At 43.7% G+C, this 285055-nt stretch overlaps 7 protein-coding genes and 4 long non-coding RNA genes across 17 annotated transcripts; 7 read left to right on the plus strand and 4 right to left on the minus strand.

Annotated features, from left to right (window-relative positions):
• Window positions 1-14216: 14216 nt before the first annotated feature.
• LOC120322838 lies at window positions 14217-18960 on the minus strand. Its single transcript, XR_005562771.1, has 3 exons — window positions 18889-18960; window positions 18625-18796; window positions 14217-14579 (listed from the first exon to the last, which is right to left on the minus strand). It is a non-coding gene; the product is annotated as an uncharacterized LOC120322838 (long non-coding RNA).
• WFDC1 (WAP four-disulfide core domain 1) lies at window positions 18225-34337 on the plus strand. 2 transcript variants are annotated; one of them, XM_039379167.1, is made up of 8 exons: window positions 18225-18228; window positions 18535-18820; window positions 25247-25442; window positions 26925-27008; window positions 28673-28813; window positions 29822-29863; window positions 30714-30788; window positions 31596-34337. In XM_039379167.1, exons 2-7 carry the CDS (start codon window positions 18674-18676, stop codon window positions 30770-30772), a joined length of 669 nt encoding a protein of 222 aa, XP_039235101.1. In that variant the 5' UTR covers window positions 18225-18228; window positions 18535-18673; the 3' UTR covers window positions 30773-30788; window positions 31596-34337. The 2 variants fall into 2 exon arrangements, with proteins under 2 accessions (XP_039235101.1, XP_039235102.1); XM_039379168.1 differs by lacking the exon at window positions 18225-18228 and adding an exon at window positions 18358-18431.
• Window positions 34338-38678: 4341 nt separating this feature from the next.
• ATP2C2 (ATPase secretory pathway Ca2+ transporting 2) lies at window positions 38679-63840 on the plus strand. Its single transcript, XM_027725163.2, has 27 exons — window positions 38679-38777; window positions 43150-43260; window positions 44127-44243; window positions 46024-46113; window positions 46199-46234; window positions 46329-46390; window positions 47524-47632; window positions 47709-47858; window positions 48240-48308; window positions 49265-49340; window positions 49580-49646; window positions 50854-50978; window positions 52931-53028; window positions 53671-53772; window positions 54525-54614; window positions 55939-56040; window positions 56592-56748; window positions 58367-58537; window positions 59154-59251; window positions 59345-59395; window positions 59932-60098; window positions 60780-60848; window positions 60931-61047; window positions 61650-61797; window positions 62391-62486; window positions 62792-62933; window positions 63604-63840. The coding sequence occupies exons 1-27, from the start codon at window positions 38679-38681 to the stop codon at window positions 63714-63716; spliced, it is 2832 nt and encodes a 943-aa protein (XP_027580964.2). The 3' UTR covers window positions 63717-63840.
• MEAK7 (MTOR associated protein, eak-7 homolog) lies at window positions 63812-77183 on the minus strand. Its single transcript, XM_027725159.2, has 8 exons — window positions 77029-77183; window positions 75446-75622; window positions 72630-72860; window positions 71995-72139; window positions 70968-71408; window positions 69542-69660; window positions 68223-68399; window positions 63812-67193 (listed from the first exon to the last, which is right to left on the minus strand). Exons 2-8 carry the CDS (start codon window positions 75611-75613, stop codon window positions 67065-67067), a joined length of 1410 nt encoding a protein of 469 aa, XP_027580960.1. The 5' UTR covers window positions 75614-75622; window positions 77029-77183; the 3' UTR covers window positions 63812-67064.
• Window positions 77184-78115: 932 nt separating this feature from the next.
• On the plus strand, window positions 78116-152432 carry LOC113990076. Of its 4 annotated transcripts, none has more exons than XR_005562773.1 (6): window positions 78116-78712; window positions 79149-79272; window positions 79932-81267; window positions 96143-96246; window positions 124214-124280; window positions 151772-152432. It is a non-coding gene; the product is annotated as an uncharacterized LOC113990076 (long non-coding RNA). The 4 variants fall into 4 exon arrangements; XR_005562774.1 differs by lacking the exon at window positions 151772-152432 and adding an exon at window positions 143959-144013; XR_005562775.1 differs by lacking the exon at window positions 96143-96246.
• Window positions 84819-88632, plus strand: LOC120322839. The gene is made up of 2 exons (XR_005562776.1): window positions 84819-84967; window positions 85922-88632. It is a non-coding gene; the product is annotated as an uncharacterized LOC120322839 (long non-coding RNA).
• COTL1 (coactosin like F-actin binding protein 1) lies at window positions 131683-153000 on the minus strand. The gene is made up of 4 exons (XM_027725173.2): window positions 152808-153000; window positions 152400-152482; window positions 142355-142512; window positions 131683-133030 (listed from the first exon to the last, which is right to left on the minus strand). Exons 1-4 carry the CDS (start codon window positions 152882-152884, stop codon window positions 132920-132922), a joined length of 429 nt encoding a protein of 142 aa, XP_027580974.1. The 5' UTR covers window positions 152885-153000; the 3' UTR covers window positions 131683-132919.
• A 56-nt stretch (window positions 153001-153056) lies between these two features.
• KLHL36 (kelch like family member 36) lies at window positions 153057-171295 on the plus strand. Of its 2 annotated transcripts, none has more exons than XM_027725178.2 (5): window positions 153057-153354; window positions 157285-157366; window positions 161027-162100; window positions 162949-163106; window positions 169278-171295. In XM_027725178.2, exons 2-5 carry the CDS (start codon window positions 157307-157309, stop codon window positions 169831-169833), a joined length of 1848 nt encoding a protein of 615 aa, XP_027580979.1. In that variant the 5' UTR covers window positions 153057-153354; window positions 157285-157306; the 3' UTR covers window positions 169834-171295. The 2 variants fall into 2 exon arrangements, with proteins under 2 accessions (XP_027580979.1, XP_027580980.1); XM_027725179.2 differs by lacking the exon at window positions 153057-153354 and adding an exon at window positions 156966-157005.
• LOC120322840 lies at window positions 157638-161140 on the minus strand. Its single transcript, XR_005562777.1, has 3 exons — window positions 160322-161140; window positions 159069-159124; window positions 157638-158116 (listed from the first exon to the last, which is right to left on the minus strand). It is a non-coding gene; the product is annotated as an uncharacterized LOC120322840 (long non-coding RNA).
• A 5388-nt stretch (window positions 171296-176683) lies between the features above and the next one.
• On the plus strand, window positions 176684-224415 carry USP10 (ubiquitin specific peptidase 10). The gene is made up of 14 exons (XM_027725154.2): window positions 176684-176777; window positions 195297-195365; window positions 198281-198326; window positions 202888-203904; window positions 208182-208273; window positions 209749-209858; window positions 210275-210330; window positions 211645-211748; window positions 212476-212575; window positions 213811-213991; window positions 216998-217163; window positions 220379-220523; window positions 221403-221468; window positions 224129-224415. Exons 1-14 carry the CDS (start codon window positions 176757-176759, stop codon window positions 224314-224316), a joined length of 2361 nt encoding a protein of 786 aa, XP_027580955.1. The 5' UTR covers window positions 176684-176756; the 3' UTR covers window positions 224317-224415.
• A 6344-nt stretch (window positions 224416-230759) lies between these two features.
• Window positions 230760-262091, plus strand: CRISPLD2 (cysteine rich secretory protein LCCL domain containing 2). Of its 2 annotated transcripts, XM_027725157.2 has the most exons (16): window positions 230760-230815; window positions 231641-231687; window positions 235797-236122; window positions 241458-241576; window positions 243687-243819; window positions 243915-244030; window positions 245359-245459; window positions 246635-246793; window positions 248106-248166; window positions 248778-248844; window positions 249761-249891; window positions 250056-250099; window positions 251023-251095; window positions 251785-251860; window positions 256574-256707; window positions 258691-262091. In XM_027725157.2, the coding sequence occupies exons 3-16, from the start codon at window positions 235880-235882 to the stop codon at window positions 258743-258745; spliced, it is 1512 nt and encodes a 503-aa protein (XP_027580958.1). In that variant the 5' UTR covers window positions 230760-230815; window positions 231641-231687; window positions 235797-235879; the 3' UTR covers window positions 258746-262091. The 2 variants fall into 2 exon arrangements, with proteins under 2 accessions (XP_027580958.1, XP_027580956.1); XM_027725155.2 differs by lacking the exon at window positions 230760-230815 and having other exon boundaries at window positions 231405-231687.
• Window positions 262092-285055: the final 22964 nt, after the last annotated feature.

Genomic DNA, 285055 nt, shown 5'->3' on the forward strand with positions numbered 1-285055 from the left:
ATCCCCTCCATCTGCACTGCCCTATTTATTCACTGCAGAGAGGTAAATGGCACTTGTGGCTCTGAGGAACTGGGAGATTTGTGCTTGCTGCCATCAAAACCACACTTGGTATTTAATCTTTAGCCCACAAAAGTTGCAGCCTGTACTTCTAAAATCCACTCAAGGATGGAATCATTGCTGCTGCACATGGCTGGAAAGGAAGAGAGGCAGGTTACCACGTTTTCACAGTCCTTCCTCATAAAAATAGCCTTTGCTTTGATGTTTCAAGTGACCTTAGCATCGATCAACAATGGCAGCCCTCAGCAGCTTATTCAGTGAGCTGATGTTTGTAAATAAGGAGAAGATTTTAATCCACCATAGCAAGAGGTCAGCTGGAGAGGAGGAATGATTTACACATGGATCCCGTGTCCTCTCACAGAACTGGGCAGCCCCCCAAGCTGGAAAAGTCACAAACTTTTTTTGCACAAAATCAGAAAAAATTTAATTTAATTAGATTGTGACTAGCTATGATATCAAAGTAACAATGGTGGGGAGGAATTTCTGGCCATTTGAGTTCTCTTTTTAGTAAAGCATCTTTTGTAAACCACTCCCACAGTCTTTATTCACAAACCTTTAAATCTCTGGGAGTCCTCCTGATCCCCAAACATCCCTGTCATTGCTCCCAGTGACCTCCACTTGGGAGCCAGCTCATGCCCTGGAATACCATTCTTTCTCACTGATTCCCTGCCAGAGGTGGAGGTCACGGCAGGGGCCCCGCAGGGAGAGGTGCTCCCAGCAGCTGCCTTTCCTTTCCCTGAGCCACAGGCTCTTTGCTGACAGTTTTCTAGCTTTTGTATCTCTGGAATTCATCACTTACAGCACAAAAAAACAGCATCTGTGCAAGGAAACGTCCTTGGTAATTCAGCATAGAAGGGCTGTGTGCACATAACCGAAGTAAGCAGCCCAGAGCTTTCCTCCAGGTCTAGCACTGGTGACAGGAAAGGGAAATCTCCCATAAATTACTGTTGTGCTTTTAAAAGTTTGTAAGCAAACAGCCATGAATCAACTTCGTTCTTCACAGGGGCCTGTTTGTGCAACATGCAAGTTTGAGGGCAGTCCTTGAGCAATGCAAGATGCCCCTACTCAAGGTCTCCCATGAGTGCCACAGCTATGGGGCAAGCTGGCATCTGCCCAAAAATAAATACTGTGAGAAAAAGGGAAATGGAAAACTTTCCTAAATATGATTGTTTAAGAAAGAAGTCTGGACTTTGCAAGATTGTGAGGGGGAGCAGTGAGCCTGGTGTTTTGTTGGCAGATTCAGAATAGTTTGGATTGCTTTGTAAAGCAGCTCCTGGTGCACATGGCCTTACTACTAGAAGTCTTATGCCAGTTATGTCTTCTCCAACTCTGAATGGACACAAATGTCCCCAAATCCAATGTAACTGCCAATGCAACAGGTACCTAACACTGCCCTATTTTTTACTCTTGTCTATCAGCAACCATTTCCCTGCTGGTTGGGAATGGCGAGGAACAGCTCAGAGCTCTCTCACTCCCACAGACTCCTGCCAACATGATTTAGGCAGCTCTGAAGCAGAGGAATTGGAGGGGCACACCATGGATGTTGCAACACATCCCTGTAGTTGTCTGTGCTGTCAGCAGCTGGCTGCAAAGCCCATTAAAAAATACCATTTTTTTGAGCTGTGGTTATTTCTTTACTGCGGTAAAAGAGATTGTGGCCATTTAAAGGACTATGATAGAGTCTGTAATATAATTAGATGATCGTGAAAAAGCAATACTGGAATTCAATCACTGAGCAATCCACATGCACTTCCTGAAGGTAATCAATCCCAGTGTCAAAGGAAGCCCATTGTTCTCGTCCCCCAGGGTCTCCTGCTCCCACAATGTACAAAGGGCTTTCTTGTCAAGACCAACAAATCTACTTCCCCATCTTAGCTAAAGATAAGAAAACAATGTCTGGACTCTCCAGACAACTTGTCTTTCTTTAGGCACTTTGCTGTTCTCTTTCTAAGTTTCACTGTTTCCTTGTTTAGGCAATTGCTGACGTACAACTGATAATACTTTCCCCAGGGTAAGGCTCTGCTTGTCTGTACACAGAGTAAAACTGAAAATCAGTGACAATCATTCTGCATTCAGAACAGGGTACTGAAAGCAGTATTCACATCCCTAAGTCCATGGCTCATGCAGAATTGGTAAGGAGTTGTTCAAAATACAAGCCAGCTTCCAAGGTCCTCCTTTGGTGGCCTTAATTTAAAATTAGACTTTTTATTGTCCCTTCCCACCTGTGTACTGTGAGATTTGATTTGTAAACACTGGCCCAGAACTCAGCATTCATTCATTAATGCTACCAAGAATGTTCTGTTTTGTAACCAGAAAATTGAATTACATCCTCTACTTCATTTTAGTACTTTCCACCTTTCGTCTAGGAAATTATTTTTTTGTCTAGGAATTATTCTGGTTAGACTTCTTTCTCCACTGTGTAATAATTCACATACACACACACAACTCTTCTGGGTGAAAATATATATGATGTCCTTCCAGCAGGTAAAATTCCATCTATAACATACCTGTCTGAGCTTGCTGAGGATAACAGGAGTTACGACAGTGAAACCGAAGCCAGAATTGAGTCTGTATCTATATTTTGTGGGAGCCCTCCAGGGCTCAGACAACCTGGGAAGATAAAAATGAATTGTCTGCCTCAGTGAAGCCACCATTAGCTAATGGTTCTCCATTGCAATTGATGCAGCTTTATAAAGGGAAAACTTTCCCTGAGAGTCAAATCCCCGGCAGCAGTGAGGGCCCAGCAGGCCCCTCCGCCGGCATCCAGTGCTGCAGCAGCCAGGAGGGATTAGGGGCATTTCCCCAAGGCTTCCCAGTGGAATCAATGCCTGCTAATCTTTAGAAAATTACGCTAACAAGCTCCAGGCATGAACTGCAGGAGCTCGGCACACCAGGCTCTGAAATCACGCACAGGCCATTAATGTAGCAAGGCTTTAATGAACCGGAAAATCTCTCCAGGAGGATGCCTTGAGGTTCCCGCTTCTCCTGAGTTGGTCTTAGGGCAGACAGTCAGCTCTGAAAGCAAAAATGCTTCTTTTGGGACTCATCCAGGCTGGGGAGCAGCCCCAGGTACTTGGGTTTTGAATTCCATGCGAGTGAGAATCAGCTGCTCTGGAAAAATCCTGAACTCAGAAATAGAATGGCAAGTGCAAAGAAAGCTGCTGGTGGATGTGCTATGGAAGTGCCGAATGTAGTTTTGAGGAAAACCCTCTTTTCTCCTCTTTCAAACCGCTAGGCAGACCTAGAAGGTGCAGCAGGCCAAAACATGGTGGTTAGAGAGGATGACAACTTCAAAATGAATGAACTCTTGCTATAGCCTGGATTAAAAAAAAAAATACCTACTACTTTTTTTCTATCAGTTACAAGATCTACTTATTTCCTGAGCAATGTTCTAATTTGCTTGATGCTTATGAGATATATTGCCTGCTTCCTACTCTGTTCCTATTGGGCCAGCTGCAAGGTTGTCTAATCTCTAAAAGGAATAAGCATCTGTTTCCTCCATGGACTATGTCTGATTTAAGGTAATTATACTCCTATTATACTGCTACACCACAAATCTTAGGGAAAATAAGAAAAAAATTACGTTTTTTTTTCTCGGAAGATGTTTTAACTTGTAATCTAAGAGGAATGAATATTGGATCATTCTTTAGAGGAGGCAGCCTCCAAATTTTTTCCTCTCTCTGGATAGGAGTTTGGTGCACTGGCTCCATATCACTGTCTTGTCTTTGCAAAATCAGCATCCAGGAGACTCTTGCCTTTAAAGTTCTCCCAACTGGCGTGTCCTTGTCCATCCTGATCCGTCAGCAATCCACGCAGCCCAGGAGCTGTGAAGGTAGAAATAAGAAAGCTGGGTTTTCTTCCAAGGGAGAGGAAAAAAAGTGACCAGAAAGCAGAAGGAAAAAACCAAACTTTTGGGAAAAGGACAGAGTGCAGGAGGTAAAGTCCTGTAGCTAATCAGATCACTGTGTGGAGGCAGGGAAGGGATCTTCTCCCACTCCTCCATATTTTGAACCACTCTCACTACAGTTCCCTGCACATGTTGGCACTGACAAGGAATGGCCCATCAGAGGTTTGTGCTGAGTATCAGCAGAGACTCTGCCACACCTCCTCACCAAGAAATCCACATGAATCTGCATCTTTATGTGTGGTTCTAATATTTTCAGTTATTTTTAAAAAATAGCACCTTAATTTTTGCATTTTGAGGTCGAGCATTTGACTTTTGAATCCCTAGGGGTGAGTTCCTCCACAACAAAAGGCACATGCTGTCTCCTCCACCCTGAAGTGGAGTCTCAGTTCCATTTTCATTCTCAGACCTGGGGATTTTCTTCATCTTTATCAGCAGATGTTACCTCTGTTCTGCAAACCCTGTCACTTAAAAGGCTCAAACAAAGCAACTTTCCCATTCAGACAAAAACAACCAGACATGCATCTTAAGGATTTCTGTTTCCCAGAGCTCCTTAACCCTCTGACCTCACTTCTCAGGGTTTAATAAGAAACCTTTTGTCAATTTTTTTTCATATTGCTGATTCTGACATGGGGAAAGGGTAAGTATTACCTTAAATTTGCCTCCGAATTAAAAATGCTGCAGAATCAGCATTTTTTAATGCAGCCTTTGAACAACTGGAATGTTTCCTTCCATAAAATCCTCAATGAAAACTGTGTCTGAGGCCAATATTTGCCTCCCTGCAGAGTGTGAAACCCACAGATTTCAGCAGAGATCCCTGTGCTATGAGAGTCAATTCCACTTGCAATGGGAATAGGATTTCATCCTAAAACACAATGGTCCCAGAGCAGTTTGTCCCAACTGAGGATCAGCCAGTAAGTGGTAAATTTAAAACAGGAGGGACATACTTTGAAATCTTGTCATTTGAAAAAAATGAAATAATTTCAGGTTCTTCTCTGCCTGTTGTCAGTTTTCTGACTTTATGCTCCCCACATTCCTATTTTATAGGGCCAGGGTTTTGCTTTTCTCTGTTGTTTTCTACAACATAGACCCAAACAGCAGGGGTAGCCAGTCATAAATGGGAAACAATCCCAAAATATTCCCCATGCACGAAAAGGGAGGCCAAGCACAGATGGATTGACGTAGAGCCCTCTGATGAAGGTTGGTTTTTTAAAACTAGAATTTCACTCATACTCTGTAAACCCTTATTCCCTATCCAGGGTGGGATGGGGTGGGATTGTATTACATTTCAGAGTGCCCTGACCCAGAGAAGCCCTCAGAGCCTGTAAACAGAACCCCTGCTCATCCCTGCCTCTTGGAAACACTCGTCTGCTGTCAACACTCCTCTGCTGTCAACCATCACCACTTTCCTACCCTTTCACTGTGCCTTTTCTACCAGTCCCTGACCCCACCAAAGGTCAAAACTTGCAGACTGAGGAACACAGGATAATTGCAATTCCAAGTCTTAATTGTGCTTTGGGGTGGGGACCATCATTGTGCTCATTTTTTTACAGTAGCTGGAACTCCAAAATCTCGCTCTGCAGTGAGACCTCCCCAATATTACAATCCTCCTTGCAGTGTCAGCAGATAAAGCCTTTTCCCAGGGACACATTTTGGGGTGTACCTTGGCAGCACCACTGTTTAATTCTCGAGGTCCAGGCTGACTGAAACATAAAACCCATCTTCTTTGGTTTGAACTGTTCACATTATTTTTCCTTGCCTCATTCCAGACTTAGTCATAAAACCATCCCTCAGTTGGTTTGTTTTTTTTTTTCCTTTCCTTAAATAGGAGTTCCATCTCCTCTGAGGAATAGCTGTGGATTCCAGGATTTGCCCTCATGTCCCAACCTCGGGCTCCCGGTACCTCCCGGCGTGGTGGGAGGAGGATCCGTGTGCCCTACAAGGACAAACAGCCAAAGGAATGGGGATGATCCACCCCCTGGAAAGGCTCCAGCTGGCTCCAGAGGGAGTGGGATCAGTCCCATAGTGGGGAGGGTAATGATCTAGCCAGTTAGCCTGGCATTTGTTAGACCAGAGCAGCAGCAGCAGCACAGACATTACTCATGTCCCGAGATATGCAGGGCTAAGGCCAAGATTCCTTGTGGATCTACAGGCTTGGTGAGGCTCCTCAGGGCCCTTTCCATGTCTCCATGGTTCTGGCAGTAACCCCTTGGCTTCTGGGCTTGCACCAGGGCACTCTGATCAGCAAGCCTCTCTTTTCCTGGTGGCCCCAAACCTCCACTATGGAAGGAACTCATTTGCAAAGCCCTCAATTAAAAATATGCTGATCATGTTTCAGAGAAACCAGAAATTATTCTCTACATCTGTTCTGCACAGAGTATGGAATTATAAATCCCTCTGAGCAGCATATAATGAGAAGAAGGTGAAACAGGCTGAAATGCTTCTGGACCACACGGGTCAGTTCACTCTCAGCTTTTTGATTTGAAATTCCCATTCCAGGCAAACAGAGTGGAATTCCATAGAATTTTTTTTTCTTTCAGAAAATCTGAAAACTGTTGAAATTTATTGTCATTTGGTTTTGTGATATACCTGTCAAAATATTTTTGTTAAGAATTAGTATTACTACCTAAAGTATATGTTTTCAGGCTGTCACTTTATGAGTATTGACAATTTACAATAGCTACTGCCCTTTGGGAGAAACAGCCATTAGTTATTCCTGCATTGAACATGTTTTTCCATGTTTCCAGGAGCTGCTTTGTTTAATGAATGGCTGCTCCAGTAGATGTATTGTGTCTAATGCCTTTGCTTATGCATTCCTGAGACTTTGCATTTGTCCCAGCAGCCGCCTGGAAGTTTCTGACTGTGACCCCCACTAACAGGCTGATCATGCAATTATTCACGTGAAGGGATTTGCTTATATTCTCAGTTATTATCTCTTCTGGTCTCTTAGCAAACAATTACTTACAAAAAAAATCAGGATCAGACTCTGTAACATGCAATTATAAATCTCAGTTGGTAGAGAGGGGGGAGAGCAGCACGTTTTCTTACTAAGAGAGAGGGGAAAACTGTAGGAGCTGGGCTGCTGTGCCAGGTCATGTGTGACCTGTGTGTAAGTTATGGAATTTCTGACCTAAATTCCAGTGTTTTCTCCTGGATATAATGGTGCCTTCCTATAGCATAGACTGCCGGTTTATTAGTCTTCATTCTCGCTTAATTTGAGTTTCCTTCTATACATTCAAATGATGTTTAAATATGTTTTCCTTGATAGTTCTTTGAATAATGTAGTATTTTGTACTTTGTACTATTTCACAATTATTGTATGTAAACTAATCAGTGAGATGTTTAAATATGCCAGCTTAGGTTAATAACAGCAGTGTGAAAAACTGCCTGTATGGGAATTCCAGATCAAAGCCCCAGTGAAGACTTCTCCTTGAGGCAGCTCAGCAAAGAATCCTAAGGAATTAGTTGGGAAGAACCTACTCCAGCCCAAATTTGCAATTTGATTTTTCAGCACTGACACAGAGTTGACTATGGAGAATAAGAATTCCTCTGCTCAAGGAATTGCTGTGAAGATTCTTGAAGGAGGGAGAGAGCTGCCTTGAAGTTCCTAGAAGCAGGACTATCCAGTGGTCCAGCGACTGGAATTCATTCAATCAATAGCTATGAAGAGGGTGCTAACTGTTGCCCTGCAGACCTTTATGTTCCAATTAAATGCTACTTTGATTTGCAAAGGCTACCTCAAATTTACAGTTGGCAACAAGCTCCCAAAGGAAAGAGATAGAGGAGTTAGAACTAGATGGGACTAGGTGGGTTTCCTCCAAAGCTAATCTGGGACAAGTGTGATTTCAACCCTTGAGACAAAGGCAGGCCTCACATCTGAGGGACACGGATCCAGAGATGAAGAGACACAACTCACACTTCCAGGATTACATTTCAGTGAAGAGTCTGGAAAAACTCAGCTGCAAATGCCATAACTTTTCACTCACAGCCTGAAACAGCTTGTTTAAGTCTGCACAGAAAAGTAAATCTGCCCCGCTGCAAACAGCATGTCCTGGGTTTCTTTGGCAGAAGTGTTGAGTTAATAGAGACAGAAAGTTTGTAATAACTGCCAGCTCTGCAGACATGAAGCTCCACATAAAAAGAGGTCGTACAGTATTTGTCTCCATTACCTTGGCATGAGAAGGATTTTCTCTCTACTCAGGCATGAGTTCAGCAAAGTAGGGATGTGGGGCTCAGTGCCCCAAAAACCTCATTGCTCCAACACTGACTTTTGACATTTTGGCATCCTTCTTACAAAGACCCTTCCCGTGCCTGCAGCTGCTCCAAGGAGCTGTGGGAGGTGCCATTCAGCCATCAGCTAAATTGTCTTTGTCATTTTGTCCCTAAGGACTTGCTGGAATAAGAAATGCTCTGGTTCCTCTACTCCAGCTACTGAGTCTCCACTTACTCCCAACGCATGGACTTTAGTCTGCATCACTCCTTTGATGTAAAGTCTGAAGGGAAAAAATGCACAGAGGAAAAGCCTTTCACCCTGGGTGGAAGAGATGGAGCTCAGAGCACCCAAACCTATGGGTGGACAGTAAAGGAGTTGGTATTTAACCACACAAGAAGCTATGATTAAATTAATCCACCATTCTCCTTTTTGCAGCTCTTTGGGGGAATTAGATCAAGAAAGTAACAAAGGAATGCCACAGTCTGCCAATAATGTAATTAAGGAACCAAACCTCATCTGAGCTTTCTCTTGCCAAAGAGCTTGCTGGATGCGAGTTGGAAGAAAAAATCAAATTCAAGACTTTAAAGAGAAGACAGAGAGATATTGTGAGAAACTATTTAAATATTCAGCTATTCACTTCCTCCTCTTTCCTTAACACTCTCAGAATGCAGAAAACATGGATGATGAAATAATGCACCTACTTCAGGAAGATTAGGCAGAAAACAGTGATTTCTTGGGGCTGGTTACACTCAAGAACAGGTTAATGACTTTGAAAGACAGGTAGGCTTGGAAGGACATCTGGAACTTCTGCCAAATCAGCTGCAAATGTTTATCCCATACTAAGAAAACACACTAAAAGAATGACCCATGGGACTTGTGTGCTCAAAGGTCTCTAGGATACTTTTAGAATGTTCTCCTACTCCCACTAATTAGATACAAGTCACAGAGGCCTTAGGTTGCCATGATTCAAGCTGGACAAAATCTACAACTACTTGTTCTGTAGAAATGATTTGCATTGGAACATGTTCAGAATTCCTGGGCACTGAAAAATTCAGATAAATGAACCCTGAAGAAGCAAAAGTGTTGCCAAGTGGTGCAAAACTTGAGTGTAAGTCTGAACTCAAACACTGGCAAGCCCTATGCCTGCTCTGCAGGTATTAAGTAGCCTGTATTAGGAAGAGCTATAACATAACCAGCAGAGAGATTTGATGAGTAGATTAGATATTAAAAAGAAATTCTTCCCTGTGAGGGTGGGGAGGCCCTGGCACAGGTTGCCCAGAGAAGCTGTGGCTGCCCCATCCCTGGAAGTGTTCAAGGCCAGGTTGGACAGGGCTTGGAGCAACCTGGGATAGTGAAAAGTGTCCCTGCACGTGGCAGGGGTAGAACAACCTTTAGGGTACCTTCCAACCCAAACCAGTCTGCGGTTCTATGATGTGGTTCCGTCACTTTTTGAGGGGGCAGGCTAGAGGGGCATGAACAAACAAGAAACATGCTGGAGATTTAAGTTTATGCATATGTAAACATATAGAACTATGTAGATACATAAAAAGATTTATCTTTATATAACATAAACATAACATTATATAGCTCCATTATATAATACACAATATTTAACAAGAACATTGATCCAAAACTGAGATAAACATTTTCCAGCATATAAAGTTCCTATGGGGAATGGCACAAGCAGCTGTGTCCTGCCGAGCTGGGAGTATACTCCCAGGAGAGTTAGAGGTGTGACTGTCCTCTGTAGGACCTCAGCACTCAGGTCTAAAATACAGTCTGGATTTAGTGCTGCTTTTAAGCTCTGCTTTGTGCTAAGAGGGTGTTTAGAGAGCTTTTGCTCTGTGCTTAGCTAACAACACCCAGCCTCCTCTGCTCAAGCATGGAAACCAATTGCTCAAGTCCCTGCACAAAATTCAAACCATTGACTTTGTGGCAGAGATGTCCCTGTTTCTCATGCTCTTCTTCTCCCACATGTACCCAAGCTTTTGTGTTCTCCTCTCTCCCTGATTGCCCAAATGGTTTTGTGCAGCTGCACAGGAGTGGAACATGACAGAGAATGCAAAGCACTGCTTGTGGCTGAGGCACAGCTTGCCCAGAGGACCTGCAGGATCCCCTTTATGTCAGGAATGGGAAACACTGTAATAGGCAACATCTGCAGCAAAATGCAAGTTACCGTCACCCGAAAAATGAGTGGCTCACTGGAGGACAAAAAGCTTCCCGTTAAAGAGACACTATTCAGATGGAAAGTTCTGTGCTCAGATAAAAGGTGGAAATTCTCCATGTGTCTCTCCCAGCCTGCTGAAGGATTCAGAAGGAATTCAGCTGGAATACTAAACCTCTGCTGTTCAGGACCTCACACAGAGGCACAAGGGGAGGAAACCCCTTCTTATTATACTACTCCTGGTGCCTTCAAAAAACCAAGCTATGTCTGACTGCTAAAACAAGTCCCTTACTGAGCTGAGGAATGAAACTGGCCAAGATAGAAGCTATAACCTGCCTCCTCTTAATTAGGGGTACACACGTCAAAAAAGGGCATTACCTGAGCTCTCTTGTTTTCCTGCCACACAAAACCTTGCAGATGCTGCCTGTCTGCCCAGAGGCACATGTGCATGTCAGGAAGCTGTTTGGGGAACTTTCTTGCAGGAAGTTTTTACTTTGTAATACCAGTTTTGCATCTCTTGATTTCCTATTTTGAAATGGTATCTAATTATATTTATGCCCAAGCCAAGAGAAGTTTCAAAACAATGCAAGAATGGAAACCAGAGTCTGAGCTCTGTCTGGGCACCAGGAGACAGTGGAGAATGAGATTCAGAGATTTTGGAGACAAGAGAGCCTGTATATCCCCTTCAGACCAGGCAGGTGATGGAAACACATGTGCTGAAGGACTTAAAAGAGAACACTTCCAGATAAGCCCAATCTGCAACAAGTCTGCTTACTGCTGTCTGTCTTCAACCAGCTGTAGATAAGACTTTTATCAAGAGGTCAAAGGCAAGTGGGATTTTCTACGGCTTGTTTAACCCTCCACCTTGGATAAGAGAAGACAAGAAAAACTATCTGCCTTCCCATAGCAAACTCCTTAAGAGCAATGGTGTGATAGAGCAAATGTGACTCGGGCTCCAAAATCCTCGGATATCTTTTAAGAAATTCTGGGGCAACATTACTGACTGCAAATCCTAAAATCCCTGTATGAGCTGCAGGGATGCTCCCTGCCCAGCCAAGTCCCTGCAGGGGCTGGGGCTGTGCTGTGGTGGAAGCACAGCTCAAGGTGCACGTCAGCAGCTATTCCGGAAAGCTCTGACATCCTCGGAGCTGACGGAAACAGCTGGAGTTACTTCAGAGCTCTAAAGACATTTCCCTCGTGGCTGGGCCTGGGATATCACTTGGTGTCCTTGCCAGAGGGCTCACAGTCACAGAGCAGCAGAGTGAAAGGAGTTCACTTGTAATAGGATGTGGGATGTGGAGGTGAAAGGTTTCCTAAAGGAAATCCTATGCAAGCACGGTGCTGATACACATCTGGCCCTTCATCTGACTTGTGTAGTGTTTGCAGGTGCCACTGACAGGCACTTGATCTATGAATTTGCTATTTCTGGATGTAGGCAGGACACTTTTTTTATGGGAAACCATCTGTCTCTGGGGCTACAGGCAGGCAGAGCTCCAGCTCGGAGAGGTCCAGCCCCAAAACTAAACTGCCTGACCCTGGCCAATTCTTTGTGGATCAGTGCAGGGAATCAGCCACCAAATAACCCCTGTTTCAGTGTCATGTAAAATTGGGAATTTGTAAAGGCACGTGCCTTTTAGCTGGTTTTATTGGTGCTCATTCTGACATGACTGCATGGTCCCTGGCTCTGACTTATGCTTTGCCATGGTCCAAGTAAGATATCCCATGTCCTACACTCCTTGGGAACCCCTGGAGCACAGTTCAGCTATTTTAAGGCTGTGGTCCCCAAGAGCCTGGCTCAGAGAATCAGCCTGGCTGCTGTGCAGAAGATGGTAAAGGCTGTAAAATCCCTGTGAATCCACAGACAGACAAACTTCCCATATCCTTCATTTTAGGGTGAAATCTGACCTCCAGGGAGATTTCTCTGAGGTTTCCAGTCTTTGACTGGATTCTCTCAGCAGTCACAGTGTGAGAACTTCACGGAACATCCCACCCCCCATTCAAAACAAGCAGCAACTCCCACTGGCCTGGGGGAAAGGATCCCTGCTCCCCCCAGCCCCTCCAACCTCCTCTCCTGCCTCTGTGAGGGGATATCAACTGCTCACAGAAGCCTCTTTGGAGACAAAAGACTTTGGGACGACAATGTCCCAGAGGGAAGCGCACAAGGGAGGGTGTGGGCAAGAACCACAGCCCTGGCAGTCCCACCCACAGGAATTGTTTGGGATTCACAGTGGTGTCCCCAGGGCACCCAGCAGTGCAGCAGAGGCACGGCTGCACCCACAGGAGAGCCTCTCCCCCAGGCAGGGAACCATTCTGCCCTTAATAGGATGTTTTGATCATGCAGTCGAAGACTTCCTGGTAACTCTGTTAGTGGGATGCAGAGCTCGTGCGAGCGCTTCCCTAATTACATTCATCTGCTTAATTTATACCTCATATCCAATAAAGCTGGTTAAAAGTAGAACCACTTTATATTCTTCTTTACAGGCCTTTCCAAATGGTCAGGGGCCACTTAACACTGACCTCTGCCAGGCTTTTCAAGGGCTTGAGGCCAGGTGCTTAAAGAGAATCACCTGTCTGTGTTTTGAATTGCTTTTGATCTTTTACTTCATTCTATAAATTCCCAGTGGAGTTCGCTGGTAGCAAACATCTGGCACAGTTTTCCTTGCTCAGGGAAGGAATGAGTCCATACTGAAACCCCAGATTTGGTGTCTTCCTGTAGAGCTGGCCATAAAATAACCCTCTGGGTGAGGGGGTGTATTATCTGCACCCTTCAAGAGATGCTGCAGGTTCTTTATATGTTTATTATCAGATTCACCCATCTGGATGGGCACATAAGAGACTCCTTTTCCCGATAGTCCATGCAGGGAACAATCCCAATCTACTGGATTAGGCAAGTTAAAAAGTAGCAATTATAGTATTGCTGCTTTAGGATATCTTACCCAAAGTAAAGGTTGGAGGGGTCACCACACAGGTACAAGTGATGCTATCCATCATTGCTGGGGAGCCCAGCGCTTCCTAGAGGTTTCCCTGGATTTCACATGGCAGGTTGTCATGATTTAATGGCATGGTTAGCTGAGGGAAGCTGAATCAGGGCTGTGATTCTTTATTTGCTTATATTCACAACAAAAGCACTCTGGATTTACTTGGGTTTTTTTTTTTCCTGATTTCCTAAAAGTGAATGGAAGTCTGGCAGGTGAACCCCCAGGGTTGAGCCTTCACGAGGCAGCCAGAGGAGCAGGGAGGAGCATTAGGTTGTTTTTTAGTCACTGTGATCAGGAGAGTTGTTCTCCTGGTCCACAAGAAGCCCTGGGAAGTGCTCTGTCACCCTTTGCTGATCCCAGCACACACCTGTAGGTCTCCCCCAGGCCACACAAACCCCATTCCCAAGTGGTACATCAGGCAGGACCTCCCAGGCAGGAGGTGAGGGGAGGCAAAGCAGCCACAACCTTTCCTTCCCACTGGATCAGATAATAGCAACAATTCCTAACCTGCTTAACTCCCAGAAAACCATTGCCCTTTGCTGTTGGCAGCAGAACCTGTACAGAGCTGGCAAGGAAACAGTCCCTAAATAAAGAATTGCAGCAACCCCTGGCATGAAGGTGCTGTGATTATATCCAGCTAAAATGAGTCACCTCGTGCTGCTGGAGTGGAGTGCTCTGAAGAAATTCTCTCTTTGACACAATCTTTCCTTAAAAGCCAGATCTTTCCTCTGGGAAAGGGGAAGTCTTGACTTAGGCTGACCCACCTTGGTTTTGGCTAGAGAAAGACATTTTTCCTTGGCTGTACAAAACGCTCCGTGACTTTCACTCAGAACCTCCCTGAGAACATTTTTAAAAAAACATTATCTCAATCATTCTAATCAGACAGCACGGGTCCTGGTCCCAAAAAAAGATTTTATTGCTGTAGCCTGATAAAATGCCTGTCCCTTCATTCAGATACATCTTCTCACTGTAACAAATGATGCTGAGGGTTTCACAGCTCCCGAGGAGATGCTCAAGTCTCACCTGTGTTCTTGCACTGTCATCTGACAGCAATTTATGTTACTGCAGGATTTGCCTTATTGAAACCACTTGTGGAATGGGAGTTCACAGAGATTCATGCCCAGAGGATGACTCCTTGCTCAGTGATGATGTATGAAGCAATCTCACTCAAAATCCTTGAAGGCAGCGGGAATTTGGTGTGAGGAGCTGCACCACAAATCTCGAAGCAGAGAAATCTTGACTTGGTGATGTTCTGTGGGTTCCCTGGACAAGCACAAAGAAAAATACCATTTTATTATGAATGAACACAACCAAGCACACTGTAAACTTTCACTGACAGGAAATTTGCTGACTGCTTGGTTCACACAGGTTTTGCACCTGGCCAGATGTGTTGCTTAGGTGTGGCTTTGCACTTGGCAGTTAATTTTTTTCTCTTCCTTGTAATAGTTGCTTTTAAATCATCATACATCATTGCATACTCAGCATCTGAAGTAACACATCTCAAAAACCTGCTTACCCGTAAATTTTAAATTTCTAATTATTGCCAGTGGCTGTGCTTGTAAAAATTTGTGGCTGATGCCTATAATTTCTTCATAAGCTGCTAAGAATGCTTTATACAAATAGTTGGAGCCATAAACCTGCTGAGAATTGCTTTGTTAGACAAGAAATTCTTCAGAAAGTCTAAGTTGCTTCTCTTCTTTTTTGTCGGAATGGGCCATTCAAAAGTGAACTTGGTAAGACATGAACTGCCCTTTGATGGGAGAAAGGCACCTCCATAACTGAGGGAACTGAATTCTCTCTTGTTTCAGGTGTTCACTGGGCACAAAATGGGAGGACAATGTGGATATGAATGGGCTAAAGCTGTCCTGTGACAACACAGCCCTGCCAGAGACTGTCAAGAGGAATATCCAGAAAAAGGTGAGAAATATATTCTTTCCAATAGCGCTAAGAAAGTTTTTCTTAATCCTATAAAAATATGTAAAACCCCTTGCCTAGTTCCCAAGGCAGACTGGAGGTAGAAGGATGTGAGGAATGGAAATGGGTGGCATGAAGAATTCCCTACTGAATAGGAGTGCAGAACATGGAAGCACAGAGCCCTGGCCCAGGCTGGGCTGGTACAACCCTTCCAGTTTGGTTGTGCAGATGGAAGAAGGTCTAATTTCAGCAGATCACTCACTCTGGGCCTAAGTTTCCCCAGCTGTTGGTAGGGATAATCCAGCCCAGGCATTGCATGCAGTGCTTTGGTAAGATGAAATAGTTGTGTGCAGGAGGAGTTATAGTGTTATAAGTGTCATAACATCAACTTTCATTTTTATGTGAAGACCATGACCAGCTGTTGAGTTTTAGTCCTGCAGAATTCTCACTGCTTTGGTGTACAACCCATGAACTGTAAGGCACAGGCCCTGGTTTTTCCCAGATAAATGTCAAAGCTCTATATCTGCCAAGAGAAAAGCCAGTAAATGGTGTCTGAAGTAGCTATTAATCTTTAGAATTAGTTGCTCCAAGTCCAGATTTCAAGTATATGAAACATCAAAAAATGAAATTAAATTAGGGAGATTTATCGTGAACAGCTGTTTCACGCAGGTTTGGGTTCCAGCAAGAGCCCAGACAAGTGAAATATCAGCACAAAGACATAAATTAAGTAGGAATACTCTAAGGAAAAATCTTGTTTATTCTGTGCAAGCGGCCATGTCATTTGTCACCTTCTAGCACAGGAGTCAGGACATGGGTGGGAGCTCCTGGTTGTGCCTGAGAGGTACTTTATCAAAGTACCAAATATTAATATTGCAATATTAATATTAATACAAAAGTATCAAATATTAATATTGCAAAAAACAGGGGAGATTGGTTTTTAAAGGTAATTGAAAGCATCCTGTTGTGTCAGACAAAGTTCTCTGAGCAACAAAAACCAAAGTCACAGGTTGAAGTCTTACGGCAGTGATATGTTCTTCTCTGGATGTACTGAAGCTCTGTGGGTGTGCCTTTCACTAATTCCAGCACAGCTGCTGATTTCAAATAGGTTTTGGATGAGATTTAGGTGGAGATGACAGTGCCCTGCAGGTGCTGAGCTCTGTCTCCATCCCACGGTCACACTTCAACCACTAAGGAGTCACTTTGCCATAGGCTGACCCATGAGAAAACCTAAGAGAAGACAGCCTGAGGGAAATGACCTATTTAAAGGAAAATTTGGATAAATACTCTTTTAAATGTGACTACAGCTCTGGCAGAGAGGAGAACTGGCAGGGTGGTACTGGCAGGGACCTGGAACTGTACTTTCTGCTGAGGCAATCTCAGCACCCTGGTGGAGGGTCACGAAGCCTCTGTGGCACAAAAGGCTCTCCAGCCCAAATGCACACTCCCTGTCCCCTTCCATGCCTGAAATAACTGTTCCATGGGGTCACCTCAAATCCTGTCAGTTCCCCAAAACCCTGCTCAGAGCTTAGGGAATAACTGACATGTCATTGCAGGAGCAACCCAAGGATCAGGCAGCGATGAAGATTGCACAGACACTGCGATATACAGTCATTGGATCTCCTCTCAGACACTTGCCATCAGGACTCCTTAGGGCATCCACAGGCCATGCAGAGCTAAGGCACCTGTTCTGCTGTCCCACTGGGGCCTCCTTGTACTGCTGCAGCTGTGAGGGAGATGACCCTCCCTCAGTTTAACTCTTCATTCTCTTTCCCCACCCCTCTACTTTCCCCACTCAACAGTAAACCCTGCTTGGCTTTACTTCCTAACCAAATTCCCTGGCATGAGTTGAACAGGTTTTGTTGCTAATAAGCTTTTTATAGTGCAGAGATACAGACAGAACTCTCCCAAAGCACAGGTGCTGCTGGAAACCTTGTAAACACCTGAACTTTAAATAAACCAAACATATTCTCTTAAATATAGAGCTTTTCAAACCACCCTTCACTCTCTTTCCAAGTTCTCAACACCATATTCTGGCAAATTGGGAGATGCAATCCTTTGGATACCACCTACATGCAGGAATTGGATCAAAGTGGGATCAAAGTGACTTGCCACTGCTTTCAGGTATATGGAAAAATTGGAAGAATTTTTTTGTGTTTGTCCACAGGGTGTAACAGTCCTCTGCAGAATCATTTTAGAGTAACTATAGAATAAATCCAATGGATCCAGCAAGCCTCCACTCTGCTCAGCAGGACTGCATAGAGTAAACTGAAGGCAAGCAGGGCCTGGCGCCTGTATCTCCACTGGCTTTGTGGTTCCATTTCTTCCTTCATTCAGACAGAGGCTGGACAAGCTACTGGAGGAGAAATTCAGAGGGAACTATAAAATAAACAGCTCCTACATTTGGCTCACCAAGCCCTCAACAACACTCCTGAAGGTTTACATATAAAGGTATATACATTCATACTACATATATACACACAGGAGTAACAGTTGCCTTGTTCTCATACTTTCTCTTCAGCACCTGCCTCTGCCTCCGTCCCAGGCAGGATGCTGGGATGCTTCCAGCCTGACTTCATGAGTCCATTCTTGTCCTTCAGACACGTGGGTGCCTCTGTGTCCATGGAGTTATCTGAAACCCCACGTCCACTCCTTCCGTCTCTCCCATTGTCAGTCACAGGCTGACTCATGTCCCCTTCCTTGCTTTCTATTTGGTCATGTCATTTCTAAACCACCTTCCTTCCCTATCCCCCACCCATGCACAGGGATTTGTTTTTTCATAGTGGCCACATCTTCCCCTTCTTCAAAACCCTTCGCAGAGAGCTAACGTCAAGTTGGTCTAATTAAAGCCCCTTAAAGCACGTTTATCGTGTCTTTAAGTCATTTCCTTCCAGCCATCTCCAGATGAAGTTATCACTTTGTCAAAACATGATGCAAACCCACGGCTCGGGGCACGGTGGGAAGCACACAAAAGGAGAGCCCAGTCCCTCGGCAAGTTTGGGTGAGCTGTTTGCTAAAAGCTGCCGAGCCCACCCCTCCAAGACCTTTATTTCCCCCTGCGGCAGCTGTCATCTGATCCCACGCTTTGGCTTTGAATGGGGCTCTCTGAGGATGCCAGATGTCGGGAACAAAGGTCTAAAAATAATCTTTCCAAGTAATCTTCCCATCTATCATTCAAGGAGAGCATGTGCTTTGTGTGAACATGTGAGCCGAGAACCTGATCTAACTTAAAGAAGTTCAACAGCAGCTCCTGACTTCTGCCTGTGGGCTCCTTTTTTTTTAATTTTTTTTTTTTTTTCCTTCCCAGAAGCTGCGCAGGGAAAAGCGGCTCTCGGCAGCGCTCAGCCCTCGCTCTCCTCCCTCCCCGGCTCCCTCCCTCCTTGCCAAGACTCCGAACCGCCTGGATCCCGAGAGCCGGGCTCCTTGCTGGATCTCTCCTTGGGAAGATGCGTTCCGGGGTGCTGCCAGAGATGCATTTCTGTAAGAAGATCTTCGCTGCAGCCCTGTGTGTCTTAGTTTTGCTGCCGGATTCGGGCGGTGCAAGGACCCTCTGGAAGCGCGCTCTGCATCTGAAAATGACGGAGAAATACGATGTGAGTAAGGCTGGGGGGATTTTAGGGGGAGCTGAGTGTGCTCCCCGTGAAAGGGGAGTTTTCCTTACATGTGTGTATCGTTTTAGAATAAGGAGTGTTTGGATCCGCAGGCTGGCTCTTCGTAAAAGGGAATCATTAAGTTTACCAGGCTGGAGGGAACTTTTGCCACCTAGCTGCTGCGGTGGGAAGCTTGGGAAGCACACTGGGAGAAGGGAGAGGGCATTGCTGTGGCATCGTCACCGCTTTTCCAAAAAAACTTCCCAGGGCAGCAAGGGAAGCGTGGCTGGGGAGAAAAGGGATGCAAAACCTGCGTATCTGGGGATAGATTTCGTGGAAATAAAAGATAATGTGATTTATTGCTTAGAGCGGGGAGGAGCGTTCCCTGCCCAGGTGCTCCACTGCCTTTTGGGGTAATTTTGGGTAAATGTCTCCAGCTCCCAGCGATACTGTGAGTACAGGGATGGTGGCATTGCCCACGGTTTTGTAAATATTGGAGCACAGAGACTTCCATGCCCATCACCTTAAAGGGTGTAGGGAGATGATCTGAGAAATCCACTCCCGTGGCTGTGCCTTGCCTGGCACGTTCAGAGGGAGCAGAGCTCCCCTCTGCTGCTCGCAGCCTGGCAGACACTCAGTGGCACCATCTGTCCCTGCCCACTTTTGGCAGACTTTGTAGGATTCTGAGCTTCCAAATCTGCAGTGGTACTTGGAGCAGCAGTGCTGGATTTGGAATTGAAGCAGCACCCAGTTACTGTAAGAAGAGGCAATGGTGGTGCTAGGTTTTGTTCTGGTGTGTCTGGGCCAAAAGACTGCTTAGAAATGGCCATGGGGAAAACTGAAATTAAAAAAAATAAATAAATAAATAAAAATGAAAAAAAATTGTTTGACAGCTTGATTTTCAAGACCTGCTGTATATAAAGGGGAAAAAAGAATCTGAAATTTTGACTTAATCCAATAAATTCCCCTTTTAAGCCAGAACTGACCCAAGGCTTCTGCCCCTTGTATCACTTCAGTGGAAGCCCCAGCCAGTCAGGTCTGATTGCATCTTCCAGAATTGCATGTGCATAAACAGCATCTTGGCGTCACATGTGGATTTCTCCATCAATTTTCCCCAGCTTTTAATTTAAGAAGAATGTTTTCATGCCCATGACTTCTAGAATGATGTTTCGGGATGGCTACATTTGGTTTGTGCAATTGCTGACTCAGAAGTGTGACACCCCTGATGAATGAACTGAAATACTGTCTTGATTCCTTGAAAGATTGCAGAAAACATGGTGTTAATATTTGAAAGGCACCTCAGTATTTGGCAAGAAATTATCTTCATTGTATCCATTCTTGGAGACAGAGTATCATCTGGTTTGCACTTCAATTGAAATATGGTGCTGTGGAGAGCTGTGTTTCCTGCAAAACTACTTACTGAAAAGTGTATTTATTCCTATGTTCTTCTGCCATATTTTGATGTGAATCTCAAATTCAATAGGAACTAAGGAGTAAATGACCCAGAGAGATAGTACAGGAGTAGGACAGGAATTTACATGTTGATCTTCAGATAAGGAGCCCTGTAGAGGCAAAGCCTGCTCCCCTCAGGATATATCCTCCTCTTTCAACCTGCAGTTCTTCAAAGGACTGTTTTTCCTGGCAGACATGAATCCAGGTGCTACTGATCTGGCAAGCTCAGCTAGAATTGCTTATATTGACAGGAACATTTGTCTAGGGGAAACAGAAAATACTTTTTTTTCCCCCTTCTGCTCAAACCCTTGTAAGGAGGGAGGTGTCTGGTCTCCATCCTAATCTTACCCACCAAGAGCATGTTTTGGCAGCCCCTCTGCTTTCTCAGAGAGATGCTTTCTGTCCTACCAAATGCTCTGTGTTCCCTGCAGTTGGAGAATCAGAGGCTGGAGGTGGAAGAGCTGATTTGTGAGTCACTTGGATAGAGGGATAACAGATGGAGGTGCTTTCAGCAACACGGAGCCATATGGGAGATGGGTCACAGACACCCCTGTGGGACCCCTGGAAGGACACAGGCCTGAGGGGAGGGGGCAGGGAGAGGCAGGGAGAGTTTTGTTGTCTGAGTCCAAAATATCTGAGTCTACAGCAGGAGGAATGTATCCATAAAAATCCTGGATGCAGAATGAGGAGCAGGTGTGGTGAGGAGGAGCCAGGAGAATTTCATCAGGTGCCTGGCAAGGGTGTTGGTTGGCAAGGCGGGGTCAAGTGGGAATGGAAGGAAGAAAGAGGGACATCAGTGAGAAGAAAAACCTGGCAGTCACAGTGGGATGAAGGAAGAGAAGGAGGGCTGGGCTTCCAGCTTTTACGATCTGGGCTTCCAGGTTTTAGCTAATCCGTGTATTTTACAGCCAGAGGGACACTTATCAAGTTTAGTGATTTGCAGCTGCTGTTCTGCAGCCCCCACACAGTCCATAGGCTGTTCCCAAAGGACAGAGGGAGGCAGCTACTTCAGAGTGGGCTTCAATTCATTATCAAGGCACCCACATGTCCATTGGGAAAAACTGGACCGGTCTGGATTTTATTCCGTTGTCAACTGCATCAAGTGTTTGAGAAAAATTTCCAGCCTTCTTTTAAAGTTTTCCAGAAATGAAGAATTCTTCACAGCTGCTGGTAATGCCCTTCCAACAATTTATTTACCCTCCAGCTAGCTGTCATAAATCAACACTGAGGTCAGCACACCTCCTGGGAGATTTCTGTCCCACGTATCCTCAGAGCAACCTATGAGCAGAGCAGCCTCAGCCTCCCCTTTGGGACCTGCAGGCACACAAGTCTTGCACAAAATTCCCTGCTTTCCAGTCCTTTAGTCACTATTGTGCATCTTCTTTAACTTTGCAACAATTTTCCAGTACTGCAAACACCAGCACCAAAATGACTAATCCAGAGTCAGTAGCAGGAGAATATTATTCCTGCTGTTTCGGTCTTATCCTTCAGATTATTTAACCTGCCTTCAGTTTGATATTTGCAACTTTGATCACCTATGGTCTGTGATTTTCCAGGTCTTTAATAGAAATACTGGAGGATTCTAAATTCCTCCTGGCTGTGTATTTTTTTCCAGAGGAAATGTGGTTTATGGCCAGTGTTTGGGAATACCTGCCAGGGACAGACCTGGTGATGGGAGGTTAAAATAAAGCCCACATGTTGTCTCGGGGGTGTCCATGCAGAATATGAATTAACAGAGAACTGTGCTTTGACACAAGCTCAGGGACATGTTTCAGGCACAAATAATAGAACAGATTTGGGATTTTTTGGAGGCAAATTTTGATTCCATCAAGATTTTTCCTCATCTTTGCTGACCTTCAGGTCTCCTCAGCTGAACTCTGAACGTTTCCTCTTACTTCATTTCTGGATATTATCATTAAAATGATTTAATAAGTCTCCCTGGGAAACTGCAATTTGCCTCCTGCATTGAAAAATATTTGTAAAGGAATAAATTTTTATTGTTGTCACAATCTACAAAAAAAAAATAAATCTGACTCTGCTCAGAGCCAAACTGTGAATCCTGGAGAGCTTTTAAAAAACCTTGTGACCCAAACCTGGAGACATCCTTAACCAGGTTATTTTGGGAGTGAGGGAATCCTGTTTTCCTTTGAGATGGCTTATGCATGCATAAACCAGGGGCATTGGTTTTATTAGATTAAAAGTGCAAAATATTTTTTGCCCACGAGGTTTTTAAAGAAATGGGTTCTGAGCAATAGGTGACCAGAGAAAATGGGTAGGGAGGTCAGGAGGTCCAAAGTTATTTGGTTGGAGCTGTTATATTGTTCCCAAACGGAAATTTCATTCATGGAACCAGCTGTTCATTGCAATTTTGGCTTCTTGGTTTCTGAATCATCTGTGAATCAACTGCAGTAATTGTTTGAGGGTTTTTTTCATGTGACCATTATTTGCCAGTATTATTTTGGTCAAATTTCCATCTGCAGCTGACCTGTCAAATAGAATAGTAAACTGTGACCTTCCAGGATGAACAGTTCCTCCAACACAGAGACCTGTTCAACATTTGGAACTGCATAGATTTACTGTTAAATGTTCCCTTATATCCCAAAATTACACTTGGTCCGAGCATTTTCTCTGTTCAAAATCCAACAACACCAAAAAAAACCCCAAAAGTGTATTTTCAATATCTTCCATTCAAAGACATGTTATTTCAAAGCTGGAGTGTTTGCAGCTTTTGAGGAATGGAATCATGTGAGAACTTGCACCTTCAGCATGGAAAACACCATCAAAATTAGGTAATCTTTTTTTTTTTTTTAAATCTATTTTATGGTTCAAACAGCCTATCAGTTCCAGGGAAGAGCTTTTGAGCAGTTTCTTGGTGACTGAATGGAAACAGTTGGACTTGATAATCTTACGAGTCTTTTCCAACCTTAATGATTCTATGAAACAACTAAGAAAAAAGCTAAGAAAATTGTTTATTGATATTGGGAACGGGGCAGGAGGCTGTCATTCACGGAAATATTAGGAATTCCCTGTCTCTCACACACAGACACACACACATTCTCTACATTAGACTATCCCAAGGGAGTGAAGATCTTGTTTTCACCGTTATGAATCATTAATTGCTGCTGGGCTCACAGCAGAGCCCCTGTGGACCAGATCAATCCCCAGGCCTGCTGGGGCCTCTCCTAGGATGGTTTTTTGGAGAATACATATGGGAACATGCTATTTTGCAAAGGCCCACGTGCTCCAAAGGAGCCGTTGGGAGGTTTCAGCACTGAGGATGGAGCAGCAAGTAAATACAGAGGGGTGTTAGTCTGACCTCAGATTTCTCCATAGCCTGATGGTGAAATTTCCTACAGAAACCTCAGGGACAGTTGCACCACTTTGTTTCTTGGAATAACAACCCCAGTTGCTCATCACTGATTTCTTACCATAACAGTGATTAGGCCAAGTATATATATATATATATAAAACTCTTAAACTCACAGCCTGCTCATGAGGTTATGGCAGTGCTCACTTTGTGCTTCTGGCTTGATACTGATCTCTTTCAAAGGTGCAAATCCAGAATCCACGTTTTGACTTTATTAGTGCTTGTTAATGGTCGTTAACAAATCTCATTGCCCTGAGGGGCTGAGCCACAGGTGAGAAAGGATTGGGCTGGAGTGATTCACCTCTCCATCAGACAGACTTAGCTCCTTGCTGAAATGCCACCAGTGTTAATAATATTTGAATGGTGCTTCTTATAAATGTTTCTGGTAAAACCCTGTGTCTGTTAATCCACTTTAAATCTCCCTTGTCCCTTTGGTGTGCAATGCTCAGCTCCTTTCTGCTGCAGTCCTACACAGCCTCATTTTCTTTGAGATTAAGCCTCACCCCCACAGATCTCACACAGAGCATCTCATGTTTTAGAAATGGTTTCTAATTTAACAACCCAGAGTCCCACAGTAGATAAGCTTGAAAGGCTACCCTATCAATTCTGGTCCAGAAGAAGGTGATGAAGGTACAAGGAGCCCATTGAGGAGATAGATGTTACCAGGGATATTTGTTCCATGTCCCATTTGTAAACACAACCCCAAAACAATTCAGTGCCATCACTTCCACTGCTTTGCTATCAAAGTGTTTTGTGTCCTCATCATGAGGATGCCTGGAGTCTTTCTTTCTGCTTCCCAGACAGGTCTAAAAGGCTTTTAAGGATTTATTTTTAACCTCCTAATTTTCATTGCAATTATCTCAATTACAAAATGAGGTCCACACAATAATTTAGTGGTTTGGTGTTTCCAAAGCAGAGTGCTGCAGACAGCTGGAGGAGCCAAGTGGTTAATTCCCCTCTCTAGCAAATACTTGAAAAACCACTTTGAAAATCTTTCCTGTGCTTCAGCTGATGCCTTAAAATCTACATTATATAAGATTTTAGTATAGCTTGTTAGTACTTTTAGTTTGCTAAGTACCTTTGTGCAGAATTTCTGGAAGTGCTGTTTGGCATTCTTTGTTAAGAATTTCAACAAACAAGGGATTTTAAGGGGGTGAAGAGTTTTCGACCTGCAAAATATACTGAGAAACAGACATAACACCTGATATAACCAGTCTAGAGCTACTTAGAAGCCTTGAAACCATTCCAGAAGGCGTGATACTGTGCCAAAGACCAAGAAACAAGATGAGGAAGACGAAGATAAGGGGTCCTTGGGACCACCGATTCAAATTCAGGAGGCGTGTCTGAGGGTGGGATGATGGCATGGACAGTTTTGGAAGTAGGTGTAACAGATGAGGTAGTGTCCAAATATTGTTATTAGATGACAGTATAAAGTTGTAGCAACTATTGGAAAACATTCCTGCTGCAAGAAACGAGCGCTTTTTGCTTTCTGATACCCAGAAGGAGCCTTAGAGAGCTATTTTCCGGCTATTTTCAGGCCTCACAGCTGACGGGGATGTTCGGTGTCCACCCTTATGCCAAACCTGATTTCCTTTTCTTCTCTTTGCAAGGATTATGAGTACCCTCTTCATTCTCACAGTTCCCACTACCAGAAGAACGACCGCTGTCCCCCCCCGCCGCAGACCCTCCCCGAGCGCGCCTGCGAGGTGCCGAGCTGCCGCTCCGACTCCGAGTGCGAGCGGCACAAACGCTGCTGCTACAACGGCTGCATCTACGCCTGCCTGGAGTCTGTGCAGCCCCCACCAGGTAGAGTGGTGCCTGAGGCCTTAAAAATTCATGTTGTGTAAGGTTTTGGTACAGCTCCTTGGCAATTTCAGCGTGCCGAGCAACTGCGGCGCAAGATTTCTGGAAACGCTGTTTAACGTTCCTCGTCAGGGATTTCAGTAGGCAGAAGGTTTTAGGAAGGTGGAGAGCTGCTTGTCTGTAGAAGTGTGTAAGAAAGAGCCATGACAGAGTCACATCACTCGATATAAGTAATCAAAACTACCCAGAGGCCTCGAAGCCGTTCCCAGGAGGACAGAGATGACAAGGAAGACAAAAATGAAGGGATGGTCGCTTTAGGACCACCGACTCAAATTCGGGAGGCATGTCAGAGGTGGGGTGAAGGTGATAGTGTAGGAGGGGTGGTTTGGGAAGTGGGTGTAACGGATTATGTAATGTCTAGATATTACAGTATAAAAACTGTAGAGCCTCTGTGATTCAGGGATGTACTTTGGAAATGATTCTCACACTCCCCACGTGCTGTAAATAAAGGAGTGCTTTTTACTTTCTGATACTCAAAGGAGTTTTAGAGAGTTATTTTTTAGCTTTTTAGGCATCAGGCCCCTGAACAAACTGAGAGAGAAACATGCAGAACTGGTGGTGGTCACCCCTACGTGCGTGGGGTGTTGGGTGGGAGGCCTGGTTTGGGTGTGAGCTGAGGATGAAGCTTCAGTTCCACACTTCTGATTTCTGAGGTGATTGCTGAGTCAAAAAATCACCTAAGGCCAGCTGGTGTTGCAAATTTCCATCAGCTTGGATTGTAGAAGTCACTCATGGCTAGTTCTTTTCCTGGCATGACATATTCCATTCCCCATTCCTGGAAGTGTTCAAGGCCAGGCTGGGTGGTGCTTGGAGCAACCTGATCTAGTGGGATGTGTCCCTGCCTATGGCAGGGGTTTGGAATGAGATGATCTTTAAGGTCCTTTCCAACCCAAACAATTCTATAATTGTGTGTTTTCTATATTCTTGGAATGGGCTGCCCAGGGAGATGGTGGAGTCACCACCCCTGGAAGTACTTAAAAAGAGTCTGGACGTGGCACTTACTGCCATGGTCTGGTTGAAAAGGTGATGTTGGGTCAAAGATTGGACTTGATGATCTCAGAGGTCTTTTCCAACCTAGTTGATGCTGTGATTCTATTCAGGAAAATAAGGAATCCCAATCTGAACTAGTGCTCACGGCAGTGAGGCAGCCATCTCATCATTCCCCTTGCCATGGGAAGGGAGGATGGGAAGCAACAGCTGTTTTAGCCTTCGTGATACCAGGCTCTTGTGGCCCTGGACAACAGACTTGTCTCTCCTGCCACTGGGACAACAAGAGCATGAATATAAGTCAAAATCAAATCCATCCTACAGGAGCCTGGCAGCTTCATCACAGGCTCTTGGAGGAAATCCATGACTTTTCCATAACCCTGTGCCCCATGCCTGCTCCATCTCGACTCTGTGGTTTCTTGTTTCTGTCTTCCACAGTCTTAGACTGGTTGGTGCAGCCCAAACCCCGCTGGCTGGGAGGAAATGGGTGGCTTTTGGATGGCCCAGAGGAAGTCTTACAAGGTACAGTACATTTCACTGTCTTCTCTGTGACATCAGGAATTATACAAAGGCACTGGACAAGATATTCTTCATGTACGGGGCTTTCCAGGGATGCAGATCTGCTGGAGCTGCTGGAATTTGTCTGGTGTTTCCATAGGAATAACACTGTGTGGTGCTGGGGGCTGGTTTCTGGTGCAGTAAATAAATTCTTTTTATGGATATGGATTATCCATCAGAGCACTAGGAATGCTCCAGGGAAGTGGACTTGTAACCATTCCTCAAATAATTAGAAATATATCTTTCTTTTAGAAAAAGGCTTTGTCATCATTTTCTGCCAGCTTCCTGATAGACTGTGGGTGCACTCGGATTAGGAGATCCTTTAATCCAGAGTGGCCTCATCACACAGATGCCTTGGGCTGGGGCTGGGGCTCCTGGATCTGGAGGCTGCTTTGGACAGGAGCTCTGGCAAACTGCTGCAGAGTTGTGTCAAGCTGACATGGAGCTGGAGCAGCCAAGCTTGGGGGCTGCTGATGAGATTGGGCTTCTCAAGTTAATTCCATAGGGAAAGGTCTTTTAATTAATGTTTTCTCAATGCCTCAAGTTGAAACAGAGTGCAGTGATGGGAAGAGAGATTTTCTTCTATGAGTCATTCCCATATGTATGAATACCTGAAATTCCTGATTTTTTCATGAAAAAGGTATTCCAGCTTTTGATCAACTTTAGTCAGACACAGGTAGTGCCAATAAATTACCCTCTTTGGTCTTACACAGATGGTATCAGACTCACCAAGCCTTGACTCTCATCTATTATGGAAACTCCTCATTCTTGAAGAGAAAATTCTACCTCCAGCTCATTGGAGCTGCACTGCTAGAAATAAGATAAAATAGGTTCCTCCTCATCCATCCTTGTCATGCTTATATTATTTGTTCTTATCTTAACACCTTCATCTCAGCTTCAGGGGGTAATTAGGGAAATAAGAGCCATCAGTCACAGCATGAGAATTACAGCAGAGGCCCTTGAAATTAAAACCCTGCAAATGAAAGGGTGGAGTGTCCCTGCATAGTCTGTACATTTAATGGCCACAAACACTGCCTGGGCCCTGCTTTACTTTCCCATTCTGCTCTGCACTTGCTGGATATCCAGGGTCAGGGAGATTAAAGCCTGGGTTTGGGACAGGGGGTGGCACTGCCTTACCCCATGAGTCACACCTGAGGTTTAGATTCCCCAGGTAATGGGTGTGGAGCACAGAGCAGCACACTGGCAGCTTCCTGGTCACGTTTTCCTAATCCCTCACCCAGCCCAAAGCCTGGCTGGAACAGACTCATCCCTGCTGGGAGGGAATAGCTGCATTGAGTGGGAGCAGGGTGGGCAGCGGTGGGTGGTCTCCAGCACCCTCCAGCCTCACACAGACCCTGCCCAACAGGCTGTGGGAGGCTGTTGTTGCAGGTAATGGGGCTGACCTGCACTCCCTGTGTCAGGATACACATCAGCTTTGGTGCAAGGTGTGAACTGGATCACCTGCCCTGACAGGATTCCTTGGAGGTGTCAGCCCCATGGTACTCCAGCATGGAAGGAGTCTGAGGTCCTGCCTGGCAGGAGGTGCAGGAGGAGGGGCTGTGTTGGCACATTTTGGTTCCCCCTGGGTGTTAAAGCCCTGGTTTGTGACCTGCAGGCTTCTCTTGCAGCCGAGGCCTGCAGCACCACCGAGGATGGGGATGAGCCCCTGCACTGCCCCACGGGCTACGAGTGCCACATCATCAACCCGGGCAACACGGCCGAGGGCATCCCAAACAGGGGCCAGTGCATCAAACTCCGTGGAAACCCAGGTCAGTGGGCTGGAAATCTCCCTTCCTCTCTTCAGTGCACACTGATGTTTGCATGAGAGAACAAGAAAGGAAGGGAGCAGGACACCAGGACACCAGTGTCCTCTGGCATTGTGTGAGCAGAGCAAGTAGTGATCTGCAGGTGCCATTACTGCACAGCACAAAAAATAGAAATATTTATGTATTACTGCACACTTAAGTCAGAAATATGAGTTTCAAATTCCAGTTTTGACTTCTGACTTTGCTTTCTGTGTCCAAAATATTATTCCCTTTATTCTGCTGACACGTTTGTGCAATAGAGGATCTTACGTAGGCCAAGGGATTTTCCAGGAAAGCTCAAAACATGTCTGGGGATGTGTAACTTCAGTGAAGAGTAGAACATATGTCTGCAATGGCCTACAAGTCACCTCAGTGTACACACTTGAGGCACCAGTTTTGCCTTTTTTTCTCTACAAAAACAGGGGAAGCATCAAATCAGATCTTTGAGCTGATTCCATAACAGAACAAGAGTTTTGATCATTTCTTTTATGACTTCTGCTTTATTAACATCCATAGTAACCAATACAATATAGAACTACAGGTGTCCTAGACATGAAGGATTTCTAAGAGCTTAAATAATTATACAAATGGCAAACAGAACAACCTAGCTGGAACTTGAATTATGTAAAATGCTAATACATGGCCTGAAATGTTACCCAAATTTTATTTCTTTTGGGAAAGCCTGTGATTCCTTGACTTGTAGCTACCAAAAATATTATAACATGCAAGTGGGTAGCAATTCCCAATCCTGTGGCAAGTGAGTTGGGTCCACATAGCTCAACAATCTAAACAGCTCTATAAGAATTTATAGCAGCCCACAGTACTCCAGCTACAGAGACCTTTTACCGTCCTCATTGCGAGGTTATTATTTCCATATCTACAACTTCTCTCTGCTGTACATAAAAGGCCAGAGTTTAACACAAAGAATGAAGGCTGACTGTGTATATTTTCATTATGTACCTTCTTTTTCAGATGGACACAACCTGAGGCATAAGTATTACAAGGAATATTTTGGTAAGCTGCTGGCATTAAATGTTTGCTATTATAAAGCTTAATAGGTCTTGCAATGCTTACGAGGAATCTGCTATTTATGAAATGAAAGTTTGCATGTAGCAAAAAGAGATTCTTTAGCCTCAACTCTCTATGCCTTGGGCAGAAGATCTTATTTTAAGATCTGCAGGGACCAAGGTGTGGATTGTGGAGAATCAGAATCTCCGGCTGTGACGGAATGTGTTAAATGGTGCAGCCTCTTGCCAGGGCTTCCCACCCAGGGGGTGGGAAACACACAATCCAATAACGTTTTGTTATTTTTAAGTATATTTTTGGAGCTATGCTCATGGCCCAGGACTCTGTGCAGCTGAACACAGAACTCTTGTCAAAAACTTTAGCCACTGTCCTGCATCGTGGTATGTGACAAGAGGTGAGTGAGCCCAGTGAATCAGTCCCTTGGTGTGACCTGCAGCCATAAGGGGTGCCAGGGCCCTCTCACAAATTGATAGATCTGTGTCCCAAAGAAAGCAAAAGCATCTTCCAGGTGATCTCTTTCCTCATGGCTTCAAAGCTCCTTCTTTCTGCTCACTCTTGGATCTAGAGAGGGACAGTCACATCAGACTGGAAGTGACATTCAGGTGTAACTAGAGAACACCTTTGGTGTGATAAGATTTACAAACAGCCACATTTGACCAGTTTGGCTGATAAAACTAGGAAAGGATTTCCCTTCCTCTGTTCCAGTGTGGGCAGTCACAGCTCTCCAACAGAACTGCTAAATAATGAGACCAGTAGAACTGTACTGCTGAGAGGATCTTGAGGAAACATTTAACACAGACTAACTTAAAATCTTATTTTACTGGTATTTCCTTTACAGGGAGCAATTCCAACAATGTGGTTGGCTATGTGAAAAACCAGCAGAAGCATTTGGGCTAATCCAAGGTGTGCCTGGGTAAGTGTCCTGTGAACAAAGGGGGAGCTGGGTGGAAATAGTTGGTGCTTGGTATGAAATTATTTAACGCAATGGTTGTTTGAGGGTGAAATCACCTCTCATCAAAATGCTGGTGCAAGTTCAGCACCTTAAAACTCTGCACAGGTGCACATCTCAGCTCCATGAAACATTCTCATTTCAAAAGATGCACCCCATTTCTTTGAAGAACCTTTGCCTTGTGGGTGTTTAGAGGATGGAGTGGGACGAGGATGAAAAATAAATGCTACAAAATGTGGTCCCTACGTCTTTAAACTTTCTGTTTAAGGACTTCTTCTAATGTAGGTGTAACTGCTCCTACAGGACAAATCAAAAACCTATTTATTCTGGACTGACTCCAGTAAGGGTCAGTTTTGCAAATACTTCAGCACAGAGGTGATTTTGAGGGGTAGTTTCATGTGTGTGAACAGTTGGGTCGACCAGTGTGACCCACTCACTTGAGTAAAGGTACATTTATCTGGCCAGAGCCAAGCCAACAGCAAAAGCTCCAACCATCTGATCAGGCTTGAATTAGGAAAGAATGAAAATACTTATTATACCAAAGGTTGTGCCCCAAGATGGTTTTCTAAACACTTTCAGCTTCACTTTAAAACTAACTTGAGCTTAAGTGGGAGTTATGAAAACAAAGCAGCCCAGTGTGTCCCTCTGTACCCACGTCAGGCTGGCTGTTAAGATTACTCAGCTACTTAAGGACAAGTTCTGTGCAAACATCCCAGGATGGATAAATATTTTAATTCCTCTTTTTTTTTTCTTTGTTTGATTTTCACCCAGCTGGACCCCTCTGTCAAGGAATGCTTTACCCAGCGATTTTCTGTTTCGGAAGAACTCTGGTCCCAAATCTCCACGAGCACATCTGCCCATCACTGATAAAAGGCTTCAAGGAACAGGATGAATCTAAATTTTAACCTATCAGGAGGGGGAGAAATGTGATCCCCTGAAGGAAACCACACTGTTTTTATCAGCTGCCCTTCTCCAAATGGAATGCAAATGCCTCCAAGGGATCCCTGTAAGCCACAGTGCCGTTGTCAGGCTGCTGGCACAGAGCTGTGCCCTTTATGTGCTTGTTGTGTCACCAATTCAGATTTCATGACCATGAACAAAACTCAATTTTAAAACAATGAAGTGACATCAGATTTTTACCTAATTATCATATCTAAGTTGCATTAAAATAGGTAAGACTAGGGAGGCTCTCTGGATCAAATCCAGTGCCTGCCTCTCTTCAACAACTGCTTTAAATAAGCCTTTTTATAAGCTTAAAATTGAGAGAAACCTGCAAGTTTCTTCTTTTCCTATTTATATCTATGTTTTACCAGGTTTGACATCCACTCTGCAAGCCTAAACTTGAAGTCTTAAGAATTTGAGGAAGCCTGAGCCAGGAGCAAAACAGTTTTATAATTTCTTTTAAGTTACCTTCCTTTAGCTTCTCAGTCTGGTAAGCTGCAGATCAAGAGCTAATAACAGAACAGATTTTTTTCTACAATATCTAAGCAGCCACATGTGTGTGCCAGGCTTTGTAAGTTGCTGTTTTTAGCCAGCACAGATAATAGTCACAAAATATGTGGGTTTGTACCTGCAAAACCTCAGCAAAAGGGCTGAAGTCTGGATTATTTGTTGAATGGACTAGAAAAGCAAATTCAGGATAAATTTGTGTGATGAAAAGGATTGTCTGGCAGATGGGCCACTGCTCCTTAGAAGTCCTGTACCTTTATGTTGACTTCCATAAATCCTTAAGATCAAGTTATTTGTATTTGGGCCTTACAGCTTCATTTAGCTGTTTAGCACTGCAAAATGGAAACCACATTTTTCTATTAATATTTTCCTGTTCTGTGGCAGTTCTAAAGGGACATTTGCATTTATTGTGACAAATCTGCCAGAGTTGCTGGGCAGAAGAAAACCACGTTTACTCCCTGTTTTATTACATGTCTCCATCTGCGTGCATGAAATTAGCATTTTAATTTGCAGAGTAGTAGCAGTGTGTACAAATACCCAAATCACAAATGCAAGTGCCTGCTTCCACTCACAAAACACAGGAGGTTTGTTTTTTTTTTTACTCACAAAGTAGTTTAAGCCAAAGCCAAGATTCCTATAAAACACTTTGCATGTAACATTTGCAGCTGGAGAGATGGAAGATGCCAAGCTGCTCTTCTGTTTCCTATCATGAACAGGCACAGCCCTCAGTGCTTTACAGAGCACAGGAACAGCTGAAGGGCTTCACATTTTCCTAAATATCTTCCTTTGTTGATCTCCATTCACTTCTTTGAGCCTTTTTTAAGGTGTTAGATGTTAAATGTAACACAATATTCAGACAGAGGTATTTCTAGAATTTTATCAAATACAACTTCTTAATTCCTGCTCACCACTTCATGTATATCTTAATTCCTGCTCAAAGAGAGCAGTCATAGAACTATAGAATGATGGAATGGTTTGGGCTGGGAGGGAGCTTAAAGCTCATTTAGTTCCATCCCCCTGTCATGGACAGGGATACCACCCACTAGATCAGGTTGCTCAGGGTCCCATCAACACTTGATAGTTCCAATCTCAATTTAGGCCAGAAACTTGCTATTTATCTTACTGCAGCCTTGCTCCTCAGTGTTGCTCAGTGAAATGGATTGATTTTGTTCAGCATTTTTTCAGGAAAAAATCAAATTCTGATTAAATGGGTAAAGCCCTTCAGTCATCACTGCTAAGCCCCAAAGACGAAATATCAAATTGTTCTATTTTAAACTAAAAAATTCAGTGTCTAAAACCTTGTGAGGATCTAGTTGAAAAAACCTGTGTTGAGCATTAACAAATTTCAAAGATTAAAATTTCAAATCTCAACCTAATCTTTCAAAGTAGCCAAAAATATGCTTAATTTGAGTGGACACAGTCACTTCAGTGTCTGCTTTTTTGTAGCTGCAGAAGCACATTCCTGACCACCAGGGTGGGATGGTGTAGGTGTTTTCTGCTTGCAAAAGGGATTTTTAAAAAAGGAAAATTGACAAATCAGTAATTTGTTGGTGAATTTCTGTTTACTGGGTGTTATCAAAGCCATCACCCTTTCTCGTGGTGCTACAATTCTTGTTGGGTTTTTTTAATTTTGATTCAAGTTATTAATTGTCAAACTCAGCAACAAAAGCCACAGAAGAGACTTGTCCAAGTGCCATGTTTTCAACACTGACATCCATCACACACTGAAATGAAAACACAGACCAAGTGGGTTGTCCTCAGCTTGTCTTCTCTCCAAAGACAAATGTTTTAACAGCAGTTAAACCAGTCCCGTGCAGCACAGTAGGAAATCACTGTTGTAGGTTGTTTTTAACGTTTCCATGTACACTTTACAGCATGTTTGGTGCTATAATAAACTTGCCAGGTGTCACTGTGTGCTAGCAATGCCCATGGCCCCCCTGATCCTTGGGGATCTGGGCAGCCCCAGGCAGCTCCTCCCTGGTCTGTGCCCCCCGCGCTCGGACGTGTCCCGGCTCTGCCGCTTTGGTGCTCAATAAAAAGTGACCAGTCTATTTTTCAACCCTGCCTGGTTTCACTTGGGTCTTCTTGGCATACACTGAGCTTCAAACAATGAAAAAAGGGACAAATATTTTATATTTTAGTTGTTGGGGGAGGCTCAGATAGCAGAGGCGCAAGGAGACAGAAGTCATTCTGTCCACTGGAAGGGAGGGGACAGACCCCCAAAACACACCCACCAGCCCTGTCCCCTCTCAGAGGGGCCACCTTTGTAGGTCAGACCCTCAGCTCTTGTCACCTGCATGCCTACTGCCAAAGAGGATGGACAAGACTGTAAAGAGGCTGGAGATGATGCCCCAAGGAGAAGGTGACCCTTTGGTCTCACCAGGCACTGTCCTTGTTGGTTCAGTGCTGTTGGTCACTGCTGGCTGGGTCTCAGCTGCCAACTCAGGTGGTTTGGGCCGCACAAGCAGCTCCTCAGGCAGCTTTGCAGGAGGCCAAGGCTCGCTGGAAGGGTGGAAAAGCAAACCAAGCTGAAGGGCAGTGCTGGTCTGTGCCCACTGCAGGACACGGGGCTGGCAGAGGAGAGAGCTTGGGCTGCTGAGCTCTGCGTTTCCAAGGAGCAGGCAAGACTCCACCATCCCACCTGCTCCACCCACATCAGTCTTGCTCAACCTGCTTGTCAGGAGTGGGCAGGAGTCCTTCTGCATTGCCTCCCTTCTGCCCTGAAACTGTATCAGGGAGAGAAACTGCCTGTAATTTATCCGGGGGGGGAGGGGGGGGGATAGCCAGGAGTCAGTGCTTTGGAAAGGTGTTCCAGGGGGGATTGAGAAGATGCCAGCCAGCAATAGGTGTCAGGTTACCTCTTCACTCCATCAGGGGAGCTGGGATCAATTGGATTTTTCATGGCAGTGCTCACAGGGACTGTTTGGAAGGGGACATTACAGGGTGTGTGTACATAACTCCTGTCTCCTGCAAGTGTGACATGGACCAAGTACCTCGGCTTTCAAGAGAAGGATCTCTTTGGTGAACACCACAAAATCATGTTTTAATTTCAGCTTGTTTCCATGTCAATGCAAGCAAATACAGTTCCTGTTGATGTAGCTGGGTAATGGTCTTTGTGGAAAAAAACAGTGTGACCTAAGGCAGCATCTGCAGCTGACACTGAGGAGCTGTCGGTGCATCCAAGAAAAGAACTACTGGAATCAACAGAAGGATCAACACAATAGATCTTCAAGAAGTCTAGGATTATAACCATAATAATCAGAATAATATAAAAATTGCTCTATTTTTGACTGCCTGGTTTAGGGCTCCGTAAAGCTCTGTGGAGCAGGAGTGTTCTGGTTACCTTCAGGAAGCTGTTCCATGGGTTGATGAGCAGTGAAGAAGCCCACGAGGCGAAGACAACCCATAAAAAAATCTTTGGAGAGTGATGTGACACAGCAGGGATTTGTTCATACAGGGGGTTATTTTCTTCTCCCACCTACACAGGCTGGATTTCTCTCTGGAGCTGGGGTTGGGTGAGCCTTGGTTGTCTGCCTATGGCAAAAGGATTTACAGCATCATTTAGGATCCTCTAAAGGTAGACAATGAAACTCACTTTTTGCTGGTGAGTCTGCAGAGGTAAATCCTATTTCTTCCCATTATTTTCTCCTTCTTGTTACCTTTCTACACAGACAGAACAGCAAGAACCACAGGAGAAGCCATGCAAAACAAAAAAGACCTTTAGAGTGTGTCCCAGATGGAGATGTGGATGGTGGGGGTCGTTTCACCCAGTCTGAACCACCCACCAGGTGAGTGTCCCAATTTAAGCAGTGGAGACTGTGCAAAAAGAAACCAAGAGCTTTAATTAAATTCTTCCTTCCTCATTGCACACCTAGGGACAGACCTAAGGATTTCACTCAGCCTTTATCAGTGGCATTGACAAGATGGAAAGGAATCACAGCCCAAAACTCTGTTCTTTGCATTTATAACCAGGAGCAGGGGATGTTCTGCCTGGGGGCCCAGGAAAATCTCAACCTAAAAGTGAAGTATTTGGATTTTTGGGTAGCAGCAAACTCAATTCTACCCATGCAGCAGAGTTTTTTTCCCTCAAGGTGGCACAAGAGGAACAAGAGTGTGACGAGCCCTTGTTCAGGCAGGGAAGCAGGTGAAGGAGTTGGGAGTTTTGAACTGGAAGCAGCACCCTGACCTCACAAGCAGCATCCTTTTGGTCTCAGGGAATCTCAGAGCACAGCTCCTTTGCTGTGTTTGTCTTCATAACAGATATTTTCTATTTAAAAGAAAAAAAAGGTTTCCCAAATAAGAACTGGAGCTTTATTATCCAATTAAATGGGAACTATTATAAGGGCACTGTCGTTGGGCTGTGTGTTATGCTTTTATAGTGTGAAAATGATGTCTTGTACCAGAGCAAAGAAATACAACTTGTATAAGTGTTGTTTTCTTTGCGTTATAATCTTGATTCAGTTTATTCCCAACATTTTCTGAGCCATGACATAGCAAAATACATGAATTTTTCATTAGATTTCTTAACAGGCAGAAATCAAAAGCAGCAAGAAAATGAAACTTGAGTCCATTCAGCAATTTCACAGAGCGGCAGACACCAAGAGCAACATTTTCTTTCTGCATTTATTCCATTTCACTGGTGCTGAAATGGAATTTCACGTTACAGAACCAAAGGAACATAAAGATGACAGAGAGGGGCTGTGGTCCTGAGCCCAAAAAGCGCTGTTCCTCCCAAGCTGTCAGTCTGCTGGGTAACAAACCACCCTGCACTGATCAGTATGAAAGCATAAATGAGCTCAGAGGGGTTTCACCTCCTAATTTCCTCACATTTCCATAATATCCAAATCCCTGTGTACCCCTGGGCTGCTCCAAGTCCAGGCTAAGCACCTTACCTAAACCCTGGGAAGGGCCTGGATGTGAGATTCCCAAAAAATCAGAGCCCAGCATTGTCCCCTGGATCCTTTCCCATGGGAAGGAGGGCTGTTGAGAGCATGCAGGAACTTCCTTCATCTGCCTGACGCATCCACTTTGGATCCTTGCGAAAGTGTTGCTCAACAGGGAGCCAGAGGGATTTGGGAAGCATCAGCTGTGTTTTACGAGAACACGGCTCTTTGCAGGGTGTTTCCCAATCCCTTTGTTTTCTCCTCAGTCTGGGAAGAAGCCTCTCCCTCCACAGGGTGCTCTCTGTGGCAAAAAGATCGTGTCAGGGGAGTGTCCCACAGGGCTCATCAGCTTTTGCTGGAGCTGGGAGATGCAAATAAGCAACGCTGAAATTCTCCAGGGGAAAACACTGGTTTGGGGGAAGTTGGCCAGGTTTTGGGTACCGTGGGCTGTCACACAGGTGAGAATCTGGGGTCTTGGCCTCATCATGATCTAGGTATCACCACCTGCTCCAGGGCTGTGAAGCTGTCATCTGGATCTCCTTGGAGAAAACTATTTTCCTGCAAGAAATTGCACGTCTATTTTCCTCCTGCTGGGAATGACATCTATTCCCTTGATGCGATTTTTACTGTCAAAGGAGTATCTTAATCTCATAGTTTACACCTCAGAAACAATTTAAGTGTAAGTGAATCCCACAGTCATGATGCCTGGGGGAGGATGTAGTTCTCATGGTGCCAACCAGAGTATGATGCTCCCTGACAGGCAGCCATAAATCTTTGGAAATGATGTAACTGGTGAACTTTATCAATCATGGAATGATAGAACCATAGACTATCCTGAGTTGGAAGGGACCCATAGGAATCATCAAAGTCCAGCTTCTGAAACTGAAGTTCGACTTTAGCTGCATGCTGCAATCCACCATGAAAGCACAAATAAAACACTGTGGTTTTACAAATGATCATCACAAATTCCCACATCACACATTCATGCCCTGTCCCTGATGCAAATATTTATAAATACCGGCCTTCTGCTGACTGGAGCATTTCCTAAGGAGGATTACCCCAGCCTGGAAGTTTACAAACAGGCTGGGCAGTGTGTGTAACCTGTCCTGCCTCTGAACACAGCAGCCTCGGCAAAACACCTTCCCTATCTGCTGCCCGGGATGTGGCACCGCCGACGCTCCTCCCGCAACAATCTTCCAGAGGGCGGAGGAAAACCTCAACCTGCTCTTCAGGTGCTGTCACACACACACACATATCGAGTTCACTCGTGTCCCAGGCACGGCGTCAAACACAGCCAGGCTCCCCCAGCAGGGTTTTACGGGCAGCACCCTGCCGTGGCTCCGAGGGTGTGCAGCCTCCTCCGGCACCGCCGCCGAAGGCGTGACTTGGCGGCAGGTGAAGGTGCCTCTCCCTGCAGGTAACTCCAACCCTGAGCTCACAGGGGAATTGGAACAAGCACTTCCAGCAGCCGGTGGCCCCATCCCGGTGGCCCTGGGGCACTTCCCACTGCGGCGCAGAGAAGATGGGAGAAGGGATTTTCACCAAACTCTTCCAGAAAAGGTCATTTTTCCGCTTCGTGCAGAAGTATCAGCCCCTTGGAAGCGGAGAGCTGGAAGAGGAGGTGAGGTTTGCCTGTGCCTCTTGCCTGGACCTGCTGAAATAGTTTGTGTAATTGGGGTTAATTTTGTCTACTTTGTTTCCTTCGTCCCACCGGTAACTCGATATTGCTGCCGCTGCTCTCTCCCTTCCTGAGCAGCCGAGTCACTCCCTGTACAAGGAGGGGTGAGATTAATGTTGTTTACCAGGCAGTGGGGAGCAATGGGGAGCCTTGCTTTTATGCAATACTCGCAGGACATAAAGCTCAGGCCTGAGTCCTGCCCAGGAACATTGTTCTCTGCACTGAGGAGGCTCAAAATTAAGGAAACGTGGGGGAGAGCACATGCTATGTGGCCATGAGTGCTGTGTGAGCTCTGGAGTGTGGGCACAACGCGCCAGCACTGCCCAGCAGAGGGGAAATGAAGAGTAAGGCTCAAAACTCTGTCCTCGGGGGTCCCCTGGTCAGTAGTGGAGGGGCTGTGACTCCTCGGGCTGTGACCCTCGGGCTGTGCTGTTGCTGCTGTCAATGCTGGTAATGAATGGCCAAGAACAGCTTTGGCTCAGACCTGCAGAGTCCACTTGGAAGTGATGCTTTCTTTTCCTCCAAAAATGCCAATGTAGAGCACTGATGTCCCCATCCTGCTCTCACTACTTCTCCTTGGTGCAGATGGACCAAAAAGTGGTGGTTTGGGTGACACATTTGCTGTTCTCCTCATTTTTTCATCACAAAATTTTCAGGTCTGGGATTATGTGATTGTTTGCTCAGCACAGGGTTTTCCATGGCCCAAGCCCTATTTTTTCTCCCACATGACAGATTGGTTGGGTGCTCTCTCACATGGACCCCATTTGTCCAGTTCCTTCAGCACGTGGCATTAAGCCCTTACTCTCATCCCAACGAGCACCATCCATGCACATGGAAATATTCCTGTGCTTTTTCTTACTGTCTGACTGAGGCCTTTTCTCGGATGAGATTTCAGCTAATCCCCTGCTCTCTTCTGAGTCTCGTCTGTCCAGTGTGGGGGTTGGTGAGGTTACAGGGAGAAGAAAACAAGACATTGAACTCTTACCCTGTGCACCACACAGTGGGTTAGGAGATATTGCTCTACATTGCTCACAAAGAGCCCAAAATCCCAGGAAAAGATAATCTTGATGAGATCACAGAGAATATCTGTACCCTGGTCTGATGGGAAGCTGAGATTTCTGATCATACATAGGCAAGAGGCTGCTGGCAATTAGTCTGGCTTGTTCCTTGGCTGCACCATTTCTGCTGTGACAAAATAAATAGTGACACGTATTTACTTCCAAATCTAAACCCCTCTTGAATTTTAGCTCTGGTTGGTCCATGCAGAGAGCAATGTGTGCATAACAGGACAGCGAGACAACCTGAGTTTTGGTACAGGATAGGGAGCAGGCAGCAGTGTGAAATGAAAATAGGAACTTGATAAATAAGGAACTTATTCTCAGTTTATGATTTAGGCTGGTAAATGACTAACATTTTCCATACTCGATGGTATTTTGCTCCTTTACTTGAAAATACTTGCAGTATTTTGGTCCAAGCTGAGGGTTGCTGTAGGCTGGATTCTGAATTATTCCTGCACCCCTGAGACAGAGGAATTTTGCCTGTCCTGTCCGCAAAAAAAAAACGGCCATGTAAAGGGCCTTGGAGGGGATGATTTGATTTATTTATTGCATCTTTGGTAAGGATGAAGTTTATGTTCTAAGGATAAAGTTAAAGGGTTCCTTGCAGACTAAATAACCCGGCCCACTCTGGATTACAGTACATTAACTGGTCCAAAGCAATCTCAAATTCGGGAAAGGAATATGCGAAGTCTCAGTAAAGGCAGAGGTGGGGAAAAATCCCGAGAACTGATCTTTTGGGCTGTTTGCCAGAGTACACAAAAAGGGCTGTGTGCTCTGCAGAAAGTCCTATGCTCTCTTTCTCCCACATGGGCTGCTCAGCGTGACAATTGCTGGATTGTTTCGGGATGAGGGATGTGCAGGTACCTCAGAGGTGGCTCCCGGCCCCCACCAGCTGCTCTTTACAGCCTCCAGTATTTCCTGACCTTGCAAAGCAATAGATAAACTGATAATTAGCTTTTTGTTACTTCTTCCTGCCCTGCTGTGTGGAGTTGTGCACTCCTGTGTCTAAAGGATAAAGGTTATAAAAGTAAATGGATAATGTGGATAACCCACATCTGCTTTGCAATGTAAACAGAAAAGCAAGTGATGCTCAAGGAGAGGTTTGTTTATGAAGAGGTTTGCTCAGGACACTGCCTGGTGCCCAACATCCGTGGGGTGGGATGTGAAAAGGGGCTCTGCACTGGCAGAATGTTGCAGAGGAGGAGTGAGATGAGGTCCCACTGCTGCTTTTTTGACCTTTGCATCACTGGGGCTGTTCATCCGGTGGGAAAATCCCAGGTGTAAGCCAACCACTGCACATGGACTCATCCCAATAAAGCTGTTCCTTTCCCCACAGCCCCTGGCTGTCGGGAGCAGGGAGCTGTCAACATTTTGAATGAAATCACACACAGCTTGGGCACATCCATGGCTTTTGTCATTTATTTCCTCCACACTTTTTTGGAGGTAAATATTAGCAATAGAGCTGGGCCCTGATTGCCCTGCTGGCTCTGGGGACTGCAGGCATGTCATCCTCATGCCCAGGTCTCTTCCTGCCCTCCAGCTGCTTTAATTAAAATTTAAAATCCTTCAAGGCAAGTCTATACCTTGATATCTGAGTGTGTCACCTGCAGCACAGAGGAGCCTGTAGAAGCCACGTTAATTAGGATGGTAATGAATGCAGGGATGTGTCTATCCGTGACAGCCCTGGGTTTTCTTCCCACCAAGTCCTTCCATCTCCTTAGACACATGGATGGCTCTCAGGCTTGCAGTGTCTGGATGTCAACAAAGTTGCAGGGGACTGATGAATTTACACAACCAGAACACACAAATAGGGATATAAATCATCCGTTTTAAACACTGAAGGACTTTTTTTTGCCTCTTCTAGAGATGCCCATTAAGGAGATGTTGAAATAAGGGTGATGTCCAGTGCTGGTATGGCTCAGAAAAGGGGACCAATACTGCAGCTTCTTTGGGCAAAGTGTGGTCACCAGCGTGAGGGAATCATGAGAGCAGGAAAACCCTTGGAGATCTTGGGCCAGTTGCTGGGGTTTGGGGAAGGCAGGGTGTTCTTGGGGCAAAATGGCTTTTAAATGAGCCCTCCCCAGTCCAGGGGGTCAGAGCAGACCCCTGTGCCTTTCTGCTGGGAGCAGGTGGGTGTCCCACGTGTTGTCAGCTGAGCTGTGGGTCAGGAAATGGCCATTAAAAGGGGGCTGCAACAGATGGGTGTGGCTAAAGCCTCTTCAAGGAGCAGGGCTTAGAGATGCTCCTTGCTCACCTGCTATGAGCTCTCCAGAAACCAAGAGAGTGAAACCAATTCCACATCCCAGTGGGAGCAAACAACCAGGGAGATTTTTCTGCGTTTCTGATTTCCTGCTCAGCTGTAGATGAGCCAGACCTGGAAGCATCCCACAGCAAACACCCCTGGGTGCTGGCAGCAGGGAGAGGTGCCAAATTCCAGCCAGGGCTGAGCACCACAATCCCTGGGGATGTCTTTCTTAATGAACACACACTCTGGTGCTTCGTGAATGAAGGTAAATGGGAACAGAATCGCTGTCCCTTCGGAAGGGTGACATTTCTCCCTCTCTGCACTTACCCTGCAGTAGTGGTCACATCATCTCTGTCATGGACCTGGCTGAGATTTCAGGGAATGCTGCTGCTTTGGAAAGTGCATTTTTGATAAGAAAATGAGGGATCTTGAAAGGAAAGAGAGATTGGGGTGCTGAGACCTTGGGCTGCCTGGATGGAGCAAGAAGATTTATCCTGCTTGGAAGCATCTGTGCAATCAGTGGTGGAGCAAAACAGCCCTGCATTTGGGAGAGGAGATTTTGCTCTATCTGCTGGCTCAGAGATTTTCCTAGCTCACATTTTCAGTTCATTTATTATGTCTTTAACGAGGGGAAAGGGTTTTTTCCTTACTCTGAGTGCTGAGTGTGCAGCGGGCTGGTGAGACACTGAGATGGAAAAATGCTCATGTGGGACAGGACACCTCAAACAGCACAGCCTGACACACTTTTCTCATCAGCAGCTTCTCTTTTTGGCTACTCAGCTCCTGATGGCCTTTCTTCCACTACAAGAATGACACCTGGCTTGGAGGCTGTAATCAGGATTAATTAGTGGATGGTATAAAGCTGTGATTTGGGATATGTTGTAGCTAATTGAAGCTGCGCATCTGGCAAGGTGAGGGGAGGGAGTGGGATCAAGGGAAGGAGCAAAGAGGTGCTGAAATGCTTTCATTTGCTCTGCTCTCACCTAACGATTGCTTTGTCTTGTTTACTCAGCCCCGTGAGGACTGTGAACTGAAAATAATTGAGCAGGAGAAGGAGGTGACAGTTGTGCCCCCAAAAGATGCCTGTAAATGCCACAAGGAAGACTTGGCAAGAGCTCTGAATGTAAGGATTTGTGCAGGTCTTTGCCAACATGGGGTGCAGATGGTGGGATCTGCCTTTGGGAAGGGGCTGAGCAGCAAAACAGGTCTTTAATTCTCATGCAAACTCCTGGAGTTCCCAATTCCTCTGCATTTACGTGGGGTGAATCCTTGCCTGGATGGGCTCGAGGGTCAGCATTGGGAATTTGGACTTTGTTTGTCTCAGGGAAGGGTTTCACTGAAGTGAACTGCTCTGTGGGTGAAAGAATTCCCTTGCCCAACCTGGAAAATGGAGCCCTGGCAGGGGCTGAGGCTGAGGAGGGGCCCCAGCACAGGCTGCACAGCTCAGACACTGGGATTCAAGGAGGAAAAGGCCAGGGAAAGTTATAACACTTGGCTATATTGTGGTTTCTGATCTCAGTGGTTTTTTTAAACCCAGACAAAATAGCTCTTATCCTTCTCATTTTGTTCTCTTTGAATTTTGTCAGAGTATTTTTATTTTAATGCTTTTCTTTAGATATACAGTAAAATCAGAAATCGATTCTTTCCTTTACTGTTTTAGATTTCTTATTAAGGGATATTCTTATTAAGGGATAACCCTTAATTTGTTATCCACTGTTGGGTTTCTCCCTTTTGGAAATACATTTTTTTTAATTAACCTGTGCTTACTTTAAGGTTTTCTGTAATGGTTGTTCCTAAAGTTTTATAGTTTAATGAAAATAAATAACTAAAGAGGAAAAGAGTGGGCACATTTTTTTTTTTTTTGTGGGGAACTGAGACATGAACGTCTTGCCCAGTCTGCTTACAGGGGTTTAACATAACCTTGCCTAAATAAGTTTTCCATAGCAATATATAATATTTGGGTTGGGTTTGGGGTTTTTTCCCCTCTAGGTTGATTTACAGACTGGACTGTCTGAGTTTTCCGTGCTCCAGCGCAGGTTAAAACACGGCTGGAATGAATTTTCAGTCGAGAAGAAGGAGCCGATATGGAAGAAATATCTGGACCAGGTAAGGGATTTTCTGCACAGATTCTCATTTCCTGGCAAAGTCCCCTGGCTGAGAGTGTCTCTGCACTGAACTGTGTTCAGAGTTTCTGCTTCCAGAGGTTCAGCCTTGGGACAGGCTGTGCCCTGGACACAGAAACTGTCTGTTCCCTGGGAAAACCATTGTGAGGTCCCCATGCAGAGTGTGAAGATAACATCTTCTAGTAGAAATAAACCTTTTCATCTCCACACAGCCCACAAAGCAAAAGCTGTATCAAAAATCAAGATCAGTGCCCTGATTGCTGGAGCATATTTACTCCCTTTAAGGCAAGTGATAAAATCATGAAAGGTTTGAGGAGAACCAGTAGCAGCTGAAATCTGCTCTGATTTTTGGCTGCCACAGTGAGGGAAAGGCCTAAACCTGCAGTGAAGGGGCAGCTGTGGAGCCCAGGGCAGTGTCAGTGATATCAGTGATACATCAGTGACAGAATCATTCACACGTGGTGCCAGGAACTGTGAAGATCCATGATTTCATGCCAGCTTCCCCAAAAAGCCAGGCAGAAGGTGGTATTTGCAATCTTGTCTTCCCTCAGGTGAGTTATCCTTGAGTTTTGCTTTTATTAACTATTTCTCATAACTTTTTAAAGCATCTTTCACCTCTCTTTTAGAGCTTTTCACTAAACAAGAAGAGTCTGTTTTGTTTGGTTTTATTTTTTATTTTCAACTAGTAATTTGAGTAATTTTATTCTTGCTTAGTCAAATTATGAAGATCTGAGTTGCTTTGAAAGACTTCAGTTTTATGTCATGATTTATCACTTTTTTCTATATGATTTGCATTCTTTAAGGTCTTGGTAATTATCTCTACATCTCTTCAAGTGAGATGCTGGTTTTTTCTGCTCAACTTTAGCAAGCAGTTTCTCTTACAGAGGCACCAAAGGAGTTCTTTGGGGCATCTCTCAGCCTCCTGCAACCTGTTGGTGTCTCTGAAGGAGCTCTGCAGTCCCACTCCATTCACACCCTGCACTTGAGCATCATCCCTCAGCAGACACTTGCTGTGTCTTTTTACAGCTGCTATTTTTTGTAAACATCCCCTTTGCCCCAGTTTTCTAAAGAGAAGTGGAGGGATTTTCACCTTTGGTTTCAGCAAGGAATACATTTAAACCCTGGCTTTCCTACTGAGCATCTCCACGCATCTGTTACCCAAAACAGGCAGTTTTTCTTTATCTACTGAATTCCTTTCCAACAATTCCCACATTAGCTCAACGGAGATGTAATGTTCTCAGGTAGGAAAATGGGCCTAAAAATCCATGTTTAGAAATGAAAAGGTGAATACCTGACTCCCACAGCCTTGGTCCAATGAGGAGCTGAGCAGATTAATTAAAGAAAAAATGAAAAAATGAAAAAAAAAAAAAGAAAGAGGATTTTTGGTTTCAAATTCTAAAAAGACAATAAAGTCTTTGAGTGTACTTATTGTGCATCCAAGGAGCATTTGGAGTCAGGCCTGTGCTGTGTGCCTGCAAAGGGGAGCACTGCCTGTGCAAAGAGGGAAAAAGTGAGAAAACTTTTACCTTTTGGTGTGAGTCTTGTCCTGCTGGTCCCCAAAGCACCCTGTACAGGATTGGGATTTGCAGATGCCTGGTTGCAGGTGCTGCACCCTCTTTCTGGGCAGAGCGATGCTGCTGCACGAGCAAGGAGGGTCCCTGCAGCAAAACCACACCTGAATCCTTCCTGCTGAGCTCTGCACCAGCTCAGCTTTAGCAGGTCCGTATTTAATTTCATATTGTGACTTGTTCTTGTTTTTCCAGTTCAAAAGCCCCCTCATCCTCCTCCTGCTGGCCTCAGCTCTGGTGAGTGTCATCACAAAGGAATACGAGGATGCAGCGAGCATCACCATGGTAGGTGGGACCTCTCCTGCACCCCAACCTTTGGATGGTTCCCTGAGATGGTGTGTCCACACCTGTAACTCCTCCTTGTTCACAGGCCGTGCTCATCGTGGTCACCGTGGCCTTCATCCAGGTAGGTTATCCAGAGCTCAGTTCCATGGCCGTGGCTGTTAGGAACAAGCCCTCTCCTGTAACTCCTGGCTTTCTTCTCCTTTCTCCTTTAAAAGGAATATCGCTCGGAAAAATCTCTGGAAGAACTCAACAAGCTGGTGCCCCCCGAGTGCAACTGGTGAGACATTCCTGCTGCAGGGGTTTGGCAGGGATGGGGGTAGGAGGACAGAACCACCAGGTGAAGAAAATTCCTTCAGGTTGTTGTGGACATAATGAGACCCTGGTCCTCTGGAGGGATGGCACCGTGTGAGGGTGCAGCTGCAAGTCACGGGAAAAGGGGATGAAATAATTAAAGTAGGCACCCTGTATTTGAATAAATGCTCAGAGGCAGGAAGGTCGCAGAAATGTCCCACTCCACACCCTGCATAAAGATCCCTGCAGCCTCCTGTGTGTCACTGATTCCCTGGGCAGGAAAAACCTCACCTGTGTATTTTTGGGGGACTTTAGGGTAGTTTTACCCCTAAAAGATTGGCACAAACCAGCACAGGAGTGGAGGTGCACGTGGGCTGGGGTTCCTCGCTGCCTGTTTCTGTACACACCTGTCAGGCACATGGGAGCACAGCAGTTCCACAGCCCCTGGGGCAGCCACAGGGTGTGTGAGATCCTGCTGCCCTGAGGGCTTTGATGTTTGCTATCAGTGCCTTAAATTACAGGAAAAGTTCTTCCTATTTAAGTCTCCACAAGTCAGTTTTGTCAAGGCCAACATAAATAAGCGTTGAGACTCAGGGAAGCCTGGCCCTGCCAAAGAGGTGTGGGGTTTTCCTCTGGTCCAAAGTCCACCCTGGTTTGGAGCTTACAAACCCCACTGTTGGCTCTTTATTTATTTATGATATGACACCATAAGCATCTGACCGTTTAGAAGGCTGTACTTTGGATGCAACAGTGGAATGACAGGGCTAATTGTAGCTTTAAAAAGCTTCCTTTTAGGTTAAAGAATCTGCATTTCATTATTTAGATCATGAAAGCACACCCTCTTGTCACTCCTATCTACTGTCTTAATACTGTATAATTCACTTATTGCTGAAATGTAAATCATCCATAACCTGCCCATTTGTTTATAAGTTAAAACTGAGTCTAAACTGAACATAATCCTCTTCTCATCATTATGAGGATTTTATGTTCTTATTTACGTTGGAAGTTCTTTGGGGCAAGGCTTCTTGTTTTCCTGCCAGTCACATTCCCAAGCCTGCAGGAGGAATAAAAACCTCAAAGCCTGGTTTGCTTTCTTGTTTTTCCATTTATCTGATATAGCCTAAGGGAAGGGAAACTGCAGCATCTTCTAGCACGAGAGCTGGTGCCTGGAGATATCATCTACCTGTCTGTTGGAGACAGGGTTCCTGCAGACCTCAGGCTGATAGAGGTAAATACAGCTATGGAAGAGCCTGGCTTGGGAATTCCTTGTCCTAACAGTGCCAGAAACGTGTCTCTTTAATTAGGTTACAGATCTGCTGGTGGATGAATCCAGTTTTACTGGAGAAGCTGAGCCTTGCAACAAGACTGACACTGCGTTGCTGGAAGCTGGAGACATAACCACACTGAGCAATGTTGTTTTCATGGGGACCCTGGTGCAGTACGGGAAGGGAAAAGTGAGTCCTGACATCATCCAGCTTTTCCTTGGCTTTAGTTACAGATTCTTTCAGTGTGGGCATGGAGTGATAGTACAAAGGGGAATGACTTCGAGCTGACAGAGGGAAAGTTTGGATTACACATTATGATTATTTACTGTGAGGGTGGTGAGGCCCTGGCACAGGTTGCCCAGAGAAGCTGTGGCTGCCCCATCCCTGGGAGTGCCCAAGGTGAGGTTGGACAGGGCTTGAAGTAACCTGGTCTAGTGGAAGGTGTCCCTGCCCATGGCAGGGCTTGGAATGAGATGAGATTTAAGGTCCCTTCCAACCCAAACCATTTTGGGATTCTGTGAGTCTCTAGATTTTTTTCATCTCCATCTCTTTTTTTTCCCTTTTTTTCAGGGCATAGTTATTGGCACAGGTGAAAGTTCCCAGTTTGGCGAGGTGTTCAAAATGATGCAAGCTGAAGAGGTAACACAGTCTGTGTCTGTGGAAATGCTGGATGTCCTGGATGAAAGTCTGTGAGCAGGAGCAGTCCCAAGAGTTAATGCTCTGGGTTCAGTTCTGTTCCTGCTACAAAATGCCTGTGTGACTGACCACAAGTGCTGCATCTGAAACAGAAGGTTATTAGCAGGAGTTAGGTTTCTAAATTCAGACTCGTGATATGTAGCTCATATCTAATTTCATAGTCACCTAAAACTTGTGGTTTCTTCTTTTTTTATTTCACACACATATTTTCCAGTAGGTATAAAAAACTTTAACTTCTACACATGCCAAGATCTCACCAGTCAGATCTCTGAACTAACACAGATGAGGGTCTAGAAACTAATTAACTCTTGATCCATTAACACAAGAAATCACAGGAAAGCAGAAGCAGCCACTGTTCTGTGCTGCTGTGATGCTCCACAGGTCTCTGCAAAGCGCTGCTGCAGAACAGGAGCTCAGGTTTGGTACCTTCCTTGGCCTGAAACTTTCTCTGAGCTGGCTCAGTGGAGGACAAGGGTCTGCTCGGGTCTGCCAGGTCACAGACAGCCCTGGAGAAGAGAGCACAGACCATGGGGATGGGCTTCAGACTTTTTATCCCTGTCCCAGAGGCTTTGCACACACATTATCCAGTCCTAGACTCAAGGACCTTTCCAAATTAGTCTGTCTCTACCTTGTCTCCCCAGCTGCAAACTAATGTGATTAATTCATCTCTTCCCCCACTTTTTTTGCCTGTCTTGAGTGCATTGAGGCAGACTCACTCCCTGCTGGATGGTCTGTGCCCAACAGACCCTGTTGGGTTTTGGGTGGGGTAAGCACTGGGTAACTGTAGGGACCACAGAAAGGATAAGCAGGACTGTGTGGATCAGTTGTTCTGGGCTGACAAGAATCTTCTGATCCCACATAACAAGCAAAGAAAACTGGATATTCTCTGATTTTTCCAGACTCCCAAGACACCTCTCCAGAAAAATATGGACAGACTGGGGAAGCAGCTCAGCCTGTTCTCCTTTGGCATAATTGGTGAGTGGGACACAATGCTGGCACTGCACGGTCGGCTGTGGAATCCCTCTGAGCTCCAGGGCTGCTTTCCCAGAAGTCCTTGTTAATGTGGGTTACCTGGACTTTGGGGGTTTAAGAGGAGACAACTCTGAAGGAGATATTTGGGGTTCTATTGCACTTTTAGTTCTAAAACAACAGCTAAGGAAGGTTAGAGATTTATGAATTTAAGTTTTTTTTAATGGGATTGTTTCCCCCCCCAGGTCTGATAATGCTCATTGGGTGGTTACAAGGGAAGCATCTCCTCAGCATGTTCACCATTGGAGTCAGGTGAGGGCTGGAGATCACCTTTCTCCTTGATTTCTAACGAAACACATCCCAGGGAATTCCTCATTCAAAACAATGGACATTTCACAAAAGAAAATCTGAGTAAGACCCTTTCTAAGTACATATTTCTCTTGCACTGGTGACACTAATGTGAGCTTTAAACAGAGATTAGGAGAACAAAAGATCAAGGGTTTATTTAATTTTGGAAATTGGCATTTTGAAAATCTTCACTAGCATCTCTACCTCATCGTGCTGTGAATGCCCTTTCCTATCTGTACTGTGAATTTAAGTGGGAGTGTAGCAACAGCAAATATTACTCTTTGCTGTTCTTACTGGACTTACGTCTAAAGATATGAATGAACAATTCGTGCAGCATAAAAGAGCGTGCACAGCCTCTTAATCAAACATAATAAACCATGTTACTACATTTCAGTAATGCCCATAAACCATCTCACTTGGGGTTGTCATGGCTCTAAAATCAATTCTTAAAAAACTATTCTATGGAAATAAAAACAAAACCCAGGATGAGGGGACAACAGAGAAGGCAAAATGGCTCAGTGCCACCTCCCTGTCTGCCAGGGCATGTGGTGGCAAAGAAAAGTGGTTAATCCTGAGTTTTGGAGAGCAGCCTATGGTTTTGAAAGCCCTCCTTGATTATATTTTGCACAGACATAAAACCATTCAGACTTTCCCAAGGAATATCTAATATTGAGCATGCAGACTGTGGCTGGATTTTTCCAACATATCAGGTGTGGAAGGTTTTGGTTTTGGTATTGCACCAATTGGAGTGATCTGGGGAGCTGGTCCTGCCCCTCCATAGTGGGTAAGAGAGGAGATGAGGGGCTGCATGTGGCCAGGAGCCAGTAGCTAATGTGTGAGCCGCAATGCCAAGGAATATTCAACTTCCATCCTCAGAAAGTTAAATAAACGAAATGAAATCCAACCACTAAATCCCTGCTTAGCCAGAAATTAATGCTCTTTGGCAATGTAAAGAAGAAAAATAATTACTCTGTCAAAAATCATCCAGAAAAAGGTTGAAGGGTTGGACAAACATCCTGGTTTTGTACTTACAGTGAGCCAGGAGTCCCAGTGGTGCTCCCAGGCAGACACTCAGAAAAATTCATGCCATGGAAATGTCCCTGTGGCACATTTTGGTCAGTATGTGTTGTTTGACCCCTTGCTGAAGCTGTTGTGTCTCTGGTGTCCCCAGCCTGGCCGTGGCTGCCATCCCTGAGGGCCTTCCCATCGTGGTCACAGTCACTCTGGTGCTGGGAGTTCTCCGGATGGCCAAGAAAAAGGTCATTGTGAAGAAGCTGCCCATAGTAGAAACCTTAGGTAAGGCTGCCAAGGGGCCATGCAGCTCAGTCACCTCCCAGACTCCAAAATCTGAGCCATGGGCTGGCCCTATGAGCCTTGGTTTGATGAAAAACAGAAATTTGGAATATGCTTACTGGGACAGAGCAACCCACTCAGAATTAAATGTGTTCTACCCTGTGTTTCTCACCCTTTTCCCTCATTTTAGTGGTGTGAACACAGGCAGGTGCTTGGAATGATGCAACCTGAGCCATGGTCCACAGGGAACAGACATACATGCCCTGCTTAGGTTAAAAGCTTGGGTTTTCCCTCCTCTCCACGCTCTGGGATCATCCTGCAAGTCCATCCTGTCCAATTCTTCAGTGTCTGGCTAAAAACCTCCCAACCTCAAGTCAAGCCTGGCAGCACAGATAAATATCTCTTTCTGCAGCCTGGGTGGCCATCTCCCTGATATCCAAAAAGTCAAGGAGAGCAGGGACAGAGAGACCTTGAGAAGGCATCCTGCCCATCCTCAGAACATCAGAGCAGAATGAACCAGAATGAAATTGTTCTTCAACCTCCCCTTATCTTCAAACGGGCCCTTACTCCCAGGTGGCTGCATGCCTGGGTCAGTGTAGCAGGGAAATAGAGGAGGAGACGCTGTGGTGTCTGTTTAGAACCCTCATTAACCTCACATCAATGCCAAGCCTGGTCTGTGCAAAGTCCCAGATATCTGCTGCACAACCCGATCCTTCAGTTAAACCCTGTCTTCTCTGGAAACCCTGCTATTGTTTGAACTGCCCTTGTTTGTTCTGCAGTTAAGGAGTCTTATCACCCTTATTTTATTGTGTCTGCCCTGACCCAGAACATCTGAAATGGCTTTTCCCTCGTGAGGAATTCCGTTCTGGTAGGGCTGTGCCCAAGGAGGCAGAACTGCCAGTGCCAGGTGGCCAAACCTGTGCTCACCCACACACTGAGAGTGCCATGTCTGCTAAACTTCTGAAAAGGAGAGAAATAATCCTTCTCCTCCAGTTGTCAGTAACTAAATATGTAGTATTGGAAGTGGTGGCTTTGCTCTCTGCTAATCCTTCAAAACTGCCGTTAATTTAATTGCAGCCCAATCTGCTTTATTCTCTCCAGGCTCTTACCTGGAGCTCATCATGCTCATGGGGTCTGTGCCCAAACACTGTGGGCATCTCCAGAGCCAGGGAAGATATTCAGATTCAGAAGGGAGCTGGAGCCCAAGCACTGTGGGCATCTCCAGAGCCAGGGAAGATATTCAGATTCAGAAGGGAGCTGGAGTCTGATGATTTATTTTTTTATTATTATTATTAAAGTGATTTTTTTCCCCTTCTTGGAGTGGAAATCCTCTGGAATGTGGTATCTCTGATAATCCACTCCTTTGCTGTATTTTGTAAGTGGGCCCTGGAAAAATGTGCTTTACTAAAGCAGAATTGGCACAAAGCAGAGCAAAGGGGTAGCTTCTTCTCTCAGCTGTGGATCTTTAAGCACATTTTGTAACAGCCTTTAACCCATCTGCTCTCACAGTCCTTTGGTGAGGCAGGGAAGGGCTGCTATTCCTGATTTAGGGAAGCAAGGGTCAGATGGCCCCTCTGAGGAAGCACACGGCAGTGGGAATTTGAGCTGTCTTTTTGAAATGTAGCAGCTGTTCTGTTGTGTGATATTGCAACTCAGAAACACTGACCAGCTCTCTGGGGATCAATGCCCTCTGACTGCCCACCCCATGACGCTCGAGACAATGTGGCCTTCTTCAGATGTCTCCTACCCCATCTCACACCCAAATAATGTGCCCAATGCCCTGACGTGCACACAAATCCTTCCCTTACACGCCCTGTCAGGACTTTCATCCGTTTCCTGGTCTTTTCTCACTGGTGCAGTTTAAGTAACATCAGGGAAACTTGTCCTCCCTCTGCTGAATCTCGCTGTTGGGCTGCATTATCTATCAGTTCTGATTAAGAACTTTCCTTCCTCAGGTTGCTGCAATGTCATCTGCTCGGATAAGACGGGCACCCTGACGGCCAACGAGATGACGGTGACCCGGCTGGTGACCTCGGATGGCTTCCAGGCAGAGGTGGGCATGAGACAGTAATTCAGGCTTTGCTGTTGAAATTCAGCAGGGCTCTTTTGCCTCTAGTCCATTTAGACCCAAATGAGGGAGGCTGGTCAGCCCCAAACCAAGCAGTTTGTTGCATGTCACCAGTCCCATTAAAAGAAGGAATTTTTGCAGCACTGGAGGGAGGTAGAGATGGGGCTGAGGGTGCAGAAACTGCTCAGATATCACAGTTGATATAACCTGCTCCTTGACATAACCTGCTGTTCTCTGTAATTATTGTGAATACTGAATCCTGCCACTCACCCTTGTTGGTCCATCTTCTGTAGGAAGATGTGGCTTAATCCTTCTGCTTGTTTGTTTACCTGTGTGAAAAGTGAAGGCAGGGCTTGGACACAACCAGTGAACCCACTGCTGCCAAAGGGCTGGATTTCTCACCTGAGCTGCAGGAGACTCCTGAAATCATGGTGAAGAAGTTCTGTATAGGACAAATTGATTCTTTTTGTTCCTATACAGCTATTATATTATACTGTCACTGTCTGCAGCCTTTCCTATAAGCTTGAGACAGAAAAAGAATCCCAGAACTCCTTCACAGTTAGAAATTTGCAGAACAGTCCTGTCTGACACAGGGAAATATGTCCTGTCTGTCTCTCCCTCCCTCAGGTCAGCGGGGTGGGCTACAATGGAGAAGGAAATGTTTATCTTCTGCCAACAAAGGAGATCCTTAAGGAATTTTCCAACGTCTCCATTGGGAAGCTAGTGGAGGTAAGTATAACCTATGAACCAGCTTACCCCAGTTAAATTCACTTTTCAGTTGCACTAATCACTTTGGGTAATTAGCATGAAAAAAAAAACACAAACAAAACAAACAAGTTTTGTAACTCCAAAATGAGCTGTCCTGCTAAAATATTCTCATGGAAAGATGCCGAGTGTGATGTGGTACCTGAAGCTTATGGGTGAAAGGGAGAGATCATAAGACATTCAGGGAGAGACCAGGGTCACCAGCTTCAAGAGTCAATGATATTTTGGATAAAACCACAATTCTGTCAGAGGAGAGACTGATTCATTTTACCATGTTCAGGTTTTAAGTGTGGACAGACTCTAGACTTTAGCCACATAGTCAATTTATAAATGTATTGCGATGATTTCTACATCCTGTGTCAGCATTAAATAAAATTTTGAACATTCAACTGTAAATTAAAATGAGTGTTTGGGTGGTGAAATGATATGAGCTGGAATCTCATATGGAGATTAGGTCACATCTTATCCACACTTCACATTAGAATCAATAGTAGGGGAGAAACTAAGCTTTCATTGCTGTATCCTATGGAGTAAGGGGGTTTAGAAAGCACAAGAACTGATCTCAGGAAACACTGCTGTGGGGAATCTTTTCACCAATCTTTTGGGATGTGGCTGCTTTCATTCTCCAATCTTTCATTATTTCATTTAAAGAGATGGAAAAGCTATGAATTTAGCAATTAAAAAAATAAACCATGTAAACCTGTCCCTTTCTCCAGGCTGGCTGTGTGGTCAATAATGCTGTTATCAGGAAAAACAGTGTGATAGGACAACCCACAGAAGGAGCTCTCATTGCCCTGGCAATGAAGGTAAGGTTCTTATGGTTTAAAATTTTCCAGAAAATTAAAAAATAAATTAAAAAAAAAAAAAAGCTGGAATTGTTAGGTCTGGCAGCAGTGTTCAGACTGCTTTAAATTCCCCAGACTGGTTTTAATCTTTCCTCATCTCTTCTTCCCAAGGTCATATATGCACACCTCTCCCAGTCAACCTTTTTGTCGTGGGCAAACACCTTCCCTGAGCTTCTGCACTAACAGCAATAATTGTTTGGTTTGGTTAATCATGCAGTTAGGCTGTGGAATGGATTTCTTTCAGGGTCAGACTGGACAGCCTTTTCAATATTTTCTGCATGTGCCAATTAGGAGTTCAGGAGGAAGACAAGAGTGAAACATGAGCAAGAACAGGCCAGACTGGAAAGCATGGCAGAGGGTCACCCCCATTTTGAGTCATCTGGCAGCTTTTACTTTTTTTCTAGTCATGGTTATGTTAAAGAAGATTTTTTTTTATGGATGTTCCATTCATGCTCATAGGCAGAGGCTGTAAAATATCTCAAGGTATCACCTAATCAGCATAACACAGCCTGTGGCTTCAGAGCTCAGCTGGGCTGTAAAGCACAGAGGGTACCCCACAAAATGATGCACCTCCTAGCATCTGATCTTACCTCCTATTTTTAAAGCCCGTAACTAACAGCAAAATCATGATTTTTTTTTTATTTCTTTTTTTTAAAAACAATATTTCACTTCCCTAAATGCTGAATTAAAAGCTCCCTCCTGCTCTGGTATTCAGTGGCCAAGCAATAGCAGAATATGTGGGAGGTTGTCTTTTCCATTTCTCTTTTTAATTTTTCAGTTTGGTGAATTGCTTTTTGAGTTCAACTCATCAGGAAATAATTGGAAACCACAGCTACAATCTACCCTTCAGTTATTTGCAATTTCCCTTTTTCTTTCAAGTAGAGTCACTGGGAAATAACCAAAGTGGGGGAGCCTGAGCTTGGGCTGGAAGAAATCTGCCCAACCCGTTGCTTTGCTGTAGTTTTAGGGAATGGACTTGAGCCTCCTTTGACCCAAAGCCCCACCAAAAAGGCAGAGCAGCTCCCTAGTTCTTTCAAAAGTTAATAGGAATCAAGCTTTGAACTCTACTTTAATTTATCCCACATAAGGCACCAAAAGGAAAAGTTGGATTTGAATAATGCATTTTTCTCTCATATTTGAAATATGAATTTTTGTGGTATCTGACAGCCTGGAAGGACATGGTCAACAGTCAACCCTTTTAATATATATATATAAATATATATACACACACAAACTTTGGCAGTGTTCAGCATTACAGTGCTCTTTTTATTTTACCTTACTTCAGATGGAATTAGCTGACATAAAAGACATTTATGTAAGAAAGAAGGAAATTCCATTTAGCTCTGAACAGAAGTGGATGGCTGTGAAATGCACACTGAAAAATCAGGTAAAGCAAACAGTGGTGGTGGCTGGTTTCGTGTTTCTAATTGTGCACCTCAACAGTGGGCATGAAATGGTATCTCTTCAGCAAATAATGTTTTCAGGAGTTAACTATGTCAGGAGAAAACTGAACAAACCTCCAAATTCCCAACTTGGGTGTAATTTTACCTTGTAAAGCTGTGTTTGAATGGGAGGAGAGAATACTTTCCATACACTGGTTTGAGCAGGAAAACAAAAGCTTTTCAGAGATAACTGACAGGCAAAGAGAGATATGGTGTTTGGGAGAAAAAGGTTGGCCCTTTACCCCTTACTGGGTCAAGGAGTTCATTTTGGCTGATACTGTACTGGTGAGGTTAAAAACTCACCAACCTTTTTATTACAATTCTGTCTCTGATGGCTGAACATGAAAAATGGCCAGAACAAAAATATCCCATCTTATACATAATGCAAGTTCCTGGGCATCTCATGAAACAGGTAAAAGAGGAAACAAAAGATCCTTTCTAAAAAAAAAAGTTCTCTTTTTTTTAATACAAAATGTGTTATCTCCTTGCTTTAAAGGACCAGGAAGATATTTACTTTATGAAAGGAGCATTTGAAGAAGTTATTCAATACTGCACTCTGTACAACAGTGGTGGCATCTCACTGTCACTCACCCCCCAGCAGAAAGCTGCCTACCAGCAGGAAGAGAAGCGAATGGGCTCCTCAGGACTTCGAGGTCAGTCTTAAGTTTATGGGTCATCGTGCCCTAGTACTTTCCTGCTCTGTTTTAGTTAGGGTGGACAGAGGCTCAGTCATCACAGATTCACAACATGGTTTAGGTTGGAAGGGACCTTAAATCTCATCTCATTCCACCCCCTGCCATGGGCAGGGACACCTTCCACTAGACCAGGTTGCTCCAAGCCCCGTCCAACCTGGCCTTGGACACTTCCAGGGATGGGGCGGCCACAGCTTCTCTGGGCAACCTGTGCCAGGGCCTCCCCACCCTCACAGGGAGGAATTTCTTCCCAATGTCCCATCTAAATCTCTTTCAGCTTAAATTCAGTTTCTTAACATCACTTGGATGATCCCTTTGCAACCCTCGTGAGAGTTTGCTGAAGACCATGTCTTAGGTCTGCTGGTTGATCTGGTTTTTTGCTGGATTTAAATTAGTGAGCTTGAAAGGAGTTGAAATAAGCACTGGAAAGGTGAATGTTTTTCTTCCATGGAGTGTTGTTATTGCCTGGCATACAGTCTGAATGATGCATTGAAAAGCTTTGTGCTGGGCCCCATCTAAGCACTACTCTGCCAAGGTTTGCTTTTGGAGAAGCTGCCTCAAAAACAACAAAAAGCCACTTTGAAAGGAGTTCCAAACGTGGATTTGGGTGCTGAGATTTTCATTTGAAGTTCATTTCAATTCTTCACTAGAACCAAATCTAACAATCTCCTCTTGATCCCGACTGCGTGTCAGTGCACAGCCCACAGAAGTTTTTGTACACGTGTCATCTCCTTCACCGCTAGAAACACCCCTTCAGAAATATCTTAGACTTTCACACAGTAACAAAGACACCGTCTCCTGTGCGTGTTCCCAGGTTGTAAGTAGATGAGAACAACTCTTGGCAGCTGGATCTGGAAGCTGGTACAGTTAATGTACATATTCTCCAGCCCCGTGTCTTGTGGTTAGTAACTCGTGTACGGCGCTTGCTTTACAATATCCAAATCATCTGCCCTTGTGGTAACAGCAAATTACTGCTCTGAAGGGAAGTGATTAGCTCAGGCAGCTGCTGCAGCTTATGATTCCATCATCAAAGCAACACTGACACGAACCCCTGGCAAAATATCCTTGAGTGATTTAATGATTGAATGATATGGATATGCACCGGGAACAGAAATGAAATGTTCAGAGCCTTGATGTTTACATGATGGGAGTCTCACTGGTTTAACTGAATTTACATTTCACATTTGTAGATTAAAATAAAAAAAAGTGTAAGTGCTATTGTTTAACTTAGCAGTTTAATTGTGTCTGGCCTAACATTGCACTGTCCCGATTTAATCCATCTGTATTTGGGGAAGATGTGGTAGACAGTTTAAAATGAGAAGGACATAAATCCTAAGAGAAACATGTCAAACAGAAATGCTCTGATTCAGATGAACTATTATTTAATTGGACTGAATTTTGTCTATATATTTGTCTTGTCTATACAAGATCTGATTGTAATGACTAAAGATCTGGTTTTAATGACTTTTTCTGCTGGAAAACTGGCAATTTCATATCTTCTCTAAATATTCCTTTTGATGTATGGAAATACATTATTAATAATTTACTCTTGTCATTTTTTTTCCCCCTCTGTTTCTAGTACTCGCTTTGGCTTCAGGTCCAGAACTTGGCAAACTAACATTTTTAGGTCTGGTTGGAATAATTGATCCCCCGAGGGCTGGAGTGAGAGAAGCTGTTCAAGTCCTTTTTGAGTCTGGTGTGTCAGTGAAGATGATAACTGGAGATGCCCTGGAAACAGCTGTGGCTATAGGTACCAAACTTTGCTTCTTCCCTGGGGACTTATAGTATGTCTGTCAGATCAGTCAAATGTTACATCACTTAATAACCAACTTTATCATCCTTTTTGTGTGTGCAATAGAGGTTTTAGAAGTCACTGAGCTCTTGCTTTTCCATTGAATCAAAACTTAAATGCAGTAATAGAGTATCTATGAACCATGAGCCAAATTCCAGTGAGTTAATTCTGCTATTTTAGCACCAGAAATGGCAAAATCTCAGTGTAAGACCCTCAAAAGACACAGATGGCATTGCTGGGATTATAGAATCCACTAATGTTCAGAGTGTGAGTATTTCAGCTCTTCACATTTTTTTCATTTTTCCATTAGAAATGCACAGAGCAAGTAGCAGAGCAGAGAGTGACAGATTTAGCACCAGCTCCAGTTCTGGGTACAATATTACTTCCATAATTCCCATTGAGTCAGCACAGGATGACTGGCCCAGTCCCAGAGCTGTGTGTCCTGTCAGGTGCCCCAGGTTCAGACACATTTCCCAGTAAATTCTTTAATTGCTGTCTCTATTCTCTAAGTCAGGAAAGACCTGGCTTTTTCCAGAGCTGATGGGCAGATCTCATTTTGAGCTTTTCTTTGCAGGACAGAATATTGGTCTCTGCAATGGGAAGCTGAAAGCTATGTCTGGGGAAGAGCTGGACCAACTGGAAGAGGCAGAGCTGTCATCCACTGTCCAAAATGTAATGGTTTTGATTACATAAACAAGACCTATTCCCAACAGCTTCCATCCAATACAAGATTAATTATATTTTGTTTGTTTTCTGTTGTTTCAGGTTTCCATTTTTTTCAGAACAAGTCCAAAGCACAAACTAAAAATAATAAAGGTACTAAAAGCTTCTCAAATCCTTTGCATGTCTCTCAAAAACAAGGGGGAGGGGGAGCCAGAGTTCTCTAGATGACCTGGTCTTCCACGGCAGGATCAGCTCAAACTAAAGGACTGTCAACACTCAGCTAGAGCACTGGCACTATTTACACTGAAGGTTTTAGATATGGAGTGGAACTTGATGATCCTTGAGGTTCCTTTCCAACTCAGGATATTCTGTGATTTCTCTTGCAAGTGTGGCCCGGGCATTTAAAAGACACTAGTGAGCTATTAGCAAGCATAATATCAGGACAATGATTTCTGAGGACTTGACTCCCCTCTTCTAACTTCTGCTGGAGTTATGAGATGCTCTATACTTCTGAAAATCCAGTCTCTTAATTCTTGGTCTGAGTTTTGTCCTCAGTGGCTGCTGAGCCTGCTCTACCCTCAGAGTCACACAGCACTTCTGCTCCCCCGATGTTATTGCAAACCCTGTGATTGCCTACAGGACTTACTTATCTTCTGGCTACAGAACCTGTCACCTCTCCTCTCCCACAGGCTTTGCAGAGGGCTGGTGCTGTGGTGTCCATGACAGGAGATGGTGTCAACGATGCCGTGGCCCTGAAATCCGCGGATATCGGGATCGCGATGGGACAGGCCGGCACGGACGTGAGCAAAGAGGCTGCCAACATGATCCTCGTGGATGATGACTTCTCAAAAGTAATGTAGGTTTAGCCACTTTCTTACCAGCAGGCACTTTCTTACTCCAGATACTTTCTGGCCATCCATTGCAGCAAGTTTGTTGTGTAACTAGCCCTGGGAACAAGGCAAGATGCAGGACATGTACGTGGACTCAGTGTGGGTCCAGCTCATTTTCAGTTGCATACACAAGTGGTGGTGACAAAGCCCTCTTTCACCTGAAAGCTCTGGTTTCTCGTTGCTGTAGCTAACTGGGGGTCTGAGAGCACCTACCCAGAAGTCTGGGTAGATCAGAACTTTCTTGGCCAAAAGTTGGGCTCAACAATCTTGGAGGTCTTTTCCAACCTTTATGATTCTCACTTGCTCACTTCCTCATCCAGGAAGCTCAGAGGAAAAACATAATTTGCAATGCTCTGTTGGTTCTTAACAACAGAGAGAGTGGGCAGAGTCCAGTAGGGATATAAATAGATCCTAGGCCTGCTTCATGAACCAAAACCTGGCCATGTGACCCATGTTTTCAGATCTTCTAGTTCTGATAAAGTGACTGTAAGTGAGAAGCTGCATTGACAACCTCATCCTGAGCTGTGCTCTGAATTTCAACTGAAATAAGGGCTAGAGAAGACAATTTGTGTTTGGAATGTCACAGGGAGCTCAGTGTAAAACAGTGTGAGTGCTCTTTACTTAATAAACTCTCCTCTCCCTTCCAGGAATGCAATAGAAGAGGGAAAGGGAATATTTTACAACATAAAAAACTTTGTCCGGTTCCAGCTGAGCACGTAAGTTCCTGTTTGCTTCACTTCCAATGAAAGCACCTTCGGGGAGAGTCCCTGCAGAATCATGTTCTTCTGTGCTTTGCAGGAGTATCTCAGCTTTGAGCCTAGTTACTCTGTCAACAGTGCTCAACCTACCAAATCCGCTCAATGCTATGCAGATCTTATGGATCAACATCATCATGGATGGGCCGCCAGCCCAGAGGTATGGAAGTCACATGAGCAATACATTCTTGGCTTTGATTCCTCATCAATGCACTAATTATTTGGTGGTTATATAAGACAAATTGTGCTTTTATTCCCTCCTGGTCTGTCCAAAAGCATTTACTTCACATTTATGTGTTGCTATTTCATGATAGAATCACTTAACTATGCCATTTTTTGGCCAGGAATGGTCTGTTATCCTGAGAACATCACCAGCTCATAGACTGGGAAGGGAATACTGGGTACATGTGGGGGAGTATGCCCCAAAATCACAACACTTAGGAACCTCATCCAACTGCTGATTACAACTACAACCAATTACAATTACTGCTTCCACAACATGGAAGAGATGTTGGCCACACTCTCAGAGTTAGCTCTCCCTCTGGCACAGGGAGATGATATGATGGTCTAATGTGTCATTTTAGCAGCTCCATATGCAAAAGAGACCTTTGGTGTTGGTGTCACAGACAAATTTGGGGCCTTTTGTCACCCTGCTGTATTCCAAAGAACTGCTTCCTCCAGCTCCACCCTGGTGTATCAGCAGTACCTTTTTGGGATGCCCTGCATTAACTAAACACATCCCTCTGCTTCTCTTGGAGGCAGCTTGGGAGTTGAACCTGTTGACAGGGACGCCATCAAACAGCCCCCCCGGTGTATCACAGACACCATACTCAGCAAATCACTGATCCTGAAAATCTTCATGTCAGCTCTCATTATCATCAGTGGAACCCTCTTTGTCTTCTGGAAGGAGGTGAGGAAAATCTGCAACTGGATCTTGTTTTCATCAGGGTGGAGAATGAAGGGAAGGGCAGTTTCTCAAGGACATGCAAAGGACTTTCAGGGATGTATCCTGTGGGGAAGGATCAGTGTAGGCAGAGGGTTAAGAAACCAGGGTCAGCTCATATCTCTGCTTCTGCCTTCCTGTGTTGCCTCTAATTTGGAGCTTCCTAACTACAATAGGAAAACTCTTACTTGCTGTGGTATCGATGCTTTAAGGGACTTTCCACTTCTCCCTTTCCATGTAGGTAGAAAATGCCAAGTGCTATGGCTTGCTGCTGGTAAATAGTGACTCTTACTTTAACAGTTTAGGTAATTTAATTTAGAATGTCCTTTACTCAATTCCACATCATTTTAAGAATTTAAAACATAGTTGATAAAATCATAATCTCAAAAATCAGTAGAGAGAAATTAATGCTACCTATAATAGCTAGAACTCGATTGACTCCTTTGTTTTATTACCCTTTGATATGACTGGGATCATTAAAGGGAACATTTAATTCACCTACTGAATTGACATATTTTTGTAAGGCTTACCTAAGCTCTGAATTTTAAATCTGCTTCCAGAATCCAAAAGGTGGCATAACTCCTCGAACCACAACGATGACTTTTACCTGTTTTGTGTTTTTTGACCTCTTCAATGCCCTGACATGTCGCTCTCAGGTGAGATTGCTCTGTCAGCAATAATTTCTTGTCTCAAATCACAAACATAAACATTAGAATACCAGCAGTTTGCATAGTAAGGGGTTTTTTTAATGTCATTTAAAGCAATGTGATTTTTATCAACTTTTTATTTATATAAAGTTATCCATCACAGTTCAACTGCAACTACTTTCAACTATGTAATTCTGCCTAAGTTAGTGTTTATGTAACTTCAAAAAGGGAGTTTGCATGTAAAGAAACATTGTGATATTATGTTCCAGCAGAGATTCACATTTCTCTTCCCCCCCCCCCCCCCACTTCTCTAGACAAAGTTGATACTTGAAATTGGCTTTTTTCGGAACCGCATGTTCCTGTATTCCGTGCTTGGATCATTTTTGGGACAGCTGGCTGTTATATACATCCCTCCACTACAGAAGATCTTCCAGACAGAGAATTTAGGAGTGTTAGGTAAGTTGCAAAATAAATAATGGTTTGGTTTTTCTTTCATTTAAGCTACTTTAAAAAGCAGACGCCATTCCCAGTTTGTTTCATGTTACCTCCCACCACATCTCTGTAGAGGAAATCAGCTCTATAGAGGAAAACAGCTCCTATACCTTTATGTTTACACATAATTATACACAAATAGTAGTAGTATTTAATTATATTATCCCAGCCTAGGTTTTGAATTTTGATTTACTGCACATAATTGCAAGTAAATGGAGACATGCCAAGATCTTCCATGAGGTCTGATGTTTCTGTCCATAAATCTATCTCGGATCCTTGTGCACTCCCTTCAGAAAGTGCAGGGTGACTGTTTCCCAGCTGAAATGCAATGCAGGTTTCACCATTTGAATCAGCAAACTCCACCCTACCACACTGTGTTGCATCCACATCAGGTCTGTTGCCATAAGCAGTGGTCAATGATCCCAAATTATTAATGTAGAGGTTTCCACCCTCTGAGCAGACCCAGCTATGGGTCCCTTGTTCATTGCAGCGGTTTCCCTAATTCTCCAGCTGGCAAAGGCACGGCAAGGCCATGCACCCATGGGTTACACCAGCACAAATGCCAGCTGCAGGAAGGCCCTGCCCTGGGATTCTTGCCCAGCTGAGCTCCCCTGCACTCTGTTTCCTCCCCCAGACCTGCTGTTCCTCACTGGACTGGCTTCCTCAGTGTTCGTGGTGTCCGAGCTCGTCAAACTGTGTGAACGACGCTGCTGCCGCCCAGGGCACACAAAGGGATGTCACACCTGACTCAGACCTCCTCTAAAACACTCTTGGAACAGAGCTGTGATGCTGGATAATCCAAATGCATCTCTTTCTGCTGCCACACATCCTTCCTGAAGATACCCACGTGCACCTGTACCAACAGTCTCCTCTACACGCCCCACCTGAGCTGTTCCACAGAAACCTCTGCAGCAGCTCCGGTTTCAAACCAAGAGCAGGTATATTTTTATAACATATGTCAAGAAGGCTGTGATAGTCCCAGACAAAATAAGAGTTTCACACCTGTACAGAAAAATATATTGTGCATAAACTGAAATTTTATTTATTTAAATCAAAGTCATTTTTATTAATAAAATCTACATTTTTAAATGTTATTGACAAGTATCTGTGTGAGACTTGATTTAGACCTGTCCTTTTACATTAAATTAGAAGACTGGAAAAGACCTGCCTTCATTAGCACTTCTTTTCCTGTAGTCAATCTGTAGTGTTTCTAGATTTCCAGATAGCCAGCCTTGATTCAGCAAGCCTTTCAAGGAAACTGTGGGGAGATGGCAGAGTAGAGAGCTGAAGTGCCAACGCTCAGCTGTCTTTTTTGGTACCTGTGTGACTAAGAGGAGCAAACTGGAAGGGTGATGTGATCCAAAGCACAGCAGTGCATGGATTTAATGGGGAAGGGAATTGCTTTCACAAGCACTGAGAATAAAAATGAGTCACACACAGAGCAGGGATGTTGAGCTTTGCAGTTGTATCAAGAGCTGCACAAAAGGGACTGAGATGTTTAGATCACAGCTAAGCCCACTGCTGACAAATGCTTTCTGGATGTTTTAGGTGCATGAGCAGAAAGCCCAGAGTGCTTAATCATTAGGTTCAGGGGGAAAAAAAAAAGTTGAGTCTCTCCCAAGCCCATCTTTTACATTTAAAGAACAATTTTGAACAATCCCACCTGCTGGTTGGATCAGTAGTGTCACTGAGACATTTGCTAAAGTGCCATAGTGTCAGTTTTCCTCTTGCTCCAGCTTAACACCTTCACTTCAAAGTGAAGATGAAGAGTCTCAGACACAAACTTGTCAAAAAACTACACTTTCAGAGGTCACAATGCTATGCTGATTGTCACAACATGATGTTTAAACAGGATTACATTTTGGATTCATAGTCTGAAAAGAAACAGCTATCCTGATACTTATTATAAATCAAAGACAACTTGGCCACTGAAATACTTATGGAGAAGAGTAGCTTTGTGAAACTCACCCTCCCCAGACACAGCCTGCTCACCATTTTTTTAAAAACCCTTGCAAAGAGTTTCAGTTCTCAAAGACAAGTCTCCGCCTTCTAATGGAAGGGAAATAAAGTCTAGCTGCTTATTTTATGTGTAACTGCAGAAATTCAGCTGCCTCATTACTGTATGCCATCCACTTGGAGTACCCAGTGCCTAAGTGGAAAAGACCTCTGAGACTTATGGGGGGAGTTTGAGAATGTTCAAACAAAAGCTGGTACCACCACACCTACACAGAGCTTCATGTACTGACTTGCTGTCTATACAGTACTCCCTACATTGTACTATTTAACATTCTTATTAATATATACAGAGAAGAAAATTATACAAATTATCAGTGCAATTGGTTTGCTTCTTACATTTTTTTTCTACGTGTTACAAACTTGGGAGACTTTCAGGTTTTTCTTTAAGCAAAAACAGGATAAAAGGACATTAGTTCAGGCCTTCCACAGCACACTCTGTACTGGAACAAACAGCATATATGCCCCAGTCATTAGTTCAGGTACTATACAAAATGCACAGTTGAGTTCTAGGATGTCTGGCTGGAGTGATTTCTTCATGTTCTCCTTTCAAGCCTAAGTTCACTTTGTTTAACAAAATCAAAAAGAATGGGACCTACATTAAGGCACAAGTGCAGATTATTCAGAATATTCAAATCTGGCTCCCTGTGAAAAACAGCAGGTGGGGAAAAAAAAGACCACACACAAGAAAACACTAAGGGAAAGAATTTGAAGGAAGGCCACATGATCAGGAATTGTAGAATTCTGGTACATTTTTTGCTCTAAGCTGCACAGAAGACAAAGTCATGCCAGGACAAAGAGGATTGGGTACAGTCCTTTTCCTCAGGATGAGAAAGATTGACAATCACAGACACCAATAACCAAACACTATTTGCTGAGTTAGAAATTACACTCCCTGGTAAAAATTAGGGTTATTTTTGACAAGTTAATGACACATAGAATTAGCGAGGTCAAACTAATTACTGATAGATGAGAACAAATTCAAGTAGAAAAAGCCCTGAGTACAAGAGACCTGGCAAAACTGGTGCTGACTGGTGAACAGTCACAAAACAGAGCAAAAACCCCCAAACAACTGCAGGCATTTTTTTCCATAATGCAGTAATGATTAATTATGTGGAAATAAAGTGTACAGCAATCTTCTTTAAACATTTTACATAACCCTGATTTTTATTTCTTCTACAAGGTATCTGCAGATCCTATTCCCAATTAACTGGCTTCCTTTTTAGTCCAGTCTCAAGTGAGGCTACTAAAGAAGTTACCTTCCCTGGAGAATTTCTGCTGAAAGTATGGCCCATTTTTAGGAAAAATATGGCTGAATGATTCCAGTGATTCTGTTTTACTAAGTTTAAAAAACAACAGACAAATTTCTGCAGAAACAGCTGAAGTGAGATGCACTGAACTATAGTGTAGTATTATAAACCTTGTTGCTGTATATGAATATTCTGGACATCTTACAGTCCATATGGAGTCACTTGCTAAAAAACCAACTTAGAAAATGTCAAATTTAATGCTTTAACCAAAGCAATGCAAACTAATAGCACCCTTCATATGGAATCGTGTGGACTACTCTCTGTTTACCAATGTAAGACATCATTACAATTTGCAAATTCACTGACTAATTTCATTGCATGCAAATAAATCTGTGCAGTTGAGGTATAAAAGCCTTAATCAGTGTCTTGGACAGTCTCTTTTTATATATATATATATATATATATATATATATATATAAATATCAGTTCTCCAAGTCAGTAAACCATACTGTCGATATCTTCTGCTGCTTTCAATTTAGTTTTCAGACATGATCTATGGGGAATGCAAGCAAATTCATATTCAACTAGGACTCAGACATGTCTAATGATTGTGTCCCCAGTTATTTTTTCTGTCCTCCCCAAACAAAACCCTTCAGGCAGAATATTGTATTAGACCTAAATATTACATAAGTACGAGGTTTAAGCTTTGTCCCAGATAATTAGGTAAATTTAGGGGGAAAAAAAAGAAAAGAGGAAAAAATACGCTGTCCAAGGAACATTAACACTTGGAAGCAAATAAAAATAAAAGGGTTTTCATTTTACTGTGATTCCTTTAGTTCTCATCATCCTCATCCTCTTCAATGGGTTCCCGGAGACCTTCGCTGTGACGACTTTTTCCAGCCATTTCCAATAGGGCCTGAGCCTCAGGATCCACATCCAGGATACTCTTCTTACCTTTTGTCTGCAAAAGAAAATAAAACATACTCAATTTAAAATGTCAATATCAGTCTACGGGAAAGAGACACACTCAAGAGAAGTCCATAAGTGATCTGGTTTGCAGGTTTGGCACAATGGAGCAGACACACTTTCCAAGTAAGGCATTTAAGATTCACTGGAATACATCAAATTATTTTTATAGCTGCAGTTACACAAAATAGCCATAAACTTCTCCTAAGATGACAGTGAACTATTTCAAGTTTATTCAGGTTACAAGCCAACCAGAACATCCTGGCTAACCTCACCTCAGACTGAAGTGCAGAAGTAAGGGGGTTTTTTTAAAGAAGAGATTCAATTACAATTTGACGTTTTCTGTAAACAGCTTGTTCTGTTTCTATTTAGAGCTCTGTGTCCAGTGAAGTCAAGGCACACAAATTTAGTATGAAAAGAAGTAAAAATTTGAAAAAAAAAAAAAAACAACACCAAGCTGTACAGACCAGACAGTTTAATATAAGAATAAATTACGGGGACAGAGGAGAGTGGAAAGAGGGCTCCTGCTCATTCCCAGAAATAAACCAAGTGCAGAAAGACTGGCATCAATTGAATCACATAAACTTATTGAAAAACAAGAGTAAATTTAAAGCTACTGATAAAGAAATCTTCAGGGTCTGTTCCTGAACTAGGCTTTACTTGAGAGTTTCCAGTGCTTGCTTTCTGTTTTATAAACATTGGGTTTTACTGAACCCCTCTCCAAGGAGGTTCCTCCTCGAGACCATTCGTCAATATTGGAAACGCCTTTGGAAATTCAGAATAAAGTACTGCTCTTCTGACTCTATCACCTCTTGGCTCCTGAAGGTCTTTCTTGTTGGCAACCTCCACAATTCCACTACTGTTTTGCTATTTGCCTGCTACAAAATATATGGCACCACAGGGCCAGTTATAGAAAATATTATTAATTACAACAGAGAGAGAGAGAGAGTTTAATGAGAAAACTGCAACTGTGGGTTTTGCATGTTCTGTTCCAACCAGGACACCATTTCACAGGTTCACCTACCACGCTTTCAGGGACATCTCCCACTGCCCAGACTTCCATGGCATCCAGTGTGAAATCCTCTTTGGCTGACAGCTGGGGGCTGTTGTAGGTGGTACATCGAGGTTTGGCTTTGCTGTGTCCCTTCCCATAGTCACTGTCTATCCAGAGCCCAAAGTATCCATGTTGTCCACCCATACCCTGTCAACCAAAGCAGCACATTAAACACTGGCTGCACAGGCAGAACAGACTGGGAAAGTCATGAAGCCTAGAGAATAAATTGCTGTGCTCAGTGTTTGTGCCACACTTCTATGGGGAGGTTAAAAAAAGGGGGATTCTGAGTGAACCTGGGCTTCTGTACCCACATCTTGCATTCCTGAAGACAGACAAGAATTTACTTGAGTGATACTGCCCTCCCTCTACACTTCACAGAATACCAGTATCTGTGAGTTGTACCAGAAATTTAGCTCCTGGTTTTCAAACAGGAGTGACAGTGCCCTGGTTTGCTGCCTCTTTTCCATTTAGAAAAGCATCTACAGAAACAAATAACATAACTTGATGTTGTTCACTTTCGTTGGAACAAATTCATTCCACCCTGCTGCAATTCCCAAAGTTATGGGCATGTAACGCTGCAAAACTGCAAAGCAGTTTCAAAACAGGTAGTGTGTGGTAGCTCTGTGGAAACTCCTCTGCAGCTGGAGAGCTCATTTGTGAATTTGAGTAAGAGAAGCTTCTGCCACTGTAATGACACAGCAGCAGCAGCTACTTGCAATGTTTGCACTCTAATTCTGTTGGGTTTTCTCTTCCAGCATTTAAAAAGCAGTTAGTGTGGCAGTGAGAGCAGCCAGGGGAAGGATCCTCAGTTACACAGATCAGCTATTTTGTGCTGCTCCAGTGGTGTGGATATGAGCAGTCAATTCGTCCAGGGAGGACACCTAGAAGGACTTCTGTGATAACCAAACTTGGCAAAAAGGTTTCTTCCCAGAACCTCCAGAAATTTAACCTACATAAAGCCCACCTGCTTGGGTCACACGCAAATAAATTCCATCTTAGTTGATTCAGTACTTCAATATACATATTAACTGTAAAGAAAAGTATGGGCTCTATCAGTGCTGTAAGCAGCTCTCCATCATCATTCATAGCTCATACTTTACACTGATGCTTTAACACAAAAAAAGAAAAAATCCTCCTACTAAAAGTGGGCCACAAGGGATGCAAACTTCCTCAGAGAATAAAAAGTGAAATAAATCTGCTCTCAGAAACAGAAAAAAAAAAAAGCAAAAAAAGTCTTCCAAACACAAGCTACAAATCCAATTTCCAGATTGTCATTTCTGAATACTTACAAGCCCATTTGGCATAGTCTGTTGGCCATTGTTCAAATACATGAAGTGGTCATTGTACCCTGTGTATGTGTACACAGCAAGAGAGGGGAAAACAGAAAACAGAAAGCATCTGTTGTCACCTGTAAATGGAAAAGCACCTGAAGTCAGACAACTGGTCACACAATAACTTGTCTACAAATAGGATAGAAAAATTAATGGAAGAAGTGAAGCTGAATAGCTCAAAGACAGCAGCTGCCACCTCAGAAAGCCAGTAGCTATCTCTCAGCAAGATCTAGACCTGTTGTTTACTCTCAGGTAACTCTGTGCAGTCACAGACATTGATGCAATTATAAGCTGTGATCAAGGGCAGTCAGAGGCATGACTAGGACATTATGTCACTGTGTGAGAGCACACCTACCACAGGCTGCCTTCTGTCATCTAAAACTGGCCAGCTGCCAGATCTGCACAAACTGATGGGAGTGCAAGACACCCTTGGTTCTGACTACATTGATACATAGATCAGTTCAGAGCTGAACTGATAGATAGATAGATAGATAGATAGATCAATGATTTAGAGCACAACTTTTATTATGTCCAGTCTGGTACTCAGAGGGACCTGTGCTGTGCTTGACTAATACACTGTACGTGCTATTCTATCAGGAAAAAAACACAAGGAAATTGTGTAATCAACATAACATAACACTATATTAACTGACTGAAGTGGTAATTATCAAATACTAATTAAGTATAGGAAGTGAGTTTCTGATGTAGCCAAAGTGAGGATTCCCAACAGGACGGATTATCCAGAGCCCATAATTGTTTTTTCAAAAATCCATCACAAAAGTTCTTTCCAAAGAGTTATGAAAAAAACCTTCTCTTCTCTACTGAGGTTTCAAGGGAACAAAAAGTTTAGTTTGTCCAAAGAACCCTTTGGCTGCTGGATTTTAGAAGGAAAACAAAGACAGACAGTGCACAACTGACAACAGGAGGCTCAACCTGGCATTTGGCTCAGGTGTTCCTGATGGAACACTGCCATCCTGTGGACAAATCATTTAATCTCTAATCATCTGTGCTGTACTTCCTTAATTTTCATTTACTTTTCAACCTATGCAGCTACAGGGCTTGATAAATTTCCTTGAAAACTTGCTCCGAGATCAGTAAGTCCTGCAATTTTAAAGGTCTTATCAAACAGCAAATTATAAATATTAATCTGTAACATGCCTGACTGCCATGCTAAGAATAACTCCACATGTGTTGTGCTTTTTTTTTGAAAATTAATGTTATTTTTGCCACAGAAAAATACACTTGGGAAGTGTAAGAAACACTGTATGTCATGAAAGTAAAGTGACAGTATCCATGAAGTGGATATTAAGTATCCATTCTTGTACCTGCACGGAACAGGGAATGTTTACCAGAACCATGGGTTACGAAAAAAAGTGAGTTTTACCTTGAAACTGTGGCTTCACCTCCCAGGAGTGAGATGCAAACCCACCAAAGAGAAAACCATCCAAGTCCTTCAGGATCACTATGCAAGGCCCTTTGTTCACTATGTGCCCACACAACTGTGAAAAGCTTTCCCCGTGGAGCCTGGAAGAAAATAAAAGCCGCCACTTGTGCTGTAGCTCTGCAGGCAGGTGGGAGTTGATGTATATGATGGATGGGATGTCAAAGAGGCTGACAAGTCCTCTTCCTTTCATGCCTTTGCAGCGGGGAACCAGGTTGAGGATGTCGTTGGTTTGGTCTGGGAGAGAATGGAGAACGTGGAGGCCCTGCCTGATCACAACACTGAGGAAAACTGAGACCTGAGGAACTCTGTACACCCAGTCCTCAACGACACTCGGGTCAAAACTTGTCTCCAGCAGCTGAGGACCCACAGGTTTCGTCCCATCTAAATAATAAGACATATAGAAACAGGAGTAAGTTTCCCAGTCTGGAAAATAATCAGCTGATTTTTAAGTGTAAACACAATATTTCATTATTTTAATGGACAGCAAACCACATGTGAAAGGAGCCATGACAGTAAAGTGTCAACTACATTAAGCAAATGCAACCACAGAATTAAGATCTACTTGTGATATTCATTGGCTGGGCTGTTGTAATTTATAAACATGGGCTCCTGGCTACAACTTAGGGGATGTTCTTTGCAAGACAGCAAAATCTGTTATTACAACAGTGCAAAGACAGACCTGTGCTTTGTAAAAGGACATGTGGTCATAAATACATGATAAATATATTCAAATAAATAATACTTAGATGCCCATGCATCTAAATACCCATCATCTGCAAGCCAGGGGTTTGTAGAACAGACATGTTCCACGACAAATAGTTTTGCGTTTCCACCTAATTTGGGACGTCAACCCAAAGCTCTCCTGAATTTAGGGGAGAAAGTTGGTAAGGTAAAATAAATAAAATTCCCATGCCAGGAGATCAGTGATTACAGGAGCTCTAAGATCTGCTACACCAAGGGTGCTTACCTGCAAGCTTCAACTCTGAGAGCAGCTGAGAAGCCAAAGCCTTTACTCCACTGGCAGAATCCCGAGTATTCTCCAAAGTCCAGCCTTTCAGTTCCTTCCTGTAGCTCAGTACATGGACTAGAGACATGATCAGATCCTCTGTGAACTGACAAGATTAAAACATCACCATTTTGGTATTTCTCAGAGGAAATTGCCAAGAGCTTCAATGGACTGTCTGAAAATAAAGTCAAGTAGTACTGATGCTGTAATCCCAAGGCAGAAACTTCTCTTGCCATGACAAGTCAGGAACTACAGAAATGCTATTTCAGTGTCATAGGTCTGGAAAATAAGCCTTTTTCGATATTTTGTACATGTTACTCCATAAAGCAACTCCATAAAATATGGCATGAAAGAAGGAGTGGAGGACCAAGTTTTGCAGTGGTAGGAGCTGCTGGTGAATTACTGTTCTGCGAGATCCCACTCTTTCACCTTGCAAGCTATATTTGATTCCCACAACTCTCCTGCAACTAAAGCTCTAACAAGTATTTTGCTCAATTTCCAGAAGCATCAGTCACACCACAATCCTTGCTGGCTCTTAAATACAGCCCTGCTCTCTTACTGTCCCCCCACACACACATTTTAACTGCCCCATTTACCTCTTGGATTTGTTTGCCCTTCACGGGCCCTTCTGTCTTGGAGATCATTCTCATTATTATGGCAATCTTCTCATCTGCATTCCCTTTTAAGAGGTCTGACATAAAAATTACAAACTGCTCCTTAGCAATCTGTTCACTCAGCCCAGATGATTTCCCAGGCAGGTCAATGCTTTTCATCCCGTTGTACAACCGAACAGTCATTTGCTCTGGCAGTGCCTCCCGAGTATGTGCCTGGGAGAAACAGCAAAGAGCACATTTTATAAGTGAAGAATAACTAATGTATTCCAGCTAATCTGTGCTGAGATGTAGTATCTACTATGAGCAACAAACTTCCATCAAAGGACTGGTTTTCCAAGAGAAAAAATAAAATATCTTTATTTTTATAGTGATTATTTACTGATTCAGGTTGATGTTGATACTGGACTTCAGAAAAACAACACTGTAAAGTCTTAACAGGATATTAGCAAAGTGTTTCTACATGATAACTCTGTTGCAAAGGTTTACAATTTTGCCAGTCAAATATTCAAAATCATGTTTCATGTCTGCTTTTGACAGTGGAGCTCACAGATATTTAAAACCAAAGAGAAGGTAAAGTGTTTGCCATGTCTCAGTTTTGGCCACAAAACAACGTGTTTAACTCTGTGCACGTGCAGAAACAATCCTGAGGAATTTCCCTCTGCACATCAACTAATTGAAACATGGAACAAAGTTGGGATCCCTTGATTTTTGTAAGGCAACCCTGATGTTAAGACAGGTGAGATCAGGAGTTATTCATCTGAATGGCATGCCTGGCCCTTTGAACTGAAATCTAACTGATACACATCGTCACACATCACAGCTCTGTGGGGAAGATCTGACTCTGCATTCAACTTTCACAGTGTTCAAGATAATTACATGGTTTAAAAATAAATCATCTCAAATACATGCACACACTAGGACATGATTACAGAGCATCCTCACTGTGCACAGCATGTTGAGGACCTGCCTTGACTGTTCTGTACAGGGGTGTAGCCCAGTGGGGACTATGCTGAAATCAATTGAGCTGCACCTGCCAAAAACACTATTCCAGCTCCATTTACTGATTTGCTGGCTCAATACCACTCCTCTGGAAGCCACCTGGGCTGTTCCTATTTGATGCTAATGGTTGTTGCTGGGCATATAGAGATCCAATATCCCGAGCTCTACCCTACTTTCATTGACGTCAGTGGTAGAATTCCCATTGATTTCAGCAGGAGCAGAAATAGCAGCCACAGTCCTTCACATCAGAGTGCTCCATATTGAGGGAGGGATGGTCACAGGGGGTACAGCTGTCTTCGAGAGGCTTTCTGAAAATGCTACATGAGCCTGAAGTGGGAGAAGCAGCAGGGAACACAACTAAAACCTTATACTCAAGGGCTTTTTACTTCACACTGTTGAATCACCTACCTACTCCCTGCCTTATCCTGCCCACCACTCATTTTGCTTTTAGCTCTTCCAAAGAGTAGACCTGGGGTGCAAAGAAAGGAGATGTGTAAAAAAGGAACCTTTAATAAACATCTAACTGACTCACGCTTCTGACAGTTTAGAATCCTTGTCTTAAATGGCTTCAAGAAAGGATCTAGAGATTCCTGCTCTGCCTGCTTCCCAAGCTGTGCAGTGCAGCCTGCTCTGGCCCAGAAGCCATGTAGTTTCCTTCTAGCAAAACATGAGCCTAAGCAGAGTCCATGAGGTAATGCCTGGGGACTCATCAGTGTCACCAGACTGTTGCTAGAACAAACCTGCCACATCTCAGTCTAGCCCAGACATGAGCAGAGTCACCTATGAGGCAGGAATGCCACAGGAATTGTCCCTGCACCAAGGAACTGGGCACCTACAGGCAGCCTTCCAAGATTTGAATGTAAGTTGGCAAACAAAAAGGCAGGAAGTGAAAAGACAAATGTTCATCAACCATCACACTGATCTAGAGGTAAAGCTAGAAATAACTTCTTCCAGGTCCCAAACTGGTAAAAGACACCAAGGACAGGTTCTTGGATAAGCAGTGCTGAAAAGCCAGGCAGCAGCAACACTGTTTCCAAACTAGTGGCAGCTCATGAACAGCCAGGCTGCAGAAGGCTAAAGCTGGTCTGTATGCAGAGGAACTGCTAAATACCTTAAAATAACCTGCTGCTTCCAATGAGTTTTAATTTGATCCCATTAGCTGTGTAACATATATAAAAATGCACTTTACCACTACATTCATTTGGCCACTTAGCTCCTGCCTAACTGAAGTTATCAACCATTTCAGCAAATCATTTTTCTCTTTTCTTGATTAGAAAATTAATTCAAAGTTAATCAGAAGCATATTGCATGTTAATTAGCTAAAACAGGGAATCACAGCTTAATCAAGCAAAATTGAATTCTCTCCTTTTAGTGCAAGTGAAGAGATTAGAGGTGGTGATGCATTGAGGGAGACAGATATAACCAAATACAAACTGACTTTGTGACAGCTTCTCCAGAAAATCTGTAAATAATCCCACACTATAGATTCCAGGGGGGAAAATATTCTTCCCATTTTTCAAGTTGCTGTAAAAATATTTCCATACATTCCAATTTATTTCAGAATCAGGAAAGCTACAAATGGACCCAACAGTGCAACTTAAGAGATAAATAAAGGCCTGAAATTCACTACTCATGTTAAACTGTAAGAGAAAGTCAAAATCCATCCCGCTCAAAACATTAAGTATTCAATTGAGATGAGCAATCCTTTAAAAGTAACTACTGCCACATCTTTAATTTCTTTCTGGAATTCTGATTGATTCACTACATCTCAGCTATATAATAATAATAGATTGTCTTGCCTGTAGTGCTGCCAGAGTCATAGTTTTCTTTGTAGCTTTGGCATTTTTTCCTCCAGCTGAGCCACTTGATCCCGATAAGGCATCAAACACTCCATCAATGTCAGTCTGCTCCTCAGGAAGAAATCTGGAAAGGTGATTGTGATAGGCATTGCTTTCTGCATTTCCCATCTTTTCAACCTGAAGCAAAGGAAAAAGAATTAAAAAAAAAAAAATTAAACACAGAAAGGTATCACAAGGGCCATGGAAGACATATCAAACTGACTAACATACCAGTGCAAGTTTAACAAGAAAAGCAAACTACTACCCTTCCAGGAAATTATTAAAACTAGTGTTTAGTCTCTGTATTCACTGAGACTTAATGAATTTGGAGAACATCTGTAACTGTGTTTTAAAAATTGACAATCTGACAGCTCTTTGCTAATATCCCCCATCCACCAATGCAAACATCATTCAAGTCTCTATCAAATGGAAAAACCAATATGATCTAATGGTTAAATTAGCTTATACAAAGTGACCATGAGTCTAACAGCTGCAATACAGCCCTAACATGAAGGAAAAAACCTGATTATGGATTATTTATGACAGATTATGCTACATCATTCTGATGCATTAATGGACTGAAGCTATGTCTGCCAATATGATGTGGCACTAAAACACCGTCAGGGAAAAGCCTCTGAAAATGACGAGAATGTTTTTTTCTAAGGACACAATACAAAAATATTTTGAAACAAAGTAACAAAAACATTTAGGAACAACACAAGACCTATTAAAAACACACAGGTTTATGTGAAGTCAATAAATCATTGAGAGTTGGTACCCACAGAATTAAGGTTGGGGGAGGCGGGGGGGGGAGGGTTGATTTGGGGTTTCCTTGTTTGCTTGTTTTACACATTTAATGGTACAACTACGATTTCTCTCACTGTCCCAGGATTCACCTGCACTGGGGTAGATACATGTCTGGGGTAGACATGTCTGGGGTGACATTAAAAAGAAGGTAAGATGTGGAATAAAACATCCTTTTGTAGTTTTCTTTCTGTAATTTCCATATCCTTCCTGACACCTCTTCTTCGGTTTGTGATTCCCAGTTCCACGGGAATCTCTTTTTGCAGACAAGGCCATCACACAGCCCTTCAGCCTCCCCAGAAGGACACAGTGTTGAGCCTAATGCAGTATTTTTATTGCTAACTGCTGCGTTGTTTACCGCACACAAGAGGCCGGGTCGGGCAGCCTCACCTTCAGGCCTAAAGCCCTGTTTGCCTGCGAGGAAAATTTCGATCGTGGGGTAAACCCCGAAGAGTGAATGGAAACCACCGTGACCGTGGCGACACGATTAATTTAAATTAGCGAACCGCTGGAGAACGAGGGTCCTTGAAAGGTTCATTTCCCGCTGTGCTCAGCCCATCCCTCCCCGCCCGGCTGGGCAGCCCTGGCGTGTGTGTGTGTGTGTGTGTGTGTGTATGTGTGTGTGTGTGTGTATATCTGTGTGTGTGTGTGTGTATGTCTGTGTGTGTGTGTCCGACCCCCTCCCGGTGACAAGGCAGCCCTGAGGCGAGACCCCCACCCTGACAGACCTCCCCGCTTACCGGCAGGGCTCCCCCGGCCCCTCTCCGCCCCCGAGACCGTCACACAGAGCCCGGCGCCATCCGGCGCCTCAGCCCGCCCGGCCGGGGCGGAGCGCGGCCGATAGAGCCGCCCCTCAGGCGGCGGGGAGGGAGGGACGGAGGGGAGGGATGGAGGAAGGCAGGGAAGGGAGGGACCGGGACAGCGGGGCTTTCGGCACCCCGAGCCCGAGGGGAGAGGCGGGCGGTGCCGCAGCCCACTGTGCAGGGCGGTGAGGAGGCGGCCGGAGAGCTCCGGAGACCGGCGAGACCTTGGCGGCCCCTTCTCCCTGAGGACATCCTTCGCCTTCAGGGGATCCTCCTCCCTGAGGGGACTCCTTTCTTTGAGGGAAATCTCCCTGACCCTCTCTCCTGAGACAGCCTTTCTCCCCGGGGAGACCCTTCTCCCTGAAGGAACCCTCCTTCCTGAGGTGTTTCTTCTTGGCCCTGGGGGGACTCTTTCTCCAAAAGAGACCCTTTTCGCTGAGAGGACCCTTCTCCTCGAGAGGACCCTCCTTTTTGAGGGAACCCACCTCCCTGAAAGACCCTTCTCCCTGAGGGAATCATCCTCCTGAGGGGACCCTTTGCCCTGAGGGGACCCTCCTTTTTGAAGTGACCCTTCTCTCTGAGGGGACCGTCCTCCCTGAGGCATTTCTTGTCCCTGAGGGGACCTTTTACCCTACAGAGACCCTCCTTTTTGAGGGAACTCTGCTCCCTTAGGAGACCCTTTTCCCTGAGGAGACCCTTCTCCCTGAGCCGCCCTGCCCCTAAAACGTTTTTCAAAAATAAAAGTAAAAATTCAGAGCTGTAGCCGGGGCAGAGCGACCACCCCCAGCAGCCTCTATCAGAGCTGAGGTGTCGGCATGGCCTGTGCTGAGGCATTTTAAAAACCATCCCAAAAATTATGCCCGGAAGATCTGTGGCAGAAGGTGCTGCCAGCCCTGATCTGTGCTGGAAACAGCTCTTGGCTTTTGGGAAGGAAAAGGCTGTGTGTAAGGTACACACACAAACAAACACACACACACACAAACACACAAACACACACACACACAAACAAACACACACACACACAAACACACACAAATAAACACACACACAAACAAACAAACAAACACACACATGCTTTCATTTTCAGGGTAAACAGTCAGGGGCTGGTGAATTTCAATGTCAATGGGGAGCGGAGGGAAAACACAACAATTTCTCAATTAATGGGTTAAACTTCTATCTCCTGACTGGCAAAATCAGCCCGATCTGAGGCTGAGGGGTAAAAAGGCTGTACAAGGGCTGAGGGACCAGTGCAAGGTCACAGGGATTGTGCTTAGAAATCAGCCCTGCACTTCAGTCAGACATGTGAATACCTGTGAGAAAAATTAAAACTTCAGTGGTCGCAAAACTGGTCCCAGAATTCACTTTTTTTTCAGGTTAACTATTTTCTATCTCAGCAGCCTTCTCCTTGTACTTTCAGCCACAGGGTTTGGCTCCTGTAACATACCAAGGCCTTTGCCTTCATAGCAGTGACACCTCAATCGACTGTGCTTTGTCTGACTCCAGTTGATTTCCTCGAAGCCCAAGCTCAGTGTGAAGACTGCTCCTCCTTCCAACCAGGGGGAAGATGTGCAGATTCCCACAAAGGTGGTGCTGTGTGAGTTCCTGTAACCAAATGGAACAGGTTTGGAATTTAACTTTTAATTATAGTCTGATCAGTGTGCTTTCAATAGAAATCTTCTACGTTCCTTTATATGTGCAAAAGAAGGAAAATAATAAAAAAAAAAAGTGTTGTCCATAGAGTTATTAATGCCTCATCCCTGGAAGTTTTCAAGGCCAGGTTGGACAGGGCTTGGAGCAACCTGGTCTAGTGGAGGATGGCCCTACCCATGGCAGGGGGTTTGAACAAGATAAGCTTTAAGGTCCCTCCCAACCAAAACCATTCTGTAATTCTATCTGTACTAGCCATGGCAGAGCTCCCCCTGTTTTATTCTTTTGTAAGAATGAGTAAAAATATTGATAAAGGTAAGTTCTAAACTTATTTGGGTTTGCTTTTTTTTTTTTATCTTCATGGATGCAAAACTTCATAAAAACATGTAGAATATTCTTCTTGCTGCCAGATGAGAGTTGGAAACACGTTGACCAGAATTCCAAGGAGACCACGTTTGAACGAGTGGATAACAGATTTCGACTTGTTACAGTCACCACTAGAGGCACAGGAGTTACCCGGCTTGTATCAGCAGGGTGAGGACATGGCAAGTAAAAGTGAGGGAATTAATGGGATGTTCATGTAATGTGAGCACAGTTTGGGCTAGTGGAAGGTGTCCCTGCCCATGGCAGGGACGAAATGATGATTTTTAAGATCCCTTCCTACCCAAACCATTCTAGGATTCTATGAAATTCGGCGAAGTTCATCTGGAAACTGCTGGAGGCTTAATTGCCCACACGATGGCATCGCATGTTTAGAAAGTTCTCTGTGGAGCCTGCACTGAGGGCTTCGACACTGCTGAAAGTGTGTTTAGACTCCCACGTTTATAGACAGCATTCGTATAGAACTAAAAGCTTAAATAAGATATTTGTTTCATCCCTTTCCCGTTAACTCTGCAAACATAATACATGACCATGAGGACAAAACTCGGTTCTTGGTGAAAGTCCCTCCCTGGGCTACAAAAGCAGGTCCTGGGAAAAGTCTGTTGAATGATTTCTATCAGTTTTAATGAATTTCCACTTGATGCCAAAGAAGAAAAATGAAACATACATTACAAGAAAAACAAAGTTTTCCCATTCAGGTTAACTTTTTTTTTTCTTTAATTTATTTTTAAAGGATAGTATTTCTGTGGACATAGTGTTTCACATAGAATTGTATGATTTTTAATTTATAAGGGTTGTGTTTCATATTGTAGCTGTGTCTGGAGGATCTCCTTCAGCCTGGGAATACAAGATTAGAGATTCTGGTCTAACCTACCTTGCCCCAAGACTGACTGACCAGTATCACCTTCACAAACATATGATGACTTCATGACCTTTTTCTCCAACTACTGAGCACAAAACCAGCCAAAGGGTACCTGGCCTGCCTTAGCTCCAAGCAGCCAGTTTTGCAAAGATAAGTTCTGCTTTAGCCTCTTTTGTTCAAGTCCCTGTGAGCTGTGGGTTTATGTGCTTTATCTGTCAATCTAAACTGAGCTTCCTGCTGCTACTGGATGGTGTTTTGTCACTGCCTGTGACAGTAGGCTGTAAACTGCAGGCTAACTAACTCTTAAGGCCACAAGGTACTCACACTAAATCAGCCAGATTATGCTCCTGCTGCGGGGGAATTTCCAGGTCACAAATTGACACCCTCTCATCACCTTTTTGCACCAAGAGTGTATAAAGTCAAGTTAAAACCTGGTGCATAAGGGCAACAGTTCACAGAACTCCTGAAATGAGTAGTCACTTCCTCATGTATATTCTCAGATACCCAGCAGAGCTAGTCAAGTGTCTCCAGCTTTGTTTCTGCCAGTAAGAAAGAGAGAATACACTAAGATGCCTTTTAAGGACATTCAGGAATATACTGGTGTATAAAAAAGAGGAAGAAAATGCAAGAGGGTTCTAAAAGCAATTGTGGCTAATTTTGTGAATTGCTGATAGACTTGTGTTTGTTTGCAGAGGGAAAAAAAACAAACCCACAAAACCCCAAACTGTTTTATTTAAAAGACTGTATATCTTTGACTTGCATAAAAGGAAGAAGTTTGGTTTTATTAGTTTTCCAAGACTACAGAAAATCTAAATGACCTTAGTTCCAAATAATTCTCGTATCAGTAAAGTCTCATTTCAAGCAAATCTCCTTCAGTTAAAGGAAATTATTGCAAGGTAACAATGGAATGTAAATTATGAGCTGAGCAGCTGTGTCTTTATATCAAGCACTTCTGTTTTATTCAGATTATCTTTTATTCCCTTTAAAATTATTTTTTCTCCTACCTTGAGTTAAAAGAGAGAAATTTTGCTGCTCCTCAGTTTTGCAGATGTGTGTTAAGGTTGTTACCCTCTCTGTCAGTGATGCAGAGAATCATTCTGATTCACCTTTGCACTGTGTTCTTATTGAAGGCCTGCTGAGAAAGGGACCCTGCTGTGCCAAAGACTGTGCAGACAGAGAGACAGAGGATTTCTGTTCCCAAGGGCTTATAATTAGCTACATTCACACATACATTGAGCAGAACACCAGTCCTCTCAGCCACAGACATCAGAGAACTCCAAAAAATGGTGAGACCACATCAGTGGCATTTTTCAGCAGGGTATTTTGGGAGCATATTCACCTTTTGGGAAGGGGAGGTTGGGACTATACTTCTAAATAAGCCATTAGGTTTCAACACTCTCTTGCAGGCTGTAGTCTAGATAAGGACTAGTGTAAATCACATGGAGGAAACACATTTGATACTTTTAACTTCCCAGTTATTACTCAGCATTTCAGTTATATTATATTGCAGAACTCTGGCCCTTGCAAAAGAGGTCAAACGACCTCTTGAAAACAAGGGAGTTAAATTATAAAAGACCTTTGTGCATGTTTTAGGGTCTAGTGAACACAAAAGTCATTGCACCTCTTCCTAAGGCCATTTAGGCTCCGTGTTTCCTGTTTTGATGTAGATGATGTATTTTTACAAGCCATCTGCAGTCACAGTATGTGGAATCCTGCAAAAATATTGATATTTGATGAAACTAGTTGCAGGCCCAGCCCACTGATCATCTTCTAGTGTGACCAGCATAGAATTCTTTTGACTTTAAAAGGTATAGTCCAAACCTTCCCCCTCATGTCCTTTTATATCCATGTTGTTCAGCTCTGCCTGTAATTGGCTGCTGGGACAGCTCTACCTTTGCAGCTACTTACCTGATTTGCCTTTGGGGTTCTGTGGCATTGCCATATTTGGGGAAAAGAAATGGTCTGACTCTCATAGAACTGTGTTCTTAGTCAGACACAAAGGAAGTTCTGGGTTTTGCAAGGCTTTATACTTCCTTTTACAAAACCCTCTGCCTGCTAGTAACCAATTCCCATCTATAAAAGGAGAAAGAAACAGTACAGTGAAGAGATGCATCTGATTATTGGGGGTTGGAATTAAATGACCTTTATGGTCCCCTCTAAACCTTTCCATGAGTCTTTGATTATGGGTAGAGATTATAGTATGCAGCATCTTAGAAAATGTAGTTACAGATTGGATAAAAGCCTCCTGTCATAGCCTATTAACTGAGAAGAAATGTGTTGTTGCCAAGATGCAGCTGCTACATTTACAGCAAAACTGCAGTGCCTGACTTTACTAAACTAAATTGTAGCATGTCTTGTGTGCATATAGATCATAAACATTGCTCTGGGCTGTGGACTAGATCCTGGTGACTGGAAGAAGTACATGACCCATAGTGAGGGGGGAATATGAAAACAAAGCTCTCCTAGACTGCCCTGGCTTTGTCTTCCTTGAAATACTGTAGCATTTTGAGTGGAGGTTGGATCCAGGGATCCTTTCCATCCTCTATGATTCTGCGATTAGAGCTCTTACATGGGAAGACAAGGTGGAATTATTACACAGCTAGATAAAATAGTCAGAAGGTAGGATAATTAATGTGCAAAAATATTATAGGGCTTAGGCTTGGAGCATTAATGAAGATATGAGATGTTGACCATGCTGACTTCTGGACTCCACAAAACAAGAAGCTAAAAGCAAGCTGCCTGGAGTGAGGAGAAGAGATACTTTTTTTTTCTTCCACTTTGGAACAATTAGGAGGAAGACATTATTCTTTTCTTATGCAGATTTCCTTCATAAAAAACACTGCAAATTACCAGGTAGCTTAGGTACATATATAGTTTAACAATCAAAAATGAGGAACTGGGACTGACTTTGTTCTTATGTAGAGAAAAAGCTGATTCCAATGTCTTTTCCAAGTCAGCTTTCTTGCAGTTTACTGGATGTAGGAAGTGCTGGGCATCTGAAATATGAGAGGATCTCCTTTGGGTCGGATGTTCACAAGATACAGCACAAGCAGTACAGCTGTTTGTATTGCTGCTCCTGCTGTGCACACAATTGTCATTGTTCATGCCACTGAGCAATGTGGTTGTGCATCAAACTGGAAGAATATCCATCTACTTCTGACTGAAGGGCATTGACTTGGCACAGAGAATCTGGGCTGCACAGCTGAAGTCCTCTTCACCCCTGCAGGTTGTATGGGGGGGAGCTATAAGGCCTTCACGTGCCCCAGGTTTGTGCTGTTCTGTACCTGTCAAAACAGAGAGAGGTGCATCCCATGATAACTGGATGACATTTGGGGATGTTTATGTTGGCCATTTCAACACAATTTTGATATAGTTTGATATAGAGTTCTTATAAATCATTTCATAACAAGACCTATGGCCCAGGTTGGTGTTAGGAAATCTTTCACTTTAAGGAATCATCTACTATAATCTTCAAATAAACTAGAACTAATTTAACAAGGTAAATAATTCTTGTCAAGGGAACCTTCTCCATAAAATATGCAACCTGTGATCCTCAGAAACTCTACACAACCACTTCTGTTTATTTTCTGCTTAGCCCAGGTCTAGTTTGAATTAAACAGACCAGATTACTCACTGCATTACCTAACCCTCTGTATTGTTTGTAAAGGCTTGCAATCTGTGTTTAGTGAAAACTGCAGAGGAGTAGAGCAAGTCTGTAACTGAATAAAGGAGTCAAATGGTAGAATTCTGTCTCTCACTGAACATCAACAGTCCTTGGGTTTGTTTCTTTTTTTGTTTGGTTCACTCGTTCAGTTTAATTTTGTTGGGTCAGTTTTTTGTTGGCTTTGGTTTTTTGGTTTTTGGGGGTTTTTTAAAGGCTGCTTTCCGTGGAGGAATTTTAGAATTTGCTCAGAGTATTTGTTCTAATAAGGAAGTTTTCCATAGAGTCTGATGATGCATAACTGGAGCTGTTTCTATATATAGTACTGCAGGATGGAAAGCAGAGGATCCTTTTGCTGTGGATGGGAACAGAAGGTCTCATTTCCTCAGAGAACAGCCTGCATTTCAGCTATTTCAATTGTAATGTGGGCAACACTACACACAGTAGAACTGTGGCCCAGTTTTTTTGAGCTGGACATGAACATAGATCACCTCACAGTGTGCTATCACAGCTGTGTCCTTGTGCTCAAACTGTTTGGTCTATCAACCCAAAACCCTGGAATTGTTAACGCCAGCAAAGACAATAGGGTGGAAATAAAGTGCAAAAAATCAAACCATTTTAGAGCACCGTGTCTGGCAAACAAAAACAGGGTTTGAGTGGGAGATGGGAAAATCTTGGTAACATTCCTGAGCTCATTTTCACCCTTGTTCAACTCTTTAACTCATGTAGACTCTTTCTCTTCCTCCAAACAGTGGGAGAGAACTCTTTAGAACATCTTAGATCTGTAGTTACTAGTGAAGGAAGACTTTTTCAGCAGGGCAGCTGTTTCTTGGCAGTGTAAAATATTTATACCCACCATGTAACAAGAAACCAGTGTTTTGTCCTCTGGTGTATGGAAAACTCTTAGGTTTTGAAAATAAGCGATGGAAACATGATCATGGCCTGCGTGATTTTAAGGGCCATTAAATAAACTAATAAATTTCTTGCAATTTCAGGTGTTTGTGCAAGTAACATTGCACTGGTTTAATTGTTATGTGCAGGTCCTTTTCCCACCACCTGGGCTGGGTTGTATCTATTCACTCTCTTTTTGTGCTGTACAGTTTATTTTCCACCATAGCTCATCTTTTTGACTGCTCCCCATATTCCTGTCCAGGTGTGGAGCGTGTCTATCAAAGTTTTTGGCTTACCTGGAGTAAACAAGTGCCCACAACAGGGTGGTTATTGCCCAAAGCAATACTTCCCAAACCAGTGCAGATTGTAGGAGCATCCAGTTGTTGCTGCCTGCTCAGTGCTGGGATCTCTGCTCCAGAAATATCTGGGAAAAGGTGAGAAGATGAGACACCGGATATGTGTGTTAGGAAGCTGTTCCTGCCTCATGCCTTTCCCAGGGGTGTAGATATATGCATATATACCATATATAGTGTGCAGTCATGTCCCTGTACTGCTCAGCATTACCAAATGACTCCAATCAGTTGCAGGGTTTTTTTAATCAAAACTTCAGGCTATAAAAGCCAGGTTCTGGAGCAGCTTCCTATGGGATCCAGCAGCTTCCTATGGGATCCAGCAGCTTTCTGTGTGATCCAGGTGTGCTGCCTACTAGAGCCATAAGCTGTGGAAGGAAGTTAGGGCAGTAAATTGCTTCCATCTCAGTGTTTATCCCATGTGTGGGATAAGTCCAGTGCCTTCACAAAACAAGTGTGGCAGATGTGCCTCCCACAGCTGCTCTCCAGAACAAAACACAGCAGCTTTCTCTTTATTTTCGGCTTTCAGGTTGTACTTTATCTCATAAGAGTGAAACCATCATTAAGAACAAATAGTCTTAAACTGCAAATCCAACTATTCTCCACAGCACAATGAGCTGTTAAAGGTCAGACTGGCTCTTTACAGCTTGGGCCCAATTATGCATTACAAACAAGCAAGAGGATAACATGCTTTTATCCTGAGTAAGGTACCGGTTAGATCAAGATCATAGCAGAGAGCTGTGACAGCTTTGAAGGGCTGCCTGTAAGTCATCTGCTGCTGGAGGTGACTCAGAGAGTGTGTCCCCAGAGAAGGCTCAAGTTGCAGTTTAAAGCAGTGATTTTCAACACTAAACAGGAGATACGTGACAGATCAGAGTCCAAACCAAGCTCTACCTTTATAATGGGCTCTGCTGGCAGCTGATGTGGGGAAGGGGGGATTCAGGGTGATGGGGAGAAGAAGGTGAAGTGATGAAATGCTCTGTGTGATCGGTTGGGAGTGAAAAATGATAAAAACCTCTTTTTTTCTTTTTCCCCAAGGTCTGTTCTTGTCTTGCTCTGTGGCCTCAGGCAGGTTAAGTTGTACATCTCTCCATACAAATCCTGCAAGGGTGCAGGGTGTAATGCCCCTGATTTTTCTCAACTGCTGTAGAAACATGCTTTCTAACAACACAGGGAGGAAAAGTAACAGCACTGTTGTTACAGGTTCCCCTGAAACCACCTTTTTGTTCCCATCCTGCAGAAGGACCCCCCTTGCCTTAGGCACCTCCTTTCAGAGCTGATGTACCTGCCAAGCAGGAGTTACACGGAATAAAACTGATTCCTGTGGCTTGAGGTGCATCAAAAAACCACTTTGCACTCAAAAGAAGCCACAAATCTGGCAGGAGCATGAGGCCACCACCAAAACTGGGTGTTACACGATACCTTATTCCACTTGGGAAGAGCTGGCTGTTTCTATGGCTACTGCTGCCTTTCTCTCCAACACACCAACCATTGGTTCTGATGAGATCATATTGTATTATAGAAAAAAAAAATCACTCACATACTGCTTTACACTGCAGCATTTGTTGAGCTACTATATATCTGACTTCCTATAATAAAGACATTTTCCATTTAATGTATTCTTGTAAACGGGTAGGATTTCCCTCATCTCTGATTTATAAATGCATCCATTTTGGCCTCGAAAATCCTGGTTCTGGTTTCCATGACAACAGGCTTGATTTTTGAGGCTATTTCTTCCCCTTACTTCATCTTGGGTGGGAAGAGTTTCTGTCCCCTTCCAGTAGCAGTGCAATGGGCAAGCAAAATGGTTGCCTTGAAGGAGAATGAGCAGACCTGAAACCAGAAACTTCAGCCAGCTTTTTTAAACACAGGTGAGAAATGCATCAGAAGAATGGCACCACAAACCCAGCACACGCTTGAGTCAGATTTTTTGTACACAGAAAGTCAAATGCACATATAATCCCAGGAAATTTTAGTCATGTACCCCCCTGTCAGGTATTTAACAAACTGATCTGGTAATCCTGAATAGCACTGTGTTGGCACATGACAAAATAATCAGAGGATCTCGCCAGTCTGTTCATGTTGTAACCCTGTAGATTAATTAGTACTGAATGCACTTTATTATTTGAAATACACTCTCACTGTCTCTATTTTTTCCCTCAGTCCATCCCATCTACAGTACTGGACTGCCAGGACTGTCTCTTTCATAGGTCATTCACAGCTAAACCATATTCTTTCAATGTGGAACAGTGCATTTGAGACTCTGGGTACTAAAGGTACCATAAATAATCCATAACTGCTTTGCAAGGATCTTTCTAGTGGGTTTTTTCGCTTTTAACATTTCCAGGAAAAATGAAGATAGACAGCTGCTGGTACTCCATGGCTGAAGTGGTTTAGCAATTGCTCTTCTAAAATGATAAAAAGGTGGTTTTTGCAAACTCCTCAGAAAATCCCTGGAGAGGGCCTTTGTTCCTTTTTCCTGCAGAGAAGAAACACAACTTACCTACATCCTTCTGGGTAATAAGTACCTTCAAATGTGCCATCCACTAAGGTTGCAGATGAAATGTCTCTCTTTGGCTTGTCATAGAGTTTTCTTACTTTCTGTGAGTGAAAGATATTATGGAACCACAGTGTCTAAGGTATCATTGCATTATGGCATTATAATCTCATTTGCATTTGAGCTGGGAGCAGCCTGATAAAGCTGTTCCTTAAACTAGTACAGGATTGCTCCCAGTGTTTAATCCGAATGCTGGAGCTGCCAGTCCATCTTTTGGAGCAGAAGATTCAAGTGTAGGTCAGGTATTCTGCACTATGACAGAAGGCAGGAGTACCTCATTTAGGCATGTTTTATCCACAGTGTTGTAACCTGCCAGTAATTTACATTAGAGGCTGGCCTGTGACCCCCAAACAAAGCACAGTCCCCACCTGTGCAGCCCCTGACACATCTCAGGGTAGAATGAGATTATCACTGAAAGCCAAGCAGAGTTCAGAGTGAATCAATATCAGGCACAACACAAAAGTGATTCAGTGATTGCCTTAAATAACCACAGGTTTTCCCTTCTGTCATGACTAAACCATCCTGCCCTAACAGCCAGTCCCTTGGGGACAATGAAGTCACAGCAGCACAATTTCAGCTGTGCAGCCAACTGGAGACAATATGAGCACCCTTGTCTTCTCTGCCCTACCATGGCATGGAGGGGATTAAAAAGTGAGTCATTGGCTGGAAAAAGTACTGGTCCTGTGGCAGTAGGATGAGTCTTAAAAAAGCTCTTGCATTCTGTAAAGGTTAATTGTAAGAGTGGTGAAGCAGGAAGACACGACTGAAAACAGTGAAACCTATGCATTGTGTACTGTTAACTTCTCAGATATTAACGTTTCCTTCTCTAAAATGCTCTCACACTTAAAACACTTCAGTGGATTTATAACCCAGGACAATGAAAAAAAATACAATTTTTACTTGTTTGGGTTTGTCCTCATTTCATGTGATATTGTACCACACAAGAGTATTGTGTTGAAATCCTAAATGTTGTTTGTAGTACTGCCTGAAAGTTCCTCCAAATAGTTAATTGATTCTTGCTTTTCATGTAGCCCAGAGCAAGTTTAGAGGAAATAAATGTAACATGAGTTAGTCATCCTTAAATAATCTCAAAGCAGGGAGCCCTACATTAACAGCAGGCTGATAATAAGCTGTGTAGTGCTATCTCCAGCAAAGCTTTGCCCATGACTTCAAATAAATTTACGAGCTGTCATTTATTTGTTTGTTTGCTTTTTCTCAGCAGGAGAATTTACTGTCTGCTTGCTGAAGTATCAATTATTCTTGTAAAATTGAATAGTACTGTCTTAGGATTATGCACATCGAGGCTAACATAACATGAGACATGATGAAAATTAATAAGACACCAACTCTGTTAAGACATCTGTGCTAGGTACTTTTTTCGTACTAGAGATAAATCTTATGTTAGAGGAACAGCAAAGAGAGGGGTTACAAAGAACCAGCAGACTTGATCTAGCCCTGTAAGTTTTTGTTTTTGTAGGCTTCTGCTGTCAGACCATCTGCAGCTGCTGCTGGCCAGGCATTGATCTGACCTCTGAGGGACAGAAATCCATTCTGTTCCAGGGCTGATCATTCAAGTCTTTTTATTCTAGTGTTTAAATTGGATTTTACTCAATTTTATTTAAATCCACTATATCAACACTTAATGAAGAGAAGCCCTCCCACTCTGCTCTGTGGCATCCCACTGTATACCACCATTTTAGTCTTTTTTGTGTCTTATACATATTCATTTCCCTTAATCTTTCATGCTAATGTGTGTTTCCCTTTCCCATTCTTTTTCTCTGCTCGATTATCATTAAATGCCCGGATTAGATTTAAATGTTAGAAAAGCCCTGAGAAATGCCACAGAAATGCCACATACTGGAGGAGAACACAATAGTTTATGTTTAAAAAGCCCTGAGCATGGTAATATCTGCTTTCCAGGCTGGGGGGCTGTTCTGGCCACCCCTCAGAACAAAACAGATCCCTTGAGAGAAATAGATTTCTGTTGCTGATGGTGTTTTGATTTTGAGCTTTGATACTGAAATTGGAGTTTCAGAAATGAATCCTGTCTTCTCTCTAGTTTATCTCTGCCCTGACATGATAATGGGTCATTGGAACAATCAGCTGGCTTCATTAATTATTAATCCTAACACATGGCAAAAGCAATCTGGAGATTCACTGGATGTTCGGGGGTCTGTTGATGGAAACGTAAAGGGGGCAATTAACAGTCTGAAAAAGCCAAAGAGGAGGGGGAATCAGAAGGCTTAGGTATAGCTGGAAGAATAAGAAAATACTTTATTTTGCAGTCAGATGCATATCTTAAGTTACATTAAAGTGAAAATTCTTACAACAGGGCATGAAGTTCACATGAGGATTGGGTTACTTGGCTGAACTGTGGTCTATTAAAATATGCATTTAGAGACCTTTACAAGAATTCTGATACTTGCTGAGTGCATAGAAAAAGCTGTGAGCTGTTCACTCTTAGGGAACTGGATACCCAGACAAACAAGATTATAACTGTCATCCATGTATTTTAGTAGCTTTATTGTGTATTCACGCTGAGGGGAGAAAACGGAAATCTTGAGACCATGGAATAAGAGCATAACACGACTGCTGTGTGAAGGGGACTTTTTATCTACACAACCTGGGCAGCCTAATGGACAATGAGACTTATTGCCACTGTAGAAAGGGAACTGTATGGATTTGCCCCAAAGGGTCACACAACAGGAGGGTTATTCCTGTGGTCTCTCTCTCTGTTTGCTGCACAGACACTGTACCACAACAGGAGCTCCTGCTCTGGGGTTTCAAAATGGCTGTAAAAATCAAGGGCAGAAGGAGCTCTCCATACATTTTCTGTCTCCCTAAAGCAAAAGACTGCACAGATGAGGTTTGTGCACAATAGCATCTTATTTGAATATCTTAAAGAACAGAAGGAGAGAGTGGTGTGTTCCAAACCCCCACCCTGGTCTGTGATGCATTGCCAAGGTCTGCTGGTCTCCTGGATGTTGTCTGGATTCAGCTTCCAGGTGAGCTTTCCCTCCCCGTGGCTCCAGTGACATCAGAGCCACCTGTGACAGCTCCAGATAGGCCATCCCAGTTTTTCCAGCACTATCCAACTCCAGTGGCAGTGGAAGGCAAGCCTGGAAAGGTGAACAACCACCCCTGAGCCCAAACTGCTGAGGAGGGTTGGCAAACCACGAAGGGCTTTCTCTTGCTTAGGCTGCCACAGCTCACGCAATGCCACAGATTGATGGAGCTCCAGACTGTCTAATGGAGTTTTTCCCACAGAGCAAAATATGAACCAAGTCAATTGATTGCATTTTCATTTCTTAAGGGAGGTGCAGCCCACACATCCCATTGTGTCTGAGCACAAAGACAGTCTGCTGAAGCAACCCTGTGTTATCTCACGGGTGCTTTGTGCTGCATCTTGCTTCTGATGTAAAAGGAAATGGAAATTCTTGCTCAGAAGACCTACCTGACAAAGAAATAAATTCTTGTAAATTCAGTGTCCCAAACTGAGGAAATTACAGTAGCTGCTGCTGCAAAATACTGTGATAAACCCCCATCCATCTGGAATGTTTCCATAATCCACTACAGATTGCCAATTAATTGCATACTTACTTCTGTGTAATAAGGACACATAATAGGCTGTATCAGGATAAGTCCCCCAGAGGCAGTGGAAATACATCACAATATTCCTAAATAGCATATTTTTATTTAAGCAATGCCTGCAAGCTTCTGTCTGGTACTAGAAACCTATTGTGTGAGGGACTGTACATGTAATGAAAGGCCAGATTTACAGCACACACTCCTATTAAGTGAAGCACTTAATTGCTTACTTCAAGTACCAGTTTAAATAAAGTGATCTCATCTATTTTCTAATTAAATGTTGGAAATTACAGTGTGGCTGGTTGGAACACAAGGTTTTTAAATCCTCTTCTGGAGCAGGAAGAACTGTAAATAGTTTCTTATGCTGTTAAGATTAAAATGAGACTGGTCTCACAGAAAGATCCTTTGAACAATGCCGCGTGAAATAATTAGGATTTTGCACATATAAATAAATCACAGATTTTTTTACTAGCTTATGGACAAGCTTTCATTGACAGTTTGGATTTAGACTAAAATTCCCTTTAATTAAACCAAATAATGGGAAGACATAGTTTTTAGAAACACACATATTTCATTTTATTCAGACTAATCAAGTTTTTCCATGCTCTACTGAACATAATGTTCATGATGACCTTTCTCTGCTTACAGTAGTTTTAATATTTGACTGCAGTGTTTCTGGGAAGCAACTCAGTAAACAGTAATTTTTGTCCAGAGGATAAAAAGGGGGAAAATCTGTATGTTTTGAAATCAAGTCAGATTGTCACAGAATTGTTAGATCTAAGGAAGTGATGAATCTTTACTTTATTGCATTTACTGCTACAATCAGTTGTCCCTGCATATCTGTGACAGCTACAAGAGAGTTGTGCACTTCTTCAGTTTAAAATTTTCCTGAACATTTTGTGTTTGTCCTGTATAAGTAGAACATTTCAGTACCCAAAGCCACACTACTGGATGTAACTCTGTACCTCCATGTGAAAGTCTCTCCTGGAGTACCAGAGGCAACAGAGTCTTCATTTTAACTTGGATTTCTCTGAGAACAGTTTGGGATTGCTCTAGGATGCCTGGAAGGGCTCCCACTGAATACCTCAGCCTGTGACTATAACCTGTCTCGAAAACAACTGATTGTTTTCATGTTGTTGGGTTTTAGGATGTTGCTCCTGTGTGTGTTTTTCAGACAGCAGAAAGCTGAGCACTTAGAGCAGCTTGCTGCTATCAAGGAGAACCATTTCTCTTTGCCATTTCCTTCTCCTGAGGTTGCCACAGGACTGATGAAGCAAAAATTCTGTCACGAACCACCACGTGTAAGACAAGGCAGAGTGAGGCTGGACCCCCCTGCTCCTCCTATATTACACATCCCAAACTCAGGGTAATTTCAGAGGATTTCACACTCTAAAAATAGTGTCCCCATTACCTAGGACCTCTGGGTCTTCCTAGGAACAGGCACCACATAAATTAATCATTCAGCTCCACCTTCACTTTTGTGCTATAGACTAAGCTGAGCTTAATTCCCAGGAGTGCCAAGCATCCATTTGACAGTAACAACAAGGGAAATGTTATTTATTACCCCTGGAAGCACTTGTGTCCATGGGAGACTCAGCTTCCATTTAGCCTCTAACAAGCCCATGTGCAATTTAGAACAATTTAGCTTTTTTATGCTTAAAGGGAGAAGTCACTTCAATAGATTATAAATAGATGGGTGGGTTTTCTTCTCTCTTAAATGCAAAGTTTGGGGTTTTTTATTTTGCTGTTCTCAGATGGTTTTTATACTATCAAACTAGAGAATCTGATTTCTGTAATCCAATCAAAGATTTTAATAATGAGAGCAGTAGTTATGAAGCAAATAGAAAACTTCCACTGTCTCTTTTCAGTCCTGATGAGATTCTTCCCTTTTAACCGTCTCTGAAATCCATCTGGGAAGCCTCTGCATCACTTGCAGACACTTGTCTGCTTTGATAGTAGGTTGTGGAAATGCTGATTAGAACCATTTGATCTGGATTGGTATTAAAGTGTCTATAAGAACTCACTCCCACAGTGCAAGATAAAACTATTGGTTCCTCCCACGTAACAGATCTCAGGAAGTTTCTTACACCTTCAAATACAAGGGGAAAGCTTCAGGAATCTAAAATCTCCTGAATATGACGACAGAATTCCATCACAATTTCTCTTCTATAGAGACAACTTATTCCTCATTAGTTTCCTTTTTTAATTAACAAAAAAGCCACTTCTGAATATAAGACCGAATGGTCCTCCAGCTTTAAGACATCTTTTCACTACAAATGACAAACTACCAACACCTTTCTCATGTCCAGCTGCAAAGTATTTTAACATCTGATTATAATAAGAACACCTAAAATAACAAATTAACTCCTACTGGCAGATAGGAAATAAAAAAACATGCTGCCCAGTTGGCATGTGTCTGTAAAATAAATATACACCTTTAAAGTGCATATCTATACACTCCTGCAGGCCGTTATAGCTGGGTATGTTTATGCATCAGACAGATATAACCTTCTTTTTTCTTTGTTGTGTTCGTGGATTAATTTCAGATACACCAAATCCTCAGCCATATGAATTCTTCGAGTTGCATTGAAGTCCTGAACATTTATACCACCCATATAGTTATGGGCCTGTGTTCTGCCAGCTATGTTTGGCTTTCTCATGTACGTTTGCTGAAATATGTTGTTCTGAAGGAACTGTTCTGTTTTGATGCCCCAACTGAGCAATAACAAGAGCTGACAAACCTTTGTGTGTGTGTGTGTGCAGATCTGTTATGTGTTTAACAAACAGCATTCTTCTCCCCCCACCTCCACAAACACACTCTTGTAAATCTGAATCAAAGCCCATTCGGGACATTTGATTTTAAGTGGTTTCATCTTACTGTAATTACCAAGTCATGTGAGGAGTAGTGAAACAATTGTGTGCACAACAATGGAGATGAAATAAAGATAGCCTCTAATTAATTCCAGCTAGGTTATAATTAATTTTCACTGAGTTGCTCAGGACAATATACTTAAGTCTCACAGGCTTCTCTAAAGAGGGCTGATCACCAGCTGCTGCTCTTTGATTTTCAAGGCAGATGGGGCTATTTCCAGCTATTGCTTAAAAGGAAATGATGAGGATGGGGAGTGACTGATTGGCTTTGGGTGGGCTCTGGGGTAAGACTGCTGGGGGGAAATGCTCTGTCAGAAAACTCATCTCTGAAAATGTCTTTTAAAGATTTTAGAGAGGTTTTGTTATAATTTATCTTATTTGTAAGAGCCTCTTTTTGCTTTATTAGAAAAAAAGTGATGCCATGTCAGTAAATATTTCATCACGTGCTGTATATTAAGCCTGCTCTGGGTCACAGTGGTGTTAAAGCTGATGGAGGACACAAACACAAATGTTTTTAGTCTTTGACATTTCGTAGAAACAAAAGATGAAAATTATCTGTTTGGATTGTTATCCCAGTTCTGTCTGTCAATGTAGAATTGTTCCCTACTTCATTATATAAGAAGTTAATGTTAAAATTAATTTATCTGAGAAATTCTGCTGCTTCCTTTGTTTGCTGACAAACTACGAAATTCTCAGATGGATTTGTTGTCAGAAATTACTCATAAATTTCTGGAATGAATAAATCCCAGTTTGCTGGTAGACTGTGCTCATTAGGAGACATGGATGTATAAACTACCAGTGTGGCAGTTCCTCAAACACCACAGTATTTAGGGTTCTTGACTGGGTAACTTGTAGAGCTACCTAATGCCTGGCATGTGCTTAGTTCTGCATTTATAGGTGAAAATCCAGGTTGGAAATTAACTTTGATGATCTCTGGTAGAACACTTGAGTAAACAGAGAGCAGATAAGTTCAGAGATAAAATTTTCCAAGCTAAGAACCACCACCTGCATTGTTAGTGGGGAGAGAAAAGTCAAGGTGTTTTCCCCATTGTGTGATTCACTAGAAGAAAATAAGAAGTTTGGTGATTTAAATGTTAAATGCTTTTAACAGTTAAATACTTTTTCCAGGAATTTCATGTTCAGTCTACATTTTTCCCGTGTTAAATTTTCTGCATCCTATCATTTTGTTCTGCTGCCTTTTCATTGCTGTAGCATACACACCACCTACTAAAACTATGTGCTTTAGAAGGTGAAATTCCCACTGAAAACAATGCTTAAAAGCTTATATGAAAGACCTGTTAACATGTGAGAAGTTGCCAAAGAAGTTGAGCAATTGTCTTATAGTGGGGTTTTGAAACTGGCACTCACCAGTATAATCTTTGTTCTGTGCATGGCTCCAGTCTAACTCAGTTCCTGTGTCTTGTTTAGTCTGAGGGAGACAATCCACTGTTCTATTTTTGGGAAAGCATCAGTGTAGTGTGTGGAAACACAGCCTCCATTATCTCTGTGTTACCTTGAACGTGGCTAGTTGAATTTTAGTGCTCTTTTTTTGTCTCTTCATTCAGATGTCCGTTTCCTTGTTTACAGCTAATTTTCTGAAGCCAGTAAGATCATTACAATACTTTAACCTGCCTTTTCCATAATAGAGCCCACAAAGTTTCACCCAGTAACTCTTTCAGTGAGCACAAAAATCATGCTCCAATTGTAAACTCCCTCTCCACCCCCCCACCTTTAACACAGGTGTCTTTAAACTCTTTGGTTTTCCCAAGTAAACAATGTATTTTAATGTTTATGGGCATGTAAAGGTGGAGCTTGTCACTGCCTGTGTGGCTTCACTTCCTCATATCATTTTATAGGGCAGAGTTCTACCTAAGAGACATGTCCCACCTATTTTATAAAGGTGTTATAATCTGGATGAATATATGTCTATTTTGAAATAAATTAAGACTGTAATTAGGGCTTTTCTCCCCTTAGTTTTCTCTCTTGAGCAAGTTGTGCTTCCCATGCTTCCAGTTTTAGGCCCTGTAAAGCCCTGCCCAGGCAGCTTCCCTGCTCTCTACCAATTTCCAGCCTGCCTGGACAACAGGAACATATTGTCTTAGGAGACACCAACACACTGAAACACTGGAGTCATGGTTTTCACCCTAACACCTGTTCCATCTAGAATAAGTGAGGAATTCAGGTTTTTATTTCAAAAAGGGAGCTTTTAAAGTGACTCACACATTTGTTCCGTTCCTTCAAAGGATTCTTCCATGCTGGAAAAATCTCCTATGGAAAATCCAAGAGACAATTCAAGAAAGATCTACAGTTTCGAGAGCGTTGCATTGCTTTCTTCTGGCTTATTCAGGTATGTGGTTCAATTAGCCCTAATTCCTTATCATCTACTCTTGGACTGCATGACAGGAGCAGAAATCTCTCTCCATCTACTAAGAAATGGGCAGACATTGCCCATGACTCATTACTGCACAGGCATAGGAGGTCTGTCCTTTTCCAAGGTTTCTAAGATATTTCCTCATTAAACTCTCTAGGGGAAAAAAGAGGAAATTAAAAAAAAAAATAAAAAATCAAAAGCACACATGGAACTCTCTGAAATGCTTACCTGAGAGTTTTCAGGACTGACACACAGCTTGAACGTGAGGCCGGGATATAAAAATATCCTTTAAGGGGCTTTTTATGTATGTATGTTGAGATGTTCTCAATGTTATTATGTGGAGAAAGAATAGCTGCATGTGCTTGTTCTGGTTCAAGATATTCTGTAACTCTGAAATGTGGGTTCCAAGTTGAATCCTTCTGAGGGCACAACTGCTTTCCAGAACTGCCAATCATCACTACTAGTACCTAATTCTGCCTAAGGCACAGTGATGTGATTTTATTACTTGAATTACTTTATTCAGTGGTAATCCTGGGTTACTGCATTCTTCTAGTTTCTCCTTTCAAGTTTTACTTGTTTCTGCTCTTGTCCTGCCCTCAGTTTTATCAAATGAATTTATTGTAGAGGAAAGTGATCAGGGAACTGATTCAGCTTAAAAATCACCTGATTTTAAAGCCAGATCAGGCTCCTGACAGGTTCACATTGTGGCCTCCTGAGCACCTATGAGGAAGAAGAGAATTGTCACCATAAGCTGGTGACATGGTGTGAAGTGGTTTAGCCACAGAAATCCAGTCTGTCACAAATAGAATCATGTTTGTGGTGTTGGGTCACAGTTCTGGACAGGGGAAAAATACTGCAGCTATTCTGACACTGTTCCCCTGTGGCCAAGAGGCCAGTCACTCACAAAAGGGAAGCACAACCCTGAGATCAGCCTAGGAAGGGTTGTTTGGTAGGAAGGTGCAGTTCTAAGGAAGCAACCTCTGTGAGGAGAGCACGTGTAAACTCTGTCCACCCAACTTATTTCCCTCTGGCTTCCTGCTCTTTTGGGCTGTGACCTGATTTGTAACAATGCCAGATGCTTGTAGTGCTGGGAGTGGGGACTGGGAGTATCTTTTCTCGGGAATGGATCGTGTGAATTTATTGTGGGATGACTTTTCCTTTACATTTGGTAAGGGACTGTCAGTCTGGACTGTTGTACTGGGATACTCATTGAGTCAGGGCTCGGTGAATTATGGATCCAACTTGGGATTTCTTTGGTACTGCTCACACAGACTCAAAGGAAGTACTGTCTTGAAAGGTCATAAACCCCTGTCTCCTAAACCCTGTGGTGAGGGATCCAACAGATTTCTCTGTTAATCTGGTCTCCATCATAAAATACACGGATTCAAATGTGGGAATGGCTTGTTCTAGGATAGTTATGAGTCCCCTCCATCACCTGACTACCTACCATGCTTCTGCCTCAGGAGTTCCCTCAAACTCTGCCTTTGGTCAAAAGGATTCTTAGGGGAGTAGCAATAATCAGAAATAATAATGCTTTAACTCCTAATCCTGCAAAGATCAATTTTCAGGACTTGGGCCATAATCCTCCAAGGTGATCTTAGTGTGGATAATTGAGAGAAGATGATTAGCCTTCTGACTTCTCCTTTTGGATGTGTGTGGTGTTTAAGGGGAAACTTAAGGAATGTTGAAGGGAACAAGTTCTCTTGAAATGTAGCCAGCTAGGAACAGACTAGTGCAACTGGGCAATTGAATCAGGTCTCTAATATTTGCTTAAGTCTTTTTTCCCCCACTCTTTTTTTGTCTGTGGACACTTGATTAATAAATTTAGCAAGACAATTAAGCTGCAGAAATGGCCTGAAATTAGATGCTTCTTCTATAGTGAAAGTCTTGACCAACTTGCAATTTTACCATGTTTTCCTGGTGTACTGCTGAGATCTGCAGAATGGATTTTTATCTTTTCCCTGTGAGTAATTTTTCACACAGCTTCCAGTTAGCCCTGAAAAGGAACTTATTCTGTTCCTGAGAGAAAAATGCATAAAGGAGAACTAGACAGCCCACACCCCGTTTCCTCACACCTCCTGTTCGTGCTTACTCTGCTCTTTGCAATCAGTGTCTCAATGTTGGTTAGTTCCCTCTTGGACACAGAAAATTATATCAGGATGGTGTTTCAAGTTGCAGACACTGAAACCAAAAACCTTTTTATAGTGTCTCAGTTGTACCTCCTTTGTCCACTTGAAACTGGTTTTTCAAATATAAGAAGCTTACTTAACTCAGGGTTTAAAGCTATTTTTATCCAACATGAAATGTGCATGGAGAGAAGGCATCTGGAGATAGAGGACAGCACTATTTGGTTTTCCTCAAGGTCTCCTTTATGCTTGGGAAAGATATAACTATTTTCTAGAAAACTTAAATAACATTCAGATATCCTGCACGCTCACATTGTTTGGGTCAACACTTTAAGGGCCAAAGCAGCAGATTAATTTGCAAAATCCCACTGCTGCAGTCAATTGAAATCAACTGTAATGTCATTGCTGTGGGTGGTCCTGATTTCTACTGAGGTTCTGCATCTTTGTCTCTGAGGTCTTATTGAGTCCTACCAAATACAAGTGGAAATTTCTCCTTCCCAGATCACTGCTCCTGCACTGTTTGTAATAATAACTAAAGGCCCTTCTGTGTTCACCTCACATCAGCTGCTAAAACTGCCTCTATTGTAACAATATATCGAAGGGTATGAGCTCTTTGAAACACAGCTCCATAGTACAGCTTGGGGGGTAGCACATCCCTCTGTGCTGCCATTCCCCAACATTTACTGGAAGTGCTTGTGTAGGTGCCAACTTGAGTCAGGGTGAGATTACAGAATTTAGAATACTGGTGCAAAGAGGGCTGATTAATAGAATTTTGCAGCCTTTACAAGAGCACGTCGCTGTTATCAGACGGTTTCACTCCACCTTAAATGGAGAAGCATCTCTGTTGCCTTTGTGAGCTTTTAATCGCTCCAATTACCCTGCTTTTCCCATCCTGACAGCTGGCAGGCACAGGAGTCCCTCGTTAAGGCTCGCAGGAGAGGTGGATTTTTTTTTTTCCTTCAGTCAATGAATGACCACAGCGCCAAGCACAGCCCCAAGAACACCCAGCAAATTGCTCAGCTGGAGTTTGCTGACTTTGGGTTCTACATTAAACATCTGCTGTGCATTCTTATGTGCACAGTAACTCCCCTCCCAGAAGATGCAGCAACACGGAGCAGACTTAATCCAGGAGGTTATTTAAAAAAAAAAAACAACCAAACACTATGACCAGAGTTAACTTTAAACAAGAGCTTAATTAAAAAAGCTGTGCTTGTTGTAGCTGGACTTTTAGTAACACAGGCTATTGGCTTTTGAATCAAAAGTGGATAAACTGTGGTACCAGAATAAGAATGAAAGTATATAGAAGAAAAACCTACTCTGCAATCCACATAAAGGATTGACATTGCCTCAAATGTAAGGAGAAGTCCTGGTACTCAGCTTTGCTCTCTTGCAGCTTCTCCTGAATGGCCACGCTGTGATGACTTCTCAGGCAAGATTACTGTGGTTTTGGCTACTGGAGGTGAACTCTTTCCCCTTCCTCACATCAGGAAATGTTCTGTGCTTGATGAACAAAGAGGCAAAATCCAGTCCTGGATGCACGGAGTTTTCACAGCAGTCACAGTTTGCCTCTTCAACACTTAAATCCCAAAAGTAGGTCCTGTTGCTTTTACCCAAATTAAGCACCAAAGCCTGATTTCACCCTCTGTGAGGCCTATCATGACTTGTGATGGGTCAAAGATTTAGTAACTTGCCAAAGGCCAGAGAGGGAGTTGGGAATGTGTTTTTTTCTTAGCAGCAATGCCAGCTTGTGCATCTCTCTAGTTGTTCACCCAGTGTCCTGAACTCTGGAACTGGTTAGGCTGGAAAATTACATTTTAAAGAAAATTTGGTGAGTTGAATTTTGTCTGGTTGGGTTTCTTTATCCAATAGATCCTACTCCTTTCCTTCACTTGGCTCCTCCAAAGTCAGATAATTCTGGCACAATGAAAGAGATGGTTCTAGATCATTCTTAGTAGCTGGTTCTTGCAGCTCTGTTACCCAATATCTTACCAATACTGCAATATCACTAAATTCCCAGGTGTTCTTCAGAAATGTGTTTTCTGGAAAACCTCTCCAAATAGCACTGAGTTGAGAACCCCCACAGTCTAAAACACAGTCTGAATTGGGTATGAAACCCCCCTATTTGAGAAGACACAATTCAATACATTTGCCACTCTGGCCTATTATCAGAAACCAATTTATGCCCCCAAACCAGCTATATTGCAAAGTTTTCCAATGGTTTAATATACAGCTGCTTCTCTTCTGTGCTGAGCTGGAACTGCAGCTGCTGATGCCTTCTCTAGTGATCAGAAAGGCTTGTGGAAGTGTTGGCTTCAGCTCCCATACAAACAGCAATGAAACCAGGGGCCAAGAAATGTGAGCAAAACACAAATAACCTGGAGAGAGGTGTGTCATGGCTGTGGTTTTACACCCTCCTCCTGTGCCCTCCTTCTCCCTGCTGTAAAAGTTTGTTTGAAAGCTGCAGAATAAAAGTTGCTATGGGATCTCTTTTCTTTTATACCAGTGCAGAGCTACAGCTTCCTTGTGTATATCAGTTCAGAGAAACTGCCTGCAGGATTATGTGTCCTGGGAGCTCAAGCTCCCCTTTGGAACTCCAAGTGTGCTTCAGTGAGCAAATGGGTGCAGGTTGTTCTCAGCACCTTGCAGAAATAATTTTGGTGTGTTGTGGGCTAGGAGGGGTCAATTTAGTGTTATTGCCCCTCAATCTAAAATTCAGTCCTGCTGTCCAAAGGTAACTTCAAATTTTCATTGCTTTCACCGTGGGAGGATCTAGATCCAGGTTTGCTGTGCCATCTGACTCCCCAGCCAGACCCTGAACATCTGCTCTAAAGGCCCAGCTTTACTGACTGGTTGTGCCCAGCAACCCCTGTCCCTCTCCAAAGTCAGAAGGTGGCTTAGCCTGGGGAACCGGCTTTGAAATGAGAATTTGTGTTTAAAGGCACATTGTGCTAACTAGCTGTACCAACCCTCCCCCAAAGATTGTGTTGCAGGCAGGTGGAGGTGCCCAGGCAGCTCCAGCAGAGCTGCTCTGGGTGTGGGCAGACCCAGGGAGGGCACAAACACTGCCCACTTGTGCATGGCTTCAGAGCTACCTTTGTTCAGAAAGGCTCAGGATTGCTATGGCAACCCCAATCACAAACTGGAGAGGATTCACGCTAAAACCCAAAAAGGCTCAAGCTCTAAGGGCTTTTCTCCCTTTCTCTACCTCTTTCTTATTTTCACCATCACAGAAATCACTTCTGAGCAGATGGGCCTATAGCAGCTTTATCATGGACCCTTTGTGTACTGGGAGCCCTTTGTTCCCTGGTTTCTGAGCCTGAGCAAATGCAGCTGCTCTGGGAGTCAGTGGGAATATCGGGTGTCTGTGTTCCAGTGACTCAGATCAGCAGAATCCTTGCAATGAAACCACCCAGTCCAGTGGCTCTTTTCAGCTCCAGAACACCTCTCTGGGGTGAGGTCTGAAACTGCTGCTCATGCACTGCTTTGTTTGGAGAGACTGTCCCTTACTACAGCCAGAAAAGCTCTGGTGTGTTTTCTGCGTGCCAGAATTTTAGGGCCCTGGGAGATGAGCTCTGTAAAATCTTAGAGGAGTAGTGTAGGACATTATTGACTTATCTATTCCTTACACCCTCCTCTGAAATGTTACAAACTTGATCACAGAAGTAAGTGCTGATTATTTACATGCACTCCTCTAGCTCAGCTTAGAAGAGCTCAGGGAGCTTCCATGGATGGGAATTTATTTGGCTGCCTCTTGGACTGGGATGGTTTTGTCCCTCCAGCTGCTTGCTTGGTCCTGTCTTAGATATCTGTTTACAGTGGTATAATTGCACCTTGAATTTCTCTATCCTTATTCTATTTATCCACATAACACATTTAAACAAAGCTCTGTCCACTGGATGATCTTTGTGACTGTTGTGGTTTGAACAGGAGATTTGGGAAATTCCAATGGAGCAGAGTAGCTCAGGGGGATCTCTCATCATGTTTTATTCTCTGTATGCTGAATGCATTTCACAGCTGTCTTCCCCTCCCAAACTGAAATGTGAAAAGCAATTCTGTTCTACCCACTGACCTTCGTGTCCTTGCCCCCGGTGGACAGCAGGAATTCCTACAGAGCTGATATTTTCTCTGCTTCTGAGGAAAAACTTCTTTATTTGCTCTGAGTCACACTGGATGTTCTCCATGGCTCCATGGTTACCCAGTTCACACTTCTGCTCCCTGCCTAGAATTTGCCACAGGATTATCAACTGGCAGACACTGGAGGACCTTTATAGGTACGAACACAAGTCTCCCTGATTTATCTTGGCAGATTCTGACCATTTGCTGAAACAAGTCCTCCTAAGTCCAGCTATGATTTTACACAAATGAATATGGTGTGCACAACTTAAAGTAGCACATTTGTACTTGCACATTTTGCCTGAAAGGGGAACCAGCTGTTTGGGTGGAGGGAGTTCCTGGATCAGTTGAAATGGGAAGTAGAGAACTGAAAAAGTCCTTTTGGTTTCAATTTTACCTAAGAAACATGTCTCAGTGAGTTCTCAGAGAAATCCGGCTTTTATTGCCTCTTAATACAGTGAAGAGAGATCTTCTTTTTTTTTTTTTTTATTTTATTTTATTTTCAAGCAGAAATAGCAGATCAGCACAGCCAAAAGTGGATAGGACCAATCTGAGGAATTACTAAATGCTAAAGGAAAGTGAAGATGATGTGAGGGATTAAATTGTTATTGTCTGACTGAGCTTTAAAGGCAGAACATTCAGTATTTAGTCATGCAGTCTTACATGATTGTGTTTTATGAGTGTGTTTGTTGAACAGTGAGGTTGGTCCAGCAGTGCCCTTGGTGCCCACTGTGGGAAGAGCTCCTTTTGCTTTGATGCCAGGTCTGAGCAGCTGCATTCTGTCCAGTGACAGTTCTGGCAACGCATAAATTGCAGTGCCTCTGAAATGGCTGGTGCAGCAGGAAGGCTCTCCCACAGAAATAGTTCACGAGTGATTACCCCCTCTCTGGTTCAAGCAGACAACACAGCAAATGTTTGCAGAGCACAGCAATCATTACAGTAGCAATCCTATTGCTCCTGAATGGAAATGCACGAGAGAACTATATGTACAAACCCCAAAATATTTCCTGGGCATAAAGCCAAAGTGGAATAATTTAACCGCATCAAAGTGTTTTGTGCTTGGGGGGGCTTTTTTTTTTTCGTGCTAGCACATGAAAATCAACATGTTCTCAAGGAAAGCAGAGGTTTTGTAGAAACAGCCTTTTGTAGTGGCAGAATGGTGTGGTTTTTTTCACTGAATTTTGACCCGTTTTTCTAAGACAGACTGTTCAAAACTCAGGGGCACATGCAAATTAGGGGCAAAAGTCTAATTTGCACATGCATTTGCCATGATTGTAAGAACAGAATTAAACAGATTTGGTGCTAGGGGATTAATAATACTCCATGTCTGAGCAGAAGGGGAGTGCGAGGGGGTGGGAGGTGGTTCTAATTTCATGATTCCTGGCAATGTCAACCCTGGCATATATATAATTAACCTACTTGATTAGCACCACAGAATAAAAATATGAATGGGGGAGCTATTCTACTCTGCCAGCCCGAAGCTGAGGAGCTGGAAGGCGCTGAGGGGTGGGCAGAGAAGCCTTGCAGATAGAACAGTTTGTAATGATTTTGCTAGCTGGGGACTCAGCATGACTTCCCCTTCCCTTGTTTGTGGCAGAGCTCCAGTCACGGCCTCCTTCCTGAACTGAAGTCGTGGTCTCTCTCCAGAACCTTGTACAGTCCTGTCCTCATTGCTCCTGTTAAAAGGCCTGGAGAAATGACTGTTCTGCTTTTTACCATGCTGTGGAGTCATGGATCTGTGCTCCCTCAGCCCTTGTGTGGAGCAGCCCTCCAGAATAAATAACTGCAACAGCTCCTGCTGAATAACACAATTCACACAGACAAAGGAGGGAGCGTTATCTGCTTTTTTTTCCCCCACCCTTTGTTCACAATCAAAATAACCAAGGCAATCCATCCCTTTCCCAGAACGTGGAAGTGGGAATAAGTAGCTGTAGAATCCTACAGGGCAGATGTCTGATAACAAATCCATTCAGTTTAGCTCTCCCTCATGGAAAATAAAGGAATATAAGAACTCATTATTGCCAGTGCCCCAAGCAGAAGCTTAGCAGCTCGCAGTAGTGACAGCTCAGATTATTAGTGTATTTATAATAAAGTCTTTTAAGTCTGCCACATGGAGGGATTTGTGAGTCAGCAAATAGGTCTGCAAGGGCCAGGCAGGGCACAGAAAGGAAAACTGTCAGGAATTACTCAACCTTCAGCATGCCCAAGTCTGCCCCTGCTTCCTTTAGCAAGAACTATTGTTCTGGGAATGAAAATTGTTATTTTTAATGTCTTTGAAAGCAGTACAGGGAAGGCAAGAAGTGGTGTTGGCTTGTGACAGGGGATAATGAAGCAGGTCAGCCTCCCTGAGCTGGCACCGGCACAGAGCGAGCTGTGCACGAGGATGTTCTACCAAATCACCTGCCAGGCAAAGGCTGCTACCCAGTTTACCCTCTTAACCTACATTTGGAAGCACACTGTGCTGTACAGATGCATATTGCAGTAGGTTTGGGGGAACTGATTGACTTTCTAATAGGTTTAGAGCTGGAGATACCAATTTAGGGCTCATAGGAAGGACAGCCCTTAATCCTGTTCAATCTGGAGGTCCCTTGCAGGGCTGAGACCACATAGAACCCAAAACACAGAGATGTGCAATCAGTTTTCTAGATTTTTTTTAATGGAATTATTTATATAATGCAAAAGACCTTAATGATATATAATTTTTTTCACTGAAATTTTAGGAAAAAAAAAAATCACATTTACTCTCATGACAAGCCAGAAAGCAACAGCTGAATGCCAGGGCATAAAGGCAAGATTCTAAAGAAAAGGATACACAACTCTTACCAAAAGTTGGTTGGAATGAAACACTAATTCACATCAGGATCTTTCAAAGCCTTGCTAATCATGGCTCCTAATCACTTATGCTCACTGATGGTCCCATTCTGCTTTTTATAGCACTAGTAATCCAGGTAACCTGGACAAGCTCCAACTTGGATAATTATGTTCTCCTGACCTAAATTCCTCTTGGTGTTTCAAATGGATGCTATTCTTGGGCTGATATCCTAAATAAGCAATTGCTGGTTTGTGCACTCTAAAAGGCTTTCTGTGTTTCATCTGAGTTAACTGTGTCTCGCTGGAAATACAGCGTGACCGAGGGACACTGTGGTAGGTTTATGAACTTAAAAATCCCTTTGTAGGGATGAAGTGGGAGAGGAATTAGCATATTTCATTTACAGTTTACAGCATCTACTGAAAAATATTTTTGCTGATATATATAAGATGTGTTAATTAAATAGGATATTTTGGCATGCATACATGGTCTGGGGTGTGGGCATTGTAGGCATGTTAATAGGCAGTCGTAGAAATTCAGCTTTTCTTGGCATTTATCACAGGCTTCAGAGAATGAATGCTCATAATTCTGCCAAACACTCAGTAATGAGAATTTCAGCTGAGCATTTCCAGCTTGTTCTTCCCAATTCCAGCTGCTCAGCCAGTACCTGAAACACACCAGTGGTTCTTGGGAATACATTTCCTCCAGGAAGGCTCAGCACAGACCAATATACAGAGCACAGACTAAACTGTATGTTCAGATAAACCCTGCTGGGGCGTTTTTGGTTTTTTTTTTGAGGGGGAAAAGTATGTGTGTTTGGTGGTTTTGGTTTTTTTTTTAATGAAGGCTCCAAGATGAGGCAACAGCCTGAGGAAGCTGTAAAAGGATAAAGCAGATGTAGTTGATCACCCTGGGGACCTCAGCTGAATCAACATCAGCTAAATTTACTAGACTTTCTTCCACATCTTGATTTCAGTCTGCTCTGAGTGTCAAGTACTTACCTTCACTGTTGTGTTACCCATCTGGTTTGTGATTTTATCAAAACCATTTTACTAATTTTCATCCCTCAGCTGGTGCTTGGGCCTTGCTCTCTTTCACATGCTGGGATTTGTCATGTCTTTCATATGTTCCGAGCTCCTGGCACATTCCTGGACAGGATCCCTTCACCAGTCAGCCAAGCAGAGGAAAACAGTGGGACCAACATTTCAGGGATAAGCACAGGAAACAAAGAAATGAGTGTAGGAAGGGATCAGAAGGGAAATCAGGGTCAAATCCACAGATTTGAAGAAGGATGGGGCAGGAAGTAGGAGAGTGACTGGAGAGGAAGAGCAAATGTGCTGCCAAAGGATGTATCAGCAGAGTATGAAAAAGTGGAAAGGTGGAGTGTCAGTGGCTGAAAGAAATGAGTAGAGGATGGAGCCATGAGTAGCAAGGACAAGGCCTGTGGCTGGGAACAGGAAACAGCACAAAGCCACTGCCTGGAGGAAACGGGAGAAATTTGGGTCTCAGCAGCAGCCAGCCCTGCTGCCATTCCCTCTCACTCCTGTCAGGATAACAGTGAGCTGCAGCCACTCCCAGGAAAACCCTGCTGGTTTGTGTCAGGGCACAGCCACAAAGCCACTGCAGTAAAATCCATCAGTGCAGTAAAATCCATGAATTATATATGTTTGACCATGTAAGTCCTGTTCTCTGCTTGGATACAGGCACAGTTGCTGTTTTAAGCAGTCAAACAAAATTGAGATGCACAAAATGGGCCAAACAATTCCCTCATGCATTAAACATGGATGAACTTGACCTAAAATCTTTTAAAATTGCATTTACTCCTCTCTGTCACCAGTGAAAATGTGAGTTACTAATGCTGGAGCCAGCTGAGGCCACAGATTCCTTGAAATAAGGGCATTATACACTCGAAACCAGTTCTGATAAGCACAAGAATGATTGCAGTCTTTAGCTTAGTATCTTGAATAAAGCACTCCTGGGATTTTGGAGAGGACTTGATGCTGCTGTGCTGTTGCTGCAGCCACTCTGGGAGTGTCTGAACTCAGAGCAGAGCTCAATGTGGTGTTTTCCAGGGATGTTACAGGAATTAAGAAGAGATTATACAATTACTTTTAATTGGCTTCCAAAATGGTTTTGTTACTGGTTTCAGGATGTGAGTAAATTAAGCAGATTAATTGTTTTTTATTTCCTTGTGTTTCAATGGAAAGAAAAGTAGGAAACCCCTATGCAAATTAATCTGCCTTGAACTCACTGTGTTTCTTAGCATAATCATTTTTTACTCCTTTCCACTTTAGTATTTTGGGCTACTTTCATGCTTCAGTCTTGGGAAGCTTTAGCGATAGAAGATTTATGGTCTCTCAGGATTTATATTGCATAAAGCCCCTTTCTCTGTGTAAGCACAGACTTGAAACAACACAAGCAGCCTGGGACAGGCAACAGCTTTTGAGGGGAACTGAGAAAGGAGAGACTGTCTCTGATGGGAAGTGGATGCTGAAGCAAATAACAAAACCATGGCCAAAAGCCCATGATGTTGCAGCCACTGTTGAGTGTGATATAGGGGAAAACTTTCACAGCACCATTCGCAGAACTGCAACATCATTAACTGGTTAATGATAATGATCATTACCACAAGCACACTTTTTCTCCAGCCTTTTATCTTCGATGAGCTGGAAGATTGTCACTCTTAAACCTCACAGCATCACCCTGGAATAGATCACTGCCTAGGGAGAGTCAAAATCACTCAGTGTTCCCCTCAATTCACCTCACAGTAAAACTTACATTTTTAGGTGGTGAGACTTTGTTTGTGCTGGAATGTGCTTTAGCCTCAGAAAGTTGCCTGACAATTACAGAACCGTCAGGATTTTAGACTGAAGAGTTCTTGGTCACTCCGGAGCTATCCAAGGTCATTTACTTTGCCACCAAAAGTTAGACTCTGCCACAGAGGTTCTCAGCACGCTCTGAGATACAGGTATTTCTTGTGCAGTGCAAAAAGCAGTGAGCAAATACAGGTGGTGAGTGCCCTGTTGCACAGTAACCATAGAGACAGCACATTAAAAGAACTTATTCCCCTCTCGCCGATCTAGAAATAAAACCAACACTTTCTTTTTTCTTCTCTTGCACATACACAAGGTGCTGAATTTCTAGTCATATCCTTGTGCTTAAGATCAATGTTTTGTGCATATTCCTCTTTGCTGCTGGAGTGCAGACTCAGTCCCACCATCTCTGGGGTTGAGCAGAGTTCAGCCTTCAGAGCTCCCCACTTTGTTCCTTAAACCCTGCTCACACAATTTCCTGTTTAGATGCAAAAAAAAGGGGCTAAAGAGCTCTTGGTACTTCCTCTTCTGGGCTCAGTGCAGTCGTTTCTTCCACAGAAGCAGCTGACAGGGTATTTCTCTGATAGGCACTTGAGCTAATTTTTCACACTCTTATCAGTTCAGATGGCTCTTTGTAAGAGCAGTTTCAAAACCTAATTTCAAGTGGCAAAAAAATAATCAGATAAAATGGGTCCTTTGAATTGGGAAAGCATTAGCTGAGCAGGCTTGGTTCAGTGTTGGAGAAGCACAAAGCTCTGCAGTTAATATCCTAGAAAAGCTCTGTAAAGGAGGTACAAGAAAATCTGAATCTCAGTTTTGCAGACATTGCTGTTCCTTTGCTGTGTTCTCTGCACTTCTGTGAGGTTTAGAAAAGGGTCCTGATACTTGTTAGGTCCTTCAGCTTAAAGGTTTGTTGTTTTACTGAATACAGAGGTGGAAGCTGGGAATCTTTGCAGCTGGAGGCCCTTCAGTTGTTCATCCCTCCTTGCTCTTTGGGGAAATGGCAGTGTCACAGTGACCAGGGTTAAGAGTTGCACTGAAAGGTCACCAAGCAACCTGAGAGCAACGAAAACCAATTCTAACTGAGGCTTCTTTTTCTGGTTGGTTCGGCCAAAATCTTTCCGAGATGACAAGTTTGAAGAGAAGCTCTGAAAAAGCTGAGGGAGACCTTGAAGAAGAAAGCAAGTTTTTGAAATGCACAGGGAGGTCAGTACAGTTCAGGGGATGGGGGATTCACATTACAGGAGCCCTCAAAGGCATGGCTGCAAGAACTGCTGAGTGAAGGCAAGACCCCTATTCCAGAGTACATTCCTTCCCATGAGATTGTGTCCAGGAGACAAAAGGACATCAACCAAGTGACCTTTTCACCACTTTCAGTATCCCCTCCCCAATTTTAACACCTACCCTGAATCTATTTTCTGCTCTATATTATTTAGTCGCTAATTGCACAATAATTCTTCAATTACTGTAGGCTGGAGAACAGGGAAATCCATCTGTTGGGTGCTCTGTGTCCCTTATGACTCTTCCTGACCTAAATTTGGAGAGGCTCCACCTTGCACCTCCTTTCCATTCCCTGGGGGTGTTGACTGCCAGGCACTAACAGATTAAATTGAAGTTCCAAGTGCCAGCAGTCTGCCCTAACTCCCAGCAATTAATAGTCTGGCAGAAGGGACAGATGAACCACATATGAAGCAGATCCTGAATCAGGCTGTAATTTGTAGCCCATGATATTTAAGTTGTGAAACCAGAGCTGTCTACCTACATAGGCAAGGCCAGAAACTGGTGGTGTAAAATTCCCTTTCTGCTTCAGGGAAAAGCAAGTTTTGGATCCCAGTGGGTGTCTTTGGGAATAAACTGGGATTCTGAATTAGGCACTGCCCCTTCTGTCCTCACCTGGACAGTCAGTGTGACAAGCAGTAGCCCATAATTCAGGGTCAGAAGGACCCAGTTATCTTGGTGAGGCAGGAGTGGTGTCTGGGATATTTTCTTTAAGTATTTTTACTGTGTGACTTCATGATTCTGTTGACTTTTTAAATACAGTAATAAGCACTTTTACATCTTCAAAGCACTTACAGATACTATCTCAGTCTCCTCTGGAAGGAACATAAGAAATGATCAGTAAGAGATAAGTAAATTATTTAATTTTGTAAAAGAACTCAAAGCTTAAGAGAAATTTAAGACCTGATGTCAAGCTGAATCAAAGCAATGGAAATTAGCTTGGAACTTGGATCTATCTAAGGTTTTACTGCCAGTAGGATGGTGGGACTGGTAATAGCTGCAGAGACAACTTCTCTCCCTCCAGCCCCTTGCCAATGTCACTGTGCTGGGGATAAATGTACTGGAAGGAATAAATTAGAGCTGGGACCACCCAAATCCCAGAGAAGTGCCCAGTGTGTAAATTAACATGGTACCTCTCATAAAGATCCTGCTTATTTTGCCACAGGGGAGGCCAGCTGGATGAAAATATTTCTTTTTGGATAGTAGTTGTAGGGCTATAAGAGGACCGGGGTCATAGAAAGCCAAAATCTTTGCAAGTGCCAAGTGCTGGTTTGAATGCACTCCTTTCTTTCAAGACCTTCAGCTGTTCCCTGCGTACTGAGAAACACTTTCTGAAGAACCATTTTTTGAAGTGGTACAGCACAAGAAAAGCATTCCTCCTTCAGAGAGCACTGAATACTAATTTACTGTTGGCAGGTTGGGGAAAAAAAAAGACTCATCATGGTCCCCTTTCACGAGGATGTTTTTCCTCTGTCCTTTTTGAATTGAATAATGTCTTAAATTAGGGTTAAAGTGCTCTGTTCCCTCAGCTCTACTCTGACTTTGATGCTGTACAAGACCTTCCCAGCACTGCTTTTCTCTGGCACTGCTCAGATATGAGAATGTCCCAAAGGCACTCTGCAAGTCTCCTAATGAAGCAATGGAAAGCAGTGACAAGTGAAGGGAGCGTGTAAACAGGGCAGGCATCATATCCACCCCAGTATCCCACATGTAAACAGGGCATCATATCCACCCCAGTATCCCACATGTAAACAGGGCATCATATCCACCCCAGTATCCCACATGTAAACAGGGCAGGCATCATATCCACCCCAGTAATCCCACATGCTGAAGTGAACACTGGCACCAGTCGAGGCAGGGCTGGGTTTGTGTCTGCCTGGCCAGCACATCCCAAACTGGCTTTGAAAGCCCTACTCTCTCACCAGCTCTTGGATAAATTCTTAGTAGGTAAACTCTCAGCTGTTAAACACCTGAGCCCTGTTTGGGTGAGGAACCTCTCTGCTTTAGGTTAGAGTCCATGTGTTCTGGGTATTTTGCTTGTGTTCAGAATTCCTTAATGATAAGTTGGATTTTGAAAAAAAATATAATGAGTTTCCCTCACAGTTCCTAAAGCTTTGTGCACCTGAAGTCTCCCTCTATCCTTGTGAGACAGGCCAGGGTCCTCTTGAAAGCTCCTTCAGTGCCACTGCACCTGAGGCAAATAAAAGCCCCCTTGGCCATGCATTGGTGCAGAGCAGAGACCTGTCCTTCTCCCCCACAGAAATCTCCCCAAACTGCCTCAAACATTTACCTACATATTGCTTTGCCTCTGCAGACACAAGAGAAGCTTAGATTCAGGTGCAAATCAGCAATAAATTCTGAGCCAGGCCAGGTTTTATCTTGTAATGATGGTTCATTACACTAAATTATGCCCTTAATGACATCACCGAACCAGTTTATCGTTTCCACAGAATTAATTATCAAGACATTCCTGATTTGTGGAGCTTAAGTAGGCAAGTGCATCTACAGATGTTGCTCATTACTTGGGTTATGGGATTATATATTAATCCTTTACAGCCATGAATACACGTGGAAATTAGTGTTCAAGGGTTCTCTTGCATCTCATCATTACAAAACACGGGACAATCCAAATGTGTGAAATACCTGTACCTTAGAAAGGCCTTAAAAGTGCTGAGTCTGGGTGGGGATTAGACTCAGTATGTGCTGATTCACTGTAACCAAAAAATGTCCACTGCACTTCCAGACCTCCATAAATCTCCAGATATTTGCAGGAATGGTTTTCTTTTGTTTTACTTATCATCAAACAGTGGTTTAGAGCAAAGCAGAGGATCCAGGCGTGTCCAAACCTGCCACGCAGACAATAAAAGTGATGAACTATGAAAAGCAGGGACTTAAATCCCTTTTTATGAGGGATGCTGAAATGCCCCTGAAAAGCTGTCATTACCACAGCTGAAGGGATATTCAAAAATGAATGAAGCCAAACAGCTTTTGGAGGAAGATCAAATATGAACTAGTGTTTGGCTCATGTGCTGTTCATTTTCCAGACACTGGATAAATGAAATGAGGAAAGTTCAGCCAGAGCAAAGTGCAGGTACTCAACTGACTCACTATAGCCAAGGCTTCTGATAACATAATTATAACTCTGATATTCTATCCTGTACAAGCAGCGTCAGGAAACACAGATGACAACCTGGTATTCGTTATATTGATCTGAATTCATGCAAGAGGTGTTTCAGACCCCGTAGGTTTTTTCAGGTGGATTGTACCCTGAAATGAAAGAGGGTGACCCTGAGGCACACACTGCACACATGGCTATGGAAAAATTATCTTGCATTCTTTATCTTTTCTTCTCTGGATGAATTCCTTTAGTGGTAACCACATTTTAATACCTGAGGGGTCTAGCTTGGGAATATTTTCCAGTTCTGGATGGTCTCATACTGGAACACAGAGCTGTAATCTGCAGAAAGGCTTCTCTGATCTTATCAAAGAGGCTCTTGTCAGACTGAAATGGGACCAGAAGGTCTTGTTCTGAATTTCAGTGGAGCCTCTCCCTGGCCTTTGGCATGACACAGGTGCTTATACTCATGACCATATGTATTAATTACACCCATGATAAATTTGTTTACATAATTAGTATCCACGTAATCTGGAAGGAATCACAGAGAGCAGAATTATATCATCCCAGTGTTTAAAGCTAGTTTTTGAAATTATATGTTCTGCATGGAGACGTTCTGTGTTGAAAGCAAGACTCAGCCTGGTCTGTCAGGCCGTGGCCTTGGTTTTGTCCTGCTCCCAGGGACAATGACAGGGCAGTCTGTGGTAGCTGAGCAGGAATTGTTTTGGTTAAGAACTTTCTTTTCTTGGTATAAATCAGAGCCCAGCTCTGACTCAGTTGCAGCAACTGTAGCAGAAATTCCCTTAACCCAGCAGTGTAGACACAGCTCAGTCCTGTTCTTTTCGTTCTTGTATCTCTCAATGTTACCACAGTCCCCTCTTCTGAAGAATACAGCAAAAAATACTCATTCTCTCCTTCAGCCTTTTTAATTCTTAGTATAATTCTTTTTCTCCCAGTGTCTTCTCAGTCTCATTTTCTCTTTTCCTTCCTCATTTCATCTAAGCTCTGTTTCCTGTCAAATAAAGTACCATCCTCTGTAACAGGCAATTTAATTTAAAAAGAGATAACACCTATTTTATTTTTAATTTTTGTAACATTCTCCTTCAAGTAGGCAAAGATTTTCTACATTGTATTCTGTAATTAACTTGTCTTTGAGTCAACCCATATGCTCAACTAATGCAAATTATTTTCTGGCTAGAATCATTTATTGGTTGAAAGAAAATTAACATTTTAATCAAAGTAACATTAAAAAGGAACTCAGCTGGTTTAGTGGTTCTGAAAATTTAGTGATGGAAAATTTGCTAAGTATGTTAGGAAATCAGTATATTAAGGAAAGCTTTGCTTGGATCTCAATGGGGATGCTTTCTGCATCCTGTAGTTATATATAAGTTATATATAAACCACATTCTATTTCCTCTTCCAAAATATTCCATTCTGCAGTAGAAGGGATCTTGGGCCTTTCTAAATGTCTTGGGAAAGATTTTGGGGGAGACATGGGAGAAATGGCTTTTATTCAGCTCTGGCTGCTTAGTCACTGGCTGGAAGGACACCTATGAGAGACACAGGAGGCTTAAACTCCAAAACAAGGATTGCTTTAGTGTCTCCTACCTAATGCTTGAACCAGGGTAACTGTGGGGACATAAATTGCAGTAGTGGGGCAGGAGTGCTGCAGAGTGGCTTTTTCAGAGAAGGAGGTGGGTGGGAAAGTGTTTGGGATTCTCAGGATCCTGGTGTGAGTCTGCTCCAGCCCCCTTCCCAGATGAAGGGTGGGATGGGCTGTCCATCATTCTGAGAGAAGGAATATTCCTCTCCTTGGAGATTCAGGCCAAAAATTCAAGCCACACTGAACCTGGTCCATATGTTCCTACAAGAAGTTCATGTTTCAGCAATGAAGTGGGTTTGTTCCAAGAAGGAATACAGAGTTTTGCTGTTGACTTCAGTATGACCGAGGTTCCACTTGTAAAACGCTTCAAAATCTCTGGCTCTTGGCTGCAGCTCATTTCTCTTGCAAATCCCCGAGGTCATGATTCAACAAAACAATAAATCCAGCTTAAGGGCTCCTTGTGTAGGCTCAGAAGAGTCATGACACAGAATCACATCACACAGAGCACTGAGCCAGAGTAAGCAAACATGCCTATTCAAATGTATTAAAAAATAATGATAAGTTTATGTTGGACCAGAAGTCTCTCTCCTAATGAGACATCTCCTGCAGCTACTGCTCCAATATTTTAATCGCCTGTCCTCTTCTAGGCAGGGGAAAGTGAACAAAAATGTTGTGTTCTTCAGTCTGGGTACTTCACCAGAAGTAAGATCCTGTGCCGATGTCTGATCCACATCCAACAGGGATTTCTGGCAGATCAACAGTGCAGAGATCTGCTATTAATGATCATAGAGCCAGGGCCTCAATCCAGCAGCCTGGGAAGATGCTTGGAAAAAGCAGCAGTGCTTTTGCAGAGGCACTTGCAGAACATCAGGGTACTCATTTCTCCTGGTCCTTTCATCAGGGAAGTCAGCAAAGCTGCACAGGCAACTCACTGCAAAGAATTCTTGCTTAAGCACAGAAAGATCCGAGAGTCCAGTGAGACATCACCAAATGAGAAAGCAACCATGAAACATTCCAGCTGTGGCTGGAATGGAAGATTATTCCTCCTCAGTCCATCACATGAAGATTCCCTCAGCTGGCCCCTGCCAAACATGCACTGGTAGCAAATGACTAAAGTCAGGCCTGAATAGTTTAAATTCTTTGTCACAGGAAGGAGAAGTTCAGCAAGTCCTGGGGATTCATTGGTAACTGTTCCAAACTGAGCTCCTTTTGGGAAACAAGATTGATCTCTCATTGCAAATTCGCTTGAGTTTTTCTGGAATTTTTTTTGTGTGGCCCAAAGCCATTGTGCCTTCACCTTCAGTATTTCAACAGGATACCTTTTCTCTGTGAGGCATGTCCTTGTGTCATCAAGTTTTATTCCCAAATCCATTAGAACACTTTGACTCAAGGAATAACTTCACTGTATGACACAGGTGTCAGGTGAACATTTCACACTAACAGGGAACATTTTTGTGGTTCCTTGCCCATGTTGCTAAATCCTCCCCAGCTATAGAAATAACACTTAGGACATCTGAGGTCACATTCACAATAGCCAGAACAATCCTGTAGTCTCTTCCAGAAAACAAGAAATTGCAGTAAACAAGGGAGAGGTTTCCCAGAAAGAGTCATTTCACAGTGAGCTCAGTCCATCATGAGCTGCAGAGAATTGAAGCAGTTCGTTGTAGCACTGCAGGTCATTCCCAAAGGAGACTGAACAGGGATGTTGGCAAATCTGAAGGCTTTGACTGACATATTTAGGGCCAGAGTCACCCCTAAACTGTGGTGTTATTCACCCTTCAGCACAGCTGTTTTGGCTTTGTAGATGTTAAATATAATCTGTGCTGAAAGGGAAAAAAGGAAATTAATTTGTTATTGATAATACTCATTGTTTCCTTGCACAGTTTGTGTGCAGACCTCACAGTGTGACACAGCTCCAGACCTTTCCCACTGCAGCAGCCCATGGAGAGCTCCAGAGAAGGGGCTTTCCCATCCCATAACACTGATCCTCTGGAGCACATGGGGTGTTTTGTCCTGCTGTGAGCCGAGGTTGCCATAAAATATAATCATAAAACCTTTCCAAAAGCAAACAGAATTAAATTGTGTAGCAGAAGACACTAGTTCAACTCCTTAGAGTCCATAAAAATCACAGAACTCCTGGAAGGGATGGGTTCCTGGCACTAAAGCAGAATCAGAGAGGCAGGAAAAAGAAAAGAGAATGACACCTGGGCGTGTAAAACAATCACAGTCAGGATTTATTTCTTTTTTAAGCAAGACAAGTGGATAGGAAAGATTACAGAAACATTGAGGTGGTTAAGACTCTACTCAGGAGTTGTGTCCAGTCTTAAATAAACACATAATAAGATGCAGCCCCTGGCCTGAAGAAATTATATTTGGAAAGGCAAGACTCAGAGAGGCTGGGGAGGGACAGAGAAAGGAAGGAACATGCTCCAGGTCAGCTTAGAATCTGAGCCAGCTTCCTCCCACACTGATGTGACGGGATCTCACCCCCTCCTGGACTGACTGGTGTGAAATAAATCCTCCTTGGCAGAAATGAGGCACAGGCACCACTCCCAAACTCAGCTGCAAATCTCCATGCAGAGGCTTCCAGCTCTTTGTTGAGCTGTAGGTTTCCCATTAGATGTGTGGCCCCTGAATAGTGAATTTAAGCCTACTAACAATAAGGTTGCTTTTCTTTGGAACCTTTGGAAGTAGCCCTTGGAATCGCAGGTGCCTGCAAATTTCAATTTGAGTGTCTGTATTTTATAAGTCTCTCTACATTGTCTTGGTCCTCAGTATTTTTTGGAAATTTACAGTGAATGCCAACAGCTTCAGAAATTCTGAGCTGCCCCATTTCTTGTCATCTTTTTTACTAAAGTAAATAGAATAATTGAAATTGTCATGCTGAATGAAAACTGAAAGTGAATTACAGTGAACTTTGAAGAGTTTCTATAAGAACTAGGGAATGCAGAACCAAAACTGAGGAGGGAAGACCTCAGATGAGGGAAGTCTCCAGCTTCCTCCCAAGGGGAAGGAGAAGGGCAGGTGCTGATCTCTTCTCTGTGGACCTGTGACAGGACCCAGGAACTGGTATTTTAGAAATCCCCATGGACATATTGTCATGGCAATTCAACAATGCCTAGCATGTGAAACACTGATATGAATACTTCTAATTTGTCCAAAATGTCCTTTTTCCATTCTTGCAACGTGCTAGAAAAAGAAATTGCGACTTGGATTAGATTCCAATTACCAGCAGAATACTTGTTTGTTGACAGATATGTCTTCCTGTTGGAAATAAATGTAAACCAGAAAGCTGAACTGATCAAACTGAGGTCTTTTCGAGGTGAAAAATAGAACAATTGCCGGATGCAGGTAGATAAAATTTTTCCCATGGGACAAAAATTCCGTAGAACATGCTGATTTTGCAAAACTAAAACCTTCCCCAGGAATCTGTCGATTCAGTTTAGCAGGGAAGAAAAAAAATGATAAATTGAATTGTGTGGAGGTTTGGGTTTTTTTGTTGTTGTTATTTATTACTCTGAAGAATTAACACTAAAAGAAATGTCACATAATTTCGACAGCTCTTTATACATATAGAAATAGTGTATAAAAATCAACACAAAATGGTTTGGTTGTGAGAAAAGCTTTGTTATAAGCATCACAACTTTTTGTGTTGTGGGTTTTTTTTTTTCAGTTTGAAACAAAGCAAACTTGGAATTACAGCCTTATAGAAAAACTGAGGTTAGAAGGGACATCTGAAGGCCCCGTGGTAGAAGCTCAAAGCAGAGCTGATTTCTGAGTCAGATCAGACTGTGGAGGATCTTGTCTCCACAAATTTTGAAATTCCACAAGAACTGTGATTCCACAGCTCTCTGGATCCCTGTTCCACTCCTTCCCCACCCTCTTTGAGAGCATATTTTTTCTCCTTTAGATTTGATCAGAATTTCTTTTTTTGTAATTTGTGACAGTCTCCTCTGGTGCTGTGCCAGGAATTTGAGCTGGAAAAGGATAAGCTCGGGGGATTCTCCTGTCTGGGCATCCTGGAATTCAAATCCCTGTTTATGCCCGGGAGGTCAGTCAGCAAGAACAGCAGGGCTGGGGAAGGCAAGGTGTTGTGGTGATGAGGAAACTCATTGTGTTGATTTGCTTTTCGACTCATTCTGTGAAGCATCATCTGGAAAGGAATCCAGCTGATCCTCATCGCCCCGAAAAGGCAAAGGGGCCAAGTGATGGACAGTCCAACACTGGCAAATCTTTGAGTTCTAATTGCTCTTGTATTTTCTCCACCTGGTGCTCCCTCACCATCTTTACCCTCCCTCCTCACTGACATCCTTCAGGAAGTCAGTCTTTAGCAGTGGCTCAGCAGTGCACATCACTCCAGGGACATGGGGATGCCTCTTGGCCTCACTATCATGGGCAGGAAACTGGAAGCCCGGGGCTCTCTCACCCTTCTGCCATGGCTCTGGGTTCTGAGTAAGCGGATGATGTGAAATGTTGGGTTTTTCATTTCCTTCAGACCCGTAGCATCCTTTTACCTGATTTTTTAGCACTGGATGGAACTGGAAAACAACAGCCAGGGCAGGGCCTGATGTCTGAGGACAAGGTCACAACTAAGTTGGTTTCCTGAGTGCATGAGGAGAGGTGACTGCCTGACACAGCAAAAGCTGGGGAAGGACCAAGCCCTCAGATTATTGTTTAACTGGTTGAAATGGGAGACCAGAGCACATCATAAAAGGGAAAAAACTTACAGGGTTCCTTGGGGGCTTGATGCAAAATGCTGTTGCTGCAATTGCACTTATAAGAATAAAAAACCAAAATAGGTTGTTTGGGGTGTCTTATGACATAACAGAACTTTCATTAAACTCACGAAGGTATCATCTGCAGGAAGGGCTGGAAGGGCTCCAGCAGCAGCTGGAAGGGCTCCCTTTACACTGGGCAAACATAAGGCAGCACCTCTGAGGAAGGCTCTGGCTCACATTAAGCACCCTGCTAATCAAAGGTTCCACCTTGGTCCACATTTTGACACAGCAGTGATAACTTCTTTAAACAATGAGTATTTTCTGAAGTTGTGGCTGTGTTTAAAAACTTCCATTATTTGAAATACAATCAAAATTCTATAAAATGTAAGTCCTATTATCCTCTTATCTTATGGATGTATGGGGGAGAAAGAGAGTGACTAATGAATAAACTGGAAAGACTTTCAGGTCCCGTTTTCTGGCACTTTGAGCTGTTGGATAGTACATGACACCTTGCACATTTTTCACTTTGTTGATTTTCCTGCCTGTGAAGTGACATGAAAAGCCTGAAGACTTCCTGTCTGACACAGATTGTTCATCTGTGATGGGAAACTGATGTTTCTCCTTGATGTAAGACACAGCTGAAGAAAGGACAGCACAACCAATTCTCAGGAGAGCCCAGCTTGGGTGGCTTTCCACAGGGACACAGCAACTCAAGTGGGATGCTCATATCACTCAAGGGCCAGAAATACCTGACCAGAAACACCTGCTGAGCAAAGGTGTCAAAATGTTCCTTCATGACCTTTAAAAAAATAGATTCTGAAGGCTGGACAGAACATTTTCAGCAATTATAAAATGAAGATGGCAAATAAATGAACAACTCAACTACCGAAGTGCCTTCCATGAACAAAGACAATTCTTTAGAGTACCTAATAAAAGGCAAACTCTTACCAGAATGGGATATGATATTACACTCAGGCCCACTCAAGATATAAGTGTATTTAGACACATGAGGATACACCAGTAGAGAGGATTTTCTGTTAAAGTGGAGCAGACAAAAGATTCCTCAGTTCCTCAGCCTTTAAGAGCTGCAGGAAGGCAAAGAGAACAGCTCTTGTTGTGGCCCAAAATAAGTTGAAACCACCCTCAGACAGATCTGAGTAGGTACAAGGACATTACAGGGTCAGTGGCAATGGTGTGGAACAGAGCAAGGAAATTCCGGGGTCTCCAGATGAGTCTCAGTGATGGCCACAATCGTATATCACACACCTCTGTCACTCATGTTGGGCTGATAGGCTGGAGTCCTGTATCCTGCAGGGATGAGAAAGGGACTGAAATCATCATAAAGGGGTTTTCCACATCCAACTTCTCTTGTTCTGCTTCTTTTGAAGAGGACTGTGGGGTATTGCATTATTTCCACCTTTGTAGAAAAATTTTATCATACAAAGAGTCTTATTAAATAATGCCCTGCTGGGATTGAGTTACAGAGGTGGGTTATCTGAGCACTCCAGAGTGCTCTGAAAATAGAAGAGGGAAAATGCTTCAATGAGGGAGAAAATACATGTCTGTTCATAAATGTTAATGTGAAATGTCCTGGAGTGTTGGAGCCAGAGAATTGTGGCTATTGAATTAACTTGCTCACTAAAAATACTCTAGTCAACTCCAAATAGTCTCCTCTACTCAATTTTGTTTCCTAAAGCTTCTGAAGATTTTATCTTTGAAACCAACTTTCCTTTCATCTTCTGCTTTATCATCTTTGGTGATTATTTTGGAGCCAGTTCTTAATTTTTTTTCCTGAACCCACTTCATTCCTTGTCAGACTGGCTCACATGTAACCATTGCTGTGTCTGCCATTGAGAACACACATTGGTTGTGGGTGTCAGATGCAAACACCTAGAGACAAATTTCTGATTATGTAGTCATAATCTCCCTCCAGTGCAGTGTAGAAGTATCCCTTTAAAATCCATGGTGCTGTAGATTTATGTCAGAGCAATTACTGAATCCTTGTCTGGGTACTTAGAACCTCTTCAAGGTGAGCTGGCAGAACTCTCTGGGTGTGCTGGGCAGCTGGAATGCCAGGGCAGCCCTTGTCTGCTGTGGTGATGTGAACAGGGTGTGCTTTGAGCAGTTTGGTTTGATTCTATGACCTGTGGGTGTGCAGATGATGCTGCCATCTCTCCTCTGTATCATTTTCTCACTGGTTTTGTGTGGTGGAGGGAGAGAACAATTGAGTAAAGGCCACTAAGGACATTTCTCCTAATTGCTCAAAGTTAATCTGGAACTTGGGAGAGATAATTCAAGTCTCTGATAAAATTACATATTGCTCCTGAGGGGAATGATCATTTCATTTTGATGAACTATGTTGAGAACTTTGGGGTTTATATGTGTCTTCAACAGTTTGGGGATCACTAACTGATCCCTAAATGTATCAATGTCCAAACAGATTATCACAAGCACTGAAGTTAGAGAAAATTAAATGTTAATTTAGAGGTTCTGTGTCGTCTGAATGCAGCTGCCTCTCTCCACTGCTCTGTGGGTGAGCCAAAGGAAATAAAAGCTGGACACAAAGGTGATCCAATCTGTGCCTCGCTTTCCTCTCGTGCACTGGGATACAGGTGTACAGGAACTACATAAACTCTGTATGTCCTCTCCTTTATCACTGGGTAGCCAGCAAATATAGAAAATATGGATCTTCTTTAAAGCTTTTCTCACAGGACTGATGGCTGAAGAAAAAAAAATCATCACTTCTACATTCTTTAGTTAACCTGAAAAATGGCTTCATTGCGTAGATTATTTTTCAAGGAACTACATCACAGAGGAGATTACAGCTACTAGAGCAATCCCACCAGTGGAGATGACCCTTTGCCAATATTAAGCACCTCCTGAAGTTAATATAACACTGTCACAGGGAAAGGAAGGTGTAAAACACAACTGTGCTGCAGTGGTGAAGCTGTCAAAGAGCACTATAATACATCCCTTTTAGTGATCGCTTCTTCCTGAGCCCACCAAGTTGAACATCTTGGCTTGGTGATCTTGCTGAGAAACACCATTTAGATTTAATAGATGCCCAGCATGCCCATCCTTTCTGTAGCACTCACTGCTTGAAAACTAGTCCAGGACACCTGGCCCTGTGCTCTGCACTAATCTGAGCTTGTTTTTAACCAGCACGGCGGGGAAGCTCCGCGGCATCGCAGATGTTTGCTCGGTGCTCTGTGCCACTGGTTTATTGTGGGGAAACCAAATGTACCTGCTAGTGTGAGGGGAGGTAGAGGGAAGATTCTGAATCAAATTACCCTTCCTTTTTGTACTTAATTAAGAACACAGTCTCGCCCGAGGCTGAAAAGCTTTGGCTTCAGTTTGCACAGACACATTCTATGTGTCTTCCTGTCCAAGTTTTTTACCCTTACGTATTACAGCAGTACCTCTGTATCTGGGCCTATAAATAATGATGGCAAAAAGCTTATTGATTTCAGCTGAGCAGGAGTCAGTAGAAGCTGATTTTACCTGGCCAGTGTTCTTTAACAGATGTAGCTCAGTAATAATTCATGTAGTTGAATCCAATATCAGACTATGAATGCACAATGAAAACCAATCATAGTTCTGAGTCCTTTTTTTCCTCTCTACTTAATCAAGAGGGACAGAGAGAATGACCAGATGACCTGTAATAAAAGGGGTTTATAATTTCTTTGGCACTTCTTTGCTGAAATGAACATCATCTTTCACTCTGGAAGAGTGAGAGGGTAACACAACACCCTATTACTATTTATAAGCCATTTTCTTTGGTGATGCTTTTACCACACCACATTTGTAACTGTTGAAACATAATCTGGACCAGAAAGCCTAGAATGAAAACGTGGTTGTTCTGTAGAAGAGGATAGTGAGGTACAATTTCAATCAAGGGATAACAGAGCTTATATCAGATGACACCATGAGAGGAGACGTTGCTGTGTTTTACTTGCACGAAGGAATTTGTGGAGGTACATTAGTTAATCACTGCAGCAACCTGCAGGGTGTCCAGCCACAGGGAAGCTGAGGGGAGACAGATAAGAGTTCATCAGTTCTGTCTTGGAAAATACTGGAGGTCCCTGGGAGAGCCTGAGTACTTTCATATCTCAGGTATTTTCAGGCTTCGTGGAAGTTTATCCCAAATCCATCTCATGCACCAATTGATCTCATACACCAGGCTGCTGAAGGTGGAGATCTCTATCTGTTCTTAATGTTCAATGATTTCTGAATGTAAACTATGGATGTGTCTTTCTTCCTTCCTTGAAATAGAGTGGAAGGGCAAATCTGGCTGTGGATTCCAGTTCTGAGCTCCAGGCCTATCTGTGATTTATATTGGTCCATAGTGCTTGTAGCATGAAAAGTGCTCTGTTCCTATTCCATCTCCCTTATCTCTGATTCAATGTAAACCACATTTCTCTCACAAAGAACCTTTCAAAAGCAAAGAATTTCAGAAATCACTGCTATGAATGACCCAAGAACCTACATAGTAAAGAAGTCCCCAAATGGTCTGTCCTCATTGCAGATTTGTTTGTTAGCTTGAATTTCTTGGTCCAGCAATGGGTCAATTTTCACAAACTAACAAAAAGATCTTTTGTCTTCTCAAATATGTGTGAATTTCATGGAATCCTTTTAGGAAAAAGAAAAGCATATCTTTATTTTCAAAGTGCAGCATGCCAGAACCAGTTCCTTTGAAAACATCCTCGTCTCTAACGTGTTTTTCATTAGGAAAATGTATTCCCAAACTGATATTAGTACCAGTTTTCAGGAACCACTCAAGTGTGTTCCTGCCTTGACATCTGTTGGTATAAATAATGTAGTAAAATTCAGAAGAATTATTTGTATATATTTAAGCAGACCTGTAACTGGGTAGTAACTCTGACAACCTGCTTGTAAATGCAGAGCTGTGCTCAATTTGAATACTAAACCCAGCACAGAGGAACAATATAATTATTGCTGGATCACACTTGCAGATTGGATTTACAAGTTGCAACCAAAAAAAGGAAAGAAATGTCAGATTGGCACGGAAGTGTCACTAGGGAGCAACCTTGGGAACAGTGAAACTTGGAAAGGAAGTTTACAGTGAAAGCTGTTTTGTTGTTGTGATTTACATTTTCAATAAAGCTAAACCCCAGGAGAATTTTGGCCTGTGTGGGGTGTTTGCAGGCTGGTGAAAGCAGAATAGGGACTTGCTCCTCTAACCAGATTTTAAAACTCACAAAAAAAATAACCCTGTGGAATGGAAAGCCGAAAGCTGTGCATTTATGTTAGGGATACTTGCAATAATAGGGCGATAATTAATTGACAGTTGTCCTAACTGGACTCTTCTGACCTTAGTTTAAGACTTAATTGTTATCATTTCCCACAGGATTTGCTATGCAGAGTAACCAGTGAGCAACCTCCTCCCCTTCCCTCATCTGCTGCCTACGGGATGGGTGAGTAACTCTCCTTCATTCTGCAAACAGAGATGGACTTGTTGGGAGCAGTTTAAAGGCTTGTATGGAAAAGACAGAAAGTTTAGCAAACATTTCACTGCTTGTACTTCAGTTTTTGAGCATTGTGCCCTCATGCCTTGAGTAAAGGGTCCTACTTTATGGTGTCCAAAGCAAGAGTGTAACCAGGACCTCCCTACCCAGCTCCACAGATGCTATTTGGGGTGGCTGCTCTGTTTTGTCCCTCTGTGTTAAGTGAAGGCTTTGTGTTCTCCTGCTGTTTATCCTGTTCAGAGACTTTCATGTATCAATCTGTTGAGAGGAAACCTCAGTGATCTGCAGGCAGGTTCTGAGCTGTTTGTCTGGGGTGGCAGAGTGTGCCAGGAGGGCAGAGCTGGCAGCTGGGGGACAGTGACCACTTCCACACCTTCTTTTAATCTGCCCTTACATTTCTATCACAGCTTTTTCCCAGCACATCTTGCAGACTCTTTTTTAAATTTCGGTCCAACGTACACTAAAATCAAACTTTCTTGGTTTCTTGCCTGGTTTACAGTTAAGGGAATGAGCTTGTGCTGGTTTGATTTAATTCCACATCAATTCTTAAATACTTTTCCCACTGCAAGACTCCAGCTTTTCTGGCTCTACTGAAAGTAGCATTTGGCATAAATCATAAACCCTCCTTCAGACAACTTAATCTGTTCAAAATGGGGCTGAAGAGGAAAAAGAGTACTATAACAAACAAAAGCTTGTGTATCCTTATTTAAGGCTGAGAATCTTATCGCTGTGAGAGATGAGTTTTTTCTTTGGATCCCTCTAAGACTGTAAGACATTTCCATTCCAGCTGTTTGCTCAGTCCAGAGCAGAGATGGCTCACTTTTGCCTCACAACTGCAAATGCATCTGAGCTCAGTGAAAATACACTTTGAATCAGTTCTTGTGTTACTGCACCTGAGACAGTGAAGATGCTTGAAGTTCAGAAAAGAGATGAGATAAAATCTAATCATCTGTGCACTGCAGACAATTGTATTTCCCATTTGTTAAACCCAATCACTGGTGTTTCATTCAGGCATCTATTCCAAAAGAGAGAGTTCTTGCTTTGTGTAGTAAAAGACGAGGTGAATGAGTCAATTGAGTCAATGGTTTTGTTTCTTCCAGAGGTTAATCACCTTCACTTATAAAAGCTCATGTCTACTTTGTTGTTTCAATCTGTGTCTTCAACCTTTAGCCACTGATTCTTGTTCTGTCCTGCTGTGCTCAGCTACAAGACACCAGTTCAAGCCCCAGCAAAACATCACCTTCTCTCCTCCCCTGCAGACCAGGCAGCCTGGTTCCCGTTTACAGCCTGATGCCCCATCCCAGTGGGTTTTGTTAATTGGATAATATCGTTAGTTGAATCTCCTCTATGTCCCAGGTCAGTGATTCTTGGGATATGCCATCCCATTCACTGCAATTAAATCAGCAGCCAGGGCAAAATGTGTTCAATTTATGACCGACTCCTCCGTGCGCTCGTGTAATAATCCTCAGATAAACTGATCATGAGATTGTGCTGCTTAAAGCCACTGTTTATCTTTCCAAGCACTTAAGGCATTAAGTGTCAGTATGAGAGGAAAATGAAATGTTGGCAGAGAGTTTTCAGAAACAAACATGAACTGGAATATTAAGAAGCTCAGTGCAAGGAGGGCCGTGGAGCAGATTTATGGTTTCGTCTGAGAGGTTCAAGCTTTTAAATATGGAAGATAAAGACAACAAATGTTGTAGCCTTTCTGATTTACAGCTCTGATGTAAGACATACCTAATGCTCTGTACAGATCATGGTTGAGATTCTTTATCAAATCACCCCATAATTGCATCCATCCTCACCCAGTGGCAGTGTGATTCTGGAAGCTTAAGGATTCTCCAGGAATCCTTGTGTGTTAGAAGGAAGATAGCCAGATTCAAATGCCTCCTGGAAAACAGCTTAAAAGAGAAGGAAAGTGCTTATTTCTCACTTAAAAAGTAGTTTTGTGATTCAGTCTGAAATGTTTTTCATCAGCCCTGTAATTCCACCTGAACTAAAACTGTTGGGGAAAAAAAAGTCAAAACATTTTCAAACAGAATAAGGAACCTGGTGACAGCCAGCACATGGATATTGAAAACAGCTGCTTGTCTGGATCATATAGGGAATATTGACACATAGATAAGGACACTGGAACCCTTCCACTGCAAAATACACAAGAGTCACTTTTCATTTGGAAAAAAGAACAGTGCTTCTCTCTGTTCTTACAGGGTGTTTTTAATAGCCTATAGATAAAATAATAATTTGTGACTTTATGACACTAACATATTTTATGACATAGAGTTGTGGCTCTTATTCTGAAAAAAATTGCTAGTAATTTTACTATAAAACTTTAGGGAGTTTTGTAGGATTTTTGCTCTTGAGAATTGTAACAGCTTTTAGTTTCATTTTGATTTGGAACTCGGCAAAACTGAGACATTGAAATCTTAAGTAAAATACATTTTAATGCTCTTTGTTATGATAACACACCCTTTGTTGTTACACTGGAGACAGAAGAGAGCTGAAAGTTCAGACTTTATCACAGCCTGCTCTAAGTCATTCTGAGCCCTGTATTCTCTAGCAAGATTTCACAAAAGTTCCCTCACATAAAACTTTTCTTGGCGTGTAGTGACCCAGAAATCCCTGTGCAAAGGCAGCATTCACACCTTGCTTAGGGGTGATCTCACCACAGCTCCTTTGCTCTCACAGCCTGACTCCTCTGAGGACACCCCTGAGACCTGTTTGATTTCTGATTTTGGCAAAACACTTCTTGCCATGAAAACCGACGTCAGAATTAACTTCGGTGGGACAAGATTCAACTCTTATTATTTTTTAATCATGTCACTAATATGCTTATTGGAGCCTTGCCCTGGGTGTAATAAAACCTGGTTTAAATTGCTGAAGGGCTCAGCTGCTGCCTCCAACAGCTGCATGGTTGTAATTTGCCAATAGGATGTATTACATCCTGATTACAGTTTCTGTTGAGTGATAGGCCAAAATTACAAGGCAGAAATGTGGCTAATCATGATAAAGGAGATAAGTCTATTCATCCACTGCCCGCATTTAATATTTGCAGAGCAGATGCTGTTTGTTCCCTTCAGCTGCATTTACATGGAAATGCACTCTCATTCTGAAGATGTCTTAAGGTTAATGAAAAACTTTATTGGACATTTGGATGGGGGAGGGAGGGAGAAAGATGAAATATCTTGGAAGGTTTCTCTTGGCCTCCCAGCCCAGATAAACTTACACAAATCAACCAGTCATTGTAAGAAAAGCAAAGTGAGCTGATCCAGGCCAGAAACAGATGTCTGTGAAAGTTTAGGTCTCATGTTTTTGGCAGATGGATTGGCAGCATAGGTGTGAGTCACACTAGGAAAGGCTGTACCACTCCAGGGATTAAGGCTGGAGTGGGCTGTGCATGTCATTTATTGCCCTTGTTCCCACCAAGCAACAGAGTCCTTCAGGCTGCAGTTAAACCACCTCTGGTGTTCTGGCTCACTGGGCCATAAAACCAAGCCTGAGATCTCAGAATCACAGGCTGGTTTGGGTTGGAAGGAACGTTAAAGCTCATCCAGTCCCACCCTCTGCCATGGGCAGGGGCACCTTCCACTATCCCAGGTTGCTCCAAGCCCCAACCAACCCAGCCTTGGACACTTCCAGGGATGGGGCAGCCACAGCTTCCCTGGGCAGGTTAGGGCTGCATTAACACATCGCCACCATGATAGACCAGAGAGGTCCCAGAAGTGTGCGATTTGTGAGCGTAGGAAATCTCACTTACAGCTTAATAACAGATGCGTTCCACAAGCTTGTGGTTGCAGTCTGGAGGAGCCTGTGGGAGACCCCCAGTTCCTGCTCTCAGCCCCATCCGAGCTGCCCCAGGCTGCAGGAGATGCAGTGCCAGCCCTGAGCAGAAGAGCATCCGTCGGGGACAGGGAAAGAAAACGAGCTCGTCTGGCCTGGAGCTGAGTTTACAGCCCGAGCAATCTCCGTATTTGTGCTGCGTGTGCAGCACTGACCTGAGCTGCTCTCGTACCCTGATACACAAAATATCTTGTGTCTCCCCTCCGCCCCTCTGTGCATCCCTCTGCTCCGGTGCCTTGTTGCTAAATAACTGCCACAACTCCGGCTGGAGGGATTAGATCACCCCGGGGGTGCTCACAGCAGAGCCTATTTATCGCCAGGGGTAATCTGGCATTACAGACTCTGGCATTACACTCTCCCCGGGCCAGCCGCTATAAAAACCCGGGCAGAGCCCGCGGCGTTTCCAGGGGCCGGTCGTGCTGCCGGCGTTGCCTGGCTCAGCTATTTTCTATTCTCCAAAGCCCTGCTTACTCCTGGGATGGAGAATTTGCTGCTCACGTGTTGCAGGCTGCTCTGACTCACGGCAGCCTGGCTGTCTCCACGCTCAAAGCACGATTTTGCCCCTGGGTACCGAGCCTTTCTCTCCCCGGCCTCCTAAATGTGTCTGGGGGGAGTCACCCATTCACTCCCTCCCTTCCCACCATCTGCCTGCGCTGCTTAAAAATCCCCCAGTCGGGGCTGCCTGAAATGAACTCATCTGCTGCGTGATTCTATTAATCAAGGAGGTTTTGGAGGATATTTCTCCCGGCTCTTTTGCTCCGTCCTTGCTAAAAGTGGAGTCTGCCCCTCGCACTCGTAATGGGGAGGGATAGAAAATCCTCTGGCAACGCCAAATATAAAGCAGCCACTGAGCCACCACACGAGGGAACGGCAGGCGCCTGTAACGCAGCCCTCTGTGCAGCAGCAGGTCTTCAGAGCCTGAGGAAAGGGCTGATGAGGCAAAAGCAGGTTTCAAACACCAAATGGACACAAATCAGGGCACCTGACTGTATAAAAAATACATTTAAAATGACAAAGGAAATGCATGTCTCCTACGGTCATTAGCACAAATCCCGGGATGGAGTGTTATCAGCATGGCTGTGATAAGACGAGGAATGCATTGAGTCCCCAGCAGGGCTGTGGGGCCCTGGAGCACATGGGCTGCTGTTTCTGCTCCAATTCTATGATGAAAGGCCCTTTCCTTAGCAAGTATATTGTGCTCCACGAACAACAGTGTAGTCTGGTTTATACTAATGCAGTAAAAATACAATTCTGAGGAAGAATTTCCTCACTGAAAGGGTTGTCAAGCATTACAGGGCTGCCCAGGGAAGTGGTGGACTCACCATCCCTGGGGCTGTTCAAGAAACTGGATGTGGCACTCAGTGATATGGTTTAGATAACAAAGCAGTCTTCAGACAAAGGTTGGACTTGATGATCTTGGAGGTCTTTTCCAACCCTAATGATTCTATGATTCCAATCTTCCTGAAACACACTGTGAACTCCTGATTAGCAGTGTTATAGCAAAAATAGGTATTCTTAATTCCTTCTTTGTTTCCACCACTCCTGGTACAAAATACAGTCCATAGCAGAGTCCCTGATACCTCTGAGAGAGACCATTTCCAGTTTGTGTTGTGGTGTTGAGATATGCCAAGTGTGAGATCCCAAATGCACCACAAAAAATTGGTCTTGCGCTTTTACTCTTCATGTCCCAGTCCTTCTTCTGCTCAATTTTTGCCATTTTTTTCTTGCATTCTCACTTATTAACACAGGAGGAGAATGCCTGCAAACACTGTGGAATAAATACTTTTCCAGCCGAGTGAGAGCAGACCCCAGAGATGAGTTTTAGCTGCAGAGCAGATTGGGAGTTACACCAGGCTTGTGGAGCCCCTGGACTAGCTGAGCTGCTCCTATCACACGCATAAGGGTTTGACATAATACCAATAACATCCCTCTCCTGAAGGAAATTAAGACCAAATTAATGCTGAACTATAACCAACATTTTAAAAACAAAGCCGTTTAATGACTAATTCAGATTCCTCCTCCAGTAATCTCCAGAATGAGGAGTACAGAGGGAGGGAAGCATTGAATTCTTGAAACACATATTGCCCCAAACACTCCTAGGCAGCCCCCTGGGATGTGCATTCATCAGCTTGGGCTGGGGTTGGGGCTGAGTGTGTTTCCAGAACATTCTTTGTGACGAAGATAATCTTTTATTTGACTGAGGGTTCGACAAGCACGGACTTGATTAACTTGGCTGTTGCAGAGTTGTCAGAGGAACAGGACTGTACAAACAAGAACTCCCCAGTGGGTATCCAAGACCCAACTGCTTTCCAGTGAGGCCAGAGACACACCAGCAGCAATGCTCTTGTACAGCTCATCCCCATTTTTCCCCAGGAAGTTCTTCATGTCATCAGCAGGATGGTATCACTAGGTAGCCTGTCTGAGGAGATAAAACTGAGGCTGGGAAAAAAACCAACCCCACTGATTCTCTCTTATTACTATCATTCATTAGGCTACTTTTTCCCATAAGGATTTATCCTGATGTCTTATCACAAATCAGTAATTCCTTCTCTTCCTCGTGCAACTGCTGTACTAGTGACTGCAAGCTTGATATTCCTGTGGCTGAAATGGGACCCCACGTGCCAATACAGGCAGTTCAAAGAGGGAATATAGGATCTTCCATGTTGTAAGAACTGATTAAGGATGGTAAAGCAACCAGGGAGGCCAGGGTGATGGCTTAGCTCCCTCCATCCCTGCAGCCAGCTCTCCAAAGGCAGCACAAGTGCTCCATTTGTCTTGCTGAGACGCCTCTGAGGGCTGAGAGAGCTGTTTTGCCCCTTTGCTGAGCTCTTTCTTGAGCCCCCACCACAGCTGGTGCCGACGAATTCCTTGCAATGGTGCTGCCAGGCTTCGAGGCCAGGCTGAGATTGTTGTCTCTGTGCCACAAACTATCAAATAAAAGTTTATTGTGACCACTGAACCAGTAAGGCAAAGCTTCAGAGCATCACAAGCTCTCTGTAAGGCTCCTTCCCATTAGTTATGCCTCTGTCTACTGTCAGTCCTGTAAAAAATAACCATTTCCCTTCTTTCAGGGCAAGTTTGATTAAGTTCAGTCCAGAATTGTAGTGCCTCACGTAACTCTGTGCAGGAAGCTGCAGAACCTCAGTCTGAAAGTGTTGTTCTTGTTCCCAAATCTGTTCCTGACCTCTCTACGTTTATTTTCTCTGGGTGTGAAATTCTCTTTGACCTAAATACAATTCCCACTTGGCGTTTTGGCGCTGGAAATTTAGATGTAGAGCTGCTGAACCAAAAGTGTGTCAGATGCACTGTGGTCACCACCTGTGCCTCCGGGAGGGGAGATGAGCAGACAAGGGCTGCAGGCACCAGGATCATTTTACATTTAAGCCAGTGTTTAATTCTCCTAATAGCCCCAAGATTGCAGGAGCTCAAAGCTTTACACCAGGGATTAAGAGACCTCCTAAATATAGGCTTGTTGTTGCAGGGAAGGTAAAAGAACAACAGAGTCACTGAGAAGTGTTCTTGAAAAACATTTATTTCTGGAATGGGTTTATAGCACTGACTCCCAAGCCCCACAGTTTCTCCCAACACATAATTCTGGGGACAGTAATCTTTGATGGAAAAAAAAAAAAAGAGCCATACAAAGAAGCCCCCAAACAAACAGTTTGGTACCAAACTGTGCCCAGGTTCTCTCTGGACCTCTGATGTTGAATGTTTCATCCCAACTGGGACAGAGCTGCCCTGCTCCATCCCTTGGTCCCAGCTGCAGGATGGTTACACTGCCAAAGGCCCCAAATAACTGAGGATGTTGTGTTTAACTGCAAAATAACCAGGGGGGACATGGGCAGAGAAGGATTCAGCTGCTGCTATTTTTGCAGACATCATTTAAAAAGGAAATCTATGCATTCCAGTTTCACCTCCTGAGCCCCAGAGTTAGGAAAGTCAAATACAAACCCAGAGACCAACGTACACAAAATAGTGACCAAGTGTCCAGACATTTCTAAGCCCCTCAGTTTACTGTGCCATGATACCTCCAAAAAGCAACAAAACCCTCACTTTCGGATCATGGTGGATCTTATTTTTAAGAGGGAGGGGTAGAGATGCAGCACATATCATAGCAACTGTCAAGCAATGTTTAAGGCAAATTTATTCCCATTATTAGGAGTCAAAGAATTTCTATGTTTGTTCACTTTGTTGTTTAAGCTGTTATATGTCTCAGCTGGACATTCAAGCTTAGATGATTTAATCAAAGTTTGAGGGAAGTCAACTCAAGCTGATCTGAGCCTAGAACAGCAAAAAAATATTATTCCCAAGAATATCAGTCAGAACAAATTTTTTAAAAAATTAAAATAATTGATGTTCAGAACTCCCCCAAAACTTTCTTCCCTCAGAGACCAGGTTGAGCCCAACTAAAACCCGCAGACATGAAGAAGGACACAGTGGCAAGCCTCTACAAACACAGGGCTGAATAGGACCAAAGCAGAACCAAACCTAAATTCCACAGATGCAAGAACATGGACAGAGTTATGAGTAAAAAAAAGTGCAGAAAAAAGAAAAACAGAAGCCTAGAGAGGGATGTTTAATGAGACGAAATGAAAAATAAAAGTCCACTGTAAGGAAAAAAGGGAGTTCTTAGGTGCAGCCACAGAAAGCTGGGGATTTCAGTTGCCTCATCTCTCAGTTGTGTTAGTTTGTTGTGCCTTTCCCCTCCCTTTTGAGATCCAGGTGATGGTGCCAGGAGGTTCACGTGTTTACTCAGTCTGTGCATCATAATTAGCCCCCCCTGCTTTCTTCAGCTCATTCTTGATGTAATCCTCATCCAGCTCTTTGTGGTCACTGATCACAAATTCTTTGGCAAAGTTCTGCAAGAGATAAAGAAAAAGCCTGTTAAAAAAGGGGGATAATTGTCCAAAGAGCTGAATGAAGACGGGTTATGCAGCTTCCAGGGCTGTGTGAGCTGCATGGCCTGATCTCCTGTGGTGGGGATGATAAGTAGAAAGCTGCGGATGAGACAGAGGACTAGTGAAGGGAAAACCCAAGACTTAACCTGGAAAAATTTTATGTGTCTACTTCTACAGTCACCAACTGCAAGACCCAGTCCTGCCCTGTGCCACAGCTCTTCCAGGTGATAAATGCACAGGCCAGGTTAGGTCGAGTTTCCTAAGCAGTATGTGAAGTAAAACACTCAAAATTGTTGACCTCCTAACCACCACTGACCCTCAGCATAATCTTGGGCAAGTCACTAATCCTCTCTGTGCCCTTTTTAGGACCCCTTCTCCTAAAAAAAGAACAGTACTACACAGAATAGAGTACACCACGGTGTCACACCCTGCCACTGAGGGGAGGATACTTCAATTAAAGATTGAGCAACACACAGATGGTACCAAGAGCAAGTAAATCCATAGATTTTTCTGCCTCCTCCTCTCAACCATCCAACACACATCGTGGCCAGACCCAAGACCCAGACAGGCTGCTGCTGTTGTTAAAGGGCTCTACTGTGCTCTGTGGTTTAATGATCCAAAGTGACCTTTGAGGACAGGCTTTATGAATACACTTGTGCACTGCAGGGCAGTTATCTCGCTGCTTGAGAGCTCTCTGCAGCTCCTGGGAGCCAGGCAAGCCCCAGGCAGCTCCGGGGTGGGAGACTGTGAACAGAGAAAACCTTTCTGGGAGCAGAATGGGATCCCATGGTGTCTTTAGGGCGTTTGTCAGGGCAGTGTCACCTCAGTCAGGGATTTGTTCCCTTGCCTCACAGCAAGGCTGGCATCCATGTGTGTGCACAGACATTTCAGCAAACATGCTATTTGCTTCTTGCTTTAGCATTTTCCTTCCCTTCCTAACCACAACTGAGAACATTGCATGAGCCTCCCTTCCCCCAACCCACAGGGGTTTTACACAGCGTGACAAACACAAGCATCCCTTGCACTCGGCCAAAAATATGAATTAAAATCCCAACAGCCCTGCTGCAATGCCTCAGGAAAGCTGCAATGCCTGGCTCCCTAGGCAGTGGGTGCCCAGAAGGGTGTTGGGCTCTGCCTGGGAGAACGAGACGATGCTCTGAGAGAGCAGCACTCATCTTGTCCGGGTCTCCCTGGCACTGAGACAGCCCTGGCACAGCCGTGGAGGGGGGTTCTAATTGGCTTCAGACTCTAAACCATGGGAGAGTTCTTTATTTGGCAGCGTCTCAAGGGTCTCAGTTTGGGATCAGAGCCGGGTAAAGGAGGGGGTGGAGGAGGATTCAGCTTGAAAGAGCCTCAGCACCTCTTTCATGCGGTGGAAGAAATGGAAGGGAGAGGAAAACAGCTCCCTCCCCCACGCCAGTCTCCCGGGCTGCGGCTGATCCTGTTTCACACTGTAGGAAATCCTCGCTCCCGGAGAGTTGCTGGGGGGAGGAAGCTCAGAGCAGCCGCGGGAGCCTTGTCTGCTCTGCTTGGCTGATCAGCAGCCACACGGAGTCCCCAGAAATAACAACCCCTTCACAGAGCCGTTTGCTCTGCGCCTCAGTGGTCGGCTTTTGTGCTGTGGGGGCAGGCAAACATTACAGGCACTCCTCCACGTCTTGGCAGAGTTCAGGGAAAATGGGAAAGACATTGCTTTTTAGAGAAAAGAAAAAAATCCTTTTTTTTTTTTTTTTTTTTTTTGAGATGGGAAATAGAGAGGCGAACTGCCCAAACCATCACATTTGGTCATGCTCACAAGTGTCCTGCTTCCAAACTCTCCTGGGTGAGATCTCTGCAAAGCTCAGCTCTTGCTAAGACCAAACCAAAGATTTTTTCAGTGATTTGATGCTCACTGAGGTGTGCTATCTACATGAGTTTGGAGCTGAGCCTTTTCAATTCCTTTTCTATGTGCTACCAGGTTTAACGAATTTCCCTCACCTCGGGAAGATTATCCAGGGCTACCTGAGTTCAGTGCAAGTCTTTGCCCTGACTTTAGTGAGAACTGAGGCAGGCCCATAAAATCATTTCCAAGAGGGATTCCATGAAAAGTGTGTGTATTTTATAGAAGAGGGGAGGGTTTACTTCAATGCCCACTCTGCAGAATCCAGCTGATTCTGAAGTTCAAACTGCAAGTGTGCTCATGCCTGAACAGAGGAGAACTAAATTATGTGTGCCACAAAGTAATTACAATTACTCAGATGTCTTCTCAACTAGACACTTATCCAGATGATTCCTGGGAGATGATCTGTGGGCATGAGCCCTGATTTCACATCAGTACCACCAAGACATCTTGCAAGGATTGAGCAATTTCCCCCTAGCAGTGGCCAGATGGGTTCTGCTCCTAGCCACTCTTAAATATCCTCTTAGCTGACTGGGCCACCTCTTGTGCCAGATTTGTACCCTCAGAGCGCAATCTGGGTCATTGCTATTAATAACTCTTAGCTTTATTCCATTCTGTTAGGGTCCTCCTTGGTTCTTTGCACCAGCTCTTACCCACCACAGTGTCTCCCCAAGCCTGACCCTCAGGGGAGAAAGTGCTCTGGAGAGTTTGCTGCCTGGAACTTCTGATTTCAATATCCTGCTTGACCCTTCTCCAGCCACAGCCTCCCTCATCACTCTGAATTTACTGTCTGAGCTCTTTGGGGTTGAGCTTCTGCTCAGGGTGCAAATCCTGAGGTGAAGGGAGGCACGTGAATACTTTAGAGACAGCTGGGCCTACCTCCTGTGTCATCAGGGCAGGGGGACAGCAGGGACTGCAGCTCTCAGGTCCAGAGATTGGGCACCCGTGACCAACAGCAGCACTTTTCAGCCAAGGGCCATCTTATCCAGAGTTCCCTCTTTTTTGTCCCCACTGAAGCTGCCAGAATGTAAAGCTACTCCCAACTGATTTAATTGAGTCTGATGTTGGCTAGGCAAGGCAATGGGCTGTATTTAGTATTTGACTGTCATCTGCAATTATAAATAACTGATCACGGCACACCAGCTCCTGCAAGGCACAGGGAGAAATCCCAGCTCCCAGTGGCTCAAAGCAATGCCAACAGGATCCCACTTCAGCCAGATTGCTGCCCTGCCACCAGATATTCTTTCTGCCCTTAAGAGACTGGGCTGGGGAAAGTCCCTGCTCCCTCTTCTCTCATCACACCAGTATCTAATGCCTTTCAGGAGAACCAGAGGGGTTACAGCTGCCTAAGGCACAGTGCATCACTCTGATGCTTGGGCCCTTGATTTGCTGACATGTGTCTTCATTTTACATCCTCCACTTCCTTTTCTCTTCTCCTCCCCCCATCCCCAAGCTTTTTACAACCACAGCAAGCTCTGACAGTGAATTCTTGCCTTTGTATTCACCCCAGTCACCAGCAGCCTACAGATAACAAAAACAATGATGCCATTTATCTTTATCACTCTCACAACACAACAGTGACCACAGCCTCTCTGCTGTGCCTCTAAATCATTGAACAGAGGAAGGTTTGCTCATGGTTCTTCAATACACCTGGGCATGTGCTTCATTTTGTGCCTGAATAGCAGAGGGTCACAATTTGGCAATCCAATCCCCTGGATCAACCTCCACAAGACACTATAGACTGAAAGGGCTCAAACCATGCAAGGCTGGATTGCAAAAAGTGAACCTAAATCTCTCCCTGGGAAGCATGAAATTTGTGCAGCAAGCTCAGTCCTTCCCTTCCAGCCAAATCTAAGGGGGGAAAAAAAAGGTGGAGTAGATTTTATTCCTATTCCAAGCTCTGAATGTTTAGCATATGGGCCATAAAATTTCCCTAAAGTGCCCAAGGGAAAATCTGTGTGGTGCAGATATTGTACCAAAATAGGTCTGCAGAGGCTCTTATAAATCCCAGCATGGGTAGGCCTGAAGCCAAAAGGAAAATCCTTGTATCATCTACAGACACTTGGGTTCTCAGCAGCTGGGGATGGTGCCAGGTAGTGCCAGAGAAGCTTCTTGACATTATTATTTACACTGGGGCTTGTAGCTTGATATTCAGAATCCTCAGTTCTACTGTGCTTAATATCACGAGTCCCACTAGTCATCTTATTTTCAGTGCATGTCCCATGTTTCTTTTCCAGTCTGGTGTGATCCCAGTCCTGGGGTCATGGAGAAGAAAGGACATGTCCTGTGGCTGCAGCAGAGATAAGTCCTGGCAGGGCTTCTCTGAGTACAAGAAGTGCTGTGAAGTGCCAAGCACCTGCAGCAGTACAGTACCACTGCCCCACACTGCTCAGGCTGCACCAGAGCTGGTCCTGCACTCAGCCCTCAGGCTCCAAGCTACCACTGAAAACCCTCTCTTCACATTTACTCCCTGCCAATTTTCACATGGAACAGTTCCAGCCACTGGGAGAAGCCAGCCCAAACTTCTGGCAAACACATCTCTCAGCAATGGGAAACTACATTTCAGCTGATCTGCAAATTCTCCCTGTCTGTGCTGCATCCCACTGGAAAAGTCACAGGGCTGTGTGTCAGATGAGGGGTGATGAGCAGCTGCTGATTCTGGCCTGAAAAAGTTACTTTAAAAGTTACCACCTTCTCTAGACTCAGACTAGTAGCTCTTGTTAATCCATACCCATTTGGTATGGTCATTACAGTAAACCAGAACAGGAAAAACAGTCAAAAAGGAGAATTTCATTTGCTTTCCCAGCAGGATCTCACTCACCCTCGTGAGAAAGACTCTCAAAGCCACCATGATGTGGTTGTTACCCTGTGAGTTTGATTTCCTGACTGCCTCTAACAAAGCTATTAAACCACCTTCTGTTTAGACCTCTGTACTGACATGAGGAACCTAAGGCACACATGTGGAGTTCTATGTGTTGTATCCGCCCCAAGACCAGGGACAGTGACCCCAAAAGTGGGTCCACCCTCATGAGGCTCCAGCATCAGTGCAGTGAGGAAGCCAGAGGACAAGGGAATGGTGAGCAAGGAAAGATCTGGCCATGAGCTCTAAAGCAGGAACTCAGAAGACTTGTTGACATCATGAAAACCAGGCAAATTCCTCACCAAAAATAATAATGAATGAAATGCCACGAGTATTTGCTCACAGAAACAGAGCTGTTTTACCCTGAATATGATTTAGGCAAATAATAGAGCATATGACTTTGTGGGGGAAGGAATGCTGATGAAAACAGAGAAGAGTCAAAATCCATGGAAAATAAGACAAACTGGTAAAGGTTGAGCAGTTCCTTTGCTGAGACAGCCCTGCAGGACAGGAATTCAGTCCTGTCAGGAGAAAGACCTCAGTGCTGCCTAAAGAAGGGTTAAAATGTCCTGGTAGGAAATGGAGTCATGAAGGGCAACAAGTTCACAGAGAGGAAGTTCACTCAGAGGGAAACCAAGTCCTGTTTTCAGTTCTTGAACATTTACATCCAAACCATCCCACTTCAGCACCGGGTGCCACTCCCAGCCCCACAATCCCTGTGCCTGGGCTTGTCCCTGCTCAAAGAACATCATCCCTCTGCCTCTCCTCAGAATAAACAGGGCCCTTCACTGGAAGGTTTGATGCTCCTGTATTTAAACCCCACCACTGTCAGGTTCCACCTTGCAGGAATTTTTATGGCTGAGCTGAACCTCGTGCTGGCTGCCATTCCCAGCCACATCAAACAGCTCACAATAGCCTTGATTTCTGGGTTTAAGCTGACTGACCTGTTCCACCTGGGCCTCTAGGATAAAAGAGGTCAAAACAACAGCCCTCAGAGCACAGAGAGTCTCCTGGATGGATTTGTGCTAAGGTGAATGAGCCACAGCTTGTGCACATAAAGACAGAACCATTCTTACTGTTAGGGACACAAAACATGAGTTCAAGGCTAGCTTTGGATGATCTTTTTAGCCAAGTAGAATATATGCCCTAGGCCCTTCCACTGAGGGGGTCTCTCCTGGCAGCTGGTACAACCTTGGTGTCACAGTGACCAAACTGCAGCTGTGTAGAGGACACAAATGATGTGGCTGTCCGTGCACATCTGCACAAGGTGAGACACACTGCTGTCAATGATGACAAATAGATGCAGCCTTGGAGCTGAAGTCATCCTGACTTACTGTTGCATGAGGCTCTCAGCTGTTTAGATCATTCTAGATGTAGGGTTAGCCTGTACCTCAGAAATTAACTCCCAATCATCTTAAGCAACAGTCTGAAAAGCACAGGATGTTGTGTGCAACTTCCCCCATCCCTGGATTTGTCCTGGGCCTGGACAGAAGTTCAGTGGATAAAAGATGGAATACTGCATCACCCTACTCCATGTCTCCATTTAAGCAGCAGTCACCACACATTAATTCTTAGCTAGACTCTTAAGAAGATACAGATAAATACTCGTTCCCCATCCTGACCTTACTTCTAACCTGCTCTCAGCTGAACTACTTGGACCAGATTGCAGGCTTGATCCAAGACTTCCAGCTGAGTTACAGAAGAAAGGATGGAAAATAAATATCAGTGGAAAAGAAAAAAAAAGCTACGGAATGTTCCTTAAATGCATTTTTCTACAGTCCAAAAGAAATACAATAAATGCAAACCCCATTTTCCAATAACATTAAAGAGGGAATAAGGATAGTTCCAAATAAGCCAGAAGAGCTGACTCTCAGCTAGTACAGATCAGAACTATGGCTATTTGCACCAGATGAGATACATCCCTGTAATTTTACAGTTATTACAGCTAAAAATCAATTGTCCTTTCTTCCTGAGAGATTTTCTGGCAACCTCCTGCACTTGCTATCAGCACTGCTTCCCCAGCCACCTCCCTAGAGATTTCCCAGCACCTGCTCCCCCTTCCAAGGGAGGAACACAAAAGCGAGGGCAGGCCAGCTCCTCTCCCTGCTTTGTGATAGTTCATCCTTTTGTTCAGAAGCCCATAATCTACTCTTCACCACTTAATATCCCTTGTGTTTTCCGTGTGGCAGGTGCTTCCAGGAGGCTGTTAATAGTCCCCATGTGGGAACACTCTTTATCCCGCAGAGGCACCGCCGTGGGTTGCGGTGGGTTGTGCTCGCAGGCGGTGCTTGCACTGACTGTCTTTCACTTTGAGTGTCTTGGTAAAGAACAACATTTATTGGTGTTTGCTCAGCTCTGAGCAGAGCTCAGCCAGAGCTCATCAATGCACCCACAGCACAGCAGAGGATACAAAGCAGGAATCCCCTCAACTGCAGCCTCAGTCTTAAATAAAGACCCACAGTTGCTTTGGCAAATATCACAAGATAGTGAGAGCCCTTCAGGTTTCACTGAGGGCTTCCAAAAATTGTTCTAGAGTCCCAGCCTATCCCTTCTGTAGATCACAAAACAAAGGCTATACAAAAAGCCTCCTTGTGCCACCCTCCTTTGGAAGGAGAGTTGTGGCACACAGGGGGCCTGCAGAGAGTCAGACTGCAGCAACAGCCCACATTCCCTTCAGGGTTTGTTAAGAAGATATTCCCACTTTAGGGCACTACTTATTCCACATGATGAACCAACACTGACTCAGATTTGTACTTTATCATTACAGCAAAAAACCAACTGCATTTTTCTATGAATAACTCACACCATAAAATAACCCCTATAAAAATCAGAACACTGAGAAGGTACCTGAAGGTCTAGAGAATTAGTAAGCGTGAAATAGCTCAGGGATAAAATCCCTCCACTAAATTTCAGCTGGACTTTTTTGTCCTTTTTTATTTTGACAATCTGCAAGGTCACGTGCATAAAAAGAAGAAAACAGTTCTGCTTTTATCCCAGTCTACTCAGAGGGATTCAGTTGCACATGTAGAACTATTCAAAACAGTTGTCAAGATAATTTCTTCTGGCCAGGAGATCACCATGGCCATGACATTCAGAAGTGCTTTGCAGTGGGTTATGGACAAGGTTGCTCAGTAAAAGTGTATTAAGCACCAGTTGTATTGGTTTTGTATCTTTTAGTACAGACTAATTGGAATATGAAAGCTTTTAAGTAACAGCCAAGAGTGGTTAATGTTCCACCAGATTATTAACTCGTACAGACTACTAATCAAAGATGAAACAAGTGAAATTGCAAATTATATGTAACAGACCTGAGGGACAGATCTTAGCACAGAGCTCAGGAATGCAATTCAACTCAACAGGAATACATTGTCTGAACAGATTTTAAAAAAATCTTGGGCTTAGTGACTCAGATAAGAGTCATTCATTAGTACTCTATAATTTAATCTTCAGCTACAATTACACTGTTTCAGCTGCTTCCCATGAACAGAGACTTGCTTTCCTATCTCTCAGGTGTCATTCTGGAAGTTTCTTTTCAGATTGGCCCCCTCTTCGTCATTGTCATTCTGAAACATTTATCACCAGTGCTTATCTTCTGAAAGGATAGGAGTGTATTACATTCTTCATGCTTCTTATAGAAATATAATTTTCTGTATCACATAAACCATCAAAATTGGAGGGAGGCTTCTTTCTCACCCTTCAGTGTTCTGTTGGGAGATTTCTTTACATAGGCAAGAGCTCAGTTATTGGGGGAGATTAATTTAATCATCAGCCCATTCTCCAAGTGCATAAGCAAGATCATTTCTCGGGCACTGGTGAACTGGCTCTATGTTTAGTTCAAAGAGCTAATCTTGCTTTAAATATTTCTTCAGAGGAAACTTGTTAAACATGAGCATCTCCTCCATTACAGTCAGTGTTCCAGCAATGGTTCTGTGCAGCCTTTTCCACAAGTCACTTCTCCCCTGGCTGTTGCTTGTTCTCACTCACTTGGACCGAGCACATTTTTCTTTTCCCTGCTACACCCAAAGCCAAACAGAAGACTATTCAAACCTAGTTAGCTATTAAAGAGCCATTAGTTAATTGGCACTGATAGGGACTTCAGACTTTGGTTGATTAGGTCCATGAGTTCACTGTGCAGAGACAAAAGGCCTCCAGGGAAGTTTAAACAAGGGTGTGGGTTTTCCTGTTTAATTTTACCTTCTTAACTTAATATTGCTCTCTGTCATTCAATATTATATTATTTCCATATCAAGGAAGGAGATGGGAAACATCTTAGTGGTGACAAGGAGGGGAGTGCACATATTCCCTCCTCATGAAATAGTTAAGACTGCCTTAAGCTCAAAGGTGCTTCTTTATGCCTGAGTGCTCAAAGGGCAGATGTTAAGCCTTCCTAGTAGGAAGACAGGCAATAGGAAACTGTCTTCTTTTTAAAGGATTAACTACTAAGTTGAAGGATGATCCAGTCCTTCCTCCTCTCTCCCCTCCTGCTGGTGTTTGTACAGCTGACAGCGATGAGAGCGGGCGGGTGGGAGCAGAAGGATGAGGTTACCTGTACTACTTCTTTGACCAGAGTCTTGTCAGTCCCAGTTTTGGCTCTCTGCAGGCCACTGACATCCTCTCCAATCCAGGTGATGAGGGCAAACTTGACTCTCTTGCTCATGGCATCGCCGGTGGTGAATCGGACAAAGCCAAACAATCGGACATCATCTGCAGAGACAAAAGGGATAAAATGGTTAAACCCAGAGACTCCCCTGCCTTGCCACTTTCCAGGGTGAGACTATTGCTCTCAAAGAGCAAGGCAAGGCACTGATCCCATGTTACACCGCCAGCATTTGGGGTTAACAGGGGGCTCTGGTCATACAGCCTTTGCCTCCAAGGTGTGCTTTACCTGAGTTAGGTCTGCCTCTTCCTGGGCTGCTCTGAGTTACTGGGAGGAAACTGCCTGTGCTAGGCACCTCCCCTCACATTACATTATTTTGCTGCCAGTGAGTCTGGAAATGGCTAAAATACAGTCAGCAGGCAGGTCAAGAACACAGAGCTAACCCCAGTTCCACATTCAGTCACATCATTCATCTGCAGGTCACTGGTCAAGAAGGGAAGAAAGTCATTTCCCAGTGTCTGTTTCTTACAGGATAGCAGGAATAGGGTCACATTTTATAACATTACCCAGAAACTGCCCATTGTGCAAATCTGATCCTTTCCCCTCCTTCCCTTCAGCAACATTTCTGGCTCACTTGTAGTATAAGTTTTAAAAGAAGGAGGGAAGAAGAAGGAGCAAAAGAAAAATTCTGCAATTACTTTTCCAGATGTGTTTTTCTACTCCTTCTGAAGGCCTGGAGAGAAAACTATTGGATTTTAGAACTGTCCTGGTCTTTGTTTCATGGCTGGTTTATGCTGTGTCATGCCAGACTGGAGTTATTTAGCCTGGCCATATGTGTGAAAACTTTGTAAACTCTCATCTCGAGGAGTTCCTTCCTCCATTGCAGGGTGACCCATCAACAGGGGCAGTTGAGCACTTTCCTGATCACAGGGCCAGCCTTGGAGCCATGTGGGATTTGGAGCCTTCCACCAGGATTGGGCAGAAAGCTGAGCAGATGGGCAGTTGTGCAATCATGGAATACACCTAATCATGGCTTCTTCATCTGCTAGAGGTCACTCAAGGCCTTTTGAATGAGATGACTCAGAACAGAAGAACAAACGTGCTGTTTGAGAATCACGTTAATCCTGGTTGCACTTGTTGTGACCAGTTCAAAGTGATTTATAGTGAGTTGCTGTCTTGACTATTTGCCAGGTGAAAATCAGGCTCCAGGTGTAACAATGACTGCCAACATCCCATCCCTGATCCCAGCACGCTCCATGAATGCTCAGGACAGCCTCAGGAGCTCTGGGAACAGGGGAGAAGCAGCTCTTAATTGTTCATCTCCAGAAAATAAGCTGCTAGAGACCAATGCAAAAAAAAAAAAAAAAAAAAAAAAAGGACTGATATTCTCTGCAAGCTGACATATTTCAGAGCTTCTTTAACACTTTGATTTGCCAAGGTCTGAGTAAAGAGAAATTCCCCCTGATAAAAGAGAACACTTTTATAAGTCTGAAAAAATCCACCTATTCTCTCTCTGTTTTCTTCTCTCTGTATCTTTTTTTTGCCACTGACAGAGGAATATTAGGAAAACTGGAAAATGCGTGTAGGGGTATGTGTGAGCCAGTACAGTGTTTAAAACAAGCTTCTCTGAAGATTTCAAAATTGAAACAAAGAGAAAGAAAGATCTTATTCAAAGGAAAAATCTGGATGGATCTTTGGAAGGAGAGAAAGAGATGTGTATTGACAGTGCAGGCAAACAAACTTCTCTCTCAGTTACCCTGTTACTTGTGAGTACAAGAAAGGCACGTAGAGACTCCTCTTTCTGACAGCAAATCCTCTTCCCAAGATTGATTAGAACCATAAATGAACCGACAGCCAGGAAATACCCAAGGTGAAGTGAGACAGTAAATCCCCTAATGTTACAATTAACAGCTCCATGAGAAAGCCTTGCTTTCCAGGTCTGACAGTAAAGGAGGCCACGCTCTGCTCAGAACTGTTCTGTGCCTCCTATGGGAACACAGTGCTGGAAGGCACTTTGATGTCACCAAGTCCTGGCCTCTACTACACTGTGATGGAGTCACAGCCCTAACCATGGACCCCTCACTTTCCACCTCGAGTCTGTAGGGTTTTCATCCCTGCCCCTCCCACCAAAGGCTGTTACAGAGCCTGAAGACTGGACTATGCCTCTTTATAACAAAGATAATGGCAAAACATAGTGAATGTGAAAAAGCAGTGCTTTTTCATAGCAGCACAGAAAGGAAGTTCCAGGGATGCCGCATCCCTGGAAGCGTTCAAGGTCAGGCTGGACAGGGCTTGGAGCAACCTGGTCTAGTGGAAGGTTTCCTACCCATGGCAGGGGGGTTGGAACTGGACGATCTTTAAGGCCCCTTCCAACCCCAACAATTCTGTGATTTTATGATTCTGTGAATTTATCAGCATAACTTCAGCTGGACATGAACCCACAACTCACTGGCAGCAGCAGGATTTGCTTCTCAGCAGAAGAGTTTCAGTGCCTTCCTATCCTGCCTGAAAGCAGCTCGATCCGTGACACCAAAGGGAGCCAAGCCCAGCAATTCCAGCTTTTATCCATTAGATAACCTGCTCCTCAGTGAGTGTGAGCAACTCTTACTTCACCATGTTCAGTCCCAGTAAGTTTAGTGAGCACCTGGGGTTGGACGTGGGGTTCTGAGTCACCATCACGGTGAATTTACCCGGGGCTGGTTCCCTTGTAGGGGCTTGAAGGGTTCCACCTCAGCTGGGTGCTGCCTCCTCCTGTGTCCCTGTGGGGGTTGTATCCCCACCAGAGCAGCATCTTCAGCTGCCACAACTTTCAGTCCAGTGTATTTAGTACAAACCCCCAAAATGTGATGCTTTAACTTGATGTGCCAGTGTGTGAATTGTGGCAGCTGAGGAGCCTTTCAGATGAAGCTGAGAGGGAATGTGAATTGGAGCCCTCAGCAATTAGCATGTCTGTTCCTAAAAGGGCATCAGGGATGGATGTAGAGGTTTTTAGCACTAGCTCAGCCTGGGTATAAGCCTCCCCAACTGCAGGTCGAAATCCCTGAGCAGAAGTGGTTGAGTTTCACAATTAGTCTGAAGCATGTTCAGAGTGATAAGGGGATCAAAATGCAAGTTCTTTCATACTCCCAGGTTTCCTCTTTCACAGTTAATCAGTTCCACCCTGCCAGATCACCTCACCACGCTGGAAGCCATCAATGTCACCAGTGCCAATTCCCTGAGAAATCTCAAGGTATAAACATGCACCACCCCCTTTCTCACACAAAACCACTTACAGGGGTTTTAGGAATTTGTTGGCTGTGAGGGAGAGCATAACAAATCACAGAGAGACAGTGTAGATTTCCTCTGAAAGAGGAAATCCTGCCTAGAGCTGTGCAACCCCCTTCCTAGTCACTGAGCCATGAATTTCAGGGCAGAGAGAAGCAAAAAACAGATCTGGGTAGAACGGAAATAGCAGCTTTATTTGAGAAAATCTCACAAGTTACAAACAGCAGAAATGAACAGTGTCAGTTCCATTAATACCACTACTCCCTTCACTATGGCTGGACAGTAAAAGGGCTCTACAAACAGTGAGGAGCAAAATGAATGTCTTAATGAGCATCAGTTGATATTACTCTCTGAACTCCTTATTTATCACTAGGCAGAATTTTCCAAATATTCTGATTAAGATGCCCTTGGCTGTCAAGAAAGCTTGATGCCAAGCTGCAGAGGTTTCCTTGATGGTGTTCTTTTTTTCCATCCACTCGAACCCTTTGGTTTAGCTGTACTGAAAAATTACCCATTAGATTAAAATGCACTGACTCATCAGTAAAAGACAATAGCTGCAGGAAAGAAATACACTGTCAAATTGTCGTGGTCTTATCTTAGGGCTCTGAATGGTCTGAGACGTGCCAGGACAAAACCACTGCTCCCAGCTTCACCTGCCTGCTGGCTCAAGGTCAAATACAGCAAGGCAGGTGATGGAGCGATCTGCTTTTGTGTTCTGTCCAACAATGAATTACTGATAGCACGTGGCAGGTTTCATGAGGATTTGTTTTGTTTGTTTCAACTGGATTAATTTTAGATTAATTAGTCAATTTTCTACCTCATCAGTCACCCCTGTCGCCCCATGGCTAGAAATGCAGACAGAAAACTTCCCTACCTCTTACTACACTGTTTTTTTCCCCTCTTAAACCCTGTGCTGAAGCCCATATATCTCCTGCAGTGCTGCCTTGCTCCACGATGACATGTTCATTAAGTCATCTGACGTGTTTGACCCCAGGACCATGACCACAGGGCTTGCTGTGGCTGTGGCACCAAACCTTCTCCATGGAACTCAGGGTGGCTGACGTGAGTACAGGAACACAAATGAAGGGGGGGGATGACCCCACACTGACTTCTCTGGCTTTCTCTGGTCCAGTGAAGCCACCAGCAGCATTTCATCACAATGAGTTGCTGCTATCCCAGTGACAGTGGCCCTGTTGTCTCTCTGTCCTGACCTGGGAGAGCAGAGTGGGAGCAAACAGGGGATCCAGCACATCTTTGTTCTCCTTCCCTTAAGGAAGGAATGGTTGTGTTTGTTGGCCAGAATTAAGGTCCAGGCAGGCCCCAAAACAAGGAGCAGGTATAAGGTACAACCCTCTTCTTTACCTGCTCCCATCCCAGCAGGATGTTAAAGCAATGCCATTTTAATTAAGCATCACAAAACTGAAGGCAGAGAGTTACTGTGTCAGTGCAGAACTCGACCTAAGGAGTTACTCCCACAGAGATCAATAAGAATATTCCCTAAAACCACCTCCTGTCCATAAGCAGGGGACAGTCTCAGCCATGGCTCCAGCTGGCAGCCGGGAGATCACTGTGACCCTGCCAAGAGCAGGGAGGGCACAGGGGCAGGGGAAGGCTGCAGCCACAGCATGAAATTCCCATAAGCCACCCATGGCCCCAGGTCTTCCTTTAAATAGCCTTTAAGGGAAAGCAGGAGAGATGAACATTTAAGAGGAAAATTAAAAGCAGTAGGAGACTGATTTACAAGGCCCATTTTAGCAACTTAAGATGCAGCCAAATGCAGATAAGCACCTATCTCATTATATGTCCTCGTGTGTTTTTACAAATCTTTCCTACAACCTCAGGTGCCAACAGAACTTTGGTGATCTCTCAACTCTTAGCTTCTAAATTTTTATATGCAGGCCAAGCTTTATGGGACAATTGATCTAAGCCTAAAAGAACTGTATTAGGAGCTGACTCTATTTCCTAATATTTTATGTCAACCCCAAATGATTTTATAGGGTATTTATTTCAGACCAAAGATTTTCAGTTCTTCCTCCTGCTGAATGCACAGTGTGGTTTTGGCCTGATCTTTTCAGACACATGAATAACTATCCCATTTCATGCTGTCATTGCAATTATTTATCTGGACTGGGGCTTTCCAAATAAAAGGCTCATTATTTCTTTTGTCAGAGATGCATTGAAAACAGCTGTTCACATATGGCATGGAATGGGGCGGGGGGGAGGAAATACAGTCTTCCAACCTCTCTGTTGCTTAATGGCAGAACACACATTCAAAAAAAAATGAAAGTAAACCACAGGCAGAGACGATGCTCTGCTGCTTCCTAATACAGACCCTGAGACAACTGTCCAGGGCACTCAGGTACTACTGACACACACACAAGTTTCACAGGATGTCATTTCAGTTGTTAAGTCATTCTACTCTTCTCAGCAACAGCATCACCAGCCGGGTTATAAGACTTTGAAATTAAGAAGAGCAACACAAAGCCTTCACATCCTTCTGTACAGTAACCTTCAACTCTTATCTGTGTTTCTGGCTTCATATCCACCAGCTCAGCTCTGGTTTTTATTCAAAGTGTACTGATGGCACGTACTACTAACCACCAAATTAATGCTATGTCTGGACCCACGCCATCTGCAGAGGCAAGAGCTGTAACTGGGAAGTAAAATGGCTCAGAAGCCTTGAATTAAGTCTTTGTTTAATGCAGAGGTAATCTGTGCTGTTAAGCCCAACCGAAACAGTCCTTAGCCACAAGACACAGGAGGTGTCTGCACTGAGTGTTTAGTAACCCTGACACAATGAATGTCCTCAACTTTTATCTCCAGACTCTTTGGATCAGACAAACACAGTCACGTAGGTTGGTCATTATTCAGGATTGCAAGATGAAGAGCCACGAGCAGCCACCTCCTACTCACAGCAGGATGTGCCAGTGGGTTAGACCAACCTCCTTGACTTTATTTTGGGCTAGACTGGAGGAGAGGTGTGCACATATCTGGAAGTGGTCTTTGGAGGACAGAGGAGACACTGCCTGACACTAGAGCAGAGTCTACTTCCTCCCAGCCAGTGTTTGTGTAGTGACTGACACAGGCCTTGACAGCAACAGCACGACAGTGACTGACACACAGAAGTCCAGGGTTCAGCATCGCCCTGAGACCCTGAAGGGCACTGAAGAAGATTTTCTATCCAGATTTCCTTCCTGTAAGAGGGGCTACTGCTGTCCCCAAACAGGAGGATGGGGAAAGGATGATAGTTTGATGATGCACTTTGTTAAACTTCTCTGCTAGAACACAAAGCTTAGTAAAGAGTTCAGAAACAAAAACCCTCCACCCCAGGATATGTGACGTGTAGGTCTGATGTGCAACACGTTTCTGAGAGTAGAGCAGTGGAACAATGAAACCCACAGCAGGAACACCGGGTGCAGTAGCAGTTCCTGGCCTCACCACCCCAGAAGCTCAGCACCTCTCTGTGTGTTCCTCCAGCAGCAGCCACAGAGTGTGGCTGAGGTGTGCAGGGCTGGAGGTGTGCAGGGCTGGTCCCTAGCAGGGCCTCTTTGAACTGCTACTTCCTTTAAAAGAAGCAATTTCAGTCTCTTGCTTTTCTCTTTGTCCTCAACGCTCTCGTTCCCCGAGGAGGTTTGCAGAATCAGCAATGGGCTGGGCATGAAAAGGGTTATGGATGAGGGGGAGGAAAAGCAAAAATACAACCCTGCCACCAACAGCCCCCTCCAGCCCTCCCTAACCCCTGCCACTGCACAAGGCAGGACATCCACCACAGGCAAATGTTCCCCAGAGTGGTACAAAAGCTCTTCTTGGTCTCAGAGCCACACAAATTAGCACACACTGACCCCGTCTACACCATCACTCAGTGCCCTGGAGGGCAGCAATGTGTACGAAGGTGCTTTTAATGAGAATGGTTATTAAAGAAAGCAGGGACTCAGATGTTTGCAGCTCAGAATGACACTGAGGTAGCTGGTTCAGAAAGCAGAACAGAGCAAGCTCTGATGGTGACTCTTTGCACACTGAGGTTTTCAATCCCAGCTCCAGCTCCCACCTTCAACCACCAAATTGTGCTCAGCTTCTACCACAGGCAGCTGCAGCACTTTGTGGCTTTCAGGGCAGTGGTTTTCATAAAACAGGAAAGTTTATTCTGATAACAGTTTTTTTAATCTTTTAGTCATATTTTCTGAAGCTGTTTGCTTTGCTAGCAGCTCTTCTCCCCTCCAGCAAAATGTAAGAGACCAGCAGGGAAGAGACGTAGCTATAGGAAGGAATAATATTTAGCAGCTCTTCCATCCCTTCCTTCTCTTCTCTACTGACTTTGTTTCAGTAGAAATACTCCAACCAGCTCTACTTCATGGCAGCATTTGGCACATTTCTTCCAGATGGGAAGCAAAGCTGCAACTTCACTGCTGGCACAAGGCTTGATTTCTGACTCTGTCTAGCAGGCCAGGTGAAGGTTTGCTGCACAGATGGAGGCTCCAAAACTTCCACTCCTCTTTCCCCAACTGCTGCACCATAATTCGTGGGTGGAGGAAGATCCTTTCCAGCTCTCAGGCAAGGACCAGGTGCCTGAATTTGCCTCACTCCTTAAGCCTCCAACAACTGTGCTGTGAGTTAGGTCTGAGGACAACCTCTTGGCCCTGGTCTGCCAAGGAACAGCCCTCCAGCTGCATGCTAAGGGAGAGGGAAAGAAGGAACAGGAAAAGGGAGCAGTGGAGCAGCTATAAGGGATTTAGCTCCCCATTAAAGGCTAACAATAGGCCACAGCCTACCCCACAGCGCCGCTTCCCTTACCATGCTTATTTATAAAATATACAAAACTTCCTTTATTTTTCTGTAAAAATGCCTCACTACTGGGGCCAGTTTGGCACTTTGCTGGTGTAAAACAAGATTTTCTTAAGCTCTGTCTGTTTGAATACCCTGTTTATAAATACAGGTTTGGCACATGCCAGCCATGGCAAGAACACAGAACTGGCCAAACTCCCAAGTGCAATATGTGCCTCCATTAGTTGTCATCCCACCCAGCCCAAACGGTGCCTGTGCTCTGCCAAAGCCCCTCTTGCCTGCTCAGCCACTCGCTAAATGGATTCTCTTTGCTACAAAAGGGAGGAGAGGAAGTTCTTGAGAGGGTGCCATCCAGACAAAATGTTAAAAATCAACTCAGTCAAAAGAAAGACATGGACTCTGTAAAGGCAGGAAGAGAGAATACACGGGGAAGGCTCCTCTCTCCTCTGCAAGACTCAGATGTCTGGAGATGCTGGAGATGCTCAGTTGTGTTGGCCACAAAAGGAGACAGAGAACATGGGGCTCAGATACTGAAGTCACTGACCCCCCAAGAAAACTACTAACCACTGGCATGAACTTCCAAAGTGCTGAGCCCTGGGCATCCCCATGTGTCAGGTAATTGCTTTTTCCCTTCTGCTGTCCATGAAGAAGAGTTGAGTGGGAAGGAGTTTCTTCACTGCAGGATATCAGCTCCTCTGACATCAACTACAACAAGATCTTTCTCAGTTTTGAAAGTTTTCCCTGCAAAGCTCTCCAGAACATCTGGAATGGAGTGGCTGCGTTAGTAAGACCCCACTGCCAAAGTTGTAGCAGAGCAGTCTAAACTATCTTGATTCATGGCTGCTTTCCAAGGACTCAAATGTACTTTTCTCCTATGATATTTATTGACTGATCAGGCCAGTCCCGCCCTCGGTTAAGTTCCTGGAAGTTCTCTCCTTCAGCTCAATAAAGCACAGCCAAGCCCTGGGACTCAGACCAATACACAGGCACTGGTGTTTCCATGGCTATGGGACCGAATATGGTGTCCCCAGAAAGGCAGAGACCGCTCAACACACAATTCCTTCACTGCACAATCACATCATCCTAAAAATACAGGTTAACCACAATACTTGATTGTAGAGTAACTGGTGAGTGAGGAAGGCTTAAGTATAGCTCAGTACTAAGTTACAGACACTTCATATCTCACATCACTTGGTGTCAGTTAAATAGCAGCCAAGATAGGAGGAAATTTGAGATAAAAATCAAAACCCGCTTTTGCGAAACTCATCAAATGTCACGATCAGATGAAATTAAATATTCATCTACTTCTGTTTTCCCCAGGCATTGTTCCTCCTTTTAATGTTCTACGACCAACAGTTCAACAATCAACTGCCACGTTTAAACCTGGAGCCGCAACAGTTGCGGTTGTGCAACCACACCTACAATTGTTTCCAGGGCTGTGCTGTTGGAGCCGATCTTTGCAATACTCACCCTCTTCTCAGGTCTCATGAACTCAAAAACTCCGAGCAAGCCTTCTACCTGCAGTTACTTTAGCTCTATGAATTTCAGAAGAATTTCGGAAGAATTTCCTTCCCAACGATCTGTATGACAGCATCTTCATAGCCACAAAACCAGTCGGTTTTGCTCTGAAACTGCAGTGTCAAACACGGAGACCGTTCCTTATCGAGTGTTTTATCTTGTTGATAACCAAGAAGCACTGAAACATTGTGCAAAGAGGGGGGAGAAAAGCCCAAAGGACCTTAAGTCTAAGGGTGAGACAAAGGACCGGCTGGACTGTGGACTCGAGGGAGTTGCACTCTGTGGGGAAACCCGATGGCACAGGACAGGGCAGGCACGGGGAAGCAGAAGCACTAATTCCAGTTTGCCCGAGTTTTCTCCCATCCTTTCCCCCCTCGCACCGGGCAGCACGAAGGACGGTCACGGCCAAAGCAATGGATACGGAGCTTACCTGTGCACTTCCTTTTAAAGGTTTCATAGTCTACCCCTTGGTCTCCAGGGACGATTGTAGAGCCGTTGTACTTAAACGTCACCCTTTGAGAAGGGAAAAGAGAAGGGGAATAATACAGTTAAAAGTCACCTTTTATGGGATAGGGGAAAGGGAAGGGGAATAGCACATTTAAAAGTCTCCCTTCGGAATGGGGGAAGGGAAGGCGAATAATACATTTAACAGCCTTCAGGAAGGGAAAAGAGGAGATGGGGAAGAATATACTGTAAAAAAACTCCATCCTTTAGGAAGAGGGGGAGAGGAGAAGGGGGAAAGGTCTGTAAAAGTCACCCTTTGGAGACCGGGGAGGGAAGACGAGGAATCGCAGCGCACCGGTGCCTGTCCGGGGGGACGCCGGGGGGGGCCACCTACCAGTTCACCTCGGTGGCATCGTCCCTGACGAGGTTGTACGCCTCCCTGCACGCCTCCTTGTCGATTTTGGTGGCCATGGAGGCGAAGGGGAAGGGAGGGGGAGTGCGGAGCGGCCGCGGAGTTGGGGGACCGCCGCCGCCGCTGCAGCCGCACCTCGCAGAGCCGAGCCGAGCAGAGCCGCGCCGAGCCGAGCCGAGCCCAGCCGAGCCGAGCCCCGCTCCCGAGGCCGTCCCGCCTCCGCCGCCGCCGCCGCCAATGGCTCGGCTGGTCCTGCCCCTGCCCCCCCAGCCCCGCCCGGCCCGGCCCGGCCCCGGCGCGGGGGGATCGCGGTGATGCAATAGAGCCCGGGCACGGGGGGCGCCGCCGGAGGGGCCCGACCCGCCGCAGGGATGCCTTCTGCGGCCGCCGCCGGTTTTCCAGCCCCCCGATGCTTTCCCAGCCCCTGACGGACGGGAGGAGGAAGGAGGCAGAGGCGGCGCCCGGGATGGAGCAGCCGCCGGCGGCGGAGCCGGGCCGGGCGCTCGGGAGGTAGCGCAGAGCGGGGCAGGTGAGCGGGGGGCGAGGGGGCGGCGGGCGGGGGCGGCTCCGGGCCGAGGCTGAGCGATGGGGGCCGCGCCGGGGCCGCAGAGCAGCGGGGACCGCCGGGCCGAGCATCCCGAGCATCCCCGCACCGCCGCGGGGGAGCGGGGAACAGCCCCGGCTCAGTCCCTGCGGGTGTCCCCGGCCTCAAACGGGGCCTGGGGGGGTGACTCGGCGTGGGGACACCCCGCTGCTGGGTCAGGGGTGTGCGCGGGCGCTGGGTCTGTGTGTCTGTGTGTGTCCCTGTGTGTCTGTGTTCATGTCTGTGTGTGTGTGTCGGTGTGTCCATGTCTCTGTGTGTCAGTGTGTTCAGCCCGTTTCAATGCAGCGATCTCCCCCTGCCGGGCTCCCAGCGCTGCCCATGAACATTCCCGCATCTCCCCGAGTCACTGCGCTCCTGGGAAATGCGAGCTGTCAGGCGGAAGCGTTGCCTTAAGGCTGCGCTTCAGTCCCGCAGGAATAGAGACAGGGCTTTGCTTTGCTGAACTCGGCTGGAAATAAACATCACCAGATGATGTTGTGCCCAAGGACCGGAGTTTTACAAACCAGCCCTTGGGCGTGTTAGTGGGCTTCTAACCCTAAACCTGGGGGTCCGGATTTGCAAATTCAATAAAAACTACGTTCCATGATAAAGAAGCATCACAGTTTGTTTCTCTTAAAGTTTGCAGGGGATGTTCATTGTTTATTTCACATCAGCGTTTTCAATGTGAAGGCTGAGCAGTGAGAAACCTCATTACCACACAATTACTGATTGTTGTCAGACATCTCAGGGGACAAGATCTCCAGAGCAGGCACTGACTGTCAGACACCCTTTAGTGCCACAGTCCTGCACGCAGCTTCTTCCAGCTCCATTCCAGCCCCTGGATGACGTGAGGCTCCTGGAGCACCAGGGCCAAAACACATGAATTGCTGCAGTGCCTCTCTGATGTGGATGAGGTCATAGGGAAGAGAGAAATATCTCTGAAGTCAGTACAAGTGTAGGACACTGGGTGAATCACACTCAGTATCTGTAGGCTGCAGGCTCTAGATGATAATATAATCACACATTAATAGTTCTGACTTTATATTGATCTTCTTTTGGAACTGTTTTTAGGAACACTTTCATTTTTTTACAAGCCTTTATGCTGGCTATTATCTGCTCCTAAACATGTTTTTTGTAGTCTGCATTTATCATCCATTGGCACTTGCTGCTGTTTATACCTGTAACGGCTGCTGGTTGTCCTTGTTCCCTTCAGGCTTGATCCTCAGCTCCTGATGTTTCCCGGAGCAGAGGTGGGTGACTCCAATGTCATTCCCCTGAGGAGGAGAAAACCTCACCCTCGTGCAGGTCTCTGTGACCCAGTGACTGGAGCATTTGAATTCTCTTCACTGGGGACTTTGTGCCTCACGCTTTTCAGTGCCAGACTCAAACCTTAGAAAAATACACATCTTCCTTGTGGGACCAAACCTCTTCTCTTTGTTTCTCTTCCCTATCTTTGACACTTTTTCATGGATTTTTTTCTTTTAAGGCATGGAGAAATAAATACTGTGCTGAGTTTCGTCAGGCAGTAACTGGAAAGGGGAAATTACCTACATTTCTGGCTTTGGTGAGCTCTGATTTGCTTGTCATATGGGAATTTTGATACCTCCAACACATAGGTCTTTTCATCTGTGCAGGAAGATGTCACTGGCCTGGCAGAAGCATCTGTCCATCGCACAGGAGCCCTCAGAGAGGAAATACAGACAACAGAGAAAGTGAGGACTTACGGACTTCCTAAAAAAAACATCTCCAGCAGGCATGAAGTCTTGTGAATCTGGAGGACTGACCTTCAACTGTCTAGGCTGTATAATGAAGTTCAGAATACTTGGAGGCAGCTGAGCAAACAGGGTGGTTCTGCACAGCCAAGGGTTCCCAGGAGTCTTATCTTTATCCTAAAGTGCACCTCTGCTAGTGCCTTGCACTCTTGGCTCTTTGCCATCTCCCCTTTTTGCTTCTTTTCTGATCTTTCTATCTGTCTGTCCCCAGTCCTGCTTCTCCATCTGTGTCTTTTCTGTGCAGGAGCAGAGAAATTAATGGAGAGAATAATACCCTCTGTCAGGAAGAGGCTGATGTGAATTTTCGGATCATGGTCAGCATTAGGGTTTACAATTTATGGATCACAGCATTAGGGTTATCAAGCAAGAAGGATTTTACTCAGACAGTCGAGGTGTTGAGGGTTCTTAGCCTGGGTCCCCACGGTCAGAAGGGCTACAGAAGCGGAGAAAATGCTTCTCATGTTCAGACTCAATAATCAATTAGATGAGTAGAAGCCCATCATCACTTCTGGTTCCTTGGGGGTGTCTGAGGAACAGGCAGAGCTGCCTGGTACCTGCAGTGGAGGTGGGATGAGGCCAGGGCAGGTGGAGGTGCTGACACCCAGGCAGCCCTGGCACACTCCCCTGTTCTAACACTCCATACACATCATCTTCTGCCAGCAACAGCTGCCCCGTCACCACCTGGGACACGTGTCCAAGCTGAGCTGCCCTTGGTGACAGCACACAGAGCCTGGACACACACAGCCTTCTGCTGGCAATAACCTCTGGATGATACCCAGGAGTGCCGAGCTGGCAAAGGGCTTTTTCACTTGTAGTGTTGTGTTGGGCACCACTGCACTGAAACGGGACCAGGCAGGTCTGAGTACAGTGTCTTTGCTTCTTACTTCACCTCTGAGACAGGAGCAGCCTGATGTTTACCAAGGCGTTTTTTATTCATTTTTAAGCCTTCTGGGCCTAAGCAGCAAGGAAAAGCCCCCCAGCAGCACATGCTGCTGGGGAGGTGCGTTTTCGAGGTCAGGCAGTTTCATGGCCAGGTAAGCAAGAGGAGATGGCAATGGGGCTTCTCGCTGCACCTCACTGCACACCCCCACACCCACCGCAGAGCTCATCAGCGCTGTACAAACGCACATTTGCTCCCCGCAGCAAGTGCCCCTGGCACGGGTACCCTCGGCCGCCCCGTTACGGGTACCTGTGCCTCGCCTTGCAGGCAGGGAACAGCCTCGGGATGTGCGATCCGCGCACCCCCTTCCCAGGGCAAGGAACAGCCTCAGGATGTGCAATCCATGCATCCCCTTTCCCAGGGCAAGGAACAGCCCCAGGATGTGCGATCCGTGCATCCCCCTTCCCAGGGAAAGGAACAGCCCCGGGATGTCCTGTCCGCGCATCCCCTTTCCCAGGGCAAGGAACAGCCCCAGGATGTGCGATCCATGCATCCCCTTTCCCAGGGCAAGGAACAGCCCCAGGATGTGCGATCCATGCATCCCCCTTCCCAGGGCAGGGAACAGCCCCTGGGTGCCCTGTCCGCGCATCCCTCGGCCCGCAGCGCATCCCCTCCCGCGGGTCCCCGGCACCTCCCCCGCCCCGCCCCGGAGCCTCCCCCGCTCCTCCCGGCCCCGCTCCGGTCCCGCCCCGCCGGCATTTCCTGCCCCGGGCCCGGGGCGAGGGAGCCTCCGCCTGCTGGAATTTATCCCTGCTTTGTTTTCCCCGCTTTTTTTTTTTTCCGCCCGGATTTTCCTCCCCCCCAGCCGATGTAGCCGCCGGAGCGGGGCCGGGGCCGGTCGGTCAGCGCGGCCCGGGGAGCTCCGGCCGGCCCCGGGCACCAGCGGTGAGTACGGACCGGCCTCGCTAACACCGCGCTGGGCTGGGCTGGGCTGGGCTGGGCTGGGCTGGACCCGCCGCACGCCCAACTTGTTGACACCACCGACCTCTGACAGCACCGGGGAGCAGCATCAAGGGGCGAAAAAACCGTAATTTTTAAACTCGGGCATCCCCAAGCTGCAGATTAGAACGCGCCGGTCTCGTAATTCGGCACAAAACGGAGAGTTTTTTTTAGCGGTCTGAAGGGGCTGATACAGTGGTAACATCTCCTGTGCCTTTGTTGCAGGAGTGCTGCGGCTCGGCCGGTCATGGAGGGAACCCGGCAGAGCAGGATCTGCCGCCCGCACAAGATCAGCGAATCCTCAAAGGTTCGTACGATTTGTGTTGCTACCAAAAAATTCCGGTTGCAGTAACAACAAGGAGGGGCAGGGGGTGGGTGGGGAGGTAGAGGGTCTCCTTTGGATGGGCTGATTTTTGGAGGAATGTGAATATTCTGAGCTTTTAAAAAGAGGTATGGAAGCGGTGGTTTACCTGCTCAAATATTTTTGGTGGAAGAAGTTGCTGCCTAGTAACTGAAAAAAAAAAAAAAAAGCAAAAAAAAAAAGCAGCAGCAGCAAATGGGCATCTGCTCATCGTGACTCATAGCTTAGAAACCCACATCATTGCAGCACAGTAGTTTCTCTGTACCAAAAATTCAGTCATTAAATGTGATGTGTTTATTTGGGGAATTTTTGTAATTTTTGTACTGATCCATCTCGTAAAATCCAAGCTTGTTAGAGAAGCAAAGCTGAGATTGCTCCTTAGGTTCAGTCTCAATTTTGTACGTGATGGGAGCCTTGATTCTGCAAACAGTGAGCTCATGGAATTGGTGGTCATTTCTTAGGCTTGTGATGTCAGTTTTCTTTGTATCAAATCTGTCTGCACACATACATTGTTTTTATTTGTGAATTCTCGGAAATCCATCTTAGGCAGCTCTTTATGCAGGTCATCAGGGTGATTTATCAGATGGTAATATCAGCTGTAATTCCCGTGTTCACTGTGTTTCATACCAGTGCAAGCTGCTTTTCTGTTGCAGTGCAAGCTCTGGATAACAGGAGCTTCAGAGCAAGGACTTTGTGCTGCCAAAAACATCCGGAAAAGAGAAACTTTTCAGTGCCTGTGTCTGTCTTATCAAAGTTGAATGAGCCAGATCTCATTTTCTTTTGCACCACTGATGAGCAGCAGTACTGCATTAAGAGTCTGAGAGAAATTAGATCTTTGAATCCAAAAGAAGTTAAAATACTGCTCTAATACAATTGATAAAAGATAAATTGGACTAATTTTTAAATGCATCCCTACCAACATAATCTTTCCCTGAGTGCTGATCCTGTCTGTCACTTAAATGGTTTAGTCTGAATGTAATGATAATTCATCACATTAAAAATTAATTAGCTTGACAGCATTGTTTTATTTTCTTGCTTAGACAGCAGCTGTCACTATCTGTTAAACTTAGAATTACTAGATAATGCTAAAGCTGTTCTAGAGAATATAAATAGCTTGAGAGAGATGTTCACGTTAAGTGTAAAATTAGTCTTGGTTTTGGAATGTGCAGCTCTCAGCTCCTGTAAGTTGCTCCCTGAATGGACTTGCTAAGTGGCTCAAATATGTTAATGTATTCGAGTCCATCCAGTGCCGGGGGTGATGGTTCCATGCCTGATTTCTGAAGGAGCAGCAGTTCTACGTGGCAACAAGGATTTCAGGAGCACAAGTTGTCGGGAGTATTTGCGGTCAGGATTATGCTGCTGACTCAACATCCAGCTCCGTAAATAGGGATCTCTGGCAAATCTTATATTCTGGTGTAATCTTGTTAGGCGTGATGGTGGTATTACAGAATATTAGAGGGAAATGATCAGCCAGTTTCCAGGGATGAGAGGGAATATGGTTTTGGTTCAATCCAATAACTGTCCCCATGAGTCAGATTCGGGAGAGGGGGCTGCAAGTTGTTACTTCTTGTCTGTTCACCCACTGTCCTTGATCACAGTTGCCACAGAAGTGTGGTTTATCCTCTGCCATATTTATTCTTCCTCCTACCTTCTCCATCCTCCAGTTTCTGCTTGGACTCCTGTACAATACCAGCTTTTCTCAGCCTCAGAAAAACAAATAAAAAACTTTACAGTCCTTAAACCTATATTTTTTTCTTGTTACAGATCCCTGGCAGTTTTATTCCTCAGCGGAAGCTACTTTGTTGTCCATGCCATAGATCCCTTTTTAAGTTCAGAGATATGATGAGTATACAGCAAATTGAAGAGTTTTGACCCAGAAAACTTATAATTATTGAAGCCTCTTTGCTTAGATTGGTTTAACTCTGCACACTTGCATGCCCAGAGTCACTCCAACAGCAGGATTTTTGGCAGCTGGGACTCCATTGTTTAGAAAAGAACATAAGGAAATACAGAGAAACCACTGGGATGCCACGCTAAGAGCAGCACATTTGGTTGTTAATTTGGGTCTCAGAAAGACCCCTTGGCTCTAGGACTCCAGTCTTTTCTATCCAGCTGTGTAGAGAGGGTCTCACCATGATTTAGCCAACCTGTGAATGGCCTAGACAGACAGCAGTGATCATGTGCTTTCCGCTTGGAAAACCAGGAGAGCCACAGATATAATTAGGATTTCTAGGAGAAGCAACAGTTTGGTGGAGGAAAGGTGGAATGCCTGGGAGGCTTGAAGAGACCTCAGGTCACCTGTGGGACTGTGTTCAATGTGGATGTGGACTGAGACACCTTTTCAGGGTGTCACCTCTGGGAATGCAGCCTGAGGGTGTAGGACTGGGCAAGACCCAGGACCCTGCAGCCAGGACTGTTCAGAGCTGACTTAGGTTGGATACAAGGATGTGCTTCCATTCCACCTCCTTTCATTTCTCCTACATGTTCTTACAGGCTCTGCAACTCTGCCTAGTTTGGATTTGGTAATTAAAGTTATGTATTTGCATTTAACTTAACCTGGCTTTTATTAAGAGAGGTCAAAAGGTAACTGAAGCATTTAATTCCTCCAAAGGATGGTCCTAAAAGTAACAGCACTTGACATGCTGGGGTGACCAGCCCCTTTGTGTTCTGCAGGACATTTGAGGGATAAAATGTTTCCATTTTAGTTCATCTTAAGGCTGAGAAAGAGAGAAAGAGACAAATGCTGGTTGCCTAAAAAGCTCTGTGGCACATCCAGAGCTGATGGGAATAATGTCTGGACCAGAGGGATCCCAAGAGGGCACTTAATGGATGTGTTCTGAAGGCATTTTCTCCTTTCTTTAAAAGAAAAATATCTAGTCATGTTCATTAAAACAAATCTACCTCAGCTTCTGGAAGCAAGCAGAATTCTTGTGGGAATGAGTTATCCACATGTGTGGCTTTGCACATAAATAAACAGCTATTGCTTCTGAGTGCAGTGCGTGTGCCTGGAATAATATGGAAAGAAAGAGGGGGATTTTTTTCCTAGCAAGCTTAGAAATGCAGAGTTCTGGAAAGATTTAAGAGGGGGTAGCTGTCAAGCACACACCAACCCAAACAATACACGGGCAGAATGAAAATTCAGAGTACTGCTGCATGTGTCTCTCCCACTCCAAATGTTTAGTGAGTAGCTTAGCTGAGGGAACTCTGTAAGGAGTCATTTGAGGGACAAGGAAGAAAGGAAATGTCAGCAAGATGTCTCAGAGACAATGAGTGGAAGAGTTTCAGAAAATCATGCCTGTATAACTCATCAGGGAGGGGGGTTCAATGCAGCATTGTGGGGGAGGGAGGAGAATATTATAAAAAAAGTGGAGTAGGAAGCAGTCAAAGTCTCTACAGGCCTTTCAAAGCGAAGGTGAGGAGCTCCAGCTCGTACTCCGTTGCTTGCCAACTGTTTCAAGTCAGAATTTTTTATAAATGTCAATGTGCAGCACAGAAAAGCTTTCTCTGTCTCATGTATGACTCCATTTAGTGGGAAAATACATTTCAGACTGAAATTTAGCCTGATGGAGGTCTGACCTGCCTGATGATGCTGTTTGTGTTTTCCAGGTGTACCGGTGGGATGACCACTCCAATCTAGTTCTGCAGAGCCTGAATGAGCAGAGGCACCGAGGCCTCTTCTGTGACATCGTCCTGGTGGTGGATGAGCAGCGAGTCCCTGCCCACCGGAACCTCCTGGCCGTGTGCAGCGACTACTTCAACTCCATGTTCACCATCGGCATGAGGGAGGCCCACCAGAAGGAGGTGGAGCTTTTTGGAGCCTCCTACATTGGCCTGAAGGCTGTGGTGGATTTCCTGTACGGCAGCGAGCTCTCTTTGGATGGAGGCAACATCGACTACGTGCTGGAGACGGCTCACCTGCTGCAGATCTGGAAGGTGGTGGACTTCTGCTGCGAGTACCTGGAGAACGAGGTCAGCGAGGAGAACTACCTGTACCTGCAGGAGCTGGCCTCCATCTACAACCTGAAGCGCCTTGACTCCTACATCGACTCCTTCATCCTGCAGAACTTCGGCACGCTGTCCTTCACCCCGGACTTCCTGCAGAACATCTCCTTGCAGAAGCTGTGCCAGTACCTGGACAGCAGCAACGTGCAGCAGGAGTGTGAGCACGACTTGCTGCAGGCCGCCCTGCAGTGGCTCACCCAGTACCCGGAGCGGGAGAACGAGGCTTACCAGGTCCTGGACAACATCCATTTCCCTTTGATCCCGAAGAGCGACCTCCTGCACCGCGTCAAGCCCGCCGTGTGCTCCCTGCTCCCCAAAGAAGCCAACTGCGAGGGGTTCATCGAGGAGGCCGTGAACTACCACAACAACGTGACGGCGCAGCCGGTGCTGCAGACCAAGCGCACGGCCCTGCGCACCTGCGAGGAGCGGCTGCTCTTCGTGGGCGGGGAGGTGTCGGAGCGCTGCCTGGAGCTCTGTGATGACACCTGCTTCCTGGACACCAGGAAGGGCCAGTGGGTGGCAGAAACCCCTCTCCCTGCCCGGCGGAGTCACCACTGTGTTGCGGTCTTGGGAGGCTTCATCTTCATAGCCGGAGGCAGCTTCTCGCGGGACAATGGAGGGGATGCGGCGTCAAATCTGCTTTATAGGTATGATCCCCGCTGTAACCAGTGGATAAAGGTGAGACTTAAGCTGTATTATTTCTCTGTTCAAAGTCCTTAATGTTTAGAGTGTTTTCTCCTTTTTTTTGGTGAAAGGACAGGGCTCGTTAAAATAGTCAACATGGCAGTGCTTGCCAGTGGAAATTGAAGTTATTTAAGTTGAGAAAGCAGCTACTTGAGTCCTTTGTGGGAATTCTTAAGTTACACAAAGAGCAAAAGAGTTTGGGGCAGATACTCAGCTTCACTTGGAATTTGGGCATCTCATCAGTGGAATTCCTGAATCAGCATCCACCTGCAGCTTCCTTCTGGGAATAATGCTGGAATGGACTTACAGGTGATTGCTTAGTTCATCTTTCTCAAGCAGCAGTAACATACAACTAAATAAAAAATGGGTCTGACGTAAAAAGAAAATGTCTCTGACACTTGTCAAGTGTCTCTGAGCTAAATGTCCCTTAGAACAAGTTCTTCACTTCCAGCCCTGCTGCAAAACCCTGCAGCTGTGTGGGTTCCTGTAGGAACCAGTCATCGTTCCTGTAGGACTCAGTCATCCTGGGTGGCTCAGTTGTGGTTCTGAGTGATTCCAACATGTTCCTTGCAGAGTTTGGGAAGGAGGTCCATGTAACACAACTATTTATAGAGTAGCCTGTGTCTTAGATGCTTCCCGTTGTCCCCTTGTTGGAAAATGGATGCTGTGTAACAAGCTACTGCAGAAAAACAAGTCTTTCATGAATATAATGGTCAAAACCAGTGGCTCTCCTTTCCAAATAAATGGGAAGAAGCAACTACCCTGTCCTCAGACACGAATATACCTTAAGTCACTCTCTTCCCAGATGCTGGAAGATGTCAGTGTGTTGTTTGCTTTGCCAGGTTGCCTCCATGAGACAACGGCGAGTGGATTTCTACCTGGGAGCCATCACTGACATGCTGGTGGCTGTTGGTGGCAGGAATGAAAACGGGGCACTGTCTTCAGTTGAGACCTACAGCCCTCAGAAGGACTCCTGGACCTACATAGCAGGACTGCCCAGGTAACAGGGGTGTGTGGAGACATTCCCTGCATTTGAAGAAGGGTGGTAAAGGGAGGTTGTGTGAGCACTGTTCATATCTTGATCAAAGGTATTTATAATTTCTTTGGCCTTACTTTGTCACCTTGGTGTGATGGTTTTCCTTGTAAGGTGTTTCTCTGTGTTGGGCTGTTGCAGATAAACCACATTTATCTGTATTGCAAGTAGATAACCCTGGCAAATGTGAGCTCTCTCTCTCTCTCTCAGTTGAGTTAAAACTTGGCTGTTCTACTTTTGAGAGGCTTTAGCACTGCAGCTCTTCTGGTGACAGCAAACAGGACATTGCTGGTGTCTTGCATCAATGTTGGGTCAGTGGCTTTATAAGAACGGTCTGACAGTGTTTTGTTTGCAAACAGCTACTCAGATTTAGGGATATTTCACATTTGTGGGAATTACAGGAATGTTGGCTCTATGGGTGGTGTTTGCATGCTGTCTGAAACCTGCAACTTCAGCAGCAGTGCTGGCTTTCCTAGTGGCATCACAAACCAGGTTCCTGCAGTTGGGTTTGAGAGTTCAGGGCTTTTTTTCCCTGGTTCCCTCAGCTACAGAGCTGCAGAGCCAGAGGCAGCCAGTGAAGGCACAGAAGCCTGTTGCCCAATTCTATTTTGGGCAGGTGCTGCAATGCGAGGCTGATCCAGGCTAACAGCTGGGCTCGAGGGCTCTTCACAGGCAGGGTGCTTTTCCTGCTTTATTTCTGCTCACATAGGCAGATCCAGCAGTTGAGGCTCAACACCACAGTGTGCAGGGGAGTATCTTCAGGTCCTAAATTATTCTGTTAATTGGGGTCACCTGTGAGATATATCCTGTATGGATATTTTTACTCATAAATGATCCTGGGGATGATTGCACTGTTGGTTTAACCCACCCAGACTGCAAGCTGTCTGAAAAGTTTGTGTGTTCCTGCTGCTATCTGTGTGTTGGCTTTGGGAATTCTGCAGCTGCAGCACTTAAAGTGAACTTTGACACGTGGGTGTTAATTTTTTATTGGATTGTCTGGCTGGTCTGCTTGGATGAGGCAAAAAATCCCCCTTAGGGGAGAGACCCTTCTTATTCTGGTTGTACAGTGACTGGGATAAGTTACTGCTGCATCCAAAATAAATTGTTCTGCATCCTCTCATACTACTTGTGTCAGCTCAGGTGTTTGTGCAGGTGTGTAGTGAACTAGATAGTTTCCCACTTTTCCATGTAGCTGCTCTTGCACATTGATATGTCTTTAGTTAGATCTTAATGGACTCTTGTCACCTTTGGAACTTTGGTCTTTTCAGCCCTTTTTCTCCCTCTGGAGAACTCTCCTGCTGGGCAGTGTGTTGTTTGCAACCACTATTTTCCTGCACAGAAGGAATAAGGCAAAAAAGAACTTCATGCAGGGTGCAAATGGCAAAAATCAGCACAGAGGTGGGCAACAGGAACCTTTGTGACACACGACCACTGCTCGAGCTCGGCAGGGAGCAGCTCTGGCTGGTGTGGGGCTGCTGGAAGGGGTCTGGGCAGCACTTTCTCAAGGTACTTCAAGTGGACCTGTTAGACCAAGTCCAGAGGAGGCCACCAAGATGATCAGAGGGATGGAGCACTCCTCCTATGATGAAAGGCTGAGAGAATTGGGATGGTTCAGCCTGGAAAAGAGGTTTTGGGATGACCTAATTGTGGCCTCCCAGTACCTGAAGGGGCCCGCAAGAAAGATGGAGAGATGGTTTACAAGGGCCTGGAGTGGCAGGACAAGGGGGACTGGCTTCAAACCGACAAGGAGTAGGTTTAGATTAGATATTAGAAAGAAATCCTTCCCTGTGAGGGTGGGGAGGCCCCGGCACAGGTTGCCCAGAGAAGCTGTGGCTGTCCCATCCCTGGAAGTGTTCCAGGCCAGGCTGAACGGGGCTTGGAGCAACCTGGTCTAGTGGAAGGTGTTCCTGCCCATGCAACAAGATGAATTTTAAGGTCCCTTCTAACCCAAACCATTCTATGATTTTGTGGAAGAAGCATTCTGGCCACAGTTCCTGCCGTGTACCCCAGTCTTCCCTTCAATGCCCTCTTGATCTGATTTCTGTTTTCCTCCTCACCTCATGCTTTTGTTCCTCAAACAGGTTTAAGTTCCTGTTTCACCCAAATAACATCTTCCCCAGCCCTATTCTAGCAGTAAGACTTTTAATGTTGAGGAAACCAGAAGCTCCAATCCTCTGCTTCCTGATAGACCGAGGCAACATGTCCCACCATAGCTGCCTCATTTCCTGCATTTTTCTGTCTTCTTCCCTCTGAAGAGAACACCTGCTGGTGTTTTGGTCCTCATGGGTGTGTGGCCACCAGAAGCAGGCACTGCTGCACCTCTCTTGGTGTTCCTGACTGCTCCAAGCCAGCAACTGCCTGGAAGACTCTTCCCTGGAGTGACAGGCACGCGCTGAGGTCATTCTGGGGCGTGAGCTTGTGTAGTGGGATGGGACTTTCCGAGGTTGTTTGTTAAAGCTTCTACTCTGAGCATCCAGAAAATGGGTTTATTTTTTTTTCTTTCCATGTGTGTGGAGATTTTCAGGGGAAAGGCGGTGCTTGTGTCCTTGAACACACATGCCTCTTACCACTGCCAAATCCCGTGTTCATGTTGCTGTCCCCGGTCACGCTCCTCTGAGGAAGAGCTCTGCAAGCTCTTTTTTATCTCCTCTTCCCCCCACCTCCTTCCCACCCTACATGGTCAAAACAACACGTTGTTTTCCCTAACCACTTTCTTGGAAGGAGCTGAGCTGTTTTGACTGAACTAAGGCTGCCTTACTGGAGGAGAAAACAGCCTCTCGGGGCAGATGCTTAAGTGGAAAACTTCAGCCAAGATGTCTAAAGGGTGGACCTGGTCCAAGTCTGCTACAACTGAATTTATTTTGCCTTGATGCTCATTAGGGTCCTTGGGTGTGGGATGCCTTTCCCTTTCTTCAGAGAGTCCTGTGTTTTTCACCCTTTTCCCAGGCTCTCTGGGAGCAGTCTCTGCCATAGTTTCTAGCCCGGCAGGGAGCAGCGGTGGCTGACAAGTTTGGCAGAGCAGAAGTCGGTGCAGTGTGTTCTCATCCTGAACAGACCATGAAAAGCTCTGCTGCAGACAGCAGTGAAATTAATTGAGTGGCCCTGGGTTAAAGTTTGGCAGAACAACTGAAAGCAGTTGTGTGAGGAGCTGTGTTGGAGCAGGTTAGTGAGTGATGGTATCTGCTCTGCCAGTTGGGTCATGAATAATCTCGCAGGGCTGCAACAGGTGGACCTTGAGATTCAGAGCAACCACAGCTCACCTGGACTTTGGTTGGAGTAGGGGATTCCCAGAGCTTTACTGAGTTAGGCCAAGTGTTCTTCTGGTTAAGAAAATAAATGGTAAATTTTCTAGTGTTTGAATGGGTCAGAAATTGTAATTTTTCAGTGTTGCATTTGGGTAAGTCATTCAAAATCGACAACTAGCTCCAGCAGATGTTAAAACCAAATCTTCTTTCTCCTTAATGCCTCTGATTTTTTCTGGCCACTCTTGTAGATAGCACTGCCAAAACACTCAGTGCTTTCTGTTGGAGGATGTCTGGACCCACTGTATTGACGTGCTTGTTTTGTTGCCTGTTTAGAAAAGCCCTCTCTAAAGAAAGGATCCGTATTGATTTTTTTTAATCTGTGCATTATATTTCATGCAGTTCCTATGAAAGTGAAGCTGGGTATGAGCTATTTTGGATGAGCTTTCAGAATTCAAGCAAAATGAAACATCTCCAGCACAGTTCAGTGGGTAATTGCCCTGTACTGGGAAAGAACAAATTGATGGTCGATTTGGTGCTTCAGATCTGATTGTTTCTGTCAAACAACTCGTGTAGCTGTTGCTGTTCCCTGGACTGAGGCAAAAGAAAAGCAGCAGTGCTTTTTCTGCAGCTGCTTGTGCTGGGCTGCATGCCTGTGCTTGAGAGACAATGGCTATTGCTTGCTTACATATACAGAATTCCAGTGTAGGAAAACATTTAACCTACTTCTCCAAAGGCCACTCAAGTCTTTCTTAACTCAGTAATTTTTTTCCCACATGCTGAACGTGATGGGAGTGCTCTCAGCAGTGCAATAACCCCAGGCTCCGTGTTGGATGCAAATTCCTCACACTCTCCTCTTTCTGATTCCTCAAAACTCCCTGTTACCTGTCCCTGCCTCCACAGTGGAGGGCACTGCATGGTCTCTAGGCAGTTTGTGGGTTGGATGTGGATTTAAAGTCTCCTGCAGTTTGAAATGAACTGCGCTCAAGTTGTCCATCCCATCCCCAGACTGGCAGTCTACTTTTTAAGACCCATTCCTGTGTATGTAGAGAAACACAGACTGACAACCAGGGTGGGAGCCACTGGAGACATCCACTCCTGGTTCTTGTCCGGGAGAGACCTCAGACGAGATCTCAGTGCACTGCACCTGCCGTGGCATTGCTGGCAGGTGTGAAAGCTGAGTGCACGTGCTCAGGGTGAGTTATGTGCTTCCAGGCTGAGTGAGGCAGATTGAGAGCTGTGGAAATTCTGAGTTGCCTTTTTGGATAAAGTCCATAACTGAGCCTTAGCCCTCTCTTTTTTTTTTTCTTCCTCTCTTTTCCCTGACTGGCAAAGAAGCAGAACAGCTCTGAAGTGACCTCTGCAAGGTCTCCAGGGCTGGTTCTCCAGCCCTTGTAGTTGAACAGACTGTCCTGGTCACTCAGCATTGTTAGCCCAAGTGTGTCAGGGATTTTTCTCCTCCTTGTAGCAGGAACCTGTTAAAATCTCTGATTCAGACAGAGGGCTCAGAGGTTTCGGTAGGCATCTAGAATAATGACACCTTTTAGCTTGTCTCAGAAGTGTTGTGCTTTCAGGGCAAACGTGGGGTTTCTTTTCTAGTCCATCTTCTCCCTTGGCACAAAAGTGCTGGCACTTGAGTGTGTGGAAGACGTTCTGATGCCATTTGTGTGGCTGAGAGAAACTATTACCTTGTGAAATAAAAGCAGCTCAAGGTTCTCTCCACATGGAGTTCCAGCGTGTTCAGACATGGTTCAAAAGTAATGCTAACGTGGGTTTGTCTGCTGGACAGTTTGAGTTATCTTGAGTGCCTGACTACAAAGGGTGGTAGCAGAGGCTCGTGAGTGCGGTGTGATGAGTACATTGCTCTGCAGCCCTATGGGTATTAAATCATTTGGGCTCTTTGTGTGAGCCAATTTGCTGTGGCTGGTGCTGCAGCTGCACCTTTTGACACCCCAACTTCCCCCAAATGAGAAAAAAAAGCATGCAGGAAGGATATGTTCAAAGAAGCTGAGGCTGTCCTCGTCTTAGCAATCCACTTCTGAGAGCTCAGAGGGGCTTGGTCAGGAATATCCCAGTGTGAAGTTAAGAACAGCCTGAAGAATTAGGTTTGTAGTGGCTTTATTGTAGGTGATCAAAGGCATTTTCTCTGTGCCTCGTGGAAACAGCGTGATGTTGGTTCTACCATCTCATGTTCTCTTACTTGAAACGTGTACTCTGATCTGTGATTGACTGTGGTCTGTTGCCTTGTCTTGAGGTGACCAAAGGAGTTTCTATCTGTAGAGCAGCAGTGGTAGCAGACAGATGGCTCATGAAAAGGACACTACATGTATTGTGACTGCAAATGAACCGGGCTGTGAATGCCTGTGGGTAAGGAATGTGATCCATGGTCCTGAAGCTGTGGAAAGGGAAGGCAACAGTAGTTTTCTTCTTGGTTTCTCTTGGTTAATCGCTACTGGGAAGTCTGAGAGGTGTCATGATTATTTCCTCTTTCTGTCTTAGAAACCCTTGCTGAGATGTGGATTTTTTCCCCTCCCGCTGATTCAAGCCAAGCACTGGAGCAGGAAAGTGAGAATGAAGGCCATGCCTGCTAGAGCAGGATGGGTTAGTTCTGTTGTATGACACACTGTAGAGGATGCCTTAAAAAGTGATGGTCATACCTCAGTGCTCTGTTGGTATGAAAAGGATGCTTTCAAAGTGGTTGTCGTGCTGTGGCACTCAGCGGTGCAGGGTGAAGGTGTGAGAATGAGGATAGTTACTGGGTAACTCCCAGGACCAGGGATTCTTCCCTTGTACTTACTGTTTATTTGCTCCTCTAGTACCAGTCCCTGCTGAATGCTTGTGTATCAATAAAATCCACATGTACTAAAGCTGGAGTGTTTCTGTTTGCCCGGGCCAGGTTCACCTACGGCCACGCCGGGACCGTGTACAAGGAGTTCGTGTACATTTCGGGAGGCCACGATTACCAGATCGGCCCCTACAGGAAGAACCTGCTGTGCTACGATTACCGCACCGACGTGTGGGAGGAGAAGAGGCCCATGATCACGGCCCGGGGGTGGCACAGCATGTGCACCCTGCAGGACAACATCTACTCCATCGGCGGCAGCGACGACAACATCGAAACCATGGCACGCTTCGACATCCTGAGCGTGGAGTCCTACAGCCCCCAGTGCAACCAGTGGACCAGGGTGGCTCCCCTGTTACAGGCCAACAGCGAGTCGGGGGTGGCAGTTTGGGATGGCAAGATTTATATCCTCGGAGGGTACAGCTGGGAGGAGGCTGTCTTCTCCAAGACGGTCCAGGTTTATGACAAGGAGAAGAACAAGTGGTGCAAAGGAACGGACTTGCCCAAAGCGATCGCCGGGGTGTCCGCGTGTGTCTGCGCGCTGAAACCCAAAACAGAGGACAAAAAGAAAAAGACAAAAACAAAAAAACATCAAGACCGAGGGAGATGACTACTCCTGGGTAGCCACCCTTGGATGGTGGACTCCAAAAGGACCTTGTATTTAGTCATTTCTACCTAACCTGAATTCTTTCTTCTTTTTAAACAGGGGGAGGGGGTGGGGGGCACCTTCTGAAGCCTCAGAAAATGTACAGTTGAATGTGGGTTTTTTTGGATTAAACTCATGTTTAAGGTAGAAACATCAAAAGAAACCAAAAACTCCCCCTTCTACCATAGAAAGGGTGATGTGGCCAGAGAGGTTCTGCTGCTCTCCTGAATGTTAAGGCTTAGGCTTTTCCTTCTGTGGTTCATGGCATTTCCACTACATCGTATTATATCGACGTTTTAAGGAAGTTTTTAAAAACAACTTTTATACTTTTTTATACCACATTTTGCTAACTCAGTCTCTTGTTTGCCATATGTTCTGTTATTGACTGTAGAAGCTGCTGCTCTGTGATTGTGACCCCGTTGTTGGCGTCGGGAACTCGTCGTTTGATGATCTTTGGTCTCTGTGCGGCTCGGCCGGGACACGGTGCAGCTCTTGGAGCAGCACTGGCATTCCCAGCATTGTCAGGCAGTCAGCTGGAATTGTGACTATTGTACTGTTGTCACAATTCCAGCTTCCCCATAGCCCAGCTCGCCAGACATGCTCATAAACATGGTTTATTTCAGCCACTGGTGATCTGCTGAGTGGATTTCAAGGGCTTTGGTTTAAAGTTCAGCTGTTGATCGTTGCTGTTATTTCTTCCTCAGTCCTTCTCCCATCTCCCTTTCCATGTATTTCTGATTTGCCTTCTTTTCCATCTGGTGTACATGCAGGTGATATCCTGCTACCCTCTTTTTTTATTTTTCCCCCTCCCCAACTATTTACCTCAGTAATTGGACAACACTAAGAAAACATTTTTGCACTTAATTTCATTTGAAGCTCTAGTCAATCTAAGAACTCTTAGATTTCTTATAAGCACATATGTGTATTGAAAGAGGTAACTGAATGCATTTCTAGAGTGCAAGAAAGTTACAGGTCGTTTCTTCAGTGCTAAGAAAACTAGTTGAAATTAATTTTCTGAAACTCCTTGAGGTTTTTTTGATTTTTTTTTTTTAAAGCCTCAGGAGTCAGTCTTTCATTTGCATTAATGGATTTATTTTAAAGCCTTTGTACACTGCATGAGGTAATGGTTATTATTTTCTAGCCTAAAAACAAATTTAAAAAAAAAAAAAAAAAAAAATCAAACACTTTGGTTATGACAAACTCATTGACCAGTTGCTTGGGGTTTTTTATATCTGAAATCCTTGCTATGTTGACTGACAACTACTTAACTTTTGGGGACATTTTCATGTGTAAGAATAGAATAAACATTTCAAAGACTTGCTTTGTTTCTGTTACTGGGCTGCTTGTTATTTAGCCCCCCTTTTAATGTGTTTATGTATTGCATAATGTCCGGGAACAATAAATCCAGTTTAGAATATTCTATTCATCACTGTCTGACTTGTGTATTGGTTTAACTGAGGTTTTCCTTTTGGATAAATTGGAAGGAAATAATCCTGTGATCATTTTGAAGTGGCATTGATAATGGTGGAAACATTTTAGTAGGCAAAAGCTAAATTTAACAATGTGAAGTAGAAATAGAACTTATTTGGCTGATTTATGTTTTCTGCATCATACTCCAAACCAGACAGTCAAAGACAAGGGGGAATGGCTTCCCACTGCCAGAGGGCAGGGTTAGGTGGGATATTGGGAAGGAATTGTTCCCTGTGAGGGTGGGGAGGCCCTGGCACAGGTTGCCCAGAGAAGCTGGGGCTGCCCCATCCCTGGAAGTGTTCCAGGCCAGGTTGGACAGGGCTTGGAGCAACCTGGGCTAGTGGAAGGTGTCCCTGCCCATGGCAGGGGGTGGAACAGGATACAGGATGAGCTTTAAGGTCTCTTCCAACCCAAACCATTCTGTGATACTATGAAATTACTTTTTGCCTTTTTTCAGTTATGAAAAATCCAGTTTGTGGAGTGGTTTCAAAGATGGTGTTTAATGGGGAGTAGATAAACACAGTTATGACTTCCTGACATTAAACTTAATTGCATTGACAAAAGATATTTTCAGTACTCATCAAAGCAAGCTTTGTTTCCCCTGTGTCTGTATGGTCCCTTCAGAACCAGAGGCTGTGGGTGACTGTGGGACATCTCATGTGTTATTAGAGGTCACTGGGGGATCGTACCTGTTGTTGCCATAAGATTTTTCCATTACTGAAGGAACAAACGATTCCCATTTGCACCTCCAGGGCCCAGGGCAGTGAGCACTGCTCAAGGCACAGTCTGGCAGAGTGCCCCTCGATTTTGGATGTTGTGTACCCAGACATGGCTTATCATCCCTGGGGAAGTGTTGGCAGATAGCACACGGGGCTGGGAGATAACTGCTGAACTGCTTTGGGAAACTGGTGTGCTGGAATTCTGCACAGATGTGTGACACAAGTGGGTTTCTGCTCTGCTTTTTGAGGTCTGAACAGTAATTAGGATCAGCAGAGGAAAGGTGTATCCTGGTCTGTGCTCTTAGGGAGCCAGCCTTGCTCCTGCACCTGCACATCCCACTGCCTTCATCCCTAAGCTTTGTAAAGCATTTTACCCTTGCCAGGAAGCACAGCTCTTTCTTCCTGCCCTGAGGAAAAATGACTACTGCTCTACCTCATTTTTAAAAAGGCTCCCATTGCCAAATTCTGAGAAAAGCTTGTTTTACCTGAAACAAAACAGCTACCAAAACCCTCAGGTTTTCTCTTCCCACACTTCCATGCCCTGTATCTTGGCATGGGCACATCAAGGAGCTGCTGCCTGGAACTCTGTCGTTAGATTACATAAATCCCTCGACATACCCTGAGGAAAAATTACACCGTGGTGTGAGATGCAGTTGTTTTGAAGGCTTGAGAAAGAAGCTGGAAATATTTTTGTTCTCAAGTTGAAATCTTAAATTGAGAAAAATGTGCCTGTGTCTGTCTTTCCCCATCAGGGATCAGGCTGCTTTCTTCCAAAGGCTGGTGATTTTCCGTGTGCTGTTTAGGATTCCGTATTTTTGCGTGCCAGCAAAAAAGGGGTCGTGTGTCGAGGGAATGTAAAGAAATAATTTAACCTTTAGTGCTCTTTCTGAGAACAATTTAACTTGCAGAAAACAAGCCCAGATTCAAATTGTGATTCTTCTGTTGACCTTAGCGAAGCTCTGACCAGTGAGGAACTTCTGGGGGGGTAAAAAAAAAAAGCTGATGTGACAAGCTTTATGTATTTTATTTCAGCTTCTTGTCCTATTTCAGTTCTCATGAATGCAATAATGAGGGAGGTGCTAATTATTCCTTCATGAACTTTGAGTTGTCTTAGGGACCAGGTCAGGGCAGATGGAGGGGTTCTGCCACCCCGCTGTGTGAGTCTGAGCACGGGTGAGCTCCAGCTACTTACAGTTTCCTCCTTAGTGGTAACTCTTCTCCTAAGTGAGGGACACACAGCTCAGCCACAGGTTTATTGATACCACACACATTTTTTAGTTCCTTCTGGAACTCAGAGTAGCTTGGGAAAAAAACGTGCCTTTGTTTTCATCGTGATGGGTTTGGTGACAGAACATGAGGGGAAGGTGAGGTGCAGCTTTGCTGGTTCTTTTGAGGCTGCAGCACTAAGAGATGATTGCATAAGGAAAGAGGAGACTTGTATTTAAGATAGGGATGAATAAGTCACAGTTAATTAGCCAAAATTGATAATTGAAACACATAACGCACTGAGCCAAGCATTCACATGATCTACTAAAGACTTAAAATATATTTTTAGAGCCAACTGACCCTCCCTGAGATCCAGCCAGGGGAGGCGACTGCTGCTTGCAAATACTTCATGTAGGCAAAGCCCTTATTGTACCTAGAAGCTATTGGGATAAAAGTTCTGCATCTCTAAAGAAAAAGTCTTCAGAGCTCCTGAAGCTCTTGGCACTGGGGGGAATCTCAGCACAAAACCTCCCGCAGCCATCAACCATTTTCTGCAGTGCTACAGGAAGGCATTCCCTGAAAAAGTGGAGCTGAGGGTTTTGAGTGCTTCAAATCCTCAAAAGTCATCCTACAATGTGCTCAAAAGTCTTTCACCTTCACCTTCTGGGCACTGTCATGAGCACAGGTCTCATGACCTGGTGAAATCACGCGGAGCGTGGCATGGAAGGGCGAGCCATTCCCAAGCACTTTGCATTGACAGTAGGATAAGAGCAATTACAGTAGCACCTGAGAGGCAGCTACCTTGGGAGTGGTTTATCCAGCTCCCTGGCTGCTGTTAGACAACCCTTTATTTCCACAGCCATGGACTGTTGTAGATAAATTCACAAATAAAGTCAGTTCCATGTCGTTAGGAACATTACTCCATGATTCTTAAGATTGAATACACAATCATAAGATGGATACACAGAAAAAACCCCACAGCACTGGTTATTTTTGATTTGGAAAAGCAACAGGTTTGGGAGCGATAATTCACAGCATAAAGGATGGAAGAAAATAAAACTTCTTTCTGCAATGAAAGCAGTAATGAAACAACAGACAACTAAAAATGGCTAAAAGGAATAAAGCAGAACAGAGGTGGGAACTTTGCAGCAGGTAAGTTTCATCAAAACATGATATTACAAGAAAACTTAGATTATTACAAAATATTATGGTAAAGTGTTAACAGACTTTACAATGAAATTACATTAAGGCGGGATAAAATTGAAGACGTTTTAAATGTTGCTGAACGAGACAGTGACATCCTTTCGTCCCACCTCAGTTTTCCCCATCAGCTCTGGCTTTTAACAGTATTGGTCTTTGAATTTTGTGCTTTCCAGGCTGGAGACACTGTGCTCATTTGTATTTCGAAGCAGTCAGTTTACTTAGGCAGCATTGTGGGCAGAAGGGAATTTTGCCTTCAACCAGTCGAGCCACGTAAGGGTTTTCGCTCCATTATTTACCTTGTAAATTAGACTCCCGAGGGGAGAGGGGCTTTCAGACGTTTGAAATGCTGTATGCAAAAAGCCTGTACATTTGTCTCTCTTTTTTGTTTCTCTCTTTTAATATTAAGCAGCTCTTTTCACTGCTGGTTCTCTGCCTCAGGACAGCAGAGCAACACTCGCGAGAGACAAAAGCGAGGGAGCGGCCGCTGGGTGTGTCAGCTGGAAGGGCAGAAACTGATAGAGAAAATCATTTACTGTCATCAGCACACAGTAAGTGTTGCACTTCACAAAACAGGAGGGAAATGTCCTTGTCGTGGAGACATGAAAGAATCTTCTCATTTTCCACGAACCTCCTTTCTGAACAGCCAAACACACAAAGTTCTTTGTCTTCTTTTCTTCCTTCTCTTCAACTTTCACACTCACGTTGAGCTTTCTCTCACACTTGCCAACTAAAGTAGACTTTTGCAGGACTTCATAGTTTGTTTAAGGAAAAAAATATGGAGCACATTAGCAGTTAATTTAATGGATTCTTGCCTAGGGGTTTCAGTATTGTTATGACTCAGGCCTCTCAAAATCATGAGATTGGCTTAGTCATTCTTTTTTTTTTTTTTTTTTCCAGATACCAACACTGAACCCATTCCCACCCTGGTTATTTGGGACAGAGGTGGGACAGCTTCACACCAGCATCACCTGGGCACACAGCCTGTCACCTGGCAGAGGGACCCTGGGCATGTGGCCTTTTACAGACAGAATTTGGACATTAGGAGGAATTTCTTCACGTGATTAAACACTGGAATGGGCTGCCCAGGGAGGTGGTGGAATCACCATCCCTGGAGATGTTCAAGAAATTACTGAATGTGGAACTCCGTCCTCTGGTCTAGTTGACGTGGTAGTGATCGGTCACAGGTTGGACCTAATCACAGAAACACAGAATCATTAGGGTTGGAAGGGATCCAGAGATCACCCAGCCCTGCTGAGGCAGGGTCACCTGAAGCAGGTGACACAGGAACGCATCCAGGTAGGTTTGGAATGTCTCCAGAGGGGGAGACTCCACAACCTCCCTGGGCAGCTGTTCCAGTGCTCTGCCACCCTCAATGAAAAGAAGCTCTTCTTCAAGTTGAGGTAAAACTTCTTGTATTTTAGTTTATGTCCCTTGCTCCTGGTCCTGTCACTGGGCACCACCAAAAAGAGTCTGGAGCCATCCCGGCACAGGTTTCCCAGAGAAGCTGTGGCTGCCCCATCCTTGGAAGTGTGCAAGGCTGGGTTGGACGGGGCTCGGAGCAACCTGGTCTAGCAAGTGGGATCCCTGCCCATGCCATGGGGGTTGAAACGAGATCATCTTTGAGGTCCCTTCCAACCCAAACCATCCCGTGATTCTATTATGCTCTTGATATCAGCCTTGGGAGATATTTATATATTTTTTATTTATAATGGGATCTCCTCCCCTCCTCTCTCCTCTCCTCGTTGTAACAAGATGATCTTTGAGGTCCCTTCCAACCCAAACCATTCCCTCATTCTATGTTGCTCTTGACACCCGCTTTGGGAGATATTTATATATCTTTTAGTTATGAGATCCCCTCTCAGGCTTCTCTTTTCCAGACTAAACACCCCATCACCCCCAGCCTCTCCTCGTGAGAGAGATGCTTAACGGTGCTTCCATGGAAGTTTGTTGGGCTCCCCTCCCTCTTTCCCGCGCGGTGCCTCCCCGCTCCCCTCAGGGGGGCGGTCCCATGTCAATGGAGGGGGGTTCCATGGAAGTTTTTAGGGATGCTCTCCCCCTTTCCCGCGCGGCGTTCCCACCCTCCCCTCAGGGGGCGGTTCCCGCCCCGCTCCCTCAGCGCGCTGCGCTCCCGCCCCGTGCGCGCGCAGCGGGCGGGCGGGGCCGGCGCATGCGCGGAGCGGCGCGCGGCCGCCCGCCCGGCTGGTGCGTGCGAGGGAGAAGATGGCGGCGGCGGGGGCGGCGGCGTGAGGGGCCGGGACCGCCGAGCTCCGCGGGGGACGCGGGGCCGCCATGGCCCTGCACGGCGCGCAGGTACCTCCCGCACCCGCGCTCTGCGCCCCCGCCGCACCGCGCCCGGACCCCACGGGGGCTCCCGGCGGCGGGCGGGCCCCGGGGTGGGGGGGAGCATGGTGGCCGGGAGTAGGCCCAGGGTGATTGTGCACGTTCATTGAATGTGCGGAGCGCGGTGGGGGCGCCTCGCTGCCCGCGGGGGCGGCGGATCCGGCGCTCCCCCCGGCGGAATTCCCACCCCGGAGGGGTCCGGAGGGCTAGGGGGCGGCCCCGCGCCCGTGTCGGAGTCACCACGCCGGGGCTCGGGGAGAGGGGGAGGGGGGGGGGTCAGTGCTGAGCCCCCGCCGGGGGGTGGCTGGGACAGAGCCCATGGCTGCGGGTTCGCTTTTTTATTTGGGGTAGGGGGGGAGAAACAGAAGCGATTCTATAACGAGAAGGGAATAAGGAGATTTGTAAAGTAATCCTCCCCCCTCCCCCCCGCCCAAACACTCGCTAAACCCCGGCGCATCGGGGTGCAAAGGGCTGAGTGTTGCAAGATCGCCGTGCACGGGGATGCGTGTGCGGATTCCCTGGATCCCACTGGCTGAACCGGCCGGGAGATTTGTGCACGGAGTGGGAAAAAAAACTGCAGCCGTGGTGGTTTTCTCGCTGGAAGTTTACAGCACGGTTCCCGGGCTAATCCAGTGTGTGCTTAGGGCAAATGATTGAATGGGTTCACTTCGCTCTTTCTTTTTCCCTCTAAGGTTTTTCGTCCCAGAAAGGTTTAAAGCAGAAATGTCAGGAAAAGCGTGTGCAGCGCTGAGGTGTTTATTTGCAAGACTTCGTGCGACTTTGCGTTTAGCAAATAATAAAGTTTAGAAAACTTTGGTGCCGCTAAAGATAATTTTGTTAAGAATCCGTGTCTTTCATAACAGAAAATATAGTTCATAAAATATAAGTTATTTCGAAGAAGGTGATGCTTTATTCTGAATTTTGTATTTTCTGAAGGCAGTTAATGTACACATCAAATGAAGTTGTGCATTGGTAGCACTGATAGGGATTGTTCCATAAACAAAAGTTTGTAATGGGTGAAAACTGTATTGACACTTCTTGTCCGGCTTCATTTATTTATATTGGAGAGCAAGAGGGGAGTGATTTTGTTTATGTAGCTGTTCTGAGGGTCGTTGCAATTTCTGGAGTTTGTTTAAAATTTGAAATCGATTGAAAATTTGGCGTCCTTCAAGTTTTCTTTCTTTTCTTTTACAAGTGGAGGAAACTCACTTAGTTTTTGGACTTTTTTTAACTGTCTTAATGACTGATAATTGCGATCAGGTTTGTCAGAATGATTGAATGCCCAACTCAGGGGTTATTTCACACCTTACTTTCCCCTCCCCTCAGCAGTGCATGTGGTCTGTTTGATAGGTTTGGGGTTTACATTGCAGCTTTTTTCTTGATTTAGAAGAATTAAGGACATTTTTCTGTCTGTACTTAATTATGTTGGTGGACCTTGAAACAAAAACACATGAAGCTGATAATTTAGTTGACAGTGAAGTGCTGCAGAGCTGAAATTAAAACTAGACTGTAAATTCATCTTTAGTAGTAACTTGAACATCTGCTGTTTTAAATCAACTCCTTCTATAGGTTAATGCAGATATTTGGGTCTCCTGAGGATTGCTGTGTAAATTTATATAAAATTTGGAAGCATGTCTGTAAGATATCTTTTAGCTGGTGCTTTGTTCATGTCACTAAGCAGCCTATTTTTGTGGGGGTTTTTTGTTTCCAAATTTAAACAGTTTATTTAGGTGCTGTCTAGGATTTATGTGAATAATTCTAGAACAATATGGTGCTGTAATGCTGGATTAAGGTAACAATGTTTTGGACTCTTTTGGCTGAAAAGCCTGAAGAGAAGTTCAGGGATGCAGTTTCACGTGTGGGATTTTTCCTCTTTATTTTAGAACGGTGCTGTTGCAGATCAGTAGGAAAAATAAGAGTTTTGCTAAAAGTTGTCTGTTCTGAGCACAAGATAAATAACATTATTGAGTCATTGTGTTCGTGTCATGATGCAGAGTTGTGGGGAAAAGCGTGTCATTTTTCCATATCACCGTAATTTGGGTGTACAATAATTGAGATATTTTTTGTAACACACAGAGGAAAAGGCCTCCAAGGAAATGCTGCTGCTCTTACAGCTAAAATGCACAGTCAGATTCCTGCCGATGGATGGATCACGTAAGGGCAGGCAGAAATATTTCCTCAGTCGGTTCGTGCGTCGTGACAAACGAATCGTGAAACGCTCATATCAGATATTTCCAAAGGGGGATTAATTTTGGATGATCAGCTCGTCAGCAAGCACAGGAGTGAAGGATAACATGGTTTAGGGCTGGTTTGTACCTCTGTGTTCCACGTCATTATTTCATAATCATTTAATGAGATATTTAAGTGTCGCTGTCAGTCTTCTGGGTGTGTGCTGGCTAAATTCAAAATCTGCCCTTTTTTTAATGTGAGCTAGAAGTAAACCTGCTGTATCACTACATGACACTGAAGATGTTAAGCTGATCTAGTTAAAACCATTTGTCATCAAGGGCGTCTAAAAATCTCTTAAAGAAAAAAAAAAAAAGCAGCTTAAAAACTATTTCCCTGTTTGGAAAGAGTAAAACTGTCAGAACTGTGTAAACTGTTGTTTTAGTCCCTCTTTCTGTTGTTTTTCATGGAGAGAATTAATACAGGCGCATCATTTATGAATTCCTGTGAAAACAAGTTAAGCAGAAGAAAGCATACCATGGCAGAATGAATCATTTATGCTTGTTTTGTTCCTTCCCCATCACCGTGGTGTCAAATGAACGCGGTGCCATTTTAAACGTACCGCATTGCCCCCAAACCTGGCTGAAGTGAAAACCGGGCGGGTTTGAGCTCAGAAAAAAAGCTGAACAAGCTCCTGAGCTGCTCATCCTCACCCAGGATGTGTCTGGCCTGGCAACCAGAAGAACTGGAACTCGGAACGTGGCATGCAACCCGACTCCCTGAAACACAGCACTGCAAACGGCCTCTTTTATGGCCGGCTTGGAGGGTTGCTCCCTGGCAGGGTGTAGTTTGATGTTCCCTTAAGCCAGAGCTGTTTCTAGAAGAAGAAAAAAAAGGCAACATTCTGCAGGCGTTTGTGCTGTGCTGCCTTTGCATTGCCTGATGTTTGTGGTGATTAGGAAATCGATGTCTCTAAAATAGTGTTAAAAATTGGTTGTTCTGCACCTGGGTGAGTTTCTTGGGCACGTGTGGGTGATGTTGGAGTGTCCTTACAGGCAGAAAGAAGCATCTGGGGAGAGGGCAGTGTGAGTTCTGTCAGGTTTGTGAAAATATGGGGGACACCCTGAACACAGAATAAAAGATGGCTCTGGAAAAGGACTGCTGTGGGTGCATTTGGGGAGAGGTGTTCGAGTGCATCCTCTTGCTGCAGCTGCTGCTCAGTTGCTGTCCTGTGTTTTAAAGGGCTGAAGAAGCTGGATTTGTCTCCCCCTCTGTTTTTTTGAGCCCTGCTCTCACTGCTTAGAAGGATCTGGGTTCATCCTTTTGCCCGTGGAGTGAGTAGTTACTGAGGGATTCTGTGATCTTGGGAATTCAGGCTGCAGCTGAAGCTGAGAGTTTCGGTAGCCAGGAGGTATCATTTGCCTTTCTAAAATGTGAATGGTGAATCCACGCAGAGTAAAGTTGGGTGAATGTGGGTTGCTTGACTTAAAAAAAGAAAGTCTGGGAAAACTGACATAGAACTTAAATTTGGAACTATATGGAAGCATGCAAATAGACTAAAACCCACAGGTTTTGTGAATCACTGCTATTTATTCTGTGCATTCTAGCCTATAGCACTGATCTGGAGACGTTTTAGAATGGATCCAGCCATCTACCTATTAATAAATTCAGTTTTTGGAGGCAGTTGCATAAGACACACTGCTTTTTCCATCCATGTAGCTGCTAAAACACTTGTAAAGTTAAGTGGGGTTTTGTTTATAGGTAAACTGAGCAGTCTCATTTCTGTTTAGTGGTCGACACACAACATGCTGTGTCGTACAAAACAGCCAGATCTGTTGTAATAGAAGTTGCTGGCCTTGGGCCACTGGATTATAGTCATTTGTCACTCTAATGCCATTTCAGCAATGTAGATGTTCATTTCCAAAGAATTAAACATGCTGGAACTGCGGTTTTTCTGTTGGATGGAAGTGTTTTATGTGTGATCATTAAACATACAACTGGGGATTAGGGAACAAAGGGTTATGCTTCCTGGTGAAAAAGTGTGTGTGTGTGTACATGTGTGTGTGTGTGTGTATGGACATTCCATCATGGAATAGTCTAATGTCTTAAAATTAGGGTTCTGAACCCTAATTTTATTTTATGAAATTTTAGCATATGCTTTTGAGACTGTTTTTAAGTATTCTAAATAATGAGACTGTGTTGGTTATTTTTAAAATACTTTAAAGGATTCTGTTAGGTTAGTGCTCATGTTAATATATTCATTAATGTTTTAATAGAGTAAAACTTTGATGTGCATTAGTCTTTTCATTTTGTATTTGACTCTCTAATACCTCATTTATTTGCAGATGTTCTTGATATTTTAAATAGGTGTAAGAACTTTTCCTCCTTGTTTGACAGCACATGATTTATTGATCTTTGGTATGTGCCACAAGGTCTGTTTTTCTTCACCTGCAGTCAGGCAGGAGGTAGCTTAAATCACAGTAGCCCTAACAAAGTGTTTGTGTAAGGCTTATTTAATTCATACACCTTTTGAAAAAGCACGTGAGCTTAAAATTAAGAAAGGCCTTGTTGATATTCTGTGGTAGTCACAAATGTTAGTGCTGTAGGAAAAAAAAGGTGCAGGAGTGCTTTGGGGAATTTTGCTTCTTACAGTATTGTGTGAATTCATATCGTGTATGGAAGCTTTAAAGGAAGCATTGAATGTTGTTTGCGTTGGAATTGTAGTAGGAAAGAAAGGGATCTAAATCAGTTTCATTGAGGGTGATGTTAACACCAACTGGAAAATCACTTCAGGGATCTGTCATTTATTACTTTGTTGAAAAAGTAAATACCCCAATTGAGGCTCAGCTTTGAGGTGGAAGAGAAAAATGCACTATCTGTAAGAAACTGTAGAGAAGAAATGTCTCTTAAGGTTGTGGGAAAAGATGCATTTAAAAAAACATGTAAGAAAGTAGATTTTCTTCAAAGATTTCTGTGTATGAAAGACTTCTTATTTTGTTTGAACTACACTGAGTGCAGCAGCAGAAATAGCAGAGCTATTCCCTCAGTGCAGTGGGCATGTTTTTCATACATTTAGAGCCTGCTGTAGTGATTCACAGCTTTCCTGCCTCATTTTCCCCCCATGAATGTTGCAGGCTGGCAGTGGATTTACCACTGTAACTTAAAATACAGAAGAGTCATGTATCATTCATGCAAAGAAGTGAAGGCTTTTGGTGTGAAAATATTTTGTCTTTTTGGAGAGGGATACCTTTTTAAGTGGTGTAGCAATGTGTTACAATAGGCAAGATACTGATAATCTGATTGGGCTGGATGGGGAGGGACATGGAGAATGTTCAGTTTCTTGTGTAATGGGAGGAACAGGCAATTAAATTAATTGTGTTCAAATAATTGATTTTGGGCAATGTTACTTAGGAGGCTCTTCGGTTCAAAATGAGGCTATCCTGGTACATAGTATGGGATGGTCTTGTCATTTTAAATATGAGTAAGTGGGATAAAATGAGAGGGAAGTCAAGCAGAGAGAGAAAGAATCATTGTCAGCACAAGTAACAGCTGAACTGCAAAAAGAATCAAGTTCTCCTGAGTTCCAGTCTCCTTCAGTCTACCCATTAAATCATAAGAGCTCTAATAATAGCTGTTACCCAAGAAAGTAAGGAATAGCACTTTAATGTCCTTAAAGACTGGAAAACCTCACTTTCTGTTCCTCTGGTGCCTTTGGGATACAAACCCAAAGTTGCCACTGTTTGAAAATTTCTCTGGAGCGCTGTGGTTAATGGATACAAAGTTGGAAAAAAGTCAGAGACAACTTATTTAGGCAATTCCCAATACTCGCTTTCTTCTCACCTGAAGGCTGTGACCACAGACCATAGACCTTAGCAAGAAGTTTAGGCTTGCATGAATCAGTGAGAGCTCCCCAACAGAACTTAGGACAACCAAAAGAAGGGTTTATGCTGTGAGTGCTTTCAGAGCAAGAAGGAATGAGATCCATGGAGTTACCATCCTGGCATTGCAAGCAACAGAAAATGTAAATGCAGCAGAATCATAAGAGTGTGAAGGAGGAGCAGTCAGCTCTCAGAGCAGAGGAAATAAAGCTGTGGAGTTTGCTCATCTCAACAGGTTTGTGTTCTCAGTCTTTTGATCTTCAGCTTAGTCCAGGTGCAGCCCGGAATTGTGGTGGTCGCTCCTGCTGTGAGTCCAGGTGAGTGGAAATGGTGTTCCAGGTGTTGCCACAGCTCTGAGTGTCCTAAATTGGGGACCATAAAGGCAGTGGACATGTATTACACTTAGCAGTAGTGACTGTCACATTAAGGCCAATATGGCTTTCATCGTTAGTGTAATTGCATCCTTAAAATAGAGATTTCCCTGAGTTCTCATCAGTGTTCACCCCTGGAATTATGCAGTAGGGCAGCTGTGCACAATTTTTTTCCCTTTGCTTTGTGCTGCTGGTGGTGGTGGGTACATAGGCAGGAGTTGCAGTGGGCAGAGGGATCCCTCATTCCCCACAGCAGTGCTCCATGGGGGGGCTGAGCTGTGAGCATTATTTCCGTGGGAATATGACTTTATAGTTGCTCTGAATTCCTCACAGATTTTTATAGCCCAAAATCTTAGTGCTAGGAAAAAGACAAGCTGTACATAAGGTGTTTTTTAGCCATTTGGTTTGCACATCAATTTTTTTGTGTCAGTGCTTTGAATTTACTTATTTTATGACAGCTTTAAAACAGAAGTGCTTATAAGTAGTGAACAACTTATCATTGGTCAGCTCCAAGTTTGAGTGTCCAAGGCATCCAGTGTTTACTGAGTAGGCAGCAGTATTTGATAACATCAGACATCCCTAATTTGAAACTGAAATCAGTTTGTATTTTGTAGTTCAGTTGGTATTTTCTGTCTTATTTGCAAAACAGCCATTTTGAACAATTGCATGAGTAACTCATCACGTTAATGGAATGTCTTTATGATCTGCAGGATTTTTTAATTAGATTTGGGACCAAAGGAGGCAATGAACAGCCCCATGAGGAGCATGTTCTTCCAAAAACTGCCTAAATTGGTGTTGTTTGAAAGTGGAAAGTATTGTAAGTTCACAGAGAGCTGAAATGGGAGGGTGTGGTTTCATCGATGTTGCTCAACCTTGTCAGCATTGCAGGTTAGATGGCAATTTGCTGGTATTTATGTGGGGGTCTCCAAAAATCATGGATGGATGAGGAGAGGATGGAAGAGGTGCTGGAGTTGCAGACAGGCTCGTGGAGGTGAGGGGTGTGAGCAGGGACACTGCAGGCAGCGGCTGCTCCTGCCTCTGTCTGTGCACTGAGGAAGCTGAAGAGCCAGTGTGGGGCTGGGTTTGCCTCCCTGCCTTATGTCCATATTCCCATTTGTAGATGGCTGGATGTGAAGGGCAAGGAAGTGGTGACTCAACTCCTGCCTGGATGGAGGAGGTGCATGAGCTGTCTGTACTCTGATCTCACAGCCTTGTGGGCTTCATCAGTAGTAGTTTGTCAGTACACTCTGGTTTAGTCCCTTTTTCTCCCTCAGAAAGCAAGAGAATTTCGGTCTGTGAGACTGTAAATGTGTTGGGAAATATCTTCAGTGCTCTGCTCGGCATTCTGTTCATTCATATGTGCAAAATAAATCTGAATGCTAACAGAAGATCTTGTACATGAAGTAGCAGCACTATCAGTCTTTTGAAATGAGCTACTGTTATCATGCAGCAAAGCTGCTGCTGTACTCATACCCAGTTTTTAATGCTGTCACTTAAAAATATGAGTGTTTAATATGCTTACTATCTGGGTGTGGTGGCAGCAGTGTATTAATCTGTGCATTTGTTTGAGCAGGGATCTTGCATCTCCGTTAAATTGTGTTGCAGATCCTTAAGCGCTCAGACTATCTCAGGAGGCCGTGGCATATGTGTGGTGTCCCAGTTCTCATTTTAACTTGCACACCCCTTCTAAATACAAAGTTGCTGTCATGGGCTTTGCCAGATCCTCTCAGGTTTCCACCTGCCAGTTTGCTACCCATCGGGCTGGTAGAGGAGATGGAGAGCTGAGAATTTCCCAGGAATCAGGACATTGGATGGTGTCGTCAGGTTCTGTCTGCTGGGGACATCCAGCATTATGTGTGTGTCACCTGGTGAAGTGCTGGGAGGGGTTTGAATTCAGAGAGAAGACGGAACCTCTGTAGAATTATTATTCTCAAACTTTAGCTGATACAGAGCTTAGTGTGAGAGACTTTATTATGTAGTGATGGTTGTGTTTCATTTCTGTGATCCCCTTGAGTCATTCACCAATCATTGTGTTTTCCACAAGTTCTCTGGTTTATTTTTGGCTGTTTCTCTATGAGATTATAACCCATTTTCAGCAGGTCACAACTTGCAAAGGGCAAAGTCTCATTCTCCTTGTTCCTGGCTATTTGAATCGTTTACTTTACACTAGTAACCATCTGGATCATTTTTTCTCAGTTTGAGTAGAATCATCTCACTGATCATTCTCCATGTGCCAGAACTGGCACAGGAGAAGAGGTGGGATTGTGAATCCAGCAAAAAAACAAAAAGGCAAGTAAAACCTGTGTGGCCTTGGTGAATGGAGCAGGTTGTGTGTGTTCCTAATGACCAGGCAGTGTTTTACTGTCACTGTTAAATGTGCAGTGCCTTGCTGGGACAGTCACCTCTGGACAGGCTCTGGGTATTATTACCTTTTGCATTGTCTTTTTTCATTCTCTCTTGGTGTCCAGGAAGGTTTTGATAGGACTTTGCACCACGTTTAGATGAATACTAAACTTTCTAGGTTAAATCTCGCTTGTCTGTAACTCCAGGCATTCAACACTGCTGAAATTTAGGGTTGAGATGTGAACTTAGGCCTTCCAAAGAGGTGTATCAGTGCTGGGTAGGTGGGCTCAGCTGCCTTCTGAAGGTGCTAATCTGTGTTCCTTGGCAGGATGGAGTCCAGATAGCTAATTTTTACCTCACCTAATCTTAGCAGTCTCAAATCCTGCCCTGAGTAATTACTTGTGAAAAGCGTTGTGTGGGTGACTCGTCTGCCTGGTGCTCTGAGGGATAGATTTTCATTTTCCACGGTGTTTAGCTACAGCAATTCAGAGGCTGTGCTTTCATTTCCCACTTTATTCCAGTGTGTTTTTCAGCTTGTTTGACAAACTGGAACAGCAGTTTCCTTACTGCCCAGGGTGGAATCGTTCCCTGGGATGGGGCTGCACTGATCCTGTGATGTATTAGTCCTCTGGGAAGGTGAGGGTAGTGGGAATAAGCAAAGAAAATATTGAACATACACAAACCAGTGGGAATCAAATTAAGATACAAGCAGTCTGAATTTTTGTGCAGCATTGCTTTTGATTACTTGAGTTTAGAAACATAATTTTTAATGTAATTTCTGTATCTTAATGGGGTGCCACCCTGAATGTTGGACAGTGTATTTGCAAGGTTGGCACTTTTACCTGCATGGAAAGGGTGTCCACTATTCAGGCACATGGAGCAGCTCACAAGACAAGAGAGGGAGTATGAGATACATACTGCTGAAACTGAATTAAAAAGATTTTTGACGACAGTAGAAGGATTACCTGATTCCAGAATTTTGGGGATAATTTAGCTTTTGGGGTGGAAGGGTGATCTGGCAGGCACAGACCAGTTCTTCCCAATTTTTTTCTCCTTTGCTATCTCTGTCAGTAACCTCAGATCCTGTGTCAGCTCTTCATCTAACTCCTGTCCCTCATCTTTGGCCTCATCAAGCCAATTGTAATATTCTTGAACTACTTAAAATGTGCCTATATTTAAACCTGTTTAATTTCTTACAGCTCACATGCTTGCACTTTTTCTTCCTAGAGCTCTGCTTCTCTTTTTTCTTTTTAAGAACCTCATCCATGTCTAGATCTATTAGTTTTACTTCTTTAAACCGAGGATTTGAAGGATAAAAGTAGCCTGTGAGGTAAATTCAGGTATAGTAAGCACAAAAGAAGGGCTTTGCTCTGCCAGGGCACTGCCAGGCACCTCTGCAGTCTGGAAGCCATTCCAGGAAAGCCTGTCTTTGTTCCAGTAGCCCAGAGCATCCTGCCTTGCTGGGATAGGAATGTGCTGGCTCCTGGATACCACAAAGTATGTGGATGGGAGAAAAGATGCATGTGCTGTCCTTCCACCTGGAGGAACTGAGAGAAGCTTCTTGAACATAACCCTTTAGGATCTTAGTTGCTGGAATGTCTGCTAAATAAAAGATTCTGTCAGCCACAGAAAAACATGGATTTATGCAGCATGCCTGGAACTTGGGTGGACATCTGTGAGGTGTTAGAAGGCAGTTTGCTATTTAATGTGGCCAAAGCAGTGTTCTCCAGCTGCAAATTGATTTTACTGCCATTTCCTTAGAAGTTTGTCCCACTGTAGGTATCTGGCACTGAACATTGCAGCCCTAATGATTTTAGTTTGGCAGAGAAAAAAAAAGGCTAACACCAAGGGGTTTGTGCTGGGAAGTATTAGATAAAATTACTAAGGGATTGTTTTGCCTGCCCCACCTGTAATAAAATAGTGGTTAAACTGGCTGTGTTCTTGAGTAACTTCCAACTTCTCTCTCCTCAGAGCTTATCATGCTGTAGTAAATCAGAATAATTCAGGTCTTAATTATTTCTGTTCTTCATTATATGGAGAGTTTACAATTTGCACATTAGACTCAATAACTAGTTCAGTGCAAGAGGAGCCTGCAGAGCTTGAAGTAAATGTGTTGCTCAGTAATGAACACCCAGCCCGAAGCTGGTGTTTTCTAACTCTTCAGGGGTGTGAAGATAGAGCCTTGGCCATAGGTGTTTCATCAACCACTGTTCTTGAATTCAGAACCATTTTGGAAGTATTTATTTTTCTTTTGGTATTTGGAAGAAGTGCCTGGTTGGAGAATTTAATAAGAAAGTATTTCTGTTTGGCTTGTATTTTGATTTAACATTGCAAGAAAAGAGATTGGAAAATGCTACTACTGTGCATCACAGACAGATGTTCTGTGGGCTCATAGTGGTGGTGTAAAGGTGTCAGAAATTTCCTCTTTTGCTCTCCCAAGAGCTGAGAGTTGCTGTAATCACCTCTGACGATTGAATTGTTATCTCCCCTTTTGCTCACTGTCAGGAGCACACTCTCCAGGTATCCTGCTGTGGTCCCAAAATGCCTGCTCTTCACTGCAGCCTTGTTTGTGTGATGGGTATGTTCTCACCTTGGGTTCTGGGGAAGGTGCAGGGAAGGTGTTTTCTCGTCCAGAATATGTGATGCTCTCCCATAGGATGCAAATTAAAAGGTGTGCATAAAATGTGGATAAATCCTCCCTTTGCTGGGCCACTGCTTTATGGTCACAGGGAAGGGCTACACCAGCATTGCCCTCTTCGTGCTGTGGTCATTTACAAAATAAGATTGTGCCTGTTTGGGGTTTTTCTTTGCTGTTTTTTGGAACAGAAGTGTCAGTTGGGGAAAATCTTAATAGTGAAGCAGCAGAGGTTCTTTGCTGAAGCAGTCCTGGTTTGGAGACTGGAAGATAAGGAATCTTTCCAGAACACCACGCTCATAAATACAGTGGTGTTTGTGTAAGATGATGGGTTGGGTTTTATTCTACTCTTTCTTCCCCCTACTGACTATAATGACTGATTTATAGCCAACTTCCTTGGGCTTGATGCACTCTGTGGCAGCTGCTGTTTGAAGTGGAAGGGTGCCAACAGGCACCTCATTTTTGGTAACAGAATGATGAGTGTACATAAACAGAATTTGTTTGGGTGTAAGGAATTGGCTCGTGTTTTGGCAGGTTTTGGTATGGTTATTGTTCACTTTGTTGCTGTGATTTGAAATACGTTATATAATTGATGAAAAAGAGCACAACCTGCTCTGCTTCTGTGAATACTCGAGTTCCAATATTCAGGATAAACTGTTCTGACCCACGTTGTAGCCTCAGATAACATCGGGCTGTAGGGGCCATTTGTTCATGAAACCTGCCCTTCCAGTAATGCCACAGCCACAGCTGGGCTTCTGTACTGCCAGAGAACTGGTTTTCCCTCTGATCAGAAAATGACTTTTTGAGAATGATCATTCTCTTTTTTTTCATAATGGAATAAATCTCCCTCAGATTAATTCATGTGCAATGCAGCAAATGTGTAACTCTCTTCAGCTGTAAGACTTTAGTACTAACATCCAGGAAAACCCTGATCTGGGGGGAAAAAAAGGGATGGTACAGTCACACAGTATATTTTTGAGCCTTTGATAACTTAAATGGTGGGCAGGCAGAGTTGCACTGACTCATGGGCTTAGTTGACCTACATTTACCTAGCTCTGATCTTTCTCCAGGCACTATGGAGATGTGTTAATGTTCTAGTTTTAAGCTGCAGGCTAATGATAAAGGACTGTACTAAGAGTTTGCTTATGATTTGTTGCATTTTCAGCTGTTAAAAGCTTTTTAATATGCAACTGCTCCACCTTAAAGTAGAGTTTCATTTCCATATGTTTGTATTTTAGAAAGTGGACTTTTATTTTTTTCATGAAAGGGGTATAGCAACATAGGATTTTTTCAGAAAGTGACTTACCTAAAATACTCCTATGTAGGCTGTGCTGGAGTTGTAAATGGATGGCCGATGGTGGTCATAGCTCCTGGTTTTATGGCATTTTGGTTGCAAATTCAGAACCTAAACAAAGCCCAAACAACAAACCTGGTTTTCAGTTTCACAGTTTCCCCTGGGCTTTTTAAAGCATTTTAGCAATAAGTTTCTTCAGATTTGGGAGTTGGGAAAATCTCGTTGTATCCAATTAAGTAATCATCTGGGTACCAAGGCTTGAATGGATTTCAGCTCAAAGGGAAGGAGAACCTGAGGGAAGGCTGCCTTTTCCTACACTCTATAAAAAATGTGATAAACCTTGAGAAAATGGGGGGGAAGCAAAGGGTGAGGAAGTGGTGCCAGGTTTGCTGCTGGGATGACTAATGTGAGAGTGTTTTCTCTGCTCATAAAACCCAAGTGCAGTCATACACATGTGCCCTTTTTTCCTTGCCAGAAAACACACTTCTGGCTGAATGGTTCCTTTTCTTCCTCTACTCCAGCCTATCCCAGAGCTTTAAGAATAAGTCCACATTGTAGGAGGAGCTGGGTGGGCAAGATTGTCTAACTTAGGGTATAAATCAACTATTTCATCAGTTCAGTTTATATGGGAACTAGTCTGACTTGTTTGGCCTTCTGCTTAAGATCCTTAGTGGTGGCAAGCATAATTCAACTGTAAAAGCTTATTTTTAACTCCTTTGTGGAAAAGCAGTTGAAGTGGGAGTATTTGCAGCTTAAACTAATTTGCCTGGAAGATCTGAAGCTGTTGGGGAGCAGATGAAAGCCGCGTTAATGCTTCTTGAAAGCACAAGTTGACACTTCATTTTCCTATCGTTCCTGCAGCACAGGTGATACCAGGAGGATGATGCATCAGCAGTGCTATTTCTACCCATTTTTCTAGGACAAGCAGCTGTGGAACACGTACTCACCCTCCTTTTATTCCTCCAGGACAGCGTTCCTATTGCTAGACTGGAACAGCAGTGGAGATTTCATTACAGGCAGTAGGGTAACATTAGCACTCCTTTTTTCAAGTGGCTAAGGAGACCACAGCAAAAAACAGTCAATATGGGGAGAGCTTGCAGGTCGGGCATTTTAATCCTTTGGGGTCTTTTCCTGCCCCTCCTTGGAATTACTTGTGCTGTTGCAGCTTTTGTCTGCGTAGTTAAGATGCTGCTTGGTCAGTTATGGTGATCAGTTATTGCACAAATATAGAAGTGCTTTTACTTTAATTCCTGTGTGGTAGAAAACAGAATCTATTGTGTGGATTTGTTTGGTTAATTTATTTTGTGCAATTTATATTATAATCTATCTACAGTTAATATCATGAAGATATAAAGGTGATGGCATTGATGAAATAATTTGTTCCAAGTGGTGTAGACTCTGCTGGAGTGCAGCTGGATGTTACACTTGTAATCGTATTATAGAGATTAAGTTAGAAACTGATTCCAGTTCTGTTGTGACTGGAAACACCAGTGACTGACAATCAGCAGGATTTGGGATGTTGCTCTAACATGAGTGGCTTTTTAAAGAGAACTGATGTTGGGAGGCAGGTACTGGATACAGGGAAGCTTGAGTCCTTGCAGCATGTCAGGCTGAACGTGGAAATTGGTGACAGCAGCTCAGTGGTCAGTTGGAAACACTGTACCAACTTTAATAGTCTCATTCATTCAATAGTTTTAACTTTATTATAGAAAAAATATATTGCAAACGTGTTATACTTAAAAAAGAAAATTCCATCTGTAGAGTATTTGTAGAATATTCTAGTGTTACAATTTTAGCTTCATCAAGAAGAAAGCAAAGATCCAGGTTTTTTGATGTCCTCTCTCCGGCCACACAGGAAGCAGTGCAGAGCTACAATTCTGTCTGCTTCTTTCAATTATTTTCATAAGTGTAGTTGTACTTTTCTTTTTTTGTACTCCCAAAAGCTGTATGAGAATGTTTTGAATTCAGTGCCCAAACTTTAATTGCAAAATCTCAATCAGAGAAAGTAAGGCAAATAAATTAAATCTGAAGTACTGGAGCACCCAAGTCACCTGCAGCTTCATGTGAAGAGATACCATTTTAGTATGGCAGAAAGTACACTTTATTTCACATTCATTTTTAAAAAATATTTTTTCATTTATGTACTGGCTGTTGTAGTGTCTGTATCTGAAAGGAGAGATTTGGATATGTCACCTACCATCCCACCTAATATCATCTCAGTCTTAAGGTTTATTCAAGCATTGTTTAGTTTTATTTCATCCTTGGTGTCATAGATGTGACATCTGCAAGAAGACATTGACATTTGAAAACTCCAGAAGTACAGAACTTGTGTATGTGGAAACCAGCATTCAAAAAAACAAGGTGGAAACCAACCCTTGTGAATAATTGTCTTTTTTAACTGATTGATTGTTAAACCTCAATATGGAAGATCCCAGATGGAAAAACATAATTTTTTGATGGTGCAGTGTAAGGAAAGCATTTGATTGTGTTGGTGTGTGTTCACTCACTTGAGTTAAATCATGGTAATTTTATTATGTTTACTAATATATTGTCCATCTCTGGTAAATGGTCAAATTGGGTCATAGCTGGGAATGGCAAAATTAAATAGATCCATCAGTGTGTTTGGGGTTTGCTCTTTTGTTTTTTCACCCCAAAGGAGAAGTTTGGTAACACTGCCCAGAAAGTGGAAAGGGAGCAAAGGTAGAGTTGTTGTCCCATGTATCCCCTGCTCCAGGAATTCCACAAAGCCTCATTCCTTCCACACACTCCTGCATCCCCCCCAGAGGAAGTTATTATTTTCCACCTGGTCTTCTTATACAGCTGCAAGTGGAAAATCATTGAGATTTGTGTGATACTGTTTTGCTATTGCTCCTAATCTGTGGCAGAAATGGAGCTCACCAGGTATCTTAAGGGACCCTTGAGCACACTCAGTGCAAGGTCAGTGTTTGCTCTGCAGAGTTAAATCATCTGGGGAGGAGCAGGAGAAATGCAGCGTGAAATACGTGCTCCCAAAAAAGAGAGAGAGGATTCCTTCCAGCAGCCAGAACAGAAAAGCTTTTATATGGGTTGTGCAGATGGATTGGGAAGGAGAGGGAGGTCAGGTTTGACTGAACTAAGCCTCTTAGGGATAATGTATCTTTAAAAGTAAGTCTGGGGGTAGTGTTACAATTGGGAATTTTCAAAACTTTCCCCCAATATTCTCTTGGAGTTTCTCTTCCAGACCTAGTCTTGGTGTGAAACTGGATCTCCTGAGCTTTGTTCCTGCTCTCCTGTGTGAGTGAACACTGGCACCATTGACTACTGTTTAACATGCTTTTCAAGCAGCTGTGTTTTTGTCTCAGGCTATAAATCCAAATCAATCTTTGCGATAAGCAATTGAATGCCAAACAGTATTTTTTTGCCTGGAGAAAGCTTGATTTTTTAATTTTATCTCAAAACCAAATTTGGGTAGAGCTCTTAGTTAAACCTCAGCTCTTCACTGGTAATGGTTTTTAATAATTTTGGGTTGTATGTTGCCAGACCTACTGGAGTTTCTGCCTTATTGATGGGGACAGGCCTGGGTGTTGCTGCCTGGGCCAACTGAGCTGTGCCCACGTGCGCGGTGTGTCCTTGGCTCCTGGGCAGCTGTGGGGGTGAGGGGAAGGCTGCTGCTGCCCTGGCACGCCAGGGATGGCCCACAACAAGCAGCTTATCCCTGAGCACAAGCTCTCACCTGCACCTGAGCAGCCTGTGTCTGATCCCACTTTTTCCTCGGAGCTTGTGGAGTCCATCTGTGACCCGTGATTAGGACCTCGAAGCAGCATCCCATCAAGGTTTATGGATTGATACAGCGCAGGGCAGGTTAGTTGGGCATTTAAAGGCATCAATTTGATGCAGTGCTAATGGGTGTGTTTGTTTCTTAGGCAAATGCACACTTGAAAATATATTAAAATTGCAGTTGAAATAATCTGAAACGGGTTTGGCAAAGTTTTAATGGGTGCTGATGTATCTCTGTGTTGAAATGTTATTTGTAGAGTGGGGTGTGAATTAATGCTGATGGTGAGTAGCTTGTGTAAGTTGTGTAAATAATTTAATTAAGTCTTTGATTGTTCCAAGTATTAGATTTTGTTTGTTTGGGAGTAAAGCTAATTTTAAAGCTTTTGAGGTTAGGTGGAATAATTTCAGGAGTACAAGGTAGGACCCCAAAAGCTCATGCTTATAATGAGATTGTCTTGTAAGGGTGTGTTGCTTTTATAAAATTCTAGTGCTCTTGGTTAAAATTGTTTCCTACTTAGGTGTTTCATGTGCAGCAAAACCTTTAAATTTGAATTAATGGTGCAGGGCAAGTACTGCAGTGAGGTCTTTCTGATACTGTTTAGAGCCAAGCCAAGTATTTTCTTACATAGCTGATTTGTAGAGACCAGGCCCACTGATTCCTTGGGATGGAGGATGGATGGATGGACAGCAGGCAGGGAGCTATACTTTCAAATTGCTTAAAATACATTGGCTTTTCCCCCTCTGGATCCTTTTTTTGGGTAGAGATTGTTATACTTGCCAAGTGATGTGCTGTCACGGTTCTTTTTCACTTCAGTGTGTCTTAAAAAGGGTAGAAAATTCTGTTGTGTTTGCAGAAATAATTTCTTGAGAGATGAGACAGAGGACAGGGAGGTTGGTTAAACTGGGTAGGTTTAGTGGCATCAGTCCTGTGGACTTAAGTTTCTTTTGAAATAAGATTTTACTGAGTTTACTTGATGGAGATCTTCTCCTTGGTTTACTTTGTGTTTGCTTGTATAAAGCATTGTTAAATAAATCAGATAAAATTACGGATTTCTTCAGGCCCAAGTGGGATGGGTCTTTTGCACTATAGTGTGACTAGGACTAGTTTTTGGGTTAGATGTTGGTAAATTTGTAAAGTCCTGGCAGAAACAGCCACAACATTTCTTGGTGTGAATACACCATTAAAGCAGTTCCATTAAGGTTGCAACCACTAAGGTTGCATTAATGACCACCTGGTTCAATTTTTGTCTCGTTCCCTAATTAAAAAAGAAGCATTTTCTTCTGCTCAGAAAGAAGTACCGGGCCTGTGATACCTTGCTTAAAAATCTTGATAAATTTAGTCTTATTACATGGAGGAATTAGAGTTGGATTTATATAACTTTTAATAGTTTACAGTTGAGATTGTTTTCTTCTGTTGCATGACTGCATCAAAAATACCTCCTGAAACACAGTGATGATTCAGCAAGTGTTTTTCTTAGGTGTGTAGTTGCAATAGGATAAATTCTAGCTCCTATGTTGCTGAATAAAAATGGCTTGGTTATATTAAGGGTGTAAATCAAGCTTAAATCCTGTGCCAAGAACCGTGAAGGCACTCGGGTACAATTTAGGGATGTGTTGGGTTTGGGGGTTGGACTGTCTCACTTGGTGGTTGGCACTTGGCTGTGGGAAGTTTTTAAAGCATTAAATGTTTAACTGTACTTCACTCTTTGTATCACAGATGTTCCAGGTTGTTTTGACTGTTGGAATTGTTTGCAGTTTAAACCAGATTATATTAATATTTTTTTGAAAACACTAAAACGGTCAAACACATAAAAGTGCATGTGTATAAATCACTTTTTGTGTAAGAAAACTGTGGTTTTTACTTGCTGTACTTTGCTAAAGACTTGGGAAGGAACTAAGATGAGGGTTGGGATGTAAACAGAGTTTCTGACTCCCAACACACAGATCTTTTTGAGTTGTAGTATCCTAATAGATTTCATTATGAATTTATTAATTGTATTTAATGTAAATCCTTCTTTAACAAAGATCCTTCTCTTTTATTTTTAGTATATTTTTGGGGAATTCAGCCCTGATGAATTTAATCAGTTCTTTGTGACTCCACGATGCTCTGTTGAGGTAAGATCTGCTTTAAACTTCTTCTAGAAATAACATTTTAAAGCTACATCTCTTTGTGTGAATTTGAAATATAACAATACAATTAATTTATCATTCCCTTAGCTTGCTAACTTACAAAGGGGAGATACTGATCAGTTGTCTTCTTTCCATGTATGTGGATGTTAAGTCAATTTTTAGAGATAAATTAGTTATTCCACCTTCTGCTTTCAGAGCTGGAGTATCTGAACTGGTGATAGGACGATGACAGGGGGTTTTCCAACCCTGTTACCTCAGCTTTGGTGGGTTTTTTTTAAGGGGTGGGTATGGAGAAAACTTCTCAGCAGTGTTCTTGGTAATTAGTTGGGCTTCTCAGTCTGGTGAGCCTTTTGAAACACAGGGATTCTTTATGTTTTTGGACAGGTGGAGCACTGCTGACCCTCAGTGCTGTGCTTAAAGGGAAAGCTGTGTGTGAGGTCTGAGAAATGCAGCAATAATGAACTAATTACAGTGTCAGTGAGAACCACAGAGTAGAAACAGTTGTCTTTGTGTTCGAGTTCATTACACACTCTTATTGGAGGCTCTTATTCTCTGTAGTTCTTGGTAGAGAATGATGAAACCATTTTCCTTCATAGGGAAGAGTATTATCCCCTTGTCCTAATCTCCAGACTCAAGAAATGATTTCCCTCTAGTTCAGTTTCCATGTATTTCCTCCAGACATTTCCATTCCAGCATTTTGGTCATGCTTCCATCCTCCCCTCTCAACATAAAGGAAATGAACACTTGAGCTGTAGATGGGGGAAATCCTTTTGTCACAGTTTACAGACCATTGTTAATGGGACTTAGTTTCCTGTAGCTTAATTTTCCGAGGATAATTAGTATAATACTGCTAAACAATAAAAGGGCATGAGGGGAATGGGGTGGGGTGGGAGTGAGGGAAGTTAAGAAAGAAAAAGATAGTTTTTACTTGCCTCTTGGGAGAGCTTTGTACCTTCTCTGGTAGGTGGGAAGCAGTGCAGGAAGATCTTTAGGGAATACGTGGTAGTTCTGATGATTTGCTGTTTCCCCACCATAAATGCAATCTCAGCAGTGACATTTGCATCCCATGCAGCATCACCTTAAGTGCCCCCCATCAGCTCTTCTGACACTGGGAAAGATAAAAATGTCATATTTGGACTTCTGTAAAGCTGTTCCCAAAGTCTGTCGAGGAAAAATGAACCTACAGCCTTAGAACCAGTCTCACTTCATTTTCTGACTGTCTCAGGTGTACCTAGTTAGCTGTCAAAATAAATGGTCCTTAAGTTTGCCCTTGATCTGGTTCAGTTCGATGTTTTAATTATCTGGATGATGAAATAAAAGCGGTGCTTATTAGTTTTACACTGTGCAGATATTTCAGAGAAAATTGGTCTGAAAAAGACGATGCAATTCCAGAAGGGCAGGACAGAGCTGACGGTGGTGCCGTGTGTTTGACACACATCGTGCTGCAGGTCCTTCACCTACACACTGAAGGGGGACTGAGCCAAGGGACTACTTAAAGCTAAAGGGTGTCTGGAATGTCCCTTTTACAGGTGACCTTTGTAATACATGTCCTGTCAGACACCTGTTGACTGAGATGGTTCTGGTGGCCCAGTTGGAACAAGTCAGCTCAGAAATCTCTTCTTTCCAAAGGTGCTGTCGATTGATCAGATGTGTAGGAGATCAAGAGGCTGACTTCTTCTTTTTTTTTTTTAAAACTTCATATTTTCTGAAGGCCTTTGAATCCTTGAAATACAAAGTTTATCACAAGCTGTTTGCTGTAGGCATTTAGAGGAATTTTTTTAGCTCTTAACTATAAAGTCTTATTGAACCCGTGTTCAAAATTAATATGGATAGTAGGCTCTAAACAGTCTGGAGCCTCTTTCTGACCCACTGTTTCTCATTTTTGACCTGAAAAGATGCTATATTAAGATGTATTGTGGTTTATAAGTGGATTTACAGCATGTGTTCTTTTTATGCACTTTTTGTAATGGCATTTTAGGAATATTTTCCTTGCCACCTGTGATGCACTGCTGTCTGCAGTGCATTAAGAAGGCAATATGTAAGTATCTATAGCTTTAGAGAATTGAAAACTTGAATAGAAAACTCTTTTCTTTGTTGCACCATTAGAGTCACTATTTAGAATAGCACTGTCAAGCTGCACTGTGCACTCAATGTTTTATCTCCCACTGCAGAACCAGTCCCGCTGTTCTCCAGGGAGCCACTGGAATGCAGGGTAGCCGTGGCTGCCAGGTCCTGCAGGCACAGGAGAAGGCTCTCAGCTGCTCAGGGAGTTTAGGGGCAGGTGAGGGGGGATGAGAAATTACCCACCACAGCAAGGGTCCTGTCAAGCACTGAGTGTTGATGCCACTGTTTTATAGTACTTGTATTTACAGTCCATGTAAAAACCATGCACTGTGGTTACATTATATCAAGGTGGTAAATGTGTTTAAGAATATACCTCAGCTGAAACATTTCGAGAGCCACACTACAGCTGAACCAGGCTGAGAGTCAAAAGGTTTAGGTGTGATTGTTGTCTGTGCAAAAATGTTTCACCTTTCACAGGTGATTTGGTGTCCATTTTTTGTCTAAACAGAGGGTATGTTCCTCATCCTAAAAGCGTGGGGAGTTAGTGTTGATGAAGAAAGGTCCTGATGCTGTGAGGTGAATTGCTGGAGAGGTTGATGAGCCTGTGGTGTGTAACCAAGATAATCTTTATCTTTCAGTAATTGTGGTAATCTGCAAGGAGCCTGGAGCTGCAGAGTGGGATTTGATAAATATAGAAGCATAAGTTCAAGACATACTCTCTGAAAATCAAATAATGATGTTATTTTGAAAGGATTCGGATATTTCAAATGAAACTGATATCAAATGTTTATGGATTTGCTTTGCCTTTAAATAAGTTTCATTTTTTTTTTGTACAGCTCCCCCCATACAATGAAACAGTTTCATGTGGTATTAAATCCACAGGTAAGTTTTTCATGATGGTAAGAAATCAAGATCTTTTTTTTTTCCCCAAACTTAAAGGTTGTGACACTTTCCTAGATTTACTGCAACCTCCCTTTAAATATAATCATTAAAACTTGCTTAGCAGGTATATATGCATTTAGTAGGCAGGTTGGTTTTTAAACTGCTTTATTGAATGACATCTGTGAGAGGTTTGGAAAATACTGCATTGAGCTTCAGCTAATTGCAGTGGACATGCTTATTCCTCCTTGACTGTGCTGCCACACAGTCTTGGTGTCTTGCTGAAACACTGTAGGATGTAGCTGTGAAAATGTGGGGAGGAACTTGAATGCTGGTGAATAAATAACTCATAGTGTTCAGCAAAGAGCAATTTCTGGCAGTTGCAGCCTGAAGACTCCTCTGTTCTGTGTTCCGTCTGACTCTTGTTTCTGTCTGGCTCAGCTGTTTTTCTGGAGAATCCCTTTTTTTTTTTTTTCCTCTTTTGATAAAAGTGTGACTCTTGATGTAAAAATACATTACAGAGTTCCCATTTTAAAGCTGCAGCATTCACACATCTACTCTGCCTCAACCCATACACCTCCCTGCCTGGCCTTACTCCACAGGTACAAGGAATGGACAGTTAGGTTGGAGTTCCCATGTGATCATCACTGTATAGTTTAAACCAGACTTTCACAGTAAATTACTGTTTGGGTTTTTCCCTGAACCAGAGGAGAGGAAGGGAGCTGAGAGTTACCCAGGTGTATATGAGAATGACATCAGATCTCCTTCAAAATAATGCAAGTATCTGACTGGACATTTCTCACAAGTACTCAAAAGAGGACCAAAATACACTTAATAATGTTAAAGAACACCTGATCATTATGCTTGGAGATTTTGGCCCTGCATTTAAAGATAAACAAGATAGCCAGTGATAAAGAAGGATCCCGGGTCCCATTTGAAAGCAGATAGGCAACACTTCTGACAATTCAGGAGCTTTATTTAGCACAAGAGCAGTTTTAGGACCCTGAGTAGTTTTAAGTAGGAGTTAGAAAGGTTCTTTAAAAAGACCATAGGGTGTGAATTGTCTGTTGGTGCCGGGGGTGTCCAGTCATATATTGCTTTGTCTTAACTGTGGATTTGAGTTTTGTTCTTTCAGGCTGGGATTTTAATGTTCACAAGCCACACAGAAAGTTGGTTTGTACAAATGTTTTTCAGATCATTCCTAGACCTTGAGAGAACCCCTCCCAGCCCTGAGATTAGGTAATGACACAGCACATTAGGTTTTGCTTGAAAAATGTCTTTAACAAACTTGCACTGTACTGTGCATGCACATTATCACTGTGATGGCTGCGTAAGAAGCTGTGGAAACTAAACTGGAATGTTTGCTTAAGATGACACACATCATGTTGTCATATAGTCTAGTTTTTTATGTATTTATCTTGAGTATTTAACTTTATTATGGAATCAGAATATCTGTTAATACTTACTAGGAGTACTCAAGTCATGGCTGAAGCTCTAATATGCAGAATTCTGTCCAGACTAATTAGTGCTGTGTATTCACAGATTTTGGTGTTGTACACAGACTGTCCTTGGAGCATCTGTTGATCCTTGTTTCAATATGCATCCCATGTTGTACATGACAGATAGATCTGTTTCAGTCCATTCAGAAATAGAGCTGTGAACTGCATTGAAACAAAGATGCCCTGAAGCAAAGTGGAAAGTCAAAACAAATAGAAAAAATTGCCTCTCATTTTTTCTCAAATGAACTCGACACAGTCTTACAGTAAATGAGCTTCTGCCAATCCTTCCCCAGACTAACTATACAGTAACTACTGGTATTTATTATTCTAATCCTGCTGTAAGGTGTAAAGTTTAATCCCTCAGCTGTAATTTCCTAATTTGTATGTTAAATGCTGGAATGTCAGTGGTGCTCTTGGCAGGATTTTACCCTACGCTGTTCATTGTGCCATATCTCCGAGGGCTGTATTTTGGTTTCTGCTCCCCACTTGCCCCAGGGCTCTTGTGATTGTTCAGTGTATGATAAACTGATAAATGCACCAAAACTAGAAAAAAAAATGCTCACTTGGATTATTGATTTTGCTGGATTAGCTTTGGGTAACCAAGTGCTGGGAGCTTGCTGGAGAGAGAGCAGCAGGAGAGGGGAGCAGAGGGGGCAACTTTTACTTCAGGCTGTGACAGACTGAACTCTCCCATGAAGGGAAACCACATCCTTTGTTTTGAAGCCATTATTATTTTTTTAACTAGGATTTTGGAAATGAAATCACAGATTATTTGAACTGATAGGGGTTTGAAATGTTCCCAATAATTGATTCTTATCAAGGTTGGAGGAATATTAGGTGTTACCAGTTGTTGCTTGTGCTTTATGGTGTTGTAACAAAGGCTAAAGAACCAGCTCTTGGTTCATGCTTGATTTAATAAGTTACTCCACGAGCAGATGAACTAATGAGGAATAGTTTTGTTGTGCATTTGGATCCCATATCCCTTAATCCCCCTTAAGCTTTGCCTTTGCTGTGGCTGGTTTGGAGCTGTATGTGCAGGGACAGGCCAGGCAGTGCAGCACTGACAGCCCCTGGAGCAGGAGGTGATTCCTGACATCTTCCAGCCCTTCCCTCTTCAGTGGATATCAGGCAGCAGCTTCCCACCTCCCTGTCTCTGGGCTGCTGGTTTTTATTACAAGAAACTCCAGCCCTCTCTGGGGTTGGTGACGGCTCGTCAGCGATTGCAGAAGTGGCTGGTGACTGGCAGCCAGACAGGCAGGGTGTTAGAAAAGCCTTTCTCACAGGGAGAGGTGAAGAGAATTTGAAATTTGAAAGTCAGGCTCTTGTTAATATGATTTAGAGAAACCAGATGTGTATGGAGAGTTTTTGCCCTTTTTTATTTTTAAAAAGTCTCCTTTAGTCTGACTGGCAGCAAGATTGAAATCGATACATGACGTGTTTACTTCTCATTTACTAGATCAAAGCAGAAAAACAATTAACATCGGTATTATTATCATTTGTTCATGGTATGTTGGTATTGCATGTGTAATTCAGAGCTCAACACACACTGAATGTTTGTTAATCTTCATTTCATATTGAAAAATAGTACCCTGTAGATTCTTGTTTCTTTCACGTTTTTCTTAAAGCTGAAATGTTTCTCAGCAGACTTTTCTAGAAAGTATTGGGAGAGTTTTGAGAGGGCTCAAGCTGTTGTGTTGACAGTCACGTATCAAAACATTCCCCACTAGATTCTGTCCTCCCATAGGATCATTTCCTTAGGTGTGTGAATAACGTCTTTCCTTGGGAACTGTTACTTGCTTTTTGTTGTGTTTAAAAAAAAAAATTCGCCTCATTTTTATCGAGTCTGTGATGTACTCAAAAATACCCCTTTATTGACATGTCAGACATAGTAAGTTGCACCAAATCTTAAAAATTCAGTGGTGTATCCCCTTATATTCCTTTGGAAATAATATCTGGTGGTGTTTGGTTCTGTAGTTACAGTCTTAGAAATTCGAAATGCATGTTTTAGCCCCATCTTTGAGGAAACACAAAATATTAAAACTAACGTGTTTGGTACAGTAACATAAGTGTCATAAAGAGCTACAAAACTTAGAGGACTAAAATGTGAGCTTACCTTTAGCATTCCTTTTATCTCTTTTTTTATAGTTACTGAGTTGTAACTGAAGTATTCAGTGTTACTAGTTAGCACACATGCATTATAACTAATTAAATGCCATGAAACTGCACAACTTTGTGTCTGGCAATATTTTGGGATACTGCAGCCTTCCATGAGAATATTTCTTATTGTTTCTTTAAAGTTCCAAGATAAATAAATAAATCAATAAAACAAAAAAGCCTGTTCATAATTTTTCAGTACTGCTCATATGTACAAGTTGAATGCTGACTTGTGTTGAGTATCAGTCATATTTCTTGTCAGAAAAACCTGGAGTCATATATATAATATTCTTATGTAGTAATAAATTCAATTCTAATCAAATAAATTATCGATGAGCCTAAAGTTTCAAAACCTGTAATTTCATTGTTTCCATGCAATTAATGAAAATATATTTGAGTTATTATGGATTGTGTTAAACCTTTCATTATAATAGATCACACCAAGAAAACCAAATCCAGCCCCCCAAAACTCAAACTTCATATATGGAAAAGTTAGAGGTGAGGCTTGGATTTTATAATTGTCAGTGGGAAAGACTGGCTTTAGAAGAAATGTCGAGTTAAATATTGCAGCATATTTTATAGGCAATTATCCAGTAATTAACTTAATGCAGATTATTTCTGAAGTTGTTGGGCTTTAATGGTTTTTCTTAAGAGGTGAATTTTATAGGGGTTATTTGCAGGGGCTGTACAGTGATCTGGAAAATTACATACTCTGTGTAAGAAAACCTGAATCATGCTCCTATCTTTAAGAGAATGATGTTTTGAAATGGTCTTCAGGATCAAGGTTAAGGATTACTTTTGTTTGAGGGAACGTAGTTGAGTTGGAGAAAAATAAGGAGGTTTTTTTCTTGCTCTTGTAGCTTCTCGATTTGCTGTAATTCTCTAACTGAGATTTGCCTTCTCTTGTCCAGGGGAAGAGTATCAGAGAATTGAATTTGGTGTTAACGAAGTTATTGAGACGCAATCATCTGTCCTAAATAACACCGACTACAGTATTTCAAGTACTCTGAATCCTCAGGCTCCAGAATTCATCCTCAGTTGTGCACCTGCTCAGAAACCCCCTGATGATGCTCTCAGTGAAACCAACTACAACTCCATCGACTGCCAGTTCAGCGATCCCGGCCTGGCTTTGGACAGCGGCTCCAACGCGGAAAACGACGGCTTGTCCGGAGGCCTCGGGCAGAGGGAGCGCAAAAAGAAGAAGAAAAGACCCCCTGGATATTACAGTTACCTGGAAGATGTCAGCGATGGCTTGGCCCCCCCGGAGGCGCTGGTGAACGGCCACGCCAACTCCTCGGGACTGCCCCCGGAGGACACGGAGCTGGCAGGAGACATCCCCTCCCTGGCCACGCCAAGGACTTGCAACAGCCCGGACAACTCCGTGGACTTCGTGCCTGGAGCTGTCCCTGCTGGGGCCGTTGCCAGCGCTCTGGACAATGCCAGGACTGCCGGGCAGCCCGAGGTATGCCGAGTTCCTAATTCTGAACAGTTTTGCCTCCCCTCGGAGGCCGTCAGAGATAGCCCCCTAAGGACAGCTGGTGTACAGTCTTATGCTGGTACTGATACTACTGAAAGTCTTGGCGTTACTAATGGACAAACACTTGAATCCTCTGGTGAGGACACAGCTGCCAATGGGGTAGAATTGCACACTGTGGAAAGCACTGACTCAGACCAAGCTAAGCCTGAGGAAGCTTCACCTACTACTGAGGCAACAGTCCCGGTTGCAGGATCAGTCCCCGTTAATCAGCCTGCAAAATCGTGGGCTAGTCTTTTTCACAATTCCAAGCCCTCTGCTTCCACATCTGTGGTCTATGTTGAGACTAAGTATACCCCTCCTGCCACATCTCCTCTGGTCCCTGAAAAACAGGTTGAAGTCAAAGAGGGACCTGTTCCAGTTTCAGAGGATCCTGTAGCCATAAAGATTGCAGGTATAGTTAATACACACGAGTGGATGTTACAAGCTCTGCTTGTAAACAGGAGTGTGCAATATTCATAGAAAACATTCCTCTGGTGATGTTCCCCTGGTAATAAGACAACTGTTCAAACACTGCACGAAGGTTGTAATTTGAATAAACTAGTTTTGTATCCCTCTGAGTAAACATTCCAACCAGGGATTGCCTTGTCATTATCCCAGATACGGTAAAACTGTTGCTACTTGTCAAACAATGTGTTTAAATGATCTGTGAATTTAAATAGGCTGGTTGTGTTCAGATCTGTGCTGTTGTAACAAGGAGAATAGGAAATGGTGGTACATTATCCAGTATTTATTATCTTGTAGTGCATTCCATTGCAACAAGAATATTAATGTATTTACACCAAAGTAGCTGAAATTCCTGGACACTGAACAGCAGCTGAAGTGTAACATCTAAATAGGTCTTTCTTCAGAAATTCTAATTCAGGGATATTATATTTACTGATATGCTGTTTGAGAGGTCTGTCCTTCCAATTTTGAAGAATTATCCTTAATTATTATAAACAATATTATTTTATCCAGAAACAATGCTAGCTATTGCCTGCTCAAGAAAAACCATAAGGAGCTGTCCAGAGGGTACATCAGGAAAGGGAACGAGTGATACAAAGACTTTCCCTGTTGGTCCTGTCATATTTTTGGTTCTAATGAGATATACTAGAAAATGCGGGAGATCCTTTTTGCAGCTTCGGTCAGAAAACACCAAGTTTTCCCAGTTGGTTGCATTTTGTGTCATTAATTCATGAATGTTGGGACAAAAGTAATTAATTTAAATCTGTGAATTAGTCTGTACGTGAAATGGGCTGGTGAAAAATCCTGCCATTTGTGCTACAAACTAATTTACAAGTGCAATGAGTGTGGCAGCTTCGAGTCAGATTCCTACTCTGCCAGAAGCTGACCTGGAGATAACTATTCAGAATGCCCAGAAGTAGATCCTGCCTCTCCTCCCCTCCTTACTCAGAACTGTCTGTTGAGAGAAAAGCTGTCAGAATAATTTGTACTTACCACTTAGGTGTTACAAGCACAGTTGACTGTATTAAAAAAAATATATGAGCAGGTGATTCCAGTTTGTATGGTGCCATATATGTGGAGAACAATGTAGTCTTAAAATCTCAAGCTATCCTTTAGTAATGACTTTTAACTTAAAACTATTTTGTGACAAGCACACAGCTAAAACTGCTTGCCATAAATGAAAAAGGTTTTTTATCTTGTCCAGGTTGCTTCAGCTCTAAGTTAACTTCCTGAACTTTTACTGCTTCTGTACTATTTTTTGCCACCAGGTGGGAGCAGAGCTTTTTGTTTTGTCTTAAATGTAGTAAAGTAGCAATGTCATTTTTATGCAAGTTGTCTTTTGCACCTTCACTGTTAGTTGTTTGGGCAGATAAGAGGAATTCAGCTGCTCGTAGTAGCTGCTTTAGGTAGGAGTTATGTTGCTGCAATTTCTGTAATTCACATGCTGCTGATTTTGGTATAAAATGTTTACTTGAAGATGTGAATGTCATGTAAATGTACTCAGTGCTTTGCTCTGTGGAAAAAAGGAGGTTTTCTTTATTTTCCATTCTTTGGTGTTCTCTGTCCTGTTTGGAAAACAGGAACCTCAGTGCTTTGTTCAACACCCACGCTCATGGTTGGCAGTAGAATTAGAGAAGAGGATCTGGAAGTTTTAGGGAGTTGAGGAGTGTCCTCAGTAAAGCTGAAGAAGAAGTTTTTTCCCGCTGTGTGTTAATACCAATTTACATGGAAAAGGAGGAAGGTAACTAATTCTGTTGTTGCTGTTGAGGACTTGATGGAAATGCCAGTCTCTGGGCATTAGTTCTCAAGGAAGATTCCACAGTGCAGCAGTGAAAATAGAAGGAAGGTTTGAAAACCGTGTAGGCAAACATGGAAAATTTGGATTTACTTTGTCTCAGTTGAGATTGTTGGAGTGACCACTGATGTAAATTCACATGATGATTCACTGTTCTCCCAAGACTAGAGAAAAAGAAAGGAGTTAGTTCAAATTGTAAGAAAGGTGTTTCAGTATTACATATTAGAAAATATTTTCTTATTGTAAAGGTAGGTAAGTGCTGGAGCACTGAAGGAGTTGTGGAGTGGAGACATGCAAGGTTTGGGGGGGTTATAAATGACTTCATAAATGCAACCTGTTGCATTCTTGCAGATACTGATTTTGTGTAGGGTTATCCAGCAGTGTTGTCCTGGGATTTTTTAATCATTGTCCAGTTTGAAGAAAGATCTGAGAGACAAAATATTCTCCAAATAGGGGCCTCAGGCCAAGTGTTGAATATCTAAGGTGTTAAATTCCTAACTTTTAACAAGTGTCTTCAACATGGAGACTGTGTCCATGTGGTTCCTCTCTTGTTAAACTTTGGACTTGCTTTGATAAGGAAATAACCTTTTCTAGAAAAAAATTGGCAGGTATTTGTAATAACAAGACCTAGTGAATGAACTTTAGCAAAATGTGTTTTGTTTACCTACAAAAATGTTAATAGTGTTCTAGATCTGTTTTCAAATCAAGGCCTTTTCACCAGTCATTCTCCAAAGGGAATGTGAGTTCTTTTTGATTAATAACTTGAGCTTTCTAACAGATTTTGAAATTTTAAGATGATTTTTTTCATGGTTTTAAGTGTATTTTTCTTCTGATACTCTTGTGAAAGTTCTTTTAGTTTCTGTGCAAATGTTAGATGGAGATGTGGTATTGAATGCTGTACACAAAGGTAATTCTTTGTTAAAAGAAATAAACTCAGTAATTGCACTAGACACTGCTACAAAGCAGTTTTATGACCACAAGAGGATGCTAAAGGTCCTAATAATATCTTTCTTTAGCATGGTGCAAAAATAGGGAAGAGTTAATGTCAAAAGTTGCTGATAGACATTCAAAATATAATTTTTTTTCCTCTATTTTTATCCTAATTTCCAACAGTGCTTAGTTATATTAACAGAAAGATTGTATGTGTGCACAACACAGTTCAAATGTTAATATATCCTGAAATACTTGAGCAGTAATTCAATATTTCAGCACTCACAGAGGAGTTTTCACCTGCCTCTCTGCTACATTTTCCATTTTACATCTTATTTTTTTGTCTGCTCTTTCAGCTGCCAGGTTCTTTATGTAATAGATGACTGACTTAAAAATGTCCTATTTTTTTGTCATTTTAATTTGGTTAGAACTGGTGGTGTCTGCAGGAAATACAATCTTATAGGTAAGGAGATATTTTGGAAGTAGAAGGACGTGGATTTTGTTGGCAGTTCTGCCACCTCCTCTGCTTAGTTATGGCTTTGTGCCTCTGTTTTTCCACCTGTGTCATGTTATTTTATTTGTCCTTCTAGAGAACAGCTCAAACTCCTTAGGTTTATGCAGGGTAGCATATAAAGGTCCTCACATCTATTATAAAAATAAATAACCCCCTTGGTAGACAATTGCCACGTTCATTTACATCTGTTAGTTCTGACTTGTATACCTCTTGTCCTTATTTTGCAAATTTAAGATACACCAGCTCCAATATTTTCTTTAAATGGTTTTTATTTGGGGACCTAAATAAGAGGTCAGGATTCCTGGAAAAACTCCCTGTGCTGCTCTTGTTTCATAACTGAGGCACAATTATGTGCAGTGGTTTCTAAGTTTTAAACTTCATTGCTGAAGGTTTTGGAAGCAGGAAAACAAGTGGAATTACATTATGTAAGGCTGTTATCTCGTAGATTTTGCAAGTCTTAAACCAGTAAATAAAACAGCCTGTTCTGAAGAGCACAGTAACATCTGTCTGTCTGTTTGCACTGAGATGTTTTTGTTGTAAGATAGTGGATGGTGAAACTTGTAAACTGGGACTGCTCTGTCATCTTCATCTCCCTTCAAAGCAGAAGAATTTGGGAAATACTTCCTAAAACTGGGGACAAGTGCTGCCAGCTAATGGGATTTGATATCTGTGTATCTATGTAAATAAAAGTATCTGCTTTTAAGGAAACAAAAATAAAACCAAATAGGTCTTGTCAGTTTTGCAATGCCAGTGGTTGGTTTTTGTCCCAGCATCCTCCTGACCCGAATTCCAGGATGTCTCCGGTGGAAGAAACACGTCTGGTTTGAAATACAAGCAGTGCTTAAATGGAGTGAAAATGATTTGCTGAAGTTTCTGGGAATCTTGTACATTGAACTGAATTATTTTGTGATGCAGCAACAGATACTTGTTTGATGGCCACATGTGAGTTTTGTTGATGCTCAATTTACTGTTTCTCACCCTGCAGAAATACTGGAAAGTGTAAGGCTAATACATAAACCAGTGTCTTTGCAACCCCGAGGGCTGATCAACAAAGGAAACTGGTGCTACATCAATGCTGTATCCTTCCCTGGAAAAAATAATACTCTTAAGTTAAAATTTGTGTAGTATATCTGTCAAAGTTTTTCTGGATTTCTCTGGTAAGTATTTTATAAAAGTGTTTGTCTTCCCAGATCCTGCTGCTGTGGTTAAGATGTGAAGTGTAGCAGCTAGAAATCCAAGGGGATTTGGGATCCTTGAGCCTCAGGTCCAGAGTTCCCCTCCAGTCCTGTTTGCAGTTGTTACCCGTGTCAAAATATTGCAGAACTGTGACTTTCTCCTGATTGAAAACCTTTTAATTTCTAATTATGTTTACTCTGCATCAATTTAGGTGGTTATTTATCTTTTGTACTTGAAGTAACTGTCCTGACTCTTGGGCTTTGTCTTGGCAGTTGGTAAGGGGATCATTTGGCTTTTTGTTGAGCAGGCTGTCACTATTATTGTTTAAAATATTCCTTTTGCACATTACATTGTGGAGGATGAACCTGCTCTTAATGTATTGGAATTGTATTCCCCTGCAAAAATAACTTTTACCCTGGGGAACAGAGATTGTCCTTCAGTGCTATATTATGATATTAATAAAAATCATTAATAATTTTTAAAATTTTGTCCTGTGTTAGCAAGGCTCACTGTGAGTGACATTTGGGATACCCTGAGTACTGGTACTGCAAAGGAAAAATAACTAAGACCAATTTCAAGACTGATCATGACAGACCCTAATAAACTATTTCCAGAGCAACAATTGTGCTTTAAACTTCAGCTTTTGTCTTATATAACCAGTTGTGCACTCAGCTATTACATATACATATTAGCTCCCATTTTTTCAGTCTTGAAGTGTTACATGGGAATTTATTATTCAATTTTTGCACACTGTGGGGACCAAATTAATCTCTCTCTGTAGCTGTTGAGATCGATGCCTTTTTTGTCATTTCCCTCCAGTCTTTTAATGCATTTCCTGTGTTCACTGGTCTCACCAAGGAGGTGGTTTTAAACTGTTATTCTCCCAGTGTGCTCTGGAGTTTCACTGGTTGCTCCCAACTCTTGACGCTGCAGAATGTCTCACATCACAGAGGGTTACTTTTAGTTTGGGTACAGGGGTGAATCACCACCTCTGACGTAAAATCTGTCGACTTCTTCCATTCTTCTCAGAAAGCATGTTACAGGTTATCTCTTGCCAATTTTCAAATTGTTAATTTTATAAAGTCTTTCCTATGAAAGTTCTTTTCCTCCCCTGCTCCTAGACAAAATGTTTTCCTTTTTGCCACGATTAAAATGTCACTGAAATCACTGCATGTTATAAAAAGCTGTGGTTTTTTTTTAGTACAACTTCTGCACATCACTGGTTAATGTTGTGATAAAGCTTCATCTTCTTTTCCAGTGTTATGGGTTTGAGCGACAATAAAAATATAGAGTTTGCATAGAATTTGAAATATAACTGAATATTTGGTTAATATACAGATGAATTTTTTGCATATTTCCTTAATGCCATTGCATAGACCCTGCAGGCCTTGGTTGCTTGCCCTCCAATGTATCATTTAATGAAGTCCATTCCAATGTATTCCAAATCGCAGAGGCCGTGTACCTCAACTCCAATGCTAGACAGTTTGTAAGTAGCTTGGGAAAAGGGAATAAGAGTCTGGGATCTGACTGAGCTCGTTCAGAAATAACAAATGATCGTTGTTGAAACTTGCTCTGTATCCAGAAGTCTCTCTCGTGTGGTTTTTGGGCGATCCATGTCTTTTAGAATGAACTTGGTATTTTACAACTCCTTGACTAGTCAAGGAGGATACTTCCTGTTGCCTCGGGAGTATCAGTTGTAAATTGTGCTTAATATGCAAAAATGAACCAACCAAACACCTGGGTTTCATTACAGTGATCAGGTTGGGTTTTATGTTTTACTCAGACTTTGTGATGATATTCTGTTTTTTGGCAGTCATAATGGCAATGATCTGATTGTATTATTTGTCCTTCTAAGTCTTAACTTGCTGCTCATGTGGAGTTGTTCCTTCCATTCCGTTGCAGTGTTCGTTTAATGAATGAGTTCACTAATATGCCTGTACCTCCTAAAGCAAAGCAAGGTGAGTGGGAATAGGGGCAGAAAAGTCATAAAGTGGTAAGAAGGCTTTGGGGTAAGGATCTCATTGGGTGATGTACTTGAGACCTCTTAATACTGGTGCTTGATCCTCTTCAGGGCTCTTTGGGATTTTGGGGTTTTTTCGATACCTTACAAAATTTGCTGTTGCTTTTGTGTCAGTGTTGCACTTTTTCTTATTGGTGATTCATGTCAGGAAGTCAGAGATGTACATTGGTCAACCACATAGAAGAAAAAATTTAAGGTGTAACAAGTGCAATAAGAATAGTTTTTGTTGAAGGTTCACTTAATTGTTAAGATTTCTTCTAACAACATGTCCTTTCTAACAAAGTCATGTAAAAAATACAGCGTTTTACTTCGTTTCCTTCCTTACCTATTTCCAGCTTTTTAGTTTATCACATTGCTCAATTCTATCATCCTTCCTTAAATCCTGAACTCTCCCATTCATTTGGAAAAGGGGCCAGAGCAGGTCTGTTGAGCAGTTGGAGATTGCCTGCAGGAATACTGTCTTGGCTTCTGATTCCAGAGTGAAAGCTTTAGAAGTGTGTGACTCCTGCTAATGCAGATTCAGGCTCAATGATGATCTAGAGGAATAGAATGTTTTTTGATGCAAGTAAATTATCTTACAGATTTCAGTTTTTTTAATCTTAATTTTAAACCAAGTCTTTTGTATTACAAACTTAGAGAAACAAGCACATTCCTGAAACTTTTTTATGTAACGTGATAAGAAAATATTGCAAGGAGCTGGTTGTTCCAGTGATTTCCAAACAGTTCAGACATTTCTGTGGTTTCTTTCTGTAAAACAAATCTCACTGGCTTATGCAACTTATTATACTTCTAGGTCATTTCATTGTGTAGTTTTCAAGTACAGTTTTGAGACCTTGTATTGCCATTAGGTGGAACATTCTGTCAAACTGTTTCTTGGTTTGTTTGTTTTTTCTCCAGTGAGGGAAAATGATCTGTTAGAATTGCAAATACATACAAGCTTTTAAGAAGTGTTCTTCGAGTACAAAAATTTAAATAGAACTAGAATGTTCTTTTATGATGACTGTGGATATTCTTGTTAATCTTCAGAGTGTTTATTAACTTTTCTAGAGCATCTGTCAGTCAATGCAGGGTGATGTAAGATGGTTTTTTTAAAAAATGTTTACAGATAAAGAGTATCAAGATTAGAATAAAACTATTAGTAAATAAATGCTGAGCTCCAAAATCTAGTGATGTGTGAGGAGAATATTAATGTATAATGTAGAAAAAACTTCTCTATATTGTTACTTATATTTATTTCTCTTTTGCTTTGCAGCTTTGGGTGATAAAATAGTGAGAGACATCCGACCAGGAGCTGCCTTTGAACCGACCTACATTTACAGACTCTTGACGGTTATAAAGTCGAGTCTGTCAGAAAAGGTGGGACTTAAAATCCTTGACTTCTGGCATTGCATCACAGGGCAGTCCCTGTCACTGAAACTGTGGAAAGCCACACATCAGATTCTGTGCTCAAACACCACAAAAATCAGCTAATTGATAGCTCATTATAATGTCTTGGGACTTGAATGAGTTAATTATAGGTTTGGCAGTTTGATGTGTCAGAATAACGAAAAAATTACTGTTGGAATGGAACATCTCTTTTTATAATGAAGTTACCAATGGATTGACATTTAAGAAATGAGCAGTTGTTCATTTTTGTGAGGGATTCCGCCTGGAATGGTCAAAGGTCCGGAGACTTCAAAATACTATTTCAGGTTTAGTTTCAATTTAAAGAAAAGGTAATAGTTGGAAACCATCTTTTCATTTGGCCATGGCTTGACAGCAACTCTTAATAGTGGTTTTAAAAGAAATAGGGGAAAAAAAACCCCAGCTCACATGTTAAATGGAATTTGTATTGAGGAGAATGCAGAAATGCCATGTGAAGCTTATGGGTGTATTTGCTTAGGGCAGTTTGGTTTGAACTGGTTAAAAATGAGGTGCTGTTACAGTAAAATTTAAACTTTTTTTGACATTAAAACTTAGACTCAGTAGTTGCTGAATAGGCTAAATTAATATGAAAAAGCTGGATGGTCCATCTCATGAACCTTCTGTTAAAAGGAAACCATGAAAATGTCATAGAATTAATTGAAAAAAATGTTTTATTCAGGGCAGGCAAGAGGATGCTGAAGAATACTTGGGATTTATCCTCAATGGACTACATGAAGAAATGCTGACCCTCAAGAAACTTCTCTCTCCACATAATGAAAGTTAGTGGATACTTTTTTCCCTTGGTAGAAAACGATTTATTTCAAATACTATGTTTGTGTGGTGATTCTGTAACACAGAGTAATGTTTAGAGTAGATGTTGAGATAGGGGTAGACTGCTATGTTTTAGGGGACTCTGACAATAGCAAATCTGGATAAAATGAACCCATTCTGTAGTTTATAAATGATCTGAAGTTACTGGGTATTTGGAAGAGCACCATCATTCTGTAAATGCTCTGAATGACAATCAGTCATACACTTGGTCCTCCTAACCAATAAAATTCTGTATTACAAATGTATACATTATTTGAGGTTAACTCAAGCTGACTGGTCTTGTCTGAAGCATAGGGATGTTTGTCATTCATAATACCTGCAGTGTCAGTTGTTTTCTGGGGTTTTGGTTCTCTCAGTGGGAGCTCAAAATAGATCAGTGTCTTTTTTCACTGATCTTTAAACCACTGTTAAAAGTCTTCTTTTTGAAGTGGAAAGTTCTAGACTAAAGGCTAATTTATATCCAGTATAAACCAGCATATTAAATGATTTTAAAATTCCTACTGACAAAGTCAGTGAAGAATTTTTCTTTGGAAGAATTACCAGAATTGTATGCAAAGTGAAATGCCATTTTATTTTATAGTGGCTTTATGGTTGAGCCCCCTGTTAAAAATGAAACAAAATACTGTGAGCCTTGGCCAAGTATAGAGTTAAGATCTCTAGTTATCCGATTTCTCTTTAGTTGGGTAAATTTTTTAAGATCTAAAATGTTCATTCCACATGTTCTGTAGCTGTGAGCAGTTTATAGCCTCCTGACTTGGGCACTTGCAGAGAAAATATTTGCTAAGCCTTGGGTTCCCTGTAAAATACCTGTGCAGAGAAGGAGTTGTATTTAATAATAACTTAATTATGTTTCCAGAATAACACTTGACTTTCTAATTTTCTACCCCATAAATTTACTGCTATAAATATATCAAACTTTGCTGGAAAACTCCATTTATTTACATACAGTCATCAGTGAAGCTAGGTTCTGTTAACACAGGATGTGTCCAGCTAGGAGTGAGCCTGGAAAATGCTTGTTCTCTTTTTTATTTATTAAACCAATTGATCCGTGGAAGCATTTTATCCTTGGAAAGGATGATGATTATTATTATTATTATTATTTGCCTTTTAAATTCATTACCTGTCTACGTGTTTTATTTGTAAAAAACTCAACGTGGTTTTTTTTTTTCTTGGTCTCTTGAAGAACTGTTGGTGTCCAACGGCCCTGAGGCTCAGGCTGTTCCCGAGGAAGAGGAGCAGGAGGAACAAGGGGAAGGCAGCGAGGACGAGTGGGAGCAAGTGGGACCTCGCAACAAGTCCTCAGTCACCCGCCAGGCTGACTTTGTGCAGACTCCAATCACTGATATCTTTGGTGGTCACATAAGGTACAGTACTTTTAAGTGTCTTGAAAGAAAAAAAAATGTTGAGAAGCAAAGAGTTGCACGTAGAAAATATGTATGCTTGGAATATTAATGTCTTAAGAATTCCAGCTGCTTAATTTTTGTGTCCTCTGAGAATTCTTGACTCGTGTTGTAAATAAGGATACTAAGAGATAATGAGATTTACAAAGAGTTAACTCTTGTGAGTGAAATAAAGTAAAAAACTGTGGGCTTTTAGTCCTTTAGACACTTAATGCTTCCCAGAGAAAGTTATGTGTAATAGTTAATAAATGTTAAAAGCAAAAGGAATCTGGAAAAATATAAATTACTACAAGATGTTACTGGAATGAAAAGAATGTGGGACATTACTTATATTCAGGTCTGATACCAGATGAAGGCAGAAAGTAGATCCTGAAAGAATATTTTTTGGAAAGGAAGCCTCATGACTTGTTTGGAGAAATGTGTAATTTAAAATGAAAGCAAAGTAAACACTTGCTAAAAACATATTCAAAACAAAACTGCTAGACTCGAAGAATTATTTTTAAATTGGAGACAGACACTTAATTGCTGGTGTTTGACTCTCTGTGTTGCCAGATATTCAGTCTAGAAGTGTGAATAATGTGGGCTAGTGCCTTCTGCCTGTGAAATGCTCTGAAATTATTTATTCTGCTGGGTTTTGAGCCAGACAGCTGGCAAATAAAATTATATTTTCCATAGAATTTGGCAGCCAGATGTTTGTAGGTATTGATGGAATTCTGCATCGAGGGCTCACGTACCCAAGGGGTTGTTAATACCTTAAATGTATTTATCCTGGTCAGGATTGTTTAGATCTCTACTTGATTCCATCAGTTTTTGTATTAAAATACTGAGTGAATGCTGTTTTCTGTGGAAGTCCACAGAAAATGATGTAAAGCAAAGGTGATACTGAAAAAAGGCAAAAACTTGCATCAAGGGTCCAATCCAACATCTGCTGTTTGCTGTCACCACGTCCACTGGACTTATCCCTCACACCAGGCCACACAATTTGCCAGAGGAACAGCATCCCATGGGATGTTGGAAAACCTCATCTCTGAGGCTGAGGGTGGAGACAGGAAGGACTGAATATGGAAATGGCAGTAGAATTGCACTAAATGAAAGCATCAGAAACTGGAAAAATGGAATGGAAAAAGCAACCGGGAAAAGATGGTTTGAATTGGCATCTTCAGGTTTGGGAAACTTTTGAATTGGGGAGCTTAAGGCTTGGGAAACTTTGGGCTGGCCTTGCAAGGCTTGAGTCTATTAAATACCTATTAGGCAGACAACCCATAAAGTCTTCCTTAGCAACGTGAGACTTAAATGTGCAAGTACAAGGTTTGCCTGAAAAATTCTTAATGTAGAATTTATGCAGTGCCCAATTAACTATTCATTGCAAATGATGCATTTTCCCCTGTCCAGTTGAGATTTGTAAGTGATGCTGCTACAGAAAAATCATAATCCAGCAAAGGCTTTGCTGTCATATCAATTTCTGCATAACTTTGTGAAGAAAATGTTCTGAACAAATAATACAATATAATTTCTAATATTTTTTTTAAAAAAAGGTTTTTTTAACATTCTTATTTGAGAATATTATTGCTATTTTTCATTAAATTTTAATACCTGGTCTTGAACACAGTTGGAGCTGTTAACATTTTTCTCTGGATTATTGCTCTCAGTAACAGTTTGCTTAAAAAAAAAATAATTAGGAAGTATATCCAAAAGCAGGGACAGGTTTGTTTATTGAAACACTGCTCTTGCCATGTGCTGAAGGTTTTGTCCTTTAACACAGCCAAGGAGGAAGTGTTAAACTGAAATAAAGATGCTACTGTTTTCCATACCCTCCCTTTCCTCTAAAGGATATATATTTGCCAATATAAAGCTGCATTGGCTGTTTCTGTTGGTGCTTCAGGGCTTTCCCTGAGGCAAAGGGGCTCTTTTGTTTAACCTGCATTAATCTGAACATCATTTCCTGTCTGACTTGGAGACATTCCAGCGTGGCCACATGGATCAGAACTGGGTTAGTTATAATTGTGTTTTCAAGCCTTATAATGCACAGCACCATAATAAATGAATCATTTCTTTGGCTGTGTGTAAAGCCACGTTTTTGTAGAAGCTGGAGCTTTTAAATGCAAATATTGCCTTCAAAATAAAATAAAAAAAAAAAATCTTCATTTTTTTTCAGTGAAGTTTAAGACAAATGAAAGTCAGGAAGATCCACTTAGTGCAGTGAACAAAACAGTGCTCACCAAGCCAGGCTACTTAAAAGCTGCAACTGAACACACTTCAAACAAAAACAAAACCCCAAAAAACCCAGGAAACATGTTCTCATGCCCCAGGTCATTACCTCAGCTAGTTTTCCAAAAGGCTCCAATTTATGTACAAAGGAGTAAGTACATGGAGGAAGTCTGGACACAGAAAATGATGGGAGGAAAAGGAAATGCCAGTCCTTGATGGAGCAAAGTTTGTATTTCCTGTGGCAAGATTTAAGCAAACAATTTAAAATCACTGTGAAATTGGTCTTAGTGAAGTGACTAAAAAATTATTATATTTTTATTGGAGAATCTGGAATCAGTTGTAACTTTTACAACAGAACACAGATAAGCATTAGGACTTTGCACTTCTGAAGATGTGTTGGGAAATGGAATTTCAAAACTAACACAAAAAGAGCCTGGAGGTGAACTTCTTTTTTAAATGCATTATCAAAAATTTCAGGCTTTTTCTTTAAACTTTTGATGCTTATCCAGTAGTTGTTTTAATCTTTGCATAAATAAAACAATTCAATTATATCCCATTCAGTATGTCCTTAGTGGATGTTAAAACCCTTTAAATAGCAGTGAGTGTTTCCTGTTGAAACTTAAAGCTTAGCCTTTGTATTTGTGTGTCACTTTGAATTTAATATAAATTGAGTTACTTAAGTAACTTTATTCTGACTTGAAAGTTCTGTATTGTCGAAAATAACACTTTATTACATTTTAACTTTTTTTTTTCCCCCCATAGATCTGTTGTTTACCAGCAGAGTTCCAAGGAGTCTGCTACACTGCAACCTTTCTTCACCCTGCAGCTGGACATCCAGTCAGACAAGATCCGCACAGTGCAGGATGCCTTGGAAAGTTTGGTGGCAAGAGAGTCTGTCCAGGGATACACCACAAAAACCAAGCAGGAGGTGTGTTCTGCTGAGCCTTTTCTTTACAGCCAACTGCTAAAGTCTTTAAAAGGGTTTTTATACAGCTGTTGCTTTACAGATAGTTGTTTGAACACTCTTATGTTAACAAAAGAGGGAGGAGCTTTCCCAAGTGTCCTGCAGCAATAAAATGTCTTAGATGTGAGCACATACACTGAGAGGAAAAGAATTAACTCTTAACCAAAACCATGCCTGTAAATAGCTGGTGTAGTAATTTATTGGAGATTTTACTGCAGTGTATATTAAATTAACAGAGTGAACTGTGGTAATAATACACTTTGTTATGTTTAGCTGATCATAACATACTGATTCCTGGGAATTGCCAGATTTTTGTTAGTAAAGGAGCAGCTCTTCAAAGTATCATGTCAAAGCAGGCTCTTGCTTTAGGAAGAAAACTCCCAGAGCAGAACACTTGCCTGGTTGTGTGTGTGGCTGTCCTTGAGAGGTTTTGGTTTCCACACTTCACTTACAGATCAAAAATGGAAATATTCATTGATGGGAGGCCTGGTAGAAGTCAGTGTAGAACCTCTCTAAAATATCTGATGATCATGATCTTTCTCTCTGGATTAATAATCTGAAATGTTTCAAAAGCCAGTAACACCTCCATTCAGTGTCCTTGGCACTCTGTAGGTGACTGGTTTGCTGTACACCAAAAAAACCAGCTTGTCAGTAATATTATATTCAGTTTTAGGTGATTGGTTCACAGACTTGGAGAATATCCTGAGCTGGAAGGGACCCCCAAGGATCACCCAAGTCCAACTCCCTGCCCAGGACAGCCCCAAAAATTACACCTTGAGAAATGTTCTTCATAGTTGGAAAACACCAATCAAAATGAATGGTGGTATAAAAACTGTGATGTAAAAGGAAGGAATAAGGGGCAGGAGCTGTTCAGCCTCAAGAAATAAAAACATGGAAGTAGAGAGATGGATCCAGATGTAAAAATTAGTGTGTTAAAGGCTGCTCTAAAAAAGAGAAGGCTGATTTTCCTCAGTGATACTCGGACACTAAATTAGGACTAGGAGCTGGACTAGGTGTGCCTGTGGTGCTTGTGGAGTTGTCCTGGCTGCTGTAAGACAGGGTTGGAGAAGCACAACTCAGGATTTACACAAGTGGTCTGACCTGATTCAGAGGGGAAGATCTTGGAGGTCTCCAAGCCCTGTGATTCTCTGTTGCTTTAAGTACCAGGACATTTTATTTTACATTCTCAAGCAGCTTTGCAAAATTTTTTTATCTCCTTTTTCAAATAATACATAATAGTAATAACTACAATAAAAAAATCTTTCCAAGGAGGAAAAGCTTACCTTGGGCTTTGCAGTTTGAGAACCTGTGGTAGAGGGTAATAAATTAAACTTCCCTCTCTAAGGCAGTGCCTTGCTCCTTATGGTGGGCAGCAGTAAAGAACGTCACCTCTGGTGTGCCTGGATTGCTCAGATGGAAATTCCCTGTACACTGTGGATAACTCTGGAGTTGTAGGTGTTCTCTCTGACATTCTTGTTTGTATCTGTGAGTTTTCTAAATACTCCAAGTGAGAATAGGGTGAGATAAAGAAAAGCTGGATCATTTTCTTTGAATAGCTGAAATTTGCCTTGAATGCTCAGAACATTTTTTTTCTCCAGTTGTTTTCCATGTGAAAGAAGCATTTACAATGCAAGCTCATCATGATTTACCACATGGATCTTGTTTTGCCAGTCATTCATTTCTTGGTTTTCCCTGCAGATGGTTTTAACTTCTTGACTGACAACCCAGTGCTCAATTAGGGGGTTTGGAAGAAATGGGTGTTCAAATTAGGTGCTGGAGGTTTGGGCTGGCTTATTTCAGAGTTTGGATGGAAAGACAACTATCCACAGTGTCTTCTAGACTTTTTTTTTTTTTTTAAAGAAATTCAAGTTGTTCTTGTTCTAAAATTGTAGTAAAAACACTGAAATCATTGTCTGTAGAACCAGCAAAGGACTTTGCAGATAGTAATTTCCAGAATGTCTTGCAAAGAAGTATTTAGTATCCATTTTACATTTTTAGCTTTATCAGGATTACTGATAAAGCTAAAAATAATATTATTATATTACTAAAAATTATTGCAGTCTCCTGATTGTTTTAATCTGGATTAAACTGTGGGCATAGAATACATAGGAGAAGAGCAATCTTCCAAATATATGTGAATGATTTATCTTAAAATTTATATTTTAATCACTTTAAGCTGATTTTGAATTTTATGTGTGTATTAATACAAACAGAAAATCAGTCAGATTTTCATGCAGTGTTAAATTAGGCATTTTAAATGTAAACAGCTGTTTAAAATGGAGTGAGCTGTTTAAAATGGAGTGACATCCTCTTGCTGTTTCTGACTTAAATTTCACTTGCATTTGTAGAAAGATGTTTTGGTTCCTTTTGGTCCTACAGTTCAGTTGGTTAAATCTTGACTATTCAATAGTTAATATGTTTTTTAAGGGATTAATTTTTATCCTCACTGAAGTGATTTTCCTTTCACTCTCATTCCTATTTGCAGATGTTTTCAGTGTCTTCAGCAACAAATTGGCCTTCCCTCATTGACTTTTCCAGGTTCCCTTCCCCATACTCCTTAGGAAGAGTCTTCACATTCCCTGGGGTTCTCAAACTGCTCCTTGAGAACCTCAGAAGTTTTACTTTTCAAGCTTGGAAAGAGAGAATAGTTTTTTCCCCATGAGTTTCTATTCCACCCTTAGTGGGTCCTAGCAGAATCAAACCCTGTATTGAAAATAACATGCTGGTGACTGCCAATAAAGAGATTTTTCCCAATAAGAACCGGAGAAAAAACCTTGAGCAGTTATTTTGAGAAGTGTTTTTATGTCTTAATTTCTAGGAAGGCAAAACAATTTTGTTCTGCAATTCTGAGCTCAGTTTCAGCTTTTCAGACAGCAACTTCATATAATTATAACCAAACAGTCCACAAAAATCACTGTTTGGTAGAGAAAAGTGTGGTCATAACTCATATTTTTCTCTTTGAAAATACTGAGTTGTCCTTTAAGACGCCACTTTAGTTGAAGATCCAGTGGGCTTTAAGTCATAAACTGAAGTCTTTCTCATAAATTAATTAACAATAACAAATCTGTTTTTTCTTTTTACAAGTGTATTTAAAATCAAACAGTTATTCCTCATTTGAAGGAGTGATTTTGAGCAGTTAACAAGAAATTACAGGTGTTCTTTGTCTCTGTGTGTGTCAGGTGGAGATCAGCAGAAGAGTCACACTGGAAGAGCTGCCCCCTGTTCTTGTTCTGCACCTCAAGCGGTTCGTGTACGAGAAAACTGGGGGGTGTCAGAAGCTTATCAAGAATATTGAGTATCCTGTTGATCTGGAAATTAGTAAAGGTAAAGATTTTTTGAACAGAATTTCCCCCTCTTTAGAGAAAAAATAACATAGTGTTTCCTCAGGGTATCTGTGTTTGTATTTTATTTCTTCTGCAAAAGATTTTTGTTTTCATTGTTGTTTGAAAACTCAGTAATTTGAATGAATATTTGGTATGTTTTTTCCTTTTTTTTCTTCTTAAAAAGAACACATTTGGGTTTCTGAATTCAGTCTTGGTGAACCTGACATTGCCTCTGTAAGAGTTTGAGCATCTGTTTTGCAAAGAACATTATGATGAAAGATTTTAAAACCTTTGGCACTTCCTAGACAATGGGTTGACCAAAAGAGAGCTTCCTGTGGATTTATGGAATAGGGCTATAGGCTGGAGTAAATATGGAGTAATTATAGACTGCTGAGGACAATAATGGGAAGTGATCCTCTTGAATGAGGGCTGTGTCCCTCTACAAGGCTGTTGCCAAGTAATCCTGGATATTTTTATCACAGATTTAATTCAGAGAAGTGGCAAATTATTTAAATAATTAGTGACTGATGGAAGGAAACTGGTGTTTTATAGAAAATGCAGCCTTGTCATGCCTGACAGCAGGAATGAAAGAGAAAAAATGTAGAGTCTGATCTTTTGCTCTGTTTGGTTTTTTTTCCTTCATTTTTGGTAGTATTTTTAAACCTTCCATAAACTACAGTGTTCAGCAAACCTGAAAATTCAGTCTCTTGATTAGGAGTTATCAGAACCATGATCATTCTTTAAAGGCTGCAGAAGAAATCTCAGTTCAGCTTTCTCCCTTATGATAGTGTTGGTTTCTTTGAGAAGTAATTGATCCTCTTGAAATTAAATTTTGAAATTTTCTAACTGTTGCCTTTTTGTCTTTGTTTTCCTCCTCCAGAGCTACTATCTCCTGGTGTGAAAAGTAAAATTTTTAAAGGCCAAAGAACCTACCGGCTCTTTGCAGGTATTTAATCTCTGTGCCTCTGGTCCCTGTGTTGCAAATGCAAAATCTTCATATGGAATTGGAGAAACACTGGAGTTCCCTGGATTATAGAAAGTATTTTCTTTTAAATTATACTGAAGTAGCTTGTGGGTGTCAAATTCTTGTATTTAATAGGGTTTTTGCATGTGTATATACATGTATATTGTTATATCTGTATTTATGGATCTCACTGATCCAACTTTGCAAAAAGTTTTGTAGCAGATCCGCCCTGAAAAATACCAGCAGAAGCTGAAACTAAAATACAGCACAGATTCTCAGAATAATGTTTCAAATGTCTTTGGAAAAGGCTGTTTGAATGCTGGCTTTGCATCCCCTTGAACCCCAACTTCTGTGTCACCAAATCTGTGCCAGTACTGGCGGCCTTGTGTGACTTGGAGCTGTGACCACTGAGGTTACAGAAGGGAAGAACATCCCTGTCCCTTGTGGAAATTCAGGAGTGTTTCTGGCAGTGCAGTTGTTTTTATCCATAGTGATTTTCATGGGACAAGTTTAGGCAGCAGATTTAAGGTGACTTGAGTTACCACTGTGATTTTTTTTCTAACTCTTTCTGTGGAAAAGTGCAGTATTTCAGCCTTCTGCCAGCATTCTCATCCACAGAAACAGCTTGTTGGATGAATTTTGAATTATCAAAATAAGCTTTTGAAGAATTAAGTTTCAGATATCATCCAGAATTTGCCTACCTGTCGAACAATAAAGTTTAGAAAATAATTCAGGTTAGGCTAATGTAAAAGAATTACTTGCTAAATTCCCTCACATGTACAGATGAAGAGTATTGTGCCTTTTGCAGAAAAGAGACGTTTAAGGAAAGAAGGCAGTTTGAGTCTCTCTTGGAATTAGCAGTTAATCAGAGATGTTCAGTGCACAGGTTTGTTAAGGAGGTTACTGAGAACTAATAAATATGAAACTTGTAGATTGGTTCTTTCCTAGAACTTTTTTTTCAGGATAATATTACAGTGAAAATGAAAGCCATGGTTGGAGGGGGATAACTGCACTGATGACAAATATGAGCCAGTTAGAAAAGTGTGCCCTGATTTTTATTTTTTTTAAATAGATCACTACATAGTTTGACCTGATTTTTTCAATAGGCCTTTAGAGAGGTTTTTATTTACAAACATTTTCAATAGAATACTGTTGTGGTCAGCAGAGTGAATGTGTACATTATCCCCCCAAGTGTGGCGGTGCCTGTTGGAAGGCTCTGCAGGGTGTACTGCACACATTGCAAATGGCCTTTGCGAGGCAAATCCTTTCCAGAAAACCCTCTGGGAAGTTATAAAAAGCAATTTGATGCTTTTGATTCTTAATTCACTTAACCCTTTGTTTAGAATCATGAGCTTTGCTATGCTGGAGAAGCGTGACGAATATTACTCTTGGCAAGGGGGAATGGCTTCACACTGACAGAGGGCAAGGTTGGATTAGATATTGGAAGGGAATTCTTCCCTGTGAGGGTGGTGAGGGGCTGGGATGGAATTCTCAGAGAAGCTGTGGCTGCCCCATCCCTGGATGGGCATGGTCTTAAGCTCTGCCAGGGGAGGTTTAGGTTGGATGTTAGGAAGGAATTCTTTACAGAGAGGGTAGTCAGGCATTGGAATGGGCTGCCCAGGGAAGTGGTGGATTTTCTGTCCCTGGGGGTTTTTAAGATGAGACTGGATGTGGCACTGAGTGCTGTGGTCTAGTAACCACGGTGGTAGTGGATCAAGGGTTGGACTTGATCTCAGAGGTCTTTTCCAACCTGGCTGATTCTATGATTCTATGAAGTGTCCAAGGCCAAGTTGGACGGGACTTGGAGCATCCTGATCTAGCAGAAGGTGTCCCTGCCCATGGCAGGGAGTGGAATGAGATGAGCTTTAAGGTCCCTTCCAACCCAAACCATGCAGTGATTCTACACAGAATCAAATGTAAGCAAGAACTAAAAAATACTTAAAGATTGTTGCCTAAGCCAGATCATCCCGTCTGGAGAAAACAATGAGGGGCAGTGGGTTGACTCCGTTGGTCAGAACATGGTGCTAATAATCATAGAATTATAGGATCATAGAATCAGCTGGGTTGGAAGGGACCTCCGAGATCATCAAGTCCAATCCTTGATCCAACACCGCTGCGGTTGCCAGCCCATGGCACTGATGCCACATCCAGTCTTGTCTTAAAAGCCTCCAGGGACGGAGAATCCACCACTTCCCTGGGCAACCCATTCCAATGGCTGATCACCCTCTCTGTAAAGAAATTCTTTCTGATATCCAACCTAAACCTCCCCTGGCACAGCTTAAGACCATGCCCTCTTGTCTTGCTGATAGCTGCCTGGGAGAAGAGACCAACCCCCACCTGGCTACAACCTCCTGTTAGGGAGTTGTAGAGAGTGATGAGGTCTCCCCTGAGCTTCCTCTTCTCCAGGCTGAACAGCCCCAGCTCCCTCACCCTCTCCTCACAGGACTTGTGCTCAAGTCCCTTCACCAGCCTAGTTGCTCTCCTCTGGACCTGCTCCAGGAATAATTCCAAGGTCGTGGGTTCAATCCTTCACTTAAGAGTTGAACTGTGATCTTTGCGGGTCCCTTTGTTCCCCCGTTTCCCCGGCTCTGTGTGTGTGTGTGTGTGTGGTGCCTTCGTGCCTCACGCCTGTCTCCCCGCAGTTGTGTATCACCACGGGAACAGCGCCACGGGCGGCCACTACACCACGGACGTCTTCCAAATCGGGCTCAACGGCTGGTTGCGCATCGACGACCAGGCCGTGAAGGTGATCCATCAGTACCAGGTGGTGAAGCCGACTGCGGAACGCACAGCCTACCTCCTGTACTACCGCCGCGTGGACCTGCTGTGACCCTGCCTGCAGCACCCTGCTCTCTAGGACGCCAACTATCACTAATTTCCTCTCCTCTAAATGCTCTTCTGAGTGAATCTATTTTTTCTTTTTTTTGTTTTCTTTTCCTTTTTTTCTTTTTTTTCTTTTCCTTTTTTCTTTTTTTTCTTTTCCTTTTTTTATTTTCCTTTTTATTTCTTTTCCTTTTTTTTTCTTTTTTTTTTAATTTTTCCTTTTGTTTGTTTCATTTCCCTCCTTTTTTTTTTCCACCCCACCCCGCCTCGCAACTATAAGAGTGATCAAGGAAACGACCGCGGGTTTGTGCGCGACGTAGCTTGTGTTGACTTTTTTGCCAGAATGAAGTCGCTTGGTTGGAAGACTCGAGTCTTGTGAATCACACAAAAAAAAAAATAATACGAAACAAAAATTAATCTGAGTTCATGCTGAATCCTAAGATAATAAAGGGATTGACATTTAATTCCCACTTTCTAAATGCGTAGTAGAAGAAAACCCTGCACCAGCAACAGAACTTGTAGATTTCTGTGAAAATGTTTTATCTTTACTTCAGTAAAAAAAAAAAAAATTAAAAAAAATATAAAAAAAAAATATAAAAATAAAAAAGCTCTCTCTGCTTTCCCCAATAGTTTTTTGATAAGTGGTAAAATATGAGCCGATGTGTATGAGATGGAAATGGTCCTTTGTGCTTCAAAACATGTACAAACTGCAGAGTTGCTGGTTCCTGATAAGAAGACACATTTTAATAATTGTGCGATGAGAAACTGCTTAAGTACACATTGCAGATCAAATATTTGGAGTTAAGATGTTAGTCTATATAGATGGGTGATTGTAACTTTATTGCTATTAAGAAATTTCAAACTGCATTTATGCTTCTGTGTACATGAAATTAAGAAAATGGGCAAAATAATTAAGATTGATATTTCTTTAAGTCTGCTTTGTTTAATTTTGCTGTCTGCTCTCCTATAATGTTGAGTTCCTAATTGTACACAGTTTAGTGATATCTAGAAGTATAAAGTTGTCGCCCATCAATAAAAGTCACAAAGTTGGTTTAAGGTGTGTGTGTGGGTTTTGTTTTTCCTCAGGTGTAAATCCTACCCTTGGAAACTCCAAAGATTTCCATGTAGCACTTCCATGAGGTGTAGGGAGCCTTCCCCAGCTGAAGTGTAGATTATTTTCTTTCAATTTTACAACTTCTTGAAACTTCAGAATGTCCCATTTTGCACTGGGTGGAGCTGAATGTTGAGGGGAAGGAGGAGGACATCAGTCATCCCAAGGGATGTGGCAGTCCCTTGGGACTGAGCTGAACCCTGGCCAGCCAGGAGAGGGAATGGAATCCTTCTGTATCCTCCTGAAAGCCTCCCACAGTTGTTTCTGAGGTAGGTGGTGGTTTATCTTCAACTAAACTATTCCCTCCTTTAGCCAGTTGACATTTTCATGGAAAACTTTTGGTAAAAAAATGTGTTGGATGAGCAGCAGACCTGTTGAAAGCCCTCCTGGTTTGCCCTGGCTCATCTTCCCTCTCCTGGGGTGGTGAAGAGCTCGGGATTTTCCTGCCTGTGGATCACTCCTGGCAATGCTGTTACCATTCCATCCAGGAAGGAGCTTCCTGCCCAGGCCTCCAGCTGTAGGTGGGAGTGTCCAGCCCAGTAGCACTTTGGGATGGTCCTGTTTTCCCTGCTCAAAGGTGGGTGCTTATGAGATGGATGCTCTCTTTCTGGAATGTTCAGGCAGGGTTAATTTTATCACTATTGCAATCCTGATGCTGGGAAAGTTAATTGATGCTTTGTCAGTTGTTTTGTATATCCAAATGTATTGGGTTTTTTTCATAGCTAATCAGGTTTTATTAGTGTTTTCTGATATACAAATCATGACTGAGACACTGTTCCTGATTTTGGTGACATTCCACCCATTCTGAAACAATTTTCTGTCCAGAGCTCACTTGGATTTTGGCTGGTTGCAGGGAAAACCTCAGTTCCTGGCTGCTCACTGGGCAGGGTGCCCTGGAGCTGGGGCTGCCCAAGGGCTGGTGCTCCCAAGGTTTCCCAATGCAGGAATTGCCCTGGAGCCACACTGGTGAGACATGGAGCATTGAGCATTCTGCTTTGATTTGGAAATCTGAGGGGAGTGGGGGGTTGTTCCAAACAGGAGGGAAATCAGATTTTGAAATGACTCTTCTGTGCTGGTTATTCACGTCTTGTTCCTGCACCCTGGTTGAAGTAGTTTTCTGCATTGCAGAAACCCTGTTTTTAATTATTCTCGTGGCTGTGTTGGGTATTTATTTACCTGTATCTCCAGGGCATTGTGTAAAGCTGCATTTCTGATAGTGTAGGTTTGCCTGAATATTCCAGATAAAGTTGCAGGTGATCAGTAATTAATACATTACTTGCTAGAGGTTACAAGTGTTACTAATTTTTAAAGATATGGCAATGAGTCATTTCCAGTTTAAAAATCAAGTGTTGAAATCCACTCTTAGTATGACTTGGAAGTGTTCAGATGGTAGGAATTTTTAAAATTTTCACGGAGGATGTTACGAATGCACTTGTTGGTAAAATCTGACTTCTGCAGTGGATTACTCAAGGGGAAATAAAAAATATGTGGCAACATTGATGTGGACACATAGCCACAATTTTTATTTTCTGGATTAAGCTCCTCCCATTGTTGCAAAATGAGGATTTTGCAGCCTTTTGATCATTTGCTTTGTCTGTGTGTGATTATGTAAAAGAAAACCCCAACACCCACAGGAACCCCCCCAATACACCGTAAATCCGGTGGTTGTTTACTGATGTTTAAACTAGGATTTAAGCAATGTGTTGTTTGTTTTTTTTTAAATGCACATTAAGAGCTAAAGTTTTCAGAACTGGAAACTTTGGATGTGCAGGTCCAAAGGGCTGTTGGGAAAACCTTGTGCCATAAGCCAGGTCTGCAGGGGAACAGTTGGATGGGGTTGGGGAGGAGGATTATCAAAGGCACAAGGTATTTGGGGGTGGGGGGAGGTCGTGTGTGTTTTAATTAGGAAACTACTGGTTTCCATAATATCCCCTGGAGATGATGTCACACTTGGGGCTGGGCTGCAGGAGAGGGCAGTGGTGGTCTGTGCCAGCTTTATCTTTGTAAATGTGCTCTAAATCTCTCTGGTTTTGACTAGGAATGAGGAACGAGCCTTGGACGTGCTGGGGATGTTCCCAAGATTTTGGAGGTTGGTGCAACTGGAGATTTATTTCAGGCTATTTTAAATTACCCAATAGGATTTTTTTGGAAAGAATTCTGTATGGGCAAATAACTAGCTGTAAGGGCTGTGGAGTTTGTGATTGCAATTCACCTTCTCTGTTTCGGGGTGAAACCTCGAAGTCCTGGGTTAATAATGCTGACCTGTCTCAGTCTGCAGATCTGTACCAGTTACTTTATTATTATACCTGTTTATTTATTATTCTATTATTATAGAAGTGTGTTTCTACATCTCTCACTGCAGATGTGACCAGGGAATGTGGGGAGATGTGAGAAAAAGGTGAGACGTTTTCATGGAGTCCCAGAACAGTATGGATTGGAAGGGACCTCAAAGCTCATCTCGTTCCACCCTCTGCCATGGGCAGGGACACCTTCCACTAGCCCAGGCTGCTCCAAGCCCTGTCCAACTTGGTCTTGAACACTTCCAGGGGTGGGACAACCTGTGCCTCACCACCCTCACTGTGAAGAATTTTGTAGCTTTTAGTGCACATTTCACTTTTACTTAGTGTAGTCAGTGGTGCTCCCAAAATTTTCTGAAATTACTGCTGCTTGTCTGCGTATTTCCTTTTCTTACCTCAGCCTTTACCTGGGCACTGATGAAAAAGCTCAGGTTTTATGGGGAGTTGTTTTCTTGCATATCATGAGCTGATTAAACATTTGGGAGAATGTTCTTTATTGTAAGAGGGTGGAAAAGAAGCTGCAGATGAACCTGTTTGGTCAGTCCAGGCTGCCCGAAAACTGGAGAGCAGCGAGAAAGGATAATAGGGGTTCACAGTGCCAAATATTAGTTGTGCTTGGGAGTAAATCTATAAATGCCTTTCACTCCTGTCACTTGGATCTCCACAATTCATCTGCTAATTAATTTGTTCATTCATCTGCTGATGAATCTAGAGGCAGACCTCTGGATTGCCACTTTGCTGTGTGGTCAAGACATCTTCCCCCCCATCCCTGCTGGAGAGCAAGGTGGATGTGGCAGGGACTTCCTGGCTACCTCTGCCCCACTGCATCAAAGTGCAGGCAGGAGGAGAAACGTAAGTAGGCAGCAAAGCAGGGGGTGGTTTCCCCAAACCTGAGCGTGGCCGTGCCTGGTGCCCCTCAGGAGCAGCCCAGGGGCTGCTGGTCCCCACTGCTCTCGTTGTACGTGGTCACAGACAAGTTCCTGCAGGTTTCACCCTGGTATTCCCCTTGTGCTCCCTCTGCTCTGGAGGAGGAGTCAAGCCCAGAGAACACCAGGAGTTACCCTGCAGTTTTCAGCCTCTCCCCCTGCTGTTCCCTCTGCCCTGCCTGGCTTTGGGCCTGTTATTGCTTGTTGGAATAGGAAATAAAGGGGAATTAATTCAAGTTGAAGATCAAGACATGCTGTCTGCATGATCAATTAGGAGGGCACAGGGAAATCTGTGTCTCTTCCCATTCATTGGTTATTCCATTAAAAGCCTCTCTCCTAATATATACTTATATATGCAGCCTGCTTTATGTGGCTTTTACCACATATGAAATGGAGACATTGTAATCAAGGCAGTAATAATGTGGAATGATTAAAAGTAACTTCTGATTGTTTTGGCTTTAGTTGAACATATGGCCCAAAAGTGCTGACTTCAGACAAAATGAGGTGGATAAAATGCCTCATTCCAGGTTGTGCTCATCCCTAAACACAACCATACCTTGTACAGTGAAACCAGCCTGGTATATGTTAAAAAAATAAATTAAAAAAATCAAATCTTTGTAGATTTGATTGTAGCTGGGTTGATGGGGCAGTCAGACGGCCCAAACCATCCTGCAGGGAATCATTTCCCATAAGAACATTTGTGGAGATTACAAAATACCGAATTTCTCTGAGGTCTGGAAATTATTTGTACGTCAGCATGTGAGATTGAGAATGAGTTAATTCAGCTTTATGGTAATTGGGGTGAACAGCACCTTCTGAGGGCTGTGAGTCAGGGCTGGGGAGCTGTGTGGTTTTGGGGTGGCAGCCTGTGTGGGGGCACGATGGTTCACCGGGTTGGGCCTCGTTATTCAGAGAAATTAGGAATTGGGGGAACTGCAGCACCTTTCAGCTGATTAAATAAGCCTTCAGGAAATACAGCAAAGTCACTGATCCAGAGTGAGTCAGAGGAGCAAGGAAAAAAAAAAAAGGAGGATACAGTGATTTTACAGTAAAGCAGTTCAGAACCTTCTGGCAGCCCAGTTCTGGGTGGTCTTTCCCAGTGTTAGTGGCAAAGTCTGAGCTTTTTTGGGAGCAAACTGCCCAGATTGCACTGAATTGCTCCTGGCAGGGTAGAAGTGCCAGGTCCAACTGCTGGACCATGTGTTGTCAGTTCACATACACAGTTTGTTTTGAAGTAAATAGAAACTCTTTGTAAATACAGCTGGGAGAGCGTGGCCAGTGGAGAAGAGCAGCCAGAAGGGGTGTTGTGGCTGTACCAGGCTGCAGGACTGGGGCTGACTGGTGAGGACTGGCTCCCTGTCTCACTTGAAAACAGAGCAGAAGATACACCCCGAGTGATGGGAATCTGCAAGTTCCTGAAAAATTCTCAGGAAAATGGTGTAAGAGACAAAATCAAATCAACAGTTATGCCTTGGAGTGCACTCCAGAGGGTTCTGTTCTCTGCTCAGAGCAGTTGTGCTCTCTCAATTGCCAATATTTGCTGCTCTTGAACGAGTTTGATAAATGTCCTTCTGCTTTCTGAGCGCTGCTGGGTCGAAACAAACCCCCGGGAATATCTTGTAAACTCCCTTCTAGTAAACAGTAAATAAAAGCGGTTGGTGTTTTGCCTGAAGAAATAAATATTGACTGCTTAGAAGAATGGAAGGACTTTTCTTTTCCCTAAGAACTTTGGAGAGAGGACTAGGCAGTGGATTTGGAAAAGACACGGCAGCTTTGCTTGGATGTGCCAAATCCAGGAGATTGATGTTCCCCTGCCTCCACGTTGGGTTGTCACTGGTGCTGCTTCCACAGAGGGACACCCCGGGTGATGTGCTGTCCCTGGAGTGCTGCTGGATGGGGATCCCACGGGACTCCCATGCACGGTGATGCCTGGATCTGCTCATCCCTCTGTGGGCTGGAGCTGCCGCAGCGGAGGTGCCGTAACACACCCGTGCTGTTACTCACCGGAGCGGTTTGTTTTTTCCCGTTTGTTTACTTAAAGAAAAGGGAAGGAACTTTCAGCTTGTCTTTTGCTCAATCGTTTCCCTTCACTGTGAGTAAAACCACGGCAATGGGCACGGAGCTGGATGTCACAGCTGGGGCTGTTGGGGCACCAGCAGCACAGCAGGAGGGGTGAGTCCTGTCTGGGGGTTGCACTCGCTTTTTGCTTTCCTTATTCCCTGGAGCTCCCGACTGAGCCGTGGGGAATGTCAGCGCTGGGAGAGCTTTGGGAACAAACTGCAGAGGGGGATTAATCTCCTGTTTCCCAACAGACACCCAGCTCTGGGAAAAGAGGGGGATGCCATGAGATGTGCTGGAGGGCTGGAGCTGGGAAATCCCAAATCCCTCGCTGTGGGATTTCCCTGTGAGGAGCAGGAATGGCTGAGCAGGCAGCCGAGAGGAGCCAGCTGGCTTTAGTCCCTCGCAGGAAAAAAACCCTTTCTTGGATTCCCCCTCTCTCCTCACCGGAGCTCCTGGAATCCGCAGCGCTGCGAGCTCTGCCCGAGCACCGACTGCGGGGGAAAGCACAGCGAGCCCTTTTATACCACCATGGGCTGCCCTCCTCCTCCTCCTCCTCCTGCTCTCCCCTCCCGGTGCTCCCGCCTTTGGGAGGATGGTCCTGCTCTGCTCAGCCCCAATGACTGACTTCAAACTGCCGCGATTCCAATCTCTGTTCCTCGCTCCTGCCTCCTTTCTGTGGCTTCCCCCCCCTCCTCCTTCCCCCCCCCCCCTTCTTTTCGTTGTTACTCCGCACCCGTTGCCAAACCCTGGATGATCCATGCTTGTCCTCTTTGCCTGGAGAGCATAAATACCACTGGGGAGCTCTGTGAGACTGCACTTGGTACGAGTTGCTGAGCTGAGACCTTGCACATCTCGCACCTCACGAGGCTTGTTCCATCCTTCTCCCCTTCTCCTAGCTTAAATATTTCAGATACATAATTTATTCTCCACAAGCAGGCTTGGAGAAGCTGCAATTACCTGGAGACTTGGGAGTACTCGGAGAGGTAAGTGTAAAGTTTGGTCCCTGCTTCTGAAATGTGGTTTGGGGTGGGGGGTGTGTGCAAGAAATTACTTTTTTAAGAAGGCACAATTTTAGTAACTTCTCCAAAAAGTTGCCTGGATGGTATAAAATAACACAATACTGTCTGAACTTCCCTTACTGTATGATCTGCAGAGGTTAATGTAAGATTAATAAACATTAATCTTGAATGAATGGGAGGAGTTTGCAAGTACAGGAGTGGATTTCTGTGCAAATAGAAAATATGCAAGGGATGTTGTAGCAGTGTCTAAGAGCTGATGCCTGTGGGCACACCAGTGTTCTCCAGAGTTTGTGCAGCTTTGCTTTAAAGTCCTGTATTAAAGGAATTTCAGTGTCATCACATGTGGTGTCTGTTACCAGGGGGTTTTCTATGTGGTTTTACATAGAAACTCACCCACTTGGGTTCTGTGGGAGTGGATTGTAATGGAAGATTCAGATGTTTTGACCCACGGGCTTGAAGGTGCTGAATTTATGGTGTGTTCAGTGCAACGTATCAAGTTGTCCTGTGTCAAGGAACTTGTCATCCTGCTCTTCTTTGGAAGCCAACACAGTTCTTTAAGGCTTGAAATGTGTGCATCCCAGGTAAAGAGATGGGCTGGAGTTTAGTGCTTTAAGTATGTTGTGGCTTTATCACTGGATTTCTTTGCACAGGTTAGAAGCTGATCCCAGGCTAACCCAGGTTAGAAGCTGATCCCAGGCTAACCCAGGTTAAAAGCTGATCCCAGGCTAACTCATCCTAGATCCCAGGCTAACTCAGGTTAGAAGCTGATCCCAGACTAACTCAGTTTAGAAGCTGATTTAGAATGCTAGCTTCCCTCTGCTTTGCTCTTTTAGATGCTTTCCTGATATCCCAAGCTGACTTCTGCATTTTCCTGCCTTGTCAGCTTGTGCCATGTGTAACTCCACAGGTCTTGGGATGCTTTAGCTGCAAATGTCACCCATAACTCAGGAGTAGGCACCCACTCATGTACTTCACCAGGGAGGCAGTCAAAGCTCAATATCCATAAGGAATAAGGTGACATGAGGACATCCTGAAGTACAGGAGTCAGCCTGCATGTGGCTTCAGCAGCCTCACATGCCAGGCTTCAGATGCAACCAGCTCTCCTGCTTTCCGTGCAAAGCAGACACCATCCATTAGCTGGGGAAATAGCTTTCTAAAAATAATGTTCTCCAAAGTCCAGTGCTGCTCTTTAACTCCCTCAGACCCCAGAAGAAGGCCTCCTCTCTGTCCCCACTTCGGACAGGCTTTTCAGCACACTAAGGAGTCGGTTTCTGCTGACTCAGTCATTTCTGATCGCTCCCAGATGTTTACCTGGCACCAGCATCAAGGGCCTGATGTGTTTAAAGGGAGGTTGTGCTAATGCTCCTCTTGAACCCTTTAAATCAACAGCAGAGGCTTCCTCAGCTGACTGTCAGCTGATAATTTTCTGTGAATAATATCAAATTCCAACTCAAAGGCAACATGATTCCAACCTTCCCATATGAGGAGCTCCTGCTGGAGCCCGGAGGCATCGCCCCAGCTCTGCAGGGCACTTGGTCTGGCTGAGCTGCAACACGTGTCCCAGTGTTTCTTTGCACCTGGGCACCAGGGTATCGAGAGGCAGATGGATGGACATCTGAAATCGATGAGAGCTCTCTGAAATGTGAGCATCTTCCTGCTGCTTTCAATTAGTTTGGCCAGGGAACTCTTTCCACTCTGTCCCTCTCCGATTCCTTTATCCTCCCTTCGGATGCTCAGCGCTCCCCACCTCGAGCCAAAAAGGAGGAAGGGATCCGCACACTCGAAGTGAAATAGAAGATAAAACCAAAGTGACCTAATTTTAGAGAGGTGCTGGTATCCCCTTGCTGTCAAATGGGATCCAGGGAAGCACATCCCGAGGAATAATGCACCATCTGTTGCGAGGTTTTTGGCTGGGTCGCGAAACCAGACGCGCTGGCTTCGCTGCGGAGCCGTGAGTGGGGCAGCTCCTCTGGCTCTCAGATGTTACAGCTGATTTTTTTTCAATCTGCCCTTTCTGAAAGTTCAGTGTTTGCCTTAAATGGGTGGTGGATTCGGGCTCCTATTTAGCAAAGGGCACCCGGCCAAGCGAGGGGTGCAACGGCAGCCTCTGAGCGCCGGCTGTTCCTCTGCCTCCAGGCCAGGCTGCAGGGAGAGCTGCCGCTGCTAAATGGCCACATTGTAAACGGCCGTGGCACTGCAACTATTTTTAAACTCCTGGGGAAGTGCCTCAAAGTAGGAATTGTTCCCTGAATTTGGGTCAGACAGCCTACAAAAGCTACAGCTCGTTTTGCTGCCCCTGCCCCTCTGTAGCCGGGTTAGAAAGTCAGGCTCCTGCTTGGGGGGAAGCGAATGCCACAAACAGGGCTGAGAAGAGGATGAGGTTAAAGGAATATTTGTCCCAGTGCCACTGAACGTCCTGTCTTCAGGTGTGCCTGGAGCTGGGGACAAGGCGTGTGTGTTGGACTTGCTCTGCAGAGCAGGAAATGATGAGAAGCCGTTACCTAAACTGAACAAATTACATCCTGCATTGTCCTACCCCGGCAAAGGCTTAATGTGCTGCCTGGAGAGAGGCTGAGGGCAGCTGGTTTTCATCTGCCTCAATATTCAGTACGAGAAAGAAGCCTCAAACAGGGACTTTGTCTTTTGTGTAGTCAACCAACAAGTTTTCAGGGTTTCTCAATAGTGTCAAAGTTTTTTTGAGGGTCCCTGTCTGTGCAAAGCACCTCATGCTTGCCACTGTCCTCCACAGTTGCTGTCGTGCTGGGTTTGGGGATCTGGGGCTTTGTGCTTGAGCGTAGCTTTTCCAGCTGGGAGCTGGATGGCTTTTCCCTTCCTTGAATGGTTTCCAGCTCAGCTGGTCTCAGTGTGTCCAAATCCCGTGTCACTGGGATGAAACTTCTCGAATAATTCCTGCTAATCTGGGGTTTGTTTCCTGCTGCTGTGTAGGAATGCTTTCAGCATGGCTTTCAACACTGCTGTCAAAACCAGATCCTCACCTCATGTTGTAGGCAGGGATGGGGAAGCTTTCCTCCAAAGTTTTGTCCTAAAGAGGGAGATCCTGTGCTTGCACTGTCTGTACGGATGCTTCTTGCCCAGATTGATCCTGCTCCAGTGGCTCTCACATCCCAGTAAGGAGCAGTGGGTGCTGCAGAGCCCTGCAGCAGCACAGACTGCCTTCCCTGAACAGCTCCTGATCTAGATAAAACCTGCCAAGACATGCAAGGATTGTTAGATGGCTAAATTGGAGCAGGGGGGAGTTTGGGAATAGCAAGTGGAGTGGAAGCACCGTGGAGCAAGGGAGAGGGGTTAAACAAAGCTGTTCCCACCCGGCAATGACCAAATCAAAACCATCCCTCTGAGCCCGTTGTGCTGACAATGCTTCCAAGTGCACGGGAACACCTGATGTGGCCGCGGGAGGGCGGGTGCTCCGGCTGCTCTCCTGATCTTCCATAACTCACATCCCTGGCCCTGATCCCGCCTTACGTGAAGCGCCGCGTCAGAGACACCCCCCATCCCCCCCGGGGCGTCACTGCCGGCAGGGATTGGCGTTGTTTGGTGTTCCGGTGACATTTCCCATAAAGAGTCGCTCTCACACAGCCTGGCAGCCGCCCTGCTGGGCTCCATCCCGAATAGCTCGTGCTGATGCCTGACCTCTGCGATCCGGCCTCCTGGGAATTTTACTTTCCCTTTTATTCATATCTGTTCTCTACTTTAGCAGCTGCTCTTTGTGGGAATAACTCCAAATGTCTCCCCTTCCTGCCTGTGAAGGGATGGAGCTGGGATTACTCAGAGCTGCTGGGCATTGTGGGGTGGCACCTCCACCAAAGATGCTGGGGTGCAGGAGGCACCTTCTGCCATGTCTGGGGAGTCCCAGCACATCAGTGGTGTAATAAACTGAGTCCCCATCACTCAGGGTGTTGTTCGGGTCTTCCTGTCATTGGGGTGAATGGGAATTGTAGGTATCACTTATTTCCAAGCACAAATATGATCTGTGAGGCCTCATTGTTGGGTGATATATGCACTGAGAGATTCTCTGGCACTGCCTTCACTGCCTGTTTTTCCCCAAATTCCAGATCTGTGTTGAGCCATAGGAGTCCCAACAAGAAAACCTACTGTCACCTTCATCTTTGCTTCTACTGGCTGCAAAGGAAGAAGCATGAATCCTGCCCTGCCTTGGATCATTCCTCTTGGATGTGTACTGCTCCTGACAATGACAGCTGAATGCTTTATCTTGCCCAACTCGAGTCACCTGGAGAGCATCCTGAGTAAATATCAGGATGGGGAAGCTCACTCCAGATCCAAGAGAGCCATTTTATTCTCAGACAGACAGGAGATCCTGATGCTCCACAATAAACTGAGAGGTCAAGTTTACCCAGTGGCTTCTAATATGGAATACATGGTGAGTCTAGTGCCTGATACCTCACTTTGTTGCTACTTTTTGTATTTCCTAACTGTATTTTAATTTTCCTTGAGGTGCGGGAGGTACAGCAAATTTCCTCTGAAGTAAGTTTTTCTCAAGAGGTTTCCTGAAGCAATTTCATTCCAGAGTGAACGATGCTTTAGATCATTGGACTGTTTTGGTTGGAAAGGGCTGCTAATGGGTCATCGAGTCCATCCACTGCATAGTTTCAGGACTGGTTCCATTATTCATAAATGAGGTCTGGCCCAGCCCTGGATGCATCTCCGGTGATGGCAATTCCACAGCCTGCCTCAGCAGGTTCTTCCATTACCTTAATGTCATAAAAGCATCAAATTTTCCCTAGTGTTTAACCCATGTTCTCCCTGTGAAAGGTTTCAGGCTGCTTGGAGTGTTTTGGGACACCACAGTCTGCTCAGAGGATCTTCTGATGGTCTTTGGGTTGCCATCAGCTACCACCCAACGCTGGAGGTGGCATCTGTCCTCTTGTCATACACTGATCACCAGAGCTTATCCACGTGAGCCAAACATCCAGGATGCTGCTGGGAATCTGCTCTGGGCCACAGAGAAACAGGGCTTGAGAAATGTGGCTCCACTTGCAAAGAATTTGAATCACTGGAAAAAGCTGGAAGGACTTTGAGAGTTTATGGGTGGATGGGTCAGTGCTATTGGCTTTTTGTAGTTCAGGAAACCAAAATAAAAGTTTAGTCAATGTACTCTCCCACTTCAGAGGGAGAACTTAAAGGTTTGAGAATGAAATATGCCTTTGCCATCAACAATTCCCATGAATAGCTTTTCTTCACTTGATGCCAGAGACCCTCCTTTGAGCTATTTTTGCTGTGCCATCAAAATATTACAGGGCCACAAAATGATGTAGGCAAATAATTATTTTTTGTGTGCCTTTTCCCAGTGTGCAAATATAGTTCTGACCAAGGCTAGTCTGACTTCAATGTGCACTTCTGCTGACGGATCCGGTGATTAATGATTTGTTAAGACCGTTTTTAAAAGGGTAAAAGAAAAGTACACTTGAATGTCATATAAAATTGTTTGCCAGCTGTGCTGAAATGAGGGCTAGAAATGGAAAATCTTGCCTTTTGTGACTCTAAGGAGAAGAAAAAGAGAAGGGAGGGCAGAGGACATTGAGGAAGGACAACTGTCTGTGGGTTGGTCCCCACCAGCACTCACCCTGCCGGTCTCCTGGAGTGCTTTTGTCAGGCATCTCGTGCCTTTCTAAGAACCAGTGATTGTATCTCTTCTTCAGCGGCTCTCACGTTATCCTGCAGGGAAGTACTGCCAGAAGAGGCAACTTGATTGACTTCCAGAGGGTAAACACAGAGCATGAGCAAGCCCAGTGTGTTTGGGTTGGCTCTGGGGATGGCAGAGTGCTGTGGACTGTCCACTGCCCGGCTGCTGTTTGCGCTCGCGGCGCGGTTACACTTCTCTGTTTGCCTTTGCTCAGGGAGCTTTTCTAGTGGTTTTTATGGCTGATTGAGGGCAAATGAAAGGGCCTTATGTGCTGTGAAGAAAGGAGCTGAGTATAAGATGGTGCTGCTTGGAAGGGCCATAATCAGCCTTTCATGTGTTCGTGTTTACCCAGGATGACTTGGAAACGCCGTGTATAAGCTGAACAGGAATTTCTCTTTAATCCTTTGTCCTGCATAGGACATTTCTCATTTGGACTCGTTTAAGAGGATGGTCTGTCTTTAGTACCACAGATAAACTTTTCTCTTTCCCTTTGGTGCCCATGTGGAGTGTCACCAGCGACGTGCAGCGATAATTTGGGGATAAGTAGGTAGAGCATGTTCTTGCCCATCCATCTCCAAACACAGCCTTGTGAAAGTCCTTTCTCCCAGCTCCATATCTGATGCATTTAAGTGATCTAAAATGGCAATGGGGGCAAAAGTATTCCAGGAAACGGACATATTTAACTACTACAGGATGAACTTAAGTTGTTGGACACTGTTGATAAGAAACCAATACCAAACTGGGGCCTATGACTTATCTGGAGATGAAAAGAATTATGTACATATGGGATAAAGGTGAAGTAGACTGAAAAAATGAAGAAAGATACAGTTTAGCTGCTGGGTTTGTGTAATTAATTGAAAGTTGGCACAGGTATTCAGTGTTAATGGAAAATGAGTGAGCAGTGCACAACTTCCTGATGAAGCTGGGCCAGTACAGAATTACCTTAACCCCTCTAACAAATCTATGATCGACACTTCCACTGCGTGTTTGGACTTTGTAACAGCAGTGGATGGGTGCCAAGACCAAAACAAACCCCTTGTTAATAGGCCCAGAGTAAAAAGAACATAATGGACCCAGAGTAAAAAAAGGACATAATAGATCCTAAGGCATTGTGACCTTTTAATATGGCTTAGTCAGATGGCTTTCAGCAGTGATGAAAGACAGAAATCTTTCCTCTTGCGGCGGCCTCAGAGACAGCTGGAGAAAGCAAAATTGTTCTCAGTGCAGATTGCTGGAAGGAAAATAGTTTGTTTTCATGTATAAGGTATGCATCCTTCCTCCCAACTGTAGGGTGCTGACTTTCCCTGTCAGGATGGGATAGTATTTCTGTGGGGGTTAGCAAAGCACATCCAGTGCTCTGCCAGGACATGTCAGCCCTGAAGTTTCATGGCACTTTTAAAAGTAAGCTGCCAGTATTGCAGAAAGTCTAAGCTGGGGAGGATAATGAGTGAGTAACCTGATCACTGGAATTCAGATGTCTGGAGTTAGGTTTACAAAATCCTGAGGCTGAGTAAGTAGACTTTTTGTGGGATGTGTTCTTACTAAATCTGAACCTACAAGTTGTAGCCTAACGTGTATGCCATGCATATATTTTATATATATAAGATATACTGTACTTTCAAAAGCCATTATGAATTTTCAGGAGTGAAAAAGACAGTCCATGTGCTAAATCACTTGGATTTGCACATACCCAAAGGATTCTCAGCCTCCGCTTGTGAAGGAAACTGAGCACAGGCTCATTGCCCCTCTGCCTTCAGCAATCTTCCTAGATACTGCTCTGAATATTGGCACAAAGAATTCCTGCAAGTATAGCTGGGAAAGTCTGAAATCTCTTCCCCCCCCCCCATACTTATTGCTCTGAAATAATTCCAGCGTCCTGACCGCACTCGCGTCTGAGAGGCAAGAGGCAAATAACTGCTCTGATTTAAATGGGATGGCTTTGTAATCTGAGCCTGCAGAAATGAACTTCTCTGCTCATCCAGAACAAAGCTGTGCAAAGACAGAGCTCGTTCCCAATTACCTGTTGAGTGTCTTTTGTCTGAGCTCATTTATTTTATCCGTAGGCATCAAAGGGAGACGGGACGCAAATGTTGGCATTAATTTCCTTTTAATGGCCTATTGCTCACAACGTCTCTGCATTAAATTAGGAGATTTGGAGCATCTCCGCCTCTGAGGCTGCAGGGAATGATGCTGTGCTAGAAAGCCTGGGGAACTTGCAGCGCAGAACGTCTTGGGAGAGTGTCTGTGGCTTTTGTGTTGGATGGGAAGGCGGGTTGTGGCTGGTCACTGCCGAGCGCAGAAAGTGGGAGACCACAAAAAGCTGTGTGTCTGGGCACAGCTGCAACAGTCTGCTGGGATGGAGGTTTGGGAATGTGTGTGGTGGGTCCAATCCCATCACCTTCAAGGAGCTGGAGGGCTGGGACGGAAAATGGTTTCATTCCCTGGGTCAGAGCTGTGTCCACATGGGGTTTTGCAGATTGACGTGGATTTGCATGGTCACTGGTCAGCCCAAAGCCAGGCTGATGAGCCCAGGGCAGCTCTGGGATGTTGTTGGAATCTGGGTTGCTGAGTGTGTTTAATGATAAGCTCTGGGAGGCCTGGGCTGTGAGCTCAGTGAGATGAGCTCATGTTTTCTTTACACAGATAGTGTGGACACACCAAGTTCCAGGAGACATTGTGTTTTCCTCTCGTCTTATCCAGGGATGCACAGTCCTTCCCCATCCCAGCTATAACTGCCTGACAGTGTGTCCAGATACTCACTCAGAACGAACACCTGATGGTTTTTAAATGTGTTTGGGAGCCCGAATGCCCTCCAGGCCTCCAAAAAGGCTCTGACAGGTCCTTTGATATGTTTGAGATCAGAAGTTGCTTTTTTCTGGAGAAGACAGGACTTGGAAAGAGCAGCTGGTTGTGATGGTAAATGTCCAAAAGGACAATCTTGTGCTGGCACGTGAATGGGCTGGAGACACATTACAAGACCTCTCGTCTCTTTGGTTTTATTTGTAGGAATGTGCGGTAATATTTTAATCCCAATGAATTATCCTCTGAGGGCTGTTCTGAATAGAGCAGCTGTCAGTAATTACACAATGAATTCAGGGCACTGGCTGCTGGGCCCAGCAAGTCTGGCCTTTAGAACAAATACACTCCTGGGCAGCGGAGCCAGCAGAGCTGCTTTCCTGTTTGCCTTTGTGTCATGTTTGAGCGCTGCTTTGGCTTCCAGCTGGGTGATATTCCATGAGGAGTGATCTCACACTAACGTCCTTCCCTCAGTGGGAACAGAAATGGGATTTGTCACTTCCAACCTCATGCCTTTGAGTGAGAGTGAGATTAGCTGGGTCTTTGCCTGCTCTGATGCATTTGGCTGGATCCATTGGTGGACTCTGCAGTTAGTCTGGAAAGAGATGGGGAGATGGGACTGGGAGACTCAGACCCACACTTCTTGATTAAGAACTTGGACCAAAAATCTCCAGCTATGTGGTAGCAGAGGGCAGGAATACGTCCACTGTTGCAATTGTCCTTGATAGGAAAGCCTGGAGATATCCCGACAGTAAGGACAATGATGGAAAATCAACATCAAAGCACTGACTGCACATTAGAACTCTTGCAAGTCTCAGAAATAGGTGTCATGAGCAAGTCCTGGGACCTCCAACCTTGACTTTTATTTTTTTTAATTTTTTTTTTTTTTTAAAACATATTAGAAAAAAAAACCCTGCCAAGAATATCTGGTGTTTTAGGGTGGATAGGCTGGATGGCTTCCTGAGCTCTTCCCAGGTGTGTTTGTGTGTTTTCTGCTGACCTGTATAAAGCACCTCCCAAGAAGCATGACATCAACCAGGCCAAATCACAGACTCTTTAGTGCCCTGGACTTTCATGACAATGGAACATCTTGAGAAATGTGGTTTTAGGTTGGGGCACACCACTGAACTGTGCTGGCTCCACCAGGACAGGCCGGACATGTACACGTGAACTGTAATTTAACCTTTCTCCAGTAACTGCTGTTGGTTTCATCTCTTGATCTAATAAGTCTGAGATGAAAAAATGACCTGTTGCTTTCTCTCCCCATGCCCTGAAGACCTGGGATGATGAGCTGGAAAGATCAGCCCAGGCCTGGGCTCAGCAGTGCATCTGGGACCACGGGCCCAGTGACCTCATCAGGTCGATCGGGCAGAACTTGGCGGTTCACTGGGGCAGGTAAGAGCTGGGGGGCTACAGAATCACTGCAAAGAGCAATTTATGGGTCATCCTTTAGAGACAGTTGGAAAAGCTTGCTTTGGTGCTTGACAGAGCACTGGGAAAAGGGAAGAAAAGCTGAGGATCATTAATTGTGATTGTTCTGGTGGAACAGTTATCCCAGTAACACCTGCAGCCACCACAGTTCCCAGTGAACCAGCATTGATTTGGGCTCCTCTGGTCATCTGTATCTCTGGGTAACACAGCTGTAACCTGCTTAAGGTCACTCCTACTCCTTAAGGAGATCAGAAGTCTTAACCCTTGCTCCTAAATCTGCTGTTTCAGGGAAGGGTTCTAGCATCATGTAGAGAACCAGGGGAAAGCTGAAGTTTCTCAGGAGCCATGTCTGGATTCAACTGCTAGTTATGAATTTAATGATCTCTTGCTGTATTTTTAACAAATATTTATCCAGCTTCTAATTTCTCTTTCCTGAGAACACTTTGCAGATTTTTTTTTCAGCTTTCTGGGGCAAGTTTTTAAACCAGAGTTGTTAATCCAGTTAGGAAAGCTGATGTTAAGGCTTCCAAATGGATTTTCCTCTCCATCTTAAGGTGAAATTTCTTTATTGTTAAGCCCCTGTTGTTAAGCCTTTTATAGGTTAAACCTGCTTTGCACAGCAAACATCTTGTACTTGTTCAGGAGCCCTGAGGGATTTCCACCCATTTCCTGGGTGGAAATCATTTCCTGGGTGGAAATGCAGTTATGACTGTTGTAAATCAGGTAGAACTTGGTGGAAAGCAATGGAAATTTGCTGGTGTGAAATTAGCCTGATAGAAAAGTTGGGCTCGTTTTTGTTGGCAGAATTAACTAATGGTTGGAAAGTAGAGTGGTTAATCCATTGGAAACAAAGTCAAAAGATCGTGCTGTTCTTGGCTCTCCTACAAGTGTTCAAGATGGCCATGGGTTCCTGATGGAGGTAGATCCAATCTTGCTCCCTTTGCAGCCACTGAGAAGAAAGAGAAATCAGATTTATCTCAGCTTTTTCAGGAACGGGCCATAACTTGATTGCCTCAATTTCCTCTCCTGTAAAGTAGGACTCGGAAAGTATTCGCCTCATGACATCATGAGATGGATGTTTTCAAAATACTTCTAATGAATGATTTTTAATGAAAAGTTGGCTGAAAGAGTGAGCTCCAGTTGGTAATGATATCATTTGGAATTCTGGCAGCTTGCTCCATGTGAGCTGTTGAAAGCAATAAAAAGCAGTGGCTTTGGTGCAGTTTGCAGATCACTCCGTTTGCTCTGCGTATGTAGCGTGTAAAATACATATTTCTACAGGTAATTTTGACACCATTTGTGCTCCCCAGACAGCACAAGCAGCATCAGCACTGCCCCAGGCTGTGGTACCTGGGGCACAGGTTACACAAAGTACATGGGGGGCTCGGTGCAGGGGGAAATTCCTGCAATAAAAGGTTGGATAGTGGTGCAGTGCTCCAGCTACTCTTTACCAGCTCATGGTGGGATGTGAGTGTGGAAAAGCCCACTCACTTTCAAAGGTCTTACAGTATTAGCTCCGGGGGTACTTCCAGATTTAGCAAATTGCCTGGTGGTAAAATAGGTACACGATGGCTTTTGGTTTAAGATGTTTGGCAAACCCTCACTTCTGTTTACTTTCAAAATACAACTTTCCGCCAAACTAGAAGTTATTTTGTAGTTGTGTGGAAAAGTGAGAAGGGCATTTCAGGGCAGTGGCACTTGAGGATTGTGTCAAACCTATAAATAATACAGAGTCAGGTCAGGCTGTGAATGTAAGGGAAAAATCATAGAAACACAAAACAGTTTGGGTTGGAAGGGACCTAAAAGATCACCCAGTTCCAGCTATGCTGTCATGGTCAGGGACACCTTCCATGAGACCAGGTTGCTCCAAGCCCCATCCAACACGGGCTTGAACGCTTCCAGGGATGAGGCAGCTTCTCTGGGCAACCTGTGCCAGGGCCTCACCACCCTCACAGGGAGGAATTTCTTCCCAATATCTAATCTTAATCATCATTAACATTGTCAATGAGATTTTTTTTAATCCCCAAATTTCTACCAGAACATCATGACTCAAACTGCCTTTTTTCTCCTTCAGGTATCGATCCCCAGCTTTCCACGTCCAGTCTTGGTATGATGAAGTCAAAGATTACACATTCCCTCATCCTCATGAGTGCAACCCGTGGTGCCCAGACAAGTGCACAGGCTCTATGTGCACACACTACACCCAGGTAGAGGACACCATTGTACCCAAACTCTCCACATGTCCCAGCTGTGCCTGGATTGGGGTGATTTCCTTATTTTTCAATAACTATTGCCCTTGCAGATAGTCTGGGCCACGACCAACAAGATTGGCTGTGCTGTCAACGTCTGCAAGCAGATGAATGTCTGGGGAGAAATCTGGCAGAACGCTGTCTACCTGGTCTGCAACTACTCCCCCAAGTAAGGCAGAGCAGCTGGGCTCTCTCCAACTCTCCCAAACCTGGCAGGTTGCTTAACTAGCCCAGGATCTGGGGAAGAGATTTCAGGCAGTCTAGACTGGTGGTTGTGGCTTTAAATTTTCTCTTTAGGCAGCAGCACAGGGCTGGTTCAAAACTACTGAGCACTGCCTGGAAAACTGAATGAGGGGCCTGGGCCAGGCTGGAGCTTTGATGTTCCTGCCACGGGAAGGGAAGGAGGAGCAGGAGGTGGCCAGGATGGAGCTGGCGTGTGCTGCTGAGCGAGGCTTGCTCTCTGCTGTCAGAGGGTGGGAGGGGATGGGGTGGTGATGAATGCCAAAAAAACCCTGAAATAACTGCATCAGTGAAAATCTCCCTAGCTCAATGGTTTGCTTAAATTGCAAAATGAAAATTACATTTCTTGCCTACTACAACCAGGAGAAGTTTCCTACCTGGCAATGGCACTTAATATTTTCTGGTTTAATGGCTAATAGCAGAAACATTCCCACTCCAAGCCCTTGGCAATTTAAAACTTCAAAACAAAATGAACTAGGGAAGCCACTTATATGCAAATGGAGCGGCTTGGACAGCATCTGACTTCTGGGGATCATAGTGCAGAATAATGCAAAGGAAAAAGGTGTGTGGATATAGAGCTGTCATGACCCAGGCAGAGCTCTCTGGGTGTGTTGTCTAAGCCCCTCTCCCCAGGTTAGATACTCGTTTTGCTCATGGTTTGGAGGGGTTTAACAACCTGCTCCTCATATGGGATCACACCATCTCCTGCACAGCTCCCACAGCAGGCTGGGCCATTTGCACGTCATCCATTGAGGGCTGCTGGATGGAAAAATACTCTATTCCTGCAGTTTCTGCTTAATCTTTTCTCTCTGGCATCGGTGCACATTGTCCTCATCTAGCCTTATAGGTGGAGACAGCTGAAAGAGCAATAACCCAGGAGTTCGTAGCCGTGGGCTTAACTCTGGCTCCTTCAACCTCCTCAGCCCCTAAAGTTTGCAGGACAAAGTGCCAAAATGGGCTTTTATTTTGAGTAGTTTTTTGAGAAAAATGCAGTAATCCACTGATTTATTTCTGTTTACGTATGGTCCCAGTGTTTATATTGGAAGTTAATATAAAAGTGATACTGCATGTGATTTATTTATGTCAAAAACTAAAAATGTCATTTTGGAGGTGACATGAGGAAGAACATTTTTTCCTACAAAGCTTTCCTGGGCTGGTTGTTTAGTCTTTGTTCCGTTGCTTTGGGCCAGGTGATGTTTCTGGTCTTGGGTGAGTGTTTGGGTGTCTGATGGGTGCACGTTTCTCCTGTGCTTGCAGGGGCAACTGGATCGGAGAAGCTCCGTACAAGACCGGCCGTCCCTGCTCCGAGTGCCCCCCGAGCTATGGAGGAGGCTGCCAGAACAACCTCTGCTACAAAGGTACGTGGTGAGGGGCTTGGGGCACCCTCTGGGATAGGGAAAATTGCTGAGCAAGGATGTGGAAATTTCTAATTAGAAGCAGCCACAGCGCTGTGCACCTTTTAATTAGCCATCCTTAAATATTTCGACATCACGACATGTGGGAAATCGTCAGCCACTGCTGGAGCTGAAAACCTCTGAACTGCTTAAAATCTGGAGCTCGGATTCAGCATGTTTTCCTGGGGAAAATGAAAGAGCTGGAGCAGGGGGAAGCAGCTCTGAGCTTCCAGAGGTTTGGCTCGGGAGCTCCAGCGGGATTTTGAGCACTGGCAGGAGCGATCCCGTCCTTGCGGGGTTTGTTTGGGAAGGGAATGTTCTCCAGTGCTTCCCAGAGGTGACGTGGGTGGGCAGAGCTTGGCCGCCTGCCCTGCTCCTTCGGGGGCCAGGGATGGAGCCTTTTGCTCCCTCCCCACCTTGGTTTTCATGGCTGCAAGATGAATGCAGCGATTCCTGTCTCTCAGAGGAGAGAAGGGGATCCTGGATGGCTTTTCCTCACCTGTGGAAAGAGAGGTCAGGAGAGTAAAACACATTATTAATGTGAGCCCTTCAGTATAGCAGTGCTGTCCCTCAGCATGCAGGAGCTCCTGGGGTCGTTTTTCTCCTCCCACATGTTTGGCTTCAGAGAGACCTGGGCTCCTGGAAAGAGGCAGGTTCCCTGGAGACTTGCCCAAAGTAGAGGCTTTTTTTACTGCAACCTGGCATTTCTCATTTTTCCCCTTGTGGGGTTTGGGGGAGGACCCCGAGGTGGGCTGCAGTGGGGAGAGGGGAGGGGGTGCCCTGTTGGAATATGTGCTCTTCAACTTATTTGTGTTTTCCCTCAGAGGGAAGAGCTCTGTGGGAAACAGGAGCAGCAATATCAGCACTTTGTTTTCACTAATTAGTGGGGATCCTTTCAAATCTTTACTGTAAGATGCTATAAATGCTGCTTCGTGCCCAGAGGAGCGGGAGAGGAGCAACCTCCCCTCACATTCCCTGGGAATAGCTCTGTGCTGCATCTAATGGGCATTTTTGATCTTCCAGCTGTTTTAAAGCAGATCCTTGTCAAACTAAATCACCTCCCTCAAAACATGAACCTGCCTGATTTCCCCACCCCTGTGAACACACTGTAATTATTTTTAATCCTCTCTTCTAACCAGATTACCGTTATCAAGATCCCATCATAGGTGAGACAGATGAGACCAATGAAGTGGAGATTCCACAGGTGGCAGAGCAAAAGCCAGTGAGGTTCTACCCTCCGGAAAGCAAGCCCAGCAAATCTATCAAGCCCAAGAAAATCATCCCAGAATCCTACATGAGTAAGACAACCTCTCTCTTTTTCAGCTTCTCTGAGTTTTTAAGTACCTCAATGGGAAAAAGGGTGGAAAGTGATGAGGAAGCTCAGGGAAAAAAAAAACTGGGGGGATGTTTGAGTGGAGGGGGAGGTAATCTGTGTGAAAATTCACTGCTGCTTGTAGCAGAAACCTACTAGAAGTGGTGAGCAAAGCTTTCAAAAGCTGCTTGTCCCTTCTGCACATCAATCTGCAATAGGTATTTGTTTGTTTAAGCCATTTCATAGAATCACAGACTGGTTTGGGTTGGAAGGGACCCTAAAGCTCATCCTGTATCCTGTTCCACCCCCTGCCATGGGCAGGGACACCTTCCATTATCCCAGGTTGCTCCAAGCCCTGTCCAACCTGGCCTTGGACACATCCAGGGATGGGGCAGCCACAGCTTCTCTGGGCACCCTGTGCCAGGGCCTCACCACCCTCACAGCCAAGAATTCCTTCCCAATATCCCATCTAACCCTGCCCTGTGGCAGTGGGAAGCCATTCCCCCTGGTCCTGTCCCTCCAGGCCCTTGTCCAGAGTGCCTCTCCAGCTCTTTTGGAACCCCTTCAGGTACTGGAAGGGGCTCTGAGGTCTCTCTGGAGCCTTCTCTTCTCCAGGTGAACACTCCCAGCTCTCCCAGCCTGTCTCCATGGCAGAGATGCCCCAGCACGTGGAACATCTCTGTGGCATCCCCTGGACTCACTCCAGCAGGTCCATGTCCTCCTTATCTCAGTAAAATATCAATGTATCAAAGGTCCCCCCATCAGGAATCAATTTAGAAATACAGCGTTTATTTCCCATTTAAAACACTCTGCACTTAGCAGTTCCCCTCTTTGCAGCTATTCTGGGTTTTATAGTTTGTTTCCTCTTTATTTTTTGCTTGGGAAGATTTCTGAAGTCATTTGTGGAGCTGCTGGTACTTCCTCAGTTGTTTTCTAACTGTTGTTAATTAAAAGACTTATTGAGCAAACAAGGTGAGGCAAGCCAACACATCCTTTTCAAGTTTATCTACTGAAATCTGGAGAGTCTGTAATTAAATGGAGAATGAGACTCTGACTGCAGACCTCGGGCTGTAAATCAAAGCCTTCAGCTGTCAGATGCTTCTTCCTTACTAATATTCCAGAGACACCTGTCTCAAGTGAAGAGCTAAAGAGGCACGAATTGCTCCAGGATGCATAAAATAAGATTTTATCTTGCTGCACCAAAGACCTCCAGGAAAGACATGTGGAGGTTGTTCAGGAGCAGGCTGAGCTCTTTCCTTTTAAAATATTTATTTTTTTGTTTATTTATTTCTCCCCAGCACAAGTCATCACCTGTGAAACCAAGATGAGAGACAAATGCAGAGGCTCAACATGCAACAGGTAGGGTTTTATTGCTATTTCTTAGAGTACTGTGGGAAAAAGTAATCTAAATATTGCTCAGTTGTTGCAAGCATAGGATAGGCTGTACTGCTTATTTTTTTGTGACTAAACAAACCAAACAAAATCCCAACAAAACCCAGCAAAAAACATCCCCTAAATTTCTCCTCATGCAAGCCTTCAGCCAAGCCTGGCAATAAGGTGCTTTGGTTTATTTTATTCAGCCGTGATGACCCAGAGTTTCAGGTGGCCAAAATAATTCAGTAAATTTTGGCAGAGTCATTTTTCGAGCGTTTTTCATGCATTCCACTGCTGTCCAAGCCAGACCAATAATTCATGGCTTGTCCCCTCCCAGCCAGTCAAGAACTTCTGGTTAAGGTTTCTGCAAAGAACAGGACAGTTTATCACTTGGAGAAAAACCAAATCCACAGAATCTAAATATTGGGTTGGGCTGTTAAGGAGGGTGGAGAAACTCTTAAAAAGTAGCTATTTTGCAATCTTGTTTTTAAAATGGAAGAGTTACGTGAAATGAATGGAATGACTATTAAGTGGAGTCAAAGTCTGTTTTTCTTGAATTGTTTTTTGCCACCCTCAAAGATATATATCTTCACCAGGTATTTGTGCCCAGCTGGCTGCTTGTACAGTAAGGGAAAGATCTTTGGAACATTTTATTATGAAAGTGTAAGTACCTTTTAATAGCTCATGGATGTAACTTGTGGGGAGTTAGTGGTAATAACAGAAATGGGAAATGCCAACCATTCTAGTGTAATTTGGCTTTTCATATTCTCCACTTGTGGTGCTGTAAAATGGTGCTAATAAAGATTATCTGTATTTTCCTCATCTTAGTGATGAAATAAAAAGGAGTCTGGGAAAGCAAAGTGATTCCAGACGTGATTTTATCGTGAGTTGTCCTTAATGTGGACACCCATGGAAAGTGAGGGATGGGGATCAATAGGCAGCTCTTACAAAGAGCTGTTCATTGGTGTGGGCAGCTTTTTATGAAAACACTGTTAAATGCTGCAACTAAATAATATTTGGGGCTGATTTGCTGGATCTTGAGTTAGCAAGATAATTTATAAATAAAGCATGGCACCGTTTTCCCATCAAAACTATTTTTGGGGTGAATAAAGGTTGAAGATAAAAGTTTTTTTGTGTAAAATCTGGTTTTCTTTCCCCATTCCAACTGCTGGTGTGTGACTGCATCACCCCTGCAACTTCTGTGATTGCAGACAGCCATCCCCTCCAAGTGGTGTCAGCAGAAATATTTTGGGTTGGAATATTTTGTTGAGAACTGGAAATATTTCAGACTGGTCGTTCACTTCCAATGCTGCTTTTCTTCTAAATTGTGTTTAAATGTATGGTTTTGTTATTTTTTTTTAAAAAAAAAAGCCATTCAACCAAGCAGCGCTTAAAATAATAGTAGTAATAAAAGAATAAGGCTGTGCTGGGAGAGTAAGATTTAACAACCAGATTCCAAAGGAGTGTACTCAGCTTATTTTCCACTTGGTGCTTTGGTGGTGGTTTAATTTCTCCTTCGTTTTTCGCCCAGTGGTTGGGCAGATTTATTTCACGCACTATTTCTTTGTGCTCTTGTCAGTCATCAAGCATTTGTCGTGCTGCCATCCATTATGGCATCCTGGATAACGAAGGAGGGCTGGTGGATATCACAAGGAAGGGGAGAACACCTGCTTTTGTGAAGTCCACCAGGAACGGCGTGGAGTCTTTTAGGTACTGCCTTCACCAAAAAGTTTGGTGTTTGCTTTAAATACCAAATGTATTTGAGTTCCAAATTATGTTGAATTCTCTTTGCTGCCCATACGTAGGCATAGTGACCCAAGTCATTCTGCTATGCTCGTTTTTTAACTATATTATTTTCTTTGCTTGTTTTGCAGGAAAAGTAAACCTTCAAACGCGTTCATGGTTTCCAAAGTCACAAGTAAGTTTCAAAAGTTGAGGGGAAAAAAAATATTGTTGCTGAAGTTTGGTGGGATATTTGAAAACATCACTCTTTTCAGTGCTCTTTTTCCTTTTGAGTGGTTGTGTCGAATAGTTCTGTACCACAGCCAAACCCTGGAGTGGTGATCTAGGATGAGCTAGAACCCTGGAGTGATTGCCCACCCACTGTGGGCAGCACCAGCAGCTCATTTTTTCTGTGGATATTTCAGAGAAAGGTACAGAAAATTGTGATAATGGGCCACTTCCAGCAGCATCTCCCGGTGATGGATCATGGTGGGGTCGAAACTTGAGCTGCAGTGTCACAAACTTCTGATTGCAAAGGGATGGAAGATGAGCCATCCATGCATGAAAACCTCAGTCTAGTGTGAACACTTCCAAAGCTGAAAAAAACCCAGTGCCTAATGTCCTAGTGCAATATTGTAATGGAACATGTAATACATGTGAAATTAGTTTCTAACAGTGAGTCCATATAAATAAATACTGGGGAGTTCTACTTTTTAAACAATTCCCACTTTCTGAATATCTTTGAAAAATTCCTCCTACACAGAATCATCACTTTGAATAGATCCACCTGAGCCATTTTCAGGGAGAACTGTAGGGGTCAGGTTATTATATTTCCACACCTGGAGCTGTAGCAAAAACACATGTTGTGGATCAGCTGCTTTTCCCTTTTGAAAGCTGTGACTTTTTCAAGGCCACACTGTATTATGGTGCCAGGATTCCTGCTGGAGAGCTGGTCAACCCTCTCCTGGGCTTTTGCTGCTGGTGTGGGAATGAGCCGTTTTCCCCTTGGTGCCCTCAGCTGGGTCTCACCAGATGTGTTGTGCAACTGTGACGTGTGTTTTCTGCAGCTGCCTGAGCTTTTAGGTCTAATAATTTGCCTCTCCCTGTTTCTCCTGGCAGCACAGACACTGGATTGTTACACCACGGTAGCTGAGTTGTGCCACTTCAAAAAGCCAGCGAGCCACTGCCCCAGGTAACACAAAACCATCTGGGCTCAGCCTAAACCCGCTCTGCGCCAAAGAGGGGCAGCTTAACAGGGTGGTGCTGAGCTCCCTGAATCTGAGGGCTGGGGGGAGTAGAGCTGATTTTACTGGATGAACTGGAGGAGGGGGTTGGGAATGGCGTGTTTCCTCCTGCCACCCTGCTTTTCTTGCCATCACAACAGAAAACTCGTTATGTTTTCGGATCACTTCAGTAATAGTAAGTCAGGCTATGGGATAACCCCCCCTGCACACCTCAGTGTATGAGTGTGCAACTTAACTCTCTGCCTTTACTCTCTTGCATTTGCTATTTTTGGGATGTGGTTTTTCTTTTTACTCTAAAACATGGAAGAATGTTCTAGAAAGCTGCTCTTTGCAGGTGTAGGTTGTGGCAGGGCAGGGGAGCACAAACATGCAAAGACTTACGTGCACAGCACTGTGCAAAAATGCAGGTGTTCCCCTTTGAAAAGGTCATAAAAGACCAATCCCTCTTTTACTGGTCTAAATCCCTCTATTTGCAGTTCTGCAGTAACAACCAAATGTCATCTGAGGGGAAAAAATAATTAAATTCACTGTTGCCACCTGCAGACCAGATGCAGGCACTTGAAGTGTCCCAGGAATGCAGCTCGCTTTCCTGTTCAGCCTCGATATGGAGAATAAATATGAATAACTTGTTTTCTAGGATTTATTGTCCAGCCCACTGTAAGGACGAGCCGTCGTACTGGGCACCCGTGTTTGGCACCAATGTTTATGCAGATGTGAGTATGATCCTTCCCCTCTGACCCTGTGTGTGGTGACATCTGTGTCGCAGAGCTGGGGTCATGCTCTGGGATTTAGGGAAAAAGGGCCAAACTCTCTGTGATCATTGTGGAGATGGGTAAATGGGGGTGAAGGCTGGGGTCAACAAGCTTGTGCAGCCCTTCTGCTCTCCAACATCAACTTATTCTTAAGGATTTGAATATGCCTCTTAATAACTCCATGACTTATGGTCAACAGGCTCGGGGAGCCCTTCTACCCTTCGACACCAACTTACTCTGAAAAACTTGGGCATGTCATTTAACCATTCCCTGCCTTATGGACTCTGGCTGTGAAGTCATGGCAGCACTTGTCTACCTTTGCAAAGCACTTTGGGATCTACAGCTGTGCATCAAAGGGCTTTTATTATATACTATCACACTATAGAGTTGGCAAAACCAGGCTTTCTTTCCCCACCCCTGTCCACTTTTTGGGAGCTGAACAGCATTTCTGACAGAGCTCAGAGCAGTGGAAAGAAGGCATGTGATCTGCTTTTATGGGTTTGTTTTTCTAAACTCTGGTCCTGGGGATGAGCAGAGGCTTGATGCTAAAACTAGGCAAAGAGGCAGTTTCTTGAAATCTCTTAATATGAGGCCTCTAAAAACTGGGTCTCAATGTTTTTCCATTTGTGAGTGCCTGGTTGTTATGTTTTTCTCCTCCTTTTTCTTTTTGCTATTGGATATTGTGTCCAGAAATTCCAGCTCCCTGGCAGCTCTGTGCCCTGTAGGAACATGTATTTTCAAAGCCCTGGGGGAAGCAATCAGCAGCTTGTGGACCCCCAGCTTGGGGTCACCTTGGAGCTTTGCAGACTCCTGAGAAAAACCACCCTGCAGAAATCATACACTAATTTGGGGAAGCAATTTCAAAAGCAATTTTTTCAAAAAACTCACTATTTTTTTTTTTTTTTATTTTGCCTGAGACCCATTTTTTAAAGGTAGAGCTGCACAAACAGGTTGTCCTGGACTGGCTCACAGGCAAATCCACCAGGCAGCTGCTGCCCTGCAGTACCTGCCTCCCTGCGTGCTCCCACCTGCAGGAAATGGGAAATAGTTTTCTCTTTTTTACTGAAGACAAAACTACCTCAGATTACCCCTGAATTACAAGGGTATTAGGGGAGGAGCAGCAGCCCAGGCTGGCATTGCACTGACGCAAAAGGATTAGTGTCCTTTAATGAACCACGAGCTCCATTTCCTATCGTCCCTCCTGGGTATTGTTTCATAAACGGGGGCATGGATGGTGATTTGGGAGAAGACCAAAAAATAATAGTAATAAAAAAGTATTTGACCACTTCCTAGAGGGTTTGGTGAACCTTTTTCTGGACTACTGGACTAACAGGGTGATGTGGGGGTGCTAAGAAAGCATTGAGGTGGTCACGAGGGTGTGAGGTTGGCAAAAAAGCAGGGGAAACCAGCTGGGAAAAAGAGCTTGAGGTGGCTCTGAGTGGGGCTGCAGAGGGAGAGGTGTTGATACTGGGAATCCTTAGACTGGGACACTCAGAAAAGAGACACCACGCCAGGCAGGAAGAATTTGTGGAAAGGGTTTCCCAGGGAGCAGGGGCTGTGCAGGATGCTCTCCAGCAGGAGATGCTGGGAGTTAACCCAAGCCCACTGCTGAGGAATAATTAAAGCAGGCAATAAGCTGGATGAGACAAGTGCTGGTTCTGGGAAGGGCTCTGGGAAGCCAACTTCATGTCTAGTGTGGTGCTTTCATGACCCTGGGGGGACTTGTGCTCCAGCTCTGTCTTATTAAATAAGTTATCTAAAAGAAAATGGAGCATTTGGCCCCATTTCCAGTCTGCAGTCCCTGCAAGGTGCCCTCTGGTCTTTTAGCACCTTCTCTAATACATCAGTTCACTAAATACTCAGGCTGATAATCAATCTGAGCTGTGATAACACAAATGCTTGGCTGGTCCATGGAACAACAGGGTTCACTGTGCTTTTGGCCTAAGACAGTGCTCACATTGACATGGTCCCTGGAAGATATATAAAATTTGTTTTGCCATGAAGAAAAAAGCTGTGACATGAGGAATTGATGGTTTTTATGGATAATTCTGATTTTTATTCAGGGGGCATAGGAGACCCTATCCTGGTTTGTGTAAAGGGATTTTTACCCAGTCTAAAAGCATTCTGATTGAGTTTTTGGTTTACTTATCAGTATAAAATTATCTTGGATTGTGAGTTTATACATGGGTGCTTCTGATGGCTCAAAATATAGAGAGATATTGGCAGCCTTTGCTTTAAAAACAGTGCAGGGAATTGTTCATGGGGAAATTAAACTGTGGAACAGGGACATAGAGGAGACTTAAATTTTGGGTTTAGTGAACAAAATGCAAGAAATATGCAATGGTAAAAGTGGACAGGTCTGGTTCTGGGGTGATCACAGAGTCATGGAATGGTTTGGGTTGGAAAGGACCCAGTGTTTCAACCCCCTGTCATGAGCAGGGACACCCTTCCACTAGACCAGGTTGCTCCAAGCCCCATCCAACCTGGCCTTGATGCTGGAGCTGTGTGAACACCCACGGATCCTTCTAAAAGTTGTAAGAGAGCTTTTGGGTTTCATGAGATGCTGTGATTTGTCATTCTGCCTGGCTCCTGGTGTGCCATAGGCCTGAAGGGAAACCCATCCCCATCCCTGCCCAGGATGGGCATGGGAGCCAGGAAAGAACGATTGTCTGCTTTTGAGAAAAGGCCTTTTATCCACAGTTATGCAGCAATTGGTCGGAGGAAGATGGATCCACCCCCATAACGAGGCAGGTGTCTGGCACCAGAGCAAACCAAGTTGGGAGGCTCAGCTTTCAGGAGATACAAACTCAGTGATTAAATCAGTCACACTGATGAGGAAATTCTGGGTGATTAAGCTCATAGTCATAGAATACTGTTAATGGCCCACTATAAGGTGCTTTGTCATTTTACGGTGGGTGCTCTGGAGTCCACTTTGTCAGGAAGTGCTCTCAGAGCATCCCAAGGGGCTTCACTATGGAAAGTCATTGTGTTGTCCATACAGCTGTCGTACTCCTAAATTTGGGCAGGAAGGCCTTATTCTTGTGATATCTCATCTTTCAAAAGCTCTGCAATCAATTCATCATAGCACAGCCCGGCCTGGGATACAAGAGGGCTCTAATCCAACACAGTGATAAGAGAAGGTTTGGGGTAAGGCAATAAAAAGTCTGTTGGTCAAAGCTTTGAGTAAGCAGCAGAACAGCAAGTCCTGGAAAAAAAACACAGGAATGCTTTGAACATTGTTTAGGATGTCTCCCAGTGGAGAAGGTTGCAAATTGATTCAGGACAGTTTAATTTTTATGAGCCAGTTTTAGATTTAACAGATTTCCCATTGCATTCTAGGGCGGATTCGCTGCGTATCTTCCAAACACAGTGTTCCCTTGCTCCTCTGACCATATATAGAAACAAAATACCAAACTGGCACTCAAAACTCAGAGAGATGCCAAGAGATAGGCCATCCAAAGTGAAAAATATATAGGGGACAAGGCAAAGCTGCCATATATGGCTGTGAGAATGAAACAGCACAGTCTGTATTGTACATACGGTTTGCCCCTGGCACCGTTTTTGTGGTACTTGGATTTTTAGCCATCAGGGAGGGTCTGGGGTTGGGATTTTCACCTGCTGCAGTGAGAAGCTGGTTTTTGCTTTGTGTTATTCCAGCTTGCTCTGTGTAAATCCTCTAGAGCTGATGGCCAAGTTTATACTGTGCCTTTGCCTTCTCTGCTTTTGCTCTCTTTTTCTGGATGCTTTGGGAGCTTAGTCATCAGTTGTTAGTGTTTTGTGTTCCTCCAGCTCTTCTGACTCTGCACATCTTGGAGAGGAAGGGAATGATGTGCAATAGAGGAGCTTTAGCCTTTCCAGAAGTGTTAATCTCCCTCCGCACTGGATTTTGTCTTACAGGGTAATGCCTATCCAAAAGCTACACCACTCAATGGGTGCAGTCCTTCTGTTTTTCCTAGAAAGAAGGATTTGAACTCTCCTGGATAATTAGTGGTCATTTACCTTAATTCAGGAAAAGAGTTTCTTTTTCAAGCAACTGTGTGAATAAACTTTGCTGAGGTGGCTGCTCTCTAGCAAAGAGTTTCACTGCAGCGGTTTCTCTGGTGCAGACCCAAGAGGCCCTGGCTGGAAAGTTGTCCTCAATTCAGCTTTGACCCTGGATAAGAAGAAGAAGTGTGGATTTAGATTGGATATTAGGAAGAAATTCTTCCCTGTGAGGGTGGGGAGGCCCTGGTACAGGTTGCCCAGAGAAGCTGTGGCTGCCCCATCCTTGGAAGTGTTCCAGGCCAGGTTGGACGGGGCTTGGAGCAACCTGGGATAATGGAAGGTGCCCCTGCCCATGGCAGGGGGTGGAATGATCTTTAAGGTCCCTTCCAACTCAAACCATGCTGTGATTCTGTGATAGTCTCCCAGGTGCAGTTCCACCTCAGACAGGACTGATGGAAAGATTGCTTGTCCTCTGCAGTGACGGTGGATCTTACAACCAGGGCTTAGGAAGTACCTGCAAAACCTGCTCCATGACATCTTTTATCCCTAGTTGGTCCAAAAGAGGGACAGAATTGTTTCATAACTGTTTCTTTTTTATTGCCTGGTTTCCCTTGGTGTTTATGGAGATAGTAAATGTCCATATAGAAAATATGGACAGCGTGTAAGTCAAAATAATTAAATATTTTTCAGAGCTCCAGTATCTGCAAAACTGCAGTGCATGCAGGAGTCATTTCAGATGAAAGAGGTGGCTTTGTGGACGTGATGCCTGTAGAAAAGAAGAAGAGTTACGTTGGCTCCTTAAAGAATGGCGTCCAGTCAGAGAGGTGGGATTTTTTTTTTTCCCTTTGTACTTTCCTCTTATTTTCTGTGGTATGTTAAAGTCAGCAGATATCAGCTAGGAAGGCTGGTGGATTGGAAATACGTGACTTAAGAGTGTCACTGCGGATTTAGAGCCCCAAACAAATAGAGCGTGTTGTCCTGCTCTTACCTTCCCCGAGTGAGGAGCTGCCCTCGGATCCGTGTGAAAGATGGGAGATATGGTTAAGCCTTGTTTGATTTTCTTACAGTACAAAGCCCACATTAATACATTTTGCTGTGCCTTCGACACATTAAAAGATAGGCACAGGTATTTCTTCAGCTTTCAGCCTGGGTCAGGTTTTCAGGCTTGCAACTGGAATTTTCATTCAATTCTGGGGTGGGGGGATGCATTTGTATATATTAACTCATGTCCTCTTTGAAACAAACATGAATAAATTAATGCTTTCAGAGGTGATCAAACACTTCTCGAAGATGGATTTGCCATCCTTGTAATTTTTTGTAGTTTCTTTTGGGCCAACCTTGCTGGTTTCAGTGACCAGTTGCAAATCACTTCCAAAATCCTGCACCTCCTGATGATCAAGTCACAGCTCATTCGGTCCATTCTGTTGAAACTTCTGTTTCAACTTGTGATGCATTTTTTTTTGGTCAGATATTGGTATGGTGGTACTAACTTCTCAAAGCTATTCTTGCAAGTATAGAATTTCCAATTATTATGGGGGTTTTTGGTCACTATTAACTTTGCCTGCTCTGTGCAGTTACACTTTTATAAATACCATAAGAAATCCTATCAAATTTGCTGGTTTTATTGTACTAATGGATATCCCAGAATGCTGTGAAGCATCTCAGGAAATAAAAATAGACTAAGGCAAGAAAGATTTAGGTGTTAAACATGTTTTTTTTTAGTATAGATCTATCAGGGTCAGCATTTTGCAGTTCTGTGATTTGCAATTCAGTATATTGGATTTAGGTGAAAAACCTCCTGTTCCTGTGAGGTGTTTGGTTTTTTTTAAATTTTATTTCTGTCTTGCATGCACTTATATTTTATATTAACAGATAACTTTTTACTTGGATGGCAAACTGTGCCCTAGCTAAGAATAAATCCCACCACAAGCAGGGATATGCAATATGAGCAGCCAGTGCTGATCTGGGAGGTGAGGGAAACCAAAGACATTCTCGCAGCAGAGATGACCAGGAAGATTTGGAAAGTGTTATTTACACTCAGCAATAAGGAACAGCTTCATGCTGTGAGATCCACCAGACTGTGAGATAGCTTTTCAAAGATTAAGGTGAAAACTTTACCCTTTAGGACACTGGAAGACACACCCATACAGGTATGGGAAAAATTACTTTTAGGATTTACTCAGTCTTTATCCTTGTTGGAATGTTTATTTTGCAGGAATATGGAATTTCGTCTTTTTCCTGGGGTTTTTCAGCCCAGCAGGGTTGAAGAAATAGGACTTGGGAATAGAAACACCCTCTTGCCCCCGTGCACACAATGACACCGAATTGGAGTGGCTGGAGACACTTCTGCAGATTGAAAATAAATATCCATATTTATTGTCATTTAACTTGAGCTGATCTGACTACTCCCCTTGTCAGCACCAGGAGACAGGCCAGACAGGCTCTGGAAACCTGCCAGCCTGTTTGACAAGTTTTTTTTTGGAAAACATATTCCTCTTCATGCCTGAATCTCTGCATAAGGGAGCACAATGTTCCTTGGATAAAAGCTAGGGCTGTAAGAGAGGCTGTCGCCTTCTATCTCCTTTTGTTGGCATTAGCACTATAGATTTGGATTGAAAACATAAACCAAAGGTGAAATCATGGATTTATGCCTCTTCTTTATCATCTTTTATCTTTCTCCTGCTCCTGGTAGGAGTGAGATAGGAGAAATTTGGAGTTGCCTCTGGGTCGATCGCACTTTGGGTCTTGCAGTGTATTCATTTAGTTCATTCTATGTGTTTGTTCTTTTTTCTTTTCTTTTTCTCCAGCTTGAAGAATCCTTCAGATGGCAATGCCTTCCGAATTTTTGCTGTGAAGCAGTAAATTCCCAGGGAAGGTGCAGGTTTCTTTGGGAGAGCGCTCTGTCGACCTCCGGAGACGCGAAAGCTCCTCTGACGGCATCAGCTCTGACCGTACCCTCCTTGCCGATCTCTTTCAGGGAATTCTAAAAGAAAAGGGACACGTTAAAAAAAAAAAAAAAGACAAAAAAAAAAGACCCCAGGTTCTGACTCAGCTGTTCTGACTCAGCTGTTCTGACTCAGCTGTTCTGACTCAGCTGTTTGCATCTCATCACACCCGTGCAGCGTTGTATCTTTTCGTCTCGTGTTTTTGTTTCTCTAGGGGCATTCAGCAACGACAAACTGTTCTAACTTCCAATTTATGAGAGGTGTGCTACATAGAACGGTGGTGGCTCAAGGGACAGCAGGTGTAGGGATCTCAGCCTGGCCCTGGATGGCATTTTTAGGGTGTGAAGCATCTACTGTGGCGGGTGTGAGGATGTGCGCGGCCGAGCAGACTCGGAAGTGAGCGATTGTCCAGGCGCTGGACACTTTGAAACTGGTTTAAAAGTTGCATTGTCTGGGGAGAGGATGGGCTTTGAGAGAGTGGTTTTGTGTGGTTTCTGTGCAAAAGAAGTGCTAATTTGGTCTTTTCCCAATGAGGGGGCATGCACCAGCACTGCTGTGTAAGGCTGCTGGGGCATCACGTTGAGTGATGGTGTCACGTTTGGGAAGAGGACATTCTTGGCAGCCAGACATCGAGGTTTTTGGGGACTGGAGTGGGGTGTAAAATGGTGGCAGAGAACCTTGCTGCAGAAAACGAGGCCACCGGGCAATCAAAAAAGCAGGTTTAGTGTTTGCTGGTCAAACACTCACAGGTATTTTGCAAGCCTGGCAACTTATGAGAAGTCAGTGAATCGGAGCTCCTGTGCTGGCACATCTCATCCTATATTCCATGCCATTTCAAGTACAGTTAAATGCAGTGTATTGTTTTATACAGCAGTGCTGGTTGTTTTATCTGTAGTAGTTACATAGTGATAAGATTAATCTTATTTCTGCTAGGAATGGTTGCATCCATAGGAAGCATGTTCACTTTCCCTTTGTGAAGCTCCTTGTGGTGTGTGCAGTTCTGAGACTTCAAAGTTATGGCATAAATTGGGGTAGATTAATTTTTCCTGTCCAATTTGTGAGGCCAACAGATCCGCACTGCCAGTGTAAATGCTGTAACCAGGAGCATTGGATATCCAGGATGGTTGGTTTTGCAAAACTCATAGGTGTTGTAATTATGTTATTTTGTATTTTGATAATTATGTCTTGACCTGCACCCAAATGCATTTCAAAGCCAGGAGAAGGGCCTACCATCACCTGCTCTTTTAAGGCAGAAGAGTATTCTCTGCTTTATATTGGAAATGAATTTTTAGAGTTGGTCTAAACACAAATCTGGTGGTGTTTTGGTGTATACACATAACTTCATTAGTCATGAGAAGACAACGTCAATGGTAGTTCTTCCATTCTTGTAAATGCAGAGTCCTTCTATGCAATAACTGCATGATAATATTATGTAACACAGGAGGAAATATTTCTCTCTGTTTGGCAGATGACTCATAGCTGCTCTTATGCTCTATGTTTGGTTTAATCCAGACAGATATAAGAACCATCTCTTCAAGCTATTTCAAAACACAGTCCAAAAACATTTATATGATTAAGCACTTCTTTAATTCTGTAAACACCATGATATCAGCAAGGAAATGACATTTAAATGGCATTTATCACTCAGTTTGTCTCACCATTGGGGATTATTTCTCTGTAAAATCTGATTTTGGAAAGAGACCTTTTGCAAAACATGAAATTGGAGCTTCTTTGCATCGTCTCTAAAAGTACTGCACAGAAAACCTACCTTTGGGGTGGATAGAGAGAAGTGACTCTTTGTGTCGTCTTTTTTTTATGTAGTATTGTCCTCCAAGATGTACAGTATTCACTTTAGATAGGAAAACTGTATTTTTTTCTTACTAGGTAAATTGATGTTAAAAACAGCTGGAACGTATCTTAGAAAAGCTGCTGGTTGGAAGCGTTTGAGATGTTGGCAGTGAGATAAAGCTTCCCTGTTTCTGCCCGCTGTGAATAACTGGGATATACATGGTCTGGTTCAAGCCCATCCAATGAATCTGGGACCACCACGGGCCAAATGGCAGCCACAGGGCTATTAAATTGAATTGGAAAGAGCAAGAGATGCAATCAGGTTCATGGGGACTGCAAGAGCACATAAAACACCTTGTAGGATCCCACCTCCGTGATAATCACGGATGGAAAGTGATGGAAAGAAACTCGAGGGCTCTTGAAGTAAAGCCCAGGGGATTATTGTGAGCACATAAAAATCCAAACAGCTTGGGATGTATCTACCTGATGGAAAGGGGACAAGGGGAGGGTTATTATTCCAACAGAAATATCCTAAAATGCTTAATTCAAGTAACAATTGCGTATTTTTATCTTCAGCCAACTGGTTTGGATTTTTAGAAACCGATGTTAATTTAAGTCTGTATCTGTTTATTTTTATATTTGTTGTACAAAAGAGAAATTGTGACTTTACTACACAAATATTATTCGAGGTCCTGGGTGCTATTCATTTCAACATACCTCCACCAGAATTAGGTGTGATCAGGTTCTCCGAGGCAGTCATGATATATCAATTACTTGCAATCACGTGTGCTAGCTGTTCATAAACAGGTGGGACAGTACCAGTTTGTAGCCAGATATTTACTGATTTTATTTCTGATACCAAAACATTTCTCAGCCTAATATATTTCAGTGCAGCTTAAAGATGCATCACGTCTTTATCTCACCAGGTTCCTCCTTAGCCCCCAGCTCGGCAGGTTTGTGGGCATGTGCCAACTTGAAGCACCCAGGTTGGATCTTGAAGCAAAGCTGAGGCTGCCTGGTTGTACTTTGCCAATACATTGATTTTTTGAAGCCAAGATGTTGCTACAGAACATCTGGCTCAACCAAACCTCCAGAAAACACAAAACCAGGGCGAAAGCTGAAGCCGTGGCTGGTGAGCTGGGGGGTCTGTTGGCTCCATTAATTTCTCCATTTTAAGACACTCAGCCAACAGCTGATTGAGGAGGCTCCAGTTGGTCAGTTGTGCAGTCTAAATATTTAGGGCCAGTTCATAGAGTTGCTTTTTTTTTTTTTCTATGAAAAATGATGTATTTTACTTCCTATGTATAAAAGTTACTTGTAAATTTTCGAGTGCCTTTGCATGTTTTCCAAGGGGCTATGTGGTTGTTTATAAACTAGATTTTTTTTTTTCTAAATACAGAATTGTAAAATATCTTTCCCCCCCTTCCATTTTATTTTGATTTCTGAATTATTTGTGAAATAAAACCTTCCCAGAATGAATGCTTCCCTTGTCTTTAATGCTCAGCCAGAACTGAGTTTGTGTTTAGAAGAGCTATTTGGGATTATTTCTGGGGACTAGAGTATTCCTTGGAGACCCCAAATGAGATTGGGTTGTGCAGAGTCTGTTCCACAAACAAATAAATTTAACTGCCCAATGCCCAAGCATTAAAAGCCAACCTTTACCCCATCAAAAATAAGATGTATCCTTTAGTGAACCATCTTTAGAGTAAGGGAAAATCACTGTCTTTAAATCCCTGCAACATAGAGACAGAAGTAGTTTAAAAAATCCACTAGTTGGAAGAAGCGTTTAATGAATTAATGCTGCAAAATACAACTGAGGTGAAGTCGTCCCCACCTGAGCAGGCTGTTGTTAAATATACCCTTTCTGCTTTTTGAAATGAAAAGTAGACAGATTTTTAAATTCCCCTTGAAGTTTTCTTCAAGCTCCTACTCTCCGACAGCACCACAAATCCAACCAAGTTGTTCCCTGGTAATTCAACACCACCTTGGTTAAAGGAGGTTCATAACTCAGCCTCCAGGCAATGAGCACCACGTGGGTTTGGACCAAAAATGTGGGCTGAGCCGTGGGAGGGGGTCCTGGCTGACAAGAAGGCCATGGAATTTTCTGTTTTCCATTACATATACCACAAGATCAACATAAAACCCGGAGGTGTTTGCATTACTCCAAGGCTTGCCTGATGCAGTTATGGTTGAACAGTGTTTACCTGTAAATCTAACTAAGCACTGACAAGATAACACCATTATTGCACTGCCAGTGATTCCTCTAGGAGGAAAATGTCATGGCTGGTGCACTCCCTGCAATTCCAAACTGTGCATTTGAACTTTTTAATGCCCAGTTTGTCCTTGCTCTCACCTGCTCTCCCTTCTGCAAAAATATCTCCTTTGCTGAAAATGTTTGGGGAGACTTTCATGAGCAGAACTTAAAAGTAAGTACAGAAGAGAATTCAGGCTAATGGTCACTGTGAGGTTTCTTAGACCTATTAATTGCAACAGTTGTTTGATTTCCTATTTGTTGGTGCTACAAAACAATGCAACCTGGGGGTTGGAACTAGTTGATTTTAAGGTCTCTTCCAACAGAAACCATCCTATGTTTCCGTGAATACTGTGGCAAAAATTAAGTCTTGGTTGGCCTGGAGAGCAAAGCAGCATAACGCCCTAAATTTAAGGCTGAAGCTAAGCCCATCCCCTTGGGTTAGCTTCAAATCCTTTGACACTGTCTCTGGTTTTGCTGATGGTTGTCTCCTCCTGCTCCAGCCATGTGCTTTATCCTGTGCTCATCCACCAGAGAATGGTGTTGTCACGAGTGCTGTGTGAGAGCAACGTGGCAGCCAAAGCTGGGTGTTCTTTCTGCACAGCAGGGATGAAACCCAGGTAAGTGAAGGCTGAGGGCAAAACACAAAGAAGCAGGAGAAAAATGGAATTTTTTTTTCCCTGCTGGGGGTGGGATTGAGATTCGTGCTTTAGTGGAGAGGGCATAAAAACTGGAAGTTTGAATGAAAGTAGAGGGGAAGGGAAAGAGAAAACTACGTGGACTTCAGTGCAGGTGACCTGTTTTCCCACACTGATAATCCTCTGGGATCATGCAGAAGCCAGGCTCTCCCAACTTGCTGTTTCAGGGAGAAATGTCTTGTTGCTGGTTGTTTTGCCTTCTGCTGCCTGCTCCTCACCCCGTGCTGAGCTCATCAGAGGCTATGTATAGCATGGGCATACCTTGGCGTGGGTGTCCTTCCAAAAACCCACAGTCATTTATAGGATGTGCCCGGGCGATGTTTTCAAAGCCATTTTGCAAACGATGGGGTTGGCTCTCATTTATACTAAGGACCTACTTTAGGGCACTTAGGAGGCATTTATGCCACTTTAGGGTGTGGATAGAGCAGTGTAAAGAAGCCTCAGTGTAAATAGAAACCACCCTTATATCTTGTTGACTCTGGTTAAAATAGGGTTACCGAGTTAAGTCAACAGACAAGGTTTGCCTTGTGCAGCTCCCTCTGCTCCTCACCCTCCGTGCCATGTGAGCAGGACAGGGTTATCCACAGTGTCCCTCACCAGCCACTGCACAGCCCAGCACTTCACAGGGATACTGAGTGTCAAATCGAATACAAGGATATTTATAGCATGTGAAGAGTCAGGAGGCTCAGGTGGAATGTGAGGACTGAGAGCAGAAGGGAGCACAGGCTTTCAAAACAAATTCAGAGCTTTAGAATGTCTTACAAGTGCTGCTTCCCTCAGGTTTGGGATTCCTCTAGTTTAGAGTCTGTGGGTGATCATGACCCCAGGAGAGGACCTGCCAACACATTCACTGTCCTGAGAAGTGCTTGGCACTGATATCCTCAAGTTTTTATTTCAGTAGCTGCTTCAAGGCTTGTTTATGCACATCTATCTGTTGCACTTGTGGAAGCTAAGAAAATACCAGAGGGGCCAGAGGACAAGTTTGTCAGAAACAAATATCAGAAGCAGCCTAATCTCCTTCTCCACCAGCTTAACAGGCTTTGTAAATTGGGGAAAAAAATAATAAAACCCAATACAGATTGACTGTAAGAAGGTTTTTATACCATCTCTTTTGACATGCTTTAATCAAAACATGATTTATATGAATGCAGGGGGGCTCCAAAACTGCATCAGTACCTGTGCTGGAAGAAACAATTTGCAAAAATAAGCTGGCACTTGGAAGGGAAGAATACGAGGAATAATAAAAGATGGAGACAAATCAGAAAGGAGTAACTCAGCCCAACTGAGATAAAAAAGAGTCAAAAGCACCATGCTGTGGGCAAGGAAATAAATGTCATATGAGATGTGCAAAGAGGGAAAGGGTCTAAAGGCAGGTGAGAAGTATTTCAGCTTTGCTTTGTGCTGCTCAGGTCTCTGCTGCAGTGTGGTGAGGTCTGGGTTTGTACATCACTGCCTGAAGAGTACTCAACCAGCTGTGGGAAGTCCAGGAGGAAGCAAAGAGAGACCTGAGAGCTCAAACAACCCTCAAGAAAGGAGGAAAGATCGTGAGGATGACAAAGGTGAGGAAGAGGATGCTTGAAGTGTGTAAAGGTACAGTAAGGGGAGAGAGGGTATTTGTTCTTCCTGCCCAAAAGGCCACCATTGAGAAGGGATGGGCTTAAAATGTAGTAGGAAACATTGAGACTGGCCATCAGTTAAAGGCTCTGACTGGAACAGATTATCTGCATGGTCTTTTTGGGCCACCATTCAAGGTTTTTAAGAATATACTGGATGGCAGCTGCTAAAATTAGATCCTGCTTTGGGTGGAGGGTGGGCTAGAAAATGACTTGATGGCCCTCCCAGTCATTATTTCTATAATTTTTAAGGCAAAAGGAAACATGACATTATATGGGAAGGGTTATCATCTGCTTGGACCAGGATGGTGCACAGGCATGGCCTGGCATTGTCCCACGAGTGATACAGAGATGACCTTGTAGAAGTGGCCCAGGTAAAGACGTGCAGCATGGTGCCAGTATGGATTGAGATGATAAAAACTAGTTACCGCTCTCTTAACTCTTTGTTGTTCAGGTTTTTGGGGTTTGTTTGGTTCTTTTTCCCCCTGTAGGGCTTTTGGCAGACAAATGGGTCCTGTGGAGGGATCCTGAGGTGTGTTTGGAGATGGACTTGTGGACCTTCTGCCGTGTCTGAGGTAAAATAATGGGGAAAATCCTACAAAAATGCTGCTCTGAAGTGCTGGCAAGGGGTGATTTAGGGCACCCCTGTAGGGATGTCACTGAGCAGAGAAACCCAAACTGAGTGCTGGCTGCTGGGGAGCAGCACGTTCTGCTGAAATGCAGAGAAGGCATTTCAGTGCCAACTGAATGTAGCACCATCTGAGGACAGGTTTTTGGTGGGAAGATGGAGACCATGGAAATTTTCTCATCTGCAGAGTCATGAAACAATCTCAGGCGTCTGAGGGCAGCTGGCCAGCTCAGCAGGCTGTGTGAGCCTTTCCAAACACACAAGTGAAGTCGAGCTGTCCTAAACCCTTACAGCAAACCAGATGCACGGAGCTGAGTAGCCTAGTGCTGGACAATGCTTTCCTTGGGAACAGCTCCATTATCAGACAACAATGATGTCTGTAACTCCAGAGCACTAAAATGGACTTTGTTTGGACACCGACCATTTTAACAAGAGCAATAAAGTTATGAAAACACCCAAGTTTTCATGAGCTCCAAAGTCTCTAGTCTAGACCAAGAAAAGGACTTTAAAAGCCAACTCTGCTTGATCTTGTGGACAGCTCTGGATGCAGTTCCAGAAAATACTTGTGATCCAATTTTAAGGAGAGTTACTGGAAAAATGGTCAAGCACTGGGCCCTTGGCTTTGTGCATGGGATGACACAACGGGGGGCTCAGTGTGGAGGGGGTCCCTGACGCCCCCGACTGTCCCTCACTGACGCAAGAGAAAGTTGTGTGAGGTCTCTGCTCTTCTCTTATATAATCCGTGACTTCAGATAAAATGAATGCCAAGTACCCAAAAAAGGGATTGTGTGTGTTCTCTTCCCGTAATCTGAACACAGCGTTCGACTGTGACAGTTTTGCCAGTAAAAGAGACGTTTTTCCTTTGCCATGAGATCCAGATTTAAAATTAGCTGTGTCTCAGCAGAGCCATCAGCAGTGATCCCTGAGAGCCTCAGTGCTCGGTGTTGGAGGTTCAGGGCCATAAAGGAGCCCAGCAGCCCAGGTTAAACAGTGACCAGCAAAGTTTGTTCAGGGAGGGCTCCCTGGCTGTTAACAACAGGAGCCTCCGTTAGCTCCTGCATCAAGAAAACCAGTCAAACTTTATAAAAATACCTCCCAAAGTAAATATTAGTGAGTCACAGATACTAAATATTAATAACTCATACACTGGGAACAGAAATATTAGCAGGATCTGTAAGGGAGGTCTTTTTTATGTGCAATATTACAGAATCGGGTATGTGTTCCTCTCTCTCTCTTTCTCTCTCTCTTTTCTTTCTCTCTCTCTCTCTTTTTTTTTTTTGGCCTGGTGTGTGCCAGCCTTTCCCATCTGAGACACAGGTTTGGAGCTGCTCCGAGGTATCAGGTCAGTGAAGCTGGTTGGTGTCCAAGTCCCACGAGGGGAGCAACTGGCCTGGAAGGGACCCAGGCAGGGAGGGTGTTTGAGCAGCGCTCCTCATCCAAGGGTCAGCAGTGGTGGGGCACTTCTGGGGAACTGGAGGGTTTCACTCCGTCATTGCAAATTACAGATAAATGAGGTGGTTTTTTTTTTCACTGCCAGTCTGACCTTTTGGGGAAAAAAAAAAATCAACCCCAAACCTACCACGTTTATGCAAAGTATATGCAACCACCCAAATCCCCAAAGCACTTTTGTTGCATTAAGGAGCAAAGCAGAGTGAAAGCCACCCCTCGTTTTTCTAGTGAGGCAGCTTTAAGTAAAAAGTGGCTTTGTTGATCAAAATGTAAAAAAAAATTAAAAAAATATGCTGAGTTTTAAAAAGTGAAATTGCAGTTATTTCAGTAATTTCTTTTCTTGTTTGAAAGCCTGGCTTCTTAAAAGTTTGTTGGCGCTGAAAAGCAGTAATGAAAAATTTTAATTGATTTTTTTTTGTTTGTTTGTTTTATTATTTTTTTTTTTAGTTTCCCATGGTGTATCACTGGCATTTGCTGGCTCATGTGGAGACTGAGATGCTGTCTGGGCGAAGAGAGGAGCAATTTTTTATGTTGAAATTGAAATGGAGTGTCAACTGAAGAAAACTAAGAGGTTCCAGGCAGAACTGCAGCCCAGAACTGCAGGAGAAAGGCTTTTATTGAGGAATGAAGCAAAACAGGGAGTGAAGAGCAAGGGGCATGGTAAGGACTCAAGCTGGAGTCTAATACTTTATTTTTGTCAAAGCTGGGGGTAGTTTTGCCTTTCACTTTGAACAAAAGCCAGTCCCCAAAATCCAGAGGGGTGAGTGGAAGTCAAGATGTGAGGGGACCCTGATGCTTTGAACCCGCACAAACATTTTTCCCTATTCCTTCCCCCCAAAAAAGTGGTTTATTCTGCCTGTATGAGAGACTCAGTTACATCATCAGTCCCTGATTTCACAGCTCTGTGTCCTGGCTCTGCAGCCCCTCCTGCCAAGGCTGGTCCAGTGCAGCAGTGGGGAGCCTACTGCCACTTAGGTGGTCCCAAATTGCTTCTTGCTTCTTGTTCCTCAGCTTCCTTGCCAAGTTTGGAAGGACTCTGTGAGGGCTTCTAGCTCTGAGCAGTGGGTTCTTTAATTAGCACATATATTGCCTTCAAGGTCTGCACCTCTGGGCTGCAGCTTTTGGGTCCCACATGACAGTGCAGGTGGAGGTTTCTCTCTGGGAATGGGGAATGGATGTTCCTTGTCTCAGTGTGCTTTTTGACCATGGAATTGATCCAATGCAAAGAGAGAAGGGACACTGTGGTTCTAGGGAAAATACTTCCTGCTGAGCTGAGAGCTGTATTGGCACAGAGATGATGGCAAGTACACATGGAGCCAGTTTTCTCTTTCCTCATAGCCTGAGGGTCTCAGGGGTGTGGGACACAAGTCCATGCCTTTCAAACATGCTCCAGAGTCTCATGTGATGCTGACATTGTCCAAAATTGCTGAGGACACGTTTCTCCCTTCCCCTGCAAGCACATGGAAGAGTATCACTATCAGCTCTGCCTTCTTTCAGGGAAACCATCTTCTGTGAGATATCAGATCTTGATAATCTTCCAGCTAAATGCATGTCAAGGAGACAAAAGTATTAAAAGAGGAAGCAAAAATTATTCACTGACTCATTTTTAATGAGTGTACTGAAAATTACTGTAGATTTCAACATCTGTTTTGACTGGGACAGGAAGGCAGCATTGCAAAGGGTGCAAAGATACAGATCCCCTTTCAAAAAGAAAGGCTCCACAACCCCTGTCAGGGTCTCATTTGTGGAACCATAAAATGTGTCTGCTGAGGGTTTGCATGTGAAACATAGTTCTGTATAAAAGAAAGGCTCTTAGGAAGGCAGGAAAATGCAGATTTTCTGGTGTGGTGGCATCTTGGTGAGCATGTCTTTACAGGACAAATGAACTCCACCAGGGGAGAAGCAGGAAAGGAGATGGCATCTAACCATGCCTCTGCCTGTCCATGGCTGTGCTGCTCCTGCTACCATTAAGAAAAAGGTGGTGGGTGTTCACAGGGCTTTGGGAAGGAGATGTAACACTGGCTCACCAATTTTCTAATTAAAAGTCATGATGGTCCTCATGAGTTGTTGGAGGATATTTCATGGCAAGAAAATCAATCAGATGCCACGGGAAGCCCAAAGATGTGAATCACAGCTGAATCCTGCTCTGCAAACTGCACTGCTGATTCACATATCCGTGAGGCACCGCTTGGTAACAGCCAATTTAATATACTAAATTGAAACTTTCCTGGTGCTCACTTCCTCGCTCATTTTACTGAGATCTGCTTCAGGCCCCTTGTTAAAATAGCTGCAGAGTGTTGGCGGTTGATGTGGAGCAATGTGTGGGTGGTGTGTCATTTGGAATTTGGATGGAGTGCCTTGCACAGACCCCTCTGGGCACTGCGGTACCTCTTGCTGGACGTAATCAGCCCTCGTTAAGCCCCATTAGTCTGCTGGCAGTCAGCTGAGTCGGGGGTGATGAGGTGGTGCCACACCTTATGCTGCAACCTCATCCCACCATCCCACGGTGCAACATGAACTTTTTGTGTCTTAACCTGTTTTGTGGCAGGAGCAGGATTTCCAGGGCAGGAAAGGCGTTTACTATCCCAAATGCAGAATCGAGGTGCTGTGAGATGTGACCTGTGATGCACAGTGAAAGCAAGAAGGACATTTCCAAGTAAGTCTTGACTTCAGGGAACAGGATATGACTGTGATGGAGCTGATGGTTGGGTACATCCTCATAAATGTTCAGTTGCTCTTCTGCCTCACATCAGCTGAGAGTTTTCCACAAATTCATCGTTGTAACAGGAATTAGTGCTTTAGGGGTATGGGTATAGTTTGCTTTGTACTGGATAGGTAATAACATGTTAAGAGGGAAAGAAACAAACTTTCTACAAAGAGAGACCATGTTTTGATGAAATATGTATGAGAAAAGCAAGAAAGCCTCAAGAGAACATGACAATTATTGCAGTTCTTGACTGTATCAGGGGCAGACTTGGAGGTCTTCACGATGTGCCATGGAAAATGGGCCAGGAGGTGAAATCAGGCACCAAGAAATGCCTGTCAGCAGGAGCCTGCATTGCTCTGGGTCACTCAGCTGGGGATTCTGGACAGGAGGGCTAGGATGCAGAAAGGTTGCTGTCTCCTTACTAACGAAGCCGATTATTCCCTTCCAGAAGTAGGGAAGGCAGATGTGAAACATCTTTCCAATAACGTCAAAGATGTTATTGCATTGTTTGTGGCCCTGTTTGGGTGATTCAGGATTTCCAGTGTTTGTGCCTCATCACAATAAAAGAAGGAGGTGCTCACATCCTTGTGCACCCAGAGGAACCAATCTGAACCCTGAGCTTTTAGAGCCAAAGAAATCAGATCCATGTGCTGAGAGACAGAAAAGGCAGCCACGTTTTGAAGCTTACTAGATTTTCCTTCATTGTGCTTTTACTCTTGTTGGATCCCTGTACAAAGCCTGACTCATGGCTTTGGGAAGGAGAGCAGTAAGTGTTGCCTGCTCAGAAAGCCAACTGCTTTCAGTTCCCCCAAACCACCATGCTGGACTCTCAAGTTCCTTGTCTGGATGACTTCCAACTAAAAATTCCCATTTGTAGTCATCAAAGAATACAAAGAACAAACGGTTCCACATTGCACATTTCAGTCTACCAGTCTTGTACTCTCCTTTATCTTGTCCTCTTTGGCACAATGCCCATTTGCCTCAATCTATTTTTTGGGATGAACATAAGATTGCCTGGCATGTCCCCAAAAAAACTTGTTAACTCAGGATACCCTTTAGATCACAGAAAGAGTAAACATAACTCTGTGCTGGCCTTTATGAATTATTTGCCCTGAGAAAGCAACTGGAATTTTGTCTGTGGACAGCAGAGCAGGCAGTATTTCTTTGTACAGCCCAGAACAGAGATGCCCAGGTCATTTGGAGAGCTTTGGTCCCCACTTTAGCAGCGTTGGTCTAAGGCGGGGCCGTTTTCTGATCAAACCTTTTTTGGTGGGAAAGTTGAACTTCTGACATCTGAATTTTGTGGCATTTTGAGTTGGGAGTTGACTTTTTCTCTGGAAAAATGTAGTCCTCTCATGGGAAAGTGAGAGCATGGCCAATCTAAATAGTAAAGAAAGTCATATATTGCTTGAAACACTTTTGTGCTCGGGGAACTGGGCAGTTACTCTGTGTTCCTCTTTTTTGCTTTACAGAAAACCCCTCCAAACTTCCCTGTAGGTGTGTCACCCTGCATTACATGGTGCTGACATTACGTGGTATGGATTTGGACAGCAGGAGAGACAGGTCTTGAATTATGCCCTGAACATTGAGGTATTTCTGATTTTAGAAGCGTGTCCTTACAGACACAATTCCTCTGCCTTATGGCAAATCTTTTATTCTGTTTCAATGTCTTAGAGGATCTGTATAGCTGGTCCCAGGTAACTAGGAAATACAATTTGTAATCCTACTTCAACTTAGGCAAAAGAATGAGAATCTTAAGGAAAGTCTCATCCCAGAAATTTCTTTTTCCCTAATGAAATCAAACTGATATTCTGCGTTGGGTTTGCAGCACTGGAGCACACAGCTTAGACTGAAACTGTAAATGACTTTTTCAGGGTGTGAATGGGACACTCAGTTTTTCACAGCAAACCCTCACCAATAGTACCCAAGGGGATGCAAATTGGCAGAACTTTGCTGCTGCTGCACCTACTTCACGTCTTGGCTGTGGGTGTTTGCAGCCTAAAAACCCCCACACTGTTGATATTGTGAGTGAGATGTGGAAAGCCAGCCAAGCTCAACCCACCCCCAAATCTCACCCCTGACCAAGGTTCAGAGCAGGACTTGGTGGGGCTTGCAGGCCTCAGCTGTGAATTGTGACATTGCTGACGGGAGTTTCCTGTTACAGTTGGAAAAGCTGCCTGGATTCGGGCAGAGCTGCCCTCTCCCAGAGAATCACATGGGCCTGGAAACAGAAATAAACTTCCCATGGCATTTCTGCTTGCTCCTCTGAGCTCCATGGTGTATCAAGAGGTTGGTGTCAGCAAATGCATCACTTTGCACTTACTGCAGTGTTATTTCTAGACCCTTGCTTGGTTCACAAAGAACAGAAATCTGATCAAATGGTTGGATGAAGCACAGGATAAACCCAGCTGTTCTACAGATGTGAAATGGTAGAGAGCTTTCTGGTTCTGTCCCTTTTCAAAACCAACCACAGCTCCACTTCTTCAGCCTGCAGCCTCTTGAGCACTGTCACAGCCTCTCCACCTCAGTGGAAAGACCAAATATCCTCCCCACTGTTTCATGGTTGGAAACCCATCTGCAAGAGACTCGGCACACAAATATATTTTTCACAGTCTCAGGGCTCTCTGTGAGTAAAATGATGTGAGTAAAGCAATTATGGTGATCGTAATAGTTGTAAATAAAATGAGAAACGATGTTTAATAAGAACAATTTAACAGTGAGCTTAGCTGTTATTAATCTGTTTGCTCAAGCTGAATTTCTGTGAAGAGGATATCAAAAAACTTCAAGAATTTTGTACATGCATTTGTCCATTGGATGAACTCAACTCTTCCCTTGGCATTCAGGTTTCTTCACTTTTCCTGATGTGCCCAACTAGAATTGCAGGTAAATGTCATGAAAGTCTCTCTTTTCAGCTGTTCTGATGGAAAATTGATTCCTGTCTCATGTTTTCTATGCATACAAAGCTGAAATACATTGGTGCCATGCCATTGTCCTTTACCCTTTTTTTCTATTGCAAGGCTTGTGAGGAACACTCTGTTTTCTCCTCTGATCTGCTCTCTAAATGGTGATACACTGGAAGATATTAAACAACAAAACAGCAAAGAGGATATGTTTTATATTATTTTGTTTATAAGAACACTCTAGACTAGTAAATAGCTACACCCTTCGTAAGTGTTTTCAATTTTCCCTTTGAAATACAAAACAAGTAATGCTTTCAACAAGCAGCTCTTCTTTGTCAAGGATTTTTCTCAATTTAGGGTACCCAAATAGTTTAAAAATCAAAATATTTCCAGAAAACATGTTTGGGGCATACCTTTTTTTTTTAATATTTTATTTTAATTTAGAACCACATGAAATTCAAGCTGTGACTATAAAGACAGGACTGTTCATGATGCTGAATTCTTTGTGCTGAGTAGAATATCTTTTAGGGTGGGAACTGATGTGTGAGCTGTAAAAAGACACAGCAACCTTATAAAGTCACTTGCAGGAGGGACTTCACTTGATTCATTTTTTATTAAATTCAGTAAAAAGCATCCTGTATAACAAATCAACAACTTGAGCTGTGAAGGGAAGGATTGTACCTTCAGACACAAATCAGTGGCCTGGATTAGGATATTCTTGTGGTGATCATTTCTTGGAAATGAATGACCAGACCATGGCATTCCAGTGCCCCTGCTACACTGTTCCCAGCAGCATGAAATGATCACAAAAATCTCTTATTTACCCGGTCATGCCTTTTCCTTGGAGAATTCCCAAGTTCAGGCCTGATACCTGGTCCCTTTTTCCAAGTGGGGCACAAACGTGGGATTCTCCTTGGCTTCACTGTGAGAGAACTTGAAAAATGAACTCCCAAAGTGAGGTGGCTCAGACCCAACTTATTCTAGGTTGGCCTTACATCCTCATGGAAGGCTTTTTGGTCTTGCTGTGGCCAGGGTGGTTTCCTCTAAATGTGCTGTATTCCCTGTATTGTTCTAGACTTCCAGGGAGGGTTTGTTATTGCAACCCAGTTTAAGGTCACCTTGAGAGTGGCTGGGCTTGGCACAGCTGATTTCTGGGCCCAGGACTTGGCTGCTGATCTTGAGTTTTTGACTGATTACACAGAAAAATTTATAGATTAAGTCTGAATAAACCCTTCAATTAAGGTCATGGTAAATAAGATTCTAAGGTTAAAGCACTTTATGGCAAGCAGGCTTCTAGGAACTAGTTGTATTAAGAGTAATGATTTGATTAGGGAATGAGGATCAGGAGTGGGGAGACAGGAACCTGACCTCAGCAGTAAAATGCACACAGTTGCTTTTTTCCTCCTTCTTGGAATCTGGTGTACAAAGGTACAATTAAACAACATGGCCAACATTTCTGCAGGCCAACCCAAACCATTTGTGCTTTTCCTGACTCCAGGCATCTGCACAGAGTTTTGCTTTGCTTTAGAATTCCAAGCCAAATCTGCTTCCTTGCATGCAGCACAAAGAGGTTCCAAGGTGGGAGCTGGTGCTGGAACCCTCAGCTGGCTGGAGGTGGTGGAGGTGCCCCTGGAGGTGAACTGAGTTGAGCTGCAGGGCTGTCTGGCCTCAGAATAAGCTCAGAATAAGCTTTTGGACACCACCAGCCAACAGGAGTTGAATTGAAGGCTATCTGCAATCAGGATGTAGTTTGGAAGTGCAACCAGGACAGATAGTCTGGGTCACATTGTTGGACCCGGCTCAAACTGGAGCAGGAGGAGGGGAAGGGGGGAATACAGAAGCAGCCAAACACCCACACGACCCCAGTGCCAACCTTCAGTGCTTCTGCAGTATTTGATTTGTTGTTTCCTTAGAAAGCCAGGCTGAGCTCCCAGCAGCAAATCATTTTCAACCTTCCTGTCTGAGTTAGAAAGGAAAGGCTTTATCCCAGGATTGAATACTTCCAATATCACTGGAAATGCCGTGGTGTTTGAATTTTTCTTATTCTTCCTTCTTATCTTCCTGCAGGAGGAAGCCTGTCCTGGGAGCAGGGTTCATACACTGGGATCCCACTGCTGAGGTGTTAAGGAGATGTCCTCTGGTTTGCTTGTGAGGATGCAACCAAGAGGGCTGGGAATGAAAGGGGTAGACACAGGGAGGATGCACCCTCATGGACCACAGTTCTCTGCCTGGTAACCATTAACCAAGTGTGGATGTTCAGCTCTACAGTACAACTGTGATTGAACCAATTCATCTGGTGGGGCTACAAGGGAAGATCTACTGAGGCAGCAAACATTTCCATTTACTTCACTCAACTTCTCCATTGAATTATTGAAGCCCTGCTTTGAAGCCCAAGGTAACACAAGTTGAAGAGACTGACTTAGACAAAATTTAAACATGAGCTTTTTCACTGGCAAACACTGAGTAATAATTCCATTGGCCTCAGTAGAAATGTCCTGGTCTGAACGCAGCATTTTCCAGGTCCAAATCAGCTTGTGTTTGTGGAAGTTTTATGCCATTTTTTTTGCACAGTTTATTTTCTCAAATGAGAAAGAAACATCCAGAAATATCATGACTTCTACAGAAAACAAGCTGGAATAGGCCAAATAAAATGACAGTCTCCATTTGGCAGGGAGCAGAGTTGATGCAATTACCTGATTTTTACTAAGGAATGAGTAGAAAGGTATGAATTTGATACACTGCCTTTTTCTGTCCAGAAATATCATGGCATACAGAGCAGAAAAGATAAACAGCTAAATGCTTTAGCAAAAAATGACCTATCTCTAAGTCTATAATCAGATAATGCTCAATTATAAGACTTAAGAGATGAAATAATGGTCTAAAATTATTTTCCTTAATTTATTTTCCTTTTCTGCTCTACCAATGTCAAGTTTCCTTCAGATCTCTCCCATTTGCTGAATTTTTCTGTGGCAGAAATCTGGCCTGGTCTCCTGCAAACTAGAGCACAGGGGATCCTTTAAAAATATCCCAGACAGATAATTTTCTCTTTGTTGTTTTCTTGATGATATTGGAAAACACAAGGCCTTTGTGTGAAATCTCTGCTACTGTGACATATAGAAAGCAACCATGGCATCCTCCAGAAGAACCAGAGCTGATGTATAGACTCAGAAAAAGTAAGAAAAAAATAAATTTGTTGAGGCATTGAAGAAACCCTGTGTCTCTCTATATATGTCTGGAGTTTGGTTTTGTTTTCCCCAGGGGGATCCATGAAATCATATGTTCCTTAAAGCACCCAGTGAGAACCAAGTGGTGTTTGCTGAGCACCTGGGCTGCCTCTGCATCCCTGGAGAGAGACAGACACCCCTGGGGACCCACAAACCCGCTGTTGATGGCTGAGAGACCAGAGAATGAGGTCAGCTCTTAACTGAGGTAAGGAAAATCTGTGTTATGGGAGGAACAAGGAGAATAAACCAGTTTTAACTGGTGTTAAGGGCAGCCACCCCTGAGGTGATGTTGTTGGACTTGGCTGTGTGAGAAGCACCAAGGGAGATAGAGGGTTTGAAGGGATTCCCACAAGCCCTTCCAGGTCCTGTCATCCCATCTGAAAAGTGGGATTTGATATCTCCAGGTGTCAGCATGGCTTCTCTCTCTCACTCTCCAAACCCAATAGCTGTCCTGCCTTTATTAGACGTGTGGCTTTAACGATGTGTCTTTATGACCATTTTTCTGGCCGTGGTTGACAAATCATCGTGTGTGGCTGACCCAGCAAAGCTCACATCTGTCCAGGACTGTGTTTTCCTCCATATGAGCACATCTGTTCTTGCTGCCACATCTATTTTTGAAGGTGTATCAACAAACTCCTCCTGGTTTTGACCTCACAGCAGGCCAAGGGTGCAGCAATCACCTCTTTCATTATTCAACCTTACGTCATTTGCTCCATTTAGTTGCAGTTTTGTCCTTTTCTCTCTTTCATTGGTGAGTTGCTGAAGCAGTGATTGCACAATATTTGGGTTACCTGTGGCAAAGCATGTAATGTTGCTGAGGATGAAGTCCAAGCTGGTGATGTTTTGCTGCTTCAGAAGTCTTTGGAGTACAGTCCCTTGCATTACAACTGCAAATGAAAACCAGAGTTGTCTGAGGTCATGTCATCCTGAGAGTTACCTTGTGTTAAGAGGCAGCTTTTTCCTTTTATTTTGGTCCTTTGAGTGTCCTTGGGACTGCTTCTGGTGGCTTTGCACTGAAATCTTCTCTGAGTAGAGGGTGCTTTGCAGCACTGGATGCTGAAGTTGGCTCTGGTGGCACTGGTGGGCCTGGGTGTGCAGCTGCAGAGCTTTGCTGACAGAGGAACTTTTTGAGAGTTTTCTTGAAAGTGTTTTTTCATGTTTGGCAGGTGGACAAATCAAACAGACACCAAACATCATTCTCTTGAAGGTTATAGCTGATCCATCCACCACAGGCTGTTAAAATTGACAATAAGCCCATTGTCCTGAATGTTTCTCTGTCTTAAGCCTGGAGAATTGATATAATTTATTTCCCATATAATTTCTTCCTAACCAAACCATGCTCTGCACAAGATTTTATCATTTCCTTGTACAATAATAACCAAATCTTTTCAATTATATGACATTCCTCTACCAATGCAACTGACATCCTGTTTGCCTTTCGTGCCACAGCTACACAGGGAGTAGAAAGCTTCAGGAATATTTTCTACAGTCTCCTAAATCTTGGGTGTAATTCAGGAAACATTGCCCAGCGTGGTTATTCATCATATAGTGAAACCTCTTTAGGACAGGTTTCCTGTCCTGGGAGCTTGGAATGTCCCCCGAGGTTTGCCTGGTGCTGCAGGAGTGCAGGTGCTGCGGGAATTTTGCTTCTACAAAGCAAAAGGCACAGCAGGAGACAAAAAGGAGCATTTTTTTGGGTGAGGTTTGCACCTTGTGCCAAGGATGTGTCGGGGGTTGTTTGGGTGACTAGCGGGGCTTCAGGGGAGTGTCAGTGATTTGGTTTGCCTCCATTTAGTCAGCAAGGGTGCAAATGTCACCCTGATGTCACTGTGGTCCTCAAGTGCAGCAGCAGGACTTGCTGCAGGGTAGCACATGAAGGAAAAGGCTGTGTCCAGAGTTGACTGGGACAGTGCCTCAGCTCTTCCACTTGGCATTGCTGCTCACACTCTTCCCACAGGGTGCAGCAGGGCTGTAACATTTATTGTTTATTGAAGTAAAATGGTGCTGTCTCCTCCCACTTCTTATCCCCTTTTCTTTTAATTTTCTTAAAGATAAATGTCTGAAAATCCTAAGGTAAATCAATACCCATATTTTAATAAAAATCTGACTGTGAAATATTGCTTAGTGCTGCTTGGTGCATTTGGACCTCGTGTTCTGCACAACACAAGCCTTGCGTGTTCCTGGCAAAAAAGTCAGTGTGTAAGTCGTTGCTCTTCCTGCTCCCAAGGACAGGTGTCATAGTTATCACGGGTTTAGTGCAAAACCTGCCCTGAAAACAGTGTCCTCATGGCAAAATGGACCATGTTCTTTTTGAAGTTGAAACATCTTTGTGCCAAATTGAAGTTTTTTCAAGGTTTCTATGATTAGGTTATCATATCTTTAATAATACTTACTGCATATATTTAATATATATAATATATATATGTACTTACTGCATATATTTAATATATGTAATATATATATGTATTTACTGCTGCCTTTGGGATGTTTGATTCAAAGGAGGGGAAAAAAATCCTAATGAAGTAACAAGTTCATAAAGTGTTTAAGTCTGAAGACATGTTCAAGGTATTTGCTGCAAATGAAGCCAAAGGCCTCATGTGCTCCTCAGAGAATTCTTGGAGAGCTGCTGGTTGCCTTTTCCCTGATAATGATCTTTATGTGTTTAGCTGTGAACACACATTTCCCATCTCCTGTTGCTGCTTTTCTAGTTTAGACAAATTAAATTCTTGTTCATACACTGTGTATTCCAAAGGTTTTTTTTTTTCCCCAACTGTTTTCTTCTGCCTTCTTTTGAGTTTATTCCCATCACCTTTCCAGTCCCTGGAGGAAGGCAATGGTTGTGTGAGCCAGCAGTGCTGAGCAGGATGGGGTAACCCTGGAGCACTCCTGTTTCTGCAAACCTGTATGAGGATGGATTTATTTCAAACAGCTCTGTCCCCCTGACTCATTCAGTTTGTGGTTCCATCTTACTCCTGGGTTCCTCCCACCCCTTACAGCCCCTGCCCCCAGTTCCAACCACACTTGGTTTCTCCTTTCTGAGTACAATCCTTTGCTCTTTTCTGTGCAATTTGATGTTTTTCATTTCAACCCATTTACACAGTTTTCCAAGAATATTTGGAATTTAATCTTGGCCTGTAAATCTCTTGCAAACCTTCCTACTGTGACACAGTCTCAGCCTTCACAAGTTTTCTCCTTGTTTCTTTATCCAAGTCCTGAGCACAAACACCACTTAGACCAGATTCACAGCTCTACCCAAAGACCTGACTCTGAACTGATAAAACAGAGCAGGATGTTTTAATTACTTCCACATTGATGTTCAAGGGCTTTTGTCTCCATGTTAGCTTAACCAAACGTCGTGCAGAGTCACAGTAAGATTCCCAGAGAAATAAATCTCCAAAACTTTGTTTCTCCTCCACGTTTGCTGGTGCCCTGCTATGAACATTTTCCAGCTCTTAGCTAAGGAATGACATATTTTTTCACCTCTCTTGATAAAAACAGTGGTCTTAGCCCAGGCCTTTTCTTTGTAATGCTGATCCTCTACTTCTCCATGTGTCCCTTTTCCAAGCAGTAACACTGTTTTTGCTGTGTTCGACACAGGGCTGTCTTACCCTGTGCTTCACATAGTGAGGGAATCCCTTTGCTTTTGGCAGGGGAGGGAGAGATGAAAAGCTTCAGCAAAACAGGAAGCAATGACAAGATGTGGGTTTATTGGATTATCAGCCCTGGGGCTAACGAAGGTTGCATGATGGGGTATTTTTAAAGCAGTAGCATCCCAAGGTCACTCCAAGTGTCAGGCCTGAGATACCCATTAGACTGATTTCTTAAAGTTCAGGCACCTGACATATGGTTCATTGAAAACCATATGTTAGGTTATCAGCATGAATTATGTTGCCTGAATTTTAGGCATTTGGTGGAGAGTTTGCTCTCGTTATGCAGAATTTATTGTGCAATTTTCTTTGATAATTCAGGACCCTGCTGTCAGTCTCTGAACTTTGATGCAGAAAACCATGTTGTGGAGATGGATGTGGAAAGGCTTTGATTTATATTTTCTGGGGTAAAAATCTCTACCTGAGCAAGAACTGCTCAAATGTGATCTGCATTTGAGGTGTTGTGCAACTTATGGGGGATCAGAGCTCGAGCAAAGAGTGGTTCAGCTGCAGCAGTTCAGAGTCAAACTCTGAATGAAGGGAATTAATTGTCTGGCTCACAGAAGTAGCAATTAGAGAAGTTATTCTCTTTGTTCTACTTCTCCAGGGCTCATTTTCCCTCCTATTTCTTTTTCTTCTTCTTCACTGGGGTTTGTGTTCTCTCCTATCATGGGAATATACTCTCAGAAATACCCGAAATATATGAATTCTACTCAATTTGGGCTAGAAATCTGTTGAGTAAATCAGAAAATGAAAGGACTCTCAACTTATATTTCCAGTTCTTAATTGCATTTTATTATATAAATGTGATTACACTTGATAACAAAGGAACAAAATGTACCAAACATCCAGGGAAAAAAATGAGATTGGAAAGAAAACAAGCTTCATCTTTGAGTTCAAATTGGACTTTTTACCTTTTAAATAAAACCATCTGTATTTATATTTTAAAAGTTTGTCAGGGACAGATGTGGACAAACTGTGTTATTTCCTAATCAGTAGCCTGGATGGTGACCCCTTTGTGCAGCCAGGAACATCCTTAACCCTCCTATACAGAATAGGGGGTAAGAAGCCAGGGAAGGAAATCATTTGCCAAAATTCTTTAAGAAAAAGAAAGAAAGAAAAATGAAGGGATGTATACTACTGGGATTGGAGCCTTGGGAAAAACATTCATCCTTGTTGCAATCAGGTAGGCTCAACTCAAATAAAATTGGGTAAACTAATCTTCTGTAGACTGATAAACTCTTCTCGCCAATCTAAAATATTTTTTTCTTGATTTCAAACACAAACTTTAGATTGGAACGTGGACTTTCCCTAAGCCTGGAGTGTGCTTGGATCCTTGGCTTGGTTTATATCTACCTCCTGATTCTGTTTTGACTTAAGGGGTTGTTTACACACACGGACAAATGGAACAATATGTTTTTAAAGTCTGTTAACCAATTCTTGTTAATTAATGCTGGTGAAAATAAGGATGAAGAGAAAGAAGGAGAAGCAGCATAGGCTCTCACTCAATTCAGCAATTTGAGTTCAACCCCAGCCTAAAACCCAAATCACCTCTGGGCTGTTAATCAGAACTGAAGGAGTTGAGGTGCCCACACGGCAAGTTTAAATCAACTCAGAAGCAGTAATTTGTCCCACAGTCCATTATCCAGCTGAGGAGCTCGTTTCTGTGGGATATTGTGAGGGCTGAGCTGTCGTATGAAGTTTAGGCCCATGAGAGGCTCATAAACATGTCCATTTTTTGGGACCTCTGACTTCAAAGATCCCCAAAAGCTGTGGGTTTCCAAGGGCTGAATATAATGTGGGAATTAGTCACAGCTTCCTAAGCTTGTATGTTCCTCCCTTAGCATATAAGGACCTTTGATCTGACCCAGTCCATCCTTCTCCTGTTGCTGTAGTCTTTTCACCTCTATTTTAACCCAGGTTAGCTCACTGGGGTTGACCAAACTGAAATAGAAACATTTTTTTCTTCTCAGCATAGACATAACATCGGGCATCCTTGTTCAAACAAAACCCTGTTAGGGTGGCTGCAATTAAACAGAAAGGACATGGGGCCTGGTCTTTATTTTGAGTTTTTGCCTCTACAATGATTCAGATTGGCTTGGATAATAAAAATAAATTTCTCCTTCTCTTGCCATAAATCTGTGTGTTCTGGCTTTTGCTCCCAGGAGGAGACTGTGTGTTCTATTGCCAGCGTTATTCCCAGTTCTTTGTCACAGTTATAGGACTTGATTAACTTCAGGGACAGGCTGTTACCTCATGGTCCTTCTAACAGTTTTCAGAAGACTGAGAAGACCTTCAGGTTGAGAGTCATCTCCTTCCCGTCCCTTCTCTGACCAAACTGTTCTCAACATGAGCTGTGCTTTGAAAATACGGAATTTTTTTGTCTAAATTTACTGAAATGTGGGACAGATGGGACATTTGGAGCAGAAGATGGGGCAGCTGATGTCCTTCAGTACAAATACACTGTAGGTGCAGTGTGTGCATTTATGCTCTAACCACCCAGCTTCCCACCCTCTGGTTCCCTCTCTTTTTAAATCCATGTCCATCCCACCCTTCCCTCAGCCTCCATCCCTTCCCAGCACTCAGTGTCTATGAAATCTTAAGATTTCATACATTTAAAAGGCCTTCTTTTGCTATGGATACAGCAGGCAGTGTTTTTCTCTGGGAACCAAGGATGCTCATTCAAAGTTACTATCAAAATGATGCATATTAGAATATGCAAATTGTGGGTTTGTTGTTGCCAAAAATTGGAAGCTACACATATAAGATTGCAGGCTCTTCTTCCTCGGGGAGAAGGATGTTTTTATTTTTCTTTGGCTTCTTTGTTTTCCTTGATGCCTTTAGGTTGAATGTCATCTGTCTGAAGGCTTTAGAAAGAATCCAGAGGAGTTACACAGTTTCAGCAATTGGTGCAATAAATTAAATGAAGAAGGTGTGTGGCTTTGATAGGGAGAAAACACAAATATGGGCATAACAAAAAAATCATTGCTCCTACAAAATGCATACAGCCCCTCTGGTAAACAGAGGAATTAAGGAGCTCATGCAGAAAAATGCTTAAACAACTAAATTAACTTCCAGAGCAGGCTTGGAGTTACAGAAAATATGACTGAAAATTTTCTCAATTTTACTCCATCAACAAGTTACCCACTGATGCTGCTTTTCAGGAATGCACATAAATGCATGTTTCAATACAGTTAAATTCAAAACAATGTGAAAAAAATATTTAAAGTTCCAGTAAAATCACACAGGATGTTTGAGGCTGGAGGGAATCTCTGCTCAAGAGCAGGTTGCTCAGGGACAACTTAGGTGCTGATTTTATTTAATATTTCTTTCTCTGAATTGTGACTTCAGTTTTACTTTTATATTTCTGAGGTCAGTGGGACTACAGGGAAATTGTTTTCTTCCTTTCATCTTGAATTCCCATGTCTGTGTCTAATGCAGTCACAGTTCAGGTGATTTACAGGCTTTATATTTATTTTGAGATGACAGTGACCCTGACACTTCAGTAGGGAGTCACCATGACAAAACCAGTATATGCTTGATTCTGAATAGTTTGAGTCCATCAGTAAAAGACCCATTTAAAATTTTAGTTAGCTCTGTCCCCCTAAGATTAGTGCCCAGCTGATATTTCTATGTGATGTATTGTCTAGCGGGAATAAGAATCAGCAGGAACCGATGATGCTGTGATCGTGCAGAAGTCAGCACTGAGAGGAGCTGCTCAACAACTGAGCTCAAATGCTGGAACAAAATCTTAGAGAGGCTGTGAAATCCCCTTTTTTGGAGATTTTCAAAGCTTGGCTGGATGAGGCCATGAATAACCTGATGTAATTCCTTCTAGTGGAAGGTGGCCCTGCCCATGGCAGGGGGTTGGAACTAGATAGGTCCCTTCCAACCCAAACCATTCGGTGATTCCATGAATTCAGAAGTTAGCCCTGTTTCAGCAGGGAGCTGAAACAGCTCTGGTGCTACCAGAGCCCTCTTGGAGCCCACATTGCCCTGTGATGCTGCATTTCTTGCAGCCAGAGCTTGGACGATCTTATCAGCCACATGGTTTCACACCTCCTCGGTCTGAGATCTGCACAGCTCCAGAAATCTGACTTTTTTCACAGGATTCCTTTTCCTTTTGAAATGATCTACTTGCTTTTGTCTCCCCTGCTCTCTCTGAGGTGGAGCAGGCGGGCTGGCAGCTGGCAGTGCAGATGGAAGGGGTTGAAGAAGTGGAACATCACCCCAGATTATTGTCTGGACTGGCTCAAAGTGCCATCAGGTGTGAGGCTTGGATGGAGATTTGTGGAGTTTGACGCCTTGCCCAGACAGAGCTTGAGTTCAATCACTTAAAGGCATGTCCGGCCAGACACAGCCATTGTGTCTGATCCTGGAATGGGAATATCCTGCTTTTTCTGTCAGAGCCACAGAAGTGTTTGGCTTTACAGGTCACTACATTTGTTTCTGGCCCCTGCCTGTGATAAATTAGCTCCGTCTCCTCTTGCAGAGCTGTTTGCTTGGTGCCTGGGGGTGTTCAAATCCACCTGAGATGATTTTTGCCTTCTTGGCCTGGGTGGTCCAGCCCCTGGGCTGGAAAGCTGTGCTCCATGAGCTTGGAATGAGCTGTGTTTATTTGAGTCTGCCCTCTTGCTCATTAGACAAACCCTGAGATGGAGAGAGCAAGACTTAGAGATGGCATGGAGGGGATTTATTTGGAGACAGGTTGAGATGGAGAGCGTTGTTTTTGACTGTGACAAATGAAGCTGGTTTATATTTTCTCCATTATTTATGCTGTAATAATATTACATCAGTAAAATATACTGCTTTGGCCTGATCAGCCCATGGTCCCACCTGTCTAAAGCTCCTCCATCACAGATGCTCCAAGACCTGAGCTGTCACTGCTGTGTCTCTTCTTCAATCTTTACACCACAGCAACAGCCACCATTGGGGCTACAATGAGCAGACAGCCCAGGGTGACTCCCAGAATGGTGACTGCAAAAGTATTCTTATTATTTTAGCTGTGCCAAATCCCAGACTGATCCATCAGTGTCACCCTGCCTTCTCTGGAGGTCAGTGTGACCACCCCAACAGTTGAGGGACAGCATCTGTCCCCTTCCTGGCAGCACATCCAAGGGGGCTTGTGCCCCTCTGCCTGCTGTAGAGCTGCCTTCACCAGGGAGGTGGGGTAGGCAGCAAAGTATGTCTGTTCTTAAAGGCCTGGAGAGGCCAGAATAATTCTACCTTTGGCTTGGCAAGGCAGGGCATTGCAGCACATTCCTTCTCCGTTGTAACTCTGGGCTGGGGCTGTGCAGCCAGACGATGCTGGCAAGGCAACAG

The sequence above is a fragment of the Pipra filicauda genome, unplaced genomic scaffold, assembly GCF_003945595.2.
Source record: "Pipra filicauda isolate LSUMZ 115617 unplaced genomic scaffold, ASM394559v2 scaffold159_size1710840_pilon, whole genome shotgun sequence".
Classification (NCBI taxonomy): domain Eukaryota; kingdom Metazoa; phylum Chordata; class Aves; order Passeriformes; family Pipridae; genus Pipra; species Pipra filicauda.

Coding starts and splice junctions, on each gene's coding strand:
- ATP2C2 (XM_027725163.2), top strand. CDS start 38,679: ATGGGAGAAGGGATTTTCACCAAACTCTTCCAGAAAAGGTCATTTTTC. Junction 50,979..52,930: donor GCCCATAGTAGAAACCTTAG/GTAAGGCTGCCA, acceptor TTCCTTCCTCAG/GTTGCTGCAATGTCATCTGC. Junction 54,615..55,938: donor TCATTGCCCTGGCAATGAAG/GTAAGGTTCTTA, acceptor ACCTTACTTCAG/ATGGAATTAGCTGACATAAA.
- MEAK7 (XM_027725159.2), bottom strand. CDS start 75,613: ATGGGAAATGCAGAAAGCAATGCCTATCACAATCACCTTTCCAGATTT. Junction 72,140..72,629: donor AGGGCAAACAAATCCAAGAG/GTAAATGGGGCA, acceptor TAATCTTGTCAG/TTCACAGAGGATCTGATCAT. Junction 68,400..69,541: donor AGACTATGCCAAATGGGCTT/GTAAGTATTCAG, acceptor TTTGGTTGACAG/GGTATGGGTGGACAACATGG.
- COTL1 (XM_027725173.2), bottom strand. CDS start 152,884: ATGGCCACCAAAATCGACAAGGAGGCGTGCAGGGAGGCGTACAACCTC. Junction 152,483..152,807: donor GATGCCACCGAGGTGAACTG/GTAGGTGGCCCC, acceptor CCCTTCTCAAAG/GGTGACGTTTAAGTACAACG. Junction 133,031..142,354: donor TGGTCAAAGAAGTAGTACAG/GTAACCTCATCC, acceptor TATCTCTTGCAG/AACTTTGCCAAAGAATTTGT.
- WFDC1 (XM_039379167.1), top strand. CDS start 18,674: ATGCGTTCCGGGGTGCTGCCAGAGATGCATTTCTGTAAGAAGATCTTC. Junction 18,821..25,246: donor AAATGACGGAGAAATACGAT/GTGAGTAAGGCT, acceptor TCTCTTTGCAAG/GATTATGAGTACCCTCTTCA. Junction 25,443..26,924: donor GTCTGTGCAGCCCCCACCAG/GTAGAGTGGTGC, acceptor TGTCTTCCACAG/TCTTAGACTGGTTGGTGCAG.
- KLHL36 (XM_027725178.2), top strand. CDS start 157,307: ATGGAGGGAACCCGGCAGAGCAGGATCTGCCGCCCGCACAAGATCAGC. Junction 157,367..161,026: donor AGATCAGCGAATCCTCAAAG/GTTCGTACGATT, acceptor TGTGTTTTCCAG/GTGTACCGGTGGGATGACCA. Junction 162,101..162,948: donor GCTGTAACCAGTGGATAAAG/GTGAGACTTAAG, acceptor TTGCTTTGCCAG/GTTGCCTCCATGAGACAACG.
- CRISPLD2 (XM_027725157.2), top strand. CDS start 235,880: ATGAATCCTGCCCTGCCTTGGATCATTCCTCTTGGATGTGTACTGCTC. Junction 245,460..246,634: donor GAACAACCTCTGCTACAAAG/GTACGTGGTGAG, acceptor TCTTCTAACCAG/ATTACCGTTATCAAGATCCC. Junction 249,892..250,055: donor AACGGCGTGGAGTCTTTTAG/GTACTGCCTTCA, acceptor CTTGTTTTGCAG/GAAAAGTAAACCTTCAAACG.
- USP10 (XM_027725154.2), top strand. CDS start 176,757: ATGGCCCTGCACGGCGCGCAG. Junction 176,778..195,296: donor TGGCCCTGCACGGCGCGCAG/GTACCTCCCGCA, acceptor TTTTATTTTTAG/TATATTTTTGGGGAATTCAG. Junction 203,905..208,181: donor TGTAGCCATAAAGATTGCAG/GTATAGTTAATA, acceptor CTCACCCTGCAG/AAATACTGGAAAGTGTAAGG.